This window comes from Leptidea sinapis, chromosome 33 (genome assembly GCF_905404315.1).
Source record: "Leptidea sinapis chromosome 33, ilLepSina1.1, whole genome shotgun sequence".
NCBI classification, from domain to species: Eukaryota; Metazoa; Arthropoda; class Insecta; order Lepidoptera; family Pieridae; genus Leptidea; species Leptidea sinapis.
In genome coordinates, this window is record NC_066297.1 from 8,308,643 (window position 1) to 8,597,000 (window position 288,358).

General features: G+C 35.7%; 9 protein-coding genes across 14 annotated transcripts in view; 4 read left to right on the forward strand and 5 right to left on the reverse strand.

Moving 5' to 3' along the window:
* Nucleotides 1-1,590: 1,590 nt before the first annotated feature.
* Nucleotides 1,591-17,220, forward strand: LOC126974713 (zinc finger protein 510-like). Its single transcript, XM_050822302.1, has 6 exons — nt 1,591-2,981; nt 5,408-5,690; nt 7,693-7,870; nt 9,862-10,014; nt 11,481-11,579; nt 12,636-17,220. Exons 1-6 carry the CDS (start codon nt 1,712-1,714, stop codon nt 12,870-12,872), a joined length of 2,220 nt encoding a protein of 739 aa, XP_050678259.1. The 5' UTR covers nt 1,591-1,711; the 3' UTR covers nt 12,873-17,220.
* A 2,056-nt stretch (nt 17,221-19,276) lies between these two features.
* LOC126974747 (enhancer of rudimentary homolog) lies at nt 19,277-30,011 on the reverse strand. The gene is made up of 3 exons (XM_050822360.1): nt 29,867-30,011; nt 29,611-29,796; nt 19,277-24,795 (listed from the first exon to the last, which is right to left on the reverse strand). The coding sequence occupies exons 1-3, from the start codon at nt 29,867-29,869 to the stop codon at nt 24,673-24,675; spliced, it is 312 nt and encodes a 103-aa protein (XP_050678317.1). The 5' UTR covers nt 29,870-30,011; the 3' UTR covers nt 19,277-24,672.
* A 157-nt stretch (nt 30,012-30,168) lies between these two features.
* On the forward strand, nt 30,169-51,213 carry LOC126974694 (uncharacterized). 3 transcript variants are annotated; one of them, XM_050822265.1, is made up of 10 exons: nt 30,169-30,542; nt 32,913-36,084; nt 36,346-37,900; nt 40,451-40,631; nt 41,459-41,666; nt 42,355-42,464; nt 44,252-44,356; nt 45,362-45,554; nt 47,191-47,287; nt 49,950-51,213. In XM_050822265.1, exons 1-10 carry the CDS (start codon nt 30,273-30,275, stop codon nt 51,013-51,015), a joined length of 6,957 nt encoding a protein of 2,318 aa, XP_050678222.1. In that variant the 5' UTR covers nt 30,169-30,272; the 3' UTR covers nt 51,016-51,213. The 3 variants fall into 3 exon arrangements, with proteins under 3 accessions (XP_050678222.1, XP_050678221.1, XP_050678220.1); XM_050822264.1 differs by having other exon boundaries at nt 32,913-35,562; nt 35,824-37,900; XM_050822263.1 differs by having other exon boundaries at nt 32,913-37,900.
* A 5,182-nt stretch (nt 51,214-56,395) lies between these two features.
* On the forward strand, nt 56,396-94,191 carry LOC126974714 (glycogen [starch] synthase). The gene is made up of 18 exons (XM_050822303.1): nt 56,396-56,612; nt 66,220-66,364; nt 68,629-68,706; nt 69,449-69,555; nt 70,024-70,215; nt 72,124-72,218; nt 72,880-72,982; nt 73,553-73,661; nt 77,087-77,240; nt 78,858-78,978; nt 79,981-80,147; nt 81,304-81,418; nt 82,273-82,350; nt 83,692-83,866; nt 84,310-84,439; nt 85,846-85,927; nt 87,866-87,998; nt 91,478-94,191. Exons 2-18 carry the CDS (start codon nt 66,226-66,228, stop codon nt 91,573-91,575), a joined length of 2,076 nt encoding a protein of 691 aa, XP_050678260.1. The 5' UTR covers nt 56,396-56,612; nt 66,220-66,225; the 3' UTR covers nt 91,576-94,191.
* Nucleotides 94,192-95,836: 1,645 nt separating this feature from the next.
* LOC126974623 (mucin-12-like) lies at nt 95,837-116,540 on the reverse strand. The gene is made up of 16 exons (XM_050822129.1): nt 116,523-116,540; nt 110,364-110,513; nt 109,007-109,099; nt 107,989-108,198; nt 106,870-107,043; nt 105,725-105,763; nt 105,007-105,093; nt 104,317-104,424; nt 103,428-103,607; nt 102,150-102,254; nt 100,650-101,357; nt 100,401-100,469; nt 99,530-100,300; nt 99,374-99,451; nt 99,231-99,290; nt 95,837-99,132 (listed from the first exon to the last, which is right to left on the reverse strand). Exons 1-16 carry the CDS (start codon nt 116,538-116,540, stop codon nt 96,286-96,288), a joined length of 5,697 nt encoding a protein of 1,898 aa, XP_050678086.1. The 3' UTR covers nt 95,837-96,285.
* Nucleotides 116,541-122,528: 5,988 nt separating this feature from the next.
* Nucleotides 122,529-130,029, reverse strand: LOC126974699 (putative leucine-rich repeat-containing protein DDB_G0290503). 3 transcript variants are annotated; one of them, XM_050822276.1, is made up of 6 exons: nt 129,753-130,029; nt 129,080-129,226; nt 127,690-127,974; nt 126,922-127,155; nt 126,243-126,312; nt 122,529-125,598 (listed from the first exon to the last, which is right to left on the reverse strand). In XM_050822276.1, the coding sequence occupies exons 1-6, from the start codon at nt 129,880-129,882 to the stop codon at nt 122,598-122,600; spliced, it is 3,867 nt and encodes a 1,288-aa protein (XP_050678233.1). In that variant the 5' UTR covers nt 129,883-130,029; the 3' UTR covers nt 122,529-122,597. The 3 variants fall into 3 exon arrangements, with proteins under 3 accessions (XP_050678233.1, XP_050678234.1, XP_050678232.1); XM_050822277.1 differs by having other exon boundaries at nt 127,777-128,052; XM_050822275.1 differs by having other exon boundaries at nt 127,690-128,052.
* A 3,415-nt stretch (nt 130,030-133,444) lies between these two features.
* Nucleotides 133,445-142,536, reverse strand: LOC126974624 (uncharacterized). Its single transcript, XM_050822130.1, has 8 exons — nt 142,251-142,536; nt 139,621-141,204; nt 138,959-139,057; nt 138,634-138,750; nt 137,488-137,523; nt 137,205-137,285; nt 136,218-136,332; nt 133,445-135,570 (listed from the first exon to the last, which is right to left on the reverse strand). Exons 1-8 carry the CDS (start codon nt 142,534-142,536, stop codon nt 135,534-135,536), a joined length of 2,355 nt encoding a protein of 784 aa, XP_050678087.1. The 3' UTR covers nt 133,445-135,533.
* Nucleotides 142,537-148,313: 5,777 nt separating this feature from the next.
* On the reverse strand, nt 148,314-175,155 carry LOC126974715 (carcinine transporter-like). Of its 2 annotated transcripts, none has more exons than XM_050822305.1 (13): nt 175,054-175,155; nt 167,605-167,758; nt 166,623-166,836; nt 165,593-165,779; nt 163,498-163,627; nt 160,387-160,515; nt 158,015-158,207; nt 156,715-156,820; nt 154,148-154,395; nt 153,513-153,592; nt 152,087-152,262; nt 150,312-150,484; nt 148,314-148,386 (listed from the first exon to the last, which is right to left on the reverse strand). In XM_050822305.1, the coding sequence occupies exons 2-13, from the start codon at nt 167,675-167,677 to the stop codon at nt 148,350-148,352; spliced, it is 1,746 nt and encodes a 581-aa protein (XP_050678262.1). In that variant the 5' UTR covers nt 167,678-167,758; nt 175,054-175,155; the 3' UTR covers nt 148,314-148,349. The 2 variants fall into 2 exon arrangements, with proteins under 2 accessions (XP_050678262.1, XP_050678261.1); XM_050822304.1 differs by lacking the exon at nt 175,054-175,155 and adding an exon at nt 174,083-174,099.
* Nucleotides 175,156-185,369: 10,214 nt separating this feature from the next.
* Nucleotides 185,370-288,358, forward strand: part of LOC126974693 (neurofibromin) — a 119,655-nt gene continuing 16,666 nt past the window's right edge. Inside the window, exons 1-58 of the mRNA XM_050822262.1 lie at nt 185,370-185,511; nt 190,333-190,476; nt 192,012-192,198; nt 193,142-193,263; nt 194,206-194,305; nt 195,487-195,587; nt 197,325-197,474; nt 198,725-198,824; nt 200,554-200,696; nt 202,156-202,346; nt 203,807-203,915; nt 205,373-205,510; nt 206,365-206,558; nt 207,502-207,685; nt 210,395-210,581; nt 211,510-211,609; nt 214,277-214,403; nt 214,789-214,888; nt 216,045-216,108; nt 219,235-219,406; nt 220,802-220,941; nt 221,527-221,635; nt 223,504-223,610; nt 224,004-224,120; nt 225,172-225,326; nt 235,565-235,722; nt 236,189-236,332; nt 237,041-237,207; nt 238,516-238,651; nt 240,283-240,373; nt 241,529-241,703; nt 242,926-243,109; nt 243,521-243,573; nt 245,154-245,354; nt 245,885-246,007; nt 247,808-247,946; nt 250,859-251,023; nt 253,145-253,246; nt 256,587-256,724; nt 257,852-258,035; nt 260,110-260,216; nt 260,913-260,989; nt 262,144-262,337; nt 263,607-263,710; nt 264,738-264,788; nt 267,184-267,270; nt 268,737-268,908; nt 269,191-269,329; nt 274,243-274,425; nt 275,435-275,514; nt 276,297-276,430; nt 279,784-279,924; nt 280,352-280,431; nt 280,739-280,914; nt 282,346-282,458; nt 283,219-283,321; nt 285,431-285,501; nt 288,310-288,358. The exon at nt 288,310-288,358 is cut by the window's right edge and continues 29 nt beyond it. Coding sequence (XP_050678219.1) covers nt 185,452-185,511; nt 190,333-190,476; nt 192,012-192,198; nt 193,142-193,263; nt 194,206-194,305; nt 195,487-195,587; nt 197,325-197,474; nt 198,725-198,824; nt 200,554-200,696; nt 202,156-202,346; nt 203,807-203,915; nt 205,373-205,510; nt 206,365-206,558; nt 207,502-207,685; nt 210,395-210,581; nt 211,510-211,609; nt 214,277-214,403; nt 214,789-214,888; nt 216,045-216,108; nt 219,235-219,406; nt 220,802-220,941; nt 221,527-221,635; nt 223,504-223,610; nt 224,004-224,120; nt 225,172-225,326; nt 235,565-235,722; nt 236,189-236,332; nt 237,041-237,207; nt 238,516-238,651; nt 240,283-240,373; nt 241,529-241,703; nt 242,926-243,109; nt 243,521-243,573; nt 245,154-245,354; nt 245,885-246,007; nt 247,808-247,946; nt 250,859-251,023; nt 253,145-253,246; nt 256,587-256,724; nt 257,852-258,035; nt 260,110-260,216; nt 260,913-260,989; nt 262,144-262,337; nt 263,607-263,710; nt 264,738-264,788; nt 267,184-267,270; nt 268,737-268,908; nt 269,191-269,329; nt 274,243-274,425; nt 275,435-275,514; nt 276,297-276,430; nt 279,784-279,924; nt 280,352-280,431; nt 280,739-280,914; nt 282,346-282,458; nt 283,219-283,321; nt 285,431-285,501; nt 288,310-288,358 — 7,522 coding nt within the window. The 5' untranslated portion in view covers nt 185,370-185,451. The remainder of the gene's footprint in view (nt 185,512-190,332; nt 190,477-192,011; nt 192,199-193,141; nt 193,264-194,205; nt 194,306-195,486; nt 195,588-197,324; nt 197,475-198,724; nt 198,825-200,553; nt 200,697-202,155; nt 202,347-203,806; nt 203,916-205,372; nt 205,511-206,364; nt 206,559-207,501; nt 207,686-210,394; nt 210,582-211,509; nt 211,610-214,276; nt 214,404-214,788; nt 214,889-216,044; nt 216,109-219,234; nt 219,407-220,801; nt 220,942-221,526; nt 221,636-223,503; nt 223,611-224,003; nt 224,121-225,171; nt 225,327-235,564; nt 235,723-236,188; nt 236,333-237,040; nt 237,208-238,515; nt 238,652-240,282; nt 240,374-241,528; nt 241,704-242,925; nt 243,110-243,520; nt 243,574-245,153; nt 245,355-245,884; nt 246,008-247,807; nt 247,947-250,858; nt 251,024-253,144; nt 253,247-256,586; nt 256,725-257,851; nt 258,036-260,109; nt 260,217-260,912; nt 260,990-262,143; nt 262,338-263,606; nt 263,711-264,737; nt 264,789-267,183; nt 267,271-268,736; nt 268,909-269,190; nt 269,330-274,242; nt 274,426-275,434; nt 275,515-276,296; nt 276,431-279,783; nt 279,925-280,351; nt 280,432-280,738; nt 280,915-282,345; nt 282,459-283,218; nt 283,322-285,430; nt 285,502-288,309) is intronic.

The following is a 288,358-nucleotide window of genomic DNA, read 5'->3' on the forward strand; positions in this document are numbered from 1 at the left end:
TAATCAAATATTACTAGCTGACCCGGCAAACGTTGTTTTGCCATAAAAAGTACTTGTAGTGTTCGACCATTTTTACTCAGACTTATTTTTTAAATCAGACTATCACGAAAAAGTCTTTTCATCTTTCGGGTTAATATTAACTCATAAAAATGTGCCTTCCTATTGGGAGAACCGCGGCCTCTGACGCGCTATCTATAGGCACGCTCCCGCCTCCCTGCCGGCCGAAAACCCCGCAAGCGGTACGTCCCGCAATTTTTAAATTATAATTATATATTATAGAATATCTTCGAAAATATTCATTTAAATCAAATGCTGTAAAGGGCCATATAGATCTATATTAAATCAAGAATGTATTTAAGGTATTTAATTAGATAAGGATTAATGCTGTATAAGTTAAAATCGCTTCGAAAATTAACCATTATTTGTCGTAAAAAGTAAATGACAAAAAAATGTGATTGTGGGATATCCATAAGACAGACATATACCAATGCGGAGTTTTCTGTAGACCTTTACAATGTGTATGTCGGCGTTACGCCAGGGTTTCCTTGACCAGGGTCCACCATGAAGAAATACAACACTAATAATTTCTCAGTTTATTGAAGCACAACTGCTAGTATAGATATGAACCGTCTTTACATAAAACAACCGCTTTTATAGCTTCCGTACAATAGATGAAACAGAGTAGATACAACTTCTTTTAAAACACAAATACAATTAGGTATTGTAAAATAATTCCTAAATACAGCTCAATAAATGTATTAGTGAATTTATATAACTTCAAATGATTTATATAATAGTTTGTTCATTTAATTTGAACAAACATTACGAAGTAAGAAGATGGCGCTGCAAGCAAGTTTCGAAATACAATTAAGAAAGACTTAATGCATAAAATAATAAAGTTTGATACAGAATAATGATATTAATTCTAATACAAATTAATTTGAACATTTTCACATTCAATTAAGTATTTTAACAATAAATAAAACATCTTCAAACAATTCAAACAGTCAAACAGTGTCTATTTAATTAGTTAGACCTTAATAAATAACAGTTTTATGTTTACAAATAGCTATTTGTATTTAAATCTTATATATTTCAGATATATCAATAATAATATATTCATTTTAACGATAAACTAAAAGATAAATATCAATAGTTGCAAACAATTGACGGTAGCTGGCGATTTGCGCCCATATGGACAATACTAAGTATATTATTTTGATAAATCTCGTAGGGCTGCTCTTAGCCTGCGTTTGCAATGTAAGCGGAAAAATATTTACGACATCACATTAGAAACCTCAAAAATTACAGTGTTTCTCCAATATTTAATGGATGTATTATACATATAAAAATTCCTCTTCAATCACTCTATCTATTAAAAAAAACACATCAAAATCCGTTGCGTAGTTTTAAAGAATTAAGCATACATAGGTATATAGGGACAGAGAAAGCGACTTTGTTGTATACTATGTAGTGATGTCATATTTTTTCAAGTACCCGCAAAATCAATTCAGCCATCCCATAATCTGTTAGCTGTGGACTATAAAAAAAACAAAAATATTTATAAAAAATGGCAGACGTCTCGTACAGTGTTCGTAGGAGAAACGTCAAAATGCGTATTTTAATTTTATCATTCTTGTTTACACTGTAAATATCTATCATTAAACCATAACATCAACAAAACAATAGTTAAATTATAGTGCCATTTAAAATGTTGCATAACACCGGACAATATGTATCCAATGAAGTGTCAGTCGGCGGTCAAACTAATTCCACTTCTGCACCAACTCAAAGCGAAAGTAATGCATATAATCATTTTGGAGGGCAAGAGCAACAGCCCCAACACTCAAGTTTCCGAGATTTTTATGACTTGAATATGGCTGGAGTGAATCAGTGTTCTATTGTACCGAAAATTGATTATTCGCCTAATTTTATGTCTTCAACATTACTGCAGAATTGTTCGACTAGAGCCTCCAGCCAACCTTATAATCTCAATAAAAAAGACGGGCTATACGGCCATGATAATGGTATGAAAACTCTGTTGAATATTCCAAATGTTTCGTTAAAAAAATCATTGTTGAATAATCAGTATTATAGCACAAGTAAGCTGGACACACCTTCGTCAACAGCAGAAATTAACAATCCGAACAGATTCGATCAACAAGCGGAGAGTTATGTAGATCATTTATTAACAAAAAGTTTTGATTCTGCAAAGTATTCTGTAAATAATCTAGCTATTAGTGATACTTACAATTTACCTGGCATAAGTAGTGAACCCACAATATCTAAGAAAAATGAGATTACAGTTAAACCAGAAAATGTATTAAATGGATACAACATAGAATCTCAAATTAGTAAACATTCGAATCACTCAAATGTTACTGAATGTGTGCAATCACAAGACCCAAATACAGTGTATTATAACGAACCAAAAACCAATGAGAGTAGTTTTAATTTAGGAATAAAAACATATAAAGATCCAGACTCTAGAAAGCGGAGCTTAGAAAAAACAGTACAAATGATAGAAACAATAATATTAAATTCATCCACACGAGCTAAAAATGTCAAAGATACCAAAGACAGTATATCAAGTAGTAAAAAACAAAAGATTGACAACTTGAATGAGGATAGCGGCTCAGAAAGTAGCGAGGAGGATGATGTTAATGTAATAGAACAATACAGTGTGAAGCAGGAAACTCTAACAGATAGTCAACCCAACAATACTATAGTGGAGAGTCAGCCCGATAAGAAAATACAATTGAATAATGGAGAAAGCATAAACTTATCTGAAGTGAGAATTAAGCAAGAGGTAAAAATAGAACCCATGGAAATTGAGGTGGATATTGCTCCTCATGCTACGGAGCCTATTGTAAATCCATTTCAGAATGATGCATTTGGTGTTCGGAGTGAAGATGTTCTTAATAAGGATATTTATGATGCAGATTATGCTCTACGGATTGCTCAGGAGTTGATTAAAACTGGTAAGTTATTGTGAACTTTAAAATCAATAATAGTGATAATATGTGAAATTAACTAGCAGATATACTCAGCTCTGCGGCATATGCCATTAGAAAGATTAGATAGATTAGTGTACTTCAGTTATTTTCACAGCATCATGACATACGGTATTTTACTGTGGGGGCTGCTGACATACATATAGTGTTTGCTCTTCAAAAGAGAGCTGTTCTTTGTTTGAGAGACTGTCTATAACCAAGCTGATGGCTTGACAAAAATTTAAAGAAATAAATATTATGACTGTTCATTGTCAGTACATTTATGAAAATTTAATATATGTTCACAAAAATCATCACCTTTTGCTCTTAATAGTGATTTTCATTATTATAACACTGGAAATAAGGGATTGCTTGTAACTAATTCTAGTAGGCTCCATAAGACACATAATAGCTTTCAGGTAAATGTATTTTACTTTTATAATTAAGTCCCAGCCACTGTTCAGGCATTATCTATAAATAAATTTAAATAAATGGCTCTGTCATAAATCCTATTACTCCACAGCTGAATATCTAAGTGATCAGACTGCCTAGGACTAGATTATGATTATTTTATAGTGATAGAAATCACTGTACAATATTGTATATTTTTATTGAAAAGAGTGCAAAAAAAAGAATGCTGGGAGAGGTTCTTGCGCTGCTTCTTCTCTCTCAGAGCGCCATTAGTTTCCAAAGCGGTGGTAGTATCTAGTATATTAGAAATTACATCAAAAAGAATTCTAAAGGAATCAATTTTGAGAAAATGAATGCCTTTTAAACAACTTGGGTGAATCAACATGATATCTGGCTCGAATGATGTTTGTGCAACATACAGATTGCAAGAAAGTTTTTGTTTCTATTTCTCTTTCTTGTACTAAAACAAATAATATTTGTATTATTTAAACATCTTTTCATATTATTATTAAATAACATAGATGTATCACTTTTACCTAGTAACATATAATTGTCATTTGATTCCATGTAGAAAATGAAGCAAAAGTAAATAATTCATTATTTTAATGTGATATCCCTTCTTCTTAACTTCTGGGATTAATAATACAAATTAAAAAGGGAGATGCAAAGTTGGATTAGTTTAATGTCTCTTTAATAGACAAATTATCTGAAGTCGTATTATTTCACAGTGTCTTTATCGGTATATCTTTCAATCCATGATAGATATATATACTCAACCAATTATGGAATTGGGGTAGTAAGAGCACACACATTATACCCAGGACATACTTGCACATAGATTTTAATATGTCTCACTCTGTTTTGTTGATAACTGTAGGTATAGACAATGTGGTTAGAATGTTTCCTGCACTATTCAACAATCTTAAAACAGTTGCATGAGGTTGCATAACATATTCTCAAATGGGTCTGTAATTAGAATGGAGGGATTGTCCGCATAAGCTAACATGTAAAGTCTTCAGCTTTGTGATTAGATTAATTAGCGTGAGGTTTTGTAAAAGAGGCAATGGTACTCCTATTCGTCACCACACCTTATGGTTCCTCTGGTGTTACAAGAGAGAATTTTTGGGTTTTTCAAGAATCCTGAGGGGCACTGTATTGTAATGGGCAGGGTGTATCATTTACCATCATCTGAATGTCCCGCATGTCTCATCTTTTATCATCATAAAAATGCAACTTACCTTAAACAACTTTCTACCTGACAATCAACCTTATGCTCAATTTGTGCTAGACCTTTTTTTTTTATGGAAAAGGAGGACAAACGAGCGTACGGGTCACCTGATGTTAAGTGATCACCGCCACCCACAATCTCTTGCAACAGCAGAGGAATCACAGGAGCGTTGCCGGCCTTTAAGGAAGGTGTACGCGCTTTTTTTGAAGGTACCCATGTCGTAAATTAATTGTTTAGACATAATAAATCTTTATCAATGAAAGTTTTTACAATTTAAGTCAAATTTAACTAAATTTGAAGAGCCCTTTCACCTGATTCCTGACTCCGAATTCCACCATAACAAGCCACAAATTAGGATATCATCCCCACCATCTGGATGTATGGTGGTCCTCCACAGTGCGGTTTTCAAGGAGCTTTCTTCCACCTATTACAAAGCTATAAAATGAGCTTCCTTGTGCAGTGTTTACTGGACGATATGACATGGGTACCTTTAAAAAAATCGTGTACACCTTCCTTAAAGGCCGGCAACGCTCCTGTGATTCCTCTGGTGTTGCAAGCGAATGTGGGCGATGATGATCACTTAACACTAGGTGACCCGTACGCTCAATGGTCCTACTTTTCCATAAAAAAAAGGTTAACATTTAGTGTTATGACATCATCTAAAAATTGTCAAAATACAACACATTCTTTGCTGAACCGGTACTTTAACATGTTTGTTATTGCTAAAATTAATTAATAAAGTTAATTAAAAATTAATCTGATCCTAAATTTTCAGGAGCACTTACAGATTCATACTTTGAATGCCCATACTGCAATTTATACTTCAACAATCCAAAGAGGTTTCTTATACACATAAAGTGGCATTCATTCGGCTTGACAAATGCAAAGAGATTCGAGTTGCAGAAGGAAAAGGAAATGAAGAAGATTATAAAGAGGGAAGCCAAGGAGTTGGAGAGGATAAAAGAGATAGAAGAAAATAAAAATGGTGTGACACACAGGTGTACAGTTTGTGAGAAGATTTTCACGTCAAAAGTCAGTTTGAGGAACCATAGGCAAAGGTAACGATATATATTCATATGACTTCCTATGTCAATAGCCAGACAGAAATGTATCTTGCTGATTTCTACCTAGGTGATCGTTAAACTGAAAACCGGTCAAGCTATTGTAGCATTGGTTGGCATGACTAATTGACATGTAATTTTGTATTAGTCCGTCAACTTTACTTGGAGCCTGGCTCGAATGACAGATCTAGGAAGTGCGGTCAGCAACAAAAACTGAATAAAACTGGTTAAGCCCTAGTAGGTCAGTAAAAATAGAATTTAACCCCGCATTAAATTTTCGATCCAATTTTTTTTGTTAGTCTATGGCTTGTAAGGCTTATCACTTACTGAGCATAAAATTTGTAGCCATCTGGAGGGCAAAGCCAAATTGGCTTCGAAGAAGCCGGCCCACATTCTAGCGCTCGACAAAGCTCAGGTCCGGCCTCACATGGAATATTGCTGTCATCTCTGGTCTGGCGCACCCCAGTATCAGCTCGATCCATTTGACCGCGTGCAACGCAGAGCAGCTCGAATTGTCGGGGGTGCTCTGTGAACGGCTGGATCACTTGGCGTTGCGTAGAGATGTCGCTTCATTGCGTGTCTTCTATCGCATTTATCACGGGGAGTGTTCAGAAGAGTTGTTTAACCTGATTCCTGCCCCCGAGTTCCACCTTCGCACGACACGCCACAAGTTAGGATATCATCCCCACCATCTGGATGTGTGGCGGACCTCCACAGTGCGGTTTTCAAGGAGCTTTCTTCCACGTACTACAAAGCTGTTGAATGAGCTTCCTTGTGCGGTGTTTCCGGGACAATACGACATGGGTACCTTTAAAAAAAGCGCGTACACCTTCCTTAAAGGCCAGTAACGCTCTTGTGATTCCTCTGGTGTTGCAAGAGAATGTGGGCGGCGGTGATCACTTTGAACACCAGGTGACGCACGTTTATCCTCCTATTCCATAAAAAAAATCACAAAATGCTGCCAGATCCAGGTGGAGCTCTTGAAAAAACGTTTTTAACCGATATCACGGAAACTATGGTCCTTAGGGCAAATTTTCTTGGACCATTGTCGTAGAAAATAAAGTTTCGCATCATTTATTTACCGTTTACGGTTTATGACCCATTTAATGAATCGGATTTTCTTTCTCGGCCAATAACTCTTAAAATATTGGTTTAACCAAAAAAATGCGCCTCCATATCCATTTTATAGATCAATTTATTCTCTACAACTTTTTTTCAAAACTTTTTTTTTAGTTTTGGACTACAGGACGTAAAGTCGAAAATTTTCAAAATTTCAAGTTTTTACGAATTCATCAACTAATTTTAAAAAATATGCCGATTGTGCGCAAAAAATTCATAGTTCATTTCCTTTCCTGAAATACGAGTAGTAACGATCTTTATAATATTTTACTAGTGGACCCGACGGTCGTTGTTCTGTACATAAGAAATAAAATAGGTACTGTTTATTATGAATTTGTCAATAATATTTCATAACATCAAGAACTATTTCGTAAAATATGCTTCCTGTTGTTATAATGTAATGGTTTCATAGCAGAACTGTCAAACCGTGCGTCAATAAATTCTCTCATAGAAAATATGTCCATACAAAACTATCCAAGTCCCAGATCGAAATAAAAACTATCCTATCTCTCAAGTTGAACTAAACTTGGTTAATTAATTTACGATTTCACTGGAAACAAATATCAGGACACCGGATTTAAAGTCAAAGTTTTTATTTGCATAAACATGTTAGATTGATGTTACATAAATATTATAAACACATTTCTAAATCATTAGTTACAATAATATCAATTTAACAAAATATTAGTAGCAGTATTATAAGCCTAATGAATATAAGCAGTTTTTACTAAGGTATATTTTCAATTTAGATGAGAAATACCTATTTGAGGATATATTAAGATTATATTATATTTTGTACAACATCGCTTCTCGACTCAGGTCCCAAGTTAGCTTGACGGCTTGTTAACTATATTTGAATAAAAATATTTTCATTTTTCAGGGAGCATTCATCGCAATCGCGGGACTGTAAGATATGTGGCAAAGGTATTGTCGGATGGAGGGCTATGAGGTCCCATTTGGCAACACACACAAACAATGATGGCAGATACATGTGCACAGAATGTCCGAAAAAGTTCAAACATCCCCATTCATTGACAAAGCATAGAGATACACATAGGGTATGTATGACAAAAAAAGTGTGTACTTATACATACACATATACTTATATGTACACGCAAAACCTAAAAAAAAAATTCTCGTGCGATGCTCGTACTTATGTAAGGCGAAATACAATATTGTAATGAATGTAATATAATGTTAAAAAGTTTATTTCTTTAAATTTTTATTTTAATGATTTTTACGACCTAGGTTATAAATTGTGCGAATAGTCCTCTTCTGTAGCTCAGAGGTGGTATTGATATCTGCAGTACTGCTCCATAATCTTTCATAGGACATAATACTATGAAAATAACTAAAGCAGTTATTTATCTCGTCTTTGTAACCGCAAAATATGCTTCATTCATTTAACTCTGGCTTAATGCATCGACTATAATGAACATATTATACCATAAATTCTATACGTTGTGACAATGGAAGTTCTCATTCTTAGATGTAAATTAAGGGAAGATTGAAGAGATGCGCGCCTACATAAAAACCTCAAACCCATCCACATACTTCAAGGCTTCAAACACAGTTGTCTTTTTTTCAAATGAAAAGTAGACGTAACATTAATGTATTTTTAATACAGTTAGTTATAAAGTGACGTATTGCAGGGACGTATAGCGTTCGGGATGTGGGCTATTACATACTCGTGCTTATTCTTCACCTTCTCCGAACTCGTGCGTTCTCTTTCCCAACTGTCAAAATAATGTCTATTAAAAAAAAAGCCAACCACGAAGTTTTTACAAAAAAAAATTCATAGAAGTTTTTACGATTCATGCAAATATTTCTAAAAAGAAGCTACTAATTTGTTTCAATATCAGATTTAATGATTTGATTCAATGGTTAGGTTTCATTTCATTTCATCTCATTAAATTTCATTTTCATTTCATATCAATAATAAAAATCTACTGAAGACTTGGCTGTATGTATAGTTCCCTTTGCTTACCCAGAATTGGTAAGGAAAACAAAAAAAAATCTCTACTTATATTCTTTTACGGTTGGCGCCATTTTCCATGATTAGTTAGTTGTGTTTTTATTATTCTATTAAATTGCTTCATTTTTTCACAACTGTATTAAAAATAGTTGTTCAGTACACGTGCGGAAGCGTCATTGCAACTTGTTCCGACTGTCAGCCGGAACTCTTTGCATTGACAGGCTTTCCGCACTCGTAATGAAATATACTATTAACATATACTATGATTCAACTGGCAATACAGGACTATTCAACAAAATATCGAGAGTAATAATCGTGTTTTCTAAAAGAGTCATGCAGATATTATACCAATAGTATGTCTTACTTATTTCTTTTCCAACCATGCTAGAAGAAAGAAATTATGCATCAAACGCTATAAATTTTTATTTTTATACGAGTGTTATATTGCGATGTGATTCAAGTGACACAGACAGGAGGGAAGCGCATCTATATGTAGTATAAAGTGATGGCCGTCTTTGCGAATTTAATTTTGTATCTAAACAGGTGAAACAACTAATTTCATGCTTATATTATAAATATGTGCATCTACTAGTACTGAATCTTGTATAATATTGCAATAGCGTCCAGAAATTAATAGGTGCCAGTTCACTGCGAAGTCAAAGACAAAGAATCAGCAGACTTAATGAATGGGGATGGTGCAAAGAAAGAAATACTTAAACCTGAAACATTTTGTCTTTTCTTTATCTTTTAGCTCAAACTTTATGTCATTTTGTAATTGTTAAAACATCCGGCTCGAAGGACCAATACTTAACCGACAGCTCAGTTTGAACGAATCAAGACAGTCAAAATGACATAGGGGGATTATTGATCACCGAAACGTCTCCTTTACATACACATATTCCAAACAATACTGATTTTAAAAGCAACAATCCACAAAAAAATTTAATCCTTTTATGGGACCATAGACCACAGATAACGCATCGTAGATTTGCATATACATTGGTGTTATCGGCATCTATTGGTAAACTGTATTTTTCAGATAAACAAAGTTAAATTTAATGTTACCATTTTCAGGAGAAGACTCATCCTTGCCCTCAATGCTCGAAGCTATTTGGTTCCGAGCTGCTGATGAACATACATATGAAGTGCCACGAGAGAACCCAACGTGGTATCACACACCATTGCACATACTGTGGGAAGGGTTTCTTTGAATCTTTCAGTCTACAGGTATGTTCTATTTCAGTTCCTTGATTTAAAGTACTCGTGTAGTCCTTAAACGTAGCACCTCAGTGGCAGTGCCTAGCTAAAATTGACTAAAACAAGCATTATATTCTATTGTTCCTACTATAGAGTTAGTGGAAGGTTTTTTTGTTTTATATTTGCAATGGTAGTGATAGGTGCAAAAGATTGAAACAAGTTTTATTTTCTTATATTATACCTTAAACAAATAAACATGCTTTTAGACTATAAAGGACATGCACAAATATAATAACTTAAATTATTGAATATAAGTTAATAACTTAATGATATTTACGACTTAATCTTATTATTTTCAATATATATTTAGACAAAAATTTTACAAAAGGAGTGAAAACTAGGGAGTCTAAAGGAAGTTGGGCGGGAACTTCAGAAGGTATAAAATTGTATAAAGAAGATGGCATTAAAAGGCAATTGAATAATAAATGTTCAACATTTCACTCATCTAGACTTTCACAAAGGGTTATTGTCTCTACTTCTTAGTTTTGCTAAAAAAAATGGAGTACAAGCATTCATGCGACGACGACGAGACCTTAAACTGAGAATATGTCTTGTCGCATTCGATAACGAAAAAAATGCGGAAAGTACCAAGTGATTTAGCATTTTTTTAAAAGAAAAACTTGACAATACTTACACAAATTGTTTGGGACCCAGTGCTCTGTGAACTGCTGCATCGCTTCATTATGTGTCTTCTACCGCATTTATTAAGGGTAGTGTTCCAAAGAGCTGTTTCACCTGATTCTTGCCACCGAATTCCTACTTCGCACGACACGCGACATATTATGATATCATCCCCACCATCTCGATGTGTGGCGTTCATCCGCAGTGCGGTTTTCAAGGAACTTTGGAAGGTAATGCTGTGGAATGAGCTTCCCTGTGCGGTGTTTCCGGGACGATATGACATGGGTACCTTAAAAAAAAGCACGTACACCTTACTTAAACGCTCCTGTGATCCATCTGGTGTTGCAAGAGAATGTGGGCGACGGTGATCACTTAACACCAGGTGACCCGTACGCCTGTTTGTCCTTCTTTCCATAAAAAAAAGATATTAAACTAAAACATAGTTTTTACTGGAAGAGGCATACTTTCATACAGCCAAATACTTATATAACATTCTTGTCTTTATACAAATGATTTAAGTTTTCTTTAGTGTTAATTCCGCCAATATTTTCACGAGTCTCGTGCCAGATTTTGGCGAGACAACACGTCCTGAGGATGCCTCGTGTAGAGGCGAAACACGTGTCGAATTGTTTTAAAAACGAATATTGGCGGAATTAACACTAAAGAAAACATAAATCATTTGTATAATTATGGATTTCCGCAAAGTAACGCCTACTTCAATAAATATTCTTGGCTTTACTAAAAATAACTGTTACCACCTTGTATGTTAGAGAATGTAACATAATTGTAAGTTAACATATATAATTTTATTTCAGGCTCATGAAAGGACACACAGAAACGAGAGACCATTTGAATGTGAAATTTGCAACACCAGATTTGGAACCAACTCCAGTCTGAAGCGACATCTCAAAGTTGTAAGTATTGCTTAATATTAAAAAAATTGGGGATTCTGTCACAGCAGAAAATTCATTTTATTTATATTCAAATATTTTATTAAAACCTAGCTGACCCAGCAAACGTTGTATTGCCATATAAAGTAATAAGAAAAAAATCAATAATTAAAATTTTTGGGGTATAAAAAATAGATGACCGATTCTCAGACCTACCAAATATTAAGTCGTACATAAAATCTACCAACTATAGATAGCTAACAATAAGTTTTTTTATTACCACCGGAGAAAGCTAGAAAGATATAAAGATTTTAATTAGTTATTCATTATAAACTATTCTTTCAATTGGATTTCTGAACGACATGAGACACATCAAAAGAAAAACAAAATCGTTCTTTTTATTTAATTCCGAGCATTTTCATATTTATTCACCTTTTAAACCTTCTCTGGACTTCCACAAATAATTCAAGACCAAAATTAGCCAAATCGATCCAGAAGTTCTCGAGTTTTAGCGAGACTAACGAACAGCAATTCATTTTTATATATGATAGGTTTAATACCTCCTGTTAAACATCAAAAACTACCACCCATTCGAAAATTTAAGCTGTAGACCTTAGAAGAAATAATACTAAGCGGTTCTTCAAGGGTCGATATAAACGAAAACACAGGGTTAATTAGGTCTATGGGCTATATTTCACCGGGACACCGCGGCGACCCAACCAGTCGCCGCTACCAACAAAATATACACACAACTCTACGGAGAGTTACTCAGCCTGTGTCACCCCCAATATTATTCTCATGAAAAATAGGATTAGAGTAAGATAAATGTTTAACAAAACCATTTAATATCTTATGCCTCAAAGGACTGGAGTCAAATGTTAAATCTCATAAGCCCTGTAACATCACTATTCCATTTTATTAATAGTTTTATGACAGCTCTCGGCTATGAAGTTTCGTATTGTTTAAGTTAAAATTTCATACAATTAATATTGTGCTTCATCAAAGTCTTATTGTACAATCCCTTATGAATATACTAAAATTATTATTGTAAAATGATTTTTTTCTTAATTTTTTTTTCAGTCACACAACACATCAAAACCCTTTGAATGCTCAGTGTGTCACCGCTGTTTCATCTCAGAGGCGATCCGAGATCGCCACGAAGAAAGAGCTCACAGCAGCCCGGATGATTTCAAGTTCCGCTGCACCGAGTGTCCGGGAAAGTATCTCCGCATGAAGGATCTAAGGAAACACATTTACAAAGTGCATCCCAAAGGCAGACGGAAGAGGATCACCTCGGGTGGAGAGTCAGATGACTGATTAGTGATGGACTGAGTGACTTTGAAGTGTTGTGTCAGTTTAAGTGCATCACAAAGGCAGAAGGATAGGAAACATATTCAGAGGTGAGAGACGAACGTAATAGTTTTAATCCTGGTATACTACCGGTTAACGAGCGAGTTGAATGCCGTCGGGGAGGAAAAGAGCGCTAGCATTTCTCCCCGCTTTCCACACGTCTCGCCTCGCGTAGTGTAGTGCTGTGCGGTAGTCATCGCTTGACGTGTTATCGCATATAAGTAAAGTTGCCATCCCGCGTTTTTTTTTTTAAATTTAATGTTAACTAATCCCAGTCTATCAGTTTTTATTTTATATTACTGTTTAAACTTAAAGCATTATTTAAATTTATCGACACACTTGCATTGCATTCCCTGAATTCTGTATTCAACTTGTGCAATATCTGTATAGGTGCATGGTATGTGTGGAATGGCACAGTGTGCTGGAAAAACGAAATTGAAAGGAAACACCTTTAATAAATAAGAGGAATTATTTAACTTTTCAAAGAAGATGTAAGTGTATTTACTTAGCAGTAAATTTGCCAGTCTTCAATAAATTTGAACAGAGTTTTTCACCGAAAGCGACCTGGCAATTAATATTATTAAACATTATCTGTCTCGTGTGTAGTCAAGATAATTGACCTGTATTTGCCGTGGTCCAGATAAACATATCAGGGTTCCACTTGTGTTATATACCCTTCGGCTTTGATATGTACGTTTCTTATTGTTGTTACTCTAGACGGATATGCAAGAAGCTGGGGATGTTTGTCTGTAGCAAATGGATGTGTGTCATGTCTGCCTCTCCTTTTGATAGATAGGCATAATTAAATTATCTATCTATATATGTATGAACATTAAGATTCAGAGGAACATATTCGTCATTTTAATTTCATTTGTGATTGTGGTTGACTAGTTGATATGCAAATTTTTGAGATGCATTGTTTTCCTATATTGCCACTGCTTAAACATTGCTAATTAAAACGATACAGCGCAACTGTCTTGTGTAGATGTAATCCACGCTTTCCAACCAAGGACGATGAATGTCATATCATTATTTGGATTACATCTGCAGTCTGCATGGATGGCATCAAGCAAGGTCACCCCTGATGAGACGTTGGATTTCATCTGCCTGAATCATGCTCTAGTGTTATTTCCGCTAAGCTTCACAAAATCACTTTGACATGAGTTGAATTCTCTGGAGCTGTTGACTCGCCAAATGTTGGAACTGCTGAGTGATCTGTTATTGGTTGAGTAATTTTAAAAATATTTTGTCCTTCATTGTCCAATTCCTGTATTGATGTTACCTTGCCTCATAGAATTCAATGCTTCTTGTTTTTCTTTTTAAAGAAAATAAGGACATTCAGCTGATGGTAATTGATACTCCCTGCCCATTACAATGCAGTGCCCCACAGGATTCTAGAAAAACACTGAGCACAAAAATTTGCTCGTCACCTTGAGACATAGGATGTTAAGTCTCATTTGCCCACTAATTGTTGTGTTGTGTATATGGATTAAACATTTGAAACTTGAAAATAATCTCTGTAAATGGACCTATTTTTAAAAGGCTTTACTTGTATTATTGTATTATTTTAGAGTTAAGAACATACTAAATAGTTATTGTAAATATGTCATAGAGTTATAGCAAAAATATGTTTCATTTGAAAGCAAAGAAATTCGAACAAAGAGATGGTGAGAGTTTGCGAAAAATGTAAGAGAAATAAAAAATAATATATTATAATAATAACAAGGTTTAATCAGTATTTGAAGAACGCGACAGAAATGTATTCCATTGTTTTATTTGCTCATAATTTCTTATCATATATATTTCATTATCATCCAAAATACACTAGTTGTAATGAATGTTATAAGTATCACACTGAATTTTCACTTTATCTACAATGAATAATCAATTGTGATTCTATATATACCCCTAAGTATTATTCTCAAAGGTTCTCGAAGATATCCTCTTTGTAGTCATAGACAACAAACAATAAAGACTGAACAAGTTGTTTAGATATGTCAAGGTCAAGATTCCTTTAACAAATGATATTTTGTCTCTTTTATGCTCATAACTTTTATTCTTATTTAAAACCCATACGCATATGATTTATTATGGTACAATTGCGCTCGTCACGTTGAGACATAATATGTTAAGTCTCATTGCCCTTCAGACCGAAACACAATAATGCTTACACATTACTGCTTCACGGTGGAAATAGACGCCGTTGTGGTACCTTTAATGTAGCCGGCATCCGACAAATCAAAATTGTTGTTGCATTATCGCCCTGTCTGGTCGTCTATACACGAGTATTATTATAAAACCAAAGTCTATGCTCGTGACAGACAGTCGGACTGCGGAGTCTTATTAGTAGGGTACATTGGCTACGTAACGCATCGCGTACGGAACCCTAAAAGTGTACTGAACACTCGGAAATACGATTTCTCTTATTTAAATTTTGTAAATATTTAAAGTATGTAGGCACGGAACGTTTTGCACGGCCGTCCCGCATAAACACAAATTTTAAATCTTAAAAGATTAAGGATTGGTCTCCGCTACGCTCCAATTATATACCGCACTACCTAAGAACAATAGCTTCTTTATTACGGCAACTATTAGATGCTTGTGTGTGTGGCATCTTGACACTCAATGGCATCTTTCAAATTTTGTAACATACGCTTCGTGTTATTTTATATTGAAATTAATAAAATATAAAATACAGATGATATGTGGTCCCAGTGTCTTTCTTGTTTCTTGTAGTATTATTTTTACAAAGTTTTACTACGCAACCCGGCATTTTAGTTTCAATTATTAGCAACGTTTCACATTGTTGGAGACTGGCGTTATTTTAGCGGTATCTAGTTGGGGCGCAGCGCTGACCAATCAAATCTAAGTTGTATATACAGTTTTTAAGATCTTACCTCAACGCACATTAAAGAACATTTTACATAATCATGAAGTTATTATAATATGTCAGTTTGAGTGCGTTTTGTGCGCTTTATAATTTTTGAATCTCCAAGTATTCTTGAACCTAATGTGAAATTTTAATAAAAGCATTAATATCTCTATGTTTTAGCTATATGCTTGAGTTGCCCTCGAAATTTATAAACAAATATTAGGTTAACGTTATCATTATTGTTTATAGACTGAATTTTAGTTTACTTGTTAATTGTATAACTTTGAGTAATCGACCAAATGGAGACTCGTTTCACCCATATTATACCTACAATTTTAACGAGATATAACGAACGTTAGTTATCTTGAGATCTCTAGGCACCGTGCTAAATTAATTTTAACAATATTTTGAGACCCTAAATAGCTTAAAGATAATATAATCGTTAAGTGTGACCAGGCTATTATTCCGTAACTATTACAAATATCAAAAATCTTTAAACTGATAACGAAACTACATTACCTAATTAGTAAAATAACATCAAAAGCTTTTAATAGTTATTTATGCAACTGTTGTGTAATAAGGGGTATTAAAACACGAATGTAGGTTTAATTGATAATAGTATCACATGAGTGTTTTAATATCTAATTGTCTATCAACACTTGCATACAAGACTATCTACACCCATAATATGGATCCTTTGTAAAAGATTCTGAAACAGTTAACTTACTGCTAACAATAAAAACGCCAGTCCTAGTAACCATAATATCATCCAAAGGAGTGTTATTATGAAAACAGATGATGTAATGTTTGTACTGAATTTCATTACAACACTCGTTTGGATAAAGTAATGGTTATTAGGGCATAGGGTGTTTCAATGTTGGCAACAATAAGTTAGCATAGTTTAAGAATCTTTAACAGAGAATTTAAAGAATGGGTGTGGATAAAAACTAATTTACGGGCTGTATCCAAAATCCTGATATTAAACACTCGCATACATTTAGTATTAGATTAAGTAGAACCTTCGTAATTAATTATAATTTTTATTTATTAATTAACCATAATTAATAATTAACTATTGCTTTTCATAAACATTGGCACTTTCTCGGTCGTCTCCTTTTGGTTGAATACTTTAAGCATAGGCAATGTTAATTTAATATTGTTTGAATGTTATCTATACAAGAGTATATTATGTATGTTTTAAATTATGGAAGAAATTTTTAAATAAATAAATTTCTCGTATTAATAATGTAAATATTTTATTAATAAGTTTAGGTGTTATATTTTAGGTACAGGTATATTCCATATTAAAACCGTTTAGTATATTTATGTAATGCTGGAGGTGGATTTTAGATTAGACGTATTTTGAAATGGATGTATTATTTATGTAGTGTATATATTTGGTGTCGTAGAATATTTAAATAAACTTAATTATTGAACTCTAAATGTGTTTACTTGCAAACTGTTTACAATCCCGGGACGTTTTAATTGTTAATGTCGCGAGCCTAGGGCTCTTGCTTAGGAAATTCAAATTCAAATATTTTTATTCAAAATAGGATTTATAATCACTTATTGAACGTCAAAATCTACCACCTTTTCATTAAACAATCGTAAAGTACAAATTAGACCTCAGACCTGAGAAGAATGGGCGCAAGAAACTCAGTGGGCTTTTTTTTTATATAAAATATGGATTACAATGTAATATCGTACAATAAACATTAATAATTAAAGAGCCTGAGGGTGTCCGCTTTAATCCCAGTCCGTGGTGTCATTAAGAAAATCGTTTATGCTATAATAACCTTTCCCACACAAACGTTTTTAACAATTCTTTTAAATTTCGTAACACATTTGTTTTGTACATTTTCTGGGATCATATTGTAGAAGCATATACATCGCCCATCAAAAGTCTTACTAACTCGACCCAACCGAGTAGTAGGCATAACAAGTTTATGTTTGTTCCACGTGTTAACATTATGAATGTCATGTCGAAAGCACTACATCGGCGCCCTGTTGGATGCCCCTAATATTTTCCTGTGTTATTATGTTCCATTTATCCGAGAGGCAGTTCAAGTGCCAAATTAAAAAAAAATACTGGATAATTTTTGATTTATTTACATACATACTTGTAAATACCTAATAAACATCATAACTACTATAAGTTAATATAATTACTATCATTTAGTGTAAATTTAACTCCAACTAGCCATAATTAAGAACATTATATATCTTTAGTTTCAATTAGTATTGCATAAACATTTTTTTCTATGTACCTAACATTGAATACCTCAAGGTTTTACATAGTAAGATGTATCTGACTAGAATTTTATTAGACTTATACGTTATTTCTTTATGTACCTACTTTGTAAGTTGTTTGCTTTTCCTAATAGAAAAAAATGGTCATCATCATCTCAGCCGAAAGAGCGGTTATTGCTAGGCAAAGGCCTCCCCCAAAGATAATTCGTCATGCGCTGCCCTCATCCAACTCGGCGATCTTCACCATATCATCGCTCCATTATGTGGGGGTCTACCAACACTGCGCATTCCAGTACGTGCTCAGCATTCGAGGACTTGACTGTCCCAACGACCATCCGTCTCTAATTGATTTTGAATATCACACTACCCTGAGAAATAATAGTGCCAATTTGAATGTACGTAATTGAACCTAATCACAATTCTTCACAAGATTTCGATTTATTAATCTTATAAATGTAATGAATAAATATTCCTTGCGCTCCAAATGCGCTCATGGATACGCTCTCTCACCAACGACCTACACAACACCCGATGGATGAATGTCTCAAGCTGTAGACAGTCGAAGGAGGCGATACCTGCACTGTCGCCCAAACTGACACGTAGACTTATCAGCCTCAACAGACATGACATCCGTATAATGGTGGGCACCCTAACAGGTCACACATCACTAAACAAACACCTTTTCACAATCGGCGTAACGGACAGTCCTAAGTGCAGAGGCTGTCTGGCCGAAGACGAAACGGTCGCTCACGTAATCCTGGAATGTGCGGGGGTGGCCAACCAACGGGCAAAAACCTTAACCAATACGAGGTCGCTCCAGGAAGTCTGCGAACACCCCACGAATGTTCTGAACTTCTGGAAGGAGCTGGGCTGGTTGGAGTAACTGGCCATTACTGCACACAAAATGGACCCATGCAAGTGATTTAATTGCGGAAACAGAAGCCCCTATACCATACCATACCAACATATTCTTTTGGTTTACATAAAATCCACAGTAATTGCATTATATAGAATTGTTTTGTGAGCATTATTTTTGTAATTTTGTAGTTACCAAGCGTATGCTATAATAACGTTCGTTATGCTCACTAAATGGCATAGCTTGCAGCGGCGTCGTGTGCCAGATCGCTCCTTCACTCAAATATTTGCGAAAGGTAACGATGGCTGGTCCATGTGTCAATTACTCGTGGTGCCAGGTCGACCTGTTATAGTTAGCATTAACGTAAAATGTAAATAAAATAAAACAGTGTCACTTATATAATAATATATTCTTAAACTGATATTGCTTATGTCTAAAACAAACCTATTTCTTACAAGACAATTGTGTGTTGAAAACACAAGAAAAAAAAACAATCTTATAAGATTTAAATGTAATAAGATTCAATAATTTGTACTTTACGATTGTTTAATGAAATTTTCGTCTTCCCAGTTTTAAAAATATGCGCTTTTTTCTTTAAGCTGCAAAACAAAACATACTTATCGTCGTAAAGTGTATTGAGAAATTAAAGAATAAATCAGATTTTTCTATCAAATATAATATTTAATTGTTGTTTTGTCAAAATGAATTCCTTTTTGATCATCTCCTCTTTCCTTTAAACTACAATTCGTGCATATACATAACGCATGTTTTTTCAACTATTTATTTGGCTCTCGCCAATTTATTTACTTTATTGAAGTAGGCGTTACTTTGCGGAAATCCATAATTATACAAATGATTTAAGTTTTCTTTAGTGTTAATTCCGCCAATATTTGTTTTTAAAACAATGTGTTTTGCCTCTACACGAGGCATCCTCAGGACGTGTCGAATTGTTTTTAAAACAAATATTGGCGGAATTAACACTAAGATACATCCACTGTACCCAATATCTCTTGAAGTTCTTACGATTTACTAATTTTTTCACTAACGTTCAAAGAAAAATAAAGTAATTAAATTTTAGCGTTTTATTCCATCACCTTGCATAGAGTGTATTAAAAATATTTGATTGCACGGACTAGTAAAAAAATAAGGACTCCGTGTCACCTTACAAAACAGTGTAGCACCAAAACAATCCGATTAACGTTTACACGTATTTACATAAATAGCCCCACGCACACACTTACACTACTACAGGCCGATAGGCGGCTATTATGAGAATTGTCATCGTCTGTGACAGATCAGTTTGCTTTTCAATAAAATATTTTAAAAATGCCGTCGTGCGTTGTGAAAAAGTGTTAAAACGATACGTTATAAGTATTTGTGGCCATATATGATTATTTAAGGGAGAAAAAATTGTGTAACTAGTATCCCCCGTAACCGCACACACACTAGCATAACGGTGCTTCACTTGCTAATATCACGGCGCGGAGTCCTTCTTTTTTTACTCGTCGGTGTTTGATAGTAGTATGATGAAGCTGTAAATTATTGCTAATAAAGATTTTTCTATTTCTAAATATTGATTTAAAACAGTTACAATGAGTTTCTTGCTCACACTACACTTGTTGTACACTAATTTTCATCAAAGCCAACTTGTCGGAGGTAGTGGTCTTGGTAAATTGTATAACTATGGCAAACACTGTCAAAATGATATGACACATTTTTTTACCCACATGAGATAATATCTTTTAGGTTTAAAATACCACAAACTGTACAGCTGTGTTTGTGGTTCGCTTCGAGTACCCGTTCGTTGCTCTACGCAAGTACATTAGTTTCACTACTGTACAGGATTTTTATACTGTGGTTATGTATGGTATGTACGGTGTGCAAAGATGAATAAAGCCCTCAAATAATTTTGGCTGACGTTGGATAAAACAAAGGCACATTTGCAGTAAATTTAAATGTGACAATATAATTTTCTTTACTCATAATAGTAATTACAAACACATTAATCTTGGAGAGTGCTGTAATAAAGCTGACAGCACATTATACCGTCAAAATAGGCTCAAAAACATCATTTTTTATTACAGTATAAATCAAAGTTATCTAAGCGACGCTTAACAGTATTCATCTCTTCAACCTTATAACATAGTAGACTCCTAATATTAATTACGCAATGTAAACAATACAGTCAACCGCCTGAGGTGGGGCGCAGGCAAATACTGAACGCTCATTGGTCAGGTAACGATTACAACATATCGTAAAAAATCGCTATTGGCTTCAGTGTATTTATATTGTTTCTATTTTTTCTAATGCGATATACGAATTAGACATGTAACATTTCACAATTAGTATGAGGAATTCCATATGAAATGCATTTTCATGAGTCGCATCCGCTACCCCTCATCATTCGGTATGTGAAATGTGTCAGTCAATGAAATCGCATCGTACGTAGGTTTATATTTCAATAACATCAACTCAAGTAGAAGCTAGCGAGTAGCAACGAATAGTGCTAGAGCATGCGGTACAAACAAACCATACTATGTATATACGGCTACGAATAACGTAGCGCCACCCGTGCGGCGTGATAGTACTAAAGCATATAGTACAAAGAACAAACCATATTATCGTGATTTTTTGCTGTTAAGTGTACGGCTATGCAGAGTTTAGCAGCACCCGTGCGGCTTCGTAGTACTAAAGCATGAATTATTGTGATTTATTGCCTTTAAGTGTACGGCTACGAAGAGCGTAGCACCAACAGTGTGGCGTGATAGTACTATCCCTTGCATAACATTAGAGATCAATTAAGCTTAGTACCGTAAAGTATTATTTTCTTGGAATAATTTATTGCCGATATCATGTTTGTTTCTTTACATGAAATTGTATTTTTTTTTGTAATTCCATCCAGTGAAAATGAATTAAAAGTTTTAGTCATTTCCATGCCTAATATGAATGCGTTCGCTCTTCAAGTCTCTGACGGTTATAAGATCGATGATTTACCATAGCATTGCAAAAAATTGATAACTATATTTTTATCTAGATATAATAATAGTGATGTAGGTATATTAAAGAAAATACACATCGTTGTTGCACTTTTAGATTTGGATCAAAAAGGTTGAGGCCAATCAAAGTTTATAATATTCCATATTCATTAACCGGCCGGTAAAGGGATATGAAAAGAAATATAACTTTCATAACACAAGGTTATTATACATCTTTTAGCAAAGTAGTAGTATACACCCAGCCCATTACAATGCAATATAACTTGGGACACATAATACATTATTAACACTATTTATAGACAGCCCCAGCTTCATATGTTAAACTTGAGGTAAAAAACTTCAACATTGAATGTCTGAGTTGTTTTAATCTATGACATCTTTTAAGTAGGTGCCTATTCAATAAAATGATAGACTGTATGATAACAAAAAATACATATGTCCAAGAATTTTATTGTATTTATTTAGATAAGGATTAATACTGAATAAGTGAGTCAGTGAAATAAGTGCCGCATATACCACACTTTTGTAGTTTAAGTTTGAATAAAGGGTCACTGTGAGGCAATCGTAAATAGGGTTGCCAGGTGGAATCCAAAAGGAGGACACGTACTCCTTTCCCATGATTTGTCCTCTCGTCCTTCCACATCACCTCCCCATCTGTCCTCCTTAATCAAATTATCGCCTGGCAACCCTAAACGTAACAGATATCTATCTGCCATGACGGAGTCTTCTTTGGGACTTTAATTACAATTCTTTTTTTCTACTTAGACAAAAACTGAATTAAGTTTTGTAATGTTATCAACCTTACATAAAAATTATCTAATGGTGCAATCGCATCAAAATACGTTGTTGGGTGGATTAGGGGGAATTAGTGGATAACAGACACACAATGAAAAGAGACTTAATACTATATAAGATTTTTTTTATGACAATAAGGGACGAGACGAGCATGACGTAAAGCTGATGGTAATTGATACACCCTACCCATTACAATGCTGTGCCGCTCAGGATTATTGAAAATACCAAAAATTCTGATCGGCACCACAATTGCGCTCGTCACCTTGAGACGTAGGATGTTAAATCTCATTTGCCCTGTAATTTCACTATTAAAGATACATAGTTGGTACTGTTATTGACTTGGACCTTTGGCAATATTTGAATGACTGCTTTTAAATAATGTCAATATTATTATTATTTTTTAATAACTAAAACTCAGAATTACTGAAAACAATTAAAATTCTACTTATGCCAACTCAAGTTGTAATATCTATTATTGGGTATTTCGCTAAACTACTACAAATTCTTACCCGGTTACATTATCTCTAGACCTGACGTCGATGACGTCACATCGTCGCTTTTGTACGGTGTGCAAAACAAGCATATCTAGGATATTATTACTATAGTGCGCGCGGAAGCGCTAGTCACCATTCTATGGGGGGGGGGGGGGTGAGACGGGGGAGGGCACATTGACAAGACGCACACGATATATATGGTCGACGGCAGAATGAGTTAGATTGACGTTTGTCTACCTCCCCCGCCCTGCCGCTCACATACCTCAGGCGGTGACTAGCGCACACTATAATAAATAAACTACAATTTTTTTTCTGTATTATTCGTTGATTCTAAGTGTTGTGATGCTAATTATTATAATAAAGAATTAAAAAAAAAATCTGACATAGCTATTATAGCGACGGAGAACAACAGAAACCACAGAACTATTAACAACAATAGTCAAAACGTAACAATAAAAACTTCAAAAAGAAAGCACGAAAATATCATGACATGTACCTAACGGTTATGAAACTGCAAACTGTACTGACGCAGCAGGGTGATTGCGAGGGCGGAGGGGGAAGTGAGAGGAAGCTTCACGTTCCAGAGATACTATGGCAGTGTATAGTGAGGCTGTCCCATAGGGGGTGGTGAACCAACGAAATGTTAATTAATATTATACTAATATTTAAAACCAATAGGTCTATCATCATATCGTTGGTGCATTCTATATGGGACACCTGTATTATAAAACTATTTAGTATATTTTAGTATTCATCGTTATTTTAAAATAATCAAAAAAACTTTTTATTTTATTTTTTAGTTTATTTGTTAACCATTACTGAATACATTTATGAGAAAAAGAATTTCAACATATAATCCAAATAATGTACCAAATATATGACAACTGTAATTTTGTGCGCTTTTAAAATTCACAATACTATTCATAAATCCATCGACAAACTTGATCACGCAACCTCCACCCACCGTTACATAGACCCGAGCTACTCTATCTCCATCAGATTACATTAATACACAAATTCATGAATTTTAATGTCCACAATAATAGACCGGATTTATGAAAATTTAAAAATGTCATAGTTCTGTTAATTTACGATCTTTTTACTAGCCCCTATAGCATAAAAATTTGAGGTGTAACAACTGTGGTATTACTTATGTAAAAACACAATTGTAATTTGAAAGTATTGCAATTTGCATTTGATGAGCCTATTGCCGAGTGGATATAAAAATTCAATCAAGCTATTAATGGAGGGTGCAAAGCCACCTGAAGAAGCAAGAATAGATTTTCTGCACAAGCACTGCTTAGTGACAAGGTAATTGTAAGACTTCACTCCGACATGGCAATTAATTTTATTTTTATTATGGCCTGAAACTGTTAGAATTAAAAAAAAATGTTAAATAAACTCCATCTCTGGTACAACATAGCAATAAGATTGGCCTCAACCTTTAGCACAAGTTACAATCTTATATTTAATTAGAAAGATACAAAACTGAACATAAACTGAATCAATCCGTCTGTCCTGCCGCTTGACGTAGTAAGATATAGATCTTCTCCTTTATCCAGTCCTTGTTGTAGGGAGCATAGGTGTTGGTGGACTTCTGGCATACAAGGCAACTTAAATCTGCTAGCTGAAACGACAAAAAAGTATTTTAATATATTATAGTATTAATAGAGGTAGATATATCACTAGCGCGCCGAAAATCGCCTCAATGGAGTCAATTGGTTCCTTTGGTTGTAATCGCTCTCTCGATACGAAAACCGTACCCACGCGTTTGTTTTTGACAGAATTGCTTACAATTTGATATAGGTACACCATTAAAATGCCGTCAACCAATAAACTTCAAACCGTTTTGGATCTAGTCTATCCTATCCCTAATAAATCATGCTACAGCAACAACTATAAACTTCAAACCTTTTAGGATCTAGTCTATCCTTTCCCTAATAATTGATGCTACAGGGACAACTATAAACTTCAACCCTTTTTGGATCTAGTCTATCCTATCCCTAATAAATCATGCTACAGCAACAACTATAAACTTCAACCCTTTTTGGATCTAGTCTATCCTATCCCTAATAAATCATGCTACAGCAACAACTATAAACTTCAAACCTTTTAGGATCTAGTCTATCCTATCCCTAATAATTCATGCTACAGCAACAACTATAAACTTCAACCCTTTTTGGATCTAGTCTATCCTATCCCTAATAATTCATGCTACAGCAACAACTATAAACTTCAACCCTTTTTGGATCTAGTCTATCCTATCCCTAATAATTCATGCTACAGCAACAACTATAAACTTCAACCCTTTTTGGATCTAGTCTATCCTATCCCTTATAAATCATGCTACAGCAACAACTATAAACTTCAACCCTTTTTGGATCTAGTCTATCCTATCCCTTATAATTCATGCTACAGCAACAAATATAAACTTCAACCCTTTTTGGATCTAGTCTATCCTATCCCTTATAAATCATGCTACAGCAACAACTATAAACTTCAACCCTTTTTGGATCTAGTCTATCCTATCCCTTATAATTCATGCTACAGCAACAACTATAAACTTCAACCCTTTTTGGATCTAGTCTATCCTATCCCTTATAAATCATGCTACAGCAACAACTATAAACTTCAACCCTTTTTGGATCTAGTCTATCCTATCCCTTATAAATCATGCTACAGCAACAACTATAAACGTCAACCCTTTTTGGATCTAGTCTATCCTATCTCCTAGCCCATATCCTTATATGAAACTCATAATGCCATTGAATAAGCAGACTTTCATAACTTTTATATGACATTCCTGTTCTGACAGATCCTGACTCCTTTTCCTGACACTGCAAATAGCTAAGGATGTGGAAGACTACACTAGTGTATGTGTAGTCTGCACTGTCTTGTTAATTTGGTCAAAATTAATCTGGTCTTAGTAATTTTGCTGTCATAGGAAAAACAGATGCATCTAACATTTTGCCCATAATTTAGTTACATATACTCGGAATCAGATAAAAAAAGGCGTGTGTGGATTGATATTTATAATTTTTCTTCTATTACAACTAGAAGTCCGTTAAACTCACTTTGAAATAGGGCACATCTACGGCACTAAAATAAAAAAACAGCTTCTGGTCGAAAAAAAAAACCTTTAATAAAACCGATTTCGAAAACTGAAAAGAATAAAATAACTTAATAAAGATTTAATTTAATACAACTCTAATGCAAATTCTTGTACCTTTAATATTAATTAATTACATATGTGCAACCTATTGACAGGGTTTAAGTCAATGCCTTCCCGCTTGGGTTATTTGGTTCTAGACGAAACTATTCTGTTCAAAGTCACGCGTGGCGAGTGTAGGTACCTGCCCTTACATTTGGCTTGGCATTTGCATTATAGGTGTATAAAATTAAATCTTTGTTAAGTTATTTTATACTTTTCAGTTTTCAAAGTGGGTTATTTTTAATATCTTACATTTTAGTGTCATTAATCAGGTAAACTTTAAGATTTAGTTGCATTTTATTGTCATATATTAAATAGTAATTTTTTAAGTAGCTATATGTAGGCCTAGGAAAGGTTCCGCATGCCTCAAACAATATAAATCCCCTATTTAATGTTCTTGTGAGACAATAAAATATGATATTTTTTTATGTATGTACACCACTATGCTGAGATTTATGATACGAATTTCGTGATTCTTCTTTAGTTTGATTCGAAATGTTTGCCATTCGGTTCCATAAAAATTTTACTTAGTTTTCTTTTTATGAATATTTTGTTTGTGTGGATGATGTTATTATAGTTTGTGTACTGCTTTTTAAGGAGTTTTCATTTAGTGATTATATTATTATTAACCCGTTTATCGATAAGTGTGTTTTAGGCTTCCTGTCATTCATAGCTAACATGTAGGTTTACGAAAGGTTCCACATGCCTCAAACAATATAAATCCACTATTTCATGTTCACTTTCATTACACTTAAATATTGTGAAGAACGTTTGTTAGCTATGAATATACACAAATCTCAGCGTAGTGGTGTACATACTTAAAAAAAAATCAATCAAATGAGAACCTCCTCCTTTTCGAAGTCATTTAAACCACATTTACTTTTTTTTTCATTAATCCAGAAAAGTTTTTTCATTCTAGGACCAATTTAATATTCTGTTAGAGATTAAGACATCTTACTAAGAACGAAAGACACTTCTGCGTAGGTATATCTTTTAATTTTAGTTTAAAGAAATATAGTCAGGCGCATTTGACAGATCCGTTTTTTTACCTATTAAAAGTGTTTGTGTGGAGGGGAGCAGGGGTTGTGAATCTATTCCGCAGAGAAGGGATTATGTACACCATGGCATACCTTGCATATAAAGCTATTGTATTTAATATTTGTTTAAATTTATTTTTAATAATAAAAACCTCTTTTTTATATTTACTTGCTTATTTATTTCTCTGAGTTAATTATATGTACACTTAATTAACATTCTGTAAAAATCTATGTAAGGTTGGAGATAAACAAATACTCATTTTTGTAAAATAAAAATAACTTAAATTTAAAAACCATTGCTGAAAACAGGTTTATATGCTGCTATAATATGACATGAAGCCGTATCAGGTCGTTAAACGAGTGACATAGGAAGCTATTTCAAAGCATTTTTACATGCCTACAGAAAGCCTATAGAGATTTAAAACTAACATTTCGAGCATTTTCATCAAGCAGTTGCGAGCACTCATATCATATAACAAACATCAATGTGAAAGTGATGAATTTTAATGATTTTTATGAGGACTGTTCTTCTTCTTATAAAATGCAAAACCCTTCTCCTCAAGCTTATGGTGATAATAATTGTAAAGTAACATTTCACAGAGGCTATATCAGTTGTTATAAGACACTGACTTCACTAGTGAAAATTATAGTCTCTTGAATTTTTAAGGTTTATAAATATGAAAAGTGGAATACCTCCACCAAAAGTGAATACAAGACGCAGAGGTATCACACATCAATGTAGATATAGAAATATAGGTAATAGAAAACCATTTTGGTATAGTATACATACTGACAGTGAAAGTGTTGAACTAATCCAGAGTCATGAAGAATACTACTGATCATGAAGTAAATGTGATTATTATTGTTTTTACATTTAAGTGTTACTCTCTAGCTTTATAATAGATATATGATATTTTTTTTTATATTAAAACTTTTCTTGTTTTTGGGCTCTCACCAAAGCGCAAAGCAAAAAATTTACATTTTGTCCTACAACTATGGAGAGAAGATGAAGAACATATACATCAAATAAGGTACAACACTCTATTTACGGTTGACAACCTTAATCCATAGAGTAAGGAGCATTGTTAATTGTTATTGCATAAAACATAATAGAACCTGAAATTTAAATATTACTACAACAATAAGCCACAATAATGTGTAATAATGTGTGATAACACAAATTAATAAGGGCTGTGATAACACAAATTTGACTGGGTCAAGTGTGATACAATAGTATGCCAGCTGAAAATCCATAAAAACATAAAAATTTGCTGAAATCTCTGAATCAATAAACAATAACATATTAAAGTAGGGTACCAGTTTGAAATACAAATCCAGAAGGACACACTTGAATGTAACCCATTAGCGCTGCTAACACTACTCAACAACAATTTGCCAAAACAGCTGAAAAGGGCACATATCCTGGACCTAGACAAAATATGATCCTTAGCTTACCCCAGCACTGAAGTCAAGGACTGAATTAAGAAAGAGTAGTACTCGCTGGACTGCACACTTGCTAGGATGCAGATCTACCAACACAACTTCTTAAAGTAGATTACTGATTGTGAATGAGGGTAAAATAAAAAATAAATATTTAAGTTAAAAAAATTTAAACATGTCTATAGGATGCCCATTGGTCTGTATGTGAAGTTTTAATGTATTGTAAACACAAATATACAAACGTGTATGACTGCTTAATGGCATAAAAGGCGCCACAGTGGTTCCCTAGCCTACACCTACCACCACTTTATCAGTGGGAGGCTTCTTTGTACATCATGCCAGATAGATTATTTGTACCAAAACAGCATCTATTTCTGCTGTGAAGCAGTAGTGTGTAAGCATTATTGTGTATCAGTCTGAAGGGCGCCATAGCTAGTAAAATTTCTGGGCAATTGAGATATAAAATCTTATGTCTCAAGGTGACAAGAGCAGTTGTAGTGCTGTTCAGAATTATTGGGTTTTTCAAGAATCCCGAGCAGCAGTCATATCAATTACCATCAGCTAAACGTCCTGCTCGTCTCGTAACTTATTGTCAAAAACGCCCTACACCTAAAATCCTACCGCCAGTAAAAATAATGCCATTTCTTTGCCACCCATTATGAAATTAGTACTACTATATCATATTGATCATTATAATTCAATAATCTAACAAACCAACACTCAAGTAACATACAAATATGTGTCAAAAATTTACCTGATCAATGAAGTCAAATAGTTGCGATATGTCATACGTAATAGTTGGCGTGTTTGGATTTCGCCGCTTCAGGTGTTCTTCATAAATTTTACAAACACCTTCCATGCAGTCGTTTACGCTTTCATAATCTGAATATGTTCTGGTTTCAGGCCTAGGTCCTGGCTGAACCAACAGTATTGTGTGTGACTGTAATACAACATAACCTTAATATGGCGCCATCAAAATATAAACCAGCAATAGATAAAAATACACGAACCATTTTATCTTAAATAATAGAGGATAACGGCTTTTGGTATACAAGATGTAAATAATAATTGATATGATTTAGCTTTAAGAAGTTAGAAGATAAATTACAAAACACTCGATAATCTCTTCAAAACTACCAATTATTATGAACAATCAACAAAGAATATATAATCTCAATTTGTTGGATTTTTATCTTTTTCTCAATTGTCAAATGTCAGACAAAGAGTAGTGAGTGTTATAATACATCTTCTTTGATGTAATACCTAAACCCTATCTTATTTATTTGGTAATAGTATTCTGTGGCCGCCGTGTTATTGTAAATATGGTATTTACTACTAAATAGTAAATACTAAATACTAATCGTTAATCCTTGTTGTTGCTTGTAACTTGTGAGGCTGAGGTTGTGTTACAAAATTATGAATGAATATACTGATCAAAACTTAAAAGATTTCGAAGCGGCCTTGAAAAATAAAGATCTTAGTGGCCTGAACTTATATTCCGGCTCGAACCACAGTAATAATTTCTGTAATTTGAATGTTGAAGAAGTGGTTACCGGTGTTGCGAAGCAAATAATGGCTTTACAGAGTTCTGATTGTTTACTAAATAAAAAACCAGTACAAAGGCTTAATCCAAGTATAAAATACCCAAAGAATGCTGAATATTCAGGCTTATCACTTTCAAATAAGGTAGGTAAATAAATAGGAAAAACTAATTCAGGACACTGTCATTTTTGTCTTGGTTCTACACTAAAATTTACATGTTTTTACAATAAATGCCCACAACATTTGTTTTTACAAATACTTAAATATGTCTTTGAAAACAGGATGATTGAAGTTTGAACACTTTGTTTGTTGAAGTGCCAGTTTAAATTTAAAATTAATTACATCAAGTGAAAATGCTTAGTTCCCATGAAAATTATTACATGTAATTATTGGAAATGTGAATTTCTTTTACATTATTTCAACTTAACCTGAGCATTCTTTAATAAAGCTAATCTGAATTATAATAATAATTAATTTATAATGTTTTAACAATTTTTATTTTATTTGCTTGAATTTTAATTTATTATGTTAAAAGAGATAAATAACAATTGGACATAATTCCAGAAGAACATTCCAAACCACAATCATGTCGAAATTGAGTTCACAAAACTGGTCATGTGATTCATATTAACGGACTGACAAAAAATGGCAGCCCTACTGTCACTCTTTAAATGACATCATGACTTAGTAGCCCAACCCACATGTATGGAATACACTAATATTTATTAAACTTAAACATGAATTCCCTAAAATGTGATGTTTCTGGTTTGGAACGTTTTTCAGGAACTATGTCCAATTGTAAGTTATTTATGACACATTGAAGTAAAACCTTATGTTAATTACTTTTAAACTATTATAACAATGTGGTTATTACACCACTAGTAACAATATTATAATATTTCTATTTACAATTACAATTTTCTTATAATTGACCAATCTGAAAGTTAAATTATAATTATACCTTTACAAATGAAATACTTATCTGTATATCTTAATATATTATAGAAATTACGTGACACGTTGTTTGTCCGCAATGGACTCCTAAACCAATGAACAGATTTAAATGGGAATTACTTCTCGGAGTGCAGTTTAGTCCAACTTGAGAGATAGGATTGTTTTTATTCAATTTGGGACCCATAATTATTTTTATTTTCAATATTTATTTTGTATGAGAAAATTTATTGACACACGGTTTGACAGTTCTGCTGTGAAACAATAATTTCATTATAACAACAGGGAGCATATTTTAAGAAATAATTCTTGATGTTATGAACTATTATTCACAATTCATTCAAAAAACAGTATTTTATTTATTATGTACAGAACAGTGTCTGTCGAGTCAGCTATTATAATATATAAATCCAGTGTCCTGATGTTTATTGGTATTAAATTTCTTCATGGTATGCATTTTAGTCCAACTTGAGAGATAGGAGAGTTTCTATTTCCATTTGGGCCCCAAATAATTTTTACTTCCAATAATATTTGCTTTATATTAAAATATTTTCTAAGAGAGAATTTATTGACACACAGTTTGACAGTTGCTGTGAAACAATTTTATTGTAACAACGGGGAGAATATTTTACAAAATAATTCTTGAAAATTGATGAAATTCATTAAAAACAGTATTTTATTTATTATGTACAGAACAATGTCTGTCGGGTCGGCTAGTATGATATATTAGTTCATTAATGTCTGTGTTCATGTTTTTTTTATTTCACTTCAAAAACTTGTCAACAAAAAGATGTGTATAATATAGATATAAATTCTGACTCACCTCCACATATAGGTATTATATATTTATATCACCTGATATCAATTATATAAGATTATTATTATGATTAACTAATATAAAATAAAAAAAAATGTTAATTAGTAATTTCTTTGATAAACAGATTATAATATATAAATAGGAAAAACTATTATAGGATTTAAACTATGTAGTAAATGTAAAAAAAAATCTTAAAGGGCAGCAACACCTTACCAACCTCTCTGTTGTGGAATAAACTGTTGTTGTGTGATAGTGGAGCATGGCATAAAAGGCACAAAAGGTGTTTATGTTCTGAATATTGATTCCTTTACAATTATTTTTGATGTCAGTTCAAAACACTTTTACCACTTTGGAAACAAATTGCATTCTGAGTAGGAAGAAATGGTGCAAGACACTCTTCCAGCATTCGTTCATTCCATTCATGGCAGGCCATAAACAGTTCATAACCTGAGGAACCTGTTAATTCAGTTTTTTTTTCACATTTCATAAAAATATAAAGTATGTTGTGAACATCCTACCAGACTGGGCTGTACATATAATATCTATAAAAACAACACAATGTAATTCCAAGTAATTTATTTTCTTATTTATTGATTTCTCCTGTTTTCTTTTTGAGTTCAATTAGTGCACAGCCACCTCTTTGGGAAGAAATGGTGCTATGAGAGATAAAATATTGTAACAAGATAGTTCTTGTTGATCTTTTCAATTTCAGTTGATAAAATGTTCAAGTTTGTATGTTTTTTCAGATTTGTAAACAAGATAAATTTGATACACAAAATGTATCAGATACCCAGCTTATTAATTTAGTCCAGAATGCTGAAGCTCTAGATGATATAACTGGACTCACACAAGTGTTTAATACCACATTTTGCAACAATACTTCAGATAGCCATTTTGAAAAGGTTAAAGATTCAAGTGAAAATTCCAATAGTATAAAAAGGCAGAGCCAACTTCCTATTGATAATAAATTTATATTTGACAAACATGATTCTATTCATGAGAAATCCTTGGAACAAGAAGCTATAGATGATTTGAATTGCGATGGATTTGGTCTATTAGAGGAGGCAGGGAGGAGTCCTATCCTAAATATAATAAAACCGATATCTATAAAAAGAAGACCAACACCCATTGCATATGATTTAAATTTATTTGAGAAATTTGAGACTTTAGCATTTCCAATAGTGGAAGAACATTTAGACTTAAAAGTTGCTAAAAAGATAATTAATTCACAACTGCTTGATAAAAAATTGTATATTGAAACTCATTCTGAACCAGTTCTTATTGAAAGAGATAAGTCCCCTGTATTTGATGTCAAAAAAAAGAAGCGATGTCGTAATAAAAACAATTGCAATAATCAGTTTGATAGTATTATTAGCATTATAGATGATGAAATATTATTTAGCAGTGATGAAGAATTAGATAAGAAGAATGATGATGATAAACTACCACTTACATGTCTTTTGGAAACATCATATTTTACTGAAAAAGTCTTAGATGAAACAATATATGTTGGCTTCCAGACTGCAAACAATAAAACTATTAGGGTTAAAACAGATTCGTATTTTAAAGCTCATGATATGTTAAAGGATAGTGATATAAGTTTCATTAACACAGAGGAAAAACTGACAGATGAAAGTATTGAAACAGAAGATATTAATTTAAGTGAAAAAAAAATAAAACAAAAAAAATGTTGTAGTTTTATATCTTCTAACAACTTAGTTGAATCATCAAAAAACAGTACAATAGTTAAAGAAAATACAGTTTGCGGTTCTCAACATACCATAGAAATTAAATATGAGCAAGAACTAGATCTACCTCTTTCCACAAAACCAACATGTGCTGATACTATCGAAAGTATAACAAAGATATACCCCAACAGAAATTCAATTGATTCTGTTGAAAATAAAGTACAAAAGTTGAATCCAAACCAGGTGAAGATTGTTAATAATGACTGTTTTACTATAGATGATATTATACATCATGAAAAAGTTGTACCTCAAAGTCAGACATTAATATGTTCCAGTAGTTTAGAAATGGCCAGAAATGAAAATTCTGTTAGTTTATTAAGTAAGAAAGACGACCTCGGAAAACTAACAAATACATTTAAAATAAAAAATAACTATTCAGAATTTCACCCAAGTGGTACAAATGTTAATGCTTTAGATTGTAATTTTGTAGTAACAAATAAAAGAAAACATGACATGTCCCCAAAGACAAAAAATTTAAAAAAGAAAATTAAACCTCAAAATGACATCTGCGAACCAGTTAACTCTTGTTATTCAAAGACACACCCAAAAATGGAAAAAAAATGTAATGAAATATATTTTGATGATTTTGAATCATCTGATATAATAAAATATGAAAATTATAAAGCAGAGTCTATTAAAAATATCCATTGCGTAACTTTTAAATTATTCGAGAATTCAATGGATGAAGAGCCATACCATAAGGCAAATATCCCAACAGATAGTAAGAAAGCGACATCAATATCAGAATCCACAGACATTTATGATTGTGATGATCTCTTCTCAAACGAAATGACATTAGTTAAATCTGAATTTCACCATATGCCTTTTAATGGATTTAAAACTGCTAGCAATAAAACTATTCAGATATCCAAGGAAGCCTTGAAAAAATCTACTAGACTTTTAGATGACATATATATAGACATTCATTCTATTCACAATGAAAAGCAAACTTACGAATTAGAAAATTCAAATCCTTCAAATAAACATTTATGTAGAGGCGAGATAAAAGATAAAAAAGAAATAAAAACATCAAACGTTACATTTGCAAATCCTTCAAAATTATTTAGTGATTCTGATGAAGAATCCGAACTTTCTTTCCCACTGACACCACCAAAGTCAAATGTATTTAAAGGTGTCCAAACAACAAGTAGAAAAGATATCAAAATATCTAAGGAGGCACTCACCGAAACTGCTAAGACGTTCGACAATATTTATAAAGAATCTATTGAAATTTTTGAAAATAAAGAATCAAACGTAATCTGTCCAGCTCCGAAATTTCGATTTCAAACAGCTAATAACAAACCAGTTGACATTTCTGAAGATGCAATAATTGCAAGCCAGACTTTATTGAATTCTGGAAAACCAAAAAATTCGAATGAATTTAAGGGTTTTCAAACAGCAAGTAGAAAAGACATTAAAATTTCTAAGAAAGCTCTTGCGAAATCGGTTAGTATTTTCAAGAATATTGAGGAAGAATTAAATGATAATGGATTTTTAGAAAATGTTGATTCAAGCCTACACTATCCAGCTCCGAAATTTCAATTTCAAACAGCTAATAACAAACCAGTTGAAATTTCTGAAGATGCAATAATTGCAAGCCAGACTTTATTGAATTCTGGAAAACCAAGAAATTCGAAGGAATTGAAAGGTTTTCAAACAGCAAGTAGAAAAGATATTAAAATTTCTAAGAAAGCTCTTGCGAAATCGGTTAGTATTTTCAAGAATATTGAGGAAGAATTAAATGATAATGGATTTTTAGAAAATGTTGATTCAAGCCTACACTATCCAGCTCGGAAATTTCAATTTCAAACAGCTAATAACAAACCAGTTGAAATTTCTGAAGATGCAATAATTGCAAGCCAGACTTTATTGAATTCTGGAAAACCAAGAAATTCGAATGAATTTAAAGGTTTTCAAACAGCAAGTAGAAAAGATATTAAAATTTCTAAAAAAGCTCTTGCGAAATCGGTTAGTATTTTCAAGAATATCGAGGAAGAATTCAATGGTAATGGAATTTTAGAAAATGTTGATCCAAGCCTACACTATCCAGCTCCGAAATTTCAATTTCAAACAGCTAATAACAAACCAGTTGAAATTTCTGAAGATGCAATAATTGCAAGCCAGACTTTATTGAATTCTGGAAAACCAAGAAATTCGAATGAATTTAAAGGTTTTCAAACAGCAAGTAGAAAAGATATTAAAATTTCTAAAAAAGCTCTTGCGAAATCGGTTAGTATTTTCAAGAATATCGAGGAAGAATTCAATGGTAATGGAATTTTAGAAAATGTTGATCCAAGCCTACACTGTCCAGCTCCGAAATTTCAATTTCAAACAGCTAATAACAAACCAGTTGAGATTTCTGAAGATGCAATAATTGCAAGCCAGACTTTATTAAATTCTGGAAAACCAAGAAATTCGAATGAATTTAAAGGTTTTCAAACAGCAAGTAGAAAAGATATTAAAATTTCTAAGAAAGCTCTTGCGAAATCGGTTAGTATTTTCAAGAATATTGAGGAAGAATTCAATGATAATGGAGTTTTAGAAAATGTTGATTCAAGTCTACACTTTCCAGCTCCGAAATTTCAATTTCAAACAGCTAATAACAAACTAGTTGAAATTTCTGAAGATGCAATAATTGCAAGCCAGAATTTATTAAATTCTGGAAAACCACGAAATTTGAATGAATTTAAAGGTTTTCATGGAATTTTAGAAAATGTTGATCCAAGCCTACACTATCCAGCTCCGAAATTTCAATTTCAAACAGCTAATAACAAACCAGTTGAAATTTCTGAAGATGCAATAATAGCAAGCCAGACTTTATTGAATTTTGAAAAACCAAGAATTTCGAATGAATTTAAAGGCTTTCAAACTGCAAATAAAAAAGAAATCAAAATATCCAAAGATGCCTTAGCCAGAACAGCTAAACTTTTTGATAATATTGATGAAAATAATTCTATTAAAGAAAACCAGGAATTTTTAAACTTAGACAAACAAAAAATGCAGTTTCACACAGCTAGTAACAAACCTGTTGAAATTTCTGATGAATTACTCGGAGTAAGTCAATGTTTGTTGAATAATATTAAAAGTAAATTACATTTAAAAGAACAGAATGTTCAAAGAATGTTTCAAACGGCTAATAATAAAGAAGTGAAAATGTCAAAAGAGGCTTTAACAAAGACGAATAATATCTTTGATAGACTTAATTTTAAAACTGATACAAATAAAAACAAAGCAATTAGTATTGTACTTTCTCAAGGTGAGAATTGTAATGAGTCAGATGATATAAAAAATATATTGGATACTCAAGTTATGCTGAATTTTGGAGAAACATTAAACACCGAAGATTTTATCAATGACAGAACACCTCATTCTAAAAGATCGGGCAGTCCAATTCTATCGTGTTCTAAATCGAAAAAAAGGAAATTTGATAATACATACAACAACGAAAAAGACAAAAATAAAATTAAAAGCATTGTTATTAAATCATCTGATGAGAAGTTTAATTTTGATGCATGTTATAAAAAGAACAAGATATATAATTTGAGTACATTAAAGGACTTAGAAAAAGAGTTTGCGAGAAAAGGAAATAATACAGATTTGAGTAAATTAAATTTTAATACACTACTGCAGTTTGTTTTTACTGGCAACAGAAATGAGCTGTCCAAAAAAGAAGTATCTATAGACCATATAAAAGATATATTTCTCAAGTCAGTCAATAAGAAAATTGTACCAAAAGGCTGGCTGGAAAACCACATACAACTTATAATGTGGAAGCTTTTTTCTTATGAAGTCAGATTTCCAAATTGTTTGGACAAAGTTTGCAGCGTAAGGAATGTTTTAGATCAGTTGAAGTATAGATATGACCGGGAGTTGTATAATGTTCAGAGGCCATCACTAAGGAAGATATTAGAAAAAGATGATGTGTCTTCGAAAACTTTAGTGTTATGCATTGCTGAAATTTATGTGGATAATAAGATTATTAAAGGGTAAGTTTTGTTAAAGTATTTTTTCCATTTGAATGATATAAAGAAATTAGTTGCATAAGCACAATTTTTTATAAACTATAAACAATACAGATATTCCATTTATCTTACAAATATCAAACAATTAAGAGCTTTTGAATGGAATATGTGCAGAATATTATTCTCAATATAAATACTAGCTGACCCTCCAAACATTGTTTTGTCATATAAAATATTTTTAGTGTTTGGCCGTTCTTTCTCCGACTTACTTTAACTACCACGAAAGTCTTTTCATTTGTCGGGTTACTAAAATATAGTCACTCACAAACAAGTGGCTTTGTATTAGTTTACCGAATTTTCAAAATCGGTTCAGTAGATCCAGAGATTGATATTTTTTCGTCAATATGTCAATGATTTTATACTATTTTGCTATTCGAGGTGGTGAAAAATCTAAAAAATTAAAAGTCATGATAATCGGTCCAGCCGTTATCCAGTTATAAGTGTTCGAACAGCTATGTTGTGTGTTGTATGTGAACAAAGTATTTTGTCAATTATGTATGTACATAACATGTTGTTGTATGATGATCTCACTAAAACTTTCGCGTTTATAATATGAGTAGGATTGTATTTTTATATAAATAAATATTTATTTACTTTTCTAAATTAATTATTATGTTAATGAAATTAAAAATATAGTTAAAAAAATAATTGTTGTCGTTGTTGTTTGTGTGGTAAATGTTTCTATACTATGGATGGCTCTTACCACACTTTGGGACTGAAGCGACCACCCAGGCTATTTAATTAGTAAATTTTATTTAAAAAAAAGACTTTTTGTAGCCACGTAGCTGTGGTATCCTTTGCACCTCTACACGAGGCACCCTGACGCCGAAATCTGGGACGAAAGTGTTCACGGGAGTTTTTTCGCTGCCGATTAATGTGGTCGGGCGTTTAGCGAGAAGCACATGAGTAAATCAAACGGTACAGAGACAAAGCTTCACGCGAAATAGTTGCACTACTGCCGTTTGTCCACTGGCCGCTTGTTGCGTACGCGGCTAGAACTGGAGACGACCGGTTGACGATCGCACAGACAGTTGACTATCTCAGTGTTAGCGCAACACACGTATTGTTTCATTAATTGCATTCTTGAATATATTAACATAAAAAATTATATTATTAATATGGTTGTTTACTGTACTGTGTTTTGTTGTTTGTATTTTAACTATCCCAAGGACTACAACATAGGCAAATAAATATTTGATAATATTTATATTTGTATGATCCTTTTGCTTACGGGAAGACAGTTCATCAGCGTATGTTTTCACCATTTTGTAATTATTGCAGGGTTTTACTTAACATTTGTTTCTGGATTGGTTGATATACAGTATTTATGGATTGCATACCTATTAAATAAATAAAAAATGAGTAATACTAGTCCACAGAACTATCGCAAAATTAATAAAACCTTAAATTCAAAATGTGAAATTTTCAAACAAAATAAATATTTAAATAAATGTACTAAGAGGAAACAGTACTGGACAGACAGCGTACATTGACCTCTGAATCGTCGGCTTCACCTTTGATTTGTTTGATTATTTGCGACGAAATAAAAATTCACTATCACATTCTTACGAACACTTTTTATTTCGGTTATAACTAAACTCAACTTTAAATTTAATATTGTGCATCTTGTTTTATCTTTAAAATAAACTCACCCGTATACGCAAACGTCAAGAAAAAATAAATGTCAAATTCACCGTAAAAAGCAATAACAATTAACAAACTTAAAAACACAATTTACACATGTACATAAAGTAGTAGTAAGTGTCCATTTCAGATTAATTCCTTCGAAAGGCAAACACATAATCTATTCGCCCAGAAGACTCGCGATACACTGGTCACTGATGACTGAAATGCTGAACATTCAAATAGCGAGAAAAATAAGTCTTTAATAGGGAATAACTCACAATTATAGTTTATCGATACTTATTTACACTAATTTAGCAACCATTACCAAATACCTACCAAAGGCTAGGATACAACTATTTTTGTGTTATTCGAATGTTTTAATAATTTTAATATATTATAAATTGAATGAACTTTTAAAAAAGTATTTTTTTTGGCCATTAAATTTACAAAACTACTGTTTGACTTTCTTCCTTGACATGGATGTCTTTAAAATCATCCTGTACACCTTTCTAAAAGCCCGGCAAGGCTCTGCTTTGTACGTAATTGTTTATTTCTCCTTTTGTTTATAATTATTTTGTGCTGTGCGCTATGTATGTAAAGTTTAATAGCTTTTTGTATCGGGTATTATTCCTTTTAAAGTAAGCTATTAATCAATACATTGTGCCTTACCCTATGCCCGTTCGCGTTCTTTCGCTTTAGGACCATCCGACATGTTTGAAGTCACCGCGAGAAGCGATAAAGAAACAAGGCAAGGCAAAACGTGAATTAAATTTTAAAAATTCAGCTAAATAATGCATTAACTGTCAAAATGTGTCCCAATTAGGCCGCATCAGAGTCACGCGCGACTATTATATCCGTACCGTTAGTTAAGTTTACTTTATTTTCCAGTGAAATAAAAGAAAACGATAATATAGAACTTTTGGTAACCGATGGTTGGTATTGCATTAAGGCGTGTATAGACAAATTGATTGCAAAGTATGTGGCTGAGGGCAAGATTAGAGTTGGGACCAAAATTGTTACTAATGGGGCAGAGTTGCTGAACTGTGAACAGGGGATGTCACCATGGGAGGTATGATTTTTTATTAGTATATCAAATGAATAATGTTTGTCATTACCATAATGCTAACACCAGGATCAAAAATATACTTATAATGCCTACTACTCAGCTAAGTCGAGTTAGTAAGTCTTTTGTGAGGCGTTGTATATGCTTGTACAACAAGCTCCCAGATAATGTTCAAAACAAATGTATTACGAAATTCAAAGGAATTGTTAAAGTTGTTAGAAGCGACATCTTAAGTCAATTTCCTAATATGCAAATATTGGTATTGAGCAGGTTATCAACTGTAAAGTAGATTCTGTAGATGGAGCCACAAACTGAGAGTTGAACAAAGACATCAAGATTTATGAACTTTACGTCACTCGAATGGCTCAGTGGGGGAGCGCTCGCGGGTTCGAGTCCCGCATCGTTCATAATCATTTAAAATAAAACAGTTAATAAGGGCACGAACAAATAACTCAGGGTCCACATATAATAAACGGCGGAAAGCTATAAAGCGAAATATATAGAGTATCTGTAACGGGACATAGGCTTAGAATATAGTAGCGTATACACGACCTGACAGCCCGATCATATTTGACCATATTTATTTGTCCATAGTATATAGACTCTATACCATAGACTAACAGCAAACTAGAGTGCATCGTAGCGACGTATGACATTAGCATTTAGCTCATTAGTATTTTGAATATAAAAACACTAGCTAAGGCACACACTGACAAATCAACTGTCAAGTCGTATATACAATAGTATATTATCGACCATCCTGTTAATAAATGCATTATTTTCGCTCACCGCTCCAGATCCGTGCCAGCCTAATATAAGTTATTTGTTTCAAGGACATATCATCAGTCCGTCTCAAGATATTCGGCAATTCGACGCGTCCTGCCCATTGGGACGCACGTCTCGGATACAACGGCGTCGCGGCCATTTTGTCCCAACTGTCATCTGTCAAACCGGACGGAGGGAAAGTGTCGAAATTGCGCGCTTACGTCACGCGTGTTTATCCTACGCTTTATGTGGAAAAGTTTGAGGATGGCAGCACTGGTAATTTTATAATTTTTATTAGCTTATATTGCACATAACTACCATAACTACGAATAATTAAACAACAAACAAAATAGTGTAAAGTACCCATAATACACATTATAAGTATAAATACAATATAAATAATAACAACAAGTTCACACACAACACACACACGCGCACTCACGCCCCTCCCCTTTTTCACGTTCGGGTAGGCAGAGACAACAGAATGCGACCTGCTTCTCTACACACAAACACAAAAATAAAAATAAAAAAAAAAGCTTAAGCTAAAAGACTACTTGTGCTTCTTTGAATCCAATCCACATGACACGGTTAACTCAATTCAAAATTTGGAACGCCGTTCCTCGCATATAGACCCTGTTTTTATGATTTCATTAGAAATAATAGTTTTCAGACTTATTTGTAGTCTAAGACGGTATTACTTGCCAAATTTCATAGTTAACAACGGAAAATACCCTATAAATTTTCATTCACCTGAGAATAAACGGCCGTATCGTGTTTTACGTTAACTTATAAGTTTGATTCTAAGAGACTATAATTGAGTAATATCGTTTTAATTTCAACGCACGCGTTGCCGCGGTAGAAGGCCTTGATATGCGGACAGTCGTACAACAAAGTGATGCTATTAGGTTTCCGTTCTTTCCTTTTGATGTATGGAACTCTAATATTTTCGAATAAATGTTTGCAGTAACGAGGTCAGAACGATTGGAGAATATTTATCAAATGAAGCATGAAACCGAAAGGCAAATTGCTCTGGAAAAGATTTATGAGGAGGTCGAAAAGGAATATATGGATCAGGTAACTAATAGAATAATAAAATAAATGTAAATTGTAATGATGAATGAACCATAGAAATCTTAATCTCTTTTGGTCTCTCTCTCTCTATGAGATTCTTCAAAATTAATGTTTTTCCTGTAAACGTGTTGAATTATTGAGACAAAAAAAAACTCATCTTGTTCTAATACTAATTCTATTGAAGTTAATCTAAGACTAGTATTTGTAAATATTACCGTAGGTAATTAAAAATTACAATCATATAATTAAATAATGAATATTAAACAAAAATTAAGAAAAGATTTATTTTAATTCAGTCCATGGAGACTCGTGCACGGCCTCAAGAGAACTACTGGAACCAACATATTCAAGTGATTTTTAATAAAATCAACATCTGTTCTGAATTAGCTACTCCAAGCCGTTGTCGCTTGCGCATAGAAACTCAATAGCTCCTCTGGTGACAAACGTGAGGGTCGCAATAATTTTTCACGTAATTTTACACCATTTTCTGCTAGAAAAATAATAACGTGATATTTGCCAATACCCTCCTTCCCCCTAAGTGTGATTTGGAAAGATTTAGCTTAATCCTCTCCTCCCCTACAACACCTTACATAATTAATGGACATACGTACACAGGTTCTGCCTCCGCAACTACGGTTATTCTATACGGATTTTATAACCCGCTTCAGCATTTACCTCCACAACTGCAGTTGTTCTGTGTGAATTTTATAACCCACTCCAGCATCTGCCTTTGCAATTGCGGTTTTTCTGTACGGATTTTATAACCCACTTCAGCATTTACCTCCACAACTGCAGTTGTTCTGTGCGGATTTTGTAATCCATTTCAGCATCTACTACCACAACTGCGCTTGTTCTGTAGGGATTTTATAAACCACTTCAGCATCTGCCTCCACAACTGCGGTTGTTCTGTGCGGATTTTATAACCCACTTCAGCATTTGCCTTTGCAATTGTGGTTTTTCTGTACGGATTTTGTAACCCACTTTAGCATTTGCCTCCACAACTGTGGTTGTTCTGTACGGATTTTGTAACCCACTTCAGCATCTACCACCACAACTGCAATTGTTCTGTATGCATTTTGTAAATCACTTCACCACGTACCACCACAACTATGGTTATTCTGTATGGATTTTGTCACCCTACTTCAGCATCTGCCTCCACAACTGCGGTTGTCCTGTACGGATTTTGTAACCCACTTCAGCGTCTACCTCCACAACTGCGGTTATTCTGTACGGATTTTTATAACCCACTTCAGCATCTGCCTCCGCAACTGCGATATTTCTGAACTTTTTCACCTTATTGTAATCCGTTTCAGCTCCCCCGTAACTGCATTATTTCTTGCACGCTTTCCGTCATCCGTTTCTACTTCTACTGTGGCGCTGGATATTTTCCTTGATCGGTTAGCAGTAGGCTGTTAAAAGTAAATTACATTTTAATTAAACCGTACTTTTTATTATGGGTTTTACACATGAGCTTCCGCATTTTTTTTAACACTACACCAAATCGGCTTTTGGGGGGCCCAAAGTACTAAAGACATACCTTAATAAAGCTACTGCAAACCCAAACGTTGGCAGCTATTTCAGTCAACGGATCACCACAGCTATCAAACACGGAAATTCTGCCAGTATTCTTGGTACACTTCCACGTAATGATAGTTTTAATTTAATGTTATCATAGTATTGTAAATATAGTTAATAAAATATTTTGTTTAATAATTACAATAAACCAGCTTTTACACAGACATAAAAGTCTGTATCTGTATAAGTTTATTGTACATTATAATTTGTTGTAGGATTCTGAAAATATGGATAGTTGGGATGGAGACAGTTGTAAGTTGGAGAGTGGGTCCCAAATTGCATGGATGATGAGGACTAATAAAGATCCGGCTGAATTTAGGGTAAGTTTGCTGTTATTCATTGTATGTGGACAAGGTTTAAGACACCATATGTTAAGTCTCAGTATCATCGAAACCAACGTACACAATTTCATACAAAAGACTCCCAATCGCCTATTAAAAGGTCGTCAAAAATATCCGAGTGGTGTTGTGTGTACGTATTAACTTTTAACTTTAACAGTTGTACAGATAACTTTAAAACATTCATTCAAATTAACACCTTATTTCGTGGCAGTAATGTGCAAAGTCTATTGTATACGCTCATAAGAAGTTCAGTGATTGTGGTGCAAAATTTCGTTGGTAAGGTATTTTATTTTAAAAATTGAAATGTAACTATTTAGCGAAATGAAATGAAATATAAACGTTAAGTTAGGTACATAATTTTGTTAATTTAATGAGGCACTTACCTGAAATATGACACTCCATCTTTTTTGAGTATTGATATGTTGTTATTTGGACAGTTTTTCACTGAACACTATGTCATTGCGTGGCGTTGTGTTCAAAGCGCGGTCAATACACTAATGAATGAAAACACTGCGTGCGTTGCTTCAGACAATTTTCGAGCGTGAATGTGAGTCTAGTTGTTTATTGTACGTTAATGACTTATGTTATTATAACACCACTGACTGGGAATGGAGCGGACACCATCAGGTTATTTAATTACTTATAATTTTTTTTGTACGCAACTACATAATATATTTGTTGCATAGTTTCTTGCGCGCGTTCCCCTCAGGTCTGAGACAGTCAGTCTATTTTGAATGGGTGGTAGTTTTTGACGTTCAATAACTGATTTTGAATCCTATTTTTAATAAAAAATATTTGAATTTGTTATAAGGACCTTGTTTACCAGATGTAAAAATTGCTTATATTATTACTCGCGTCTTTATCCTCTAAAAGTTTTCACTTGATATATGTAATACCAGGATTATTTAAATAAAATGATATATTTAATATATTATTTTGAAAATTGTTTTTTAAAATGATACTAAAACATCTTACATATTTTAGGCTAATCTAACAGAATCTCAAATACGCCTACTTCAAGATTACACCTCGAAGAATAGAGAGAGACAGATAGATATGATACAGGAGAAGGTGCGGGAAAGAGTCCGCAATAGTGGGCTGTGTGCTGCCAGGAATGTGGTGCCCTTGATGAAAATAAGGGTGGCTGGTATTGAAAATGAGAAGAAAGTGACTAAAGGTATAATAATCATCGGATTCACCCGGTTATGTCAAAATTAATAATGGAGTTAATTTCGTCTCTATGCGGGTATTTTGCGCCGTATGAAATATTTTAACCCTTTGTATGTCGCTTACATTTTCGCCTCTACAAGAGGCATCCTCAGGACGTGTTGTCTATCACGATAATCTAGCACGAGACTCGTGTGTCTCGTGAAACATGTGTCGAATTGTATTAAAAACAAATATTGGCGGAATTAACACTAAAGAAAACTTAAATCATTTGTATAATTATGGATTTCCGCAAAGTAACGCCTACTTCAATAGACTTTTGCGTGCGAAAGTGTCTCTATGCGAATTATTTTACGTGTAGCAAAATAATGTAAGTGTGATTTCAGTGCATTTATCTAAAATCTATTTGAAACAATCCCTACTATAATAATATTATAAATGTATATGTAAGTTTGTATGTTACGCTTTCACGCTTTAACCACTGAACCGATTTTGATGAAATTTAATACAGAGATAGACTAGAGCTCGGACAAGGACTCTTGATTGCGAAATAATTAATGAAGGGGTTGAAATAAGGGATGGAAATTTGTATGGCCTTTCGTCATTTTCGTTTTATAAATGTTGAAGAAAGGGAGAACAAGAAAATTGCCTTACTCACAAAGTACACATGTCAGAAGTGAAACCGGCATTGTGCATGAACCTCTAAATTGCACATGAAGTACCCACTCCATGGTAGCGTTAAGGCGAAGAGTAAGCAGAAAACACGCAAACAAGGTGTTTTTAGACAAGTTTTTTGGTGAAAATATAGCATTTGGAGCTATAAACACTACTTTATTCTGTTACATATACCCTTGTAGGTTGCTAATGCTTGCTGTTAGTTAAACTTAACACTCCAGAGCTATTATGAATTACCAGTTTTGTTTGCAGTTAAACAAGTTTTTTCTCGGCATGATGCATTTGTTTAGTATACTGCTCTCATAAAAGTTGTTCTTATAGCTTTTACTTTTTTGTGTTAGTACATTTATTAAGATTAGTAATCAAAAATGAGGATTGTAAGCAATTAAACTGTTTGCGCCTGTTAAAATGTTAAATTTTCGACGCAAGAATTTTGAAAATATTGGCTTTGTTACATAGGAGCCGAGAACTCATATCGCTCAAGGTCGCCGGCATTTAATGTCGCCTTAAAAATTTAACGCAACTTTGTTGGAGGTCGTATTAGAAGTTTCACTTAAAAATTTGAAATTAAATTATTTGGTTAAAATGGCAAACTTGAAGCATTGTTTAAATTTATCGACACACTCATTATTATCGTCATCAATTATAATAAGGTCACATCACTATCGCATTCCTGAACTCTATGTTAACACGTGTGCGTTCCGTATGTCATCACTGGCAACACACTCTGGTCAAAAACCTTCGTCTTCAGACACTCTGGTATTTTGGACGAGAAGATTTAAAGGAGCTTCCCGAATGCTGCCCATCTGGAGCTGCCCCCAGTTGGATTTTAGTATATCGATTGAATAATAAAATCTGCGTTAGCTGTGTATTCGTTTCTCGGTCATAGAGTGTAATGTAAATTTTCTCACTACTGCCCTTTGATTTATCTCTTTTATTTGTGCATCCATAAAAAGTTTAATTTTTTCTAGGCATGCTTTCAATATGGTGTCCAAGCGATTTAATAGAAGAGGTTATACGCGAGGGGTCGTGGATTGATGTGTACAACGTAGTACCGACAGCGATTAGGTAAGACATTTAAAACATACGTTTTAGGCTTTGGCACGGGTAATATAATTGTAACAGAATATATATACTTTACACTCACGTATTTTTCCCGTCGGGGTGGCAGAGACAACAGAAAGCCACTTGCTTCTACCCTTACAAACCTCACGCGCTTCTTCTACATTCATGACTCTTTTTCATACATGCTCGCCGGTTCCGGATGCTTCGGGCCCTTTTTGAAACCGTCCCTAATTTGGTCGACGAATGTCCTACGAGGTCTCCCACGACCAACTTGCCCTTCACACACTTGCCGTATATATTTGATTCGTCATTCTTTCTTCACTCATTCGCTCCACGTGTCCAAACCATTTCAGCATTCCTTTCTCAATATTTGTAACAACATAATCTTTAAGACCACAGCGCGCTCGTATTACTGCATTCAGAATTCTATCAATCAGTCTCACCCCACACATAAGTACTACGCAGTGATCTCATCTCAACTCCGTTACTTCTACTTTCATGCACTCCACTATGAACCGATCGACGCGCCTCTTTTGGCACAGTCTAGCCGATCATAAAGGCGTATAGCCCTCCATTCACATAAAAAATTTTCATTCGACATTTAAACACCGCTGGGAGATAACTCCAGCGCTCTAACCCAAAAGGTGTACCACAAGCCAAATAGGGAGGGAATTACTGACACAAAACTATGAAGACAGACTGGCCAAAAACGAATACTAACAGAGATATGAATTCGCGAGTGGCGCTTGACCGGAATGATACGAACACATACAACAGGAACTAACTTATAAGACTTAGATAATTTATACGTCTAGAATCAAGATAGATCCTCTTGCTGCTAGACAACCGAGGAAAACAGGCCAGGTTTATTAAGCTACAATAGAAACAGGAAAGAGAACAATAATTAATGTTATATTTCTTAAGGCGCATTTGGGAAAATGTGGCAATGAATAGTTTACAGTGCGTGAGTAACTGTCATTACACCGTGAATGTAAAATAGATCAATAGTATAGTGTGAAGTGTGATGGCAATACATAACAACAAGATTATGATAACCACGACGCTAACGTCGTGTACCACAGAGGTTTGTATTAAAAATAGTTTTAACTTGATACGGTCACATAAGATGAAGAATTTCGTTTTAGCGACACGTACAGGCAAGGATTTCGTCATATCATTTAAACAGGATGTAATCGTTCAGTGTGAACAGTAGATTATTCCGTAACTATAACAGATATCAAAAAACTTTAAACTGGTATCTAAAGTATGCTACCTAAGCAGTAAAATAATATCAATAATTTTTTTTAAATCAAAAGAGACGAATCCATAATTTTGGTGATTTCAATTGATTGAAATTTCAAAATTCAATTTCAATTATGCATTGTCAGTACATTTATGAAAATTTAATATATGTTCACAAAAATCGTCACCTTTTTGCTCTTAATAGTGATTTTCATTATTATAACACTAGAAATAAGGGATTGCTTGTAACTAATTCTAGTAGGCTTCATAAGATACATAGTAGCTTTAAGGGTAAATAATAAGTATAAAAGGTACTTCTATAATAAAGTCCCAGCAACTGTTTAGGCATTATCTATAAATAAAATTAAATGTTTTATAAAAAAATGGCTCTGTCGTAAATCCTACTACTCCACTGCTGAATATCTAAATGATCGGACAGCCTGGGACTAGATTGTGATTATTTATAGCGATAGAAATGACTGTACAATATTGTATATTTTTATTGAAAAGAGCGCAAAAAAAGAATGCTGGGAGAGTTTCTTGCGCCGCTTCTTCTCTCTCAGAGCGCCATTTGTTTCCGAATCGGTAGTAGTATCTAGTAGTATAAGAAATGACATCAAAAAGAATTCTAAAGGAATCAATTTTGAGAAAATAAATGCCTTTTATGCCTTTTAATAGTGACTCACGAGATTTCACCCATCCAAAAAGGGTGTAATTAAATATATCTATATTTATTTTTTAATTATTTATTTAGCGCGTGCGCCAGTCATGAGCATGTCGGTGACGCGAACATATAAGATTATTTCCCTAAAAAAAAGGGTCCAACGTCCAAAACTTAAGTCCTAGATCTTACAATTAAAAGTAAATATGTCAGCAGTGTAAAAAGTCCCTGCTATCTAATCTGATGACGAATATTGAGCATTGTATCACTGATTACACAGAACTTGGTTGATTGTATTGTATAAGTTTCTATCGAGTTCGAACCAGCTGTCAACAGCAGATGCTAATCAGGTATTTTCCGGATGATATATTCGTGAATTTCGACGTGGAAAATTTACGCGGCCATTAAGTTAGTGTATTAGCCGATGCCGACTAGATTATGGGTACCACAACGGCGCCTATTTATGCCGTGAAGCAGTAATGTGTAAACATTACTGTGTTTCAGTCTGAAGGGCGCCGTACCTAGTGAAATTACTGGGCAAATGAGACTTAACATCTTACGTCTCAGGGTGACGAGCGCAATTGTAGTGCCGCTCACAATTTTTGGGTTTTCTAAGAATCCTGAGCGGCACTGCATTGTAATGGGCAGGTCGTATCAATTACCATCGTACTGCTGGTCTTGTCCCTTATGTTCTTCATAAAAAATAATTGTTGCAATGGCTTTGAAACCATAACAAATATTTACGAAAGTTTTTTGTTTCAGGTATTCAGAAATCCAGTTGTCAGCAAATCGTCAGACAATATTCAAAAAATCAACTTCTAAAAACACAATCAGTAATAAAATTACTGGCCAACTAAGCAGGCAGTGCTACCTAATAAAAGATTTGAAAAATCCCAATTTAATAACCGACTACAATGAAGTTGACACTGTGGGTTTAGTATTCCTAATTGAACCCACAAATATTGCATTTCCAACCTCGAAAGCCCTGTATCAAAATATATTTTTGGCTGACGAAAACAAAAATATTATCTGCATAAATTTTTGGGGAGGCCTAAAAAAGTTTGGCTACGAGAATATTCTGGACACAGGCCAGATAATAGCTTGTGTGAATCTACAAAAGCGATCTGGAAATATTATTAAAAATATACCGCAGTATAGGGCCACGGAGTTTTCATATTTTACTAAAACACCGAAATATGAATGCTCTAGAAAACTTCTAAACGACTTGGTGAAGATCTTCTCTGGTTTGGATAAAAGAAAATTTTGTGACGACTGCTGTAGAATAAAAGAAAATAATTCAAAGTTAAATAACAGTAGCAATATATCTCCGTATCGAATGAATAACAGTGATTATAATATATCAAAAAATAGGGCCTACATAGAATCTCCGTTAGTACAAAAAGATTCGAATTTAAACCTTACGGGCCTAGATTTTGATTCGACATTTAAATTGAGAGATTCACAGGAGTTATCACCAAATGAACTACTGCGTAAAAAGAGGGTAGACGAGAAAATTGCGAAGTTAAAAATTTTGGGCGACCCGCCTCCTCTCAGTTCAATAAATCTTATAAACAAATCCATAAAAGCTGGAAATGCATTTAGAAGTCCGTTGACATCCAAAAATGAGGGGGCAAATGTTGCCAGTGATAAAAATTCCGATGAAAAAGAGAACATTAAAAGCCCAGTTTTATTTGTTAATAGGACGTACATAGTTAGGCCAAGTGTGAATCCAGTGAGATTAAATTTCTCCACAGAAGAGGCTAATCGAAGTGACGTTGATCCATTTGCAGAAGAATTTGACGCTAGTCCTCCATTAAGCTTTGATTGATGAGAGTTTTATGATACATGCTATTCATATAATTTATTCATCGTCTGACAAACGGGCTTCCTTATATAATTTGGTTGCAATAATTTGTTTAAACTTAAATTGCCTATTAATTGGGAAGTAAGTTCCAGATTTCCAATTGTTATTGTAAATACAAGATGTTACCATTTATTTTAATAAAGATTTTTGATTGGTTTCTAACTTTTTATTTTCTTAATGGCAATCATATGACGCATTCTATGTTGTATAAGTTTTTTCAAAATTGATTGATCGAAGAAAATGGCGCTCTTAGAGATAAGAGCGACGCAAAAAAACTTTCCCAGTATTCTTTTGCGATTTTTTAAATAATAATATTACCATTAGCAGTAATTTGCTCAAAGTCAGATTTGTCAGAGAATCATAAACTAGTCCCATACTGCCTCAGCGCTTAGATAATCTCAAGTTGAGTAATTAGACTTTCTGCAGTGTTATTCCTCAATAAAAAACATATGTTCTGAGCCTTTACGATAAAACTGTACATATATTTCCCATCAAACTATTGTGGGTATTACGCAGCTTGCTAGAAACAGCACCCAGGAATTACTTGCTTTTTTTGTGTCTTTGGATATAACCATTTTGAGCGAAAAGGCGATTTTTGATTGATTTTTACGAATATGTATGTTTACCTAGTCAGGTCATATATTCTATTACAATAAAAATACATTTTCTTATGACGTATAAAACATATATGTTGTAGTAAAAAAGAATCGTAATTACTGTCGTTGGCGTTAAGGTCCTTAACTTAGAGGTTACGAAAGTATGAATTTTCGCACTGTTACCACGGGAAATTTAGTTACTGTTTGTTCTAGAGATTCATGAAGCGTCTCGATGTCGGCGAGTCGTTTAGAACAAGCCAAGGCTTCTAAACTGACTATAATTTGTAACAGTCCAAGGGGTTCAGTTTTGGGCAAGACGAGGGCAAGTCCAGAACGTTGACTTCCAGCCAAGCTTCGGTAGGTAGTGCCTTGTAACCAGGTACAGAGTCTTTCTGGAAAGACTTTTAGAACGCGAGCTGCGAAAAGGTCTAAAAGGTCTAACAACACGATCTAGGAGGCAGTCTCTTTTACACTTTTACTGATGCGCGATGGCGACCTCGTTGCACCTTTCCGATCACTTGTGAAGTTTCTTTGGAGCTATGAGCTTTCACTTTGAAAATATTTTTTTAAATGACAATAAGGGACCAGACGAGTAGGACGCTCAGCTGATGGTAATTGATACGCCTGCCCATTGCAATACAGTGCCGCTCAGGATTCTTGAAATCCCCAATAATTCTGAGCAGCACTACAATTGCGCAATTGTCTCATTTGCCCAGTAATTTCACTACCTACGGCGCCCTTCAGAGCAAAACACAATAATGCTTACACATTACTGCTTCACGGCAGAAATAGACGCCGTTGTGGTACCCATAGTCTAGCTGGCACCCTGTACCTATACATGTGCCTGTAAATAGAAGTACTATTTAACTGCAGGGATTGATTTACGGTATGTCGTGTAAATCGACGATAAGCACCAAGCGTCTTCTTTCCTTATACGCGATAGAGAAATAATAGCTACTATAAAAACGAGACTCGTCATTTCTCAATTTTTTGGTTCCATATAAAATTTCTGTGAAATCTGCCTATTATCAGACTTTTTAGTTCTAGCAGCAGGCAGCTGCTCTAATCTATTATGGTCTTCGACAGACGATGTGTTGCTCTGCATATTAATCGTACGATATACGAACATAATATGACTGATACCTAGTTTTTGAAATATCTTGAAAGTAATCGACGGCTCCATTTCCACTTTGTGCAAGGCAATCAATGGCGGTGGATTATCCAAATTTCTAACATAATAAACGCGGTCCAAAGATGAATAAAAAAATTTAAGTTCGTTGTAACGCCCTAATGGCCAAACTAGTTTACCTAATATTATTATACAGACTAATTACATGTAGGTATTCATAGTCATGTACCAACCAATGCATTTAATACAATATTATATCTTTGTTGCATTTTTCTGCGTTTAGAAGGAATAGATGACCCATTTTATGGAAACCGAAAAATTATATAGTTGCAAACGTGCGAAATGAGTCAAAAATCATTTTTATCAGATCTCTCGCTCACACTTAATGACATATCAAATTCAAATTCAAATATTTTTATTCAAAATAGGATTTAAAATCACTTATTAAACGTCAAAAACTACCACCCATCGAAACTCTCGCTCGCACTGCTAGTGTTGTGTGTAACAAAGAAGGGATTTGTCGATAGTCATTAGCAGGTAATTAAGGAAAGGTTAACGAAATAATGCAAAATATTTTTAGGGTGTATTTTTAATATCTGCTTTGAAAACATACAATATATTAAATGTTATACAACTTAAATTAATATCAGAAGAATCAAAGATCAGCTTAAATTATTAATCTACGTCTATGTCATCGTCTGAACAGCTATCTCTGTCATCTTCATGTGAATTTATTAACAGAGGCTGTATTCTCTAATCTGATATTAAAATGGCCTTGGCCAAATCGCGATCCTGTTACTCTTCTGCATGCCTCACACATTTTACCCAGTCGTCTTTGGATACATTCCCGATAGCTTCATTGGAAAGGATATCGAAGTCTGCTATTTTGAAACTATTGTTTTTTGATATAATATAGTGTAATTGAAATGATTTGTAAATCGATGTAAATAAAAATCTTGATATAAAAGAGTGGCAATGAGTTTCTTGCTACTTCTTCTCATTAGCTCAACCCTTTACGAAGTAGCGGTGGATTCAACAAGAAAAATATTTTTTTTTTCTACATTCATAAGTGTCATTTCATGTGAATAAGCTGATTTTGATTTGATTTGATGTTTTTATTATTATTAAAATTTATTAAGACTTGTATTTTCTCTTTTAGTCGTATTTACTCTTTTTGCATCTCAATAGCAATAACTTCGTAGTGGTATTAAATAAAATGATGTATTATACCATTTTGTAAACTGTATGAACTGCGCATTGTTTATAAACAGCTGGCCACTTACGTTTTCATACTTTTTTTACACTTTCAAACTATGCCAAAATTATTTTATTTCATGTCAAAAACTCAAGTTCTTATTTTGTTTTTTAAAAAAAGTATCATAGATACTTATATTATTTAATGTATTTCTAATAGTTTAGTCTATCAGCAATAAGATTTGTGTCAAAAACGCCACAAATTTCATTAATTTGTGGGCGTTGTCCACATGAATGTGAAGTAAAGTAAAAAAACGTATGTTTTTCTAAAAAAAACATATTTTGTGTATCACTTGGAATTATTTTTTTTAGATATTTTTTTCGGAGCTGTCCCGTGCGCGGTTCAAGGATTATCCATTCTTTCTGGGACACCTGTATATGTGAAAAATCAATTTAACCGTAAGAAGTCAACTTGTTTCAACTCCCCTCATACAGGGGTAAGATACTTCTTCCGCTGTAAGCTCATATATTTGGCGACTCATTTGAAATCTCCTCTGTAAGAAAACTCCTCTTAATTTTTATTAAATCCACAATCAAGAAGCAAATAAACAGAAATAAATTGTACCATACATAAAAAATAATAAATCTTTAGTTAATGAACTTTAGAAACACATTATGATAACATAATATATAATAAATATTTAGTTAATCAGCTACCAACTATCAACAAACCAAAATACAAAACCCCTATCAAAATATAGGCATCGAAAATTACCGTTAAAACTTACTTTTCTCGATTTTTGTCACATGGCTTGCAGCTCCACAATCGCGCGAGTTACTCCACTGACGCGAATTTACAATTTAGCCCGCAGAGGTAAGTGACTGAAAAGCGACGTTTCCAGAAATTGGTACTGTTTCAAATCACCTTTGTTACAAAACCTCTCGGTCACTCTATACTTTTGATGGAAGTTTGAAGTGTCAGATTATCTAAGTTATCATCCCGCGGGGATTAGGTATATCTTCCCGACCTGCAGATGCTCCAGCCTTTTCTATTTCCGATACCACTTCATTTTGTCACTCCATAGATATCACTTCACAATTATCATTCAACTTAATGATTTCTTTCATTCTGTAGCAGTGATAAAATTAATTTTTGGATGTGGGTCTCATAATTACAACACGAAATTGTATCTCATGAGTATGACTATAATATTTTTCAAAGATATATTATCTTCTTACTTGTACTTCGGTATAAGGGAATCCTATAGAATTTTAGGCTTTGTTTTGAGGAATTCTGGGGATTTCACATCTGAACCAGTCATAAAGCTTTTATTTGGTGCTTTAGTGCGCAGCAAGCTAGAAACAGCTATGTGTGTGTGGAATCCGCATGAAAGTACTTATGTACTCCTTCTCGAAAAGGTGCAAAAAGCTTTTCTTAGATACCTTTACAAACGTACGCATGGATACTACCCCTATATGTATCCCACAAAATTTCTTCTCGGTACATTAGGCTACAACTCCCTCGAGGTTAGGCGAAAACGACAGCAGCTCACAGTTATGTGCAGAGTTCTCAGAGGTGATATAGATGCGCCGAGTTTGCATGTTGAGCTATGTCGTATCTTTGTACCGGACAATTACTGTTCGAGGCGCAAGCATAGATTGTTCTCAAGTCCGACACATCGTATTGTGGCTCGCACCAACTCACCTATACCGAGGTCTCTCTCTGCTCTCAACGCTCTTCTCGAAGCCAACCCTGCTTGTGATTTATTTGCGGATGGATGGCAGACGATTTTAACAGTGCTTGCGTTTTTGTGAGAGGAATGGATGTACGGTATTTGGATGTTTATTAATTATTAGTTATTTACAGTAAACTTTGTATTTATTAACTATTATTTGTGTAATATGTCTAGTTTGTAATTAATTCTTATTGTAATTGGCTTACGCCGTTTTATTAAAGTATAAATAAATAAAATAAATAAATAAGTATTAAATTTCTCTTCATCATCATTTCATATTTCTAAATAATACAGTGCGGTCAACATCTTAAATAAAATATAATATGTATCTTCGACACATAAACCAACTTTAAAAAATTTAAATGACAAGATGGTAAAACCTAGTTAGCTCACAATCATACACCATAACTTTTGTAGCGTTCAAAATTAGTGAATACGATTACATTGCTTTCTTATTATATATTTAATACACCTATTACGAGGAAAATATCATAAAACAACTTTGTAAACTAAGATAGTATAAAATAATATACTATCTAACCGTACTACTTCGCCATTCTTAGCTGTTATATTAGCTGTAATTTTTATAGGCTGTAGTCAGCTGTAGGGTTTTTATGGCTGGCCACATCTTTCTAGTTGTCATTTTGAAGGTGACCTACAAATTCGGCTTTTTGACATTTTGTTGTAACCTTGGCCCTTGCAACTTGCGAGTTGCGCGAGCCGCGCTTATTTATTGCATTTGAATTTTATACCCGTGTACACTTGCGATTTGGATAAAAATGTTTTATAATTAGTTTTTCGAATACAAATTAGTGCTATCGTATCAAAGTGCCACGTGAACTGTGATTCTTCTTACATATAGTGACTACACCGGTTCATTTACATAAATCTTTCTACTTTTATATTGTGAGTAAACTTTCCGAGATATAATATTAATTACTCAATGCGAGCTCTATAAATAGCTTTATCTTAATTCATAACGCTACATGAATGTGATTACTATTAATGAATGAAAATCATGTGGCTTATAGAGTTATTATTAGATTATATTATTATTATAAATTATTAATACTACCTACATTAATCTAAGTTGGTCTAACTGTCTAATAAACTTGTTAAAGTTTCAGGGCTGTATATTCGTAGTACAATTTAATTTATAATTATATATATTTTTTCTGAATTTAAACACTGATTTATTTCAACATGAAATAAAAATATTCCAGAAATATTTTTTCAATAATGTGATCTACCCGTATCTGTTTGCAGTATTTTGAAAGTTCTTCTAATTTATTTTTAATTTCTTTTACTACCTGCCGATATTTTGCAGTACACTAGTAGTTGCAAATCTTTTTTTTGGTAGAATTTTGTAATAATTCTTTAATTTTAATTAATAAGAGCCTGTAGGCTCTTATTAATTTAATTTTTAATGCACATATGAGCCATATGCCAGTGCTCCAGGACATTACATTTTTCAGATACACCAAAACCGAGGGTGCCATACAGCACACTATTCCCTCACCAAGTTTTGTACCTTATTTTGTTTATAAGATGGAAAGCTTCCATTACATTCACTCAAATCATTGTAATTATAAGCAATCTATTAATACATATACCCCCTTATTTCATAATAGTCTGTTAACTTAAAGCATTGCTAATTCTCACTCTGTCTTCTTCTATTGACCTAAGTCAGAATGAGAAAAAACACTCCTTAGCCGCTGTTTAAAGTTAGCGGACCATTATGAATAAGGGGGAAAATAAATTACACATTGACAGAATGCTGCACACTTCCAAGATCACACTGATCTGAGGCATACCACAAGCGATCAGATTTTCCTGGAACAGAAAGATTAATCAATTTGTGATCAGTTCAATCTCTTGCTAGGTAAAGATATAGCTTAGCTGTATGTGTTGTACCAAAATTATCACTGGGAGTATTCCTGAGAACTGTATGACCTGATCCCTGAAGCTCAATTGCACCTTCTCAACACACCCCACTAACTTGGGTTCATCCTCACCATCTGGATGCTTGGTGTTCCTCAACATTGCACTTTTCTACAAACATTCCGTGGTACTGTTTACCTGTGCTTCTTTGCTCAGGATGCAAATTGAAATTTTAGAATGTAATAGTGTTTAATTTTTATTGTCTAAAAGAGAGTTCTACTTTACATTAGGTATTTAATTCCAACCATAAAATAGGTGACACAAATAGTGAAATATATAGGTTGGATATTAGAGATTTAATTGCATTTGAAATTATCAGCTTTAAATAATATAAATTCACATAGATACTTATACATCCATTTTATCATAGGTACATTTACATATGTATATAGCAATTAAAATAAGAATTAAATATTGCTTTTCATTTATTACTAACAAAAAAAATGAAAATGCATTTAAAAAATTGAGTTCAGTAGATGTATCATGATGGTTCTGGATTTTATCACTTGCACTTGGGTCAATATAAGCTAATTCGCGGAATCAAGGTTTTTATATTTGACAATATTTTAAATTGATTTTAGGAATAAAGTTGTAGTATAATATTCAATAATTAATGTATGTTTCATTAACTTTAGCCTATTTATATTATAAATATTATTAGGATTTTTGCAAACTGCCAACGTATAGGATAATGACATGAGGACAGGATATACGAATTTGAAATCAAAGTACTTATTGCAAAATAAGTCCTTAACACTAATAAAATGCATCTTTTATATTATGTTTGACGCAAATTGTTTCCAAAAATTTATCGGCTGTATAGATTAGCGAAACAATAAGAATGCAACAGGCATAAACAATTAGTTTTCTGTTGCTTTAATCTCCTTGTCATATGGCAACAGCATGAGACCACCGTTTAGTACTCTGCAAAACTCACTACTTTATGATGCTTAGTCATTGCCTTTTTCCTTGTTGAAGTTCTGGAGTCCACATTTTTAGGACTTTACTTAATAGTTCATATAATTAGATACATAATGAGAGTTTTTTTACGAACATAATATTATTTTATTATATTTCTTTATTAATTGCCAAATGTATGTAGTTTCAATAACTTTTTCGTAAATCTCATATGTAGGTGGGAATACAGTGATGGGGACAACCACGGGACTGTCTTTATAGAGCTTCCTATCACATCTAGAAAAAAACTTGAACTAGTTATGGGTCTAAGAGTCGATTAGGCCTGTAAAGATTCGGAGTCAAAGTTTCACTAGGTATGATTTAAAAAAATATTACCTTTTGAAAAAGTCGGTTGGGACAGCCCATAACGAGCTTACGGAGAATCTCCAGTAAACATTTTTATATTGCTTTTTCATGGATTCTAATAAATATCTCTTTTAGTTTCTCCACATATTCAGCTTTTTCTAGTTAGTATTATTATCTTGCACTTAGTATACTCTGATACTTTGTCAGCTTTTTACGCAAACTTTTCTGTGAGCACTTAGTTTCTAGAACAACATGTCCTTTTTCCTGTATTATGTTTTCTTCTCATAGGATTTTGTATTTTTTTAGAGCATCCCTAGTATCAACTTACCAATACTTGTTTCTCAATTGGATTCTTTAAATTTTTATAAATTTACAATGCAGTGCCGTTCAGGATTCTTGAAAAACCCAAAAATTGTGAGTGCAAATGCGCAAACCCAAAAATTGTGAGGGCATGTTAAGTCTCCTTGAGACATAAGATGTTAAGTCTCATTTGCCCAGTAATTACATTAGCTACGGCGCCCTGACCGAAACAAAATAATGCTTACACTTTACTGCTTTACGGCTGAAATAGGCGCCGTTGTGGTACCCATAATCTAGCCGGCATCCTGTGCAGAGGAGCCTCCTACTGGTGAAAGATTTTACGTGCGTATGTTCTTTGACACAGCTGCCAGAATATAGCAAGGCAGCGATGACGAATGATTCATGCCATAACGTAAGAATAAACTAACATATACGTAGGTCACACTAAAAGTTTTGCGTAACTTAAAAAACAACATCTTATAACCAAAATATTATGTTTACTGCTTTTCTAAATACTCCCTTTACATTTTAAAAATTTTTCATGCGATCGAACCACTTTTTTAAAACATTAGGACCACAGATCTGCAGACTAAGTTTTGTTGGCCGTTAGTGAAGAAGCGTTGTCATGATGCAGAAGAACGCGGCTTTTTGGTCGACTTTCGCGAACATTTTGTAACATCCTTTGTAAACAAATGGTAGAATGCCACTTGGTATTAACACTGTTTTGATCTTCAAGTTGAATTGTGCAAATGGGACCCGTAGCTGAGAAGAAAAAAGCGATCATTTTATTACCAACGTTTCTCGCCAGCTCTCATTTTCAAACACCCATTTACAAGATTTCTGTTTCTTTAAGGGTTCAAAACAATAAATCCACGTTTCGTCTCCTGTGACAATGTCATAAACAGCATTAGAATGTTCGTGATCGTAGTTTGTTAGCATCTGTGAGCACCATTCCACGCGAGCCCGCTTCTGCTCTGCTGTCAGTTCATGAGGGATCCAACGACAACAAAGTTTCCGAACTTTCAATTCTTCGTGTAAAATTTTCTGAATTTGGTTCATACCAATCCCCAATAATCCTTGAATTGTCTCATAGGTAATCCGCGGGTTTTCTTCAATTAGCCGCTTAACAGCAACCACATTATTTTCGTTGACGGCAGTTGAAGGCGCCCTCATCAAAATCAATCAAAAATCATCGCTCTAAAATCTTTTCGACTAAATTCGATTTTCGTTGCGTACGTAGACTACTTTGATGTGTGATAAAAAACAATTTGAAAAATGATTTTCCGCCAATTGTAACTTTTATTATTACTAAGAAGGTTGCAACGTTTCAAAAAATATAACATTCGAAATTCAAATAGTTCCGACTAGCTAGAAGTGCAAAACTTTTAGTGTGCCCCATGTATACAGCCTGTTAGCCCTATCGGGCTATCAGGTTGACACATTGCTTGACACAAAATTAGTCTAACCAATTTTGATTGATTAAAAATTCTAAGGAGCGAATTCCAAGCAATACAGTTTACGATTTGTCAATCAAATCAGTTACAGTAATAGATTTGCTTTCCTTTTCTATCTTGCTGTATCTCCGTTAGAGGTGTTCTCCTCTCTCACACGCTTTGTTTGTCGATACGCTAGTATATTGTGAGTAGGTAGGTAGTAAGTATGTTTAATATCTTATTGAGTTCTTCAATTTGGATAAAATTGAAATTGTTGAGTATAAAAAGAAAATGAGTAAATCGCTAACTCTAGCAACGTGTACCCAACACTGACGCTATGAAAATACTTCATGGTGAAAACAAAAATCAAAGCGTGAGACAAAATAAAGTTAATAAATACTACTTATTGGTTTCTAAAAACTCAACTGTAAACAGAGTTCTTATAAGTTTCTCAAAGGATGATTCTTCACACTTCACAATTGCTAGGGTTCTTAAGGTAAGTACTAGCTGCATTGGAGATACCAACAATTTAGGACCTAAACCTGAAAACATAGCCGCAATAAAAAAAGTTCACAAGCACAAGCTTGTAGTTAATATAATACCTACTATACGCTTACACTATGACCCCAACCTATTCCGATTCTTTTTAGAAAAGCAATTACAGTATTTACGCCATCTCGTCTATGCGATCTCTAAAATTTTATTACGGCACATATATAATGGCATTATTTCCATATTACAACGATAATGTACGATAATTTTTGAAACATATTTACATTACTATCACATATAATTATCAAAACAATGCATAATTAAGTAATTTAATGAATCTATTTTCTACACACCAAGATATCTTTCCATTCTTTAATAATTGTCACTGTAATTACTCAAACATATAAGCAAACATACAATTTGTACATGTCTCGTTACTTTTTTGATATAAAACTAATGACGTACCCGGTGACATTCTCTGGACCTGACGTCGATGACGTCACAGCGTCGCTTTGTTACGGTGTGCAAAACAAGCATCACTAGGATATTATTATTAATAAATAAACAACGATTTATTTTTTTAGTATTGTAGATCGACGTAAAGGTGTTGTGTTGTGATGCTGATTATTATTCTAAAGCATCTGGATTAAGTATAAAAAGTATTTATTTTTCTGGCAGTACTATAATAGAGACATGGAACAACAGAAATTACAGAACTATCAACAACAAAAGTCAAAACATCACGACATGTACCTAACGGTAATGAAAGTGTAAACCGTATTGACAGAACATGATGAGCGTGAGGGGGTGAAAGGGGGTGACCGTGTAGTATGGTAGCTGACCAGAAGTGACAACACAATGGGCTCGTCATAAAAAGGGTCACCATCCGTTCGGATTAATACGGACATGTCCGGACTTTAAGACTCTATTCCGGCATGTCCGGGTCTCATTAGGAAGAATATACTTATAAAACTACCGATTACCTTAAGTATATCAAATAAGTCTTTACTATAATCGATATCTCAACGAGGTGAACTAAAAAGTCTAGAGTTTTGTCGAAACGTTAGAGTTTTACAAGTAAATAATGGTGACCCTAGTCACAAGTGTATTTCAAAAGAATTATTGAGATATCCACAACAATAGCTTATCATTTATCTGCCGTACTAGAAGCAGTATAAGTCAAGGTTGTGTAGTGTTAGATAACAAGAAGTTATTATCTTGCTAAATACCTAATTATTACTAGGGAGGGTCATGGAGTTATATCAGCAATGCACTCGTGATTATATAACCAATGTGTGTCATCTAAATATATATGTACAGAGTGTCCACTGGGAAAGTTCAATTTTCAACAATAAAAAAAAACAATCAGTTTGGATGGAATAAAATATTAATTGGCACGAATAAAACTAATATAATGATAATGCCGTCTAATTGCTTGCCATCCATTCGTACAGTCTCCTGTAAGCGAGTCTGTAAGTTGATGAAAACTCTCCTACAGAGCTGCGGAGAAATTTTTTCGATTTCTGTTTTGATATTTCTTATAAGATCATTGATTGTCCGCGGCTGGTTTGAAAAAACTTTTGATAAAAGGTATATAGGTACGTGTGATATCCGAGGACCTGGGTGGCCAGACCAGGTTTCCAAACCGGGATATACCGATGTAACGTGGGAAATTGAGTAAGTATTCTTTCAGCGCATGTTTTTCGTAAAACCTAGTCGTTTTTCTTCAAAGTTTGAACCACTTGGATCATGTTAGGGTGCAAGTACAATTTCTGTTTTATAATATATTATTTATTTTATTTATTTATTTATCATATTACATATACCGATATAAAACTAGGTCAAATTAGCATCTAAAAAAACCACAAAGGTTAACAACTAATGCTAATAACACTTAATAATACGTCACAACTCAACAACAACTTATGCTATAAATTAAATGAACACATTGAAAATATTGTATATATATTATTATTATATATATATTGTGCACCGTTTACTTTTTTATTGCCTAAGCCGCTACATGCTTCCGAACAGATCGACGTGGATTTGCGATAACTGCATCACTAACTCGTTGCACGTTTTCTTGCGTTAAAACTGATGGAATAGGTCACATGATTCTGTTTCCCTTGTTTATTCATTTCTTAATCAAATTTATGCTTGGTGTAGCTTTTACGCGACACATATTTTAGTGAGATCAAAACTTGCGCCTGGCTTCGGCGTACGATTTGCCACTCGTCTAATAAGCTTCAATTACAAAAGCGTGACGTGGTCCACTCCAACAGTCCATCGTGACTAAGCAACCCGCACATCCGAGGTGTCGTCCAAGCCCCCTCCCCGATTCCTCGCCTCTGCCACCGCCCTTCCAAACATTTTCTTAAATATGAGCTTTCCCAGTGGACACCCAATAGAAATCAAATGTTTGTTTGTTCAAAATCGATAATCTCTCAAAATTCTCCTCAGTTTGTTTTGAATTTTTTAAAGAAAAGAAAATATTTATTTTGAAAAGTATAAATAGTAGGTACACACTGAAGATATAAATATCTTTTGTATTTGTGCTGTTGTGTTAGTTTAATTTTCCTACATTTAGAAATCATCAGACATACTCTCCAAACCCCAACTGACTATCCTTTTTACAGAAAAATTTTTCGGACATAGTGTCTTCACAAAGTCGGTTTGTAAAGGTTTTTTTTTTCAGAGTTCTACCGAAAAAAGCATAAAAGGCGATCCCGTAAGATGGCAGAAATGTATACATGACGATTGACGAGGGTTAATACTTCGGTTAAATATAAACTAAATTTTACCGTTCAGTACATAACGACAAGTTACAAAGTTCGACGTTCTTATTTATAATTTTTTTAAATTACATTTTTTACTCAAAAGTAATTTCTATAACTCTGGTAAATCATTTGGTAAAACTCACAGAACAGATAAAAGACAACTGTTCTGTGGTAAAACTTGCATTCCATTGCTACTTTTGTATGTTTTGTACTGTCTAAAAGGTTCGCGGTGTAAATACTATCTCACAGATTACATTAATCTATTCAAAAATTATTCATTCGTTTCAATGACGTTCTATAAATTGATTCGTTTAGTAAAAAAATGTCATGAATTATATACCATATTTTACCAATTACCACAATTTTGAAAAAGTTGAGCTTTAACAAGAGGAATTCGCAACAAACTCCTTGCCATTGTTTGTGTTTATGGATCGGCGTGGGTTGGCTATTTTTTAAATAATTTGGGTTAATTTTTGAGGGCCTTAATGTTTTTTCATAATATAAAATAGCGTGTAAAACAATGGCAATTTTTTTTTTAAAGAAAATATGATTTTTCCCTATTAACCGAATTGGCTCGTTGAGCAAAGCTCGGCTTTTCGATATTTTTCTTGCAAAAGTCATTTAGGTACTGATGTAATTAATTATATAACGGTATGTTGATATTATTTTTACGACCAACGATTCGTGATCACACTTGGCCATACGCCAAGGTATTGACGTAATATATCTTCATCTTTCAGAGCATCTGTCACGAGGTTTGTACTCGAACAAACTAGATCAATAAAATAGGTGCTCACTACTTCCAGGTTGATATGACTTCCTTTGTGATTTATATTTTTTTATATGAGGGGCAAGCGCCGAAGTGCATAGTGCCAGAGTACCCCCTGGGAAGTGAAAACCGTTGCTTATAGGCATCTACAATTCCAGTCAAAAGATGTGTTACTGTCCTTTCATGTAGCAGTATGTTGAGGGTTTGAAAGTTATTTACTCGTATCGATTAGGGAATACTGCATATGGCAGGTGGTTGAATAATTGCTGTGCGAAGCAAGAAGCCTTTTTGTTGAACGCGCTAGTGTTTTATTCCAGAAAGGTACGGGTAAAAATTTTCATTTTGGCGTGATGTTTGGTGGTAAAATCATTTTACAATACCCATGTTCATTTTATAAGAGGATAACACTTGTGGATAATTTGTAAACACTTGCTTGCGTTCACTTTCATGTTATTAATTATTCAACAAATATAATAAGTATCACGCTGCAAAAAGATCTCCCACAGTCTATTGAACGGAACATCATTTATGAAATTCAGACAGCGGGCTGGTCCTAAAAAGCATCCTTGTGGAACGCTAGAAGTTATTGAATGAAGTTATTATAGTAGAAGTTAAATTTAGTTTTACTCTTTGCGTCCTAGCTCTCTTATAAGAACCAACTTAAATAATTGCCATGCAATCCATATTGCTTTAATTTTATTAATACTATCTAAATGATTCATAGTGTCGAATGCACTACTAAAGTCAGTGTAATTAGCATCAATTTCACTATCATTATGTACCATTTTCTCTATGTAAAAGGAAACTTTAACTCTGATTAAAAACATAAAGAAAATAATATGTACTAGCATAGAAAAAGAGTAATAAAAAGTAGAAGTAAGAGTAATGGTTCTGGAATAAAATTAACAGGTGCGTCGAATTAAGTAATTGACAACCTGAGCCTGCTTAGCTACTCTAGTTGTTTGCAGAACTACTAGGTTTGCCGGTAGCGTCATGACCTCACGCGTAGTAGTCGGAAGGGTTGACATATAAGGTTACTTAAATATCTGTTGTAATAAGTCTATTATTCAAATGTATTATTGTACCTAAATACTTTACATTAAACTAATAAAACTAACCTTGGTCGAATTTTCCCACCAAAATACGCTGTTGTACAATGCTAGACGTCGATATGATGAGAAAATACCTAAAATTACAAAAACATTAGCCAAAATTTCAAAAATTTTCCAATGAAATTCATTTGACAAGTATCGGAAACGTAAGCTACTTGCCCGTTTGCCCTCTTTTATATAAAAAAAACTCCCGTAATATTGACTCTCTGAACGAAATCATTTTAATTTGTAATAATTAATAACCCTTCAATTAAAAACTAGTTGCCTTGGGGCGTGAGCTGCGAAAACTATTTTTGTTTTTAAGGTAAATTTAAACTGCATAAATTGAAGACAAACTACTAGTATTAAATACTATTTTACTTCCATCTCAAACACTAATCTCATCAGCAAACAAGGTTATAACTCTTCTCATCTCACTTTCAGGCCAACATGTCGCGAGACAGAACGTCCCGTCGCTTCTATCGCTCTGAGTCTACCCACGATCTCCTCTCTTACATGGACAAGGGCCATGCCGCCACAGAGGAGAACAGATGGACATTCGAGACCGCATGGGAGGCTGCTAATAAAGGTATTTAAACTATCTATATTTTTATGATAACAAACAAGCGAACGGTCTCCTGATGCTAAGTGATAACCGCACACATTCTACACTATACGACAATGTTCCCAATACAATGTTAGAATAGTGTATGTAATTTAAGATCGTATTGTATTTGTGCAGAGCTAGAACTAGATGCACACCTTTACGCTCTGAATGTTTAGGTACTCAAGTACATACCTGCATATAGTAAGTTGGAGTTAAATTTTTGAAGCCGAAGCAGATTGTAAATGTGTAGCTTCTTGTTTTAGGAATTGTTTTGTTCAATGCTACATAAGCAAGGTTGACCGAAAACAGTGGAAGAGACCAAGCTTCTTGCGAAGATAGACAAAGAGATAACTCAGCGTATTTAACATACCTATCTCGGGAACAAAATTAAACATAATTTTATACCGATGCACTCGTTCGAGCAGATATCTGCTATCGCCGTTTCGGTAATTTTGAGGGTCTATGATGCGTGTGAACTTTAAGTACTATGTGAGTCTAAAAGTTCAATTGGATCAAAAAAATTAACACAAAATAAGAAACAAGCTTTACAAAACATAGTAGCATTATTTTTATAATATACTAACAAATGAGGCAGCATCGCGATTCTAAAAAAGGAAATTTCCGAGTTCTGCTTCGCGGAAATCCATAACAACCTAAATGTTAATTCGGAAGAAAACTCATAACATTCCATTCTCTCCATTCCATTCTCAATAATAGATTTCCGCAAAATAACGCCTAATTCAAGAAATTTTCGGAAAGTTCATAATTAGCACACATTAGAATCTATACTCCTAAGTCCTAACACAGATTTTATGTAGTTCCTTGTTATTTCTCGTGATGGTTCTTGATCTAATGTGTGTACAGGCGTTTGTAAGAGCCTTTTCTGAAATATTAATTAAACGGTAACGCAGAAATGGATATCATCTTATAGGCTGCGTTTAATCGCCTGTTGAAGACGCGAACGTGCTTGCTGATTAAATCCCCTCCGCTGACATCGTAGTTTTGAGTGCCGTCAAGGGGCCTAATGTCAAATGGCTTGGGAATTTGCATTGTCGCCTGGTCTGTCCCACTTGGTTGCGTTGCCGATTCGGGTCACAGCACATGGATAGCCACATGCTATCGTTATTCTTTTGCTGCGACTACACATCCCGGTAGTTAAGTTGTCCCTTTCTTTCCCCTACGTTAATCTTTGTACATGTGCCGATGCAACGGCCGATGCGATACTTCAGGACTATTTTCATGCTAAGCTATGTTGTCCGATCGGTGCAGATCACAGCCCCGGTTCAAGTTATTAAAGCTGTTATTAACTGCAAGCAACGGGCGTATCGAACTTGGGCTGCGGCATTCATACAAAGAATCCAAACAGAAAAGTTCTGAAGTGGAACATAATTGTGCCTATAGATACCATTGGCGGTAAATCACAATATCAAGCTCAAAACTTACGTCACCCTTCCGAAATACGTACTCCAGCATTAAGTTCTGGACGTTGTTGCAAGCTGTTCTCTCTTCGCCTCAAACTCGATTCTTAAAACGACATCACATCGCGGGTTGGGCGGCGTTGTCAGAACTCTATGCCTGAAGGACAGTTCAGACAGAAAACTGTTCCTCGATCTGTTTTCTATGGACGGTAAAACGTCGAACGGTCCGGATTGTATTTCTCCCATCGTGTCCGAACTGTGGCCCTGATTTGGTTCAAGTGTTAACGTGTTAATTCCGGCACTCCTAGTCAAATGGAGGATCGTCGTCGGAGATGCGTCCAGGGTAATGGAAGTATTTTTGATCATTATAAAAGGGGATATCTTGGATCCGCCCAACTACAGGCTTACAGCTATTACCTCGCTGCTATCCAAAATCACGGAGCGGATTATTAATACTCAGCTCAAATTCATATTCAAATAATAACTTAATTAATTAAAAAAAATTAAATGCATCGTCAGTCATAATCTATTACAAAAACTTATTTTAAGCTGACTGAAGTTGACCAGCCTTGATCCCAAGGCTGTTTTGCATCCAAATCATCAGAGAGAGATATTTTGTACCCTGTCAATTAAATCTTCTTGTATCGTCTTGTAAATTAAAATTAAAAAGGGTTTACCCTTATTCACGGATAATTTTCTTGAATATATTTAAATATGTCGACATTTCATAACATCATGGACCCCAAACAGCTTTGTAACACTGGAAAAATTTGAATGTGATTATGATTTTCAATTGGAGCTCACTACAAAGATTTTATTTGGTTTCAGTTGGTGGCATATACACTGTGATCAGATCTAAAGCGTTTGTTTCTACCGAGGAAATGGGAGAGAACTACTGTCTCATTGGTAATATATATTAATTAAAGCGAACTGTTATTACAATTTTTGCACGGATTTGACGCGTATGTATGGCTGTCACGGAAACTGACATGTAGAGTTAAGCTCAAAATATAATAGGCCAACGTTAAGGCTGTGTTGTCATCAAGTCCCTCTCATTTCAACTTCAGGTTTTTGTTAACTGAAACCTTTGAATTTTTTTGAAACGCTGTCATGAAGTGCCGATGACCACCATATCAAACATCGCAAATGGAGCTGGATAGCTACACACTCCGAAGCTATTTCGTCGAGATATACAGAGGCAAGCCCCTGACTGAAACCCTTAAGGAAAGCCCAGACGCGACTGTCCATAGGTAACCTGGCAGCGAAAAAGCGAAAGACATCGAAAATACCTGGAGTGAAATCAAGATAGATGCTCTGGACCGATGTCGGTGGAGAGGCTTCGTGGATGCCTTCTGCCCCAGCTAGGGAAGAAGAAAATTGTTTCCACCATCAAATCAAGCTAATCTTACTCTCTTGCATAATACGCGCTAAATGACAAGCAGATGCAGCATGTATGGGTAAATTTAGTTTGACTATATTTCAAACGGCTTCACTTACGTTCAATCGGTATGGATACCGTCTAGTTTTTTAAAGAATGGGAGATTCTACCCATTCTAGTACTCTCGCAGCTCGCAGCTTGCCAGGATGGTATGTGCGGGGAGTGCTGGCGTTGATAATTTAGTTTGGTAATCCACGGTTTCGGTTACAGGACCATACAAGGAGACCTGCGCAAGACAAGAAGTAGAGGAAGCAGACTTTCCACCTAATTCTCCCCTCACTGTGGCCGTCAATGCAATGAGAAGCCAGGGCTACAAGGTAACTAACAGCTAAACTAGGGGTCCCGGCTTTTTTTGGAATCATCTATTATTATAAAAGCATCTAATATATAAGCTCTTTGGCAGTAATATTGACAGTTTTCCCACACGGCAAACGGTATGAATGTATGATATATGGTCGAGGGAGGCGATGAGGATTTTTTATAATCGCTAATAAAAGCTCTTGTTTTTACGAATTAATTTACATTTACTTTTTTTTACTTACTCGTGTAATGCGTTTAGTATTTGACGAGTATTTGGTTGAATCACTTAACATACTATATTGTAATTGAAATTATTTGTAAAAATATGAAACTGTAAATCTTGATTTTAAAGAGTGGCAATGAGTTTCTTGCCCCATTAATCGTTTTAAAAAGTGATGGTAAATGTAAAACGAAAAGGAAACTTGACATTCATAAGTGTCGTTTCCTTGAACTGCATGATTAAAGTGTTTTGATTTGTTTTCTAGTTGCACACCGGCACGTGGTTAGTGGATGGCAATCCACAGATTATCCTCTTCGACATCGGGTCTGGAGCCTGGCAACTCGATGCGTACAAACAGGACCTATGGGACACCTGTTCCATTGGGATACCCCACCTCGATATCGAGGCGAACGACGCGGTTATACTTGGCTTCATGGTCGCGCAGTTTATAACTGAGGTCAGTGAACTCTCAATATTTTACAAGTACCCACAAAATTTTGTAAGCACTAGTTTTGTAGTACGCTATACCTTTTGGGTACAAAACAAATAATAGAACAGTAGCGTAACTCAGCGGTCTCCCTGAAATTTATACCTACGTCTGGGCGGAGCGCTAGGGTTGGTACATACAAAAAAAAAATTATGACGCGGACGGCGCGGCGCAGCTAATTTAACTCGGACAGCGACCAGTCTCGGCGACGTACGACGTGACACTCAATAGTTTTGTCTTCCCAAGATTGCTTAGCGGCCGTGTAAATAGTCTTTATGTGTGCGTGCTTCGATTCGGGCGCTCTAGTATGAAGTTAAATTACTGTTCTATTACTATTTTGTGTGTTGGGCTAGTTTGTTTATGGTTTTATAGAAACAACAATATTGTTGTATTCTTTTTGGGTTGAATTTTGTAGTTAATTTCTTTAAATCAATAACAGACATATAAGTAGTTCAAGGAAAATTTAAAATCTCTGCTATTGCAGCTCAGCTACATACTTTCAGCTGTCCGTCCGTCCCTCTGTCTGTCAGCGGGCTGTATTTCATAAGACGCTTTTAATTAAGCCGGGTGCAGCAGTAACTGTAACTCGCGTTAATTACGAAGTTCTACTTTGTACTAGTTACGTGGTGTATTTTAAGCTCACCCAAGCGCCTACACCGAACGGACTGATTTAGTGGACTGTAACTGTAGTTTGCTAACACAATAAGTTAGGTAGAGTTAAGGGCTCCTTCACTTCACCTACCTTCCTTCACTGACATAGCCCAGATCGTTGCGAAACTGAAGTAGAAGTGGGCAGGGCATAGCTCGAAGGACAGATGGCCGTTGGGCAGTAAAGTCCTCGAATGGCGACCACATACCGGGAGATGTAGCGTTGGTAGGCTCCAAGATGAACCGACTAACTGGTCAAGGTCTGGTAATAGGTTGGATGAGGGCAGCGCAGGACTCATCGTCAAGAAGATCTTTGGGGGAGGCCTTTGTCCAGCAGTGGACGTCTTCCGGCTGAAATGATGAAGGGCTTCCGCATAGGTCGTGGTATTTCAATTTTACAGTAAAATACCAGACTAATGCACTAGTCATAATAACAAAGCATACAAGATTTTATGACGATACGTCACTTGAACGGTTAGCTCAGTTGAAAGAGCACTCGCATGGAACGCGGGAGGTCGTGGGTTCAAGTCCCGCATCGTTCATAAAATTTAGTTTTCAAATTTTATTTGTGTATTAATCTTAGAAGTGAGGGTTAGCACCACTTTAAAATCATAACAAATTGTATAGTATAGTAGATTATAGTATAGAGAATAATGATGCATGGTTATTGACTGGTTTTGCGCAGACCATCTAAAATGTTTAATATCATTTTAAACAGGCTAAGTTTTATAACGATGTAAAAGATGGGCTGGGAGTTTCTTATCAGTTCTTCTCCCCATGTCAAAGCCTCTTTACGAACTGATATAGCTTCATGACATACACCAAGTGTTGTTGAATTATGTTTTGTTAATGTCACTCCCTATGGTAAAAAAAATAATGACGTCTTTTCATTGAGAAGTCCACATCTCTTTTACACGTCCACGCGCGCACTTTGATTCGCTTATTATGCACACTATGTTTCTGGTTACAGTAAAGGTTACTGTTACAAAATGAATACTTTGTAATCGTCGGCACGCTGTGAGTCAAATGAGTACCGTTCATTGTAGGCTGGCGATTGGCGAACCACTCACACATATGTTTTTGGTTACAGTAACGGTGACTTACAAAATTAGTGCCTTGTAATGATCGGTTCGCGAGTTCGTTGTTTACGAAACACTTCTTGTGCAACCCTACTCGCACTGAACTTTTTAATATTGTTTTGTTCTCCTTTAACCTGTCAGTTGCTTTCAGTTTCGCAAAGCTGCAGAGGGTTACAGCGATACACCGCCTCGAGTTGTTGCACATTTCCACGAGTGGCAGGCGGGAATAGGACTCATCATGTTAAGGTGATATTTTTAAATCATTTACCTAGATATTCCAAAGAGTAGAAAAGTTATTGAAGTAAAACCTTCTTTAGCATCATTGTGATTTGAAAGTCGATGAAACGAAAAAGAGACAGACGCATAAATTGATAAGATTTAACGTGGGAGAACATGAGATAGGAAGCGTTATACAGTGTTGGTACCAGGCGATCATAGTTGAAGAAGAGATTGTGTTATTGACGCGAGTATACCTTAATATATTCTGACGTCATGCGCACAACGTATTACCACATGGAAATCAGGAAAACATAAATATGGTAGCGGTGATAGTAATGTCTTTCATAGCGGTTGAATTCATGTGTCATTCTAGCAACATGTACCAGGACTTCATAATATGCAGTTAAAAGGTTCATGCACAATGCAGGTTTCACTTCTGACATATGTACATGTAGAATTTTGTGTATCTACATTATTTGTATCATTATTTTATCCTATAAAAGAAATAATGAGAGGTTAGAGTGAGAGAGGAGGAACCTGCCTACCGCTGCCGTATGCTTGAGAGAAAGGGAAGCCAGACAGACTGGCGCCGTAACGCGTTACGTTACGAAGCAGTTTACCCTCTCATAAGAAATAAATGGCATATAAAATATTCATTTTGAAATATTAAATCAAATAATTGTTTCAGAGTGCGTCATGTTGATGTGGCCACAGTATTTACCACACACGCCACACTTCTGGGGAGATATTTATGCGCTGGCAACACTGACTTCTATAACAACCTGGATAAGGTGAGAATTTGTTTTATTTTATTTCAATTTTGTTTTTTTTTTTAATAAAAATAAAGGGAGACTAGCAGGACGTTCAGCTGATGGCATTTGAAACGCCCTGCCCATTACAATGTAGTGCCGATCTGTTTTCGCACTCATCTACTGCTTCATTTAAGAATAAGTTAAAACAACAATTATTGTCCTTACCTTAATTTACCAGTGGGCGGCGTCTTTGCACAGGATGCCGGCTAGATCGTGGGTACCACAACGACGCCTATTTCTGCCGTGAAGCAGTAATGTGTAAGTATTATCGTGTTTCCGTCTGAAGGGCGCCGTAGCTAGTGAAATTACTGGGCAAACGAGACAACGTCTTATGTCTCAAGGTGACGAGCGCAATTGTAGTGCCGCTTAGAATTTTTGAGTTTATCAAGAATCCTGAGCGGCATTGTAAAAGGGCGTATGAATTACTATCAGCTGTCTGGTCCCTTATTGTTAAAAAAAAGTGGGACGGGTTTGGAGGTGTTTTTGGTGTGACGCAAATTTATTTAGAGAAAACTGTTTCTTATCCCTTTTAAATATGTCTAATTCTAGTTCTCAGTGGACGAGGAGGCTGGAAAGAGACAGATATACCATAGATACTGTATGGAGAGAGCAGCGGCCCATATGACCCATATATTTACCACCGTGTCGGATATTACAGGTAACATAAACAAACAATCAAGTCTTGTCTTCGCACTATAAATAATACACTCACAATCACGCTCAAAAGTTGTCTGAAGCAAAACTCTGCCTATGCATCTGTTAGGCAGAGTTTTCGTTAAGTTGTATTTCGACCGCGCTTTAAATACAACGCCACGCAATGATATACCATAACCATGCTTAAAAAGGCTTATTTCAATTAAGTGCTCCTTTAAATTAACAAAATTGTGTAACTAGCTTGACGTTTTTGATCAGTTTGCTAAATAATTAATTCAATTGCTAAAACAAAATGTTCTTGCCTCGTGTTCGCGTCAGAACTTTCAATGAGCGTATATTTATTTATTTATTTACTTTATTGGAGACAAAAACAGAAACAAAAGATTAAATACATATACAAATTATAACTAACTAAAATAATTACAATTATTCCCTTGGAACGTCTCACTGAGAACATAGATGTTAAAGATAAAAGCGACATCTGCTTAGGTGCAAGCGTGCACGTACAATTTACAATACAAGTTAATCGTAGCAAAGGTAAGTAAAACTTGGTAAAAGTAAGCTATATAATTGTAAAACTAGAATGTAGAAAACAGAAATAATAAGATTTAAGTTTGATTGGAACTAAATATTTTTTTAAGATTAGTTTTATAGGTAAAAAGGGAGCACGAAAACATATCAATGTTATTCAACGTGAGATTATGTAGTGTACATATTCTGTGAAGTGGCGCACGTTTACCAATATTAGTCCTAGTTTTAGAGAGGTGAAATAAGTTTTGTGATCTAGTGGCTATAGATGGTACACGGAAATTAATCTCAGATAACAATTGGGATGACTTTATCTCGCCATTACAAATTTTATACAGCGTCACTGCGTCAATTAACCGTCTACGGTTACTCAAGGATAGGGTATTATGTTTAACTAACAGTTCATTGTACGAGCAGCGGGGTATACGCATACGGTAATTAAGGGTTCTTAAAAATTTTTTTTGAATAATTTCTAATTTTTGAATGTAGATTGCATAAAACGGATTCCAGATTGGTGACACATATTCTAGATGAGATCTAACTAGACTATTAAAGAGGCAGGTAAATGTGTCTTTCCGCTTAAAGTGTTTAGTATTTCTTGTTATGAAACCTAGCATTCGGTAAGCTTTATTAAGTACATTTTCTACATGCACATCAAGAGTAAGTTTTGTATCTAGATACACACCAAGGTCTCTAACGGTTTTTTCTGAGTTAAGAATGTAGCCACCTAGTTGAAAACTCGTAGTTAATATATTTAAATTTCTTGTGAATGTCATATGAATACATTTGCTAAAGGCCAAAAACAGTTTATTAATTTTACAATATTCTTCAAATCTCATTAAATCAGACTGTATTAATTTTAAATCATTTTGATCACGAACACAGGAGTATATCTTTAAGTCATCCGCATATAAAAGGAAATTGCAATGTTTGAAACAAGATGAGATATCATTTATGAAGAGTAGAAATAGTAATGGTCCTAGGATAGATCCTTGAGGGACGCCCGAAGAGGCTATGACAGGGGCAGAGACATGCCCATTAATAACAACAGACTGAACACGATTTTGTAAATACGAACTGAACCAACGCAATAGATTGCCTTTGATTCCGTTGTAGGAAAGTTTTTTCAAGAGTATCAGATGGTCCACCTTGTCGAACGCCTTCTTGAAGTCTGTGTAGATAGTTTCAATCTGTCTTTTTTGATCCAAGGCATTAAAAGTATAGTTTGTAAAAGTGAGTAAATTCGACAAAGTAGATCTTCCTTTTACAAAACCATGCTGTTCGTCAATGATGAAATGCTTACAGGTTGAATAAACATGATTGTGCACCAGTTTTTCAAAGACCCTTGGAATTACTGAGAGAATGGATATGGGTCGATAGTTCTCAAAATTACTCTTAGAACCCGATTTAAATATAGGTGTTATGTAAGCATGCTTCCATTGCATCGGGAATACACCAGCTTCCAGACATTTGTTAAAGATGATTTCCAATGGGACTGAAATAGTTAAAAATGTTTGCTTTAAGAATAGTGGACTTATTTGATCTAGACCGGGGCCTTAAAGGAATAAACATAAACTTGTTATGCCTACTACTCGGTTGGGTCGAGTTAGTAAGTCTTTTGTTGGGCGATGTACATGCTTCTACAATATGATCCCAGAAAATGTACAAAACAAATGTGTTACGAAATTTAAAAGAATTGTTAAAAACGTTTGTGTGGGAAAGGTTATTATAGCATAAGCGATTTTCTTAATTACACCACGGACTGGGATTAAAGCGAACACCCTCAGGCTCTTTAATTATTAATGTTTATTGTACGATATTACATTGTAATCCATATTTTAAATAAAAAAAAAGTTTCTTGCGCCCATTCTTCTCAGGTCTGAGGCAGTCTCTTTTGAATGGGTGGTAGATTTTGACGTTCAATAAGTGATTATAAATCCTATTTTGAATAAAAATATTTGAATTTGAAAAAGTCTTTACTCTGTGGCCTAAAAAGCATTGTTTACCGTACATACTACAATTTCAAACGGCACAGTTGCTTTGGTGCCACAGAAAACTTAATCTAGGTTAGATATGGTAGGTCAATTGAAATATTAGGTAACACATAGCTTATGCTATATTACATACATATTATTTTTATGTTTGAATCATTAGACAAAACATTCTAATGTCAACTTAAGAAAAAACTTATTATTATGTTATGTTTTTAAAGTGATAAAATATTCATCATAAAATTCAAATTTTATTTGTGTATTAATCTTAGAAGTGAGGGTTATTACTTTAAAAACATAACATATTGTTTAGATTTACAAGAGCGACATCTCAAGTCAATTTCCTAATATGCAAAACATTGGGGTTGAGCAGGTTATCAACTGTAAAGTAGATCCTTTAGATGAAGCCACAACCTAAGAGTTGAACAAAGCACCGGCACGGAACGCCGGAGGTCGTGGGTTCGAATCCCTCATCGTTCATAAAATTTTGTTTTTCAAATTTTTGGCACCGCAAAAAACTTTTGAGTTTTATTCAAAATTACCTAGTTGTACGAGTGGAACATTACGTTGCATCGCATATCACGTTGCGTCCTGTCAGTGGCAGTTCACGTTCGAGCACAAATCGGTTCGCGTGTAATTAACATAACCATTTACCATTTTAACCATTTAGAGGCTTAGACTTAGTTCAATAAACTAATTTTTCTTGAGTCTAGTTTAATTTATGAAGCAAATATAAATTAATCGTAGTCTAGTCGTAGAAAAAATATTGTATGCGACACGTTGTATAACTATGTCAAAAAACGCTCGTGGCGTCATTCATTGCAACCCACGCCACTCATGTTTATTGACCCTCATTATACAACTATTGCATAGAATAATATTTCAATATTGTCTTCTATTTTATTGTTAGGTTTCGAAGCGGAACATCTATTGAAAAGAAAGCCAGACTTCATCACCCCCAACGGGCTCAACGTGAAGAAGTTTTCAGCACTTCACGAGTTTCAAAATCTTCACGCTTTGGCTAAAGAGAAGATAAATGAATTTGCACGGGGACATTTTTACGGGTAAGTGTCAATACACTTATGTATCAATATACAAAAGAGTATACAATGCTCCAAAAACATCCTAAAGGTGAAGAATGACTTGTACTATTTGCACAAATAAAATTGGATTTTATGAACGATGCGGGACTCGAACCGACGACCTCTCGCGTTCCGTACGAGTGCTCCTCCAATTGAGCTAGCAGTTAGAGTGACGTATCGTACATAAATCTTGGTATGTCTTGTTCAATTCTCAGGTCTTCATCTACAGGATCTACTTTACAGTTGATAACCAGCTCAACTCCAATATTTGCATATTAGGAAATTTACTTGAGAGTTGAACATAGCATACAAAATTTGATGACGATACGTCACTCGCCAATTTAGCGACACAGATTGACTTGTACCTTATGTTTGTAATATATCATTCGAGCTCTTGGCTCAAGTGTGCTCCATTTCTTCTCATTGTCTTTTATTTTTTTACTAAGTTATTGTTATTTGAGAAAGAAGAAAACGATACGACGTGACGTGCACTGTTTGACTAATATACCACTCAAAGTGATTTGCTAAAAACCGACGTTCGAGTGAAGCACGCGGTGCTCGCAGCTCTCTTCACTACAAACTAACGTTACAAGTTAGTCTTTGTCTTCTGTTACAAAAACTCGATACATTACAGAAAAATATTACAAGTCAATCTAAACCTTAAGAGGGTGATTAGTGATGTTTTTTGCTTTTTCATAAGGCCCATACTTAGCAACCACATCTGCGTTCCGTAAGTCTATAAGTAAGTATATCACCGGCAACACCCTGCCCTGGCGGGCAGATGATGGCTCATCTGATTAATAAAATTCGTCTTGAGACACTGTGGTATATGGGACGAATATTCGGCAAGGCCAACGAAGACCATTCGCCCTCGTGTGCTAGCGTCGAAATTCACTTGGCAGCTAAGATAATTTATACGTCTAGATAGACCCTCTCACTTTTTGACAACCGATGAAAATAGGCCAGGTTTATTACTCTAATGTTTTTTTTTTTATGAAAATAAAGAACGAGACGAGCAGGACGTTCAGCTGATGGTAATTGATACGCCCTGCCCATTACAATGCAATTCCGCTCTTCTTCTTCTTCGGCGTTACACTCTTGTCAGAGTGGTCGTGGTCGTCACGTCGAGATTAGTGGCCTGTTTCACAATGCGACGCCACTCGTCGCGAACTGCCGCTCTTCTCGTGCATTCATGCAGAGTACCGTCGACAGCTTGCCTCACTTGGTCCGTCCACCTCATCGGGGACCTGCCTCTTGGTCTAGTGCCCTCGACTCCAATTCCGCTCAGGATTCTTGATAAACCCAAAATTCTGAGCGGCACTACAACTGCGCTCGTCACCTTGAGACATAAGATGCTAAGTCTCGTTTGCACAGTAATTTCAATAACTACGCCGCCCTTTAGTGCGAAACACAATAATGTTACACATAACTGCTTCACGGCAGTAAAAAGCGCCGTTGTGGTTCCTGTCATCCTGTGCAAAGGAGCCTTCCACAGTGTGTATAGCTCGCTACGTCTTCAACTCGCACTTTGTCTAGATGTATAAATGAGCTTAGTCTTGGCAGGCATAATTTGTGAGTCAACGAACTTTCTTATTGCAGGCACTTCAATTTCGATCTGGACAAAACATTGTATTTCTTCATTGCTGGCCGGTATGAATTTGGTAACAAAGGCGCCGACATATTCATCGAAGCCTTAGCAAGATTGAATCATTACTTAAAGGTAAGTAAGTTAGTCCTAATAGTATATTTAATGTTTTGTTGATTACAAATATTGATAGAAAAAAAAATAGATATTTGAGAGAAATAAGATAACGTTTAGAGCTTGCTCAGACAGAGAGCGGTCAGAGATCCGCGTTCTTTTAACCGTTGGCAAGTGGCGTTCAAAAGCAACATGTCGCTAGAAAGCTCTTACGAGAAGAATTATTGATTTTGAACATGGCGAATTTTGTTGTCTTTCATTTATTACTTAGAGATGAACAATGATCCTATATTTATTTGGGCGGGGGACGTGTCTACAAAAATACAAAAATTTACCTTGAATTCTCACAACCAAATCCATGTATAAATAAATAATATAACAAGATTTATAGGATATTATAGTAACTAGTAGGTACTAGTTGGTCAATCTTAGCAATTACTTAGGTAGGTAACTGGCAAGTGGCAACGGTTCTGGTTCTCAAGCGTAATTGTCCATTTTTTTAATGAAAATAAGGGGCAAGACAAGCAGGTTGTTCAGCTGATGATAATTGATACGCCCTGTCCATTACAATGTCGCTCAGGATTATTGAAAATCCCCAAATTTCACCTTCATCACCTTGAGACATAAGATGTTAAATGAAACATGATTTGCCCAGTAATTTCACTAGCTACGACGCCCTTCAGACCGAAACACAGTAATGCTTACACATTACTGCTTCACGGCAGAAATAGGCGCCGTTGTGGTACCCATAGTCTAGCCGGCGTCCTATTTAGCCTAGCACTGGTAAAATTGAATTGTCCGGAACTGAACGAGTGTACGACCTGGGTCATGTTGCCGGCAGAGCAGTATTAATCCGGATCTCAAAAATTGAACGAACGACACATGTCTAATTGGCAACCGACTGAATGGGATTGAAAGTACCTGGAGGATCCAATGCGCCAGTAGACGATACACGCCTTGTTTTACTAATAAGACGGTGTGTTGATTATACGAACTGGGCATGAATAAATGATTTGTTTTCAGGCTTCAGGGTCAGACATGACAGTGTGCGCATTCCTGATATTCCCGGCGAAGACGAACAACTTCAACGTGGAGAGTCTACGCGGGCACGCCGTGACGAAGGCGCTGAGAGACACGATACAGGATATCCAGCAGAAGATTGGCAAGAGAATGTATGACATTTGTCTCGGGTGAGTATCTAATTAATTACATTAACCAGGGTTTATAAGGTAGTTCTAAACTTCTCGATATCTTCAAGAAAAGGGTTATTATGGAATAACCATTTTCTTTAGGTGAAGTTCGTGCGAAGGTGGAATTTAGCTACAGGAATTACAGCTCTTTGGAACACTCCCCGTGATAAATGCGGTAAGAGACACACAATGAAGCGACGTCTCTACTCAACGCCAAGTGATCTGGCCATTCACAGGGTACCTGACACTTCGAGCAGCTCTTTGGGACGAAAGAGTCGATCAACTTTAGTCTCTTCTCTTGAGGACGAAAATAGTCTAATCTCTTTGGGGCGTAATATAGGCTATAGTCTATACCTGTATGTCTCAGCTCTTTATGTGTGAATTTATAAGATTCAATTCAACCGTGGTTCCGCCTTTCGCTTGCAGAAAAAGTGTGTGAAAAGTGTTTCACACAGTTTTTATCGCACTTTACAATAGGTATATAGAACAATACTGGCAAGTAATAATATATATATATATATATATATATATATATATATATATATATATATATATATATATATATAGAGGGTTATCAAAAATAGTTATAGCAGCTTGATGTTTTCGACTTGTAGAATGGATATTTGCAATTTTTTTATGACAGAAAGGGACGAGACGAGTAGGACGTTCAGCTGATGGTAAATGATACGATCTGCCCGTAATGGGCATGCAGTGCCGCTCAGGATTCTTGAAAAATCCCAAAATTATTAGTGGCACTACGATTGCACTCGTCACCTTGAGACATAAGATGTTAAGTCTCATTTTCGAAGCACAATAATGCTTACACATTACTGCGTCACGGTAGTAAAAGGCGCCGTTGTGGTATCCATAATCTAGCCTCCTGTGCAATGAAGCCTCCCTCTGATAAATGCCCTGAGTAGCCTCTTACGACACCCTTTTCTATATATGCCCTGGGAAAGCACAGGACAAATTTTCTAAAATTATGATAGGTAATATTCCTTTGTAGTATGAAGTAATAAAATGTACCACTCGGAAGAGTGTTGGATACTTCGACTTAGATGTAGTACAAACTGCACCGTCGAAGGATTTACCAGAATTTTCCAATTGGTGTATATGTACTATATCAATGTGTGTACTAAAATTTATTACTTTGCAGAGGCCATCTTCCCGACGCGTCAGACCTGCTTCACAAAGACGACACGGTGCGTCTTAAGCGGTGTATCTACGCGCTACAGAGGGATGGACTGCCGCCTGTTACTACGCACAACGTGGTAGTTACTTTTTTTATTAGATTAAATAAGAGAGAGAACGAACTTTAAATTTTTAAAAACAGTATGTACTCTTATAGTCTAAGAACCCACTGGTCGATTCTGCAGGTATCGGTTTTTTTTTGATAAAACTAATCGATTTGGTTTTATTTCTTAAAACAGACATGTTATTATATACTTGTATACATTGAATGGACAAATTCTTAATTTAATTAACTTTTATAACTAAAAGTTAATTAACATTAAAAAAAGCACACAGTTGCAATTTATGTCAGCATAATAATATACTAAAATCAATTACAGGTAATTGCTCCAAATTTTTTATAGGCAACCTATCGTTAATACCTGCAATGCACATTCCCTAAACTTACATTTAAAATTTGTTTTATGAAAAAATCAGAGAGCTGCAGAATCGGGCAGTGGCGTCTTGTACTTTTAGAGCCGAGTAAAAACTTCACCAAGTCATGGTTAATAATACGAAATACAACCAAACTCAACCAACGAGTATCCATATGTACATATCGTCTCGAGCCGACAGTTCCTTAAAGAGCGTTTTAAAAAGAGTCAGTGGGACAATAGTTAGTTCTCACAATAACTCTTACTACGGTTCCCACCCGCCACATAATATGTTGTAGCTTTTCGAATTCATAATGTGTACCTTACCTCTGGTGGTTTAAGTACATTGGTACTGGTTTCATTTGTAACAGAACAGCTAAATGTGTGTCCAAAATCTAAGTATCTGTCAACAGAAAATGCTACATTTCAATTGCTAAATTTGACCCAAAAACATGATATAATACAATTTTGTAAAATTAACATTTATTTTTTTATTTAATTTTCAATCTTTTGATTTCCAGGTTGACGACTTTAGTGATCCGGTGTTGAACTCCGTGCGGAGATGTCAACTTTTCAATACCGTGAACGATAAAGTTAAAGTGAGTAAAGTTTTAATGTACATCAATAATTATATATTAAACAAAAATCTTATTACAATTTGAAGGATTATTTAAATGATAAGAAAGCCTGAGTATGAATTGCTCTAAAGGTGACAGAGTTCTGGTGACAGGCTTCGTCATGCTCGCTTCAATGTCACTGCTAGTGGCGGTGACGTGGGGCGGGTCGTTGCCTTCCCTAAAATATGGAGGAGGGAGGCGATACCTTGTCCATGCGTCATGCTCTTGAACGGGCGCTACTTGTGGTGGCTGGATGATCATGTTGCCGGGAAATCTGTTCATCACGTCCTGCTCGTCTCGTCCCTTATTGTCATAAAAAAATCAGACTACCAGGAAAATAATAGTCTTAATTTTTCGTGTTAATAAACTCTTTTGCAAAAAACGCGCACCTAGATAAATATCCTGTTTCACTGGCCATTTCAGATTATTTCATAATTCAAATTCAAATTCAAAAACACTTTATTCATGTAGGTCACAGAAATGACACTTATGAATGTCAAAAAAAAAAATATAAAAATATTGTTTCTTATTGAATTTACCGCTACTTCGTAAAGTGTTGAGCTAATGAGAAGAAGTAGCAAGAGACTCATTGCCACTCTTTTAAGTCAAGGTTTACATTTTACAATTAAGATTTAATTTTACAATTCGAAGTAGCCTTCTGTGAAATTCCTCATAACATTTCAATGGAATTTACGAAAAATGATCCCAGAGTCTAAACATTGCGTATACTTTCATTAAATAAAAAAGCACGCTAAAAACTTAATTTATTTTAACATAAAATTGTTTTATATCTAGTGTGCAGCTTATTCGTCCGGGCTAGCGATGTTTTTCTTAATTGTTTCTTGGCGCTCCCAGTGTGGTGTGGTGTTGTTGAATACACTCCAAGGTTTTGTGACTTTCTCCACATTTGACGCACCTATATGGTCTAATGAAATTATTCTCGAGTGACCGTAACGGTGGCAACGTCGCTTTGGCATTAAACAATACCTTTAGACTTACGAGGATCCTTTACCTTTTATATGGGTGATATTTTTTACTGCAGGGTTGTCAACACTTGAGTTTTGAATATTGCAAAAATTTTATTTTTAAATTTTTTTGGAGAATGATGTGACTCCTTTAATAAGTTGTACATCTAATAATGTGTTATACATTTAAGTTTTTTTTATGTTACAATTTTTGGAAGTCCTAATAATATATTTCCTAATAAATAAACAAATTGCTTAGACGGAACCCTAGAGGGCTAGAGGTCGCAGGTTCGAGTCCCGCATCGTTCATAAATTTTCGTTACAAATTTAATTTGTTCTCTATTATGACAATTTTCAGGTGATATTCCATCCCGAGTTCCTAACATCTACAAACCCGCTGTTCGGCCTCGACTACGAGGAGTTCGTGCGAGGGTGTCACCTGGGCGTGTTCCCGTCCTACTACGAGCCGTGGGGATACACTCCGGCCGAGTGTACCGTCATGGGCATACCGAGTATAACGACCAACTTGTCTGGTAAGGACAGAGTATAAAATTTTACAATATCAACATCAAAATTAAATTATAAAAGTATGTTATTTATAGAGTTTTTACCATCAGAAATACGAATTCAATATTAATTTGTTAAAAAACATGACAATTATTTATATTTTCAAAATTTATTGAAGCAGGCGTTACTTTGCGGAAATGCATAATTAACTTTTAAACTTTTCACTAAATCCATTCAATTTCACTTATATACAGGGCATTAATGTTGCACAATACGTCAGCTGTATAGCTACAGATACACTGCTATAAGCATTTCGGTAACGCGAACTAATGAGATTTCACCCATCCAAAAAGTGTCTTAGATAATTACGTGTGCATGAGCATGTCGGTGACGCGAACCCATAAGATTTTACCCTACTAAAAAGTCCCAAACACGGCTAAAAAGTTTTCACTTCAAAAACTTCTTGCAGGTTTCGGTTGCTTCATGCAAGAACACATCGCAGATCCGATGTCGTACGGGATCTACGTAGTGGACAGGCGCTACATATCACTGGAAGGATCAGTGCAACAGTTAGCACAGTATATGTTCGATTTCACCAAGTAAGTAGGGATAGCTCTCACACTACAAAGTTAGTTCGTAGTTAACTATTTCACTATAACCATTATCTCTTACACTATATCAATTTTTAGTTAGCTCTTGCAAAATTTTGTGCATCGACTTTAATATAATGCATAGACGGCCTTATATCTGTTCAGCTTAATATAGAACGAATATTTTCAGATACCACATAAAGAAAATAGGTCATATATAAATCATAAATGTTGTCCAAATTCATGGAGAGCATAAAGAACCGCCAGGTCTTGTAATACATAGCAGGTCACTAGTTGATCAACGACCGACAGTACGGCTTTTGCCATGGTCGACCGGCAGGCGATCTTATGGTATACCTGACACATGGGCGGCGGTTATCGAAAGCAAGGGGGAAGGTCTGGCAGTGAGGACCTCCCAGCTTCCTTACTGGGCGCAGCATACAGGTTGTTGGCAAACGGTTATTGTTCGAACGTGACGCCCATGAACGCTGGAGTGCCCCAAGGCTGTGTGATAGCTCCTACACTGTTTCTTCTGCATATCAATGATATGTTGGACGCCTCCAAAATGAAACGGGAATTTTTGCGGCGGTGATTACTTAACATCAGGTGACCCGTACGCTTCTTTGTTCTCCTTTTTCATAGAAAGATTCCGCAACTGTCACTTGAAGTTATTTACGATATGTTGCGAATATAACCAGAACTTTTAATTTTGTGATATATCAACGATAAGCCCTGCACTTTGTAATGGGGATGAAACCTTGTCATATTTACGTCTGCGTAACGTCAGCAAGCAGTCCAAAGGCTGCTTTAGGCTTTTGAATTTGAAACTAGACTTCAATATGACGTCACTGGCGTGACGGTGACGGCGGCGTGTTTTCATCTATTTGCGCGCTTGGCCGAGTAGTAAGAGATTGTGATATTATATTTCTTTATACATCTCTATAGCTGCGGCAGTAAAAAAATTGCTTCCCATAAAAATGAATCCCCTATTGAATATTTTTTTAATTTAATGAGTGGCACGGGATGTAAGTCCGTAGTCCGCATCCCCAATTGGCAATTTATATTTTCTTTACAACCAATCTAGCTAAGTTTTGACAGTTCTTTTAAATTTCCTAGATAAAACTATTTCGTTTATATCAATCAACACCAGAAACCGTATTAACAAAGTGAAATTGTTTGAAAGTCTTGGTTGAGATGGCGTTTGTAGAGTCGAATCGATTAAAAATAGCAAAGATAATTATTCAATTATTGATATATTTGATGGAACAGCCCGTTACAAGTTGCCCAGCTAACGTCAGGGTGTAAAATTTGTGAGCGGGCTTTGTAAAAATACACTCTGATATTTTTCCCTAACGCGCCTTATGAAGTATAAATTCAAAAATCCTGCTTTATTAAACTTGTTTTGAAAATTTCAGGCTCACGCGTAGACAGCGCATCATACAAAGAAACAGAACAGAGAGGTTGTCTGATCTTTTGGATTGGAGGAATCTGGGAATTGTGAGTGAATGACTTAACATAATCATTATATTCAGTATGTAAATATTTATTTTTTTGTATGGATCTCCAACAGTTGTACATTTAATTTACATCTAACACATGCCATTCCACCTTCGCACGACACGCCACAAATTAGGATATCAACTCCACCACCTGGATGTGTGGCGGTCCTCCACAGTGCGGATTTTAAGGAGCTTTCTTCCACGTACTACTAAGCTGTGGAATGAGCTTCCTTGTGCGGTGTTTCCGGGACGATACGACATTACCTGGGTACCTTTAAAAAAAGCGCGTACACCTTCCTTAAAGGCCGGCAACGCTCTTGTGATTCTTCTGGTGCTGCAAGAGAATGTAGGCGGCGGTGATCACTTAACACCAGGTGACCCGTACACTCGTTTGTCCTCCTATTCCATAAAAAAAATGCCTTGCATATATTTTTATCTAGCTACCCGTAACATAAACTGCATAATGATACCTCGAGTATTATAAACACAGGTGGGTATAACGTTTTAAGTAGCCGGCGCCGGGTTTGGCGCTAAAACAGTTCAGAGGCTTTTGCGGGCGCGCGGGACGTAGGCGTATCAGAAGTTAAATTTGTATGTACTTAAATTCAAATTCAAATATTTTTATTCAAAATAGGATTTAAAATCACTTATTGAACGTCAAAAACTACCACCCATTTAAAAGAGACTGCCTCAGACCTGAGAAGTATGGGCGCAAGAAACTCAGCGGGCTTTTTTTTAATATAAAATATGGATTACAATGTGATATCGTACAATAAACATTTATAATTAAAGAGCCTCAGGGTGTTCGCTTTATTCCCAGTCCGTGGTTTCATTAAGAAAATCGTTTATGCTATAATAACCTTTCCCACACAAACAAGTACAAATTAAGTACTACCAATTATAGGAAAACACATCATTGCATAACAATAACAGTGACTATAATTTGTCTATAAAGTGACTAAAACTACTTAAGAGTATCATAAAGTTAAGTTTAAAAAATAAAACATATAATATTTCTGAACAACAAAAAAGGTGGCTTTTATAAAAAGTGAAAATCTGTCACAACTAATGTCCAGTGTTCGAGTGTTATCGGTTTTAAAGGAAGGATGGGTTGCGAAAAGGTCTCCGAGTTACATTTATATTGTAACATCTTCTTAATTAATCAACATTAGTAAACTAACTGATAACTAATTATCTTATTGTAAATAATAAACCGTATAAAGTAACCGAATGCTTATTCTCTGACAGAGGTATGTTCCCGATCTCGGGTCAATATTATAAGGTAATTCCATTGACGTATATAAACAACTAGACTCATAATCACGCTCAATAATTGTCTGAAGCAAAACACTGCCTACGCGTTGTTTCGACCGCGCTTTGAATACAACGCCACGCAATGACAAAGTGTTCAGTTAAAGACTGTCTAAATAACATTATCCAAATTTAAATAGGATGGTGTGTCGTAATTCAGGTAAGTGCCGCTTTAAATCAACAAAATTGTGTAACTAATTTGACGTTATTAATAATGTTTGCTAAATAATTACATGGCATAGAACGTGGGCTGTGGAGGCCGCAACAAAAGTTGGGGGCGTTTCTTAAGGAGACTCGAACCTCGGACCGGCTGTGTGCTTGTGGGAAGAAGAGCGCTTACGATCTAATATGATCTGATAGTCCGAATGACTTTTGTGCTTTTATTTTTATGGAAGAGGTGAACAAACAGCTTACGGGTTACCTGATGCCAAGTGATCTACGCCGCCCACATTACGTGTAGCGTTGCCGGCCTTTTAAAAGTTGTACGCGCTTTTTTTTGAAGGTATCTCGGATCATCCTGGAAGCACAAGGAATCTCATGTTCTAATAATTCTATGTTATGCGATTTTGAGTTTGAGTATCACTCGCACGTGACTTTCTGTGATATAAATTATTTTCACTTGCAGTACTATCGCCAAGCCCGCGCTGAAGCTATCAAGATAGTGTATCCGGACTATGTCGATCATATGCACGTGGAACTCGGCAAGCAGTTCAATTACCCGCGACCCATTAGCGAACCACCCAGCCCAACACATTCCAGTAAGTACACATAAAGATATCCCTCAATATTGAAAACCTATATTGAGAAGCAATACCGGCTCCGTAACAACGTACACGAAAGTAAAGTATGCGCTTTTTATATGCAATTGTAAAAGAAACTTCTTAAGCATCGTTGTGATTTGAAAGTCAATGAAACGAAAAAGCGACAGAAAAACGTGACACGCATAAATTTATAAGAACGTGGGAGAAAATATAATAAGATAGGCAGCATTATATAGTGTTTTGGTACCAGGCGATCATAGTTTAAGAAGAGATTGTCTTATATATGACGCGAGTATACCTTAATATATTAGGACGTCATGCGCACGACGTATTACTACATACACACATACTTCTCGAAATATTACATATGTCTCGTTATCTTGATGCCAAAATTATTAAGGTTTCACTTATGAATCACACTACCACGTGTGAATGGCATAAATGTTTTTTTTTATTACTTATGGATAGAATATCTTCAATTCATAAATTGTTGGTTGTCAATCTTTCATTTTGGATTTGGTGTGCAGAGATTATCACTTTCTATACGCGTGTTTTTACCTCATATGATAGTTTTAACGTAGAAAATTTAACAATACCTTTTGTAACAAATGAAATTGAATCGAGCAGTGCTGAAAACAAACGACACGTGTTGGCTCACCGCTTCGTACCACAAACAACTAGAACAACACAAAGACACGCGCGACGAAGAGATCCAAACTAGTCTGGAGAAAGAGAAGAAGTCGAGGATCCAGAAGTCTCTGGAGATCCTCGAGTTGACGGACTTAGAGATAAGAGACATCGAAGTTAAGTTCGAGACGACTATCCTAGACCAGGAGGCGCAGAGAGATTTCCTGGAACCGTTGAGCGCTGTTGTCGTTGAACAGATCGATCAGTTAATTGTCAAACTGTCGGACGTCGATAGGGAGTAGGTTTGACAGGTGACAGTTGACAGCTTGGTTGGTTTCCGTATTTGTAGTTGTACTGGCTGGTTGTATTATCTCTGTACCTGACGTCGATGACGTCACATCGACGCTTTGTTACGGTGTGAAAAACAAGAATCACTAGGATATTATTATTAATAAATAAACAACATTCTATTTTTCAGTATTATAGTTTGATGAAAAGGTATTGTGTTGTGAGGCTGATTATTGTGAAAATTAAATGAAAAAATCTGGGTTAAGTAAAATAAGTATTTATTTCTCTAGCAGTTCTATAGTGACACAGAATAACAGAAGCTACAGAACTGTTAACAACTAAACTCAAAACGTAACGTAACGTACTGACGTAACGGGACGAGCGCGAGGGGGTGAATGGAGAACGGGAGGGGCTTCACTTTCCAGCGAGGTCCAGAGATAATGTGACCGTGTAGTCCACTTGATGATTTTCGTGTGTTTTGTAGGGCTTAATTGTTTTGTGTATAAAATAATAGAAACTGGGTGATAATTGATTAGGAATTTACTGTTGAGACTAGTTAGTTTTTTTTTAATTTGTGTAGAATTGTTTTAGTAGTCATTTGCACCATTATCGACAAATTTTCCGGCACAGTCAAATTCTATATGCTCTATGTTACAGCTTCACAAACATTTAGGCTAATAACATTAAAGTATATTTTTCTATATTGGCAGTGATAAGTTACGAACAACTGATGATTTACTGAAAGCTAGAAAATATTCAATATCTTTTTGTATGACGCTCGTTCGGGTAAAATCTTTCCGAGTAGACCAAGGAAGACCAATCATTCAGAGAAAAAATTATCAAAGTAATTTTACAAAATCTTAATTATATACAGGGTGGCCCATGTAGATCGGTCAACATGGACAAGCTTAGAACTATAAGATTAAGATATACAAAGATGTGTGCTTAGGATGTCATTTCGATTACCTTACTGAATTGAGGGTTATGAAAAAATAATGCATTTTAATCATTTTAGATATAGAAGTTTCATAGGAATATTTAGCATCGACTTCACCATTGAGGTAGACCGCGATTAGAGAACACTTCGAACTAAGCTTACGCCTGTAAACGAGTTTACAGAATCAATTCGGATTTCACCAACACCGTTGGTGTTTAATCGAGATCAAGAGTGGGATTTGAACTCGGTTACGTAAAACCGAGTTTTATTATTAACTCCTTTTGAAGTGTTATTGATGAAATCGGGGCGTACTGAAATAATTTACTTTTTTTTAAAATCTATGAATGCAGTTTTCTTGTCACTAAACTGATGACACGGTTCCTAAGAATAGATCTTTGTGTCTTATAGTTTTAAACTTCTCCATACTGACCAATGTATATGACCCATTATACAGGTATAATTCAGATATAGTAAAAAGAAACATTTTGTATTGATAACTTCGCCTTGATCAGGTATTGACTGTTATCGCGCCCTAAGCACATACCGTTCTGGAACGAAGTTCCTTATTGGACGTTGCGGAGGGGTACCCTAACCGGGAAAAACCGTTCGGAACGAAATAAAAAATAATCGTTAATGAATTATACACATACAACAACAAAAATAAAAGACGTGGTTATCATACATATAACCAAACAAAAAACACGTGTTGCTTACATGTGAATTGTTTTTATTATTCATATAAATAGCTGTTTCTTTGTATATCATTTTCTTTATACTTCGAATAGAACTTAAAACTTCGTTCCTATCCGGTATTCCACGACACCACACGGTTTTTTTTTAAAGTTTTAGTGTACAGTACATGCTTATTGTACTATATTTAAACTCCAGTAGTAAATCGCTAAAAATCGTTGCGCAATAATCAATTCTGTTTTATTTAGAGAAATTCTTTCGGCTCTGTAATATTTTGAATAAGTGTTTAAATAGTAATCAATAAGAATGTTTATGATGACGGGATTTTAATGTTCACTTCTCAATAACTCTCACTTTGTATAGAACGTCATTACTTTCACGGTTTGTCCACATTCAGTAATTTGCACTGTTTCTATCAATTAATGATACAAAAAGTACAGATAACACACGAGTTGAATGCAGAGTTAAGGAATGCGATAGTGATGTGCCTAATTATAATTTATGACCATAATGATGAGTGTGTCGATAAATTTAAACAATGCTTCAAGTTTACACAATGTTAAAATGACGAAAAAAATATTTTATTAATTTTCTCATCATTTTAATCGAGGAATTTAATCTCAAATTTTTGTTCTCCTTTCTTCAACTTACTTATCTTAAAAAAAATCACTATTATTGTTTGGAGGTGAATATAAACTCGTTTCTTTTTTATGGCTTCGGATCAGTCATTATTAAAATCAAAAAAATATTACGGAACTTTAATATTAACGCGATAACACGATAACTGTCAAAGACGGCACATCACTACACTGTAGGCGCGCGAAGCGAGACGTGCGGACAAGAGCGGGGTAGATGCTTCGCTCCTTACCTCAGACCCCGACAGCATTCAACTCGCGCACTAACTTTTACTCATATTTAATTAAATATTTTTCAGGAGCAACAACACCAGCTGCTTCCGTGCATGGCTCCGAGGATGAAGACGAGGTTGATGAAGAGAAGGAGTTAGCTGAGTTGAGAATCGTCGATAACTAGTTTGGAAAATGTCGTGGAGTAGAAAGAATTTCGTACATTGAACTTAGCCCAATTTCACCAATGATACTTCAAACTGAGTTCAATAAAACTCAGTTTAACGTAAACGAATACAAATGCCAGTCTTGATATTGATTAAACACAAAGCGATTTCACAAATACCTTTTGAGCCTGTTCACGTAAGCTGAATTTACATGTCAAAACTGTCATCGATAAGTATGAACAAAAATCAAAATTGTTATAATGTCAAAGTTTCTAACGATAACGACAGTGACAGCTCTCGAACGATCAGCATAAACGCGTTTAGGCTATAACTGTGTTTAGGTTGTGTTGGTGGAATCAGATTTGAATTTGCATACTCGCTTTCTGGCGTAAGCTTAGTTCAAAGTATTCTTATCGCGTTCTACTTCAGTAGTAAAATCGGGGCTTAGTTTACTATAAATATAAGCTGATGTGGTCCTGTATGAATGAGATGGAAAGATGTTTGAAAGATACATGAGCGACAGAGATCGACAAACAGACGATCGATGATGGGTCATTGACCGAAATTCTTTCTACGCTCCGAACGTATATAGTAGAATAATAATGGTTAATCAAGGAACATATTATATCATTTTTTTTTGCACAAATATCTGCTCATAAATATTTATTTTTAAGTTATAAATTTACGATTTTACGATTTCTAGGTACAAACTGATTATAATTAGTGAAAACGTTATTTAAAACCAGTTCCAAGCCTTACTTTTAACTGTCGAAAGTTACGAGCTCATAATAATTAGAAGTGATGACTGATTTGCAGTTACTTTTTACACTTGTTAAGTCCGAAATAATCTGAATTATTCTATGAATTATTAACTGACACAAAGTATAAAGCTCTCTTGTCCTATTTACACTTTTTGAAATAATAATTTATCTTTTATACAATATACCATTGTTAAAAAAATCATGTCTTGCCACGAAGAAATACCTCTATATATTGTTATTGATTTCTGTTTTAGAAATGCTACCTGTTTTTTACTTTACTTGTTTGTCTAATAAATAATTCGTCAGTTGAAAATGGTTATAAGACACTAAAGTGCGGACGCGAAGTAAAAAGAATTACGGTCATTGAACTTAGCGCCAACTGTGCAGTATACGAATAAGATTTCTATTAATAGACCATTTATCCTATAACCATAAAACTGCCCTACTAAATATAAGTACTTAGGATTTTCAATATATATAATAAACATGATAAAATAGAGAAATTATTCATTAAAATGCTTAGCATGCAACAGGCACAATTGAGAGGTCATTGACCGAAGTTTTGCGACCGCTCTATAAAATATTGAGATTATATATTTTATGGATGTTTTTAATGAAATGAATTTATTTTTAGAGCTTTTATATTTATGCATGTAGATGAAGTTTTATATTTTACTCGTTTTAAGAATTATGTATGTTTTATGAATAATTAAAGTATTCTATTCTTATTAGTTGTGTTGTTTGCGCAACTAAATTATTAATTATCATCGTGGTTATCAGCAACTGTAGTTATAAAACAGGATGGAACATTTACAGATATATACCAAAAGAAATAATATATACCAATAAAGGCATTTATTTTCTCAAAATTGATTCCTTTAGAATTCTTTTTGATGTCATTTCTTATACTACTAGATACTACTACCGCTTCGGAAACAAATGGCGCTCTGAGAGAGAAGAAGAACCGCAAGAAACTCTCCCAGCATCCTTTTTTTGCGCTCTTTTCAATAAAAATATACAATATTGTACAGTCGCTATAAAATAATCACAATCTAGTCCCAGGCTGTCCGATCATTTAGATATTCAGCGGTAAAAATATTATAAGATAGTCAGCAATTAAAAACCTTCGGAAATGAATGCCTTAGAACGGGCGTATTAAACTCAGCGAGGTTCTTTTTACAATAAAATTTAGATACAATAAATTATTTAATTTAAATTGCCTGAGAGCGATCGCTTAATTCCGAATCTGTGGTATCATCGAGAAAGTAATTTATGTTATAGTAACCTTTACCGCATCAACGTCTTTGAACAATTTCGTAATATATTTGGTTTGAACATACTTAATCATTTGTTTGCTTAGTTGTTCACACCCGTTAAACGTTACAGTTAATATGGCAACTAACATTTCTCATAAGAGCGAGCGAGCGCGCAACATCGGCAATACCGTTCCCACGTTATATAACTGCAATTGTGATGAGTTTCGGTGATAAACATATAGCCATAATAGATAATAATAAAGCACAATATGTTATGTATTTTACAAGTAATTTATACTGATATGTTTTAGGCTATTTCATCGAAATACAGTTGAATTAAATATTTCCTCATAGAATGAAATTTAAACGAAAGCTTTGAAAACAGTCTGTTTGAAAACGTATGCTTAAGACCAGTATTGTTCAAATAGTGAATGTTAAAAAAATCTTAAAGTATTGTTTCGAAAGACATGTTCTAAGACTTGTTTACATAAATTTTTGGTCTTTTCTTGGTAGTATAATAAATGGGTTTGTGAATTTTTTTATTGATTATAATTAAGTTATTAATATATATTTAAGTGCCATAATTGGATTCCTGTTAGAAATAAATGTGTTCAAGTTATGTTGTGTTTTATTGATCGCACAATACTGTAATCTAATATATAATGTTCTCGTGTCGCGGTGTTTGTTACCAAACTCCAGTGAAACGGCTGAACCGATTTGTATGGAGTTTTGTGTGCATATCGGGTAGGTCAAAGAATCGGCCAACATCTATAGAACGTTTATCATGACATTTGTCAGGACAGTTAATCTTAATATATATAAATTACGTGACACGTTTGTCCGCGATGGACTCTTAAACTAATGGACGGATTTTAATTGGGATTACTTCATGGAATGCAGTTTGGTCCAACTTGAGAGATAGTATTGTTTTTATTTCGATTTGGAACCCATAATTATTTTATTTTCAATATTTGTTTTGTATGGACATATTTTCTATGAGAGAAATAGTGACGCACGGTTAGTTCTGCTGTCAAACAATTTCATTATAACAACAGGGAGCATTTTTTACGAAATAATTCTTGATTTTTTGACATATTATTGGCAAATTCCTAAAAAACAGTATTTTGTAACTAACATGCAAAATACCTACATTTTACTTCTTTCCTCATGATTTTAGGTTGATTGCAAGTGCCTACGTAAATAAATTAATTAAATGAGCATAAACCAGCGACCCTATAGGAAACCTTACAGTCCCAACAAGTACCGTTATAATACTAGTGGTAGAGTGCTCGCACGCCACACGAGAGGTTCACGCGGGTTCGAGCCCCACATAGTTCATAAATTTTGTTTTCAAATTTAATTTATTTCGTAGCACTTTCTTAAGAATTATTAGTATAACATCCCTACTCTGTGGTATAGCGCTTACCTGCTAGACAGATTACAAAATTGCATTCATGAAAAAAGACCGGACTTGCAAATACAATAGTTATTCAACAAGGCATTTGTGAGTCCATACCTGCAGTGCTCCTAATTGCTATGGCCAAATCATGAACTGGGTTGTTATTTGCTTCCAAATCGAATCAAATCAGATGTATTCAATTGGATTCAATCCTTGCGAAATCGGTTGTGCCCCAGGGCAGTAGATTTTTTAAATACTTAAACCGAAAGTGCCGTACGGCACACTATTCCCTCACCAAGTTCTGACTCTAATTTTGTTTATAAGATGGTTTATTTTGCATTTTCTTACAGCTTGTTTCAATAGCTTTCAGATACATTTACTCGAATCATTCTATTTATAAGCATTTTTTTAATACACTGCGCAAGCTCCAAAATCAAGCCAATCTGAGGCATGCCCCGCGCGATCCGAGTTTCCCGGAACGGAAAGGGTAAAGTTAAACATTTGACCATTTACCACTACTTCGGAAAAGGATGACCATTAACGAGAAGTAATGGCAACTTTGCTAATGCAACTGATTTAGCGCCTTCGGATTCCCGTCTGTTTTCCGAACAAAAAATGTGCAAATATTTGAGAACAATGACGAAGTTATGGCTATTTTGAAGGCCTATTTTAACACCCGGATAATAGGCATCTTGTTGAAAAACAGCAGATTTTGTGGCTGCAGGCTGATCGATTCGTTGGACTTTAAGGGATTTATTATAGATGGGTTGTTGTATATTAGTAATATGAACTATCAATTTCCAGATGCCAAAGTATTATTAAGTTTCAAAATTTTCATTGTAGCCACATAAGTAAAAATATTCACTTTTAAAATATACAGAAATATTTATTTACAAAATATATAATGCACATTGACGTACAATAATCAACTAGCCCCACAATTACGCTCAATAATTGTCTGAAACAAACTCTGCTTACGCGTCGATCAGGCAGAGATTTTGTTTAATTGTGCGCTTTGAATATAACGCCACGCAAAGACTTCTCTGTCGCACATTTCGCACCCATAATAAATGAGCTTCTTATGAACGTATACGATAGACTTTGAACATTAATGCCGCGAATTAAGGTGTTAATTTGAATGAATGTTTTAATGTTATCTGTCAAAGTTTCAAAGACATTTTTGACGACCTTTTAATATGCGATTGGGAGTTTAGTTGTTTATAGTACGTCAATGATTATGCAGCATAATGTACATGACAGCACCATGGAAATAAAAACTAATTAATCAATCTACTAAGATCAAGAAATGTTTGACTATCTCTTTGTATCTGGTTTAGGTGTAGTAGACTTTTCCTCTGGTTTCGCTGTGGTTGCTTTATCACCTGGTGCAACTGTGGTTGAATCTTCTGGCTTAGTTGTTGTAGATTGGTCATTTGGCATAGATGTGGTTGACTTGTCATCTGACCTAGCTGTGGTAGACTTTACCTCTGGCTTAATTGTAGTAGACTCATCCTCTAGTTTAGCTTTTGTTGACTTGTCCTCTGGCGTCGATGTGGTCGATTTGGCTTCTGGCTTAGCTGTAGTAGACTTGTTTTCCGGTTTTTCTGTGGTATTTTTGTCTTCTGGCTTAGCTGTTGTAGTCTTGTCTTCTGACGTAGATGTTGGTGATTTGTCATTTGGCCTAGCTGTGGTAGACGTTTTCTTTGGCTTAATTGTAGTAGACACGTCCTCTAATTTAGATGTTGTTGACTTGTTCTCTGGCGTCGATGTGGTCGATTTTTCTTCTGGCTTAGCTGTGGTAGTCTTGTCTTCCGGCTTAGCTGTAGTAGACTTTTTTTCCGGTTTTTCTGTGGTACTTTTGTCTTCTGGCTTAGCTGTTGTAGTCTTGTCTTCTGGCTTATCTGTAGTAGACTTGTTTTCCAGTTTTTCTGTGGTACTTTTGTCTTCTGGCTTAGATTTTGTAGTCTTGTCTTCTGGCTTAGATGTGGATGATTTGTCATCTGGCCTAGGTGTGGTAGACGTTTTCTCTGGCTTCATTGTAGTAGACTCGTCCTCTAGTTTAGCTGTTGTTGACTTGTTCTCTGGCGTCGATGTGGTCGATTTGTCTTCTGGCTTAGCTGTGGTACTCTTGTCTTCTGGCTTAGCTGTAGTAGACTTGTTTTCCGGTTTTTTTGTGGTACTTTTGTCTTCTGGCTTAGCTGTTGTAGTCTTGTCTTCTGGCTTAGCTGTAGTAGACTTGTTTTCCGGTTTTTCTGTGGTACTTTTGTCTTCTGGCTTAGATTTTGTAGTCTTATCTTCTGGCTTAGATGTGGTTGATTTGTGATCTGGCCTAGGTGTGGTAGACGTTTTCTCTGGCTTCATTGTAGTAGACTCGTCCTCTAGTTTAGCTGTTGTTGACTTGTTATCTGGCGTCGATGTGGTCGATTTGTCTTCTGGCTTAGCTGTGGTACTCTTGTCTTCTGGCTTAGCTGTAGTAGACTTGTTTTCCGGTTTTCTTGTGGTACTTTTGTCTTCTGGCTTAGCTGTTGTAGTCTTGTCTTCTGGCTTAGCTGTAGTAGACTTGTTTTCCGGTTTTTCTGTGGTACTTTTGTCTTCTGGCTTAGATTTTGTAGTCTTGTCTTCTGGCTTAGATGTGGTTGATTTGTCATCTGGCCTAGGTGTGGTAGACGTTTTCTCTGGCTTCATTGTAGTAGACTCGTCCTCTAGTTTAGCTGTTGTTGACTTGTTCTCTGGCGTCGATGTGGTCGATTTGTTATCTGGGTTAGCTGTAGTAGACTTCTTTTCCGGTTTTTCTATGGTACTTTTGTCCTCTGGTATAGCTGTTGTAGTCTTGTCTTCTGGCTTAGATGTGGTTGATTTGTCATCTGGCCTAGCTGTGTTAGATGTTTTCTCTGGCTTCATTGTAGTAGACTCGTCCTCTAGTTTAGCTGTTGTTGACTTGTTCTCTGGCGTCGATGTGGTCGATTTGTCGTCTGGCTTAGCTGTAGTAGACTTCTTTTCCGGTTTTTCTGTGGTACTTTTGTCCTCTGGCATAGCAGTTGTAATCTTGTCTTCTGGCTTAGATGTGGTTGATTTGTTATCTGGCCTAGCTTTGTTAGATGTTTTCTCTGGCTTATTTGTAGTAGACTCGTCCTCTAGTTTAGCTGTTGTTGACTTGTCTTCTGGCCTAGCTGTGGTAGTGGTTTTCTCTGGCTTAATTTTATTAGACTCGTCCTCTAGATTAGCTGTTGTTGACTTGTTCTCTGGCGTCGATGTGGTCGATTCATCTTCTGGGTTTGCTGTAGTAGACTTCTTTTCCGGTTTTTCTGTGGTACTTTTGCCCTCTGGCATAGCTGTAGTAGACCTACTCTCTGGGTTAGCTGTCGTTGACTTGTCGTCTGGCTTCGATGTGATCGATTTGTCTTGTGGCTTAGCTGTAGTAGACTTGTTTTCCGGTTTTTTTGTGGTACTTTTGTCTTCTGGCTTAGCTGTTGTAGTCTTGTCTTCTGGCTTAGCTGTAGTAGACTTGTTTTCCGGTTTTTCTGTGGTACTTTTGTCTTCTGGCTTAGATTTTGTAGCCTTGTCTTCTGGCTTAGATGTGGTTGATTTGTCATCTGGCCTAGGTGTGGTAGACGTTTTCTCTGGCTTCATTGTAGTAGACTCGTCCTCTAGTTTAGCTGTTGTTGACTTGTTCTCTGGCGTCGATGTGGTCGATTTGTCATCTGGCTTAGCTGTAGTAGACTTCTTTTCCGGTTTTTCTGTGGTACTTTTGTCCTCTGGCATAGCTGTAGTATACCTACTCTCTGGGTTAGCTGTCGTTGATTTGTCGTCTGTATTTGTTATGCTAGACTTATTATATGGCTTATCAGTGATAGACATGTCTTGCGGCTCATCTGTTGTAGTGCTAGTTGAAGCTTCTGTTGTTGTTTTACCTTCTGGTCTAGGTGTGGTGGTATGATATGCACTAGATAGGTTAGATGTACTGTCTGATGTAGTTGATGGTATTGAACGTTTGTCTATAATTTTTGAAATTTCCTTCTCATTTGTAATTTTATCCGCAGACACATCTGATGTTGGAGTGTTTTGGTCGGCAGCTGTACTTTCATTCAAGTTGTTTTGTAAAGCTTCAGTTATATTACGTATTTGTATTGCTACTTCTTCTTTTACAAGTTCATCTACGTGCTGGAAATACAAAAAAAATAGTTTTTTTTAAATAAAATAAAACATGATTTTAAATATTTTTTATCAAACTGTTCTTTCATTTAAAAAGTAAGTAATACCTCTTTTAATACTTCTAAATAAGCCGTGGTCCAGTTTGAAAGCCAGTTCCAAAACACCTTCTGAAAATGTATGAATTCTTCGTTAATAATGTATATTTTGATATATTCAAGTATTTGTTTCGGAATAGTGCTACAAGTGTTACCTTTTTTAATAACTTATTCAATTCCAATTTAATTTTTTCATCGTCATTGCTTTTCTTATTGTGTTTTTTATCTTTTTCCTGTAAAAATACAAATTGTTTTTCAAATAATGAAAAAATATATCCAAATTAACTTAGAATATCCATAATAGTACCTACCAGTGATTTTGCTTTTGTTGATTTGTTTGATGCATTCAATTCAGATTCATCGTTATTTACAATTGAAATTTTGGGATTATCGTGTGAATCTATATTATTTTGCACTTCGGTAGTTGTTTGAACATCACTACTTTTTTCTGGTGTGCTAACTGTACTATTATTAGATATATCAGATTTATTGGTCGTCTTTTTTATTTGTGGTTTAGTTGAACTGACGATAAATAGCGTTGTAGTTTCTATTTCTGGTTTTAGTGATGTACTTAAAATTATTTCTGGTACAGTTTTAGGCGTAGTAGATGATTTCAGGTTAGTAGAGCTTTTCTTAATATTTTCAGTCGTCGTTGTGGCTGTATTGGTTACAGGTTCAGGTTCAGTAGAAACATTTTTCGTACTTGTTTCATCATTTGGTATCGTTTTGCTCTTTGAATTTATTGTTGCATTCGTAATACTTTCTGTTATTGCAGTTGGACCTATGTTAGGTTCTGTGACGGTAGTGATATGGCCAATTGTAGACTCAGTGTTGATAACATTGACTATCTTATTTGGTATGCTTGTACCGGTCATTTTATTTGTTGATGCTTCACTAACACTTGCTGTAGTTGTGATTGGTTGGTTACTCGGTTCTTGAATAGTAACACGAATCGTAGATTCAGTAGTGGCTTCTGCGTGATTGTAAGGTTTTGTTGTATCGACTTTTGCAATCGGTGTTGTTTGACCGCTAATAAGTGATAACTCTGTAGTTTCAAAAGTATTTGGGGAAGTAGGTTTTCTCTGTGAATATTAAAAAATATTACAAATAATCATAGCTCAAAATATGCTTTTTAATTAAAAGCAGTTAAATTCAGAAATTTATTTTATTTAATTTTCTTACCTTATGATCCACAAAATTTTTTTCTTGACTGCCAACATTGTAAGAAAATTCATCCTTTGGGTCTAAATCCTGTAAAATACGAGGTGCTGCTGTATACCAATTATTTATAACACGTCTACAAGTTACTTTTACTATTAATAAAAATTTTGAACAGCTTGAGGACGTCACGGGTCTGGAGGAGCTAAAGATATTTATTTTTAATATAGACTATATTAATTTTCTTTAATTAAAAGTAAAACATTTACTTACATCCCAGACATGGCCGTGGTCTCCATTAAGGTGCATTCCGTAAGCGTCAGGTAAATCAGTTTGCTCTAAATTTAATTGTCCAGTACGTAATTGTGATTTCGCAGTTGTTTCACTTGCTTCTTCATTTTGCGAAGTTTTCGGTGTTGTTGACAGTACTTTATAACGCCGTTTTGACTTTGACCGTTTGTTTAATATTTTGTTTTTCAATAATTTTGTCGATTTAAATTTCGCCTCACTGTGTGACAATGAGGAAATAAGTGATGATAATTCTTTTGGCTGAATTGGCTTAAAGTTTGGAAGTTTTTTGATGATATTATCAAACGATTTTTCCATTTTTGCTTTTAAATCTTCGTTTGAATTATTACTTTCTTCTGATATTTCAGGTAAAGGGTCCACATTAGATGGTTGTTTATTCTTTATTACCAAATCAGGGGATTCACTTGATAATCCAGAGTGGTTTAAGTTTTCATTCGGTACTTCATGAGAAGGCAAAGTATTTGAATCTATATGTGGTTTTGGATTCGTTGGAATTGGAAATAAACTTTCCTTGTTGTCATTGTCAAGTTTATTGTTTGATTTTAATTTAATTAATGCCTTTGTGAATGGGAGTTCTTCTTCATTAGGTCTTGGTTCTGGTAGTATTGGAGCTGGTGGAACTTCCTCTTCATCGGGTCTTGGCTCTAGAATTTTTGGTGCTGGAGGTATTTCCTAAAATTGTAACATTAATTAATACATTTTGTGTAAGACCGTTTGACGGACACAGGGATCGATTCATGGTAGGTGATTACTTTTCTGCATTTTTTTAGAGATTTTTGTAAACGGAGGCCAATTGCGACACGATCACGTGATATTGAACTTGATACAAAAATCTGATGGGGATCTTATAGGCTATCACATTTTTCACAGGAATATACCAACATAACTGATGCTACTGCTGCATCTACGAGAGATCCTCAAGCGACATTTGGACTAGCCAATCTATTCAATATTGATAATACGACATTGCGTGGTATCAAAGAAATGTTGAAGGTTGTGACGGGTCTGCGTTTGCTCCACATATCACTGCCTGTTCAATCTTTAAATACCTTTAACCCACCGCTCCGAGAGTATGTAAGCTACCAGGGGTCCCTTACCTCACCACCTTGTACAGAAGCTGTTCTGTGGGTGGTAAGAGCTCGTGCCTTGACGATCACGAGGAAAGCCCTGAATTCAATACAAGGACTACGCGATGAAAAATTCCGTAGATCCTTTTTCCGAGAGACTCAACCACTCAACGACAGAAATATATTTTATTTATTTTCATTTTAGGGTTGCAAGATGATTCATATTATTTTAAAATAAGGTGATCTAAATCAAAGCAAATAGAAAATACGGCCATTAAAACCTAATATTTTACTTACTTTATTACTACTACTATACTTATCATAAAATTTGCCTAGTAATTAGGACGTACATAACAATTCCATTCTCACGATTTTTCGTTAATTAAGGAATACTTACTATTTCTTTACTGTCGTGAGAAGACGCTTCACCATGTTGTGACTCAGATTTTGAGGTGACTTTTATTGCAGCGTTGGTTACATATTGGCTTGGTGTTGCAATGTTCTGAAATTATATAATAGATTTCATTATAACGTTTTAAAAAAGTTTTTATCTGATTTGTTCGTTACATTATTACTTAATTATAATATAATTTTTACTCGACTAATTGGAGTTAGTAAGTCTTTTGTGGGACGATGTATATGCTTTTACAATAAGATCCCAGAACATCTTCAAAACAAAAGTAATACGTTATTCAAAAGAATTGTTAAAAAAACGTTTGTGTGGTAAAGGTTACTATAACATAAATGCCTTACTTAATGATACCACAGATTTGGAGTGGAGCGACCGCCCTCAGGCTATTAAATAATAAGTTTAATTGTACAAAATTACTTTGTAAACATATTTTTTTGATGTAAAACGAAAGCTCGCTGAGTTTGTTGCGCCAAGTCTTCTCAGGTCAGGTCGCATTAGTTTTGGAATGGGTGATAGTTTTTGAGCTTCAATAAGTGATGTCACATCTTATTTTGAATAAAAATATTTGAATTTGAATTCAAACATAACAATCCATCTATATTTACAATAGTATGATTACATTAAACTAAAAGTATCATTACGGGGAAGTTTGTAAGAATATTGGTAGCATTTCCGCGGCTGAGCCGTTGACGGAAATAGGTGCCAGCGCTTGGGTTTCCAGTAGCCATACTGAGGCGCGTAGATAGTAGTTTGTACATCCTCCGCCTCTTTGGGCTCCACGGGCCAAGTGTCTTGACGCTAAACGGCACAAAGGTGTATGACTCACGGAGACCGACATATTTATGACATTTGCTGTCTTTGGTAGTCGAAACAGCAGCACCAGCACCAACTGAAGTAACTAGGACATGAGTAGGAGCTTGAGTACCGGCGTAAATCGCGTCCCACACCACCGCCCATCTTCGTGCCCAAGCCACCACAATGATACCATAAGAACGGCTGCCACCGCGGTAGGTAATACCATTTGTCTCTAAAACAGCTGGTATTTTAAGAGCAGCAAATGCACTGCGGATGACATCATTAATGCTGGCGTAGCGACTAATACGGCCTGCTGATTTTAGGCAGAATAGCTCGTGACCCCAAAGAGCATCGACTTGCACACCACATCGGCATTGATATGAAATTATTGTAGTAGTCTGCACCCGTAGTAGCCTATGCCATGTTTGGGGCAACTTAATGTGTGTGAACGTGCGTAAGGAAACTCACATTCCAAACAATTCCCTGATCTCCTTTTAAATCCATTCCATATGTTTTAGGTTTGCTTGAATATGTATTTGGTAAGTTACTAAACATATCGTCAAATCGCTCAATCAGTTCATTATTCTCTTCGCGTGTGTTGCCTGGCTGAATATTATGATGTCTTGGCTTATTATTTTGGTTTATATCCTGAAACATGACAGTGCAGAGATGTTTTATTTTATGTAACTCTGATCCTAAACTAGAATGTAAACCAGCCAGTGCGATACCCAACAATAGCATACTTATACATAAAGTACCTACTTACAAAAATATAAATATCATAATTGAAGAGCAGAACATGAAAAGTTATAAAGTGTACGAAACGAAGGAATGTGAAATACGGCTCGAAGGACCAAACAGTTATGTGAAGACCACTGACGGCTGAATAATACACATAAGCCACAATTTAGTGGACTTCTTAGAGGACTGTGTGTAGTGCACCGCTGACGACACTTATCTGGTCCTTGTTTGTAGTCCAAATGGTTCAAGCGGTTTTCCTCGTTCCACCATTCGTTTCACGATGCGATTGCTTGCGAGTGGTGTGGGTTCACTTGAAAACTCTGCGTAATGGACGCGTAGGCAGAGTTTTGCTTCAGTAAACTTGAGCATAATTGTGAGTGTTTATTGTACGTCAATGGTAACAGGACATAATGTTTAGATTTTATAATCCCGGCGTAATGCTTTCGAACCTTTCAGTACACAGCAGTACCTACGTGTTCTTTACAAAATAATGGCCAGCAAAGTTAGATCTTATGTCTTAGTGAATAAAGTTAAAGTTCAGTTGAAACGAAATACATGCTAGAACGATTGATGGCCGAGAGTTTTCGAAAAAGTATTGAATCCCAATAATACTTACGTGGGACAGTGTTTCTCCGTTATATTCATTCGATGATTTTGTATCGTAGGAAGTAGTATCTGCTATGCTGTTTTCATTAAGATCATTCGCATTTTGATTCTTAAAATACTGAAAACGCACGATGGAATAAAAAATATTTTAAATACTATTAAACGGCCAATACTCTATAATATATTTAACATACAAGTTAATAACTGCGGCATCGCCTGTGTTAATTGATAATTTGACCAGTGGGAGGCTCCGGCAACGGCGTATTTTTCTGCCGTGAAGCAGTAATGTGTAAGCATTATTGTGTTTCGGTCTGAAGGGCGCCGTAGCTAGTGAAATTACTGGGCAAATGAGACATAACATCTTATGTCTCAAAGTGACGAGTGCAATTGTAGTGCCGCTCAGAATTTTTGGGTTTTTTACCAATCCTAAGCGGCACTGCATTGTAATGGGCAGGGCGTATCATAATTGATACGCCCGGTAATCCAACAGCTGAACGTCTTGCTCGTCTCATCTCTTATTTATATAAATAAAAACCAGGATGTTGGTACGTGACTAAATTCACGATAGTATTTATCCCCGTTAGTGCTAAGTATAATATATTATACTATATAATGTCTTATGGACTATAAGCTATGAAAAGATAAGGTCTCCGTGATACCTTGTAAATAGTGATAAAGTTTTCTAATAATGAGAACATACCGGTGATTTTTCATAAACACTCCTTAAATATCCGGGTAGGGTGTCAACATCGAAGTCTGGCAGTGTAGGCGCTGGAGGTATGTCCGGCTGAAAACACGAGTCGGATAATTAATTCTCGATTAATCGAGAGTTCTTTGAATTACAACTGTGGACATGTCTATAGCGTTGTCCTGATAGAAGATGATAACTCGACCATCGCACGAATGAGCGAAGCAATTATCGTACGATCGTCAAATATATTGATTTAGAATAGGTGTCGTTATAGGCGATCACGCAATGCATTCGCGCGACTAAAACGTTTCAAAATCTGCTCATGCGAACGCGCGGTCAAACCTATTAATGATGAATATAAGTCAGAACTGAGGTTCGCGCGATAATCGCGTATAATATTAAGCTATGAAGGCCAAATCCTAAGATCATTAATTATACGTCTAGATAGACTATGACAGCTGTGAAAACGTCGAAATAATAGAATTTAGAACTAACCTCTATTTTGAGTAATTCACTAACACAAAGTGTCATACAAATCGCGAGTGTAAGACGTAGCTTGAACACTAAACTTATATTCCTGGCCTTTTTTTATCGGTTGTTTAACAGCAAGAGACTCTATCTAGGCGTATAAATTATCCAAGGCCAAATCATATATATATTAATCTTCGAAAATATCGCCTATAAAATATTATTTGAAAACATAATATTTAATTTAAATTTGACTCACCGTGCTATTGGTATCTCTTTTTCGTCTTGTTAATGATTTCTGTAAGAAAGATAAGAGGAATTAAAGTTACTATTAAAAGTGTTTAATTGTGTTCCTATTTTATATATCATTTACACTTAATTATGGTGAGTATTTTTTAAGCATTCATGTCGTACTGCCATGGCAACACTGCGCCTGTATTTTTTTTTAATTAATAACAGGTTGCATTCAGACGGTTCGATTTAATAACCAACCAAACCAACACTTATAGTCAAAGTCAAAGTCAAATAAACTTTATTCAATGAGGCTTAAACTAAGCGCTTTTGAATCGTCACTGCAAATATTTATGTTAAATTACTGAATTACAAGAACATGCAAGAAACTGAACTGCCACTCTTTTCAATCAAATAGAGTATTTTACGATGGCTGTAATGTACATGATAAATTACTTTGTAAGGTGCTGCATCCAATATATTAGTCGTGCTTAAATAATAAAAATTATTTCATAAAAGGTAATAAAGAAAGAATATGAGAATATGATATGAATATATGAAAGATTTAAAAAGTGAATAAATATGAAAATGCTCGGAATTAAAGAAATGTAACAATTTTGTTTTCCTTTGAAGATGGGTAATCTTCATCGTCGTTGAGAAATCAAATTGAAAGAATAGTTTAAAATTAAAATGAATAACAAATCAAAATTTTTATATCTTTCTAACTTTTTCTTAACTACAGTTGTTAACTATCTATCAGATTATTTATAGAGCTAACTCACGTGCAAACTACAATGATGACCAGAGAGAAATAGATCAAGAAAATAGTCATACCAGAAAGCTTTAAATTGATTAACAGACTGAATGATACTTCATTTAATAAAAAAAGGATTCCTTTTGTTTGTTTTAAGTTTATGTTATACAAAAGTTTAGCTCTTTTATTTATCGATTGAGGCAGTACGAAGTCTGCCGGGTCAGCTAATTTAGAATAAAAATATTTGAAGTTGTACTAGCATTGAATGACGTTCATCAACTTAGTTGAAGGTATAAAAGTGAAAGTTTCTAAACCTTTTTAGAAATAATTAAATGTCGCATACAACATGATGAAGGTAAAGTACAAAAAAAAAGAAACTTTAACATTTTCACCAGATGATCTATCGTAAGTTCAAATACCTTATCAGCAGAATTGTCAGTACTTTTCTTCTTCATTTCTTCATCTGGTTTTGTTTCTCCACCTTTGTCTGAGTTCTCTGATGTACCATTTCGAGTCAAAATATTATTATTATTAGAATATAGCACTTCATTTGATTTTGCAGTTTCTATTTCTACGGTAGCTGGATGTGTTTCCTGAAAATAAAAAAAATATTTTGTATCTTCATAATTTTAACATAATAAGTGATATTTTCTAGAAATGCTTAGATTAATAAATAGAAATATACAGCATTAGTTTCGTGTTTTTTTGAAGATCCCTCAAATGGTTGAATTATAAATTTAAAACTAAGATGCAAAAGTAATGATTGAGCTCATAATAAGAAGTCATGACCACGTAAAAGAAAGATGCTATGCAAAATAATATCGATACACTGAAGAAATCAAATTAAGTTAGTTAACATAGAAATTTATAAGATTTTGTTAGCGATTAGCTTAAAAAAAGATTTGCTATATATAATTTTATATTTATTTAGACCAGCGTTTGTTTTCAAACCAGCAAACATGCTTAGTTGGGACCATTTGTAACGTGTAGTATAAATGTTCCAGTATTTTTTTGTTTGTGTCTTTCATAAGTTTATCTTAAGTCTTTGCATTTATATATACCTACTATATGCTAAAATTAAAAACAATTTTCTTTCTTTCTTTCAAAAGATTTATATTTTGAATCGTATTAATAGCCTCTGAAAGTACGGCATGTTTATCAACTGTATTGTAAAATAATTATCGACTGGTAGAGACAGAAACAGCATGATCAAAGAAATAATTAGGTCTTTGTTCAAGATTACAATGCTATATTCAAACAATAAACATGCGATCAATTATTACCTCTTCAAAATATAAGCGTAGTAGGAGAATAAAGTATATATTTATTTGTAGAATTTAATATATCTTAATTGTATACCTTTACATAGATTACAATTAAAATGATGAAGCAATATTATTTCAAGGAGTTGCAATGAGTTTCGTGGTTATTCTTTTAATATTTCGGTAAACGTCTTAGGAAAGAGTTTTGACATATATAAGTTTCATTTTGCGACCTAAACGAATAAAACAATTTTGATTTGAATCTATGATACCAACCTCGTTAGGTTTATTGGAGTCAGTTTCTTTCTTCGCTTCTTGTTCGTTAACATTTTCCTTTTTACCCGAACTGTCAATACTGTGATTCTCTTCAATCTGATTGTCTGAGTTGTCATTGTTTGTAATAGGTCTATTCGTAATAGATTTCTCATTTGTATCTTGCTTATTGTCTTTAGGAGTTCTATCTTCTACAGAAACTGGGTGAGTTTCCTGAGAAGTACAAGATTTTATGATGTGTTAATGTAAAAATATATTTCTTAGACAATGTTTACTTGACACTAAACTATATAATAACTTTTTTGTATGTATTGCTACATTAAAGTTATTGCAAGAAATTTTAGTAGTTGTAAAATAACAATAGAATTGAATTTATTTCTCCTTTTCAAATTGAATCACTGAATTTTTGTTGGCAATACAGTTGTTATACATCATTATTTTTAGGGAAGTCAGCCTTGCGAAACTCTCTAAGATAAAAATGGTTCACTAGATTGTATGAAACGTGCAGTAATTGATAGATTGACAGATGAGGACGATAATCTTGTAAATAACGAAGATAGCAGAAATCCACTACGTTTTAGGCAACTGTTCGCTTTCAAACTTAGCCGGATTATACTTCGTGGCAATCGCGATACTGCAATTACTACTATTTCAAACTTATGTCAAATCACTGCACGTTTCATACTTAACTAAATTTTAATTTTTACTTAGGCAGTCCCGCCTCTTATTACGCAGTATTTATATCCTCTTTGAGGCAAATAGTCGCTTTTTAAGATGTAAACAATGTAACCATTATAATGTAAATTTTCAGACTCAAACCTGTTAGACGTGACATTGACAACTGACACACTAACCACAATAGGTATAGACCCCAATAATATATCGAAAGGTCTTGATAAATCGTTGAGTTTGGGTTTCTAGGTTCAAGCATTTCCCATAGAATTACGTTTATCACTAGAACGTGCCATCAATGGCAAGAGATGGGCTATGGTCACTAGTAACTACATAAAAGTATGCTTACCTCTGGTCCCCAATCCAAGAACTGATAGCCTTGTCCATTTGTAAAGGGACGAACGGATTCATCAAAATCTGGTGCTTCATCCGGAGTTGTACCCTGAAATATTGAACTGTTGATGAGCTGTTTTTATCATACGCCTTGCCGATCAGGATTCTGAGGAACGCAAAATTCTGATCGGGATTGCGATTATGCTTGACAACACATACACCAGGAGTCCCAATAGCTCAATAATTTGACGAGCTAAGTGATAAGTACGTCGAGCGTCTAAAAGCCCTAGACTCTGTGTTTCCAGATTGTGCTGCGGTGATCATCTTACATCAGGTGACAATATGCTGATTTGTTCTCTCTTGCATAAAAATGTGATCGCTAATGCCCATAGCAGAGGAATCATAACAGCGTATTACTTTTACACGTTTTTTTTTATCAATTTATACGATAGTAGACTCTAGCGTCTATTGAAGCTAACATGGCTGCATACTTATTTCGTCTCGTTGCGTCAAAAGTAGAGTGTATACCAGTGGGAGGCTTTTGCATAGGATGCCGGCTAGATTATGGGTACCACAACGGCGCCTTTCTCTGCCGTGAAGTTTCGGTCTGAAGGGCGCCGTAGCTAGTGAAATTACTTGGCAAATGAGACTTACTTTACTTCTTGTTTTAAGGAAACGTGTGCAATTGTAGTGCCACTCTGAAGTTTTGGGTGTTTCAAGAATCCTGAGCGGCACTGCATTGTAATGGGCAGGATCCCCATGACGATCGGTCCTGCGCTACCCTTATCCAACGTATTCCGGTGATTTTGACCAGACCTTCGGTCCATCTTGTGGAGGGCCTACCAACACTGCGACTTCCGTTACGTGGTCGCCATTCGAAGACTTTTTTCCAGCGGCCAACTGTCCGTCGAATTATGTGCCCTGCCCAATACTACTTCAGTTTCGAAATCACTATTGTCGGTGACTTTGGTTCTCCTACAGATCTCCTAATTTCTGATTTGATTCCACAAATCCTCTCCGAGCATAACCCTCTCCATTTCCCTCTGAGCGACCATGAGCTTTCTCATCAGGCCAACACTTAGCGACCACGTCTGCGTAATGTAAGTCATCAAGAATAAAAAATGCTTAAGAACCTTACAATCTAAACAAAACGTACGACTAAGCTGTGGAATGAGCTTCCTTGTGCGGTGTTTCCAGGACGATATGACATGGGTACCTTCAAAAAAAGCGCGTACACTTTTCTAAAGAGCCGGCAACCCTCTCGTGATTCTTGTGATGTTGCAAGAGTCATAATCAGGTGATCCGTACGCTCGTTTCTCCTGTCCTCCATTAAAAAAAACAATGTTGTTGAAAATATGTGAACAAAATTAAACCTTGGGACGTTCCTTCTCTTTGTACGGCCTTTCAATAACTCTGTAATATACAATCTCTCTTATTACTGGCTCTTTTGGCTTCGGGTTGATGAACTCCAACTCATCACCAGGAAGTTCTTTGACTTCATAAATTTCTTCTGTGTTATTTATCTGAAATAAATAAAGTTTACTTAGATCTCTATGTGGTTACAAATGTTATTGTAGTTAAGTATGAAACTGTATATAACTCCAAACTCTCTTTGCCATTATTAACTGGTACGTAGATTTTTAAAATAATAAATCAATATTTTTAAATTAATTTAATTATCCTAGTTTGTTAATTTATCTTAGTAAAATATTAAAAGTAAATAATTGGTAAGTGTTGCCAAATAACAAAACGGTTGTGTGGTAAAGGTTACTTTAACATAAATTACTTTCATAATGATACCACAGATTGGGAATGGAGCGACGATAGTTACCACACAAACGTTTTTTAACAATTCTTTTGAATTTCGTAATATATTTTTTTCGAACATTTTCTGGGATCTTTTTGTAAAAGCATGTACAACGCCCCACAAAAGACTTACTAACTCGACTGAGCCGAGTAGTAGGCATTATAAGATTATGTTTGTATCTGGTGTTAACATTATGGTTGTGACAGTTTGTAGCAAATTGACTTATATGCCTATGAACATACATTTTGTCATCAAGAATATATTGAGAAGCAACAGTTAAGATTTCTTTATTTTTTTTCTGTCAATGACCTTGTCATCGGTCATTTACAAGTATCTATACAAAGTTTCAAGCCAATCCAATAATTCTAAGTTGGTAAAAACCCTTTACATAGATATTTCAATCAAGTCATATCATAATCAAGCTAATATAAAAAGAAAATATAAGATTTACTTACTCTTAGCTTAGCCAGAGAGTGTTGTGTTGTCCAATGCACTTCTAACATTAAAAGCGCTAAAATGATCTGAAAACAGAAAATAACCTGTCAAGAGCGAGTGGTGTTCTAACTCGAAGGGTTCCTTACCATAGAATACTTATGGCTTATGAGAGTTTCGGAAAAGGTTGAGCTTTAATGAGAGGAAGTGGCATGAAACTAATTGCCGCTCTTTTAAATCAATCTCTATATCACAGCTTCATTATAACGCAAATTATTTTATTTACAATCTATGTAAATTAATTTAAAATAAAACCAAGAGATATTGAGTTATAGTGCATCGATCGACATCCAGTGAACATAAATAATCTGAACATCTAAAATCTAAACATAAAAAAATGTTTTGATTTACAAGAGCGACATCTCAAGTCAAATTCCTGATATCCAAATATTGGGGTTGAGCAAGTTATCAACTGTAAAGTAGATCCTGTAGATGAAGCCACAACATGAGAGCTGAACAAAGCATACAAGATTTTATAAACGATACGTCACTCGAACGGTTGGCTCAGTTGGAAAGAGCGCTCGCACGGAACGTGAGAGGTGCGAGTTCGAGTCCTGCATCGTTCATTAAACTTTTTTTTCAGTTTTATTTGTGTAAAAGTAATAGGAATATTATATCAACATTATAAAAGTGTATAATATCTTTACATACTATGAAAAGAAGTCCGCTTCAGCTGTCTGTTCGTTTAGGTCTTTTAAGCTATTATTTTGTTAATTTTAATTTCCAATTAAAATATTAATTTATGAATTGTTAGTCACAGTTTAATGTACCAATAGCAACAGTCAAAAATGTAGGTAACTCATATATAATGCAAGTATTTTGACTTTACAAACACACACCTCAATTGTATTTATTTAATCTACCAGTGACAATTACATTAATACAAGTATTAATACCGTATTCATTCTAAAGTTAGTTAATGTAGTTTACAAATATTTATATAGTGCTAGCTGACCCAGCAAACGTTGTATTGCCGATATTAAAATCGCGATACAAAAGTCACTCATCTACGAAAATTTGAAGTTGTATGTATACAACTTCAAATTTTCACTCATAGAGAGGCGTTGGCGGTGAGTTTGGACATAGCGAAGGCCTTCGATCGGGTGTGGCATAAAGCGCTTATAGCGAAACTGTCAACCTATGGGCTTCCCGAGAAGTTGTGCAAATGGGTCACGAGCTTCTTGGCCGATCGGAGCATCAAGGTTGTTATCAACGATGCATGCTCCGACTTAAAAACCATAAACGCTGGTATCCCGCAAGGCTGCATGCTATCCCCTACACTGTTTCTTCTACATATCAATGATATGCTGCAAATCAGCAGTATTCATTGCTATGCAGATGAAAGCACAGGGTAAGCTTCATACACCGGCCGTGCCAACATATCCCGGGATAGCGTCGACGAGAACGGAAGAAACACAAATAGATATTATGTATTTGCAAAGTCTCGAGACTATGCTTTTTGTTTCGGAAAAATGTGGCTGTGACAAACGGATGGACAGACAGACAGACACGACGTATCTATGAGACCTTTTGCCATTTGGCTACGGAACCCTAAAAACATATTAACTTATTACCGAAAAATTTGTATAATGGAATAATTCTAGGTCGCAGGTGGTTCGATAAATCAAAATTAGTTAATTATATCTTGGTATTTTTACAATATTACTAATATAAACTTTATATTGATAGACATAGTTAATAAGATAACTTTCGAAGGAAATGAATAAAATGATTTTGATTTTAAATACATACAAAAACTTACTTTTAAGCAACACATGATTCAACCCACTCACAAAACCAACAAAACAAAGCTAAATTAACAATCATCCACTCATATTTATTAGGTCTTAATCGTTTTATTATCAACTCATCTCACACGGTAAGCGATCTTTTATCAACCGTTATTTTAATGACTATCATATTACTTTCCCTGATAGATAAAAGGGGGATGCCCATCAGCCATTACCAACTTCGGCTACGAGTGCACGAACAGAAAAGTATATGAATACAATATGAACTACAAATGAGATAATAGGAAATTGGCTTAAAAAAAATATACTTTTCATAATATCACTGCTTGTTATCGAATTGCAAATACATTTGAGCGGAATAAGCCGCAACAATTACGCGGTTAGTTCCATATTTACAATTCAAAAAGTCGACAGAAATTGTCATAATTTGACAATTAATTTTAAATATTATAATATACATATATTATTACATATTATCTATGAATAGTTCAGATAAGCAAATCGTTTTATTTTCCTCATATTCGAAATGAAAAGTAGAGTGTTTAACACGGGTAAAAAAATCAATTCCTACTCGGACTATAGCCGGACTATAACCTCGGGAATTGATTCTTTCGACCCTCGGTTAACAATCTACTATTTCTTATCTTACGCTTTATTTTGGGGGTCAAACATTATAACTACATCGCTATATACATAATTTTTTTTGATATTTTAAATATATATTTATTAAAGAAGAAAAAATGTGAAGTTTTTTTTAGGTAAAAGTAAATTACTGGGCGTTTGATAGCCTAAAATAGGCAACCTTTAAATCAAAAATTGGCAATTTTATTGACTTATTAAAGAAAAATAGCACTGCTCGTGGCGGTGTCGTAGCGCGGGTCTTTACCTTCAATAAGATGTGTGCGAGGGAAGAGATTGCTAGTCCATGCATCATCCTCGTAAATGGCACCACAAGTGCCTTTTGAGTTTTTTTTTTATGATTGATCACTTATTTTTCTTTTTCTTAACTAACACAAGTAAGTCAATAGTCAATACGTTTGAGTTCTTTTGGTTTCACTTTACATACATTGTATTTGTATATAATATAAATTGCTGAATCTGTTAAGATAGATTTAAAATAGTGGCAATGAGATTCTTGCCACTTCTTCTTATTACAGCTCAACTTTGCCGAAATTGTTCATAAGTGTCATTTTGACGTAAGTGAATAAATGCTTTTTCTTTCTCTCTTTCAAAAGATGCCATATCATCGTACAAGACTACGAAGACTGAAATACTTTGTTGAAAGTAACTTAATAAATAGACTCATAATCACATCAAACATTGTCTGAAGCAAAACTCTGCCTAGTGCCTACGCATCTGTAAAGCAGAGTTTTCGTTCAGTTGTGTTTCGACTGCGCTTTGAATACAACGCCACGCAATGACAAAGTTTTCGGTGAAAAACTGTCCAAAGAACAGCATATCATAACTAAAGGATGGAGTATCTTATTTCCGGTAAGTGCTCCATTAAATTAACAAAATTATGTAACTAATTTGACGTTTCTAACCATTTTGTTAAATAATTATATTTCAATTGCTAAGACAAAATGTTCTTGCCTCGTGTTCGCGTCCGAACTTGTAATGAGCGTTTAAAATAGACTTTGAACATTACTGCGATGGATTAAGGTGTTAATTTGAATGAATGTTTTAACACAACATACAGTCGTACAGTGACAGTGGTTAGTGGCAACGTAAACACGGCGTCCTCACAGAAAAATTAATAATAAATAGGTATCCCTAAAATAACACAGTTAAAACTACTTATCGGGTTGCATTAGTGGAATTTCTATGCAAGGAATTTATTATTGTTCACGTTGAGTGAAGTTTAAAGTGAAAATTAGCATCAAATTCGTGTTCTGTTGTTGTCGACTAAGACAAACTTTTCTAAAAAAATAATCTAAAAGTGTGTGAAAGTTGATACTGGAAGTGCATTTTGTTTAAGGATCCACAGTTGTAATCTATCTTTTCATTACCAAAACGAGAATTTGTGTTCGAACAGTACCGTGTAAAAATTGTGTACGTGACTTGCAATAAATCATTCTTGCTTTAAATACCTATCTAACTTTGTTATCAAAACTGAAAGATTTATACATAACATTCGCCGGTCTCACTAAAGTTGCTGTGGCTCAATCGATCTCCACTAGGTTTGGGGTTGTGTGAGAGGCGAGATCGATCCTGCGTAGAACGGCCGCATTTTTTTTCTCTATTTTTTATTTTTTTATTTATTTGTTTGAATATTATAAAGTACACAAATAAGTTTGGATTGTGGCAAATGTTCTAAAAATATTTCCGATAAAGAAGTTATTAAATGTATATCTTGTCTCACGTTGCTGCATTTCTTCTGCGCTGATTTATCAGAGTCTGATTTTAAAAGAATGCTTCCTATAAATAAAAAAAGTGGAAGTGCTCGATATGTAAGATTAAATAGATTGCTGCACCTGCCTTATCCATGTCGCCTAAATAAGGCTTAGCATCCTCATTAAACGTTGATACAGAGATCCTGACCAAATACATCGATTCAAAACTCGCAGACCTGAGGCAGCAGTGGCGAGACGACCTAAACGCGGCCATTTCGGAGGTGACGCGAAAGCTTAGTGACGATATACTCGCCCTTGAATCGCGTATGAGTCTATTTGAAGACAGACTTTCGCAAGCGGAAGATCGGATGGCCAGTGTTGAATCCTCGCCCACCAATTTGTTAGAGGAGAATGCCACACTACGCACTCAGCTGGAAACGTTGACCTCAAAATTTGACGATCTGGATCAAGCCTCAAGGAGTTGTAACGTTGAAATACAAAATATACCGGAAAAGAAAGGTGAAAATCTCGTTCAACTTTCGGTGGCGATTGGCAAATTGTTATGTGTCGATCTGAAAGATAGCGACATAAGGAGCATTCACCGCATTGCTCCCCGATTGGCAACGGACCGGCCAAAAAACATCATATTACAGCTGACAGCTCGACGACAGCGAGATGAGCTGATTGCTGCAGCGCGGGCGCGGCGATCGCTGTCGTCTGAACAACGTGGTGGCATGAAAAGTAAACTCGACGAATTAAGACATAATATTGCATTAAGCAGCTATGATATTATTGTATTGGTGGAGACCTGGTTGTTAGAGTCTTATTTTGATGGAGAGGTCTGCACGGGCAATTATTCAACATTTAGGCGTGATAGTAATCTTTCAATATCCGGTAAAAAGGGGGGCGGTGGGATCTTAGTACTAGTTAAGAACTCTATTAAGGCCATAAGGTTACGTGAATTTGAAGCACTAGATTTAGAGGAAATATATATTCATTTGCCTTCCTTGTCAGATCTCTTGATAAACGCATGCTATTTTCCTCCTTCTACTCCCTCCACAGCATATAGCTCGTATTTTCATAAACTTCATGATATTTATTCCATTGCGCGTTTTAATAACTATTTAATTACCGGTGATTTTAACTTACCTCAGCTTTACTGGACATCCGGTCCTGACGCCCTGTTAGAATCTGCTATTACAGAACAGTCAAAAATTCTTCTGTACACTATGTCATACATGAACTTAGAACAATCTAATTATATATTTAATGAAAACGAAAGGATTTTGGACCTAGTCCTGACCACTCTTCAAAATTCTACCGAATCCTCTGTTGATCCCTTGCTGAACGTTGTTCCCCATCACCCGGCCTTGGAAATATTTTGCCATATACAGAAATTAAATCCAATGCCCCATATTCGTACTCGCAAAAGAAATTTCTTTAAGGCAGACTATCAAACTATAAATACTGTAGTCAAACAGGTTGAATGGAAGTCACTCTTAACACCACTGCCATGCGATGAGGCTGTAGGTGTGTTTTACACGGAAATAAACAATATCGTTGATACATACGTGCCCTTGATGAAGCCTAAATCACATAAATACCCCATTTGGTTCAGTAGAGGGTTAATACGCACTGTCAGACGAAAAAAAAAGCTGTGGGGTCGTTGGAAAACCTATAAAAATCCTCGTGATTATCAAGAGTTTTCTCTGTTAAGAGCGCGAGTGAAAATGCTTCTTAAGATATGTCATAATCGGTATATTGAATGTGTTGAATATTCCCTAAAAAGCAACATTAAACATTTTTGGAAATATACTTCCTCGCTAAAGCAATCTAACTCAGGGTATCCACATATCATGAAGTACGGAAATACTTTGTCTAGTGACCCAAACGCCATTGTTGAAATGTTTTCGCAGTACTTTCAATCAGTTTTCGAGCCTTCAGCAAACGAGGTTCTCTCTGATTCCAGTGCTGTTGGTGAGAGTATCGTCAATGACTCGCATGTTCTAATTAGTCACGTATGCATCTCCCAGGCGGAAATAAGCAGAGAACTGCGTACACTCGACCGCAATAAAGGCCCTGGACCAGATAATATCAGTTCAATATTTCTTAAACACACACAAGACTCAATTTGTGTGCCACTAGAAATTATTTTTAACAAGTGCCTGTCAACAGGCTGTTTCCCCAGCCTCTGGAAATCGGCCTACATTACACCCATTTTTAAATCTGGAGCAAGAAATGACATAGAAAACTATCGTCCCATTTCTATCCTCTCTACAATTCCCAAAGTACTAGAAAGGCTATTGCACCGTCATGTCCTCTCCAGCTTAAAAAATGTTATTATTGATCAACAACACGGTTTTGTTGCCGGCAGATCAACTCTCACCAATCCTATAAACTTCATTTTCACCGGCTTACATTGTAAAACACAAATAGACACTATAAACACAGATTTCCAGATGGCTTTCGACAAGGTTGACCATGTATTACTCTTACAGAAGCTTTCTTTCAATGGCATTAAAGGTAACCTCTTGAGGTGGTTTGCGGCCTATCTGCAGGACCGCATTCAGTCGGTAATTGTTAATGGATATCGTTCCTCTCCAGTTCGCATGACATCCGGTGTACCGCAGGGCTCTATTCTTGGACCCTTGCTCTTCACTATTTTTATCAATGACATATCTCAGTGCTTTTCACATTGTCATTATTTACTTTACGCTGATGATTTAAAGCTGTACAAAACAGTTACTTGTCCATCTGACGCTGTCCGTATTCAGGAGGATCTTAACAGACTTGATGCATACTGCACACGTAATAAACTATACTTGGCATACAAAAAGTGTAAACATATCGTGTTCACCAGAAATAAAAATATTATCACGACTCATTTTAAGCTCGGCAATCAACAGCTGACGTCAGTTTCTACCATCAAAGATCTGGGTATTCATTTAGACCGCACACTTACCCTCGGCAGCCATATAGACCATATTCTAAATAGCTCTCTTCGCATGCTAGGCTTTATTACACGTGTGTCCAAGCAATTTAAGGACAAGTGTACTAACACATATCTTTATAAGTCCCTCGTGCGACCCCAACTAGAATATGCAAGCCCAATATGGAATCCTTTTTACTCGATCCACGAAAAAAGAGTCGAGACTGTTCAAAAAAAGTTCTTACGCACATTAAATTATCGTGTAAAAGAAAATCGAGTCCACTATAATGATTTGTTGCTTGAATACAACTTTCTTCAGCTATGTCAGCGCCGCACTATAACAGACTGTGTAACTTTAAAGAAAATATGTACTGGTGAGCTGACATCTTCTGAGCTCCTCAGTCTCGTAGGCTTTCACGTCCCAGCCAGGTCTCTCCGCACATGCATTACTTTTGAGCTATCGTCCCCAAGAACAAACATTGGGTTTCGCGCGCCATTACACAGAATGTGTAAATCTTACAACAATAGTTTTCTCGACATCGACATATTTTCGTGCTCCCCTGCTGTGTTCAGACACAGTTTAGAATTAAAATTAAAATGGTTCTTGTCGTTGCCCCAAGTTTAGTTTTAATTAATTTCATTTGTCTACATGTTTTAAATTAGTTACTTCTGTGAATGTTTGCGTTTTGTGACTGTATACCTTTGATTTTTCTTTAAGTTATTATTGTATTTGTGAAACATGTGTTAGGACGCATCTACATTTATATTTTGTATCTCTTTCCTATATTGTTCAGTTCTTGTGATGTGTTTGTTATGTTTCCTTGTAATAATAAATAAATAAATGTGAGAATATTTTATTAAACAGAGAGGTGGTACCACCAGTGGAATCTGCTATATTTCTTGGCATTACTCTTGATTCCAAATTGCAGTGGGGCCCCCATATTGAAGGATTGGCGAATAGGCTTAGTTTTGCAGCATATGCGGTTAAGAAAATTAGACAGTTAATTGACATAGATACGGCGCGACTTTCATTATTTTCATAGCATCATGTCCTATGGTATATTGTTATGGGGCAGTGCAGATATTAATACTATATTTGTGCTGCAGACGAGGGCTATTCGCGTTATTTATAACCTAGATCCTAAGATATCTAATATTTGCTTCTCAATATATTCTATATAATGAAAAGTTTACTATAACATAAACGATTTTCTTAATGATACACCACAGACTGGGAATGAAGCGAACACACCTCAGGCTCTTAAAATGTAAATGCTTATTGTAACGTACAATCATCACATTGTAATCCATATTTTTATTTAAAAAAAAGTCTGCTGAGTTTCTTTCCCTGTTCTTCTCAGGTCTGAGGCAGTCTATTTTGAATGGGTGGTCGTTTTTGACGTTCAATAAGGGATTTTGAATCTTATTTTGAAAAAAAATATTTGAATTTGAATTTCAATGTTATCTGTATAAGGTAATGTATACGTACCTATATACAACGCCGTTTGGACACTTCAACTTTTTTTAAATGTAAAATGCCCAATTTTTATTTTACAATTTCTACATATTGAAATTTATTTATTTCTCGTCCAGTGGTGATCGCGATAGTGAAGTTTGAAATAAATTTACCACACTAAAAACCACAAACCAGCTAAAAAAACAAATTCTACTTAATTGTTAAGTGCCGCGCGGTTGCATTTTCATATTGATATATGAATCCTCTTAAATACTTATAATTGGAGTGCTATGGCCTTTTGTAGTCTTCTTCATCAGTTGGTCTAAGAAATGTTTCGATCTACATACTATTCATGGATCCCATCAAAGAGGATGTAAGTACTACGTAATAAAAGGCCTAAGTAATAATTGAAATTTAGATTACTAAAGCTTGAAATAGTAGTAATTACAGTATAACGATTGGCGACGAAGTATAAACCGCCTAAGTTTGAAAGCGAACAGTTGCTTAAAACGTAGTGGATTTCGATCGTTCTCTCTATGTATTACAATTTACAAGATTATAGCCATCTTCTGTCAATCCATAAATGACTGCACCTTTCATAAAATCGAGTGAATCGCTTTTTTCTCAGAGAGTTTCGCTAGGCTGGATCCCATCATTGGATCCAAAATTTCCATATGAGCAATCTACAGACTAACAAAATATACTTATTAATCTATATAGCAATGCCTTCCCAACAAAAGAAATTTCAAATCGGTGCAAAAGATTTAATTACCCCTTCCTTTTTTAAATCGGTTAAAAATAACAGATTTAAATACCACTTGATTGCTCCATTATGAAACGTATTGCGTCACAATTAACATTACGCAAACACTGATCCGTATTCCGTACATTTCCATCCAAATACGAAGTCATTAAACAAATAAAGGAAAATAACAGAAGGATGCTCTTAGTGACGTCACCATACCAATATGAAAATTTGATTCACGTTTATTTATTTAAGTATTTATTCTTAATGATACATCAACACTGGATACAGGCTAAATTATGGGTACCACAACGGCGCCTATTTCTGCCGTGAAGCAGTAACGTAACTGCCGTAGCTAGTGAAATTACTGGGCAAATGAGACTTGACATCTTATGTCTCAAGGCGACGAGCGCAGTTGTAGTACCGCGGGGAATTCTTGGGATCTTCAATAATCTTGAGCGGCACTGCATTGTAATTCTGCCGTCCTGCTCATCTCGTCTCTTATTTTCATAAAAAATTACATACACAGGAACAGACATAAACGTATAATGCCTACTACTCGGCTAAGTCGAGTTGGTAAGTATTTTGTGGGGGCGATGTATAATAAATATGTTTTTACAACAAGATCCCAGAAAATGTTCAAAGCAGATGTATTAGGAAATTGAAAAGAATTGTTAAAAAACGTTTGTGTGGGAAAGATTACTATAACATAAATGACTTTCTTAATGATACCACAGATTGCGAATATAGCCACCGCCCTGAGGATATTTAAATAGGTTTTAACCGACTTCCAAAAGGAGGAGGTTATCAATTCGATCGGTATTTTTTTTATGTATGTACACCGATTACAGTGAGATTTAAGGTCCGATTTACGTAATTCTTCTTTTGTTTGACGCAAACTAGATGGCATTGGGTTCCAAACAAATTTACATAGTATGGCCCAGTAGTTTTCATTTTATGAACATATTTATGTGAAAATTTTCGTCTACCTGGATGACATAATTGTTTTCTGTGTACGGCTTTTTTTTTTTGAGTTTTCATTCAAGTTGAATGTATATTATTATTAACTAACAGTAAAACATAAAAAATATAAAATAAACTGCGTTTATATAATATGTGATATGTAATGTAAATATAAAATACTGTATAGTATTTTATTAATAATAAAGGTAAAGGTTTGCATAAGAGGTATATTAAATTAAATTTTTAGTTATTTGATACTTTTCAGTTTTTGAAGTCGGTTTTTTTAAACGTAGTTTATTTTTTATCGTACGATATTACATTGTAGGCATATTTTTATGAAAAAAAAGGCTGCTGAGTTTCTTGCGCCCGTTCTTCTAAGGTCTAAGGCATACATTTTGGAATGGGTGTTAGTTTTTGACTGTCAATAAGTTTAATACATCCTATTTTGAATCAAAATATTTGAATAGTCACCCAAAAGTGTACCCAACATTCATAGTTACTACTGTGACAAATAACTACTACATACTTTTTATTACAAACTAATTGGCTGTTATTAATTGGGATGTTTCCTTTAGTTACGTATATATTCCTGTAGAGTGTAGGCTATTGGAAAATATATATTAAATTTCACTATTTTTCTATACATTCTATTATTCTTGTCGTGAAAACAACCAGTTCAGTCTGTTCGTTATCGTGGTATAACAACAAAAAACATGTATTTATTATACGAGGCATTTTAACATATTCTAGTAATTCAGGACACTATATTAAACCGTTTATTAATTTGTACAAGAACACTAAACCTGAATTTTTTCGTCGATTATAAAGATATACCTCTAAAATATATCGAGTATATATTGTCTTCAATTAGCTTACAGGTAAAAAACAGGCAGAAAAGTTGCAGCCATTGAATAATTGATTGGCTTACTTGGCGCCTAGGACTTATTGAATTTTTTTCTAAGCATTTCTTATGTCTTAATCAGTTCAAATTTCTACAAATCGTAGGCACGTAACGTTTTACTTTCATTTATTTTTTTCATCTTCTCACCAAGCAAAATGGTTGTTATAAATAAAATAACAATTTACACAAAATTTCTATTTAAGTAGTCACAAACAAAGTCCCTTATTTATCTACTTATCTATATTTAATTTATAATCATGAGTAGCATTTACTTTTATTGTAGCAGATATCTCAGGCTTTTCTAAATCATCAATAAAAAATTTACTTTTATTAAATTTCGAAACTAAATTGTTTTCAATCATATTTTCTGATGGATTTTGACTTATTGGTGCATTGTTTACATTGGCTATTGCATTGTAAGCCTTATTTTGGTAGCCGTAGACAAACGGTATATCATGAGTACTGTTTTGAAATTCTGACTTCTGAAATAACTTTCGATTTGGTGCGAAATTTTTCCAGTCATCTTGTAATATCTCTCTATATCTCTCAGTTTCTGCCTCTTTTGCTTTAACCACCAAGCTAGTTGATAATTTTTCAAGAAATTTCTGAAGTAGGCCAGTATTTAAATTGATTTTTTGTAAAATTTCTTTTGTTACGTTGTTGTTTTGTATTATAGTTTCAACGAGTACGTTTTTCTCAGTTGTTTCTTGAGCTGTTCTTCTATTAAATTTTATAATTTGTAACATTTCAGTTGTATGTTCTATTTTGTCGGTAGGATTTTTAATATGTTTTGTTGTGGTTGTTGCAAAACGTTTCTCAATATCTCTCAAAAGGTTGTCTATACTGCTTTCATTATATTCTATAGTATCGTGATTAAGTAATTTCAAATTCTGATACATATTATTGTCATTATCACTAATGGTTTCTAAAACATTTTTTTCTTTTTGTAAGATATTTAGTTGATTATCGATTCGTTTCTTGTGTAAATGTAGCAAAATCTTCATTTTGTCTTCTCTTTCTTGTAAATTAGTAGCCAGAGCTTCATTTATTGGTAGCTTAGCTAAGTTTGAATTTGAATTGCTCGATGTTTTATTTATATTTTCTATTTTAGAAATTTGTGATACATTGAGAACTGTTATATAATGCACTCCATTTCTATTGTAGCTCTTGTTAACACTGGTGTGTATTTCTTTAAACCCCGTATTCATGTCACTTATATTTTTCGGTGATAATTTAACTGACAATTTGAACTTCGATTTGGGCACTAGAGCACCTATAATGTCTGCGATTCCGGTATTATCATTAAACTTAAATTGAACATTTTCAGATGGAACTGAATGTTTCGGTTGAATTCGTTGATTAAATTTCTCTTGCATTCTGTTTGGCTGCTGTGTTTCTGATTCCTCGTTAGTATATTCATTCGATGGTGACATTTCTCCAAATATGATATGTGGATATTTTTCCATAAGATGAGGTTCGTAATATTTGTTTTTTTCATATGTATTACTTAAAAAAGGCGTATCGGGATAGCCAAAAGGTAAATCTTCTTCCACTGGATTCACTTGGCTATTGTGTGTATTATCTAAAAGTAAAGATTCTAGAGGTCCAGGTTCGTCTTGATTAGAATTAGTATTTTTCGAGAAGTGTTTTCCTCCATCAATTAAAAATTTGTTATCACTACTCAATTTCTCATCTTGTTCCTGCCTCTCTCTTGCGATGATTTTTATTTTATTGACATTTCTTTTATGTCGTTTATTATTTATATATAAAAGCTTCTTAGGGATAGTTTTGGTATTCATATATTTACTCATTTTCATTTTTGAATTCATATTTGATATTTTTTTGATTTTCAGCGATCGTTTTTTGCGTCTAGATATACTCATAGATTTTGAATTTTTAAGAGGCCTTATTTCATTGAAAATATTATTGTTAAAGGCAATGGATAAATCGTTAATCCTTACAGGCTTAGATATTATATTGATAATACTTGGGTTAGAACAATTTTCGTAAAGCTTATTTTTGGATAATAATTTTTCAACTTGTGTATTCTGTGTATAAAATGGATAAAGCAGTTTTTCAAGAAAGTTTCGATATAGGTTTGATTTATTATCTACGGAACGCCTAAAAATTCCATGAAAGTTATTAAGACTTTTCTGTTCCCTATTAGTGAATAGCTCATTCTCACTACTTGAATCTGTTTGAATTACAGTATCATTGTTGTAATTACTATCGTATCTTTTATGAAATTCTCGAATTAAACTTTCTAAGCCATTGAACAGTTGCAAGCTGTCTTTATCCGGAGGTTCACCTTCATATTGATTAATTCCAATAGAAAAACCGGTTCCATCGATATCTTTTAAGAAAATTGAGGAATTTTCTGCACTCTGCACATTAATTTCATCTCTGTATTTTACATTCATTGGATTTTGGAAACGCTCTGGAATTCCATTTTCACCCACGTTATCGAAGTCAGTCAGGACTTTACTCAATTCGGCAGAATTAACTGATTTCGCGATGGATAAAAAGGCTGGCATCAAATCTTTACGCCTCCAACTATTGCCATTCTTATCTAAAATATGTTGTATGTATGAAGTTTTACTAATCGGATTAACTTGTCTGTGCTGTATATTACCTAGAGTAAATTTTAAATGGTCTATTATATTAGCGCGCTTACTTTCAATGGGATCTTGATGTCTTTTTGCGATATTTAAGTACTTTTCTATCTTTTTATTTCCATGCAATAAATCACTACGTATAGCTTTTTGGATTTTATCTATTAGATTGCGTACTATCTTTTTTTTCTTTTCACCTTTCGTACCTTTGCCATCAAAATGTGTTTCTATTTCTATAAATAATTCATCATCGTCTTGTTTAGATTTTTTATGTGGTGGCTTAATTTTTATCTCGTTATGGTTCTTGTGAAAACCATTTGCTTCTCGTTTTAGACGTTTTCCCTTAGAGGCGTCCAGATTATGATCATGTATATACGGTTTCTGCTTAATTAATGCTTCCATCATACTTTTTACCAATGTATCAGAACTCCATTGTTCTTTAGTAGTATTAATCACATTGGTTTGTGTTACAGCTTCTGATTGATGTTCATCTTTTATTGTTACTTCTTCAATGCGATTAATTTGATCGTTTGCTGATTGTATATCATCAATTCGGTCAAACTTAACAGATTTACCATTATATATCAATTTTATAAGTCCTCTGATGTCTCTTGAGTTCCTAAAAATGATTTACTATAAATTGATTTATATTTATATAAAAATGATGCATGATAAAAATGGGACGAGCGCCATAGGAGCCATAATCTTTCAATATTTGACGAGTCCAAATGACTGTGTGGGAGAGTCAAGCTGACTATAAGATTATTTCCAGACTTTCACAGAAAACATAAGCAAACTGCCTTCTATCGTGATCATTCTGGCACACCTCCTAAGCCACTCCTTAAAGATGACATTGACCCAGGAAATGATGATACCCTAGAGCACTGACGCAGTTAGAGTTAGAGAAACCACTAGCACTCCTTACACCGACCCATAATACCTTGGGGAAGCGCAGCTTCTAGCCGAGGATAAAAGAGAAAACAACATAACGGCATCCGCCTACAAGCTTAGCGTAGCCTTTGGAACATCTGGGAACTTTACATTACCTTGGCAACCATATTAAGGACGGTGCAACCAGCCATATTATTCTATAAGGAGACGCTAGGAACACGCATGTGCGTAAGCGTCATTACTCTGGTATATGATTTCTGTGGAACAGTTGCGCTGGCGATCACCTACCATCAAATGGTTGGGTGTCGCGTGTTTGTTTGTACACCTATTTGATAAAATAGACAAAGTAAAAAATATTATACAAATGCTTACGAATCATTTTCCTTAGCAATGTTCTTGCTGTCATTTATTTCTATGATTGTTTTTATGTATAATGTTGGTTCTGAAACAGAAAATAATATTTATATTTTGTATAATTATTATAAGCAGTTGCTTGCTGAGCAACGCCACACAGGTCCAGATAGCAAAGATGGCTCTACCCGACTGACCCAACAAGCCAAATGTAGTAGCACCGAGACAAAATTGACCCGTGAATATAAAATGGTTAAATTTGGCACAGCTTGGTGGATATCCAAAGTGGTCGATAGCCGGCGTGACGTGCCAAAGTTCCATCCAAAAAAAACAAGCGTGACGCAAGACCCAACGCCACGACACCGCGTCAAGCCAAATGGCTTGGTTTTAGGTTTTAAATATAGACAAACTGCGGCGAAATACAATAATTTCTCTTCAGTGTCGGAACGCATCGTCGAAACAACACATACGAGGAATCACTGTTTTGTGTTATTTAATAAATGGCATGGGGTTCACCCCCCATGCCTTGTATTAATAACTTTTGTTACTACAATAATAGTGCTACTTATTATTGCAATGCTGCCATCTTTTTCCAATTATAATTGATGTATATTGAGATATAGAAAGTATGAGAGTAATGGTTTACTAAGATTGTTGTGGTTCCTGCAAATTTTTATAGAAATAATTGTTGCCAACATACCTTGTTGCTTTTTCGTTCCATTTTTAGTGTTGTCGTGTCCGTTACCAACTGTATACATATTGGTTTTCTTATCTACATTACTATAATTTTTGAGACCTTTCTGAATATCATGTTCTAATGTTTGACAATTGAGGAGTTCATTCAAAAAATTCCCCTCTACGTTGCATGGATTTTCTGTTACTTCACCGGTGTCACGAAGATTTTCTTTTGATGTATGTTCGGTTTGCGATTTTGCTGTAAGTGAATAGAAATGAACACTTTAATACACTATAAGAATATAGGTAATGGATCAAAAAAATTCAAGATTATTCGGGTATGTCCGATAAAACTTATAGAGGGCTCTGTGTGAAATACAAATGACCTATAAATGACTAGATAGTTTAGTTAGTAACGTATGACAGTATCATTATATTATGTTGTATTTTAAGAAAAGGTCAGACGAAAGGACGTTAGGAGAAGTAACTAACACTCATACTAAAGACTTTCAGATTTTTTTGTAGTACATTTCGAGACTCTAGGTATAAGTGGCACATAAAATGGAATTCAACATTCTCAAAACTTTACAAATGCTCAGAAAATACCAATACGCAACACGGCAATCAAGATGCCTTCATTCACTGATGAATGATCAAATTATTTAATTTTTTTTTGGGAGAAAATACTGAAAAGATTGACAATTTATTACATCCCTAATGCAACTTTGCCGTTTCAATTGTAGAGATATGGAACATAAATTGTTTCCATTAGTGAAATATCTTGTTACTTTACCATCGTAATTTTTTCCGCCATAAAAAACCTTCATTAACAAATGTGTTTTTTTATAAACATCTCTCAAATCCATGTGCCCGATAATACCTTGTAATAATATATTATGCATAGCTAGGTGCAGCATATAATTTTTATCTTTATCTTCTTGTTTATCTTTAGCTTCTATATCCTTTTCTTTGTCCTTCTCTTTTTCCTTGGCTCTCTCTTTTTCTTCATAAACACTCGCGTTATCGGTACTAACGGGTTTTACATCTGCTTTAGACATTTCTTCCTCGTCCAATTGTTCTAGAAGAGATGCAAGTTTGTTGGTCAATATTTCCTTTATTTTCGGGTTTTTTACATGAGACATGAAATTTGTTGATTCTGAAACAAAAATTTATTTACTAGATTCTGCCTTACTTTTATACTACCACACTAGCTGGATTGATGCAATATCTCCAGGGCTTCCTAAACCAATGACTACACAGTATCCTCGAATAATAGGCTCGAAAAAGTTTTAACCAACCTAATTTTTTATGGACAACGAGGACAAATGAGCGTACGGGTCCCGGTGTTAAGTGTTCATCGCTGCCCACATTTTCTTGCAACACCAGAGGAATCACAAGAGCGTTGCTGGCCTTTAAGGAGGGGAAAGCGCTTTTTTTGAAGTTACCCATGTCGTATCGTCTCGGAAACACCGCACAAGGACCCCATTCATTGGGGTTGGGTGTGAGTTTCATCCTAATGTTTCTTTTTTGACTTCTTATCATTTTCAAAGGCTTCAGCTCTGGTCTATACCTGGTGATTGCTGAGACTTTTTTCGTGTAGGAAATTTGAAGAATTTGCCTAAGGTCAGTCTGATATACTTAACAATATATTTTAATGGAAGAGGAGGACTAGTGTTGGAGGGTTTCTTTTATGACAATAAGGGACATCATAAGCAGGACGCTCAGCTGATGGTAATTGATACGCCCTTCCCATTCTTCAAAACAAAAAAAATCTGAGCGGCACCACAATTCGGCGCTCGCCACCTTGAATGAGACATAACACCTTATGTCTCATTTGCCTAGTAATTTCACTAGCTACGGCGCCCTTCAGACCGAAACACAATAATGCTCACACATTTCACGGCAGAGATAGGCGCCGTTGTAATACTCATATTCAAGCCGGCATCCAGTGCAAAGGATCCTCCCACTGGTACGGGTCACCTGATGGTATATGACCAACGCAGCCCATACTCTCTAATAACACCAGTGGAATCATAAGAGCATGTCGACTAAAGCGAAGACAACACATTGGTACGTGGCTAGCGAGGATCGATCCGGGGATTCCGGGTTGAGAGTCAATGGTTCTACCTATTGTGTCACCGACGCACATTAATTTTTATCATGTGAAAGTTTTACTCTAATACCCATAATTGATCTCTTATTCCTGTGTGTTTCATCATCTTCACCATCATCGTATTGCATTTCATTTTTACGAACATTCACATCACTGAGTTTTTCTCGCCAACGCATATTGGCTGTATCATGTATGACCGTATCATCTTTCGATGTTTCTGTAAAAAAACAAAAATTAGTTGAGTTACTCATTTTTAAGTAAGATTTTGTTCTTATTTACATCATGGATATAATATATCTAAAATAAATGTTATAAGTGCTAAGTCTTGCGGATCTTCGGTCAACTATATACCAATACGTCACATACATTGCTACTTACGCTTACAACTCTCCGGATATTGGGAGATATGTGCAGCAGTGGTGTGTGAAGTGGCGGCAATAATATGCAAAAATGAATATTAATGAAAAAAAAAAATATTGCATTAAAATATCGTATTATATTAAAAAATAAAAATAAAAATATGGCTATTAAAATCCCGCAATATTTGCTGTAAGTATATGAAAAATTAAAAATTATAATGTTAACTACATCTTAGGCGTGCTTGCCTAGAGGCTAGAAGCACACTCGATTTTTAATTCGCTTCTGATATCAATACTCATAAAGAGCAATGACACATCAAAAAGTATTTTAATGAGAAACGGCGTTGTTTCCAGATTAATTTATACAGCCAGTTATTAACTTACCAGTTCTTGATAACAGTCCATCAATATTAATAAACACATTAGTTAGTATAACGGTAAATATTAACGCGATTCCGAGAAGCGTAACGCAAAAAACTCTATAGAATATAATGTCATAGTCGCAACGAGACATCTAAACACTAAACCGTTGCCAATAATATGATTAAAAAAATATTGTTAATTAATAATGTCTTTAACTATACGCTGCACATTTTGGCTGTATGATTCTTAACTTTTGCAAAAAAAAATATAATTTCAATATTTTGCTATGCGATTTATTGGCTTCAAGTCTTTGTGTGGTGTTAAAATATGTGATTTGATCCAATTGTATAGTTCGAAAAACATTGTTTGGTAAACATTGATAAAAGATTGGGTTTTCAAAATAGTTTTCAATGTCGTTTTGTTGATTATTTGACAAAGTACGCCTTAATTAGTGAATTGAAAGGATGAAAGGTTTTCTTTTTGGGTTATGTGGAAAGCGGGAATTTTAAATTATTAACTTGTAGTTATATATATTTTGTAGTTATAGTGTGATTTAAAAAATATTTATTTGCAGGTAAATAAATACCTAATAATAATTAAGCAGAAAATTTGAAAAAGTGTCCAGCTTATGTAGGATTTTAGTAGCTCCTGGAGAGGATTTGGTCTTTCCGTTTAGTAGCAGTTGATGGGCGACCTGGTTTGCAGTTATATTTGTGTATTCTCCGGGTAAATTTTGATTGCCAGTTACTTTCTTGAGAGTTGACCAGGCTTTTTTGCTATTGTGGGTCATGTCTACTGACTCAACCAGGTCTTGCCATTTCTTCCTTCGGCATTCACCGATATATTGCAGTAGGTATTCTCCCATGGAGATTGTGGATTGGGAGAAGGGGTCTCTTTCAAATGCGGTTTGGTATTCCTGTAGGAGACATGCAGCGTCCCCAGACAGCCCGGGCACATAAGATGTAGCACACCCTCTCGGGATGGTCTTGCGGGACACTTCTTTTACCATGTCTATGAAGATATAATTCTGTGGGGTGGCTTCTATTGTGCGGATTCTGTTGTCTATTGTGGTTGAGAGCTTCTCCCAACGGAACTGTAATGGGTTGGATCACGGCACTTACTTCACAGGAGATAGATCTATGCTGGGTGCGAGGAATTGGTTTTGCAACTCGTTTTTGGCACTGAGAACTAATTTTTGCACTAACAAAGATTAAGTCTGGATTGTATCCCCTTTTCCATCTTCCACCATTGAAAGACGTGGACAATTTCGGATCGTGAACCAGTACAAGATTGTTGGCCTCGCTCCATTCTTCAATAGCCTCTCTATTACTATCTGTTGCACTGTAGCCCTATGAGACGCTATGGCTGTTAAAGTCTCCAATAATTATGCTGGTACTCGTGTTGCCGAAGTTGATTGGGGCTTTGAAAAGGAATGAGTGGCTGGGCGGCTTGTAGACGGACGTTACCGTAGTGTCGGATAGTTCTACGGTCAGGATCTCCACGTCGTTTTTATCTGTCAGACAGGCAGACTTTGCATGCGCACCGGGTCGGGTGTAGATTGCGCTGCGGTACTTGTGGTATGGTCGCTCGATGACGCGCGTCATGTTGGGTATTTCTGGCCGTGGATAATCTGGGCCTCGATGCGTCTCTTGTACGCATACTACATCATATTTATTTACATGCCACAGCTCAGCAAGTAAAGGTGCTTTGTCTGAGGGGAAGCCCTCGATGTGAATGAGAGCACTGTCATGGCGGGCTTTAATAAGGGTCGTTTACAGCGAGCTTGGTTTTTAGAGGTAGCCATCGTGGTAAAAAGATTAGTCAGCCTACTGGTTTCGTTTGTGTAGTGCTGCTTCCAGGGACGCCGGGTGCTTGTGATCGGTATAAAACTAAGCACCACGCGGGGAGGCTCTTTTCATGCCCCCAATTGATCACCACCACCATTTTATATTATTTCTATTGTATAGAACTAAGTATATGATTGCTCAAATAATACCTTTACTTATTTCCAGTGTATGTGGATTGTTGCATCTTTACACTCTTTACTCTTTTGAGTTTTATTTTTCAAATTAATCACTTTTTTTATAACTCACACAAGTAAGTAAAATGTTTGAGTTATTTTGGTGCATCACTTTACATACATACACTGTAAAATATAAAATGCTGAAACTGTTAACTTTGATTTAAAAGAGAGGCAATTGGTTTCTTGTCACTTCTTTTTATCAAAGATCAGCTTTTCCGAAGTGGTAATCAAGTGGTGGTATTATTTTAGATAATAAATGTCATTTTGACCTAAGTAAATAATGATTTTTCTTTCGTTTCGTTTTTTCTTCAGGGAATCATCGTTATACCATCAGGTATCTTGCTTTCGTCATCCATTCGTCGTATTGTCGTGAACCATTTAGCTTTATTGGATAGCTGGCTCCTTGACGATAGCAATGACGATTTTCTTATAAGAGGGTCCAACAGGAAAGAGTATCACGGGATGGGGGATCGTGAGGTAACCGCTCATGGACATCCGCAACAACAGGTGTCAAGAGATCCGTTGCCGGCCTTTAAGGAGTATGCACTTTTCTTGAAAGTCCCTAACTCGTATCGGTTCGGGAAAACAGCAGCCGTCAATTGATTCCACAAAGTAGCTGTGCGAGGTAAAAAAATCTTACAAAACTTGCGGTTGTGGAATGCCTGGCGTCAACGTGACGCGGATGGTATTTTGCACGTAATGTCCGGTGGTCGAATTTGGCTGCTGGAATCAACCCGGTAGTTGGTGATTGACGGTATAGACGACCAAGACTGTTGAAGAATGTTGCCTTCAAACTACGCGTGGATTTATGTAACATCTGCCCCCACACTGTACCTATCATTTAAATTCATATAACTCCTAGTTGGGCAGAAAGCATCCACAATGCAAATCCATCGCGATCGGTCCTGAGCATCACTCTTGATTTCACTCCAGAATTTTCCGATATCTTTCGTTTCGTCAATGACAGTCTGCCGCCAGGTTTGCTCTGGACGGCCACATTTGCGTTTTCCTTGAGGGTTCCAGTCTAGGGCTTGCCTCGGTATTTGTTTGGGATTCCTCCGGAGTGTGTGGTCTATCCAGCTCCATTTGCGGCGTTTTATCTGTTGGTCGATTGGGACTTCATGACAGCGTTGCCAGAGATGATCGTTGGGAATTCTGCCGGGCCAGTGACTACCGAGTATATTACGAAGGCATCGGTTATCCTGAAGTTGATGATAGATGAATTTGGTGACCTTCCACGTCTCACACCCATACAGCAATTCGGTCTTCACGTTGGACCGGAATATCTTGAGTTTAACCCTCCATGTCAGTTTTCGTGATTGTGATACGGATCGAAACAGTGCAAAGGTTGCTTACCTAGCCATCTACCTAGATATACATTTATTTTATACAACAGATTAATTAAGATATTAATAAAAATTAATCGCCGTAATATATGTCTGATAATGCTTATAGTGGCGTCGTGGTGTGGGTCGTTCCCTTTTCTATAATATGATCGAGAGAGATGACAGATGACTGATCCATGCGCCACCCTCGCGAACGGGCGCTACTCGTTAAGTTATCTCAAAATCTGTAATCTGGAAATCATTGAGTATTGCTGCACCAATTTGTATATTTTCTCTTGCAACAGCAGAGAAATCACAGGAGCGTTGCCAACCTCTAAAAAGAGTTCAAAAATTAAAACAAAATATTAAACTATATATCTTTATTGATGCTAATAAAATAATACAATTATTGTTCCTCTTACGGACTAATATCAACGTATCCTGCCAAAACCTTTGTTGAATAATACAAATTATGTTATTAATCTATGTAGAAAACTTTGTACCCCTTTTTTTTACAATCTTCGCGAATGGATGAAAATGAAACTTAACATAATTAAAGTTCGTTTGGAGAGTAACCCCCTTATTCATAATTAGTCCGCTTACTTAAAACAGCCGCTAAGGAGTGTTATGTCTCATTCTGACTTAGGTCAATAGAAGAAGACAGAGTGAGAATTAGCAATGCTTTAAGTTAGCCGACTGTTATGAATAAGGGGGTAAGTGTATAAAGCTATTTTTCTTATATTAAATGCCTTATGAATACATTAAAGTAATGACACACCCTACTACTCATATGACACACAATATACACATACATACATTATCTATTTTTTTAATTATTACATCACAAAATCCACAGAACTTAAGTTAGGTTATAATAATATTATTGTAAAACTTACTTCTAATAACAGACGGATTTATATATTATTATTATTTATATATAATTTTATCTATTTATTTACATTAGAGATCACTTATATAGAAAATTACAACATATAATAAATAGAGCAATGTTGGTTAACACAATTTTGCTGTTAAAAAAGAGTAAGGCGTTAAGGTTTTCTTATATAATATTATTATTTCAATTTTATAACATGTTTTCAGAATACTCGTAAGATATTCTGGAGTACTGTTTTATTTTTACAATCTTTTATTCAACTTGCAATGTATACGTTCGGGTGAAATCTTCAACCGATTCAGCTGAAATTTTTAGTTTGAGTGACTATGCGTGGTTATCTGTTTGACGTTATTCCATAATCCCTAATATACTTACAACATGGCGGAAATTATTTATTATTATTTATTCTTAATGCATTCCTACTATATGGGTATCAAATGAAAGGGCTAGCTGAGAATAACTCGAAAAATAACTGATCTTTCAGTCATCTAATTTTTCACTTTATTTTATACAAGGGTATACCACGCGACCTAAAGGAAAAACGGATATAGTATACATAGAGACAGCGGAAAGAGGCTTTCGATTTGTGAAAGGAAAATATTGATTAAAGTGGTTTGTAAAGAATCATAGATTACTTCGCCGTATACAGCGTTCAGGTATAGTCTAAGGCTTAGGAAAAGTTGGTAAAAAATCTATAAGTAGAACATCTTCGCAATAAATGTGCCGCCTGCACAGGACGTGGGAAGAAGCTGTGGGGGGTAAAGGAGGAGAGGATACTTGATGCGATAACTACGCGGGTGATGGAAAACATTCAGCAGTTTTGAGTTATTATATCAGAATAATTAATGCAGGAGTTTTGAAAAACCCAACAATTCTGAGTGGCACTACAATTGCGCTCGTCACTTTGAAGCATACGATGTTAAGTCTCATTTGCCCAGTAATTTCACTAGGTACGGCGCCCTTCAGACCGAAACACAGTAATGCTAATACATTACTGCTTCAGGGCAGAAAAAGGCGCCTTTATGATACCAATAATCTAGCCGGCATCCTGTGCAAAGAAGCTTCCTACTGGTAAATGCCCTTGGGCCTGGGATTTCCCTATTCTATTTGTGCCCTGGACAAGCACAAATATATAACTATTAATATTTTTCAAATTGTTTAGTTAAATATCACAATGTTCTCATTGCTTTCTGTTATGTAGGTTAAGATTTAAAAGGCTAATGAATTATTATTAAAAAGGTTTCAACACAAGTTTACGTCTGTCTTTTAGATTTGATGTTAGCAAAGCTAATAACAAAAAGATCGATCGAAGTTTTTGTTGCCTGCATGAATCAACGCTACTAGGGAATATGTTCTTCTCACTTGGGACCACAAGCCCAATGTACTTGCATTGGTTTAGGATTTGAGAAATGAAGGTTAGGAAAGTGGACGGAGTGTTGAAATATTTTAAAGAGGTTTTACTGTTTTGCAAATACTAGCCCGAGCGAAGACGGGGCTAGCTACAAGTAAATAATCAACTTTTCTTGATTTCTCCAGTTTGTTTCTGTTCACCGACGCTACTACATCTTTGACATTTTTCTAATATTCTCGTTGATTCTGAAACAATAATATATATCTTAATGTTTAACTTGTATGAATATAAGAACTATTATTGTACTTATATGTACTAGCTTTTGCCCGCAACTTCGTCTGCGTTAAATGCGTATCGGGCTCCCTCTGAAACTCTTAATTCCCTGTCTTCTATGCTAGAACTTTGGAAATCATTCCATAATATACTGCGCAGTGGACATCTTGGATTTAAAAATGATCCCAAGATCGTTATCTACTAACCTAATTAGAAACGATAAATCCATATCGTTTAAAACAATGTTGCACGGCAGCCATTTTTTGTAATTAGAATAATGATCCCAAATGTGTTCAGTATTAACCTAGAACCTGATTGGAAAGAATCTCATTTAAATCAGTGTTGTGCGGCAGCCATTTTGGATTTAGAAAATAATGCAAATATAAACCGATTTGTTTTTATGATTTTAAAAGAATCATCAGCAAAGTGGGTCATGAAACAATTTTTTCGGTGGTACATTAAAAATCCGCATTTGATAAAATCTCACATGAGATTAAGGAAGTGTCAAATAATTGCCAGAATCGCCGCACGTAATTTCTTGATGCCCCTCACTCCTATCGGATGAATTAATAAATCAATTGTAAACTAAATGTCTAAGATCTCAACATGTTATACTGACCTTCGAACATTTGCCCTTCTTTTTGCGTCAAAATCAAAAGCCATAGGATCCACTTCGATCTTAGAATTGCTGTCCAGGCCTGGCATGAGCTCGGAGTAATCACCACCGTCGTCACCTGGATAACATTTAAATACAGCACATTAACTTGGACCTCTTTGCTTTTATATTTTATTGAATATAATGAAATATCAATATTGTAGTGGAGCAAACTAACAAGTAAATAATTGAAATTTTCTTATTTTGGGGATCTAGGAAGAAGGCAAACCATTTTAATTTATTATAAAGTTTACTTACTACATTACTTATTAGATTATTCAAATTCAAATATTTTTATTCAAAATAGGATTTGACATCACTTATTGAAAGTCAAAAACTACCACCAATTCCAAAATGAATGCCTCAGACCTGAGAAGAACGGGCGCAACAAACTCAGCGGGGTTTTTTTTTCATCGAAAATATATATTTACCGCTCTCAGCCTATTAAATAATTAGTTTAATTGTACAATATTACTTTGTAAATATATATTTTCGATGAAAAAAAAAACCGCTGAGTTTGATGACTGAGTTTGCTGAGTTTGATGACATCACTTATTGAAAGTCAAAAACTACCACCCATTCCAAAATGAATGCCTCAGACCTGAGAAGAACGGGCGCAACAAACTCAGCGGGTTTTTTTTTTCATCGAAAATATATGTTTACCGCTCTCAGCCTATTAAATAATAAGTTTAATTGTACAATATCACATTGTAAACATATATTTTCGATGAAAAAAAAAAACCAAAAGTCAATTATTATGATTTTAATATTAATGTTGAAACATTATGTCCGTATCTTGTTTTAATATTAATATTACAAATAAGACCGAGGTTTGTAACGTTATAAAGGCGTTCCAAATTTGAATTTAAAAATAACATTAGAAATTATACTTTCCAGTAGATAATTGAAGGAGATCACATAAAACTAATAAATTAGTTACTTATTGTTTACCTAATTTGATTTTCCTCCCTAAATCGCTGGAATGCAAACTTCCATCGTAGTAAACAACACCTTCATTGTCCGTTGTGAGTTCTGAAACAAAGGGATCGAATTATTTGAGATGGAAAAATAAATGAGTCTGTACTGAACAAAATACTTAGAATATAGTAGCGTTCATAAAACCAGACAGCCAGATAATGCATGATCAATTTTATTTGTGCGTGCATTAGTTTCATAACTCAGATTACAGTTTAACAGAATGTCATGTTTTTATAAAATATCTGAAGATAATTACCGTATTGCTTTAGGTTCAATTCCAATTCGTCGTTATCTGAAAATATACATATAGATATAATAACAAAAATCGGGCATAAAATATATTCAGAGCTAGCGGGCTTAATTAGATTTTTTCTTTATTAGATACTAGCTCACTCGACAGACGTTGTTCTGTACATAATAAATAAAATACTGTTTTTTATGAATTTTAATTTATGACCAAACTTATGATTTATCAATCTAAATAAAAAATAATCTGATAGATAGTTAACAATTGTAGTAAATCTATCAACTATAGTTAGCTAAAATTAAGTTTATTTTTTACCTCCTGAGAAAGTTAGGATATAAAAATTATAATTAGTTTCTCATTTTAAACTATTCTTTCAATTTTATTTCTGAACGAAAATCAAAGGATAAAAAAAATTGTTGTGTTTTTTTTATTCCGAGCATTTTCATATTTATTCACCTTTTAAACCATCTCTGAACTACGATAAATAATTCAAGAGCGAAATTAGAAAACTCGAGAACGGCTGGACTGATTTGGCTAATTTTGGTCTTGAATTATTTGTGGAAGTCCAGCTCCAAATAGGAAAATGCTGGTAAATTAAATAATAACAAATTTGTTTTTTCTTTGATGTGTCCTTACATAATTTCTATGAGAGAATTTATTGACGCACGGTTTGACAATTCTGCTGTGAAACAATTTCATTACGACAGCAGGGTGCATATTTTACGAAATTATTTTTGATGTTATGATATATTATTGACAAATTCATATAAAAACATTATTTTATTTATTATATACAGAACAACGTCTGTTGGGTCAGCTAGTAATATATATAGATAATCAGCCTTACAATTTGAACTTGGTTTAAAGTTATACTGAAAATAATCCAAGGATATGCAAAATGTTGGCTATATTGCTGACAACACTGTCAATACAATGATAATTGTGAAGTTTGCCGATTGTCAAGCAGCCTTGCAAATAAAGGCGGGAAACGTTATGTGTCCTGCTCGTCTCTTCCCTTATGGTCATAAAAATATTCCCGTGCGGCGAACGGCCCGAAAGTCGTATAAAAGTTTCTCTTCAAAATAGGACTTGCGAACTAATACTAGGCGGCGGGAAGAGCCCTGAGCCTGAAACATTACTTGTTAGAAAACTTACCAGGAAAAAACTTTAAGATATCATTTGACTTTTCGGCAGTCACGTCATGTTTTTCGTTAGCAACATTAATTGTTGAAGGTTTCAATGTAGATGATGTTACTAGGATGGTTTTGAATTCTGAAATTAATTTTAAACGTTATATTTCAAATATTTTCTTTTCTAAACTGGATTCGAAAATCACTTTTTGTGAGTCAAGATATTACAGCTATTCCTAAGAGAAATACCTTAGACCTAAGCAGAAACTCAGATCTTTCAGTCAAGGCTACCCAGTGTCCTTCGCTGTGTACGTCTAAGGCATTTCTCGTAAGTTTAACATTAAAGATACCTTCAAAACTACTCTTCATTGTAAAATTTTTCTTATCATCCGTGGTATTAATTTTATTTTTTGGTGTTTTCGGCATGACCAGAGAAGTGAATTGAGTATCTGGAAGAAAAAACAATTTGGATAATTTAGTTTATAAATCAAAATAAAATTTTACTAAACATAAAGCGAGAGCAACTTTTAAGGAACTTTCTACTACTACTCACCTCAAAATCCCTGTTTTTTAATACTTCTGTTATAGAAACATTTTGTAACTTGCATGACGGACATTTAGGAATTCGCTGTCCTCATACTATAAAATACAGCTAATGCGCTATCAAACGTTAAAGTGGCATAAATCTCTCTGTCAAAATTTCAGCTGTTTGTAGCTATGACTCTGTATGTGTTTATTAAGTACAGCCCTCAAATAGACATATTATGGAAATACGCAATCAGAGACAGCAGACTTGTAGTAATAAGGTTCCTGTCGATAACCCTTTGGGTGTAAGCCTACGCTTAAATGTTCCTATGCTTTCCACCTTCCTTCCTGATTCCTCTGGTGTTGCAAGAGAGCGGTGGTAATTACTAACGATAACATAACCCACAACGCATCCCCCGCAATTTTCAGTACCATTTAGTCTATAATAAATAATTAAGATAACAATATTAATAAAATGATTACGAACCCATAATATGAAGTCTTCGCAAAGCTTTTTCAACGCACCAATTCATTACTTGCAAATTCATATTTTGCCCAATTTCAGTGCAAAAACTCGTCGCCATAGCTATAAAAGGATTCTGCTTGTTGACTTCTGTTTCTTTTGGTTCAGTCACTATAGTCTTTTCTTTCTTCTTCATATTTTTTTTCGAGCGTTTAATCCATCGTCTTTCCCTTTGAAGGGATTTAACGCTACCAACAGGCAAAAGTAATGTCGATTTCAGCTTGGTTGGTTCATTTCGCTTTTCCTTTTTCTTAGTCACGTCTCGTTTATCAGCCATTGCTGTCAATATTTTATTCCTCATCACATCATCTATATAAGTATTGTTGAAATAGTATTTATAAATCAAATCGTCAATACTTTGGTTATCTTTGTCATTCATTATATGTTTGTCAAAGTTTATTTCAGGTTTTACTTTAGATTTTGCTAGTAAATTAATTTTAATAGCTTCAGTTGTTTCAGCCAGTTTGGAAGAAATAATTTTTGTCATTTCGTTTTGCTTACTAATGTTTTTAGTCCTGGCTATACTTAATTTTAACGTTGGCTTAGCACTTGAAGTAATAACACCTTGTTTGGCTCTGTGTAAAATTCTCGCAAAAATATTTTGTCTTTGTGAAATTTCACTTTGAGTTTTAGCTATTAAATTTTGTTTTAAATTTATCTTTTCATTTTGTTCTAGCATAAGTCTTTGAACACCAAAAAACTGTCGCTGTTGAGCCAAAAATTTCCGTTGTTGATTCTCAAAGTCTAATAAGTTTTTCGAAAGTTCTCTTTCTTTGCTTTCAAAATATCTCTCTCTCGATTTCAGATTCTCCTCGATTTTCTTCAAATCTAAATTAACCTTTAAAATATCCTCGTACTTAGAATCAAACTGGCTGAATTTGCTGCTCAAAACATCAACACTTTTTGTAAAGTCATCATTTAAGGTATAAAGTTGCTTGTGTATAGTTTTTATATCAGAATGCTGTTTCATGATTTTTTTAAACGTCTTGGTTAACATGGACAATATTTTAATAAGACCTCGTTCATTTATACGTTTATTTTTACGTGGTATTTCTGGTTTTGGTACTACTTTGTAAGAATGCGTGTCAGGTTCTAGTACATTTTGATTCCATTCCATATCTTTTTTATCAAAAACACTGCGATCGATTTTAGCTACATCATTTGTTTCATTAAAAAGATCATTGATTTCCAATTCATTGTTCAATTTCATTTCAATTGCATTTTTCTGAAGCATGCTTCTTTTATTGCTAGTTATATTGTGTGTATTATTGAAATCATTTTTTGCATTGATTACAGATGTGTTACGTATTAATGTTTGAGTTCTGTTCAGTTTCTTATTATTATCTTGCTCTGAATGAATCATGTTATTTAATTGAGACTTAACAAATCGATGTTTCAGATCATCAATAACTTCATACCGAGGTTCATCTAAAACTTTCTCCGGCTTTACTTTTTCTATTACATCATTACTGTACGGATCTATATCTTGTTCACATTTTCCGTTTGTGCATATTTTTAGACTTCTCCTACGACGCGATTTATTTTTATCTGTGAAGCATATTATTATTAGGAAGAAATCGTGAGAGGTTTACCTACAAAATTTGCATGAGACGCTTATAGTATCAACAAATCATGATATCGGCAGAGAAGCCTCTCACTGCTGATACTACTGGTTGGCTCACAGCTAAATAGATAATTGAAAAGAGGCACTTTTTTCTGCCGTCAAATATTATTGTGTAAGCAGTCTTTTGATTTGAACGGTAAATTACGGCGTAATCACGAAATCGGTCAGAAATTTGAGTTTTGGAAACTTTATTACTACTTACTAAGCGGCAACGTAATTATACGTGTGTGTGTGTGTGCGGAGCCTATCATTTATCATGAAACGTCTTGCTTGTCATTTCCTATTTATTTATTAATATTATTTTAAAAAATAACACAAAACAACCGACTTAAAAGAACTATTACAAAACAATGTACAATACATGAATAAGATAACTGCGTATTCTTCTACAACTTAAAATTCAACTTATTTTTATTATCCGAGTTATCCTAAGTAAAATAATATGAAGTCAAATCAAGAAGAAGAAAAGTCAATCAAATTATTACGACAATATTTTGAATTTACAATTATTGTTATTTTTGGAATCGGTGTCCTCCCGCCGCGGCCCAATTTATCGCCTCTCGCCCCGTCACGTGCGACACAAGCACATCTCACCTGTAACTATGTATATATTTACAAACCTACCTTGGCTGATACCGACTCCATTGAAAATGTAATATTTGATATTTAAAGAGGTTCCTTACAAACTAATTTGTTATACATCATCTTATGTCTCTAGGTGACGAGCGCAATTGTAGTGCCGCTCAGAATTTTTGGGTTTTTCAAGAATCCTGAGCGGCACTGTATTCTAATGGGCTGAGCGTATCAATTACCATCAGCTGAACGTCCTGCTCGTCTCGTCCCTTATTTTCATAAAAAAATATGTAAAATCACTGTTGGCCATTGTTTTGTATTATATTTTTTAGCTAATACGTAATGGAGTGTGCATAAAATCTTATGAAATATTATAAATAAAAAATAATTAACTTACGATTCGCAGACCGCTTATTTCTATCGATATAGGAAAAGACTGGCGTATCTTGAACATTGTCATTCTGATTGTCAATGTTACCGAATGGCGTGAAATCTGCGTCTAATGAGTTCGTCCTAAATATAAATCCATCTGAAGATGCCTTTTCATGTTTATTCCTAATCCAGAGACCTTTGTTTACTATGTTGTTTCTCTCCAGTTTAGGTTTTGCATAGCTGTATCCAGCTTCCAGATAAGAAGGATATATTATTCCAATTAAACTGAGTACGATAAATACGTTACACATAACTATTGAAATGAATAACTGTTTTAACGAATGAATACTTAATGCCAAGAATCTTGTTGTAGTTCTGATAATGATTCGATTTACTCGTTTATTTGTAAACAACATATTTTAGTGTTGTATCATTGCAGTTGTATCGATAAAGTAATTAATACTAGGTAAATTAAAAGAATACAAAAAAAATTGGGAAGAATATACTTAGCACTATTATTATTTTAAACTTATTAAAAAATTGGTTTGTGTAAAATGCATTTTTTTATATAATTTTTCATTTAGAAGTCGTGTCCTAAATCAAAGCGCACTAAAAATAAAATTGTTCTGTTGTGTTTCGGGTTGCAGGGTACGGTGGTAGGTGTGGGTGTAATTAAAATCATATTAGAAGTTCTATCGTATCTAAGTATTAGATGACGGACACAGTTTGTTGTGATCAGGTATCATGGTAAACCTGGTCAGTAATGCAAAATAATTCTTCAAGACGGCCCATATTCTAGTTTGTGCGTTCTGGTGATATACTGAGTTTTGCTCTGATCTATGGTTAGGAGGACCCATGGAGGACTAAATAAAAAAGTATTATAAATGCAAGTTTTTTGTGCGATGACAAACATTTATTGAATACATAGATCACATTGTGAAACTGTACGTTTGCAATGATCCGAATATTTACGGACGTGTACAGCAATGGTTTGCATAAAGAAGGCAATACAAATAAATAATCTCTTAAATAACGACCACCATATATTTAAAAAAAAACATCAATTTACTCATTGATAGCTTTTTATAGTTGCAGCTTATGGAAGTGTTTTTACAAATAATTTTCTTGCATAAGATAAGATTTTCTTCAAAATATTGATGTTGTCATAATTCTTAATAATAAATAATATTATAAACTGCAATAAAACTATTTGACGCTTATTTCAATTTCGATCATATGCATTAATTAAAAATCAAAAAGAAAAAGACGTGTGGCACTCGGGGACTGCCACGGTAAAGCTATTACATAGCATTTTTTATCAACTTATGCAATTATAATTATTTATTTATGCAGTATTTCTATTTGATAAAATTAATTTAAAAAAAAGCAAAGGGGAAGTGAGTAAAATTTAACTTGCGAGATTTGATTACAGACGTCTGTCTGTGGGACAGGTAAAATTAAATAAAAATGATTGTCATAATAATAAAAATTAAAAAACGTGATAAAAGGGCTGAGAGCCCGAGTAAAGAGGTTGCAAATCGAATCATATACAAAATATATGAATCGTTGTCAGAGTAATATCAAAACTTCGCCTAAAGAATTCTGGAAATTTATTAAAAATAAACGCACTGATTCTGGTATTCCTCACAACATGTACTACGGAAGTAGTTTACTTACGAATGGACATGATATCTGCAATGCATTTAATGAATACTTTCAAAGTATATTCCAATCTAGTGACCTAAATGATGAGACCCTGAACGAGGAATCAAATATTTCCGAAAATCTTCACACAATTGAGATCGATGAAAGAATACTTAGGAGGTTGTTTAGTAAATTGGATATCCGAAAGGGCGCCGGTACTGACGGTTTACCAGCTATTTTTATAAAGAAATGTGAATCGGGCCTATTACCTCCGCTACTAACACTCTTTAAGCGCTCCATTAATGAAGGGACCTTCCCTAGATGTTGGAAGGAAGCCCGAATAGTACCAATACATAAAAAGGAATCAAAAACAAATATTAGTAACTATAGAGGTATCTCCATTTTGAATATATTTGGTAAAATGTTAGAAAAAATTGTATATGATCATATTTATAGAAATTGCCTACAATGCATCCCTATCAACCAACACGGTTTTATTAAATCTCGTAGTGTCCTTACTAACTTGCTTGAGTTCACTCATACCGTTAAGTGCGACATGAATGATAGATCACAAATAGATGTAATATACACAGATTTTGAAAAGGCTTTTGATAGAGTCAACCACAGTATACTATTAAAGAAGCTTTACGCAGTTGGAATCAGAGGGAACCTTCTTAGATGGACAGAATCGTATATAAGAAATCGCTGTCAGGCCGTCGTCCTCGGTGGTTTTAGATCAGACTTTGTTGAGGTGACTTCTGGTGTACCTCAGGGATCGCATCTGGGTCCTTTGTTCACTTTTTACTGATGTCATATCAATATATATTTATATGACATCAGTAATTGTTTTGCTAGTTCAAACTTCTTGCTGTATGCTGACGACAAAAAGATTTATAAAAAGATTTCACAAATAGACGATTGCTTTATGTTACAAGATGACTTAAATAGACTGTCACAATATTATAAAATAAATAAAATAACAGTTAATATTGCTAAATGTCAAATTATTACATTTTCACGAAAGCATAATAACATAAAATTTGATTATACTTTAAATAACGAAATTATTCCAAAAATTACTCAAATAAGGGATTTAGGTGTGATCCATGATAGCAAACTAACCCATAATAACCACATCGAAATAATAACACAGAAGGCTTATAAAAATCTAGGGATTATTCTTCGCACTTGCGAACCTTTCAATGACATCTTGTGCCTAAAAGTGCTATATTATGCTTACGTGCGAAGCATCCTTGAATTCGCAAGTCCTATCTGGAGGCCTACATATCAATGTTATATTGACCGCCTTGAAAAAATACAAAAGATATTTATAAAAAAATTGAATTTTAAATCTCAATTCATTCCTATAGACTACAAAGAAGCCTGTAATTATCATAAAATCGATACCTTGGAAGATAGAAGAGATGTAATTGATATGTTACTCCTTTATGATATATTACATAATAAATTTGACTGTCCAGATATCTTAAATAAAATATCATTCCAGGTACCAACATTACGTACTAGGCATACTAATTTATTTAACATTCCCTTTGCCTCTACTAAGTATCTTAAATATTCACCTCTATTTCGAATTCCTGACATATATAATAAGAAATTTTCTTCCGTCGACATTTTCAACTTATCACGTCTGAGGTTCAAAAAACTGATATTAAACTGTTTAAATTGCAGGAGTTAATCATCAGTATATTCAGGATAAATTATTAGTCTCACATCGTAATTTAAACATTATATTCGAACACTCACATTCACTCACACCACTCACATTCACTCACACCAATCACATTCACTCACACTACTCACATTCACTCACACTACTCACACCACACAACCTACTCACCGTTTCAGTTACTCAATATGGATACGATTTCTTCTTTTCTTTCTATTTAATTTTTTCTTGTAAGTTTTTCTAGTATTTTTCGTTTTTGTCTTAAACTACTTTGTCACATACTTATTGTACTGTTAATAGTATTCCTTTTAATTGGCGTATCTATTCTGTATAATTTTTAATATACTCTTTTCACTTTGTTAGCTGTAAGGAATCATAAATAAATAAAATAAATAAATAAATAAAATAAATCATGATGATAATGATGATAAAAAATTAAAGAAATTAAAAAAAATCAAGACGTACCCCAGGCTCGAACCTAAGACCTTCTGCACAAAAAGACATAGAAATATCTATATACATCTAGTAAGTAAATGTTAGGTTATTTTCGTTACGGAATTTCTGGATTCGGTCTCAACGCTCAAGGCCCGCGATAGAAGCTATGCAATAGCTTAAAAAAAAAAACAAATCACATCAAATAAAATTACTTTAAACATTTCAGGTCAAAGAGATGACACTTAGGAATGTCAAATGTTATACTTTTTACGGTATAAGTAAATAAACGTGAAATCGATATCATAATTGTTGATTCACATCACTAAATGTTTACAAACGTTACTCACGCCGCGTTTTATTTTACTATGTTATGAAAAAAATATTAACTGTTTTCTAGCTAAATGAAAAACGGCTTAATGTAGAAAGTTGCAAATACTTTTATTGTTTTTCGAAGTAATCTCCGTTCCTCTCTACACATCGTCGTATTCGATGGAACCACTGAGAAAAGCAGTGGGCCTTTCTTCCTTAGGGGTGTCTTCTATGGCATTTTCGTACGCTTTCACCGCAGGGCTCATAAAGCGAATATCTCGAATTCTATCTTTAGTTCTTGGGAATAAATAAAAGTCGCAGGGCGCCAGGTCAAGACTGTATGGCGGATGACTCATTATCTCGACACCTGCCATAGTCAAATATTGGACAGTCCGTTTTGCGGAGTACGCTGAAGCATTGTCGTAATGAAGGAGAATCCTGCTTCGAGGGCGCAGTTGTTGAATTTTTTCCAAGACAACAGGCAAACAGCGATTGACATACCAGTCTGCAGTACCTGTCCTTCCATCTTCTAGCATAACTGTCGCGAAATGACCAAAGAATGAGACAATCATCTTTTCTCCTTGACTTCTTCCTTTCTTTCTTAGTTCGCCGATTCTCGAAAGGGAACACCCACTGAGCTGATTGTCTTTTGGTTTTGGGTTCGTAGCAATATATCCAGCTTTCATCACCTGTGACGATGTCAAATACAGCATTTGAGTCACCGCAGTTGAACTTATCCAACATTTGGCGACACCAGTCCATCCGAAGGTGTTTCTGGTCGTCGGTTAAAGTATGGGGAATCCATCTGGTACAAAGCTTCCTGACGCCAAAATGTTCGTGTGATATTTTTTGAACTCGACTCATACCAATACCTAGGCTTGTCCGTATCTGCTGATAGGTCACTCTCTTATCTTCCCCTATCATGCGTCGCACAGCACTGATGTTATCTTCAGTAGTCGCTGTTAAAGGACGTCCCTCACGCGGATCATCATTGAGATTGCTACATCCACGCTTAAACTCGTTAAACCAATTGTAAATAGTGGCACGAGATGGGGCTTCATTAAGAAATGCTAATCGCAGCCTATCATAGCTTTGTTGTTGAGTAAGCCTACAACGAAAGTCATAATAAATCAATTACTGAAAATTTTTTCGCGTTAGGTTCATTTTCACGTGTACAATAGTTTTAGATTTGCCGCCAATTCACAAAAACAAATGACGAATGAATGCAATATACTACATTAGGTTACCAAAGAGTTCTAAAATTGAAATTCAGAAAAAGTTTTCATTAGCAATGTTTCTAACTGGCCAGTAAACATTTTCAGTGTTTCCCACGTAAAAGTGGCTAGAGTGTTTAAATAGTTGTAGTCATCGGTCTTTGATAAGTGTGTAAAGTTTCAATTTAATCCAATATTTTAAACTGGGTGTAAATCATGTTTAGGGTTTCCGTTACAGAGATACTTTCGTCATACGTATATGTATGAAGCTAAGAAAACTTCAAACTTAGTTTTAAAAATAAAACTTCAATTGATCAAATTCACACCAAAACAAAGTGGTTGACGTATGGCGAGGGTAAGATGTAGCTGTAATAACCACTTAAGTAATAACCTAACCTGGCCTATAATGCGTTGCCTAACAGGCTAAGAGGATCTATCTAGACCACTTTCTCTCAAAGTGGATGATAACGCCCCCTTGAAGGCGTTAGAGACCTAGAGGGGGGCGGAGAAGGGCCTGTACATTTTTATATGACGGCCTCTTTGAAAAATCACAGATACGAATTTAAAACTTATGACTGCACAGAATCTCTAATTAGTTTATATTTCTGTCCTGTATGATGGTATTAAACTAGGAATACTTGTACTAGGAGTGAATAAAAAATTGGGGGCCGTAAAAAAAAAATTGATAATCTCTGATCAGTAAGATAAGCATTAAGTGGCATCAATTGAGGCCAAAACGTGAATTACTCATTTCACTGTCTTTATGTGTAATAATATAATAATAAAAACTACTTGAATTTTATAAATTATCATTTATTTATTATCTTCTTCATCATGGCTTTCTCGATTCCACTGCATCACAAACTTTTCTGCAACATAATATACTGGATTTAAAACATAGCAATAATTTCATAGAAAATTAGGATATTTTATGTAAGCCATCAACAAACTGATTCAATTTATAGAAGGTCCTATGTCTATAATTTTACTGCTGAGGTAAATTCTTAAGTAGTTTACTCATCCGGCTCGAAGGACTAAGAAAACGCATTTGTAAATATACTGACCAGAAACTTTTTTGGACCAAAACACTACATTATTTTTTTGTTGAACTAGAATTAGTCTTATTTTCGTTATTGATTTATATTAGTTTTGGTATGATTAGGCGTGTACATTATATTCATATCTAGATAAATTTTTCATGTTTTGTTCATAATATATGCTTGTTATGTATTTTGTAAATACTTCTCTGCATCAATACCCAGTGTTTCTCCCAAATAAGATATATTTTACTTTACTAAATAGTAATTATACAATATAAAAATAGTCTACTAGACTGATATTATTACTACTACTATGGCGCTCAAACCCAGTATATTGAGTCCTGGTCAAGTCGGTAGTAGTAGTAGTCAAGGGGGCACACTAAAAGTTTTGCACTTCTAGCTAATCAAAACTACATGCATTTCGAATCTTATCTTTTTTGAAAAGGTTGCAACCTTCTTAGTAAAAAAAAAACAATTGGCGGGAAATCATTTGTCAATTGTTTTTTATCACACATCAAAGTTCCCCGAACGAATCAAAAATAGAATTAAGTCGAAAAGATTTTAGAGCGATGATTTTTTATGATTTTAAAAGTTCTCTCTCTCCGCAAGACTGTGCCATTCGACTTCAAAATGCTTTTGGGAGAGAAGCACCTTGCGTGAGCACCGCGAGGCGATGGTTTGCTCAATTTGGTCGGGTTTCGTTACATGACGAATTTCGTGAAGCGCGGCCTTCAACTGCCGTCAACGAAAATAATGTGGCTACTGTTAAGCGGCTAATTAAAGAAGACCCGCGGATTACCTATGAGACAATTCGAGGACTATTGGGTATTGGTATTTAAAAAAAAATTACACGAAGAATTGCAAGTTCGGAAACTTTGTTGTGGTTGGGTCCCTCATGAACTGACAGCCCGCGTTCGCCTACATCATGACAGCGCTTCTTCACACACGACCAACAAAACTAAGTCGTTTATAGCTTCCAAAAAAGTACAAAATCACCCATCCTGCACATGGCCCCGACCTAGCGACCTGTGATTTCTGTATTTTTCCCACAATCAAAAATTTGATGAGAGGTTTCACTTTTACCAATTCCGATAGCGTTCCATCAACACGTAGAAAACATGCCTTCAGATCTGTGGTCCTCCTGTTTTAAAAAATGTTCGATCGCATGAAAATATTTTTAAAATGTAAAGGAGAGTATTTTGAAAAGCAATAAACATTATGTATTGGTTATAACATGTTGTTTTTTTAAGTTACGCAAAACTTTTAGTGTGACCTACGTACTGTGCCATAATCGCTTTCATATCACAGTAAAGAATTGGAGGATGATGTTTGGTGCATTAGAGGCACAGAGGTGCTCGTTCGTATTTTAAAATTATACTGGAAAGTATTTCGTGTGAGGTGACACACTGTTGACAGTTTTAATAGTGAGCCAAGTGGAGCTCAAGAAGATGTAGTCACAGTTATTGAAAATGTCAAAGGAAATGTTGAACTGTTTCGTACAAAGAATGGATGAAAGTTTCATAACTGTATAAATTTATAGGGCAACAGTGGACTAATAGAGTTATAGTTCTTTCAAAGTCATTTTTGAAAAGGAATTTTTCTGAACGATGAACAAATCAAGGGGGTCAAGAATTTGGTAAGTATATCAGGACTGAGAGTGATTATGGTTAAGAGAGGTATCAAGTAAGTATGTAAGTTTGAATCTCACTTGAATAGCTCTTAAGGTGCACTACCACCAAAAAAATGTTACTGACCTCTTAAAACACGGAACATCCCAAAATTTCTGATGCTTCCCATACTCTTCACCATCCAGTATAGTCTGAGGCATATCCTTGCCCATCGATTCTGGCAGGAACAGGCAAAGACATCCACCAAATATCCCGATGGTGCCCAGAATTAGTAGAGGTATTTCTGCAGCTATTGTTGCCTGTAAAATGGTGAGGAAAACTATTAGATGAAATTAAACAATAACGTTAGCTGATATAAAAATATAGTAAATTAGAAAAAAAAAACAAAAAGGTTTAATATGATACTCATGTCTGCGAACTCATCATAAAAGCCTCTTGCTATTTAAATGTTAACGTTTAAGCTAACTAAGAACTGAGTAACTATACATGGTATGGTGACAAATAAAACTGGCTCTCCGACTTTTATATACCTGGATCCAAGTCATGCTTGTTTACAAAAATGCATTACCATCAGAACTCAATTCACGTGCAAAATTTAAGCTAAATCCGATAAGGTTAACGGAATCAAAAAGCAATTAAACCCGAAAAAACCTGATGGGAAGTTGGGAAGTGGTGAGGCAACCGTCAATGGACATCCACAAACCAGTTTTTGAGATGCGTTGCTAGCCTTTAAGGTGGAAGTATGCTCTATGCTTGAAGGTCCTCGAGTCATATCGGTTCGTGAAAACCGCAGCCGGTAATTAATTCTACAAAGTGGAAAGGCAAGAAGTCCTCGCAAAACGCGTGGATTGCTAGAAGTCAACATGATGCGGGTAGAAATATTAATTTAGACGTGATGTCAGTTGCTGGAATTTGTCTGCTGGTCATATCAATGCGAATAACTCATCTGAGCACTTCCGTGATTATTGCGGTAGACGATGCAGAGAGAACCCACATCTCTACGCAACGCCAAAGCTTTGCTTTCAGCGGACTTAGAAGTCTATCAAACGCTTGCCGTCTTACATAAGACACTGTGACACTGACAAGTGATATCTCTACGAATGACTGAATGATTTCTAAGTGCTTGTTCAGTAATAGGGTCTGGGTGATTTGAAGTCCTGTTGGTATGAGAACTCAGATAAACTTGTTTTCCAGAAATGCTGAGCTAGGTTTTCCGCTCCTTAGAATCTTCATGTTATGTAGTAAATTTTATTGAAATCGTTAGATTAAAATCTGAGTTAGTAGATTCTATTAGAAGAATCTTTGGAAATAAAGTCATTTCCCCTCTAGAACCTGTAACTATTCCACCGTGACATGGGTGGACATCTTGACTAGTGGATATCGAAGCCGGCTCTTCCAATTAGGTATTGGCCATACAAGTACACTGCATAAATGTGGATGGTATCCCCATTATGTACTTTTTCTTCCGGCATCCCATGCTAAGTAAGAAGGGCTTATTACTCACTGGTGATACTGAATTCTTATATTTTTTTTTAATTTTGCCTTATACCCTGATGGCTATCGATTTGGTTTTCGGCAATAGTGTGGCTACCAGTGGGAGGCTAGACTTTGGATACCACAACAGGACCTATTTCTGCCGTGAAGCAGTAATGTGTAAACATTACTGAGTTTCGGTCTGAAGGGCGCCGTAGCTAGTGAAAATACTGAGCAAATGAGACATAACATCTTATCTCTCTAGGTGACGAGCGTAATTGTAGTGCCACACAGAATTTTTGGATTTGTCAAGAATCCTGAGCGGCACTGCATTATAATGGGCAGGACGTATCAATTACCATCACCTCAACGTCCTGCTCGTCTCGTCCCTTATTTTCATAATAAAAAAAAATGGAGTAACGACTTACCAAGTAAACAATATACGGCACTAGTATAGTGGCTACGTATCCCGTGATATGGATGAGTGCCAGCCCTTGAGCTCGAACCACAGTTGGCAGCAGTTCCGCAGCGTACTGCATCCCGATGTTGAATGAAATGTTGACCGCGAAGCGACCGATGATTGCTAGGGTTGCCGACGGTAAACCTGCCAATTTTTTAAATAATTTGGACAGTTAAAATTGGAACGATATTGTTTAAAATGAAATTTTTATATGGGCCGTTAATAACAATGTTTATCCCTTTATAATGCGCGTACTTCTGGCAACCGAGTACCATCCAACCATTACCATTAACCGTTTGAAAATCCTGCTAAGAGTAAGTTAGAGTCTGCCATACCAGGAGTACATAATATATTGCTTTCGTTTTTCTTTTTAAATACTTTGAGGCACTCACTATAGTACTCCTTTTGTAATGTCATTATTACTTTTTCGTGACAAGTTAGAATTTTGCAAAATTTAAATAGTTTATGGTAATTATTGGAGAATGTTTTCCCTTTATATAGTGCGTACTTCTGACAACGGCAGCCATACTACATACATACATAATTAAGACCCAGTGACGCACTCGTATCTTCAAACTAGTTTGAACTGGAACTGAAGACTGGCTGTAGTTCCACAGATGTGGGCATCCTTATCCCTCACTTCCCCCAACCACGATGCTATATTGTTGAAGTTATACTGGGAAAAACTGGCCAGCTTTGGCGCACTTGGGAAAAATTATTAGAGAGATTTTTTACGAAAAGCGCGCCTCCGTCAAGCTGACGTCAACTAGGCCATTTGTATCGTGTTTCAGATGCCAATACCAAGCCTCTTGTAACTCATGTGTCTACTGAACCACAACCAATGGACGATAATAAATTGAAATGTGTAATTATATGAAGTTGTAAAATAAGAAAAAATAACATTTCTTTCTAATTAATATTATTTATTTAATCAAAACAAATCTTATAACTATCTTTACAATACTACGACTACATAAAATTAAAACTATCATTACGTGGAAGCGTACCAAGAATACTGGCAGCATTATCGCGTTGGATAGCAAGGCTGATCCGTTGACTGAAATAGCTGCCAGCGCTTGGGTTTTCAGTAGCCTTATTGAGGCGCGAAGATAGTATTTTGAACATTCTCCGCGCCTCTGGGCCCCACGGGCCAAGTGTCTCGACTCTTTCTAATTGTATAAAACTGATGATATTTCATTACACGTTATTTAAGAAAATTATGCGGTTTAATAATATTTTCATTTAATGTATTTAATACCTTCTTAATATTGTATTGTTCTTCCTACAAACCTGGACTTTTGTTTGTCACGCCAAGATACTTCATCTTCAACCGTGCGTACATAAGTAGTAAGTACACACATACACTTTTTTATCATATTTATTGCTCTACTTACCAAACGGAACTGTAGTTGCTAGAAAACTGAAGACGCCACTCATCACCATGGAACCAAAAGCGAGCCACCGTCTGCCAACTCTGAAATTAATGTATTTTTTTTAAGAAAATTTATTGAATTAGGCGTTACTTTGCGGAAATCCATAATTATACAAATGATTTGGGTTTTCAAAACCTAAATCATTTGTGTATTTTTTTATGCGAGAGGAGGACAAACGAATTATCACCTTATGTTAAGTGATCACCGCCGCCCACATTCTCTTGCAACACCAGAGGAATCATAGGAGCGTTGCCGGACAGCCAGTTAGTGAGAAATTAATTAATTATTTTAAAGAAATACTTCCAATCTCGGTATTGCGGGATCGGTATTTTCAAATCCTGCGTAATGCGGTATTACGAATGCGGGATCCCGCGGGATTTGCGGTATTACAGAGAAGCATAACATACCATGTGAAAAAAGTTTCACTCAAAAATCTCAAACTATGAAGGTTTGTATGTCAATTCGAAGTATCTATTACAATAAAATGGCAATTTTATACTTTAACCCCTATTACCCATTATTATTATCCCATATTATTAATAATTAATATATTTTTTTATTTCCTTTATTATACTGATAAGATTGATGCTACTTACATATCCAAAGTCAAAATAAGCAAAACATCTGCTGGGAACTCCGTTGCTGTTGCGATTGTGAAGGTTACAAACATATCCAGTCCCAATGACCCTACATTCCTGACGTGGCCATCAAAAACCATGGCTATTGACATCCATATCAAAAGTAGTAGTATTGTGTGACGACGAAGTCGAGGAGTTCGGAACAGGTCCAGGAACGAATAGGCCTTCAGCTCTTCTTCAGCTTTTGCGATTTCTGTTGCAGTTTCCTAAAATGTATGAATGAATGAATACATGATGCAAAAATCAATAATTATAACTAAACTAACTAACTAACACTGTTATATATGTTAATTGGAAAAAAATACGTGGGTAAATGATTAGAACTGGCCAGTAAGAAACATTGCTAATGAAAAAATTTTTTGAATTTCATATTTAGAACTCTTTGGTAACTGCATTCATCATATTGCAGTCATTTGTCATTTGTTTTTTGTGAATTGGCGGCAAATCTAAAACTCTTGTTACACGTGAAAATGAACTTAACGTGAGAAAATTTTCGGTCAATGATTTATTATGACTTTCGTTGTGGGCTTACTCAACAACAAAGCTATGGTAGGCTGCGATTAGCATTTCTTAATGAAGCAACATCTCGTGCCACTCTTTACAATTGGTTTAACGAGTTTAAGCGTGAACGTAGCAAACTCAATGATGATCCGCGTGAGAGACGTCCTTTAACGGCGACTACTGAAGATAACATTAGTGCTATACGACGCATGATAGAGGAAGATAAGAGAGTGACCTATCAGCAGATACGTACAAGCCTAGGCATTGGTATGAGTCAAGTTCAAATAATATTACACCAACATTTAGGCGTCAGGAAACTTTGTGCCAGATTGATTCCCATACTTTAACCGACGACTAGAAACACATCTCGGATGGACTGGTGTCGCCAACAGTTAGATAAGTTCAACGGCGGTGACTCAAATGCTGTATTTGACATCGTCATAGGTGATGATAGTTGAATATATTGCTACGAACCCGAAACCAAAAGACAATCAGCTCAGTGGGTGTTTCCTTTCGAGGATCGGCCAACTAAGGTAAAAAATGGAAAAAATCAAGGAAAAAAGATGATTGCCTCATTCTTTGGTCGGAAAGATCATTTCGCGACAGTTATGCTAGAAGATGGAAGGACATATACTGCAGACTGGTATGTCAATCGCTGTTTGCCTGCTGTCTTGAAAAAAATTCGACAGCATCGCCCTAGAAGCAGGAGCCTCCTTCACCACGACATTGCTTCAGCGCACTCCGCAAAACGGACTTTTGAATATTTTAATTTGGCAGGTGTCGAGATAATGAGTCATCCGCCATACAGTCCTGACCTGGCGCCCTGCGACTTTTATTTATTCCCAAGAACTAAAGATAAAATTCGAGGTATTCGCTTTATGAGCCCTGCGGTGAAAACGTAAAAACATGCCATAGAAGAGACCCCCTAAGGAAGAACGGGCCCACTGCTTTTCTCAGTGGTTCCATCGAATGCGACGATATGTAGAGAGGAACGGAGATTACTTCGAAAAACAATAAAAGTATTGGCAACCTTCTACATTAAGCCGTTTTTCATTTTCTAAACATTTTCAGTGTTACCTAGGTATATCTGTTTGATTTCGCTAAGAGAGGTACAGAGACAAATATAAGATACTTATTTTTTATTTGACATTATGATGGATGCTTAGACCGTGGAACAACTGAAAGGCTTGTATTACACAATATCATATAAATGAGATACTGTACAAATAGTATTGTTTAAATTTCGCAATCAAATTTTTAAAGAATTAATGCCTTTGAATAAAAAAACAAATCCAAATGGGAAGTTGAGAAGCACTCGAATTAACTATTTGAATGTATACTGATCCTAATAAAGAATCTTATAAGCAACCAGACACAGAAAACTATAAAGTTAATTGAAATGTACAAATAACAAAATCCAAAAATGTTTATTTTCGTTACCAATAGATGTGTACAACAATAGTTATGATTGTATCATTGACGTTCAATAAACAATCACAACCACGCTCAAAAATTGTTTGAATCAAAACTCTACCTACGCGTCTGTTAAGCAGAGTTTTCGTTCAGTTGTGTTTCGACCGCGCTTTGAATACAACGCCACGCAACGATAAAGTGTTCAGTGAAAAACTGTCCAAATAACAGCTTATTCAAACTTAACAAGTATGGAGTGTCAGCTAAGTGAAGAAGTTTTTACTCATCTTGCTAAATAATTCATTCAGTTGCTACAACTAAATGTTTTATAATGAGTCTGCGCTTCTAATGAGCGTACATAATAGACTTTGTGCATAACTTTGAATGAATGTTTTAATGTTATCTGTATAAGTTACTGTAAACTCGGACATTCTTTGACGACCTTTTAATAGGCAATTGGGAGTCTACTTGTGTATTTATTATATTGTAGTTAATGGATTGAAGGCTCCTTTTAAACATTAAGATAGTTGTGTTCAATTATGTAGATACTTTATTTATAAAACATTATTAAGTAATATTAAAAAAGGGTCAGAGATCTACAATATAGAACATACCCTAAACTCTTTAAGTATTTCGTCAGGGATTTTCCTTCTGTTTACTCTTTCGCATTTCTGTATGATCTTCAATGCTTCTTCAATACGCCCTTGAGATATGAGCCACCTGAAATTAAAGATTTTATTTATCTATTAAGCTACAACCAAAAATTTAGACAATTCTTTCTAAGGAGGTGATATTCGAAACTATCTATCCAAATGAAGGTTGCGATCACTTATGGTTCTGAATATATTAGCACTGTCATTTGTGAATATAAATATTGTAGAAAATGAGAGGAGGAGAGGGTGAAGATATCTATAGAAGGCGATGTCTCCGCCAAAAAGGATGTAAATACTACGTAATAAGAGGCAGGACTCCCTAAGTAAAAATTGAAATTTAGTTCAGTATGAAAGGTGCAGTGATTTGACATAAGTTTGAAATAGTAATTTCAATATGGCGACGAAGTATAACCCGGCTAAGATTGAAAGCGAAGAGTTGCTTAATACGTAGTGGGTTTCGGCAATCTCCTTTTTTTGCAAGATTATAGCCGTCATTCGTCAATCTATCAATCACTGTGCGTTTCATACAATCGCTTTTTCTTACAGAGTTTCGCTAGGCTGCGTCTGCCGCCACAACCGTTGACAAGGGCGTTACTCAGTCCCTTAACTCAATACTAGTCGTCATTTATTCTTAGAAACTTAGCAAATTGATTTATTTTATTTTTTTATCATTTTTCTATTTACTTTTACATTTAATGATTTAGACGTCAGCTTGTTTGTAAACTTTTCATCTATCAACATCTAGGTTCGATTTAAGGTGTTGTAAGAACATAGGGGAATTCGTTTTATCTGATGGTAAGTGATCACTGCAGGTCATATCTTCATGTAAAACCAGAGGAATCACAGGGGCGTTGTCAGCGTATACTTTTTGTTCATTGATCTCGTTAATGAATGTTGTGGCTAGGTTTGCTTTGGACAGATTTTGCTTTTTCTTTGAGTGTTAAGCACATTTTGAGAAATAGAGAGAAAATAAACAGTTGTTTTGAAGGTACACCATCTCGGTAAGTAAGAATTTGTTGTTATAAAATATATGACAACCATGGTGAACATAAAAATTACAAAAAAAAACTCCGTAATTGCTTGTGAAAAATAAAACTAATAAGTACTATGGTAATAAGCAAAAAAAAACAAAAGTAGAAATAAAAACATAAATATAATTTAACCTATTAATTATAAATTGTACCTATTTATTAAAAAAAAATATATATATCAAGCTCTGAATAAGTATGCTAATGTAATTTTAGAAATATGGACAACTTACCGGGCACTTTCTGGAACCACGCATGGAGTTAAAATTGACAGGACCAGTGGTACACTGGTAATCAATGTGTATATTTTCCAATCTGCCACAGCCAGGGCTATCCAGGGTAACATACAGGCTGCGAAGGTGAAGTAGACCGCTATGGACATGTTGGCGACGAATGTGCGCCATTTTGGACCCACGTACTCCACAACTGTGGTGGCAAAGTAAAATAAGTTTTATTTCCCAAACACTAAAACTTGTATGTGCTTGTATTATTTTTGACTGACTTCAGAAAAGGAGGAGGTTCCCAATTCAAACTTTATTTTCTAGTTACAATTATTGTTATTTTTGGAGCAGGTGTCAGCCTAAGTAGGTTAGTAAGTACAAACATTATAGTATAAGTCAGATGTGCTTGTATCGCACGCGTGACGTGACGAGGCGAGGGGCGAGAGCGGGGCTACGGTGGGAGGACAACGATTCGAAAACTAACAATAATTATTGAAACTAGAAGTAGATTAATTAATTGGATTTATATTTAGATCGTATATAATACGCAATTATTTTTGCATTTAAGGTGTATCTGTTGTTTTGGAATAGCTTTTTAAAGTTAACTCTTTTTTTAATTTATTAATGGAGCTAACTACCCAATTTATCCGAGTTGTTAGTAATGCCTGTCATCTGAGCCTGGGTTCAAACCCCGATAGGTGCAAAAATGTATAAGGTGGTATAGATGTTAGTCCAACTGATCCAACCGTCCGAGTGACAATTGTAACTACAATTAAATTAATAATTAGATTGTATTAAAATATGCAGCAATGAACGTAAGCGCATGGCAATCGCAGGAAACTCTCATCAACTACCCTTGGAGTACATCCTTTACAATAAAAAAAGAATTATCGAAATCGGTTTGTATGATATTGAGTTATTCTTCATTTATCGGGCACATACATAATGCACATGTAAGACTCTTATGGTTTTCTCATGGACGACATTCTCATAACTGGAACAAAATTGAAGCACTAGATCAAATAAAAAAAGAATCCTCAAAATCAGTTCACCCAGTCCCAAGTTCTCATGTAGCAAACATAAAAAATACAGTAGAATTGAGAATCCCCTCCTTTTTGAAGTCGGTTGATAAATTATAAAAAATGTTTCTTCTACGCCTAAACGAATACCTGACGTTAAAATACAGTCATAGTTACACGCGTTTTAGTTCTAAAAGTATTTCATTTAAATGACTAAGTAGGTATACAGATTGCGATGATTGGGCGACGCGTCGACTGATACTCTCTTTAAAGGATGTGGTAAATACCTTTAACGAAGACGATAAACAATCGCTTTAATTGATCTGCAAATGGGGATGTAATGGATCTACACAAACAGAATACAAAATGAAATTTGAGAGTGAAATTGATTCCGATGCGAACATTTTTCAGAGCTCCATGGTACCACATGGTACAACTTATGCGAGAATCAGGTTTTTTCAAAGCTTTCTTCATATCGCTTACAAGATTCCAATAAAAAAGTGAAGAAAAACGAAATCTGAGAAAGACATAGTAGAAAAAACAAAAAAAAAAATATTCAAGACAGGTTCAGAACGGAGATGTGCCTTCTTGTAGACGTACCAAAGGCACATTTTGGAAATACCAATGATGGTAACACCAGTAGGACATTTTTCGCTAACCACGAGTTATTCACCTCTATAACTGGAATAGATGTTAATCTAATATACAGATTCAAAATAATTTTGGAGGCAATATCCAGTGGTCACAAAATTAATACAGACGCATTTCAAAAATATGCACGCGAAACAGAGGAGTTGTACGTCAAATTGTACGGTTGGCACCCCATGACCCCAACTGTACACAAAATTCTACGACATGGTGCTCAGGTGATTTCCTCACCATTACTACCTATAGGACAGCTGTCAGAGGAAGCGGCAGAATCCCGAAACAAACATATAAGGTACTACAGACTCCACCATGCTAGGAAATTTTCACGGGAAGCATGCAATCTAGATGTGCTCAATCGCCTCTTGCTCACATCGGATCCGCTTATGACAGGCATGAGGAAGAAGCCAATGAAGAAATCCACACGTTTTTCCAAGGAAACATTAGAGTTATTACTCCCAGGAGAAGCCAGCTACACTATAGAACTCGAAAACGATGATGAAAATGATGTACAAGAAATTCTCTGAATAAATGTTTTTTTTCCTACTTATTATAGCAGTTTCAATGTTTTTAATTCTCTTTTTAATGAATTCACAACAAAATACACATATATAACGGTAAACAAGCATTATCAAATAAAAATATGTGATGGCCAGCTTTTTGCATCAAATACCCCACCGTGCGACGATCGCAAAACTTTTTATACACGTTTAAACTTACCAACAATATACATGACCATAAAGCAGTTGTCATATGCAAGACCTACAAGGAACCTGCATATGCAGAATGACCAGAAACTGTTCGCGAAAGCTGTTCCCACTCCAGCCAGGAATCCCACCATATTCGTCCCTGCAAACGAAAAAAAATATATTTTCTGTCTCTGATGCCCGATAATCGTTATGCAGACGCTTTTGAAAATACACGCTTTGTGATGGTAACAAAGTCTGATGAACCAGGAAAAAACGCTGAAGGAAACTCATGGCAAAACGCACGGCAGTACCGCTCAGGATTCTTGAATAAACCAAAACCTGAGCGGCACTACAATTGCGCTGGTCACCTAAGGTCTCAAATGCCCAGTAATTTCAGTAGCTACGGAGCCCATCAGACCGATAAGCAATAAATACTTACCACATACTGCTTCAAGGAAGAAAAACGCACCGTTGTGGTACCCATAATCTAGCCGGCATCCGGTGCAAATGAGCCATATAAGAAACATAGAAGACAGTTTTGCAACTTTTATCATTGCGGAACTTTAACATGGCAATTATTACGACGGGTACTCACGATATATATTTTATTAATTCGGCTTCCCAATTTATATTATATGAGACCCTTGTAGGTACATAAAATTTTACATAGATATGTTTGGAGAATAGACACATAGACACACAAAGAGGTAGAAATAGACTTGCTTTTTCAACTTTCAGACTTCATAAAATTGATCACTCATTCACGTGGTCATCATGTAACTCAACTACTGTTATATTTATTTAAGCTTCATATTAAGGAAATTTTAATGAAAAAAGCGTATTATAAAGTTCAGGAATGTAAGGTTTAGGATAATAATGTATGGATACTGTGAAAACTGTAAGGGGAGGTTTGTCCTCCTCTTACAGTTGCTGAGTTTTTGCTGGTTCTTCTCAGAACAAGGCCTTCTGGTAGACTTTTGAACCGATGGCATCAAAATTAACTTTCATAAGTGTACAAATTGTATGCAAACGAATAAAGAAATTTTATTTCGTTTCAGTCCAAAGTTTGAACCAGTAAAGGCCCCTTTGCACAGGTTGCCAGCTAGATCTGAGCGCAAGTTCTGGTCGTTGTCGAAAGCTGCTCTTGGTAACTTCAGCCAGCCGTCCATGCCACCGTTGCACATGAGGAATGACACCCTGGCCCATACGGCAAAAGAGAAAGCCGATCTCTTGTGCACTCTTTTCACCTCCAACTCGACTCTTGATGACAACGGAAAAACACCGCCGACCATCCCGCGGTGTCAGAGCTCTATGCCTGAAGTACAGTTCAGACAGAAAACTGTTAGGCGAGCTCTGTTTTCGTTGGACGTCAGGAAGTCGAGCGGGCCGGATGGCATTTCTCCAATCGTGCTTAGAACGTGTGCCCCTGAGTTGACGCCGGTGCTAACGCGTTTATTCCGGCACTCTTATTCTAAAGGCGTAGTCCCTGACTCATGGAAGTCAGCCCTTGTCCATCCGATCCAAAAAAAAGGAGACAGTTCGGATTCGGCAAACTACAGGCCTATTGCTATTACCTCCCTGCTCTCCAAAATCATGGAGAGCTTAATTAGCCGTCAGCTCTTGGTATATCTAGAGGGTCACCAGTTGATCAACGACCGACAATACGGGTTTCGCCATGGTCGGTCGGCAGGTGATCTTCTGGTATACCTAACACATAGATGGGCAGCGGCTATTGAAAGCAAGGGGGAAGGCCTGGCAGTTAGCCTGGATATAGCGAAGGCCTTTGATCGTGTATGGCACAAGGCGCTCCTCTCCAAACTTCCATCATTTGGGCTTCCCGAGAGCTTGTGCAAGTGGACCTCCAGCTTCCTCACTGGGCGCAGCATACAGGTCGTTGTCGACGGATATTGCTCGAACCCGAAGCCCGTGAATTCTGGAGTGCCCCAAGGCTGTGTGCTGTCTCCCACGCTGTTTCTTCTGCATATCAATGATATGTTGGACACCTCCAACATTCATTGCTATGCAGACGACAGCACTGGTGATGCCGTATACACTGGCCATGCAGGTCTCTCTCGGGAAATAGTCGACCAGTGCCGGGAGAAACTTGTGTCTTCTATCGAGTCCTCTCTTGAGAAGGTCGCGGAATGGGGAAAATTGAACCTTGTCCAATTTAACCCCCAGAAGACTCAAGTTTGCGCGTTTACCACTAAAAAAACCCCATTTGTCGTATCACCGCTCTTCGACAACACTTCCCTCAAAGCCTCGCCTAGTATCGGAATACTGGGTCTCGAAATCTCGAGCGACTGCCAATTTTGTGGTCATCTGGAGGGCAAAACCAAATTGGCTTCAAAGAAACTGGGCGTCATTAATAGAGCACGGCAATACTTCAAGCCGGCCCACATACTAGCGCTCTACAAAGCGCAGGTCCGGCCACACATGGAGTATTGCTGTCATCTCTGGTCTGGCGCACCCCAGTATCAGCTCGATCCGTTTGACCGCGTGCAACGCAGAGCAGCTCGAATTATCGGGGACACCGTGCTCTGTGAACGGCTGGATCACTTGGCGTTGCGTCGCTTCAATCTCTGTCCTCTACCGCATTTATCACGGGGAGTGAACTTCCACGTACAACCAAGCTGTGGAATTAGCTTCCTAGCGGTGTTTTCGGGACGATACGACATGGGTTCCTTCAAAGAAAGCGCGTTAATCTTCCTCAAAGGCCGGCAACGAACCTGTGATTCCTCTTGTAATTCAAGAGAATATGGGCCTCTGTAACCACATACCACCAGGTGACCTAATGCATATTTTTTGTCCTACTCTTCCGTAAAAAAAAAAAAAGATTAAGGGAACCACAACGGCACTTTTATCTGCCGTGAAACAGTAATGAGTAAGGATTATTGTGTTTCGGTCTGAAGGGCACCATAGTGAAACTGGGCAAATGAGACTTAACATCATATGTCTCAAGGTGACGAGCGAAATTTGTAGTGCCGCTTAGAATTGTTGGATTTTTCAAGAATCCCGAGCGGCACTGCATCATATCATGGGCAGGGCGTATCAATAACCACTAGCTGAACAACCAACTCATCTCTACCCTTATTATCATAACAAGACGTCCTTAGAAAGTTAAACATTACAAAGAATTTACCAACAATGGCTGGGATTCTTCCGAATTTGTCAGCAATCCATCCGAATATCAGACCACCAACAATAGCTCCGCAGAAGAACACAGCCTGCGCTGTGGCCGGGTATTCATCTCTGTCACACACCCAATCCAACTAAAAAGTATAAATCAACTGTACAAATTTTATTTGTATCAATCATTTAATTTGTATACTTTGCCGTAGTTACACAATTTCTTTAAACCTCCATAGCTCCACCGTTGCTGAGCAATATGAACCTTTTTACTATGAATTTTTTTAATATTGATACTGCAATATGTCTCCTAGTTTGGGACATTCACGTATATAGTATGTTGGATATCAATTGATTCTATTGAGATGCACGGTATGTGACCTCTGTCATATTCTCTTCATTTAAATTAAGATTACTATAATATGTGGATCAAATCTTATAGGATTTTTCGCTTCAGCCGACGTGCTCGATGTTCGTTGTTCATTAGTGTCGTTGGGCAAGGGAGTTTGGGTGTTGTGATATATGCGTTCGATGTGGGATTTGTTATAATGTACATTTTCCTTTAATTATAGGTATTCTTAGGTTGTAATGCAGTAGTTCGTTAGGTACGAACCAAGTGGCGATTTTATGTATTATGTACATTCTGGGGCACAGGCCGATACATTTTGTTTTACTCCTTTGATTTGTGAATTTGTGTAAATTTAATTGAATTAATTACTACAACCCGAGAGTTGAACAAACATATCAAGATTTACGTATTAGGTGTCAGGACGGTTGGCTTAGTTGGTAAAAGCGCTGGGAAGTAACCCGAAAGGCACGGGTTCGAATCCCGCATCGTTCTTAAATTATAGTACAAATTAAATTTGTATAATTAATCCCAAAAGTGAGGGAATCTCTTAAAAAAATAACAAACCAATTATTATTAACGGGCTGCTACGCTTTGCTCTTGTGATTCATAGCACGAAGACGATCCATACCAACGTGGTTCTTTCCACCTGCAACTTCTTGTTCTTCTTCAGTCCTTTCATTGGCAATATTTCGAATCCTAGTTACATTACGTCTTTGTCGGTAATAATTTGATCGTCTTGGTCGTGACATTGTTAATGATAATATCGGCACAATAAGCTAATAGAAACTCGAAACAATCACACCAACCGGTCCACTTGAATAACATGACGTGCACTGTCAGTTGTATTTTATAACTCAAGTAGCGTGAAACTAACAAAAAACTTTATTGAATTCTTTCTATTCTCGAGATATCATCAAAATGTCAATCCATACAAAATGTATCAGAAAATATTTTTTTTTATAATAATATTTTTTCGTAATTTTTTTGATATTTTATGACTTATTATATCCTATGTCCGTCTCCTGGCTCTAAGCTACCTCCTCACCAATCAGCCATATCAGTAAAGCCGTTCTTGAGTTATAAATAGTGTAACTAACACAACTTTCTTTTATATATATAGATATATAAAAAAATGAATTGCTGTTCGTTAGTCTCGCTAAAACTCGAAAACGGCCGGACCGATTTGGCTAATTTTGGTCTTGCATTATTCGTGGAAGTCCAGGGAAGGTTTAAAAGCTGAATAAATATGAAAATTCTCGGAAAAAAATAAATATTAACTAAAATTTTGTTCTTTCTTTGATGTGTCCCTATCGTTCAGAAATCAATTTGAAAGAATAATTTTAAATAAATAACTGATTAGTATCTATATATCTTTCTATCTCTCAGGAGGTAAAAAGTAAACTTAATTTTAGCTAACTATAGTTGGAAGAATTACTACAGTTGTTAAATATCTATCAGATTATTATTACAAAATTTCCGAACTTTATCATAATATTTGACATTTGACAACCAATATGTCGATCCATCTTCTATACCGATTGATACCTTTGACAAAGAGTGCATCCTTCTATCTTTGTGGGTGACGATTACCGCTACGTGCGCGAGAACTTTCTTTACTTGGTTTATTCTTTGTGATAATGAAATTTCAAGTTATGTACCTTTTTTGTTGATCGTTGATTTTTTCTTATTACTTTATATGGCAATACAACGTTTGCTGGGTCTGCTAGTATTAAAATAAAAAAAAACTAATAGAACTCACTTGAGTTGCAATAGTCTCATAAGGTATATCAGTAAAGTTGAATTCCCATTTTCCAGTACATTTCTTCGTCGGCCATGTTGGATTTGGTTCAAGGTTGCCAGTTGACAAAATCTCCTCCCAATTTACATCGTAAACCAAACATCTTTCGTACTTTAGATCCTGAGTTTGAGGTATTGATAGATGACGTCTGCAATAAAAAAATACAGTGAGAACGAAACAATTATTGTTGTTTGTTTTATTTAATAATAAGTATTATTGTATATTGACACACTTTTACACAAATTATCTTTCCCCAAACTAGGCATAGCTTGTACTATGGGTACAAGACAACAATCTATTTAATATTATATATTTAAACACATAAATACATATTAACATACATGAATTGGATTCAAACATACGTATTCATGATACAAATATTTGCACCTCATAGGATTCTTTTTGATGTAATTTTTAATATACTAGATACTACTACCGCTTCTGAAACAAATTTCGCTCTGAGAGAGAAGAAGCGGCTCAAGAAACTCTCCCAGCATTCTTTTTTTGCGCTCTTTTTAATGAAATATACAATAATGTACTGTCATTCCTGTTGCTATAAAATAATAATAATCTGCATGCAAAATCTGTTTACAAATAGACATTTTTTTATCAAAGGTTTATTTGGACAAATAACGTGTCCCGCGTTTATTTGCAAGGCTGCCTGATATTCGGAAAACTTCAGAATTATCATTGTATTGACAGTATTGTCGGTGATAAACGGCCATTTTCAATAACCCTATCCGTAGTTGAACTTACTAGAGGTAGACAAATTTATCCTTTACGCTTACTTACATTTAAATAACCTATCGACAGATGGCATTGGACTATAACTAATAATATAACTATATTGGACATAACTATGGATAGATAAGATACGTTATGGAAAACGGGCGTAAAGTCAACATTTTGCATATTCTTGGTTTTTTCTCAGGTATAACATTATACCAAATTTTATTTGTAAAGATGTAATAATTAAAATAAATTAACTCACCGCAGTTCCACACTAAGATTCCTCAGCTCAGGAACATTACACCAGTGTTCAGCTGGCACCAACGTCATGAATATCTGTGAGAAGTAGACGAAGGCGAAGAAGAAGGAGTAGGGTATCATCAGGAGGAACAGCATCCGTTGAAACCAACCGAATCCACCGATGTACGGGAACAGATCATCTAAGTCCTTCAGCTGTTTGGGTTTGATGCCATTTTCTGAAAAACAATTTTGGATAGGGAACATATTTTGTTAGAGCACGATTGCTTCCACGAAAAACAGTATTTTTTTTATGAAAATAAAGAACGAGACGAGCAGGACGTTCAGCTGATGGAAACTGATACGACCTACCCATTACAATGCAGTGCCGCTCAGGATTCTTGAAAAACCCAAAAATTCTGAGCGGCACCACAATTGCGCTCGACACCTTGACACATAAGTCTCATTTGCCCAGTAATTTAACTAGCTTCGGCGCCCGAAAACCAAAACACAGTAATGCTTACACATTACTGTTTCAAGGCAGAAATAGGCGCCGTTGTGGTACCCATAATCTAGCCGGCATCCTATGCAAAGGAGCCTTCCACTGGTGTGACCCTATCCTGCTACTGACGTTGCATTTGAATGTTCCAGTATGAAGCATACTTTGTTTTAGTGTGCGTGAATTACTCAAAATAGAGGTTAATTCTAAACATATTTTTTTGACGTTTTCACAGCTGTAAAAGTCTATCTAGTCGTTTAAATGTTCTAAGGCGCCGAATATTCGGCAAATTTTCAGTATTGTTAACAATCTTCAATACGGTCCACAAACGCAAAACAATATCAAACACTCACAATTGGCTAAGATTTATTCATCATCTCCCGGTAACTTTGCGATACTGTGCGTGAATTTTCAAAATAGAGGTTAACAGTCAACCGCTTTTTTTTTACGTTTTCACAGCTGTCACAGTCTATCTAGACGTATAAATGATACAGCAAGCATAACTCACCGATTCGCATTTCAATGTCTTCACCGTCGCGAGTTAAGTCCACGACGTGAACCGTCTTCTCATGTGATTCCATTTTCGAAGTCTGTTTTTTCCTTAAAAGACACTTTTCCCGACGTCTTTCTGGTGTCGCGAAGCTGAACTGCGAAGCTCTTGTCTGTAAAAGTTTTTTTTTTATGTTAGAACAGAAAAAAAGTGTGGTTTGGTTGTAATAGCGGGTCCCACCCGATCATTGGCTAGCAACAACATCGCATGTGTACGAGCAGGACAATGTAGTGCCGCTCAGGATTCTTGCGAAAATCCCAAAAATTCTGAGCGGCGCCCTTCACACCGAAACACATTCATGCTTACACATAAGTGGTTCACGGCAAAAATAGGAAATTGTAATTTTTGGAGTCGGTGTCATCCATGATAGGTTTGTTACTACATACATAGTTACAGGTGAGATGTGCTTGAGTCGTGAGGAGGCGAGAGGCGAGAGCGGGTCGCGGCGGAAGGACACCAATTCCAAAAATAACAATAATCGTAACTAGAATTAGAATAATTTATTAGATTGTATAAAAATACGCAATTATTTTTATACTGTTTAGTGCACATTATATCTATTATTTTGGAATAGTGTTTTTGAAGTCGGTTGTTTTTTTTGTTAATTTTTTTTTTAATATTTTGGAATGGTTAGGAAATAATGTCTTTATTATCATTTATCAGTATAAAACTACTAGCATTTAAATGTTTCAATACACTATTCATTTATAACGCTCGAACATAATAATGACAATTTATATTACATATAAAAATCAATACTCCATAACTATTACAATAATTTACATTAAAAACTTTATCTCTTAGAGAAATCAACTTTCATCCATAATGAACTGTAAAAATATTTCACGGCTTAGATTCGATCCCTCGACCTCGAGGTGTTTCGGCTTAGCAATCACAAAGGTTCAACCACTGGTCCAATTCTTCTATGTGAAATAACGGAACTATAATTAGTTAAAAGTATAAATTTTTCATCGATAATTTCAACGACTATCTTACGAATTTTCCATCAGGCCACGAGTCCTGACGCCAGTTTAACATTTTATATCAATCCCAAGAAAAATGCTCAACGCCGCTAAAGAAGTTTTTACTCCAAAATAACAAGAGAGGAAGGTAATATATTATGTAAAAATAAGGAAATTTGAAACTCGCCGTTATGATTTCAATTAGTTTTTGTAAAAGTCTGAATACAACTCAAGTAATACCACTTTGTCAAAAAGCATAAAATAGACTGAATTCTACATTTTAGTAGTCTATCGCGAGATTGCATACTGACATCTTTTTACATTAAAATGTCCCTGAACTAATCGCCTCGCGAGCTCTCGGCAAGATCAAAGCTACTATATATTGCAGTTGATAAACTCGTTTGTGCACATTAATTGTAGCAATGAATAGACACATAATAATGGTGCTGTGTTTGTTAGGGATCCGCGGCTCATAGAGAAAAATTATAAGACTAACATAACATTAATAACAGGCCGAACTTTTCTTTTTTTTATATAAGAGGAGGGAAACGGGCAAGAGGCAAGTCGTGACTGGTGACACAACCGCCCATAGAACAACAAAAGGTGTCAGGAGATGCGTTGCCGGCCTTTAAGGTGGGAGTATGCTCTTTCCTTAAAGGCTTAAAGGCCCATAACTCGTATGGGTCCAGGAAAACAGCAGCCGGTAGTTGATTCCACAAAGTGGCTGTTCGAGGCAAGAAATTTCTTGAAAAACGCATGGTTGTGGAATGCCAGTCGTCAACGTGATGCGGGTGGTCTTTGCATTTTGATGTAATGCTCGGTGGTGGAATTCAGCCGCTGGAATCAACCCGAACAGCTCCTCTGAGCACTAAAAAGAACAGAGAAAAATAAAAAGAAAATATCTATCTCTTAGATTAAGGATTGGTCTTCGCTGCGCTCCAACGAGATACCGTAGGCGTAGTCGCAAAGTGCGGCAACTTATTTTTCGCCCAAGTGGTGCGTACTCGAGCCAGTCTAGAACAATGTGTGACGTTGACGTGCCACATATTCTGCTTAACTTTGCTAATAATTGAAACTAAAATGCCGGTTTGCGTAGTAATACTTTGTAAAAATAATACTACAAGAAATAAGAAAGATACTGGGATCACGTATCATCAGTAAGTATTTTGTATTTTATTAATTTCAATGTAAAATAACAACAAGCGTATGAAACAAAATTTGAAAGATGCCATTGAGTAGACGAATGTTGCGACCGCTATATTAGTGTACTTCAGTTATTTTCACAGCATCATGATACGTACGGTATTTTACTATGGGGTAATGCTGCTGACATTGATATAGTGTTTGCTCTGCAAAAGAGAGCTGTTCGTTCTATATATTAGCTTGGTTATAGACAGTCTTTCAAAGAAAAATTTAAAGAAATAAATATTATGACTGTTCATTGTCAGTACATTTATGAAAATTGAATATACGTTCACAAAAATCGTCACCTTTTTGCTCTTAATAGTGATTTTCATTATTATAACACTAGAAATAAGGGATTGCTTGTAACTAATTCTAGTAGGCTTCATAAGATACATAGAAGCTTTAAGGGTAAATGTATACACTTCTATAATAAAGTCCCAGCCGCTGAATATCTAAATGATCGGAGAGCCTGGGACTATTGGATTATTTTATAGCGATAGAAATGACTGTACTGTACAAATGAATATTGTATATTTTTATTGAAAATAGCGCAAAAAAAGAATGCTGGGAGAGTTTCTTGCGCCGCTTCTTCTCTCTCAGAGCGCCATTTTGTTTCCGAAGCGGTAGTAGTATCTAGTAGTTATTAGAAATGACATCAAAAAGAATTCTAAAGGAATCAATTTTTAGAAAATAAATGCCTTTTATGCCTTATATGAGTGTCAAGATGCCACGCATACTTTTTTTTAGACTGTATTTTAATTTTATTTCTTTTGACTATGTAATTAAGTCTAGTATCGAGGATGTCACTGACTGAAATACAGTTCACACTAGTTTAGCTGTCTTTGCAACTTATATATATATGAGATTTCCACGTATATAGACACTCATCACGATATCTGTGGAACCATAAGGCGTGGAGACTTGAAATTTGGTAGAAATATTCCTTTCGCCGAGTAGAGATCAGCTAAGAACGGATTTAAAGAAATTCCATCCGCAAGAGTTTTTTTTATATAACAGAACAACGTCTGTCGGGTCCGCTAGTATAATATTATAATTTAGAAACATATTGTAAACTTGTTCTTTATTTAGTTTAATATTTGAGACATAAAGTAATAATTATTTTTTATTGTTTCCATAACTTTATCATTAGTAGATTGGACACACAACCTTACCATCTATTCTACTAATAAAAGTATGGCCGTTCTTTCCTTCTGTTAGACTGCGAAAACTACTGAACCGGTCGGAATAATACTTATACCATAAGATGCAGCGTGTTTCGAAAAAGGTTTTAGAATGATAATGATATTATGTCGGTGACTACTTATCCGGATTTTTTTTTGACTTAGGAAAAATATTTAAAAGTCCAAGTTAATTACTTTAGTGTGCATGACAAGCAAACATCTTACACTCGCGATACGCCTGTCACGTCGTTTTAGTGTGCGTGCTTTACCGAAAATAGAGGGTAACTGTTCACCGCTATTTTTTTTGACGTGTTCACAGCTGTCATAGTCTATCTACATTCTAGACATGTAAATTATAAAAGAGTGTCGCAAAAGTAATTGAATTCGACATCCAAAAACACATTCGTTCGTAGTGGGCTTAGATAATTTTTCGTCTAGATAGAGTCTCTTGCTGTTAGAGAACCGTTTAAAACAGGCCAGGAATATTAGTTTTATGTGCGTGACAAGCTACGTCTTACACTCGCAATTTGTATGACACTTTGTGTTTTCACAGCTGTCATATTCTAAATATGTATATAATAGACGTATAAAATATGATCTTAGGTGGCGAAAGAGGATTAAACCGGAGGCGGGTGGCAACAGTTAACAGTTTGTTTTTAACCGACTTCAAAAAAGGAGGAGGTACTCAATTCGTCGGTCTTCTTTTATGTTTGTTACCTTATAACTTTCGACTGGGTGAACCGACTTTGAAGATCCTTTTTTTATTTGAAAGCTGGTGCTTCCCGTGTGGTCCCATTGTATTTGGTCCAGATCTGAGAATGGCATCCATGAGAAAACCATAAAAGTCTTAAATTTGTTATATGTATGTGCCAAAAATAACAAAAATCGTAACTAGAATTAGATTAATTAATCAAATTGTATACAAATGTTTAACCTGATTCCTGCCGCCGAATTTCACCTTCGCACGACACGCCACAAGTTAGGATATCATCCCCACCATCTGGATGTGTGGCGGTCCTCCACAGTGCGGTTTTCAAGAAGCTTTCTCCCTCGTACTACAAAGCTGTGGAATGAGCTTCCTTGTGCGGTGTTTCCGGGACGATACGACATGGGTACCTTCAAAAAAAGCGCGTATACCTTCCTTAAAGGCCGGCAACGCTCTTGTGATTCCTCTGGTGTTGCAAGAGAATGTGGGCGGCGGTGATCAATTAACACCAGGTGACCCGTACGCTCGTTTGTCCTCCTATTCCATAAAAAAAAACGCAATTATTTTTATACTTTTTAGTGCATATTATATCTATTGTTTTGGAATAGTGTATTTGAAGTCGGTTGGTTTTTGTTAAATCACTTAAGTCTCATCATAAAACCATATAAATATATTTACTCTTAACATGCCCTTATCTCGTGCGCTGAACAATTCCATTGTGACACAATGATTAACTGTTAACACATACATAAACGGAAGAGTGGCATATTGAATCAATGTTGTTTATGAATCAATCATTCAAATCAGTCAACCATACTTTATGGGCTATTTTATAAATATCTCTTTCAATTATATTTTTTATGAGAAATACTGACAAGTCGAGCAACACGTGCTCCTGCAGCCGTATTCTGGTACGACTTAATCAAAAAGTTTAATTTCGTATTCTTGGAACTCTAACTTAACTCTATTTAGACTTTGAGGCGCCTATTTCTGCCGTGAATCAATAATGTATAAAATTTATTGTGTTTCGGTCTGGAGGGCGCCGTAGCTTATCAAATTACTGGGCAAATGAGAATAAGCATCTTTTGTCTCAAGGTGACGAGCGCAATTGTCGTGCCGCTCAGAATTTTTGAGGTTCTTCAGGAATCCTGAGCGGCAATTTCGAGCGAGCTTGTCGTTTAACGGCCATTTTTAATAACGTATCTCTAGTTGCGGATTGATTGCCGAAATGGCCACCTTTAGCTTTTAAACAGGCCTTTAATCTGTTTCGCCACGAATCTATGGATTTACGCACTGTTTCCAAGGGAAATTTCCCCACTGCTTGCTCCAAAGATTTTTTAAGAGACTCAATGTCACCGTGTCGTTTAGAGCAGACCATGTCCTCTAAAATTGACCATAATTTGAAGTCTAAAGGGTTGAGGTCTGGGCTAGATGAGGGCCAGTCTGCAACTCTGATAAAGTCCGGAACGTTGGTTTCAAGCCAGGCATGGGTAGTTCGTGCCTTGCGACCAGGAGTCCTGCTGGAAAGTCCACGGTATATTTTTAAAAAGTGTATTGCTAAGAGGTTTTATAAGATGATCCAAGACTGTATCTTGATATACTTTGGCTGAAGTTTTCACTCCTTTGTCACAATAATGTAGTTTTGTGACTGCCTTGATAAGACACGACCCACCAAACCATCACTGACGCAGGATGATGACCACGTTGTACCTTTCCGAAAACTTGAGCAGCTTCTTTAGAACTGCGAGCGTACAATATAGCATTTTGCTTATTGTAGTGTTCTTCAATCGTGAAAATTTTTTCATCGGTAAAGAGGCTATTTCTGTGCCTTTCACCTGCGTATTGCGACAGAAGGCGTTTTGATCGATCCACTCTCTTTAATTGTAAAGATTGATTTAGGGCATGTCCTGTATATAGTCCTAGCGGGAATCTTCATTTCTCGCGATAAGATTTTTTGCTTCCTAATGCGGTTTCGAAGAATTCCGGCTTTAACAGCATTAACAGCCTTTGTAGTTCTAGCAACACGCAGCCGCCCCGATCTTTTCTGGTCTTCGACAGACGAAGTGTTGCTGTATCTGTTGATAGTACGATATACGAATATACGGCTGATACCGAGCTTTTGAAATGTCTGTATTATGATCCACGGCTCCATACCTACTTTGTGCATAATTTGATAATGAACACAAAAAATTTATAATGAAACGTTTTTATGTAACAGTAGGTTTTTATGGCCAGACAAGTTAGTAATATTATTAGTTATAGTCAAAAGCTATTTGTCGATAGGTTATTGAAATGTAAGTAAGAGTAAAAGTAAGCTAAACTAAGGATACATAAGATATTGAAAACTTCTACGGAAATGAGAGGACATACAAATCTAGAGCAAAACTTAGATAGGATCGAACCTTAACATCAACGATTTTGAAATGACGTGCAAAAATCCAACGGCACTTCACGGCCGAAAAATGCGCTGGACCCACTCATCCTGTTCAAAGAAGTCTTGTAAGTAGGCGCATTTGTAAAACATTGTTCGTAGAAGATTGGGGTCAAAAAGTTTCACATATGAATGTCAAGGTTATAGATACATGTTACCATTTACCACTTCTTCAAAAAAAGTTCAGCTTTCATGAAAATAACTGGCAAGAAACTCATTGGTACCTACTGTTTAAAATCTTGATAGAGTTTCAGTAATTTTCAAAATATTTATAAAGAAGAAGCCCGCTGAGTTTCTTCCGCCTACATAAAACTACAACTAAAAAATTAAAACTTCTCACATCACTTAGAAAGAATTTAAGTGTTGACACGTGAAAAAATTAAATCTCTTTTTTTTTGTTTCAAAACGTACTGTGTTGTATGGCTGCAGTCCCTGGTTTTATACATCCAGCTTTAGAGTTCCAGTACAGCCAGGTTGTATTGCGGATATGTTTTAACCTCAGAAAACAGATACAATTAAGGATTGCCATACAAAATAAAACAATATAAAGAAAATAACATAAGATTTCGTGCCTTGACCACATAACAACATAAGTAGTAAGTGTTTATCTAAATAACATTTGCTAATTCTGCTAATATTTATAATTGGGTCGACTGAATGCAGTAGTGTTTTTATGGGACTCACAACAGAGAGTATTCAATAGCACTATGAATAATTAATCTGTAAAAGAATTTCCTGAACTTTTTTATGAGTATTAAGGAACGCTGTATGTGTAGTATGAAAACCTTATAGCAGACCATAGCATGACATAGAATTTCATAGTTATTTATATTAACAAAATATTTACAGTTTTCGTAATGATTCATAGAAGAGTTTTGTATAACATGATTTAAAGTTGAAAGAAACAACAAAATTATTTATAAAAAATTTAATCAGACTCACCGTTTTTTCTCTGAGTTGCCACCAAAGACGCTATGGAGGTTATATAATTGAAACAAAAACCGCGTGTTTGCGGAGCCAAGAATGAGATGTAAATGAATTTGCTATTTGATAAATTAGTAATCGTTGGGCGTTCGTGCGTGTTGTTTAAATAGCTAGTGCTAATGTTGCCATATCTATATTTAGAACTAACGTCTGCCCGCGACTTTATCTGCAAACGTGGATCTTGGTTATGGCCTTGCCTTTAATAGGAATGAATAGCTGAGTGCTTTTTTAGACTTAAGGATTCTAAAACAACATTATTTGTCGCTTCATTGTGTGTCTTCTACCGACTTTATCACGGGGGGTGTTCCGAAGTGCTGTTTCAACTGATTCCTGCCGCCGAATCCCCCCTTCAGACGACACGTTACAAATTAGGATATTATCCCCACCATCTGGATGTGTGACGTTCCCCCACAGTGCGGTTTTTAAGGGACGTTTTTCCACGTACAACAAAAGTGTGGTACCATCGCGTACCTTCCTTAAAGGCCGGCAACGCTTCTATGATCCCCCTGGTGTTTGCAAGAGAATGTGGGCGGCGGTGATCACTTAACGTCAGGTGACCTGTATGCTCGTTTATCCTCCTCTTTCATAAAAAAACATACCGTCGCGCTAACGTGGACGAGACAACCGTTAGTGCGATAAGGACAATAATAGGGTCTCAAATCCTGCATTTTCCCCCCCACAAATTGACCAATCGTGTTGAAATTTTAGAAACTAAAGGGGAAGGAAATACTCTGTGTCGGATTCTTTAAATTTTTCAGCTGATTGTTGGCGGATTTTATACTCTCTGTTATATGCCCATATGATAAAGCCGTTTTAAGCACTTTTTGAAGTAGATACTCTAGCACTTACATAAACAAAAATAATAAAAACGCAAAACAGAGAGACACAGATAATGATATCATATAATTTTTTTATCTACCGTTAAAAACAAAGGACAAAATAGACGAGAAGTTTATATGAAACAATGCCCCTAATGTATCCTCTTAAGAGGCCGCCCTGAAAAACGACTGATTTCGGTTTTTTTTTATGGAAAAGGAGGACGAAGGTCGTACGGGTCACCTAAGTGATCACAAGGTGTTAAGGGATATTTATGTGCACCAGATAGTAAAGTTTTTATTTGGATTGTATTAACTATTGAAAGTTAAAATGTTTTGACCACTAAGTGGGTTATTTTTACTTATAGGTAATCTGGTCCAACTCGCAGCCTTTCAGTGTTGCTTTTCAAAGGTTTTGTTGTTTTTTGTGTCTAAGCAGTTAAATTCCATGACTTAGTATCACTAAAATAAACATTTAGGACGATTGTGCGTTACCATCGATGACATAGCAATGTGCCTATTGACTAAGTTTAAAAATATAGGTAAACAACAAACGACTATCTTGCTCCTCAACATGAACTAAATAATGACACCGTAAACCTTAATTTTGACTATCCAACCATTTGTGATAACATTTTTGATATTGATGATGCAGTACTAGTCAATGAATGAGCTGCTTTTGTCTAACAGCGAAAATTCTTCGCCACCACCGAATAAGAGTGAGCTATTGAGATCACTTAAAGTTACAATTTTGTCACACAATGATATTTTACGGATACTGCCTATGCTTAACAAGTAACTGCAGACAAGCACATTGATAGAGTTAACTAGACGGAGGGGGATGCTAAAAAAGATGACGACACTTTGATGGATATAGAAAATACTTACAAAAATACCACTGGAGAGTACTAATGGAGAAATCAAGATAGATGAGAACTATAAGAAAGATGAGAACTATAAGAAAGATGAGAACTATAAGAAAGATGAGACCGATCTGCAAAGAGAGAAACCGATCTGCATTGAAGAAGACAGGAGAGAAAACATTTCAACGCCTTCTGAAAACCGAATTCGCAGCAATAACGTTTGTATTATAGTCCAAATATATCAAATCAAATTAAATCCAAATGATATGCCTTAAATAGGAAAAAAGGTTAAACAGATGATATGAATAATATACCATATTTATGAAATGTCTCGATTACGTCAAATAGAAAATAAATATCGTAAAATAAATTAGCTTTGCCTACATTTGGCGAATTAAGGCTTTCTATGGTTTTTTTTCTTTTTTTTTATCATATTACATATACCGATATAAAACTAGGTCAACTTAGCATCTAAAAAAAACCACAAAGGTTAACAACTAATGCTAATAACACTTAATAATACCTCACAACTCACAACTTATGCTATAAATTAAATGAACAACAGTGAAAATATTTTAAAAGACATAAAAACTAATAAATATAACTTATAAATATGACTTAGCAGGTTCAAATTCTCTTAGCTGCTATAATTTTTGTAATAGATAATCTTAATAGTTGAACAGCTTTTTCAGTGTTAGCCCCATAGTAAAATCTCTAAGCTAGTATTGGTAGTTTCAACCAATAAGCAGTTAGGTACTGATTATAATACAATATCGTAATATTATTAATTATAAGATTTAAGTTTTTTTAGTTAGAATCTACCTCAAGAATTTTATAAGTTAACTAGCAGACCCGACAGACGTTGTCCTGTACAAAAATCGGTCCAGTCATGTAGGAGGAGTTCAATAACATACACATGGGCAGGAGAATGATATATGGACTGAATTTGGAATCTAAACCATTGTCAAATTCACTGGAACACACAAAAAAAATCATCAAAATCGGTCCAGCCGTTTAGGAGGTAGTTCAATTGTGAATCTAAACCATCGTCGAATCCACTTGAACACACACAAAAAAAATCATTCAAATCTGTCCAGCCGTTTAGGAGGCACTGTCAACACAAGTACAGAAGAATTATATATATAAATATACTGATAATTTATGTATAACTAACAGACAAGAGTTACCTTTTAATTACAATTATATGACAAGTGTTAATTTTTAGATAGAGAAATTTTATCGTTATTAGCTATTACAGTAGTTTCGAATGAGAGTAATGAATATTTGTCAATTATTTTTTGAACTTTTTTGATTATTTTTCTCTTGTTTATCGAAACAACTAAATGTTACATTTATAATAATTTACATTTTTTTAAGTTTCGTAGACTGCAATACTTTATAAAGTTGATGATACTCATTCTAATGATTTTCCAGCCGGTATCGCCTCAATCGCTATGTCGCTGCATTTTAAATCTGTGATATCTTCGTAAATATTTATTTAAATTACACGCTGCAATTTAAATTCATATTTTATGTTATATATTATAAAGATATGATGGCCATAATGATCTATATTAAATGAACAATGTATTTAAGGTACTTTATTGGATAAAGATAAATGCTGAATTGCTCAAATCGCATCGTAAATAAGTCATTATTTCTCATACAAAGTAAAGCATAAAAAATATTAATGTGGGTTATTCTTATGAGATAAACAAATACCATCTCGGACTTTTTGTAGACCTTATTAAGTTTATTTATTTATTTATTGACACACCAACAGCATTACATACAAAACATTAAAAATAATTATGGTCTTATAGGTTTATAATCTGGTATGAATGCCAGTTACTGGTGCATACACCACTCTTATTGCAAGACATTAATTTAAATACAAAATACAGTTCGACCTACAAATTTAACAAGGATTTTAAGCAGATTACTAACAATAATAGATACAATATAACGAAGAAATAGTTTGTATGAATATCAACTAACATATTATTATTATTTACAAACAGAAATGTGCGGTTAGTTTTTTTTTTCAGACTTGTCACTGTGTCATGAAAAATATCAAAATCTTTTATGGACGCGGAAAATCGATTGTACTCAGAACACATCCTTGATAATGGAGGGCATTTGTCCTACTTACTTTAAGTTGTACAATACTGTGGTACACTATTTTGATCTATCTCGTAGGCTCAGCCAGCATTTGCTATGTAAGCGCAAAAAATGGGTTTATTGACGACATCATATTAGAAACCTCTAAAATTATCAGTGTCTCTCTACTATATTATAATGCATTTGACGACCTGTATAGCCGAGTGGTTAGCGACCCTACCTACTCTAAGCTAGAGGTCCCGGGTTCGAATCCCGGTAGGTGCAAGCATTTATATGATGAATATGGATGTTTGTATCCGAGTCATGGATGTTTATATGTATTTATGTATGTTTATGTGTATGTTTATATGAATTTATGTATGTTTAAGTAAGTATATTGTATTAAATATATCATTGTCTTGTAACCCATAACACAGGCTATAAATGCTTAACTTGGGGCAAGATAATTTGTAATTTGTGTAAAAAGTGTGTCAATATGTCTAACGCGTATTATTAAATATCAAAGTATACATAGCGACCACAGAATAGGTAAAAAACATCTCTTTAAACTGTTCTGTCATAGGAACAGACAGCGGGTTAGCGATAGCAGTAGACGTTGGTGCTTCTCGGAAGGATACTGCTGCCTATTCTCCCTTCTTTGTATCCCTTAGTCACCTCTTACTACACCCACAGGAGGAGATGCAGTGGTGCTATTCTGGTGTGACACCACATGCAAAGTATTTAATTACCATTTCGTATGATCAGCTGTCTGCTTTTTGACTTCGACGTATTATTTATATTCAAACACGGGTGTACTCAATTTTGATTAATTTCTGGAAAAGCAATTTTCTTAAATAAATAAAAAGTAGTTTAATATCAAAAAAACACACCCACTTCAAAAATATATGAAGGTAAATCAAATTTTAAAAGGATATACTTCTCTACAACATTTTGAATTTGGTGGTTATCAACTCTCAACTTAAATACTAATAAATAATTATTCAACTTTATTATGTTTTTCATTTCCATTTTTCTTTAAATCGGTATTTTTGTAATAGGTTAATTATTACTGCTATACAAGATTGCGTGAAAAATAAAATCGCAATTGTTTGTTTATCTTATCCTCTGTCATTACGAGAAGACTAAAGCAACTGTCAACTCCAAATGTTACGAGGGACTGCTGAAAACCAGTCTTGTCTTGGTGTCTTCTGCACTCACTAACAATGTACTGAGTCAGCTCCTTTTTGCAGGGAATCATGCGCCGCACAGTTTTTGGAGTGAAACTTCTTTAGAATCGTTGTGATTTCAAACCGGATGCAACGGAAAAAACGACAGGTAAGAGACACAAATACAAAAATGTGTAGGATGACGCCGGCAAAGAATGAGACAGAAATATGCATACTATTGAAGTGAAAACTTCTTTATCATCGTTGTGATTTGAAAGTCGATGAAACGAAAATGCGGTTAAAAGAGCAGTCACATCAATTCATAATATTAACATGGGAGATAATGAGATAGGAAGCATAATATAATGTTTTGGTACCAGGCGATCATAGTTTAAGAAGAGATTGTCTTAAGTATGGCGCGAGTATACCTTAATATAATACTCTGACTCCAAGCGCACGACGTATTACTACATAGACACCAAGGAGAACATATTATAATATATATTAGTGGTGGTAAGAATGTCTTTCATAGCGGTTGAAATCATGTGTCATCCTAGAAACACGTACCAGGAATTCATATGCAGTTTAGAGGTTCACGCACCATGCAGGTTTCACTTCTGACATGTGTACTTAGTACGCACGCAATGTTTTTTTAAATAATTTTTGTTACTTATTCCATTAAATTTAGTATTTAATTTGTAATTAATACTGTAAATTGAAGGTGTGTGTGTTTTTATTGCTAATACAGTGATTCTATTCTATTCATTAGTTTCCTATTTTTAATGCTTAAAAGTAGGCTATCAGTCAGTCTACAGAAATAACGAACGTGAGTTGAATATCATAACAGTAAAGTTAACTTTACTTCTTAACAAATAATTGCGCAAGACGAACGACATGATGATGACGTAAATGGACTTATTGTATTTGTTGGTGATTATGTTGTAGATAACATTTTTACCGTCATAATAGCAACATTTATATTTGTTTCAATGTAAGCGATCAGAGGAAGATAGGAGTCATAAATAGAGCACGGTAGTGGGAGGCTCTCTTGCATAGGATGTTTGCCGTGAACCAGGAATGTGTAAGCATTATTGTGTTTCGGTCTAAAGGGCGCCGTAGCTAGTGAATTTACTGGGCAAATGTGACTTAACATCTTATGTCTCAAGGTGACGAGCGCATTTGTAGTGCCGCTAAGAATTTTTGGGTTTTTCAAGCATCCTGAGCACTGTATTGTAATGGGCAGCATGTAAAAATTATCATCAGCTGAACGTTCTGCTCGTCTCGTCCCTTATTGTCATAAAAGAAACGGCAATACTTCAAGCTAGTCAACATTCTAACGCTCTGCAAAGCGCAAGTCCGGCCACATATGAAGTATAATTGCTGTCATCTCTGGTCTGGCGCCCAAGTTTCAGATTCAACCATTTCACCGTGTGCAACGCAGAGCTGCGCGAATTGCCGGAGATCCAGGGGCGTGCATTGGTTTTCTAGCAAAGTAGGCACTGTAGATCTAACTAGTCGTAGCTGCGCTTTATTCCACGACATAAGTTGTATGAAACGCTGCTTGCTTCGTATATGCAATCTGTAGACTGCCTACCGTAGGTAGGTAGGTAGATTAACTTTAACACTAGTGCTATATTTATTTAGGTACATAGCGATGTAGGCACTGCTTAATTGCCTATATGATATGCACGCCCCTGCGGGGATCTAGCTAGATCTGTGAGTGGCTAGACCACATGGCGTTGCGTAGAGACGTCCCTTCATTGTGTGTCTTCTACCGCATTTATCACGTGGAGTTTTCCGAAGAGCTGTTTTTTGCGCCTCTCTCTGGTCTTACGCCTCTCTCTCCCCAAGAGAAGGTCGTCTTCGATGTAGGCTTAGAGGGCACCTGCCCAAAGCCAACTGCAGGTGGTGTTTAGTGGGTAGGCACCTAGGATTCACGTGAGTCCCACATAACCAACGCAGACTTAGGCTGTGTTGGTATGCATGAGCATTCACCACCTCCCTCCCGTCGTTATCCCGGAGGGTAGCCCTTTCCCTTGTTTGGGCGCAAAAAAAAAAAGATGAGCTGTTTCATCTGATTCCTGCGGCCGAATTTCACCGTCGCATGACATGCCGAATATAATACATTACGATATCATCCGCATCATCTGTCTACAGTAGCGTTTTCAGGAACTTTCTTCTCCTACATCTAAGTTACAAATAACGACTAATCCCTTTGTGCAGCAAAAAGATGATATTAATAACGGCTGCACTATATAATTGCCTATAATAATATCTCATAGGACATCATGATACCTAGAGTAAACTAGGCGAGCCATATCTATGAGTTACTCTACTTATGTATGTAGGTAGATGCTTAACTAGTCTACTTATCCTTGATGGCTCCATTGTAATTTGGAATCAAGAATAATGCTAAGAAATACATAATACAAGTAGTTTTACGTCTCGACAGTTTAATTTACCAAAGAAATTGAAACTCATGAGAACAATTATTTTAAGAAAAAAAAACTTTTAACTTTTGGCCGTCAATATGTCGATAACGTTATGTATATAGATTGACCTTAGGTTTTAAACTAACCTTAACTTTAACTGGGTGCATAAATTGTAATAAAGATATTATTATTATATAGATCATTTAAACGTCTAGATAGGCTGTGACAGATAGACAAACTTCAATATAATCGTTAAAGAAAACGTTTATGTGGTAAATGTACGATAACATATATTTTTTAATAATAATACAGATTGGGTATAAAGCGACCGTCCTCAAGCAATTTAAATATAAAATTTTATTGTTACGAAATTTTATTAAAAAAAAGAAGCCCGACGCCCGTTCTTCTCAAGTCCGAGGCATAAATACTAGTGGGAGGCTTCTTTGTAAAGGATGCCGACTAGATTATGGGTACCACAACGGCGCCTATTTCTGCCGTAAAGTGAAATTACTGGGCAAATGAGACTTAACATCTTATGTCTCAAGGTAACGAGCGCAGTTGTAGAGCCGCTCGGAATTTTTGGGTTTTTTAAGAATACAAAGCGGCACTGCATTGTAATGGGCAGGACGTATCAATTACCACCATTAGAACGTTCTGCTCGTCTCGTCCCTTATTGTCATAAAAAAATCAACAACTTAAAATTATACATATTAATAAATCAATCTGACATCATTCAGTTGTAGACGTTGTTAGAATTTAGAAGAAATTTGGTGATGTCCAAGTTAAATGCTTGTGCTAGGATTTGTTTTATTCTGAATCAGGTTTTTTTAGGGGCCCAAGAAAACATATGCACATATGTACATCGATATTTTTAATTAATAATAAAAATATTATTGGTTTTATAATGTCAAACTGGAAGTTTTATGAAAATCGTAATCTGATTAAACTGGCAAGTGATTACTTTTTTTATGGAAAAGGAGGACAAACGAGCGAACGCGTCACCTGGTGTTAAGTGATCACCGCCACCCACATTATCTTGCAACACCAGAGTAATCACAGGAGCGTTGTCGGCCTTCAAGGAAGGAGTACGCCCTTTTTCTGAAGGTTCCATGTATCGTCCTGGAAACACCGCACAAGGTAGCTCATTCCACAGCTTTGTAGTACATTGGAGTAAGCTCCCTGGAGAAAACCGCACTGTGGAGAACAGCCACACATCCAGATGGTGGGAATGATATCCTATTTATTACAACTTTTAAAAATAGTCTCCATTCGCGTCATTAAATCACTGCATCCGATGGAACCACTGAGAAAAACCACTTTGCCTACTTCAACTTAGGTGTCTCCGAAGGCCTTTTAATGCGCAGCCACAACTGCTTTGACATCCATACAACGTTACCTCGAGTTTTTCTTTTATTTTTACGGACTAAATAAAAATCACATGTCGCGAGGTTGTTGCTATGCGGCAGGTGACCCAGTTATTCCACGTGTGCCGTCGCTCAATAGTCGATCATTCGCTGGGGTTGCGCGACGTGGCTTTGTCGTGGAGACTGACTGACTGCTTAGCAACTTACGGCCCTTTCCAATATTCAGTCTGTCTCTTACTTGATATTAAAATATCGTTGACTTTTCTGTCCCAATATACTTATCGACGGTAACTCACCATACCTTATCCGTACACGCTGTCTGTCAATGGGACGACGTATAGCTTACCAGCGATAGAAGTTTGTATGAAAATTGCAATTCACGCGTCGCAATATAGGCCGATATGAATGACTTATCGGGTATATTGGGACAGCTAAAGATTATTGACAGCTAATTACTGACAGTAGAAGGTAGTAGTTTATCTCTATCCCAATATACTATATATTGGGAGCGGCAATTAGCGACTTTACTTAGCAACTCCGCGGAAGGAAACACCCGTCTTTTGGTTTCAGGATCATAACAGTAAATCCAGCTTTTGTCACTCGTCAGTGTGTCGAACACAGTATTAGAGAGAACCTCCGTTAAATCTTTCAACCTTATCACAGCAAAGATCAACAAAGAGTTTTTGGGTCTCGGTCGAATTATAAGGTACCGGGAACAAATCTTCCTACTAAAAACCGCTAATGTTGAGATGAGGCTTCATCTTTAAAGGCCAATAACTATATTGTTGAAATAAATAACATCGAAAGTCATAAAAAAACATTGCATGAAATATTTCTCGCGTTAAGGTCTTGATGACGTTACACATAAGTAAGTATCTAAAAAAAACATTAATTTAAAATGTACCAAAAGAATTATTACACGATCGCCATCACGATCGGAAAACTTTATTAATAAACAAGAAACATAATTACTTAGATAAAATAGCTAGAGCAATACGGAACCACAACCAAACCCTTACAAAATATATCGAAAAAAGTGGTGGAGTAAACTTTGCTGTATAAAAAAGTAGACACAGGAGATATTGGTTAGTACATACCAATAAGCCATATGCCATGAATATGCCACACCCATTTCAAAAGAAAGTCACTCTAAACAACCTTGCTTGGTTTATAAACAAAATAAGGCAAGTTTAAAAAATATATATAGTATGGTTAAATTTATTTCATACGGTACAGAAAGTATTTTCGATAGGATTAAAACGCATGTAATTGTAACTGTGCTTTTACATTAGATTTAACGTAAAAGTTACATTTTTATTATTATACCCCTGAAAAAGTGCTCTGGAGAGGTCTCGAAACGTCGGTTTAAATAAAAATATTTTATTATAATCTTCGTCCTTGCTTAAAGATTTAATTTGACAACTCCTACACTGTATTGATTTTGGGTGTAGTCGACTAGTCGTAGAACGTAACGCAAACGTCACTTTAGACCTGAATTGCGATTCGCGCAGTGGAGTACTCGAGTATGTCAAAACTCGAAATTAGGTGGTAGTGAAACAGCAAGTAGTGAGATTTTATTTATTTTAAAATATTTTTTACAAGTTTAATTTAATAAAATGGGCACACAAAAACCTGGAGAGTGGGCCAATACTTTGATATCAAGGTTCGAGGAACAAGTAAGTTTAAATTTGTGTATGAAATATATTTATTAGTATAGCGTAATCCACCCGGAATATATTTTAATGTTATTAATAGTTTACTCAGTAAATAACACAGTATTATGTTGAATAATATTTATTATTAATTAATCTTAAGTATACGACTCTCAGTGTACAGTCTAGATTTAAATATATATGAAAATATTTTTTTTAAATAATGTTTAATAATATTATGCTTTCGCGTTTTATTATTTTCATTAGATATTTAATGTGTGTAATACTTTATGTCGTTGGGTATATTATAATTAATGCTGTATAGAAGAATAATCATCTAACAAAATTATGTAAAATAAAGATTATACTGTAACAGTGTATCAAATAATACATGATTATTTCATAATCATTAGGTATGTCTTTCGATTATTTATATGAATGAACAATGACATAAATTATAAAAATAATATCTGATACAAGCTATCTATAGACTATTTACTACCTATCTTATGTTGTATTTTACTCTGTGTATTTCAGAGTTTATAATCATTTTATTTAAACAAGAATAAATAAAATAAGGTGTCCCAATTACTAAGAAATAAGAATTGAAGCTGCAGCACTACAACCTAAAGTGTACATATCAATAAAATATTACACATTTGATAATATTAATATTGTGTATATAATATAGAACACATTAAAAAAGGTTTTGATAAAAAATATTTTAAAATGGAACGCACATGGAGTCAATCCCAGCTGTACATTTTGTTGCAAAAAGGAAGAAACACCATGCCCCATCTGAGTGAACAAAACAAAAATATGACATGTAATAATAGAATTAAATAATGAAATTAATACAGTGGTAAATTGGCTAGAGGATAATAATCTTCAAGTTATTATTAAAAAAACCTCATTTATGCAATTTAGTTTAAGTAGCCGCTCTAATAACTATAGCCTTAAGATAAATTATACAAATACCCAAATAGAAGAAGCTCTGCATGTTAAATTTTAAGGAGTACTTCAAGATAAAAATCTAAAATGGAAAGAGCATGTAGACATGGTATGCCAAAAAATTTATAGATATATTTATGTGTTATATAGATTGCGTAAAACGGCTTTACCAAGTACAGTCCTGGCAGCTTATCATGGTTATGTCGCATCAGTACTTTGATATGGACTAATCTTGTAGGGAAACTCTGCGATGCTAATAGGGCTTTCATAGCCCAAAAGAGATGCTTAAGAGCTATGACAGGAGCTTTTTAATTAGATTCGTGTGAACCACTGTTTAAAGAATTACATATTCTTCCATTTCCCTGTATGTATATATACAAAATATGTATCTTTGTCAAACAAAATGACCATTTATTTACAAAAGCAAGAGATATTTATCCGAGAAATACAAGAAACGGTGACAGACTGGTGATTGCACACAAATTTCATAATGCATCCTACGGAAAATGTAGCTATGTCATGTGTATAAAAATATTTAATAAACTCCCTCCAAGCTTACGCGTATTACCCGTCCAACGATTTAAAAAGGATCTTTTTACATGGCTTTTAGATAAATGTTTTTATTCCATAAATGAAATGTTGACACATTAGGTTAAATTAAATTGACTTTAAAATATATATTAATTCTAGTCTTTAAATAATGATGTTTAAAAATAATAATTATAATTTAAATTAACCTAAGTGCTTAAAATATAGAGTTTGTTAATCAATTATAATAATAACTAGAATTTTGTTAATAATAATTTTGCATGCCAGAAATGGCCGATAACATTGATACATTAAAACTATTTACACCCATTGTTAAATGTTTTCTAGCAAAATAAAGAATTTATTTATTTATTTATTAAAAAACACTTAGGTCAAAAATGATATTAATGAATGTCATTTAATAAATCATATAATAATAATGACAATAATAAATAAATCTAGATGGACTATGACGGCTGTAAAAAAAAATTGAGGTTGATGTAAATGTATAATTTTTCTAAGTTTTTAACCATTTAGCACAATTTAGATAAAGTTAATCTCTACAGAAAAGAAGTGGCACACTTCACTACAGTTTTAACATTTTACATTACCTACATTTAAATACAATGTATGCAAAGTGATGCAATAAAAATACTCTAACATTTTAACTTATCTGTTAAAAAAGAAACTAATTAAATCAATCCACACTGATATAAGTTATTAATGCAATCCACTCCACTGAAACAGAAGATGACATCTCCGAGGATATGAGCTTCCAAAAGAGTCTATAAGAGCCTCCCGCTCCAAAAACATTGTCAGCTTTATAGATTCAAGATTTGACGATTGGACCAAGAGATTCTACAGTGTATCTCTACACTATAGAATCTACAGCATCTCTAACTGGGCAAAAGATACAATATACACAAAAGGATTGCAGTGAAAAATGTTTTGTTTTATTTTCAAATATGTACACAAGCAAATATTATAAATATACTTGTGGACCAGACAGACATTATCCTGTACACACATCTTAAATTTGAAAAATTGATCCAGCCGTTAGGAGGAGTTCACTAACATACACATGAATACTATACTAATAATACAACAGATGAACAAAAGAAATATATATATTAAGATTACTTTAAAATATCACGGCTCATTAAACAATTTAATTTTTTTTTATGGTGAGCATAAATGAGAGCATGGGTCAGATGATGTTAAGTAATTACCACCACACTGTCCTGCAGCACCTGAGAAATCACAGGAGTACTGTCGGCCTTTTAATGCAGATGCACGAGCTTTTGGTGATAAATTATTATAATTTATGGTAATACATTGCAATCCGCGTATGTGTTTGATCTCATTTCAGTCATAGCATGTCATGATATGGCAATGCTATCAATGTTTTTCAATAAAAATGGTTTCAAAACTCCTCCTATGGAGAGTAGGAGGAGTATTTGCAAAGAGAAACCTTGCAATGGCAGAAATTGTAACAATAAACATGTGCATTCATCTAATTTTTGTATAATAATAATATAGGTTTTGCTGAATGACATCATGGCATATATATAAATATAGTTACACATTGGAAGTTAGGTTATTTTAAAGTATAAATAGTATTAAAACCTTTGAGTTGCTGTAAGGGTAAAATGTTCAGATAAATGTAAGTACATGTATCATGCTAAGAATAAGTATGCATGGAATCTTCTTTTGTTATATCTATTGGTAAAAATACAGTGGGACTAGAGGATTTGGTGTTATTCTGAAGTTTGATTTAGGTAGTCCCCAACGAAAACACATCACTCATAACCCACTTTCTAAAATAGCCGTGATTTATATTTCATTGAATATAACATTATTTTAGGGGCCTGAGATATTATTGAATAATTCTAGTTCTCTTACCCAGTGAATTGCTGTGTCCTTTGATCCTTTGCAAGGGTTTCCTACTCTGTTCGTTTTTGTTATATATTTGAGATTGTTGTGACATTCCAGTACAAGGCATGACTTTAAGACTTATACTTTATAGACAGTATTATAAATGCTATCCAAATTAGATGTATTTTTACCCATATTGATGGGTATAAATTAACATATTCTAAAAACACACCAAAGAATCACCCCGTCATCATTACGTAAGAGTCACTAGTTGTATTTAATACTAGCTGACCCGGCAAACGTTGTTTTGCCATATAAAGTATAATTCACGCGATAGTTTTATAAGTAATAAAATATTGCCTATATTATAGCCTGTACATCATTTTGTTCTATTGTCAATAGCTTTTGCAGCGCACGCAAAAATAGGTTTTCGATTTTACACCTTGTGTTACAAAATAGCAATTTTATTACGGATCCCTAATTTTGAAAAAAAAAACATAGCCTATAGCCTTCCTCGATAAATGGACTACCCAACACTGAAAGAATCATTAAAATCGGACCAGTAGTACCAGAGATTAGCGCGTTCAAACAAACAAACAAACAAACACTGCAGCTTTATAATATTAGTTTAATATAAAGGAGCATATGGACCGAAAACAGCGCTCTCGCATGTAAATAAATAAAGTTTCTTTTACAACAGTATTAAAATATGTCCTATTTTAATACTGTTATAAAAGAAACTTACGTCAAAATGCAAAATACCACCTGCATCATGTTCACGTCTGCCATTCCACAACCGCGCGTTTTGCTAGAACATTCTTGCCTCGCACATCCACTTTGTTGAAAAAATAATTACCGGCTGCTGTTTTTCCGGACCGATACAATTTTGGGACCTTCAAGAGCATACCCTAACATGCATAACCCTTAAAAGCCGGCAGCGCAACTCTTGACACCTGATGTTGCGAATGTCCACGAGTGGTTGCCTCATCATTCCCCATCCCGTGAGCCTCTTGCTCTTATATGTATAAAAAATAGTGTTATATCGTGTATAATTCGTGTGCAAATCTTACTGGCATTTCAACTTTTTCTAAATCTAAGTAAGATTAAATAAATAAAATAAAAATAAAAAGCCTTTTATTACCGGAAAATTTACATTTCTTAAAATCTATGTAACTATTTGTTAGTTATGTATAATTTATTATATATTTGTTATTTGTCTCTCTTTTATATATTTTTATGTGTATTCTATGTATTATATTATAGTGTTTATAGTAACTTAATTTTTATTTAATCTACCGGGACTCCAGAATGGGTGAAGGCTTGCTCCAGTGATACCCATTTGACTCTGTCTTCAGGTACTTTTCTCCAGTTTGGACCAGCGATTGCTTTAATATCATCTTCCCATCTTGTGATAAGAGTATGACTTATTAATTGTGTGCGTGCGTGCGTGTGTGTTTTATTTACATTTACTGTGTACCTGTATATTTCCAGTTGCCGTACAAAACGGGAGCCCAGAGTCTTCACTCCCGCATCAACGAAGAACAGTGTAAGGCATGTCTTGTTCAGATCAGCAGGCATCGTTTCTCGCTCGTCATATCAGGCCTCACCAAGATACTACAGAGAGTCAACGAAATGGTATATTGATTTTGTTTTGAAGTGCTCTTAGTCTACAAATTTACCGCTTATAAAATCAAAAGTGTCTGGCTAATGAGGAAACATTATCTACTTTTTACCCAAATATTATATATAGAAATCAGCTTTTGTACTATAACGTAAGTAAAATTATAACTTCATGAACATTAAGGATGTCTAGCAAGGGGTTGCCACGATATTGTCTGGCAATGAATAACGTCATTTTTAATAATATTCTGAAGGTAATACCGAAAAATCGCACTTTATTATATGATGTATTTATAAATGCCACTGCCAAAGCCACTGTAATCCAAACTCCATATGGGTCCATCCTTCTTACCTGTGTAGGTAACATGCGCTGACAAACTTTCAGCTTTTATAAAATAACGTAGGTCTGGGGTCAATATCAACTTTTGTTAAAAATAACACATTGCTGAAATGGAACAACGGAGACACCTGGTACAAGTATTATTTGCCTATAAGGTGACTCCGGCCACTAGCTGCTGTAAATCTATGTTTTTAAGAGAAATAAATTATTATTATGTAGACGACCTGTCAGCTCGATAATGAGTGACCGATTTTAGCGACCCCAACTTTGTGATCCGAAAACACCCCTGAGCTCGTTCAAAATGAATATCTAAAAACAGTGCCTTCTTGTACAATAAAATGGGAAAAATAGCAAAATCTATTTAATTTATTCCCGATGGTATAAAATTAGTAGTTTCGCTTCACTGTGATTCTTTTTACGGAAGAGTAGGACAAAAAATATGCATTAGGTCACCTGGTGATATGTGGTTACAGAGGCCCATATTATCTTGAATTACAAGAGGAATCACAGGTTCGTTGCCGGCCTTTGAAGGTTAACGCGCTTTCTTTGAAGGAACCCATGCCGTATCGTCCCGAAAACACCGCACAAGGAAGCTCATTCCACAGCTTGGTTGTACGTGTAAGTTCACTCCCCGTGATAAATGCGGTAGAAGACAGAGATTGAAGCGACGCAACGCCAAGTGATCCAGCCGTTCACAGAGCACTGGGTCCCTGACAATTCGAGCTGCTCTGCGTTGCACGCGGTCAAATGGACCGAGATGATACTGGGATGCGCCAGACCAGAGTTGATAGTATTACTCCATATGTGGCCGGACCTGCGCTTTGTAAAGCGCTAGAATGTGGGCTGTTTCAATTTATGATGCTCAGCTTCTTCGAAGCCAATTTGGCTTTGCCATCTAGATGACTGAGGCCATTTCTAATGGCTCGAGATTTCGAAATCCAGTTTTCTGAACTAGGCGAGTCTGGGGAGTGTTGTCGAAGATTGGTACATTTGTTTATCGATAAGTTTGATACGACAAATGATTTTATTAGCGCTTAACGTGCAAACTTGAGTCTTCTCGGGGTTATATACACAAGGTTCATTTTACCCCATTCCGCGACGTTCTCAAGAGGACTTGATAGAAGACACAAGTTTCATCCGGCATTGGTTGACGATTTCCCGAGAGAGACCTGCATGGCCCGTGTATATGACTGACTCTTCATGCTTTCAGTATCAGCCTACGCTAACATCTTGTATACCTCGGCCACTCACAGAGATCGAGAAAGGTTACCACGACACTCTTGTGATAGTTTTGGACACTTTGGAGATATGCCTCAGCTCACAACCCAAAGATACCGCAAAGTATGACGAAGCAATGAATGTGAAGATACTATTAAAGGAAGTTTGCCAGTTTATTGGTAAGTTTGACTTTAATTTTTATATCTGTTGTCAGTGTACGTAGGTTTAGGTTTAGTTTACTTCATGATATAAAACCACAGACGGACAATAAACAACCAGACATGACGCTCAAAAATTGTCCTAAACAAAACTCTGTCATTCGGCACAAATTTCACCCCGAAAAATCGCAGGAAATATTGTTCGCCTAGGGTGAAAGTTAAGATTTTTCTTCGCTGTGATTGCCATGACTTGACTGGCTTGGGCACGGTAAGGCACATTTGTGGGTCCTCCTCCTCCGGGTCTGCTCCTTCTCATGTCCAAGTTTCGTCAGGTGGTGCTGTGGCTGCTACGCCGACTGTCGAAGACAGCAAACGTGGTAAATATGTCGGTCTCAGTGAATATTTAAACATCTTTTTGCCGTTTGGTGTTGAGACACTTGGCCAGTGGCGTGGAGAATGTAAAAAGTACGAATCTACGCGCCTCAATAGGGCTACTGGAAACCAAAGCGCTGGCAGCTATATCAGTCAACGAATTAGCCTATCTATCCAACCTGGAAATGCTGCCAGTATTTTTGGTACACTTCCCCATAAAGATAGTTTTAATTTAAAGTATTTAAAGTAAAAACATGTATTATAGGGGTATTTGCGTCTCAGATTTTGTTCAGGATCAAATGCGGTCTCCGACTGTGTGATAGTGGTCTGATCTTTTCGATCTGAGTTTTCATTTGTGCGCCAATCACGGAGAAACTACTGGATATATTTCATTTAAGTCTTCTAAGTTGTATTTCTTAGAATTTAGACACTTGGCTCTTCTCTAAAAAAAAAATATTGCGATGACTTCATTTATTATAAAGTTTTAAGAAACAATGCTTTTTATAAGCACCACGTGCTCAGTCATGTGTATACGACGATGAAGTCGAGGGTGTCAGCTAGTAATAAATAACAAGACAATATTTGGTTCCAGATATAAGAAATGAAGGCAACATACAGAACGCTTTACTCCGTCAATTGGCAAGCAAAGTTCTCTTTGCTCTAAGCCTAAACTTCTTCAATGCTGTTTTTAACAGGATTAGCGCAAGACTACAGGTAACCATATTTACATACACAGCAGAGATTAAATTACCAAATTAGGTATGAATGCTTAGGAGATTATAAAGGGGACTGCATTTTTAGGCTGTTACAGGAAACCACTTACTAATTTATACGATACGATAAGTTACTCGAACGGTTAGCTCAGTTGGGAGAGCACTGCCACGGAACGCCAAGGTCGTGGGTTCGAGCCCCCTTATAAAATTTTGTTTTTCAAATTTTATTTGTGTATTAATCCTAGAAGTGAGGGTTATCACTTTAAAAACATAACAAATTGTTTAGATTTACAAGAGCGACATCTCAATTCAATCAATTTCGTGATATGCAGATATTGGGGTTGAGCAGGTTATCAACTGTAAACTGTAGACCCTGCAGATGAAGCGAAGACCTGAGAGTTGAACAAAGTATACAAGATTTTATGACGATACATCACTCGAAAGATTAGCTCAGTTGGGAGAGCACTAGCACGGAACGCCAGAGGTCGTAGGATCGAGCCCTGCATCGTTCATAAAATTTTGTCTTTCAAATTTTATTTGTGCACTTACTAAATATTAAAAAATATTTTTTTAAATGTATGTGTTTCAGTTAGTAAGTATAGTAAGACTTTAATTAATTTCAATGTCACAGTAGTAGACTTTATTACTCGTGATAGACTAATAATTAATATTTAATTATTATTGAAAAATATTAGATTAAATAACAAACATACATTAACATAACCTAACATTGGATTAGTATCCATATCTTGACTAACACGCCTAAATACGAGTACCAATTTGCAGTAGAACAAATCGGTACGACGGCAGACGGCGTGGGCTGGAAATTTCACCTCTCTCATCTTTTTAGTGGATGAGTTGAGTCACTTTGTATTTATTACACATGTGACAATATTATGAATGCTGTTACTTTTCCAAAAAGTAACACAATATTTCTTTTCAGGAACTTGCATCTAGCTCAGATGAAAACCCCGATTATACAGATATAGAACTTATACAATATATAAATATTGATGTTTTAAGGCTTATCAGACTATTTACAGGTAATTAATATATATACTAAGCCGCTATGTTTCGCATTACTTAGTGCCGGAGCCCATTCCTTCCGTCCTTCCTCCAGAATATGTCAGCGGTCCTTAAAGACATTTCACCCCAGGAGGGCACCGGCCACAAATGACGATATCATCCCCACCGTCTGGATGTGAAGTGTTCCTCCACAGTGCGGTTTTCAAGGATCCATCTTCCACTTACCTACAATCAAGTTTTGGAATGAGTTTCCTTGTGCGGAGTTTCCAGGGCGATACGACATGGGTACCTTAAGAAAAGCGCGTAGGTATATCTTTCTAAAAGACTCCTCTTCCATAAAAAATTAACATGTTATTAAAAGGTACAAAAACCCACTAGATTTTAATGACCAAAATAAGAGTCGGGTAATGTAGAAGATCTTATTTTTAAGGTCATATCGTCCTGGAAACACCGCACAAGGTACTGTCTTGGAATAAAGAGAAAAAAAAACAAAAAAGCAAGCATTCTACCTTAAAGGCAGGCAACACATCTCTTGACCGCTGGTATTGCGGATGTTCATAAACGATTCCCTCATCATTTACCATCACGTGTGCCTCATGCCCGTTTGCCCCCCTCTTATATCAAATAAAAACAACGTAAGCACACTTTTCTCCTTAGTCGTGTGTCATCTGTCATTAACCGAATCAAATCTGAACTCAATAAATATTTTACATTGCTGCTTATAAATATATAATGTATAAATACAGTAGTCGAACCTTGCTATGGTGTGATTTTTGGCATGATTTTCACCAGTGGGACCAGCTCCTTTGCACAGGATGCCGGCTAGATTATGGGTACCACAACGGCGCCTATTTCTGCCGTGAACCAGTAATGCTTACATTATTGTTTTTCGGTCTGAAGGGCGCCGTAGCTAGTGAAATTACTGGGTAAATGAGACTTAACATCTTATGTCTCAAGTTGACGAGCGCAATTGTAGTGCCGCTCAGAATTTTTGGGTTTTTCAAGAATCCTGAGCGGCACTGCATTCAATGGGCAGGTCGTATCAATTACTATCAGCTGAACGTCCTGCTCGTCTTGTCCCTTATTTTCATAAAAAAGTATAATGTTTCATATGTCGGCTTTGTTTTTATACGACGTGATTCGTCTATATGTATAGAATGTCGTTGGTAATATAGCAATAAATGTTGTTGTCTTTCAGAATGTATACAAAAGTTTAAGTTATTACGGAAATATACACCAATAGTTTTAGTGTTGGCGCTTGAAAAGGCTGTCTGGAACTGGATGGACACTTATCCTCAGGTACTATAACCAATCAATATATTTTTGGAGTTATACTTATTTTGGCGCGTAATGGAAAAAAATATTTATAAGATGCGCGCGCATACCGTCACGCAAATTCAACACCCTGACGTTAGCTGGTCAACTAGACCATTTGTATTATACTTCAGCTACCAAGCCTCTTGTAAGTCATATGTCTACTGAAGTGAAACCTTCAAAAACTTTGGCTTCAAGATAATTAGACGAATGTAAAATTTCGGGAAGAGGATAATTGTAGGTTTTAGTATTGATCATAGCGATATTATTTATTTATTTATGATACACTGTTTGATAATTATTTTATTTATATATATTACACAGATTTTCAGACTCAGAGCTTACATTTTCGATAAATGATACGTGAGGCTCATGTTAACTAAAGTACTAAATAAATACTTTGGTCTTAAAATAGTCCACATATATTTGGAATACTGCGTCGATTACTGTTTTACTCAACATTTTCAAATTTAATTTGGCGTCCAAAAATACAATCAACGTAATCGCTGTATCCGATTAAAAATTACATTAAACCTCTTAATTGCATATGAGGTCCTGGTACATGTTGCTAGATTGACACATACATTTCAACCGCTATGAAAGACATTACTATCACCGCTACCATATGTATGTTTTTTGTCTGGTGACTTATGCAGTAAAACGACGAGAGCATAACTTCAGAATATATAAAGCTATACTAGCGTCATACATAGACGACCTGTATAGCCGAGTGGTTAGCGATCCTACCTACTAAGCTGGAGGTCCCGGGTTCGAATCCCGAAAGGTGCAAGCAATGTTATGTAACGTGCAAGTAACGTAACGGTAGTGCAATTTATATGATGAATATGGATGTTTGTTTCCGAGTCATGGATATTTAAATGTATTAATGTGTGTTTATATGTATTTATGTATGTTTAAGTAAATATATTATAATAAATATATATCGTTGTCTTGCAACCCATAACATAGGCTATATCTTATATCTTTAAACGAGCAATTCTTGTATATATATATTCTGAATCTCGGAAACGGCTCCAACGATTTTAATAAAATTTAGTATACAGGTAGTTTCGGGGGCGAGAATTCGACCTAGCTAGGTTTCAATATTAAAAAATGTAATTTATCCGTGTTTTATATATATATATATATTATATACACAAGACTATAATAGCTCAGATGGGACATTGGGTGATCTGGAAAGCATAAGACCCTGGTTCGAATCCAGATGTCCTATAGTATTTTTTTTTTTCAAGTTTTGTACATTCTTAAAAATCCGAGCAAGGCTCGGTCGTCCAGATATTATGCTTAATTTAGGGCAAGATAATTTGTGTAAAAAGTGTGTTAATATTATTATTATTATACATAAGACAATCTCTTCGTCAACTATGATCGCCTGGTACCATAACACTATATAATGATTCCTATTTGATTCTCTCGCCGGCTGAATCCTATATATTTTACCTGTTGGTGTCTCTATCGTCTCTTTCGTTTCATCGATTTACAAATCAAAACGATTCTAAAGAAGTTTCACTTCAAAAATATCATTTCTCACCAAATGTATAAAAAATATATAATGATATTTTATTACACGTTATTTAAGTAAATTATACGGTGTAATAATATTGTCAGTTGCATCTAACTGGACCTTGTTGTAGATTTTGACATTCAATAAATGATTTTAGAGTCTATTTTGATTTAAAAATATATGAATTCTCATTTCAGGAATTCATAGAAATACAATCACGGCCTAACGATGAACTCAGCAAATGCTGCGACACATTGTTTGATATTCTGCAGGACAGCTTCTCAGAAAACAAGAAAAGTCGCGTCGCCATGTGGCCGCTACAAATCATGCTACTTATATTAAACCCCGTAAGTGCAGGACTAATTTAAGTCAAAATCTGTTTTTTCCCATATAATAAGTAAATAGATAGCACTGGTGATGCCGTAGACACGGGTCATGCAGGTTTCTCTCGGGAAATCGTCGACCAGTGCCGGTAACTTGTGTCTTCTATCGAGTCCTGTCTTGAGAAGGTTGCGGAGTGGGGTAAGTTGAACCTTTTCCAATTTAACCCCCAGAAGACTCGGGTTTGCGCGTTTACCACTAAAAAACATCCCATTTGTCGTATCACCGCTCATCGACAACACCTCCCATAATGTCTCGCCTAGTATCGGAATATCTGCAAAGCCAAATTGGCTTCGAAGAAGCTGGATGTCATTAATAGAGCACGGCAATTCTTCAAGCCGGCCCACATTCTAGCGCTCTACAAAGCGCAGGTCTGGCCACATATGGAGTACTGCTATCATCTCTGGTCTGGCGCAACCTAGTTTCAGCTCGATCCATTTGAACGCGTGTTGTAATTGCGCGAATTGTATGCCTTCTACCGCATTTATCACGGGGAGGGATCCGAAGAGCTGTTTCACCTGATTCCTGCCGCCGAATTTCACCTTCGCACGACACGCTACAAATTAAGATATCATACCCACCCAGATGATGTGTGGCGGTCCTCCACAGTGCGGTTTTCAAGGAGCTTTCTTCCACGTACTGTGGAATGACCTTCCTTGTGCGGTGTTTCCGGGACGATACGACATGGGTACCTTCAAAAAAAGCGCGTACACCTTCCTTAAAGGCCGGCAACGCAAACAACTATGGTACGGTGTGGCAAGAGAATGTGGGCGGCGGTGATCATTTAAAACCAGGTGACCCGTACGCTCGTTTGTCCTCCTTTTCCATAAAAAAAGCAAGCATATGTGTTACTCGATGTGATAACCCTCGCCCATAATCTCTTAAAAGACTAGAGTGATTCCTCTCACGAGCGTAGGTAACTCTTTCTTGAAGGCGCTCATGTCGTATCGACCGCGACGTGTAAACACCAGAGCACAAGAGTATTTTTAAACTTACATGTTATAAAAAAAATTTACTTATACTTTACTATTTTTGGTTGGGACAAAAAATTATGAACAATTTTTAACGTCAAAAGTGATTGACAATAACAAAAACAGCCGACTGCATTATCTATCTCGAGATACGCGGCCTTAGGTATGTTTTCGTACGTAAAGCGCAGGCAGACGCCTGGCTCAACTTACACTAAAATTAAATGTAATTTGTTTTCATTTTATAGAAAGTTCTGGAAGAAATCGTGAATGCAGACAGCGGTGCGCCGTGTAGTCCTAGACATTCGAAGAAAAAACATTTCATTGACGCTGTCAAGAGAGGATTGGGTAAGATTTGATTATACTAGGCTAAAAGACCGACATAGCAGAGCTTGTGTAGGGTCAGCAAAGATGTTATAATTAAGATTACCAACAATCCAAACTATTTCTATGAAGTCTACGTCAACTATTCTTTTCGGGATATATGGGCGTGGCGTCCATGATGCGATCAAAAGTAACCACTCGCTTAGCGCCAAAAGCTGTACGAAATAATGATAGAACTTTATTGTACGACTAAGTTCTATGATAATTGTGTTGTGTGAATGCCCAGATGCAGCAACTATCTATCTATAGATTTAGTAGCATTATAACATACTTTTTTAAATTTATATTTTTGTATTAGGTCACCAAAGTCAATTATACTCACCGGTGATAGGTAATGTTACAGTGAGTTTTGATTTGAACTACTGTTTAATTGTTACGCCATGAAGCGGAACAATAATGCATTTTTATCGCTTATCGTCTCGCGTTGCACCTTCTGTGTCTGAATGTCGACTGAACGCGCATCAAACGTCATTTTGTTAGTAGAGGTCACTTGACCGCTGTGCGATTCAAGGGGAACGCTTAGCGGCCGTATCATTGTTGGTTTATTCTCTTTAAATATCCTTGAGTGTTAGCTAAAACTAATTAAAAACTCCTTCCTCCTGTTTGTTTGTATGTAAAGGAATTTTTGACGTAATTTTCGACATCTTCAAAACTTTGCCACGAAATAATGATGGTTAGAATACTAAAAAATACGTGTGTACAGAGTACACGGGAAATAAATGAAACTTCTTTATGGCATCATTTTTCTACTATTTACAACTTCACAGATGTGGGTTGATAAGGTTTAAAAAAAATTAAAATAATCCGTTTTTATTGTAAAAGACATGCATACTTTGTTAAAAAAATACAACATGGTGCGTAACCGAAAATCGTGACATTGCTGTAAAATTTCTCTCATTCGTCGATAAAGAAGATTCACTTCAAAAAGAAAAAATAAACAATAGTAAAGAAAAACTAAGAACACTCTTTAACTTTTAACTAGCAATTGTGTTTCGTATTAATCACAACATTTCTGACACACATTATTGTTAGAAAACAATGTTTTTATTGTTAAAATGGTGGGGTCCTTCTTAAGATATTTTCGTAATGACGGTACTTCAACAATATGTGTGTGTGTTTCAAAATCAACTTTTACAACAATAAATATCAAATGCCTTACCCTTCTTTACGATACATATACATTATTTTATTAACCACACCATTCCTAATTTATACTTTTTAAAAACTAGCTAATACTCGCGACTTCGTCCGTGTACACACATGACTGAACATGTAGTGCTTAAAAAAATATTGATTCTTAAAACTTTATACTAAATGAACATTTCGCAATAACTTTTAGAGTGTGTGTTATAAATTAAACTAAGAAGACTTAATTATATAATAATAGAATAAAATCTATCCGGTGATGCGCAAAAGAAAAAAAAAATCTAAAATTTATCTATAAAATATTATTGTTATTTTAACTATTAAAATTTAACTATGTACGCATTATTAATACTATTAGAACACGTTGAAAAATATAACGGCGACTTCTATTTTCAGCAACGGACGCACACAAAAACAAAGCGAGTGTATGACGTAAGCTGTCATGCACACTGAAGTATTAAACCTGGCCTGTTTTTATCGGTTGTCTAACAGCAAGAGATTATATCTAGACGTATCTATCTAAGCTTCATATATTATAATTTGGCAGGTCCACAGAACAACTCCAAGCAGTTGACCGAGGCTGCAGTGGTAACTTGCGTGAAGCTGTGCAAAGCCTCTACATATATCAACATATCAGACTCGGGCAACGTAACATTTGTTCTGGTCAAGTCTGTGATAAATGATTTAAAGGTAAGCAATTTTTTGAAGTAAACTTCTTTTGGCGCGTGAGGGAAAAATTATAAGACTAAATATTTACAATGCGTGCGCATATATATGGCACGAGACTGATGATGACATTGACTCGTGCCAGATTTTGGCGATACAGCACGTCCTGAGGATGCCTCGTGTAGATGCGAAACACGTGTCGAATTGTTTTAAAAACAAATATTGGCGGAATTAACACTAAAGAAAACATAAATCATTTGTATAATTATGGATTTCCGCAAAGTAACGCCTACTTCAATAAATTTTCTTATATATATATGCGGCTCCCGTGCTGCAAGTCTTGAAATTATTTAATCGCCTCGTATAAGCCCTGGTTGTGAACTTCCTAACAAACTTGACGTGCTGGTGCGGTTACTGCTCCAACTTTGTGAGTCCTCGCATAATAGTGTCTAGCAATACAATACTAATATTTTTAATTTGTATCAAAAGAAAAACGTATTATACAAAAAAGCCATGTACATGCTACTACATACTCATAATACCTACTACACAACATTATACATCACAACCTTTAGATACAAACATTAAGAAGAAGCCTATATACTTATGTTTGGTAAGTGCATCTAGACAAGTAGGTACGAAGTTTTTATTGCTAGGACTTCTTAAAGAACCTAGGCACATACAGACAGTAGGCTTTATGTGAAGCAGACATAAAAGCTGGTGCCTTCCCAGAAAATTGATATTTTGCTGGAGTGGTAGGTATGTAGTCTACATTATGACAACAATCTATTAGTACATGGCTGAGTTCTAACTCCTAACTAAGTTTCCCTGTGTTTAGGATATAAGGCAATAGCAATGTAATTGGTATTATAACCGTTTTAATCAAAATAAAATAAATAAATAAGTATGCGATAAACTCTTAGAATAAACTGTATCTATAGTAGATAGATCAGCTGTCAACATATAGTTTAAGACGTAATCTCATTTTTATTCCTTCAATTGCTCAGCTCATAGATTGACAAATCTTGCCAAATTTTCAATTATGGATTTTTTAAACGTTAAAAGATATGTTTACTTTCATTTTGTTATCACCTGGGCATAGGAATGTATAGAAGCGTTTCTATCTCCTTTATAGATAATGCCTGAACAGTGGATGGGACTTTATTACATCCACAACCACAAATACACACACATTGTTAGAAGTTATACTTTTATTTAATTTAATTTTAATTTCACATTTTTATTTGACATTATTTTTATTTTATTTTATCAGATTTTGATAATTTGATTTGACTATGAGGGTTATTTATGTCTGATGCCGAGAAGTCACTTGAATGTATTGTATGCAAATAATTAATTATATAATTTAGAAACATATTTTAGCTTGTAATACTATTGTTTATTCCCCTTAAACCTATTATGTATCTTATGAAGCCTACTAGAATTAGTTGTAAGATTTTCTTGAAAACGCGAATTCTTACAGGGTCTCCTCTTCAACCCCTCGAAGGTGTTCAGTCGCAACTACGCCACTGGGTACTCAGACCTGGAGCTGGTGACTGACTGCTTCGTCTCCCTCTTCAGGATCATGCCTCACACCAACGATGCTCTCAAAGTCTGCCTGAATCTCAACAGCAACACCTTCTACCACACTGTCATTGTTAATTCATTACTGAGGTATTACAGTAACGATAGCTGGTCTTGCAGTCATACCTATAACGAGAGAGTTTTGGAAACATGGGTATTCTAAACAGTTTGTTATTTATGGTTTGTGGTTTAAGACATTTATTGTTCCATAAAGGAGTTTCCACTTAAATGGAACTTACAGGCTATTTTATAAAAAGTAGGTTACAAAATTGCATCTTAAAGCAGACAGTAAATATAAAATAATTAAAATAGGTTAAGTAGGTATAGCTTATTAACATTTCTAAACTTAACATACTAGTGGGTAGTTTTAAAACACCATCGCATCAAAATCATAACGACCCGGGACAGTCGTGATATCCTCACTTCTGGGACTAAATATATAAATAATTACTAAAAACCAAATTTTATGAACGATGTGAAACTCGAACCCGCGACCTCTCGGGCTCGGCTGTATAATTAATCCCAAAAGTGAGGGATATCACTTAAAATTAAATAAAAACTGTTAAGATTTGAAAGAGCGACATCTCAAGTCAAATTCCTAATCATTGGTGTTGAGCAGGTTATTTATTTATTTATGTTATTGGAGAATCTACAGCTGAATACTTTACAACAGATACATGATAAAATAACAGAAGGTCACTTACAGATTCTCACGAGTAGCTAGGTAAAATATAAAACAAAAACAATGTAAGAGTTATGTACACTAGACACTAGAATCAAATGCTTAACACTATTGAATTACTTATCTAATTAAATATTATCAGCTCGACCACCAAATGCTATCAACTGTAAAGTAGATCCTGTAGATGGCGCCACAACCTTAGCCTTGAACAAGGCGTTTAAGAACCATGCGTCACTCGGACGGATGAATTTTGATACAAATTAAATTTAAACATGAGTATTTTTTAAAACAAACCAACGTATGGGTAATCGGATGAAAAGTGATCACTGCTAACCTATCTCTCTTTTAACACCAGAGGAATCAGTCGATCGTTACCGACTTAGATCATTTATACGTCTAGAACGACTGTGACAGCTGTGAAAACGTCGGAACAATTGAGGTGGACAGTTAACCTCTATTTTGAGCAATGCACGCATACTAACACAAAGTGACATACAAATCGCGAGTGTAAGACGTAGCTTGTAACACACACTAAAGTAATAAACGTGGCCTGTTTTCATCGGTTGTCTAACAACAAGAGGCTCTATCTAGACGTATAAATTATCTAGGGTTGCCGGCCTCTTACGTGAATGTACACATTTTAAGGTTGTTACCTACCACGTTGTATCGACCTGAAAAGTGTGCAAGGAAGCTAATTTCACAGTATGTTTGTACTGAGAAAACATTGACACATCAAAATTTGTCACGCATTATCGCTGTCAATATTATGTCAGTTTTATTCTAAGTCTAAGCAGTGGACCATTCATAGCGCTTTAAGCATCAGCTTTAATCTTTACGCCATTGTCTTAGGGTCTACATTTGATTGCAGGATAATAAACCAACCTCGCTTACCTTGGTGGCCACAGATTGAGTTACTGTACCCAAGAGCTGCTGAGCTTCGGGCTATGATTACTGATACTCTAAATAAAGCGACACAGGTATGTAAATTGCTTTTTCTTAAACATGCATGGAAATATTGTCATTATTTTCGAATAAAGAACACGCAAAGTTCGTATTTTCGGACAAAGAAAATCAAATCCATTGAAGGAGCGTTTTGAATTTGGAACATTACAACTCTCCTGCAATGTTGTATGAAACCGCGTGCTGTGGTTATTAAATACTCTTTGATCGGATCTCTTTTGTCATTCTTTGCATACCTTAGTCTCTTTGCGTTTGCCTGTCGGCACAGATGATATAAAAAATTGGCGGCAAAGCTGAAAATTCGCCTTGATTTGTTATTAACATACCTACTTAATAAATATAAATTTAATAATAATTAAAATGAGTTTCAATGGTTAAGAGAGTGAAATGGAGATTGATTGTACTCCACCAGATTTAAGATCAGAAGCCAAATTGGCAATGTAAAGCCTGCTTCCAGCGAAATCAAACATTTTCTCCGAAACAGTATTTTTGGCGTATTTTAATGAGATTTCTAAAACTAAAAGGCCGTCAAAAAGTCAAAAACATTATGGGCAATTTATTCCATGCTTAGATGTACAGTTCATGTTAAAAACGGCATAAACTTGAAAAATTATGGGAATTAACTACTTTTAATTTATATTATATATAAAAAGTGTGTTCTATGTTCCTGCATTCTTTTGTGAAAAGCACTATATATATATACCTCGGCAGGAAATGCCAATTGCCTGTATCGTATTTAGTGAAGTAATCGCCTACGGATCGGCCTTCAAACTCATACTCGACCTGCAATTGCCTACTTCCCGGCCTTTGCAATTATGTACTATTTACATAAAGCCACAAAAGATTACTTAAATTTTTAAGTAAGAAAAGAAATCATATATTAACAAAATAGACATAAAAATAATATTATATACACGGACGAGTACAAAAAATATGGACTCCGTGACACCTAACATAACAGTGACGTATCAAAACAAGCCTGTTAACGTGTAAATACACAGCCCAACGCACACACTTACACTAATATAAGCCGATCAGCCGCCATTATGGCATCAGCCATCGTGTGTGACGGATCAGTTTACGTCTCAATAAATTATTTTAAAATGCTGCCGTGTATTGAGAAATTGTGTAAAATTAAAAAATCGGAGTTAAAAGTAATGTGGCTATATAATACTATGACTAATAACGGGAGATCATTTGTGTTAGCTGGTATCCCCCGTAAATGCACACACACTATCATAAAGGTGCTTCACTTGTTAATATCACGGCGCGGAGTCCTTATTTTTTTACTCGTCTGTGATTATATACTAGCAAATAATATATTACAACAGCACTTGGATGTGTGTTTGTGACAGAGAGTAGAGGTAGTGTGTGAGTACTGTGTTTTTATGCTATATTTGGATAATGCATTGGGGTCAAACCTCTGGTTTTAGTGTTGTTTGACTATTGTTTGATGCTAAAGCACTTATTCCAGGGCTATATTTCTCACACGACTTTAAGACTGCTCTCGCTGAAGACAAAAGAAAGCAAGATCGAAGAAATACCCGTGTATAGGACGTTGCTGCTGTACTTGGTTCGATTGATACATGCTGATCCTATGCTGATGTTGAGTGTAAGTGGTATTTTGTTTAACTACCCTCATTTTTATATCCGACGAAGAACGACGACGAAATTGTAAAATAGAATAATATAAGACGTCGCTTCATTGTGTGGCTTCTACCGCATTTATCACGGGGAGTGTTCCGAAGAGCTGTTTAACCTGATTCCTGCCGCCGAATTACACTTTCGCACGACACGCCACAAGTTAGGATATCATCCCCACCATCTGCATGTGTGGCGATCCTCCACAGTGCGGTTTTCAAGGAGCTTTCTTCCACGTACTACAAAGCTGTGGAATGAGCTTCCTTGTGCGGTGTTTCCGGGACGATACGACTTGGGTACCTTCAAAAAAAGCGCGTACACCTTCCTTAAAGGCCGGCAACGCTCCTGTGATTCCTCTGGTGTTGCAAGAGATTGTGGGCGGCGGTGATCACTTAACAACAGGTTACGCTCGTTTGTCCTCCTATTCCATAAAAAAAAATCCATAGGGAGTGAAAATAACATAACATATTGCAACAACACTTGCTCCAAATGTTTTGAGTTTTTCTGAGTGCTAATTCCGCCAATATTCGTCTTTAAACAATTTGACACGTGTTTTGTCACTACACGAGGCATCCTCAGGAGATATTGGCTCGCCAAACTCTGGCACGAGACTGAATTGAATGAGCCGGAAACCGATCTTTTATATCCTCGTCTCATGAGTTGGCGCGCTGTGATTGGTCGACTGTTGTTACGTATTACCCCCGAAAGAGATACGTAACAATGGTGAAGAAGCCAAATTTGTTTGTTAATTCAACAATGTATTATTTTATGTTTTATTATTTCTAATTATTGTGTTATTTATTGCAAAATTATATTGTATTTCAGAACCCGGGTCGTTCTGGGGTGGAGATTCAGTCTGCGACTACGGAGCTGATTAACGGTCTTGTATCGCTGGTGCATAACACAGACATGGGAGAGATATCCCAGGAAGCAATGGACGCTTTATTGGCGCTGCACAAACCGGACATGGTCCAAATGTGGAACCCTGAGGCACCCCTCAACACATTCTGGGATATTAGGTATATTCCTACCAGTGGCGTAGCGTGCTTTGGCAGAGCCCCGTGTAAAATTTGTTTGGGGTCCCTTATGAAATTTATATACCTTAATATATATAAATGACGTGACACGTTGTTTGTCCGCGATGGACTCCTAAACTAATGAACGGATTTTAATGGGGATTACTTCATGGAGTGCAGTTTGGTTCCAACTTGAGAGATAGGATAGTTTTTATTTCGATTCGGGACCCATGATTATTTCTATTTTCAATATTTACACACAAAAGTGTGGACATATTTTCTATGAGAGAATTTAGTGACGCACGGGTTGACAGTTCCGCTGTAAAACAATTTCATTATAACAACAGGGAGTATTTTTTACGAAATAATTCTTGATGTTTTGAAATAAATTTGGCAAATTCCTATAAAACAGTATTTTTTTTATCATCTACAGAACAGCGTCTGTCGGGGCAGCTAGGTTATCATAAAGATTTCTCACAAAAAAAAATGTTTGCTTGTCTCACAAAAAATCTTAAAAGAAAATATTTATTCATCGTATTTATCTATCTGCCACTTTTTACAATTTTTTAAGAACTGTATAAATATAAATTATCCTATATTGGATGCATCAATCTTTAGAGTTTGATGCGTGTACCTTTTCTATGTTACTGTATCTCTGTTACTTAAGATAAAAATCTTAACGATCGTTGTCTTTCTGTCCCAATAAACATATCGACGGTAACTCATCTTATCCGTGCACGCTGTCTGTCAGGGATATAAAATTTGTATGCAAATTGCAATTCACGCGTCCCAATATAAGGCTATAAGAATGAAGGAAGTAATTTATCTCTATCTGTAAATAGTATATTGGGAACGGCCGTTAGAGATATTCTTCTCTCTCGAACGCTTTGTTCGTCTATGCGCAAGTTATTGTGTCTATGTTCACACCTAACAATTTTTTTTTCAGTTCCCAAGTGGTGTACAGCATCAGTCAAAAGCTTATCCAGCGACAGATCGGCAACTATCGCGAGGTGTTACGTTGGCTAAGAGACGTCCTCATATGTAGAAATGAGTTCCTAACCAAGCATAAGGAGTATGCCAATGTTGGTTCGCAGATACCTATATGCAAACAAGCGCATATTAAACTAGAGGTAAGTTTTTTTTTTTTGATACTAAAGGTATCACTATAATATATATTATTTAGCGACAGATTTACAAGGTGCCTATTTCTGCCGTGAAGCGAGCGTTTCTGACGAGCGCAATTGTAGTCTCGCTCAGAATTTCTGGGTTTTTCAAGAATCCTGAGCAGCACTGCATTGTAATGGGCAGGGCGTATGAATTACCATCAGCTGAATATCTTGCTCGTCTCGTTGTTAAATCGTAGTCTTGTCGAACATGTTACTATCGGCAACTCGACGACTACAGTGCGCTATTTTGCGTGGTGGAATGGGTGGCTAATTCTGCCATCTTACACATATTAGAAATTATAGAATTATTAAGAAGAAATATTTTTTTAGTCTGCTCTTTTGAAAACTTTAAATGTTTTTATGACAAGATTTGTCCATGCTTATGCTATTTGTATTTATCACGGACACTTTATCATATTTACTATGTACAAGTAACTATACTTCAAACTTAATACAATAACACTGTTGGACTAATATTACTTATATTTTATATATATTATTCTTTTTTATAGCTTTTCTTATTGTTTCTTATATATATATGATAATCCAAATAAAACTAATAACAATTAAGTTTAGTTAGGTAAATAATTCATAAGATTAAAATTTTAGATTAAATTAATAAACTTTAATATTTTATTTTTTAACAATTAGGCCGAGGACTTTTGGACAGCCCTAGCACAGGCTTAGGTCTAATTGGGCTGCCAGTTGCAATCACCAGCCTTAAGTTTTAGTCTAATGCTTTGGTCTATAAATTATGGTGTAAATGGTTTTCACTTTTTTAAGTCTCTAAATAAATAAATAAATAGATTTACATATTATAAAACAAAGTCCTCCGCCGCGCCTTTCTGTCTTTCTGTTCGCGATTAACTCAAAAACTACGGCACCGATTTTCATGCTGATTTCACCAATGGATAGCGTGGTTCTCGAGGAAGGATTTAGTATATAACTTGTTAAGTTTATCTATACATTTTTGAACGGAGTTCCTTATCGCGCGCTGTGAAAGGGGGCTAGACGGAAAAAATTCTTACGAAAAGTTGTCACGACACTCTTTGCTATAGTAAGCTGTGCGGCGTGCTCATGTTTCTCTGGATAATAATAAAAATATGTATATTAAATATATTAAAATAATTATATATTAATAATAATTAATATATAATTAATAAAATTATTTATATATATATATATATATATATATATATATATATATATATATATATATATATTATATATATATATATATTATATATATATTATTTATTTTTAAATACTTTTAATATTTATATTATTATTTAACTTTTAATATATTAAATTTTATAACAATTCCTTCACTAATTATTCGAAAGGAACTTCGTTCCATCCGGGTGTCCCTTGACACCTCTCAACTTTTTTTGTATAATTAACGATATTTGTTGGAGGTGTCGGAAAAAATTTGCCGTCAAGAAAAGAGATCCCTGTCTTTCAACGAAATCGCTTTCTTAACACTTTGTGACTTTACAATACATCACATATATGTAATTCGTGGTAGATAATTCATTGACGTACCATAAAAGGCATAAAGGCGTTGTGACGTCACTATATCATAAACAATTTGTTGTTAGCAACACATCAGACTATGAAATATCATTTTTATCGATAGAAATATCATTAACGGGTGCACTGCACATTGGCATCTCTTTGTTTGTTATTAAGATGTCTGGATCATGGAGGTTCATTGGAGGTACTATTTATATTTTAAATAAAAAAAATGTACTCTACCTTAGGATAAAGTGTGATTATTTTGAGGAAATAATTATACCAGTTGGCTATCGAATCTTTTCGATAATTTTAGTATATATTTTACCAAACCGAAGAATAGAATATTATGACTAACATAGATATGTTACACCCTCCTCATGCATGAAATAAAAGGTTGTACCAGTTTCAATCTTACTAATATTATAAATGTGAAAGTTTGTATGTCTGGATGTGTGTTTGAACTTCTTTAACGTAAAATCTACTGAATAGATTTTGATGAAACTTTACAATAATATAGCTTACACACCAGAATAACAAATAGGCTATATTTTATAAAACTATAGTGTGAATTATACAAAATATAAAAGAAGTGTGATTGTTACTAATGAATACAACTAGCGCCATCTCTTATCGACTAGCAAGGAAAAGATCCATACAATTTATATGGTAAAACAACGTTTGCCGGGTCAGCTAGTATACAAATAAAATTTGAAAAAAATATATTTTATGAACGATAGATCTCTCGCGTTGCCATCATTCGCATCGTTCATAAAATTTTGTTTTCAAATTTTATTTGTGTTATAATCCTAGAAGTGAGGTTTATCACTTTAAAAACATAACAAATTGTTTAGATTTACAAGTGCGATATCTCAAGTCAATTTCCTTTTCCAATATGCAAATATTGGGGTTGAGCTGGCTATCAATTGTAAGTAGATCCTGTAGATGAAGCCACAACCTGAGAGTTGAACAAAGCATAAAATATTTTATGACGATACGTCACTCGGACGGTCAGCTCAATTGGGAGAGCACTCTTATTACTGAACGTGGGTTCGAGTCCCGCATAAAATTATGTTTTCAAAATTTATTTGTATATTAAGCCTAGAAGTGAGGGTTATCACTTTAAAAACATAACAAATTGTTTATTTTCAATATTTTCAGGTGGTATTCCTAATGTGCCTCTGGTCTATCGACCCGGAAGCCATAGTCGTTGCTATGTCGTGCTTCGCGCTCCTGTGTCGCGAAGCAGACATCAGGTGCGGTGCAGACGATCTCTCCACTCATTGCCTGCTGCCCAACTACCAGGTCTTCCACGAGATATCGATGGCTTCCACACAAGTCACTATTGGTAATAATCAGATTTACACTCTGCTCACTACTATGCGCGCTTAGTATTACTAATAAAAAACACTCGGTATTTATAGAAATTAATAAATAAATAAATATCTTTTCTCCTTTTATATGTAATAATTAAACTTATGTAACTTAAAGTCTATAATCAACTTTAAATTGTTATTAAATTTTATTTTAAATTATATTGGTAATTAGTTAATAGTTAGTAATAATAAGTATGTAATAATTAATAATAGTCACAGCAGCAACTGTGAATGTTGTGTACATCTATTATTGGTACTCGCATCAGTAATGTAATTTCCTAGATAGTGTTATATGTAATTGTCATATGTGTGTACTGTTGATGTACTTTTTAATAAATAAATAAATAAACACTTATTCAAGTAAAAACAGTTTTTAGTCGCGTTTTTCACTGTTTGGCATTTTCCATGTTCTCATCGTATGACCTGTCCATTTCCTATTTAATTCATCTACTCTTTGGTGGTATTATAGGGTGGCCATTTGTCTTGACCTAATGTGTCCTAGTAACACCGCGTCCAGAAGTGAACTATTGTGTTCGCCACATACTTATACAAACACCACCTGGGAGCCAAGGATGGTGTTACGCTTATGCATTCATCATGATCAGCCGGAAGACGTCCACTGGTGGACAAAGGCCTCCCCCAAAGATTTCCACGACGATCGGTCCTGCGCTGCTCTCAACGCATTCCGGCGATCTTGACCAGATCGCCAGTCCATCTGTGGTCGCTATTCGAGACTGTCCCAACAGCGATCTGTTCGTCGAACTATATTTCCTGCCCATTGCCACTTCAGTTTCGTAATCATTTGGGCTTTGTCGCTTATGCATTAGTGGGCCGCAATCAAAGTGTTAGTGGTATTTATATGTTATTTTGTGAACTTACAATTGATGTTTTTATCCATAGGCACAGTTGCGTTACAAAAGCGGATAATGGCTCTTCTAAGGAAGATCGAACATTGCGTGAATGGAATACAACCCGTGTGGGAGGAGACATTCCGGTGCTGGTAAGTTGTGAAATAGCAGTAGAACTAACTTTATGAAAAAGAAAGAAAGAAACAAAAAATAAAAAAGCCTTATTACATCGTTCTTATGGCCATAAACCGAACTATAACACACACGTGCATAATAATTCCTATAATAGTCCCTTATTTACGAGCAGGACTTTCAGTTGGTGGTAACTGATACGCCTTGCCAATTACAATGCAGTGCCACTCGGGATTCTTGAAAAACCCAAAAATTCTGAGCGGCACTACAAATACGTTCGTCACCTTGAGACAAAATGTTAAGTCTCATTTGCCCAGTAATTTCTGTAGCTACAGCGCACTTCAGACCGACACACAATGATGTTTACACATTACTGCTTAGCGGCAGAAATAGGCGCCGTTGTGGTACCCATAATCTAGCAGGCATCCTGTGCAAAGGAGCCTCCCACTGGTGTATGATTTACCTTTGTCGCCGACATTGACAACAAGAAGTAAATGAAGGCATCAAAGAAGTGGCAACTACCAATGTAACACATACTGTGAAATTGCCATCAAAAACAATCCAATATCAGTGAGCAAGTTACTCAATATACACAGCCTCGTGTATATTGAGTAACTGGCTCACTAGACACTCGGCTGATTCACGATTACTGCATCCCACAGCCTCGTGTATATTGAGTAACTGGCTCACTAGACACTCGGTTGATTCACGATTACTGCATCCCGCAGCCTCGTGTATATTGAGTAACTGGCTCACTAGACACTCGGCTGATTCACGATTACTGCATCCCACAGCCTCGTGTATATTGAGTAACTGGCTCACTAGACACTCGGCTGATTCACGATTACTGCATCCCACAGCCTCGTGTATATTGAGTAACTGGCTCACTAGACACTCGGCTGATTCACGATTACTGCATCCCACAGCCTCGTGTATATTGAGTAACTGGCACACTAGACACTCGGCTGATTCACGATTACGGCATCCCACAGCCTCGTGTATATTGAGTAACTGGCTCACTAGACACTCGGCTGATTCACGATTTCTGCATCCCACAGCCTCGTGTATATTGAGTAACTGGCTCACTAGACACTCGGCTGATTCACGATTACTGCATCCCACAGCCTCGTGTATATTGAGTAACTGGCTCACTAGACACTCGGCTGATTCACGATTACTGCATCCCACAGCCTCGTGTATATTGAGTAACTGGCTCACTAGACACTCGGCTGATTCACGATTACTGCATCCCACAGCCTCGTGTATATTGATTAACTGGCTCACTAGACACTCGGCTGATTCACGATTACTGCATCCCACAGCCTCGTGTATATTGAGTAACTGGCTCACTAGACACTCGGCTGATTCACGATTACTGCATCCCACAGCCTCGTGCATATTGAGTAACTGGCTCACTAGACACTCGGCTGATTCACGATTACTGCATCCCGCAGCCTCGTGTATATTGAGTAACTGGCTCACTAGACACTCGGCTGATTCACGATTACTGCATCCCGCAGCCTCGTGTATATTGAGTAACTTGCTCACTAGACACTCGGCTGATTCACGATTACTGCAACCCACAGCCTCGTGTATATTGAGTAACTTGCTCACTAGACACTCAGCTGATTCACGATTACTGCATCCCACAGCCTCGTGTATTATGAAGTACTTAGCTCATTTGTATCATAATATACTATAATTTTGCAGTTTAGTCTTAATATATATAAATCTCGTGTCACAATGTTTGTCCTCAATGGACTCCTAAACTAATGAACGGATTTCAATGGGGATTACTTCATGGAGTGCAGTTTAGTCCAACTTAAGAGATAGGATAGTTTAAATTTCGATTTGGGACCCATAATTATTTTTATTTCCAATATTTGTTTTGTTTGGACATATTTTCTGTGAGAGTATTTTTGCCGCGCGGTTTGACAGTTCTGCTGTGAAACAATTTCATTATAACAACAAGGAGCATATTATTATGTTACAATGAAAAATTATTGGCAAATTCATCAAAAACGGTATTTTATTTATTACAGTACAGTATGTAGAGAACAACGTCTGTCTGGTCAGCTAGTAAACTATAATATTTTCGGTTAGTTTATTATGTATTATATTATATTAAATTGCAAAATTGGCTTTCACCCCAGCAGATCATAGGTAAAAAGCGCTGGTGTTGTACAGTACACCTAGTTGGTATTGCGCATATTTTTAGCCCAAGTAAATTCTATGCAATCAAGTATTGTCATTTATTTATAGGCCATTGCCGCAGTGCAGCCACGCTAGCTCATGTAGCCTTTTATTTAGGTGTTTTAGCCGTTTTGAGGTTAGAAATTTTTTTTCGTTATTTTCTTGAAAACTGTGCATTACCTGTAATAAGAGTAGTAGCACTATAATCGTGGACCAAAGAAAGCTCTATCAACTACCATTGATAAAAAATTGATTAGGTTAAGTTATGTTAGAACAGTTACCACAGAACTGAATTGTAGGCGTTTCTCATTCTTTCCTCCCCATTTATAAATTATGTGGAGGAGGGGAGGGGGGAACCTTCGCGAAAAGGTTTGGTTTTTTGAGGTAAACAACCTTGTATTGTCAGTGGTAGCTTTATAATTATAAATGATCTAAGGTCGAAGAGCAAGTTGCAATTATTATTAAAAAAAATATTAATAAATAATGATTCGTAGGGATTCTCTCTGCAAACTACTGCAGAAGTATCCGAAGGGTTTCGGAATGTTGGAGGACGCAAGTGAACCTCTTCACCGCGCCAAGAGAAGAGTGTCGCATCATTCCAGCGCCGAGCATGACTTTGAGGTAAGTAAAAAAGGCAAAGTTCTTCCTGCTACTTATCTGGTTCATATCTTACCTACCTATCAACAAATAAATTAGTTATACAGATTAAACTTATAATTAAAATATATTTTAGAACGATGCGGAATTCGAACCCACGCCTCTCGGCTTCTGCCCGTGCGCTCTTACCAACTGAGCCAACCGTTCGAGTTAAGCATCTATCGTAAATCTTGGTATGTCTTGTTCAACTCTCAGGTTGTGTCTCCATCTACAGGATCTACTTTGCACTACAATAATAGCATATTAGGAAATTGACTTGAGATGTCGCTCTTTCAAATGTAAACAATTTGTTATTTTAAAGTTATATCCCTCACTTCTGGGATTAATTTAAATAAATTATAATCCACAGTTACAAATTCAAGAGTGGGCCAATATTACATCGTTCCTGTGCGCTCTGGGCGGCGTCTGTCTGCAAAGAAAACCTACCACTGTATGGGCCCTTGGACATGGTGAGTGTTAACCATAAAAATCTTAATAAGAAGCTACTAGAATTGATAGAGCCGCTTTAAACATGGCGTCTTATAGACATACAGCTAGTAATGGCAATGAAAATGTCTACTTGATCTCAAAGAAGGTCAATAAGCGTGTTTGCTCGGATGCTTCCAACAATTGCCCTATTGCCATCACCTTCACTTTTAGTAATGGAGTTGATAATCAACCGCCAGCTATTAGGAATTCTAGAGGAAACTCAGCTTATCAGCGATTGCCTGTACGATTTTCGTACAGGTCGCTCAGCAGCAAAGATTTTCTTGTATATCTTACTCATATAGGAGGGCGCATGTGATTGCGTGAAAAGGCGTGGCGTTAGAGGTGAGTTTGGGCATAGCGAAAGCCTTCGATCGAGTGGGCCACAAAAGGCTTATAACGAAACCATCTTATGGACTTTCCGAGAAACTGCGTAAATGGTTCATAAATTTTTTAGCCGATTGGAGCATCAAGGTTATTTTTGATGATGCATGCTCCGAATTAAAAGCCATAAACGCTGGTGTCCCACAAGGCTGCGTATTATCCCCTAAACTGTTTCTTCTGCATATTAATATGCTGCAAATCAGCAGTACCTTTCCATTGCTACGCATACGCTCAGGGTATACTTTTCACAGCGGTGCCAACATGCCTTGTCCGAAATCGAGATTATGCTATGCACTGTATTCCACCGCACTGCTTAAAAGTCTCCCATTGTCGTATCCCCTCGATTCGAGATAATGCCTCTAACTGCCTGTATCGGCATACTCGGCGTCGAAATATCGAGCGACGGTCAGTTCCGTGTTCACTTGGAAGAGAAGGCCGAATTCGCCTCTCAAAAGCTTGGAGTACGCTGTACTCGTAAGGCGAGATAGTACTTCACTCCTGTAACTATATGAGGCGCAAATTCGTCCTCGCATTGAATATTTAATAGGGTACGTCTTAATTACATTTGTATGGTAACAGCTATTCAAACAGATACACTACATATACATGTCATGAAAAGACATGCTAAAATAAGGCTTGTTACTGTATTTTAACGCAAATTATTATCTGAATTTATTCCGGTATTTCACTCACATTCTCTCCTATTACCATGCATTTTTTTAAGATATTAAGTAAAATATATATTTATGTTTTTAGACTCGAGGAAGTACCACGTCTTGGCAAACAGCACCCAGGAAGTGCAGTACTGTCCAGTGACACAGTAAGTAATATGCTAAAATGTTTTTGCTATCAATTTGCCCGTCAACCATACGTTCATTTTAACGGAATTTAAAAAAAAACGGCGATTGCTTCAGACTACAGAACAGAAGTGAGAACTTCATTGCGAAGTTAATAATACGAAAGACACCTACACCACAGTATCAGCTCAAGCAGTATGAAAAAAAAAAATTCAAATTCAAAATTTCTATATTTGATATTAAAATATATATACAAAATTACTTCAATCTACTTATTAAAGCAATTTACAATTGAGCCTTATATATGTAGGTATCAGAAAACTTATTTCTACAACCCTATCTACGTATTGAGGGATAAAACTTTATTATGCTTAAAAACTAATATATGAGGTGTGTGTGTGTGTGTGTGGGGGGGGGGGGGGGAATCCAAGAAACTGGGAAAACCTGGCTATTTGCTATGAGCAGTATGAAAACTACGTACAAACGTTAGATATAACGCACGCACACATAAGCAGGTGTAATGCACAGTACTGCGACGTCCGCTTATTGGCTTTGTTGAGACCTGCGTCGGTGTGCGTGCGTCGCTCGTTTCGAACGTTCGTACGTAGTTTCCATTCAGCTTTAGCTGATGTATATACTGTGGTGTAGGTGTATAAAGGTTGCACCTACCGGAATTCGAACCCTGGATATCAAGCTCAGTAGTCAGGGTCACTAACCATTGGGCTGTATGGATCGCAAAATGAATTTACAATATATATAACTATAACTTTATTACTCTGATAATTTTTTGACCTGGCTGATCAACAAGGGTTAGCACAACAGTTTTATAAAATGTCGGTGGCCCAATAGGTAGAGCTGGTGACTCTCGCCTAGATGCCCCCGGTTCGGTCCTCGCCCGCACGTACGTATGTTTTCGGTTTTCGAATCCATTAGAACCTCAGCCGAGCTATTTCGGTCAGAAGAGCGTCGTAGCTAGTGAAATTACTGGGCAAATGAGGCAACATCTTATGTGACGAGCTGTAGTAACGTAACTGTAGTTCCGCTCAGAATTAATGGGGTTTTCAAGATTCCGGAGCGGCACTGCATTGTAATGGGCATGCCGTATCAATTACCACCAGCTGAACGTCCTGCTCGTATCGTCCCTTATTGTCATAAATAAAAACACAAAAGATATTAATATAATAAGATACAACTAATAGTTATTTATGCAACTGTTGTGTAATAATAATAATTATCAACAGTTGCATACAAGACTTTATCTACACCCATAATATGAATCCTCTTTATAAGACTCTGAAATACATACATCAAAAAAGTCTAAGCAACATGTACTAATTTAAATTTTAGGTTGGGTTTTTACATTATTACGCTGTATTTTATTTTTAAAATAATATTTTAGTGTCCTATGATGTAAAAATAACAGCTGTTGTCTTTATAAGTAACATTACAGAAATTAACAATATTAGAATATACTGCAGAAACTAAGGTACATAAGCAACTAAACATTTTTTTAGCATAATGAAATTTCTAAAGAAAATGAATTTATTGTGAAAGAATAGGATAATTTAATACATAGTATGGCCTCCTCTGCTATTCAGAACTTGTCGGCAACGATTATTCATTGAATTAATGAGACTGTTTATGTCATCTTGCATTATTCGCTCCCAATGGAATTGTAGCAAATCCTTCAGCTGTTGGGTTATTGTCACTCCGTCCAAGTCCTTCAAAACATGTCTCTGGAGCATGTCTCATGCGTGCTCGATGGGGTTGAGGTCTGGCGATTGTGCAGGCCAGGGCAATACCCGGACGTTCTCCGTTGCCAAGTATTGACTGGTTTGCCGAGGTGTATGTGAACGCGCAATGTCATGCATTAACGTAAAATCGGACCAAAAGTTTGTGCAAATGGATGGACATAAGGTCTGATAATATCGTCAACGTAATTTTCAGCGTTCATGTTTCCATTTACAAAAACGAGCTCAGTTCGCCTGTTCTTCATAATACCCGCCCATACCATAACTGTTTAGCCGCTGTATGGATGAACTTCCTGATTGCACCCGAGCCTTTCAGTATTTCCGGGCCGACAGTAGACTCGCACCCTTCTTGTATCAGGCCTAAACCCGAATCGCGACTCATCAGAAAACATAATTTTATCCCATTGTTCCCAGAACATGGACCCAGGTCCATGTTCTGCGTTCTGCGTACACCATTCATTTCGACCAGCGCGATTCCCGTGACGTATCGGTGGGCACCTAATTGGGCGTCGAGCTCGTAGGCCGTACTCATGCAGTCGATTTCGCACAGTTTGGGGACTTACATCAACACCACTTGAATTTTGTAGCCTCAAACTTATCTCTCGAGCGGTTAACATCGGCTGGCGTCTTGCAGTCAGTTGTATGTACCGGTCTTGCCGAGCGGTTTTACTCCTTTTATGGCCTGAATGCTGTTCAGCGGGTTCCCTTGTATTATTGTAGCGCTGCCAAAGACGACAAATAACACTTCTATGAATGCCAAAATGCCGAGATACCTGAGATTGATTACTTCCCGCTTGTAACATCCCTACAGCTCTTTGCATTTCATTTGCCGTCAAATGACGTTTCTCCATGACGTAAAGATTATCTAACAATTCAATTTTGTCGCTAACTTTATTTAAATGGTTGGTAAAATTATAAAACCAAGACTAAACGTAGCAATAAAAACGCACTTTAATTCAAACAAATTTCCTTTATTTTAATTTTATGAAGAAAAACAAAACTTATTCGAGATTTTTTTTTACAACCAGCCAGTATGTCATCAATAACAAAAACGTTTACATACCTATGCACTTTGAGTGAAGAAAGACTTAGAAATTAATCAATATAAATGGTAAATTTGTAATATCATGCATGTTACTTAGACTTTTTTGATGTGTGTTGTTAGCTTACTGGTAACATTAAAAAAGCCAGTCCTAGCCAATCCTAGAAAACGGATGATGTAATGTTGTACTGAATTTCATTACAACACTCGTTTGGATGATGACGTAATGGTTATTAGGACATTGGGTGTCCTTTAACGTTGGCATTAAACTAACTGTTTTAGAATATTTAATACAGGATTTAAAGCATGGGTGTAGATAAAGATAATTTCAGTTTGATTTTAATTGTATACAACAGATTCATTGGCCAGCTGTTAAGACTGTTGCTATGCAACAACGAGCGGTTCGCATCTCACATTCAGTGCCACGTCAAAGAACTGGTGGGAAAGGAGATGTCGCCGGCCCTCTATCCTATACTCTTCGACCAGATCAAGGCTATTGTCGACAAGTTCTTCGATCAGCAGCAACAGGTAATTAAAGACCAAAAACGCGTCGAAAAAATTGTGTTAAGAGTTAACCTCTTTTTTGAGCAATGCACGCTCACTAACACAAAGTGACATACAAATCGCGAGTGTAAGACGTAGCATGTAACGCACACTAAAGTAATGAACCTGGCATGTTTTCATCGGTTGTATAAATTTTCTAAGGATTAAAGTATAATTAATGCCATTTCTCATAGCATCAAATTCAAATATTTTTATTCATTTGAAAAAATATTGAAAGTCAAAAACTAGCACCTATTCCAAAAAGAATGCCTCAAACTTGAGAAGAAAGAGTGCAACAAAATCAGCGGGCTTTTTTTTCATCAAAAAATATGTTTACAAAGTAATATAGTACAATTAAACTTATTATTTAGTAGCCTGAGGGCGGTCGCTCCATTCCCAATCTGTGGCATCATTAAGAAAGTCATTTATGTTATAGTAAGCTTTACCACATAAACGTTTCTTAACAATCCTTCAACAGGGGTCCTCTGCACAGAACTTAAAGAAAACAGACAGTAAACCTTTGAGTTGAGCTCTATTAAGTCGCTTAGGTAGTAAGTAGTTTGTACAAAATCCGCGCCTCTGGGCCCCACGGGCCAACGCTAAGATCTAGAGAGCGTACTAAGACTTTACTTCTGTAAAAGTTAGCAGAGTGTAAGCCTATAATTATCTTTGATTAAGTTTTTATAGTAATTTCACATCTGTAATTATGCTGAGCTTTAAGCTAAGAAAGCCCAAAAAGTAAAAATAAAAGTCAAGTTAGCCATTTATCAAACTCAGCTAAGTTCTACTTAGCACACCTACTATTATACTTACAACCTGAGAGTTGAACAAAGCATACAAGATTTTATGACCATACGTCACTCGAACAGTTGGCTCAGTTGGGAGAGTACTCGCACAGAACGCGAGAGGTCGTGGGTTCGAGTCCCGCATCGTTTGTAATTTTTTTTCAAATGTTTTGTATATTAATCCTAGAAGTGAGGGTTATCGCTTTAAAAACATAACAAATTGTTTTGATTAGCAAGAGCGACATCTCAAGTCAATTTCCTAATATGCAAATATTGGGGTTGAGCAGGTTATCAACTGTAAAGTACATCCTGTAGATGAAGCCACAACCTGAGAGTTTAACAAAGCATACCAGATTTTATGACGATACTTCATTCGAACGTTTAGCTCAGTTGGAAGAGCACTCGCACGGAACGTGAGTGGTCGTGGGTTCGAGTCCCGCATTGTTCATAAAATTTTGAAAACAAAATTTTATTTGTGTATTAATCCTAGAAGTGAGGGTTATCACTTTAAAAACATAACAAATTGTTTAAGTTCTGCTTAAGTAAAGCCTGACCAAAGTAGCTCAACACCAAACTTACCGTTCGAATTTTGCAGGTGATGCTAACAGATATGAACACCCAATTCGTGGAGCACACCATATTTATCATGAAGAGTATCCTGGACAACAAGGGAGGTGGGCAGCCGGAACACCTCAGCAGCACCTCAATTGAGGGTCTGATGCTGGCTATTGTCAGGTAATTTCAAATAATCTTGAATTATCCATTCATATGTATATACCAGTAGGAGGAATGAATCTATATATGTGTCTGTTCCCTTATTCCTATCGTTTTTTCGTTTCACCGACTTTCAAATCACGACGATGCTTTTTAGGTTTTCACTTCAAAAATTACTTGATTCTCAAACTGAAAAACATTGAGGAATAATACTCGTAATAAAAAGGCAGCGAAGGAGACGCGAAACCTTTGCGCACGTAACGACAAACTCAAACCGGTTTTCTGCACTATCATATGCGACGCTATTAGCGGATTACTTTTTTTAATGCGCAATGTAATTAAGGGACGTCTCGTCAGCTTGAGACATAAAAAGAAACAGAATAATGCTTACACATTATTGCTTCACGGCAGAAAAAGGCGCCGTTGTGGTACTCATAATCCAGCCCCCAACCCACACAAAGGAGCCTCTCACTGATAGTTGAGTTTCTTCTTTTTCCGAACATACGGCAGATAGTAATTTTAATTAAATTTATATAGTGACGATTCAAAAGCGTTTAGTTGAAGGCAATTTGAATAAAGTTTATTTAACTTTTACTTTATTTCCAGATATGTCCGTCACTTGGATATGACTGTACTGTCCGTTCACATAAAAACCAAACTTTGCCAGGTCGTCGAGGCGATGATGAGGCGGCGGGATGATTTGTCTTTCAGACAGGTGAGTACTCTGTAAGCTGGATAATGGGTGATGATGAAGATGGGAAATACCAATACAAACTTCTGTAACAATCTAATATATAAAATTCTCGTGTCATGGTGTTAAACTTTGATCTCCTCCGAAACGGCTTGACCGATTCTCATGAAATTTGTGAGTGCATATTGAGTAGGTCTGAGAATCGGTAAACATCTATTTTTCATCCCCCTAAATGTTAATGGTGGTCCACACGAAAAATTTTTGACAATTTTTTTTTAATTTTGTTTGATTATGAGTCAGCATTAAAAATACATACAACTTCAAATTTTCACCCATCTACGATCAACAGTTACTTTTGTATCGCGATTTTAATATCGGCTATACAACGTTTGCTGGGTCAGCTGGTATAGATTATATAGTGGATGGTTCTTGTCTGGTTCGGCGAAGGCCAATTAAAATTATATAATATTATATTAAATAGGCTAAGTTGTTATATATAAAGAAAATACTTTTTTTACGGAACCAACTCTGGCATTTGGTCAAATCACTAGATTTGTTTCGAGAAATGATAAAACCCTGTTGTTATTTTAACATCCTCAGGGATATGATCGAATCACTGTTTTTATCATATCCCTGCGACATATGTACTCTAAAAGACGGTCTCTGAATTTTTTATCAGTTCTTCTCTCCGTGTCAGAGCCCCTTTACGAACTCATGTAGCTTCATGAGGTCTACCAAGTGTTGTTGCAATATGTTATGTTATTTTCACTCCCTATTGTAAATAGATTTATTTCTATACTTTTTTATTCTATTCTGCATGTGCCGTGTTCTTCAGGGACAATACTACCACCGCATCTATTTCCGCTGTGGCAGTTGAACTAAATGTATGAGCATTATCGATCAGTATTTTTATGTAAGGGAATCTTTCAAAGATATTTTCTCACATTTAAGACGGCTTAACTTTAAAATTGCGCTCGTCACATTGAGACATAAATTCAAATACTTTATTCAAAATAGGATATGAAATCATTTATTGAAAGTCAAAACTACCTCCCGTTCGAAAGTATAGTAGACTTTTACCACACAAACGTTTTTTTTTTGGTCGTTTGGAAAGCGTTCGTGGTCAAGCTATGAGGTGTACCTCGGGCTTCCAATATACATTATAGAAAATTTATATTTCAATCAACAATACTTGCTTTTTATACAAAAAATATAAGAAGCGGAATTTACTCTTTAAGGTCGATTATCTTAATATATATAAATTACGTGTCACATTGTATGTCCGCGATGGACTCCTAAGCTAATAAACGGATTTTAATGGTGATTACTTCATGGAGTGCAGTTTAGTCCAACTTGAGAGGTAGGATAGTTTTTATTTCGATTTGGGACCCATATTTTTTTATTTCCAATATTTGTTTTGTATGGACATATTTTCTATAAGAGCATTTATTGACGCACGGTTTGACAGTTATGCTGTGAAACAATTTTATTATTGTTAGCAATATATTCCTTCTATACATAATATAGAACGTCATTGACAGGGAGCATATTTTACAAAATATCTTGGTGTTATGAAATATTATTGACAAATTCATAAAAAAAAAACACTATTTTTTTATTACGCACAGAACAACGTCTGTCGGGTCAGCTAGTTTTTATATATATTTATTCTAGTCATTAATGGTGTAGGAATTTAATTAAATTTACGATTGAATTTGGACCTGACATTCTACATGAATATTAATGCTGTTTTCTCATTTTCGCGCTAATTTGCATTGGTTGCTTGTTCGCGTAAAGACTATAGACATGTTGGTCATACTAAAAAAAATATTTATAGGCGTCGTACATTTATTTATACATTTAGGTAAATCTTAAATTTATTACCGTTATAGGAGATGAAGTTCCGGAATAAGATGGTGGAATACGTGACAGACTGGGTCCTGGGTACCAGCCATCAGATCGCCCCGCCGCTGAGAGCTGACGCCTCCACTATAACGAGGTAATTACCGAGCTAAGGAATCATTTCAATGATCCATCTACACATAAAAGAAAATCGTAATTGTATTAAAAAAAATATACTTTATATATTAATATATATATTAATATTTTTTAAATATAATTTTTCTTTTTTATTCTTATTTTTGTAGCAATGTAATATTTCATGTGTGTGTCAAAGAAAATATATTATTATTATTATTATTACTATCGAGATAGCGATTCTGCGAAATCAGAACCATTTAATAAGAAGAACTAAGAATCCGAAACTACCAGCCGTTAATTGCTATCAAGTTTCAAATCTTTAAATTAACGACTGGTAGTATCGGATTGTATCGAGCCGATATAGGCATTTGAAAGACTTAGACATTGTGAGTAGACCTGTTATGTGTCCCAGAGAGTTGGACCAGGCTTGCATGGAGGCGGTTGGTGCCTTGCTGAAAGGACTCCCGCTGCAGCCCGAAGAATCAGATAGAGGGGATCTCATGGAAGCGAAGAGTCAACTGTTCCTCAAGTCAGTATACTTCAATAATTTATACCTCTAGATACAGTCTCTTGCTGTTAGACAACCGATAACAACAGGCCTGGTTTAATACTTTAGTGTAATCTATACACTTTTATAATAAAGTCGCAGCCACTGTTCAGGCATTATCTATAAACAAATTTAAATGTTTTATTAAAAATGGCTCTGCCGTAAATCCTACTACTCCACAGCTGAATATCTAAGTGATCAGACAGCCTGTGACTAGATTATGATTATTTTATAGCAATAGCAATGACAGTGGAATATTGTATATTTAATTAAAAACAGCTCAAAAAAAGAATGCTGGAAGAGTTTCTTGCGCCACTTCGTCTCTCTAAGACTGCAATTTGTTTCCGAAGCGGTAGTGGTATCTAGTATATTAGAAATGACATCAAAAAGAATCCTGAAGGATCAATTTTGAGAAAATAAATGCCTTTTATGGCTTTAGTGTGCGACACAAGCTTCGTCTTGTGCGGGCATTGTTTAAATATGAGGTTAACTCTAAACTCGATTTTTTTTCGACGTATTCACAGCTGTCATAGTGTATCTAGACGTATAAATGATCTAAGACAAATTATTATTTAGTATGTAAGAAAACTATCAGTTACTCTTCAGAAGTGAAAGCTTCTTAATTTTACTTTTTTTTTTGGATTTCGAGAAGTTGTTTTAATAGAAATTCTTTTAAACAATTTGTTATTTTTAAAGTGATATCCATCACTTGTGGGATTAATTATACAAGTTAAATTCATAACCTAAATTTACGAATTATGCGGGACTTGAACCCGAGACCTCTCGGGTTCCCTCCGAGCGCTCTTACCAACTAATCCAACCGCTCGAGTACGCATGGGTCGTAAATTTTAGTATATCTTGTTCAACTCTAATAATTTCATATTAGGAAATTGGAAATTTACTTGATGTGTCGCTCTTTAATATCTAAACAATCTTTTTTGTTTTTAAAGTGATGAAGTGAGGGTCAATTCTGGAATTAACTATTCTAATTAAATTTGTTACCAAAATTTATGACATGTGTAATTTTTGTCAGATATTTTACGCTGTTCATGAATCTGCTGAATGATTGCAACGAGGTGGAGCTATCGGAAGGTCCAGGTCGCTTGGAGACGCTCAGAAAGGCGACCATACAGGCCATGTCGAACCTACTCAGCGCTAATATAGACTCTGGACTTATGCACAGTATTGGTACGTTAGCAGGCAGTCGTAGGGACTGCCGATAGAAGTAATAACTTTAAACTTAAATAACAACAGTTACAATAGTTTGTATTTGTTTACGAAAATTTAGTGATCACCGAAAATTGCATCACTTGACTCCAAGTGTTGCGGATGACCATGGGCCGTTGAAGTGAATCTTCTTAGCGCGCATGATGGTAATATTTTTATGCTTAAACGCACAGACGAGTAAAAAAGAAGGAATCCGCGCCGTGATATTAGCAAGTGAAGCACCGTTATGCTAGTGTGTGTGCGGTTACGGGGGATACTAGTTACACAATTTTTTTCTCCCTTAAATAATCATATATGGCCACTGTACGGTGGTTTGGTTCCGTACAGAGTAAAACACAAGTTAGGCTCAAATGGTATATTGAAACCTTAACTTATGCTATATGGTAAAATGGTAAAATGTTGGTATGGTAATGAGCACGCGAATCGATCGGCGGCTTGTCGCGAACTGGTTACAATATTACTTAGGAAATAACGCGAGGCGACGTAAACGCTGATACGCGAAACGTGATGTACAGTCGACATGCTGTTGACCGTACATGCTGCCACCGCGAGAGAAGAAAGAGTGGTGGTGAAGATGGTACAAAAAAGAAATGGTTATGGTTAGCGAGTGACGTGAGACAAGGTGATAAACAAATTTGCATTATCTAATGGTAACCTTAATGTCTCTAGCCACAGTAATCACTAAAATTATGCCTATGCACTACAGGAGAAGTGGATTGGTCTTTCACTTCATCACTACACTTATCACTATTTTTACTAGCACTAGATTGCCCGTGGTTAACTACACTTACACACTGGTCACTAACACTATACACAAACGCTGCGTTCGTCAGACCCCGCGGCTCAGGGCGCGGCGGGTGCGACGCGGCTGGCCCTGCGCCAGCGGCTGCCGGCGCGGGCGGCGCGCTGGAGTCCTGGCGTCGGCTGCGGCGCGGGCACCACCGCCGCACGGCGTACGCGGCGGCCCCGGCCACCAGCACACCCGCCACCACGTATATCGCGACGTAGTGGTGAACGTCGTGATAAGATATACCACCCTTTAGACCACTCTCTGAATTCATTTGTTTTATTTTTGCGCCTATATCATCTAGCTCCTGATCGTAACCACCCATCACTGATGCTGGCTCCGAAATCAGCGACACGAACGTCTTATTCTGGTTAAAGATGTGGTTGATGGGGTGAATGTCTATAGCTGGTATATCCGTCTGTATGGTTAATGTATTGTTCTGAAGCCTCCGAGCATAAATGGTAATGTCTTGTCCTTTCAGAACACAATCTGGACCCAACCTAATAATGCCGCTATTATTAAGATGATTGGAAAACATTTGCTCTCCACAGATGATACGTACTGGATACGAGTCGCAGCAAAAGAAAAAGTATGTATTGACCTCGCTTAGCTGAGACCACCAATCTAGACATTTGGCAGTTTTGGTTCTGCACTGCTTCGTCTCCTGGTCTTTGGAGCACATGACGTCATCATGACTCATATGAGAAATTGGTTTTTCCAAAGGACAAAGTTGTGTCTCAGTATCTAAATGAAGACAATTATTTAATTCTAAGTGTGATATGGTCATAAATGAGTCTCTTCGTAAGTTGATCGCAATGTAATCCGAAACTGGAACTAGGGTGACCATGGTTTTGCCGTTCCGTCTTGGTACAGGATAAATTTTATATACTTGGTAATGGTCTCTACTCACTAATGGTATTCTAATTTCAAAAATAAAATAGTCATTTAGCATTTTCGCTCTGACCTTGAGTAAATGGTACATTTTGGTTAATTCTGTATGCGTGTTCTCTATTGGTAAACTTAAATCGTTGGACAATCTTCCGGAAATAATATTTAATTCTTCTAGAAGCTGGTCGGGTTTCAAAAGATGTATGTTGAACTTCCCAAAGTACACCTCCGAAACAGTATCTAAAAGAACATCCTGCACATTCTTCAAATTCGACTCCAAGCTGTTAGCTGCCATAGCGCATAATAAAAATTCATTATTGTTTTCCACGTCTTTCAATTGACTCTTGACATCATTGGTAGCGTTCTTTAACTGGTTAAGGTAATGAGTAAATATTTTATATTGTTTGTCAATTGAGCCTTGCATCCTCTTCAATACATTATATTCTGCTTCTATTACGGAAGTCTGGTTTTTCCATAGAGCAGCAAGATGGTTTTGGTTTTCCCTAATTAAATCGATGTCCTGAATATACTGCTTAGCGAATTGGTCATCGAGTACACCGAACAGCGCGTGTGCAACATTACCCACAGCGTTGATAAGGCCGCGCCTGCGCCGCGCGTGCCCGCGTGGGAACTGCTGCGTCGACAGAATGTTATTGTAATGCGATAACTCTGTATAACTGTGCTGTAATTGTATTAAAATAGATTCACAATGGTTTCTGACTGACGATTCCTTGCAAATATATTCCATATGATCAATATATTTGGATAACAATTTACTGCCTTGCCAATATGGTTTTAAATCGTAGTATACAACTAGTTTCCATTCGTCCTGAACTAGTCGCATGGTTGATATTTTATCTAAATATAAACTTTGACTGTCGTTGAAGTTTATAGCGTTGTATGCACACGTGGCTGGTGAAAATAAAAAGGTAAACAACATAAGTGCCATGGTAAATAAATTAACAATTCCTCTTCTAGCTCGTCGCTTTGGTTTTGGTAAATCGTCGTTCGACTGGTGTTTCGGCTGGTTATGGTCAGTGGTTTCATGAATTTGGTTACTGTCTTCGTCGTTGGAGTGGTTAATAGGTAAAAGAGATAGTTTGACTACTGGTCGCTTCATAATGCCATTTTTGGTTTTAACAGAGACTACTCGAACTAGCCCATCTTGCCCCGGATGTAGCTGCACGATTCGACCGAGAGCCCATTTACCCGGTGGCAGGTTAGCATCGTGTATAATTACAATGCCGCCAACATTTAAATTTGGTTGTGAACGTCGCCACTTGGACCTAGCGTTCAACTGTGTGAGGTACTCCGCTCTCCATCTCTTCCACACATCTTGGTAAATCTTCTGCACTAACTGCCATCTGGTTCGTAAGTCGTGTTCTGACTCAACAATGGTCAATGTTGGTCCACTGGACAGAAAATGAGAAGGGGTCAAACAATCTAAGTCTTCGACGTCTTCACTCAGCGGGCACAGAGGTCTGGAGTTAAGGCATCCTTCTAGCTGAGCTAGAAGAGTAGAGAACTCCTCGTAGGTGAGTTTTTGTTCTCCTATTACTCGCTTCAGGTGGTATTTCAAGCTCTTCACTGCAGCCTCCCAGAGACCGCCTGCGCTTGGCCAAGATGGTGCGTTGAAGTGCCATTCTATCGACATTTCAGCTATTTCTGCATAAAACTGGGCATTCAATATGGTTTTCAAGTTAACAATCTCCTCTTGCAAAACTCTATTTGCTTTTATAAAGTTCGTCCCGTTGTCACTGTAAATGTGACCGGGCGATCCTCTCCTGGCCGCAAGTCTTCTGAGGGCTGCCAAAAATGCTGAGGCGGTGAGATCAGAGACCAACTCCAAATGTACAGCCTTGGTCGCCATACACACGAAGACGGCGACATATCCTTTGGTACATCTCACTGATCTACCCTTCGCAGACTTGACGTCAACAAAACCAGTAAAATCAACCCCCAAATGGTAAAAGGGGCGGGTCCTGTTGATTCTTGCAGGTGGTAAGTCTCCCATCAACTGGTCGTGTTTCAGGGGGTCGTGCCTTCTACATAGCACACATCTCCGTAGCCTCTTCTTTACAGCATTGTTTCCTCCCAGGATCCAATATTCTTGACGCAGCCAAGCAAGGGTTAACCGGGGACCCCCATGAAAGGTCATCTTATGCGCGTGGTCAATAATCATGTCAGTAAGCAAATGGTTATGTGGTAAAATACACGGATGTTTCATACTATCTTCTATTTTGGCGTTGGTCAATCGCCCCCCAACCCTCAAGAGCCCCTGGTTATCAATAAATGGTTTCAATTTTAATAATTTACTCTTAGGGTTAGGTTGGTTATGGTTTTTAATATATTGTATATCTTCTAAAAATTCTACTTGTTGTATATGCCTTATAATTAAGTTTTTAGCTTTTCTTATTTCTAATATAGTTAAGTAGTTTGTTTTATTAGTATTAAATGACTTAGGTGTAAAACGTAACACCCACGCAAGCACTCTTGAAGCTCGCGTAAAATCGCTGTATCTGCTAATTATACTATCTATAACCTTGTTTTGATATTTAATTGTGTTTACATTTATATTTAATAATGGTTTTTTAAGCTCTTCGCAGGTTGTATATAATTTATTGGTTAATTTGGACTCTTCAAACGATCTTAGCCAGTGGGGACCTATCCACCACATGGAATGGTTAATCAGCTGTTCTGTGGTAATGCCTCTACTTGCGCAGTCAGCTGGGTTGTCCTTTGTTGACACATAATGCCAGCTACTCGATGGTATAATGTCAATGACCTGCTTCACCCTATTCGCGACGAATGGTTTCCATTTACATGGGTCGCCGTTGAGCCAGCCTAACACAGCTGTCGAATCAGACCAACCGTAGATTTTGATGTTGTAATCTGATAGGCATTTACAGGTGATCTTCATGACCTTGGTAAGTAGAACCGCTGCACATAACTCTAATCTAGGTAACGATACATTTTTCTTTACAGGTACGAGACGAGACTTCGAAGCTACTAATACTACAGAAGACTGGTTGCTGGTAATATTGTTGACTCTGCAGTATACAACACAAGCGTAGGCATTTTGTGATGAATCACAAAACCCATGTAATTCAATGGTGTCGTTCTTAGAAGACTGCAACCACCTTGGTATGGTAATATGGCTAATTTTCGTGATGTCAGCCTCTATGGTTTTCCATTTTGTGTTGATGTCAGCTGGTAATTCGTCGTCCCACAGAAGATTTAAGAGCCATACTTCCTGGAAGAGTAGTTTCAACTTGGTGGTAACTGGTGAAAGCCATCCAAGCGGATCAAATATCTTCGATATATTCGAGAGTAAACTTCTTTTGGTGAGTTTACTGACTGGTTCGGAATTCAATTGAAAAGTGAAATAATCTTCGTCGGGATGCCACTTAAGTCCTAATGCCTTGGTTGATTCCTGGTATTTAAAAACATATGCTTGGTCTTCGCATGGTAACTGGTTATCTGGTAGTACATCTGGTTGATTTGACGACCACTTCCTTAGATTGAATCCACCTAACTTAAGGAGATTTATGAGGTCGGAAATCAGCCTCCTTGCAGACTGGAGGTCATGATGTCCATGGAGGAGGTCATCCATGTAGAGCCTGGTAGCCAGAACTTCTGCTGCTTCTGGGTAACGGTGACCTTCATCCTTAGCCAGACGTTTCAATGTCATCATGGCTAGGAATGGTGCGGCCTTGGTGCCGTATGTGACAGTGGTAAGTTGGTATTCTTCTAATGGTTGCTTTTCAGAGTCCCTCCACACGATCTTCTGGAGCGGCTGGTCATCATCATGGACATCTATAAATCTGAACATCTTCTCTATATCGGCTGTGAAGGCTATTTGGTACTGCCTCCACTTTAATATGAGAGTAAACAAATCCTCTTGTAAATTTGGTCCAGAGTACATAAGGTCATTCAACGAAAGTCCAGTCGAAGTTTTCGCTGAGGCATTAAAAACAACTCGCGTGGCAGTCGTCGTGGAATCCGTTCTGATTACACAATGGTGAGGTAAATAGCACTGAAGTATCGGATTACTATTACATTTCTTCATATGGTTTAAATTAATATATTCATGGATAAATTGTTTGTAGTTCTGTTCGATAATTTTATTTTTACAAAATCTGCGTTCTAATTGCCGAAATTGGGCTACGGCTTTGGTTTTAGACTCACCCAATTTTTCGGTAATCTCTGGTTTTAATGGTAACCGTACAACATAACGTCCGTCTGGTTTGCGCGTAGTATGCTGTTGATAATGATGAAGGCAATGGTTATCTTCATCCGTAATATTTACAGAGTTGTCTGAGATATCTTCAATCTCCCAGAACCGCTGTATATCCTGCAAGTCGACCATGACGACGTTGCAATATGTTTGGTTTGGTTTTATGGTACCACTAAGAATCCAACCGAGCTTGGTATTTTGCGCGATTGGTAGTGATGTGCCATTACGAATTAAACCTGGTAAAATAATTAATTCGTAAACTTCAACGCTTAAAATTAAATCTATTGGTCTACTTTTATAAAACTCTGGATCTGCGAGTGGTAACTTTTGTAAATACGGCCAAGCTGGTTTTTCTAATGTTTCGTGTGGTAAATTCCCGACGACATGCTTCATCACATAGGCTTCCGTTTTAAATGTGAAATTATTATGAAGAGATGACACTGAAAGCTGTGCGACTCCCTTACTATTGTTGGCTTTTGCGCCTACTCCGACCACCACACAGTGGCGCTTAATCCTGGGTAGGCCTAAAAGTTGAGCGGCATTCTCTGTAATGAGAGATGACTCCGCGCACGGGTCTATGAGGGCTCGCATGGTATGGTGACAGCCATCCATAGACATAATATTAACTTTAGCTGTTGCTAATAATTTGGGCATGGTTTCTTGTGGGGCATTGGTAACGCATATATTGGATCTTCTAGGAGAATTTTCGATCTCGGTATTTCTAGAAGTAGATGGTGCAAAAGTGACAAGAGCATTATGCAGAAGAGTATTATGCTGCTGGTTACAAAAACGGCAAGTTTTTTCCGAAGAACATTCCTTGTCATAATGGTTAATTAAACAGTTTTTACATAATTTGTTGGATTCAATGACCTTAAGTCGATTCAGCGGTGCGGATTCTAGAAATTGTTTGCATTTAAACAATTCATGGCAACACGTTTTACAGAGTATGCATTTCCGTTGTGGCGCAATATGTACTGGTTTCGTATTGACGTGGTTTATTACAGCTGGTCTTGGTTTAAAATTTCTGTTCATAAAATTATGTAAATGGTTATTGGTATGCTTTTCAGCCCATGGTTTTTGGTATTGGTTTTGGTGTACCTGGGATGAATTTGATTTGTTGAAGTCCTGCTTACGACGAGAGCTTTCTAACGAAGTAAATTTAATTTCTAAAAATTTCAAAAAATCTAACAAAGTAGGCAATTCTTTTGGATTCTTAAGCGACACAATGTAATCATTATGGGTTTCAGTATCTAACTTTTGGCACAAAATATAGACGATCAATGGGTCCCAGTTGGAAATGTCGATGCCCATTGCTTTTATAGAGTTAAGACACTCGTTGGTGGTGTCATGTAACCTTTTGATGACCGCTGCAGATTGATGTTGAATCGTAGGCATGGTTAGTAACAATTGTATGTGAGAATTAAATATTAACCTAGTATTATGGTAACGTTGGTTTAATATGTCCCAGCATACTTCGTAGTTTTCAGAATTGATGCGTAAATGGTGAACTAATTTTTCAGCCTCGCCACGGAGCTTACTTTTCAAGAATTGCATTTTCTGCGCATTTGGTAAAGATTTATTATGGTGAATTGTTTCGGAGAATAAATCTTTAAAACATATCCAATCTTGGTAGTTTCCGCTGAAGGTGGGAATGTCCATTTGTGGGGTTGAACGTTCCCTGTAAGATGACGACCACATCTGTCTGTTCACTGCCTTCTTCATGGTGTTGTATTTCTTCTCCATCTCAGCGAATGCTGTCTCATACTCTTCGTTGTCGAGCAGCCCTTCGCTGTCGATGTCCCAGTGAAGAGAATCGATGACCGACCATCTTGATTGGATAGTTCGTAAAATATCTTCGAACTCCCAGCGGTCGGAGCAGCTTTCAAGGTCGACAGCCTCTATGGTACGGGATAGCGCCTTGAAGTTGCTCTTCTGCTTTCGCAGCATTTCTTCGACCCTACTGGAGTTGCCCTGGTTCGATAGCTTTGGTGCAGGGAAGCTAAAAGAGGGACCCTCCTGAGCGGGAGAGAAAATATCGCGCCTATCTGAGCCCTGCGATAATGGTGTAGCAGGTCTCAGTAATGGTTTGCTGGGATCGCTGGTTACGTAATTAGAAATCATATTCCTAACTTCCTGGTAAAAATCTTTCGTCCGCTGGTAATGGTTTTCCGCGAAGTAGCGATGGTTAGGGTCTTCAAACTCAGCACAAAGCCTAGTATGGTTGGTCTGGAATTCACTCCAGTACGAGTCTAAAGCGTTGAGACGTTTTTCAATATAGGCGGGTGTCTTTCGTTCTGGCCCGTCCTTCTTGAAATTAACACACTGCGTGTTAATCGCGGACATAATCTGGTTTTGGGTGGTTAATAGAGCCTCCATGGTTACGGGTCAAAAGAGAGTGGTAAAGAGTGGTGAGTGATAAAAAGGAAAGATCTTACTTGAAGACTGGTACGTGGTGACCTGGTGTGTCCTCAGCAGTCTCCCCGTTGGTAGTCGCTGGTAGTATCGCCGATCTGGTGAACTGGTTACACTCCACACACAAGCACTTTGGTCAACACTAATTTGGTTCACTACACACGCGACGAATTTTGGTTAAAATGGTTAACTAATGGTACTGGTTAATAGAACGATGGATCACAATGTTTTTGTGTCCTCGAAATGGTTAAAAAAATTCTGGTCACTGGTTAACAAAAGGCCGAAGGACCACAATGTCCTTGGAATGGTTAAAAAAAAAAAATTTGTCACTGGTTAACAAAAGGCCGAAGGACCACAATGTCCTTGGAATGGTTAAAAAAAAAAAATTTGTCACTGGTTAACAAAAGGCCGAAGGACCACAATGTCCTTGGAATGGTTAAAAAAAAAAAAATTTGTCACTGGTTAACAAAAGGCCGAAGGACCACAATGTCCTTGGAATGGTTAAAAAAAAAAAATTTGTCACTGGTTAACAAAAGGCCGAAGGACCACAATGTCCTTGGAATGGTTAAAAAAAAAAAATTTGTCACTGGTTAACAAAAGGCCGAAGGACCACAATGTACGGTGGTTTGGTTCCGTACAGAGTAAAACACAAGTTAGGCTCAAATGGTATATTGAAACCTTAACTTATGCTATATGGTAAAATGGTAAAATGTTGGTATGGTAATGAGCACGCGAATCGATCGGCGGCTTGTCGCGAACTGGTTACAATATTACTTAGGAAATAACGCGAGGCGACGTAAACGCTGATACGCGAAACGTGATGTACAGTCGACATGCTGTTGACCGTACAGCCACCAATACTTAAATAGTATCGTTTTTACACTTTTTCACAACGCAAGACGGCATTTTTAAAATATTTTATTGAGACGCAAACTGATCTGTCACAGACGATGACAATTCTCATAATGGCCGCCTATCGGCCTGTAGTAGTGTAAGTGTGTGAGTAGGGCTAAGTATTTACACGTTAATCGGCTTGTTTTGGTGCTACACTGTTATGTAAGGTGATACGGAGTCCTTATTTTTTTACTAGTCCGTGCTTAAACGCAATAATAATAATTTTAGTGACACGAAACTTTGGGACTTTTTGTCCATGAAGAGGGAGAGATCGATTAAGAGAGAGAGTGAGAAAGGGCGAACGTAGCATGAATCACATAGCCATGGACGGAGAGAAAAAAGGAAATCGAGAAAAAGTACACGTTATTCGTTTTATATAATAAGCTTATTGCCGTTGTATTCAAAGCGCGGTGAAAACATAACTGAACAAAAACTCTGCCTAATAGTCGCGTAAGCAGAGTTTTTCTTCAGACAATTTTTGGTGGAATTGTGAGTCTAGTACTTTGTATGTCAATGCATGGTACATGTGGACCGCCTGTCTTAGAACCCTCAGGTTCCAATAGACATTTCTATTCTTCAACCTTTAATTTTAGTTTACACCAAATAATTAGTATTTTCCTACGCAAGTTGTTTTTTATTGTGACAATAAGGGACGAGACAAGCAGGACGTTCAGCTGATGGTAATTGATACGCCCTGCCCTGTGATATAATGCAGTGCCGTTCGGGATTCTTGAAAAAGCCAAAACGTCAGAGGGGCACTACAATTCATTCGCTCGTTATAACATGTTAAGTCTCATTTGCCCAGTATATGCACTAGCTATGGCGCCCTTAAGACCGAAACACAATAATGCTTACACATTAATGGTTCACGGCAGAAATAGGCGCTGTTGTGGTACCCATAATCTAGCCGGCATCCTGTGGAAAGAAGTGCCTCCCAGTGATAAAAAGTTGTGTTTTAATATTTTCATTTCAATATTTCAGATCTAGGGTATCACCGGGATCTACAAACCAGGGCAGCTTTCATGGAGGTACTGACGAAGATACTGCAGCAGGGCACAGAGTTCGATACCCTGGCCGAGACAGTGCTCGCTGATAGATTCGAGCAGCTCGTTCAGCTGGTCACCATGATATCTGACAAGGTTTGTAAGAACCATAGACTAAGAATATACTAGCATAGGGATAGACGACGGCCCGATAATACTGTAATCAATTTTGATGTGTCAATGTGTGTGTTAGCTAGTGATTCAATATTCAAAATAATGCCAAGTGTGGCTGACTGTTTACGACTTGTCAATCAAAATCGGTTACAGAAACAATAGATTCACGTACCTTTTCTATTTTGCTGAATCTCCGTTAGAAATGTTCTTCTCTAGTATATAGTAATTTTTATATATATAATCAACTTTTTCATACTCAGAGTGAAGTGCCAATAGATGGATATGTTATGAATAAGTTGTATATAATCTTTTTATTCATACCCAGAGAGAGGTGCCATAATAGATTTGTTATGAATAATCTATATATAATCAATTTCTTCATATCCAGGGTGTAGTGCCGATACATAGATATGTTATGAATAATTTATGTAATTTTTTTCATATCCAGGGTGAACTGCCGATAGCGATGGCGCTCGCTAGCGTAGTGAGCACGTCACAGATGGACGAGTTGGCCAGAGTGTTTGTCACGTTATTCGACGCCAAGCATCTTCTGGCACCGCTCCTGTGGAACATATTCTATAGAGAAGTTGAGGTGGGTTCGGTTCTGCTAAACTACTTTGTAAGAAGCTCAACTGTGTTGTCGAAACGATATGAGTATACTCTCATCTTACTTCAAAGACATATACATCTTCGAAGCTGCCGATCTCGATGTTAGTAAGTTAGCAAGTGCTCCTTGGTCAAAACTTGTCTTACATATGAACCAGGCGTTATTACACTCGGCATAGCTAAAAAAAATTAAATAACAATAAATGTGGCGCCCGACAGAAATAATAATTTAAACTTATCTAATTTAATTTTACTTAAACTTTATGTATATTAAAACAATAATGTAAAGAAAGGTTATTTATTAATAAAATATTTTATTGGAATTTAGAAATTTTAATTTTAATACATTATAATTTTGTGTATCAACATTTTTAGTATCATTATTTAATCCTATAAAAGTAACAATTGGTTAGAGTGAGATAGGAGGAGCCTGCCTACCGCTGCCGTATGCGTGAGAGAAAGGGAAGCCAGACAGACTGGCGCCGTAACGCGTTACGTTACAAAGCAGTTTACTCTCCCATGAAAATTTATCACTAAAAAAATATTAAAGACAAGGGGAATTTTGTTGATAGAAAGTCTAAACTCCTCGGACTGTAGGAGCAACATTGACAGTTTTCTCAGAGATTGACACAAGAAATCGCACAAATTTTGTGTTCTGTCCTATATTTTACACCATCACAAGTATATTTCGCAGGTGTCGGACTGCATGCAGACTCTGTTTCGCGGTAACTCATTGGGCAGCAAAATTATGGCGTACTGCTTCAAGATATACGGGCATGTCTACCTGCATAATCTTCTAGAGCCCATCATCAACACGCTTCTGGAACAACCCGAGCTGAGCTTTGAAGTCGATTCCGCGAGGTATATGTGAAGTCAACGTCATAAGATCAAAAGGGGTTGTTTTATAACAAATTCTGTTGCCACTGACTAAAAATTCACAAAAGCTTACATCTAAATAATTATGTTACAAAAATAAAGTTAGTATTTTGTTAAACTTCAAATAATAAATAAGGAATTATTACACAGTGATATTCAAGCAGTAATCGGACAGAGCAGCCTTAATTAGTCAACGGTTGAATTGGAAGTTTGTCGACGCCATTTTTTTTCGCCCAGACAATGGGAAAGGCTTACCCTCCGGGATAACGACGGGGGGAGGTGGTGAATGCTCATGCATACAAACGCAGTCTATGTCTGCGTTGGTTATGTGAGAGTCAAGTAAAACCTAAGTGCCTACCCACTAAACACCACCTGAGGATGGCTTTGGCCAAATTTCCTCTAAGCCTTCAACGAAGGCGACTTTCTCTTAGGGAGAGAGATGCGCAAGCGCATACGCTGGGATAATGTGTGTGGGTCGAAGCCAGTGAGATAGCGCCTTTTATAGCTATCTTCACCCTCTTCTCCTCTTACTTTCAAAATTAGAGTATAGACCATAGACTTACAATATACTAGCGAATAGAGAAATAAAGTTTGCGAGATATAAGAACATTTATAATAGAGATGGAGAGACAGCAACATATACACAATCTAGGCAGATCCGTCTCCTTGTGTAGAATTGTTGTAACCTACAACAATTTGGTTAAAAGAGCTGGCATGTATATTTTTTTTGGATATTTTTCAAAATTATCTTTAGCTTTAAGTTGTAAACAAATAATATCTATTATTACCATTATGCATGTTTAGTTAGCCTATAAGTTGGCTATTTGCTATATTTTTTTAAGTGATAACCCTCACTTCTGGGATTAATTACACAAATTAAATTTGAAAACAAAATTTATGAAATAATCGTTCGAGTGACGTGTCATTGATAAATCTTGTATGCTTTGTTCAACTCTCAAGTTGTGGCTTCACCTACAGGAACTAATTTACAGTTGATAATCTGCTCAACCAAAATATTTGCATATTAGGAAATTGACTTGAGATGTCGCTCTTTCAAATCTAAACAATTTGCTATATTTTTTTTAAATGTACAACTTGTGTTATTTATCCCAGAAGTGAGGCTACTGACGTATAGTTGTAGAAGGTACGCCAGCGATAAGGATTCTATCATTCAGCAAGATAAGAACATAATATTGCCGGCTAAGAATTCGTGATATTTTAAGCCGTGCACAAAATATTTATTTGTATATAGATTAGAAAGTCTGCAAATCAATAAATCGTAATACTTTGCAGATTGGACCCCAGTGAAGATATAGAAATGAACCGAGCTAATCTGATAGAGCTGACCAAGGAGGTGTTCGAACGTATCGTGAACTCCGCAGACACGTTCCCGCCGCAATTGAGAAGCATGTGCCACTGTCTGTATCAGGTATGTGGGCACTAAGACTAAGTTTAACTTGTTTGTCATAGAATTTAAAACTTGATTAACTCCCAAACTTTTATGTACAAGCGATGTAACTTTGTATCTACATACACGTTATTTTTACATGCATTATTGTAAAAAAAAATAAAGTTTAATGAAATAAAAAAATATACATAATAAAAATACAATAAAAATTGAATTCCTGATTTATGGGATATCGTATTTTATTAAAATTTTATTGTTGACTTAAATTACTTCGAAAGTCATTGAATGAAAAATTTTATTTATTGCTGGCGTTAAAACAGAAAATTTTTCAATTTGCCGCCAAACCGTCATACCCTATGTACAAATGAATAAAATACATACTCGATAATATATGCAAGTGCTGGTCACTTGTAAATACCTGTAAATTCCAGAAACTTACAGTGTCATCCTGTAGTACTGTTCTGTAAGAGTTAAAATTACGTTTTCATGTATTTTTTTGTTAAATCATTTAATAAAACAAATATCATGATATCACTTCACACTATACTAGAGGGAGATTTATCGACTAACTTCACGGTGTCGGAATATGATGTCGCTGATAGGGCGTAAAAGTAATGACTCATGTTTTTTTTAACTATAACTAAACAATATCTTAATCATAACTCCAAGAATAATCCAACCATACGACGGGGAATTGTTTCCCTATCTTTTGCCATCCACAACAACTCTTTCATATAACTTTCTATCTCATCATCATTATTCAACGTTTGCTTGCACAATTTTTTTGTATATTCTCATTCTGATTATGCATATAATATAGATAATATATATAGATAATGCCTGAGGTATTTAAATAAAACACTTTTGAAGGATTAAAACGCGTGAAATTGTAACTGTTTTTACATTATTTATTTAAAAATTACATTTTTATTCTTATTTTAGTTAAACCGAAGTTTAGCGCCAATTATTACCTCGGAGGTGGTATTTGCTGTAGACAGATGGTTTTTTACCATAAAGGAAATAAAAGGCGCTAAACTTCATAATGACAACTATGACAAATTCTAACTTGACTAATTTCATCTGTAGTTTGATCGTTTATCATTGTCCTGAAAACGAGATCTGTAAAGGTCTTGAAACGTCGGGTTAACCAAAATGATAATAAAAATGTAACTTTAACACAGAAATGTAATATAAACACAAAGTTACAATGACACGTGTTTTAATCCTTTAAAATTGTTTTATTTAAAATTATGTAACTCTCGCGTTAATTGATAAAATACTGCCTGAGGTATTCTCCACATACAAAGAACAATGGCAAACGAAGGTTCTTACTCTTTCACGCGCCGCGCCAAACACTTATCTTTCTCTTTCGAACAATTGTTCTTTTTGACGAATTTGGTATGATATGTGGACTCGTCATAAGGCCTACGAGTGGTATGTTCTATTACAACACTTCAATACACTTTAACTCTGTATGATCAAATCTACTCCACATTCCTCGGTAATCTATTTTCCACCTAATTTAATAAATTTACCGCAACTCAATCATAGGTTTTGTGTCGGTCATCGACGAAGGAGCTTTCTTTATTGGTAGGAGATCAGAAGGTAGATTAAGACATGTAAGAAAATTAATATTAATGTATTCGTTACAGGTTCTGAACAAACGGTTCGCCCAGTTTCCGCACACGAGTGTTGGCGCTGTCGGTACTGTTCTATTTCTCAGATTTATCAACCCTGCCATAGGTAAGAACATTTTATTTTATATTTTTGTGAGAGTGTGCACTTTAGATACGAAACCATACCTACGGGCGCACGGAATCTTCAAGGCGGTAATTCAGTCCGTTGTCAATCAAACACCGCATATTTCGTCTTGCTTTTGTAAATATTTATGAAGCGAAAACTTCTTTAGCGGCGTTGAGCACTTTTCTTGGGATGGGTATAAATGTTAAAATCGCGTCAGGACACGTGACCTGATCGAAAATTCGTAAGACGAAGGGACTTGAGTATTTTGTGACAATTATAAATATATATACTATATATAATATAATAACAAAAATATAATTTGTAAGTTGAATTATGTTATATAAATTGTCATTTTTGTGTAAGATAAGCGCAATAAATGAATATTGTGCTTAACCACATAAATGATGGTGCTTTAATACTGTTAATAAAGCAATTCGTGCGAAATTATTCCCTAACCATTCCAAAATATTCAAAAATGCAGATCGGAGTGTGCTCAATTAAGGTGGAGTAAGACAATGTAAGTGAAAAAACCTTTTGCTTTGTCACATTATTATAACCTTACAGCCACAAGTACATAACCTAAGTAGCGTGAAAATTTCACCTACCTCGTATGGGTAGATCGTAGTGTGCGTAAACAAATTTATCAATGTGTTATTAGTCTATCACGACTTCGAACTGAGTTCTATTTATAATCAGTCTTATTAGTGCTCAGCTAAGGCAGCTATTTCTGAAATGTGTTACCTAATGTAAGTTTCTGTACTAGGTATTTATTGCTTTGTGTTCTTGTTCATATCTTCTAAGATTTGACTAGGTGTTATTCAGATATGATTTTTTACTGCTGAAGTATTCACAGCAACTTTGGAGCAAACTTAATGTTTGGTAAGGGGTATACTTAAAAAAAAACAGATTGTTTGTATATAAATAGTGGTTAGCCAACTATTTTATCGCCAAAACTTAAACGGAAATGACAATGACTCTTCGCAATATGGCCCAGTTGTTTCAAAGAAAGAAAAAATAATGAACTATTAAGTGATTTGTACACAACGGCAAGATCATTCTAATCAAAACCTGCAGTTTCAAAATATGGCTTAAAACTATAGAAAACTGAACCTTATTCCTGTCTCTTCTTTAAGAATAGTATTTACTTCTCCGCAGTATCACCGCAAGAGATGGGGATCGTGAACCGGCCGATACCGGCGCAGATCAAGCGAGGGTTGATGCTCATGTCCAAGATCCTACAGAACATCGCCAACCACGTGGAGTTCTCCAAAGAGCAGCACATGTTGCCCTTTAACGACTTTTTGAGGGCGCACTTTGAAACTGGACGCAAGTAGGTCTTTTTGGTGTAGAACGACAAACAAGCGCTCGGGCAACTGATAAACGATTAGTGTCTTTTTGCTCTGTTCATACATATCATGAAAAAATACGATTTGAATTCATTCAAAACTCACAGGAGCATTGCTTGCCTTTTAGAAAAGTGTACGCACTTTTTTGAAGGTACCCATGTCATATCGACCTGGAAATCGTTCAAACAAGCAATCTAAGTTGTTCGTTGAAGAAAGTGCACTGTAGACAAACGCCACTGATTCAGGTGGTGGGGATTAAAGCATGCGAAGGTGGAATTCGGCGGCAGGAATCAGGTCAAACAGCTCTTCGGAACACTCCCCGTGATAAATGTGGTAGAACACACACAATGTAGCGATATCTCTACGCAACACCAAGTGATCTAGCCGTTAACACTGCAACTCCGATAATTCGAGCAGGTCTGCAATCCACGCGGTTAAATGGTTCGATTCGATACTGGGGTGCACCAGGCCAGAGATGACAGCAATACTCTTGTTTAAAGTAATATAATACAGTATGAATAGATGGAGTATGACATGGTATGGTAATGATAAAGGGGCTCCTGTTTCCACAATTAGACCAATTAGTTGGGTCCATTTTGCGTGCAGTGTTTGCCAGTCATTCCAACCAGCCCCGCTCCTTTCAGAAGTTCAGGACACTCCTGTCGTGGTCGCAGACTTCTCGAAGCGACCTTGTATTCACGAAGGTTGGCATTCCAGGATTAATATACAAATAAAATTTGAAAATAAAATTTTACGAACGATGCGGGACTCGAACCCACGATCTCTCGCGATCCGCGCGAATGCTCTGCCACTAAGCTAACCGTTCGAGTGTCGCATCGCTATAAAATCTTGTATGCTTTGTTCAACTTTCAGGTTGTGGCTTCATCTACAGGATCTACTTTACAGTTGATTACCTGCTCAACACCAATAGATTGTATAACGATACGTCACTCGAACCGCACGGAATGCCAGAGGTCGTGGGTTCGAGTCCCGCATCGTTCAAAAATTTTGTTTTTAAATTTTATTTGTTTACATGAGTGACTGTTTCTTCCTCGGCCAGACAACCTCTGCACTGTCTGTACGCCAATTGTGAAAAGGTGCTTGTTAAGATATATGTTAGGGAGCCCACCATGATTCGGATATCATGTCTGTTTAGGCTAATAAGTTTGTATTTGTAAGTATATACATGTTTTATTATTGTTTTAGATTTTTCATACAGATTGCGTCAGACTGTGAGAGCGTGGAGCAAGCGTCCCACAGCCTGTCGTTCATAAGCGACGCCAATGTGGTAGCGTTGCACAGACTGCTATGGAATCATCAGGAGCGAATTGGAGACTATCTGTCAAGCAGTCGGGATCACAAGGCGGTGGGGAGGCGACCTTTCGATAAGGTATTGGCCTATATTGCCTTCGCCACCACCTTTTTTTGCTCTTAATAGTGATTTTCATTCGTAGGCTTCATAAGATATATAATACCTTTAAGGGTAAATGTATACACTTTTATAATAAAGTCTCAGCCACTGTTCAGGCATTATCTGTAAATAAATTTAAATGTTTCATTAAAAAATGGCTCTATCGTAAATCCTAGTACTCCACAGCTGAATATCTAAGTGATCGGACAACCTGAAATGATTTTCCAAATCGAAGATGGCCGTTGACGTTTGACATTGTAAACGACGTCCGTATTGTTATAATGAAAATTTTGCACACCATGAAACATGGTCCTAAAAGTATTGTAATTAGTGTGCTTTTCGAACGACACTGTATCAACCCAAATGTTTTTGTATTACATTTATTTACAGATGGCGACTCTACTTGCGTATTTAGGACCTCCAGAACACAAACCAGTGGAGTCGTAAGTTTTTACAATTATACTGCATACAGATGTAAAAAAATCCTGTACTATATGTTGTTGGTATTAAGTAGTGAGTACATAAAAATATATATAGATATAGATTTTAATGGAGGACAGGAAATAATTACTTTAAAAAAAATAAGAAATTATACAGTATATATTTAAAATCCATATATAATTAAAAGGCTTAACATTGAAACGAAAATTACCCATGTACCATACCAGGGTGTATAAAAGTCCTTTCAATCTGTAATCGAATTTTATCATCTCTATGCATAAAGACATAGTTATCCGTAAACAAGGACTAAAAGGTCGTAGCGAGGTAAACTAAGTCTAATCCATAGTTTCTCAACCTTATTTTGCTCACCGCCCACTTTGAGAATATGTTTTTTTCTAGAGTATTTTCGTGTATTTTTTAGCCTTTTTAGACTACATTTTTTTAATCTACCCACGCCCCATCTGCGCCATCTCAATGCCCCCTAATTTTCTCCGGGTCTTCTACTGCCCCCCCGAAAGTCTCAAACGCCCACAAGGGGGCGTTATTGCCCACGTTGAGAACCTGTGGTCTAATCGATGCTTATAGCTAGCAGCACTAGATAGCAGTGATACAATTAAAACTAATGGCGATTTGATCAATCGGCTCAATTTTTAAATATAAATAGCGCGTGCTAATTTAGAATAATTTGTATATCATGTTTGTTTTTAATTATAATAATCGAATCATATCGAAATTCAAAATTCAAAATTCTGTCTATAACCTAGAAATTTTCGAAAGCTTTCTATGAGTTCAAAAATTTTTGAAATCTGTCCTGAAATAGCCGAGAAACAATTTAACACAGAAATCAATTTCGCTCAATCACTTTTAACCTAGGAATTACAAGTTTCTAGGGCGTCGAGTGTATTGACTATAGTACTGTGGTAGTGATTAACGGTCTTATATCTCAAGGTGACGAGAATTTCGTATTTTCAAACAGTATTACTTCTCATCCGTTGGACGTCTTGCGTTCCCGTCGTGCTTAAGAGTGACTTACTTTATTTCTGTGAGTGACTGAACATAAAAAAATTCACGATCGTACAAATGCTCTATAGCAGGGGTGCTCAAATAGTGGATCGGGATCGACAGGTCGATCGCGAGTGCTTTTTGAGTCGATCTCGAGAAAAAAATCCGGTATAATAAACTAAAATCGGTAATTACGTACCATCTTATGAAAAGTATGCTCAGGACATGCAGTGTCACGCTTCAACATCCAAAGTCACTATTTAGCTAAGCTTAGAACTTTAGAACGTGTTTGTTTTGTAAGAACCAATAAACTCGCAATTTTGAATAATAATTATGAGTTTTTTCATTGACATTTAAGAGCAGACCTACACTTACCATGACTTAAAAAATGGATATTGTGCGCAAAACTAATATCTATGTCATCGTGACACTCTACCTAGACGACAATCCTTCATCACACATACTTGAAGCCTCTCAGAGTCGATCGATCGTAGTCTAACAATTTTGAGGTAGATCGCCAGCAGTTCAAGCTTGAGCACCCCTGCTCTATAGTATATCTTGTTTTTGTTTTTCATCGCAGTTCGTCGAGTCTGCTATTCTCGACGTACGCGCGCTGGTCATCCATCGACATGTCCTCGACGAACTTCGAGGAGTTCATCGTGAAGCACAACATGCACCAGAAGGAGGAGTTTAAGAGCATCAAGAGTCTGAACATCTTCTACCAAGCCGGCACCAGCAAACTTGGCAATCCTGTCTTCTATTTCATATCTAGGAGGTACAAGTGAGTATTATAAACGATTTTGTTAATGTACTACTTCACGTAGTAGTTTGGCTAGTCTATATAGGCTAGTTCATGTTGTAATTTTGCGATTGGGAGGCTTTTTTGCACAGGATATTTCATAAAAAGTAATAAAGAATAAACTGAGCAAATATAAATTATCGTATATTGGATGCATCAACTTTTAGAGCTTGAATTAGTTTTTTTTTTTATGAAAAGAAGGGACGAGACGAGCAGAACGTTCAGCTGATGGTAATACGCCCTGCCCATTACAATGCAGAGAGAGTGCACTACTATAATTGCGCTCGTCACCTTGAGACGTAAGTTGTTAAGTCTCATCTGCCCAGTAATTTCACTAGCTACGGCGCCGTTGTAATACCCATAATCTAGCCGGCATCCTATGCAAGGGAGCCTCCCACTGATAAATGTCCTTAGTCCCCTCTTACGACACCCTAGGCCCTGGGACTTCCTTATTATTTTTATGCCCCTGCTAAGTACAGAGCGAATATGATGTTGATATAATAATATTTCAGGATCGGCGAGGTGAACGCTGATCTCCTGATCTACCACGTGATTCTCACTCTGAAGCCCTTCTGCCAGCAGCCCTTCGAACTCATCATCGACTTCACGCACACCAACTCCGACAACAGATTCAGGTTATAATCTTTTTTTATGAAACTAAGGGACTAGACGAGCATTTTGCATCCAAAACAAAAAAAAAATAGCAAGGCCTATCCGTTGACCTAAATAGCTGCCAGCGGTTGGGTTTCCAGTAGCCCTATTGAGGCGCGTATATAATACTTTGTACATTCTCCGCGCCTCTGGGCCCCACGGGCCAAGCAAAACGCCTAGCTATCCAACGCGGAAATGCTGCCTCTATTCTTAGTACACTTCCCTGTAGCCGAAGTTTTAAATTAATGTAATCATAGTATTATAAATATAGTTAAAAGATTTGTTAAAATCACTATTAACTATGAAGTCAGAATCATTGTGAACAAAATTTAAAGAAATTGACATCTTGACTGTTGCTTCTCAATAATATATTCTTGATAATGTAATGTATGTACATAGGTACATAAGTGAAATTGCTAGAAACTGTCATAACCATGATGTTAACACCAGGAACAGACCTAGACTTATAATGCCTACTAGTAAGTCTTTTGTGGGACGTTGTATATGATTTTACCACAAGATCCCAGAAAAGGTTCAAAACAAAAGTATAGCGATATTCAAAGTGGTAAAGGTTACTATCACATAAATGACTTTCTCAGTGATACCACAGATTGGGAATGGAGCCACCACCCTAAGGCTATTAAATAATAAGTTTAATTTTACGATATTACTTTACATAATTTTTTAAACATAATTTTTTATGAAAAAAAAAGTTTTGCTGAGCTGAAAAGAAAGTTGAGTTTGTTGGGCCCGTTATTCTCAGGTCCGAGGCATTCTTTTTATAATGGATGGTAGTTTTTGTCTTTCAATAAGTGATTTCACATCCTATTTATAATAAAAATATTTAAATTTGAATTTGTTTTGTTTGAATAAGAGTATACTATAAAAACAATAGGTACTTAATATGCTGTTATATAAAAAAAATAACGTCAGAAAAATTAGAGAGTACATGAATTTTGCGACCGCTAGATTAGTGTACTTCAGTTATTTTCACAGCATCATGACGTACGGTATTTTACTATGGGGTTATGCTGCTGACATTGATATAGTGTTGATATGATATTGATATAGACCGCACGCACGCGTATATTTTTACGCACTGCGTACGAGGACCGTCGGTCGAGCGCATGCGCTAGGAAACATATGAACGCGTTACCATACGGATATGACCATTCGGATGCCTATATCATCGTCGTGAAAAGTGATTTCGTACTGATTGTGTACTAAATCGACACCGAACGCTTAATCACTGAAGTTCGAGTTCGCGAACCTCTACACGATAACCAATACAGGAGCTTGAATAAGTTTCAAGTTGCCTTGTAATTTCGCCTGCAATTCATCGAAACATCTGATCGACATTCTTTCAAATATTCAAAAGTTTTAAATTCGACTTGTAATGCTCTTTTGGCGACGATTGGGTGAACATAATATCTACGTCTTCTATTCCTAAAACGTCGACGAAGATAATAGCAGCAATAAAACTATACATAAACGCGTCCATTTCGTTTACGACTGTACCAGCACTGAATGATAAATACTGACGGTTGGTTAATACGCATCGTCAGGACGGAACGTACGCACAGACGGTCGGTTGAGCACTGAAACCGGCTTAAATACGACCACGCGGCTCGTGAAGACTATAATAATTCGAGTGCGTGCATGTGCGGAGGGGCTACGCGCTTTTTTTGAAGTTGCCCATGTCATATTGTCACGGGAGCACTGCACAAGAAACGAACTGCGTTCCAATTTTGTTATCAGTATTTTACCCGAATAAACAATTTCAGAACGGACTTCCTCCAGAAATGGTTCACAGTACTGCCGGAGGTCGCGTATACAAACATACACGCCAGCTACATATACAACTGCAACGGCTGGGTTCGAGAGTACACCAAGTTTCACGAGACCATATTAGCTCCATTGAGGGTAGGTGTATAATGTTATGCTCCGAAGACACCAAAATGAAGTGCGGATTGCTGTTTTTTATTATGAAAATAAGCGACGAGACGAGCAGGACGTTCAGCTGTTGGTAATTGATACGCCCTGCCTGCATTACAATGCAGGATTATTGAAAAAACCAAAAATTCTGAGCGGCACTACAACTGCGCTCGTCACCTTGAGACAAAAGTTGTCAAGTCTTATTTGCCCAGTTATTTCACTTGCTGCGGCGCACTTCAGACCGAAACACAGTAATGCTTACACATTACTGCTTCACGGCAGAAATAGGCGCCGTTGTGGTACCCATAATCGAGCCGGCATCCGGTGCAAAGGGCCTTCCACTGGTGTTTTTCTTTGTGCTGCAGAGGAGGGCTATTCGCGCTATTTATAACCTACATCCTAAAGAATCATTGAGAGCAAAATTTAAATGAATAAACCTTACATAATTTTATACGTCTCGTTTGAGCCACTTGCTAGACATCCGATGAAAACAGGCCAGGTTTATAACTTTAGTGTGCGTGACAAGCTACGTCTTACACACGCGATTTGTATGTCATATTGTGCTAGTGTGCGTGCATTGCTCAAAATTGAGGTTAGCTGTCAATCACAATTTTTTTGACGTTTTCACAGTTGTCATAGTCTTTCTACCTGACGTAAATATGATCTGAGGTTACTAAGTTGCCAAAGTGATGCGGATTGCTATTTTTCTTTGAGCTGAAGAGGGTTATTCGCGCTATTAATAACGTAGATTCTGAATTATTGCAAGCAACATTTAAAGAAATAAACATTATAACTGTTGCCTCTCAATATATTCTGGATAATTTTATGTCAGTACCTACTAGCTGACTCGACAGACGTTGTTCTGCACATAATAAATAAAATATTGTATTTATGAATTGTCAAAAATACTTCATAACATCAAGAATTGTTTCGTAAATATACTCGCTGTTGATATAATGAAATTGTTTCACAGCAGAACTGTCAAAGCGTGCGTCAATAAATTCTCTCATAGAAATTATGTCCATACAAAACAAATATTGGAATTAAAAATAATTATGGGTCCCAAATCGAAATAAAAAGTATCCTATCATATCTCTCAAGTTGGACTTAACTGCACTGCATGGAGTAATCCCCATTAAAATCCGTTCATTAGTTTAGGAGTCCATCGCGGACAAACAACGTGTCACGTAATTTATATATATTAAGATGTCCATAGGCACATACGTCAATTTTCCAGATACTTTCATAATCATTATGTCAATTGTCATTAACTGAATTACTTGTACACAAATAAAATTTGAAAACAAAATTTTATGAACGATCCGGGACTCGAACCCGCGACCTTTTGCGTTCAGTGTGAGCGCTTTTTCGAACTGAGCCTGAGTGATGTATCTTTAATAAAATCTTGTATGCTTTGTTCAACTCTCAGGTTGTGGCTTCATCTACAGGATCTACTTAAATTTCCTAATATGCAAATATTGGGGTTGAGCAGGTTATCAACTGTAAAGTAGATCATGTAGATGAAGCCACAACCTGAGAGTTGAACAAAGCATACAAGATTTATGACGATACGTCACTCGAACGGTTGGCTCATTTGGAAGAGCACTCGCACGGAACGCGAGAGGTCGTGGGTTTGAGTCCCGCATCGTTCATTAAATTTGTTTTCAATAACGCGTTTTTTTTGACCTCCAAATTTGTAATAATAACAATAATTAAACACAATTAGTTACAAGTGTTTCCTATTGTTTGCCTAATTTAACTATTTTATTAAGGTTTTTAATACACAAATTTAATAAAATAAATTAATTTTGTTATAACACATGTGCAAAGGTACTCGTAGCTAAAAATGAACAGTATAAATGAATAATATAAACACAGGACAGGAATATGTATCTGGGAAATCCCCGCGTTATATGGCAGAATGCCCGTGTTATACCGGTTACCACTTAATAGGGATGATTACTGCATTTGGTTACTGTGAACATAGAATGGTCGTCTAATAAATAAAGACTTGAATATACATATAAATACTTGTGTATATACACATGCTAATTTTTTTTTATTTATTTATATAACCACACTACATCCATCATTACAGGTTTAACCTAATGCGACAGAGTAATCTATACTATAATATTATAAAGCTGCAGTTTGTTTGTTTGTTTGAACGCGCTAATCTCTGGTACTACTGGTCCGATTTGAATGATTCTTTCAGTGTTGGGTAGTCCATTTATCGAGGAAGGCTATAGGCTATGTTCAAAATTAGGGATCCGTAATAAAATTGCTATTTTTTAACACAAGGTGTAAAATCGAAAACATATTTTTGCGTGCGCTGCAAAAACTATTGACAATAGAACAAAATGATGTACAGGCTATAATATAGGCAATATTTTATTACTTATAAAACTATCGCGTGAATTATACTTTATATGGCAAAACAACGTTTGCCGGGTCAGCTAGTGAACAAATAAAGTTATAACAATACTAATTGATTACAAACTATACAATACTCAGCTCTAGTGAGTTTACTCATCGAACAAGAGAACAGGTCTAACGCTGCAGAAGGTTGGTGCGTGCACGAGGCACCAATAGCAGCGGTGGTCGCTGCCTGTCCTACTCGTCAGGGACACACAGCAGTACTGACTCCAGGAGCTTAGGACTGTGTATCTTACCTCTAATTACTCTTAGTAAATACATAGCTAAAGCCACTTCTCTATTAACCTCAATTTTGTAATAACCCACCATGCCTAACAGAAACAAATTAGGATACAATAATGGGTAGCCCGGACATACCCCAAACTGCTTGAGATACATGAATCTAAGGAACTGGCAGTATTGAGTAGAAAATAATTTGCTACAATATACACTATGGTTGCCATAATCTAACTTCTTCCTACCAGGGCAACCGCAAGTTGATATTCATAGACAACCACGCTCGCCTTTGTGACTACATAGACAGCGACCAACAGAAACTACCAGGGGCGACGCTGGCTCTGGAGGAAGATCTTAAAGTGTTCAACAACGCTCTCAAACTGTCGCATAAGGACACTAAAGTTGCTATCAAAGTTAGTACAATATAGTTAGAATTGTAAGAAGGAGTTCTTATCCGTATATAACAACTCAATCGTAAGTTTTGCCGTAAAGATTTACCCCCTTATTCATAATGGTCCGCTAACTTAAAATAGCTGCTACAGAGTGTTATTTCTCATTCTGATTTAGGTCAATAGAAGAAGACAGAGTGAGAATTTGCAATGCTTTAAGTTAGCGGACTATTATGAAGAAGGGGGTTAAAATATAATATTTAAAATGAATTAACACTTCAATTTCAATTTGCGTTACTACGCGAATGAGACGACAATCGAATAAGACAGGTTAGAGAATGAAGTAAAGTAAGAACGGTCGGCCTTCGGCCTAATATTTTATATTAAATACATGGTATATATTATAAAGAGATAATAGAGGAATATATGTATTAAATTTATTAATTATTTATAACAATATATTTTTTTAATTTTCTGTAATTTAATTAAACTCAACAATGTGATGTAATTTCAGGTAAGATTGTTTGTAAATCTATGGGTGAAATGCCTGAAAATAAATGATTTATTATTATTATTATTAAAATTGAAAAGATTGCTTAAATTCAGCAACGATCCCGCGTGTGAGGTAGGACTCACGCGAGTTGACCTAAGTGACGTATTGTGAACTTTCCAGAAAAAAAAAAACGCGTGCGTCACGGGACGTCCGACAGAGGTGATAATTTAAACTAATCTACGTTGAACTATTTGATATTGAAATTGTTTAACTTGAGTTAAGCTTAGGAAATTACTTAAATTTAATGTATATTAATATGATAATGTAAGGAAAGGTTATTTATTAATATAATCTTTAAATGATTTGTCCTCCTTTTCCATAAAAACATTTGTACATTATATTATTTTGCTCCTATATTAACTTCCTACTATCGTTAACCGCTTCGAAACGTAACCCGTTACGACGCCAGTCTGTCTGCCTTCCCCTTCTCACACGCATACGGCAGCAGTAGGCAAGCTCCTCCTCTCTTTTTATTTTTATGGAATAGGAGGACAAACGAGCGTACGGATCACCTGGTGTTAAGTGATCACCGCCGCCCACATTCTCTTGCATCACCAGAGGAATCACAAGAGCGTTACTGGCCTTTAAGGAAGATGTACGCGATTTTTTTGATGTCGTATCGTCCCGGAAATACCGCACAAGGAAGCTCATTCCACAGCTTCGTAGCACGAGGAAGAAAGCTCCTTGAAAACCTTGGAGGACCGCCACACATCCAGATGGTGGGGATGATATCCTAACTTGTGGCGTGTCGTGCGAAGGTGGAACTCTCACTCTCACTCTAGCCAATTGTTACTTTTATAAGAATAATAATGACATGAATTTTGTACATACACAAAATTCTAATGTACATAATCAAGAACTGTAACTAATAATAAAATATATTTTATAATCAATAAAAGATTTTAGTAATAAATAACCTTTCCTTACATTATCATATTAATATACATTAAATTTAAGTAATAACCTAAGCTTTCGTCAAGGTTCTGGATCTCTCTTTCCTTCATAACATACTTCATGGTAGGATCGACAGCACAGAGCTAACTGAACTACGAGTGCCGTCAGTTCGCACCAGACACACGTCTCTATTCCAAGTCCCGCTGAGTCAAACTAATTATTATGAAAATTCGGTAATCTGTCGCACTTTATGCATCTATAATATGTAATTCAACAGTACTGAACTTTTTAATAACAGTAAAGGCTGCTTTAAAAGGAGTGTTAATAAAAATGTAAAGGAAGGTTAAATTTTGAGTAATTCACAAACAGACACACACACACACACACAAATATCGTGTTTTATTATAAATATTGTAAATCCGTTATTAGGTGTAAGTCCTACAAAATAGTATTATTATAACCTAATTTAAGTTCTGTGGATTTTGTGATGTTTTAAATAAATAAATAAAAATACAATTTCAATATTAAATGATTCAAATTTACTTAGTTGTTTAAGTTATCACTTCTGTCGGGCCTCCCGACTTATAAAAAAAACGTGTGCTTCTCGTTTTTTTTTATAACTTACATATCTTGAGGGAAATACTATGCATTTGCATTTTATATGTGTCCCACAGATTTGTTTTTAATTTTATTTTCAGGTTGGTCCCACGGCTCTGCAAATCACTTCAGTAGAAAAAACCAAAGTACTGGGGTTCCCTGTACTACTTAATGATGTGTACTACGCTTCTGAGATAGATGAGGTATAATATAACATGCCTTATTTGTGTATAAAATTTATAGCTATTTATGCAACTGTTGTGTAATAAGGGGTATTAAAACACGAATGTGGATTTATCTCACGAGGCGAAGCCGAGTGTGATAATAGTATCACATGAGTGTTTTAATACCTAATTATCAACAGTTGCATACAAGACTTTCACACTCAGAATATGAATCCTGTAAAAGATTCTGGAACTGTTAGCTTACTGCTAACATTAACACAGCCAGTCCTAGTAGTAACCATCCATTACTGATTATATACAGATAAACTAAATATTAATGAAAGAATTATTTATTTTAGTAGTGATTTACATTTTTATAGCGCAATAATTAAAATTCACTCAAATATAATGTTAATTTGCGTTTAAATTGAATCGCTCATTTTTTGTAAACAAAACATTAAAAATATTGAAGATAAATGGCGGACATTCGAATAACCTACTTTTTTTTACGGCGCGCGACGTTCTGGTAGTGTGGAACGCGCGTAAACGAAAATGTTCTTTTTTTGAAATTCATACAGATACCACGCATCGAGCAATTAGAATGTGGCTGTCTGTTAAAACTCTTTGAGCATGAAGGGATTGAAAAAAATAGGAGTGTTGTTATGAAATTCAGTACAACATTACAACACTCCTTTGGATGATGTAATGGTTATTAGAACATTGGGTGTTTTAATGTTGTTGTTTAATAACTGTTTCAGAGTCTTTAATAGATGATTTAAAGCATGGGTGTAGATAAAAGAACATAATTACTAGGATGACTTATGATTTCAACCGCTATGACTGACATTACTATCAAATTCAAATTCAAATATTTTTATTCAAAATAGGATGTGAAATCGCTTATTGAAAGTAAAAAAAAACTACCACCCATTCCAAAGTGAATGCCTCAGGCCTGAGAAGAATGGGCGCAACAAACTCAGCGGGCTTTTTTTTTTCATCAAAAATATGTTTTACAATTAAAGTAACATTTACAAAGAAAATATATTGAGAAGCAACAGTCAAGATGTTAATTTCTTTGAATTTTGCTCTCAATGTTTCTCTAGGACCTAGGTTATAAATAGCGCGAATAGCCCTCTTCTGCAGCACAAATATTGTATTAATATCAGTAGCGTTGCCCCATAGCAATATACCATAGGACATAATACTATGGAAATAACTAAAGTATACTAGTCGCGCCGTATCTATGTCAGTTAATTGTCTAATTTTTTTAACCGCTTATGCTGCAGAACTAAGTCTGTTCGCCAATCCTTCAATATGGGGGCCCCATTGTAATTTGAAATCTAGAGTTATGCCAAGAAATATAGCAGATTCCACCGGTTCTATCACCTCTCCGTTTAACAAAACATTTGCATTTACATTTTTGACATTTGGTACGGTAAATTTAATGAATTTAATTTTCTTGCTATTTAACAATAGGTTATTAGCGCTAAACCTGTACACGATGTCAGATAAAATATTGTTCACTTCGTCATACATAGCTTGGTTTCTTTTCACTTTGAAAATCAGTGATGTGTCGTCCGCAAACAATACTACCTTATGTTTTTTCTCTATAAGATTAGGAAGATCATTTATATAGATAAGGAAGAGGAACGGTCCAAGAATAGACCCTTGTGGTACCCCCATACTGAGAGGAGTCCCAGGAGATCTCCTGCCATTCACGTCGACCCTCTGAATTCTATTGTTTAGATATGAAGTCAGAAGGCCATAGTGGTATAGCTTCCTGACCAGCGTTGAATGTTGAACACAATCAAAAGCCTTAGATAAATCACAGAAGATGCCAAGTGCATTCTGCGATTCCTCCCAGGCATCAAAAATATTCTTGATCAGCTCAACACCTGCATCCGTTGTTGAACGTCCCCTAGGAAAGCCAAATTGTTTCAAATGAAGTAACTTATGAGAGTTAAAGTAAGTAAGCATTTGGCTTAAAAGTATTTTTTCAAAAATTTTACTAAGGGTCGGCAAAACCGACACAGGACGATAGTTGTTCGGGTCAGAAGAGCATCCCGACTTAAATATTGGTGTAATTTTACTATGTTTCAGAAGGTCAGGAAACACGCCACGATTAATACAATTATTAAATACTATTGCAAGATATGGTGCTATGACATCAATTATTGAACTTATTATTTTAACAGAAATGCCCCATATATCAGCAGTTTTTTTCATGTCTAGAGATTTAAAAGTTTTAATTATTTCTCCAGGGCTAACAAAACTAAAATTGAAACTTTGTTGACATCCTATAACATTTTCCAAAAGAAGTGACTCAGCAACACTGGTGGAGGAGACAAGAGTGTTTGTGATAGAAACTGGAATCTCAGAAAAAAAAATCTCAAAAGCAGTAGCAACTTCCTGCTGAGATTGAATTATTGTATTGTTTATTGATAGATTATATTCAATGTTGCGGTCTTTCAATCTTCCAGATTCCCAGTTAATAACATTCCAAGTCATCTATTCTCTATTTTATTTAGTGCATTTTTAATTATTTGTCTGATATGCATAGACTTTGCAATAGAACAAACACTTTTCAATAATTTAGAGTATTGTTTAACATACTTGAGAAAAGATGCATCATGATTATACAATGATCTCTCACTATACAGTTCATATAGCCTTTGTCTGCTCCTATGAATGCCAGCTGTTGCCCAATCATTAAATGACAGGAGACCACCTGATTTGATTGTCTTAGAAGTAAATATAGAAGCAAACTCTGTTTTAATTATTTTAAATAACATATCATACATTTCATTTGGATTAATATTATATTTGAATAAATCCAAATTTGAGAGTTTAACTGACACATTGCCTATATATTTCTCCATTCGCCTATTATTCACAGGAACAAACGTAAACTTTTTAATTTTAGTACATTATTATCATCGCTACCATATTTATGTTCTCAATAATGTTATATTATTATGTTCAATAAATTAATTTAATTTACTAATTTATTATAATTAAATTGGAATTATAAATTATACAAATTAAATTTGTAACCAAAATTTATTATCGATGCGGGATCCGAATCCGCGCCTCTCGGGTTCCTTCCGGCACTCTTACCAACTGATTCAACCGTCCGAGTCACGGAGCGATCGATAACCTTGGTATGTCTTGTTCAACTCTCAGGTTGTGGCTTCATATACAGGATATATTGTACAATTGATAACCTGCTCAACCCCAATTATTGCATATTAGGAAATTAACTTTAGATGTCGCTCTTTCAAATCTAGACAGTTTGTTATTTTTAAGTTATATCCCTCAGTTCTGTGATTAATAATTATACAAATTAAATTTGTAACCAAAAATTTATTATCGTGTTCAGGTATGTTTGGTGGATGACAACCAGTTCTCACTATCGATAGTAAACGAGGCGACTCCGCTCAGCTTCATACATAACGACTGCGACAACATCGTACAGTCGATCATACACATACGGAACAGATGGGAGCTCAGTCAGCCGGTGAGTCATACATGTCTTTCTTATTATGCACGGACAGACTTCGTTCTTAGTATTTTCTTTGTTTAACGCGAGTGTTACACATTTAAACTAAGCACTTTTAAAGGATTAAAACGCGTGTAATTGTAACGGTTTTACATTAGATGTTTGCGTAAAAGTTACATTTTCATTTTAGTTAACCCGACGTTTCAAGACCTTTCCAGATCTCGTTTTCAGGGGGACTAACGTCGGGTTAACTAAAATAAAAAATGTAACTTTTACGGAAACATCTAATGTGAAACCGTTACAATTACACGCGTTTTAATCCTTTAAAAGTGTTTTATTAAGACTTCGTTCTATCAAAATCTAATGGTAAAAATTAAATAAATATAACATAGGCATTTCCGAGTGATCCAGTTGTTTATGTTTCAACATACATTTTAAATCTATATATATCTTCGAAAATATTCATTTATTATACATTCTGTAAAAGGCCATATTGAGATAATGCACAATGTATTTAAGGTACTAAATTTGATAAAAACTAATGCTGTATTGTTTAAAATCGCTTCGTAAATAAGTTATTATTTCTTGTAAAAAGTAAAGGATAAAAAATGATTATTGTTGGTTATCCGTAAGAGTAAACATACACCATCGCGGACTTTATTGAAGACCTTTTTAAGGTATACAATAATATAGCACATTAATTTGATCTGTTTCGTAGAGTTCAGCCAGTGTTTGCAATGTAAGCGCAAGAAAAGGGTGACATAGCATAGAAACCTCTAAAATTATCAGTCTTCTCTACTATATTATGCATGTATTATACATATAAAGTGTGTGGTGTAACCTGTTGTGGCATGATCTTTCCCAAAGTCTTCCCTCTCAGCGCGTCATTTGTTTTTGAAGCATTGATTGTGCTTTAACTATCGAAAATAGGTAAGTGCCCTTTGGCACTAGATTATGGCACACTACGCTCTGACCAATTACTAACGAACGTACTAATTATAAGAAATCTATCAATTGACATCATGAATAAAACAATTCTTTACAATATAAATTCCATTTACGTATTGCATAGAACGCAATTCGTAGCTGTCTTTGCGCATGAATCTCGCCTCTGAACCTATCCATAAAAAGATTTTGATTTTCAGCAAGACTCAGTAACAGTCCACCAGAAGATAAGACCGAAGGATGTTCCGGGCACACTTCTCAACATGGCCTTGTTGAACCTCGGCTCATGCGACCCCAACCTACGGACTGCTGCTTACAACCAGCTGTGTGCCCTCACAGCCACCTTCCATCTGAAGATCGAGGGACAACTCCTGGAGACATCTGGTACTTCCTTTTTAATATTTTTTTATTAACTTGGATTTGAATCCCTTGTTTAACTTCTAAATATGGTTAAATAAAAAAGTGTGTGTATTAAAAGTTATTATTCTTTGGCGTAATATAACAAAATACCTTGAAAAAAAATATTCCTCGGGCTATCTTACGTTTGTAGCAAAAACAATATTGTATTAAATACAACCAATGAATAGTATTACTATACCGCATAATTTAGTTAAAATCGTGTAATTAGATATCATTAAATTATTTTTAATACTATTGGAGATAAATAGCTTTTTATTTTAAAACATGTATATAGATTGAGATTATATTATGATTTTTTTTTATTCTCGTCGTCCTTCACTGGACATAATATGAGTTACAAGAGGTTTGGTAGCTGAAGTATGATACAAATGGTGTAGATGACCAGCAAACGTCTGGGTGTCGAATTAGCATGACGGTGTGAGTAAATTATCAGAGTAAATTATTACAATACGCACAGTGAGTGTTACTCTGATAATTTTTCCCTGACGCGCCAAAAGAAGTAAAAGATCAATATGACCAAACTGAAACAATAGAGCCGACAAATCTTATATTAAAAAACAAGCAATTCTAGTGAAAAAATATTTTATTTTGAAGTATCTCTGGAACAGCTCCTATGATTCGTATCAAATTTCTTATTAAATAATAATAATTTTTGAAGTGACAACTTCTTTAGAGGAGCTTAGCACTTTTCTTGGGACGCGTATAAAATTTTAAACTCGCGTCAGAACACGTGACCTGATCGAAAATTCGTAAGACAATCGTTGAAATTATGGATGGAAGTTCATTTTTCTCAGAGATAATTTTTTTATGTAATATTAATTGTCATTTTTGTACCACCAAATAAATGCTTGTACTTTTATACTGATAAGTAAAGCAATTCGTGGGAAATTATTCCCTAACTATTTCAAAATATTCAAAAATGCACAACGTCAAGTTCAAGATTTCACTTCTGCCGGCACTCCTGCACTGCAACCCGTATTTTTTTTATTGACACACTTTTAAACATAATATTATCCTGCCCCAAACTAGGCATAGTCTGTTATGGATGCAAGACAACGATATATTTGGAGCGAGCACAATGATGGTATTAACTTTATTAATTTAGTATTAACGACCGATATAGCTGAATAGTGACAGTCACTAAACTCTCACTACTAAACTAGAGGTCCCGGGTTCGAATCTCGGTAGGTGCAATTATTTATATGATGAATATGGATGTTTGTTTCCGAGTCATGGATGTTTAGGTATATATTAACCGTTCGCGCCCGCTTCGGTGGGCGAATTTTAAAAGGAAATAAATTAAATTTTATTCATCTTATTACAAATATAATAAAAAATTAGTAACCACAAACCATTTAGGATAAATTTCGCATAGAATGGTGGTAGTTTCATGTCGATACGATCAGTGGTTTAGGCGTGATTGTGCCTCAAACAAAGACCATTTTCATTATATATATATATATAGACTTGTATGTTTAAGTACCTAAGTATTAAATATATCGTCGTCTTGTACCCATAGTACAGACTATGGCTAGTTTGGGGCAAGATAATTTGTGTAAGAGTGTGTCAATATTATTATTATACTCTTTATTATAATATAATCTTATTTTCTACATTTATCTATACTAATATTATAAAGCTGCAGTGTTTGTTTGTTTGTTTGAACGCGCTAATCTCTGGTTCTACTGGTCCGATTTGAATGATTATTTCAGTGTTGGGTAGTCCATTTATCGAGGAAGGCTATAGGCTATGTTTTTTTTTTCAAAATTAGGGATCCGTAATAAAATTGCTATTTTGTAACACAAGGTGTAAAATCGAAAACCTATTTTTGCGTGCGCTGCAAAAACTATTGACAAAAGAACAAAATGTTTGCTATAATATAGGCAATATTTTATTACTTATAAAACTATCGCGTGAATTATACTTTATATGGCTAAACAACGTTTGCCGGGTCAGCTAGTATATATATATTTAACATATTTATAAAAAACAATATTACAAAATTAAATATAAAAAAAATCTGTGTCTTTTTGTCCAGGTCTGTGCATTCCATCGAACAACACGATCTTCATCAAGTCAGTGAGTGAGAAGCTGGCTCACAACGAGCCTCATCTAACCCTGGAGTTTCTCGAGGAATGCATACAGGTAAGTTCATATATATTCACATTCAAATATTTTTATTCAAAATAGGATTCAGAATCACTTATTCAACGTCAAAAACTACCATCCATTCAAAATAGACTGCCTCAGACCTGAGAAGAACGGGCGCAAGAAACTCAGCGGGCTTTTTTTTATGTAAAAATATGGATTACTATGTAATATCAAACAATAAACATTTATAATTAAAGAGCCTGAGAGAGTTCGCCTCATTCCCAGTCTGTGATATCATTAAGAAATCGTTTATGCTATAGTAACCTGTCCCACACAAACGTTTTTTTAACAATTCTTTTAAATTTCGTAACACATTTGTTTTGTACATTTTCTGGGACTCTAAGGATTTATTATAAAAAATAATATTAGAAGGATTTAAATAACAACACTAAATCAATTAATCACTGGTCACAATTTTCTCTTTTATCTCTTCGAAGTTATTAGCTTGGTATAGCCAGTGGGATGCTCATTTGCACAAGATGTTTAGTCTTATTTGTCCAGAAATTTCAATAGCTACGGCGCCCTTGAGAACGAAACATAATACTGCTTAGACATTACTGCTTCACGGCAGGAAAAGGCGCCGTTGTGGTACCCATAATCTAGCCAGTATCTTGTGCAAAGCAGCCTCATAGTCGAAAAAAGTCCTAATCTTCTATGAAAAAAAATGTTGGGTCTGATTTAATTTTTCAGGGTTTTCGTGGTTCTACTATTGAACTGAAGCATCTGTGTCTGGAGTATATGACGCCGTGGCTTGCTAACTTGGTGAAGTAAGTTGTTAAATTTCATCATCAATATAATGTCTATATCTAGCACGTCAGAGCTAGCCTTATTAAATACACATGCATTGTTTTTTTTATGGAATAGGAGGACAAACGAGCGTACGGGTCACCTGATGTTAAGTGATCACCGCTGCTCACACTCTCTTGCAACACCATAGGAATCACAAGAGCCCTTCCTTTTAAAGAAGGTGTACGCAAAAAAAGCGCGTACACCTTCCTTAAAAGGAAGGTGTACGCGCTTTTTTTGAAGGTACCCATGTCGTATCGTCCCGGAAACACCACACAAGGAAGTTCATTCTACAGCTTCGTAGTACGTGGAAGAAAGCTCCTTGAAAACCGAACTGTGGAGGACCGCCACACATCCAGATGGTGGGGATGATATCCTAACTTGTGGCGTGTCGTGCGAAGGTGGAATTGTTTTGTATTAAGCTGGTCTGGTCCGGCAATCCTATTATTTTATACACGTGTTTCATATCACGCGCGCGGAACGCGGATTGGTTGTAGGGACATTGTCTTGCGTGTGGCGTTCGGAGTAAACTCATGTGGACGAGCTCCTCATGTGGATGAAAATCCGCTTGACAGAAAAAGTGCCCTAAAAGAGTTATTGTTATTTAACACGGACTGGAGGACAGGACTAAATATTAAAACAGTTAATGTTGAATAATTAAACATTAAATAAATATTATTTTCTACTTCCATTTTCTCAATATAAAACAAACTCTCAAACCATAACACAAAAGTATTCATATAGGTCGTTTGGTAATGATCTGACTTGCGCGATGACGATGGCTGAACTTGCGCATGCGCCGTAGACACTTTTTGTAGAAAAAGTGTTTTATGCCAGTGCACATAATTATCCATTGTAAAACTCGTCGCTTCGCTTACATATTACTTGTCAGTGACATAAATATCTAATTGTAAACATGTGTTATTGTTAAATAAAGGTTTTTGATATATGAAGATGTCTAGGAGATTGGCGCCATCTACAGGATCTACTTTACAGTTGATAACCTCCTCAATCCGAATAATTTTGGAAATTAACTTTAGATGTTGCTCTTTCAAATCTATACAGTTTGTTATTTTTAAAAAACTTCACTTCACTTTAAGAATAATAAATTGTTTAAAAATTTACATTTTCACAGATTCTGCAAGCCAACCGAAGAATCTCGAAGGCAGAAGCAAGTGGCTCAAATACTAGAGAAACTGATAGAATTGACCATAGAGGAAACAGAGATGTATCCATCCGTTCAGGCCAAGATCTGGGGCTCCATTGGCCAGGTGCCTGAGCTCATTGATATGGTGCTGGATAGCTTCATACAACGTAGTGTGGACTCAGGTAAAGCCAAACTAAAATTTTGATTCAAAAATAAGTGTGTGTATGTGTTACTATAGATTACTCTCGAGACGTTTTTACGTTTGTGTGTGTGTGTGTACGTGTACGGTCAGCACAAATTAAATAAACCAATGCTTTTCATTTTTTTATAATTTTTATAGCCAGGTACTTCATATGGAACTACATTATAAAATTAATGGATAAAATAGTGAATATTAATAATAATAATAATTATAATAAATCATTTTATTTCAGGCCCATAAAATAAATACCTTATAATCTAACATATTGATTCTAAACATAATTTTAATTGTAAATTTCTTTAACTCCAGACATTTCGCACTTAATTTCATCCTGACATTCATCGTTTCATCCGTGTCTTCAAATTTTTACTAACTTTACAATAATAATAATAATAAACAGTAAATATTATAAACCATAAGAATAAACCACAATTAAAATCAATTCATTCATTTATTAACTAAAATCAAATAGACCTCATAACATTAAGGACTGGTCTCCGCTGCGCTCCAACTAGATACTGAACTAATTATTGTTCTTAACAATAATTAGTGCAGTTTTTTATTACGGCAACTATTAGATGCTTGTGTGCGTAGCATCTTGACACTCAATGACGTCTTTCAAATTTTGTTGAGTTTATTAGTTGCTGCACTTTGAGCGCAGCGGAGATCAATCCTTTATCTAAGCTCATAACATGTAGCAATGTTTATAATTAATATAATTATTATTTATTTGGCATTCTCCATTGACTTGATTGTCAATAATTTTCTTCTACACAATGTAACGAACCTCTTTTTTGCTGACTGTACAAGGAAATTGAAATTTCAAGTTTAGAATTACTGTAAGTATACAAATACTGCTACATTAAAAACACAAACAATTTGGTAGTTATTTTACTCTAAAAATCATTTTTATAACTGTAATGTCATACGTTTGATCACCAGTGGAACAACTATTCTTCAGTAGCACTACACCCGGGGACGTCCGCTCGCAATCGATAGCCGATTGAAAGCAATTCTGGCCTCCCGCTGTACTGTGCATTCCTTATATATCACTGAACGACGCACAGTTAATGTCACTGTCGATGTCATGACATTAACTGTGAGTTGTTAACACATACTCAATTCAGACTAGATGTCAATACACTACAATGACGCTGTGTGATAAATCCACTGAGTCCACCACGAAGCCGAGTGCTGAATTAATCTAAGCCGTTGAGATTAATATTAATTAAATTTGTATTATTTTAAGGTCTAGGCTCTCCGATGATAGAAATAATGGCAGATACCGCGGTCGCTCTCGCCTCAGCGAACGTTCAACTCGTGTCCAAAAAAGTTATTGGACGCATGTGCAGAGTAAGTAACATTTAATCCCTTATAAAATATTACTAGATGACCCAGCAAATGTTGTATTGCCATATAAAGTAATAAAAAAATTCAATAATTAAAATTTTTGGGGTATAAGAAATAGATGACGACCGCTTCTCATATCTACTTATATCGTATATAAAATGTATCGTACTACAATAATTATAATATTCGATTGCCATCTTGCGGATCTGTCGTTGGAACAGAATAATATATAAATCGCGATACAAAAAAAGGTGTTGATCGTAGTCCGGTGAAAATTTGAAGTTGCATATTGGCCCACTCTCCCGATAATTCTTTTAAAATCATAAAGATAGTTTGGTTTATATTCGCATGAAAATGATTGTATATAAACAATTGGTACACCGTCAATGTTGAACAATATGATGAACAGTTACTGAGGAAATGTTCAAGCGAATTTCGATCTTCTTGTTTATTATGACTGTAGGAAAATGACATCAAAGTGGGCCACGATTCAATTTTGTCGATTGTACATAGGTACTGGAACCTTCGACTCGCAGACGATCTCGTAATCATGGCAGAGACAATGGAAGACTTGAGCCATATGCTCGATGTCCTCAATACAGCTTCCCAAGGAGTAGGTCTCTAAATGAACATGGACAAGACGAAGATCATCTCAAATGTCCATGTCGCACCTACTCCTATAACAATTGGGAACTGTACTCTCGAAATTGTTGACAAGTACGTCTACATCGGACAAATAATCCAGTTAGGCAGGTCTAATTTCGTGAAAGAGGTCAGTCGTCGAATCCAACTCGGATGGGCAGCGTTCTGGAAGCTCCGTAAAATTATTCTGTCCCAAATACCACAGTATTTGAAGACGAGGGTTTTCAACCAGTGTATGTTGCCAGTGATGACGTACGGTACACAGACGTGATCGCTAACTATGGGCCTAACTGTAGGGGGAGGCCTTTGTCCAGCAGTGAACGTCTTCCGGCTGATGATGACATAAGAAACTTAGATATAAAAAATAATATTTTGTTTTGTTTGACAGGCTCTGTATAAACTGCCCAATAATATACTGGGGCCTATAACACCAGCTACTGTGAGTTTTTTTTATTTATTATTTGCTTTTTAGTTTATTTACTTTTATATTTCGACCTTATATATTATATATGAGTTTGAAATAGTTTAGCAATTTTTTTTTTTGTTAATTTCTTTGTTTTTTATGAGATTTTATCAGTGAGAGGTTTTTTATTTATTATTTATTTTTTAATTTATTTAGCTTACTTTTTTTTGTTTTTTAACAGTATTAGGTTTATTTGCATAAAATACAAAGGCGCCTTTTTCTGAAGTGAATCAGTAATGTGTAAGCATTATTGTGTTTCGGTCGCCGTAGCTAGTGAAATTACTTGCATTGCAATGCATGCAAATAAGACTTAACATGTTATGTCTGAAGGTGACGAGCGAAATATCGATGTCGCTTAGAATCTTGGGTTTTTCAAGAATACCAGTTAGGTCGTGTTATCAGGAGAATCTTTTATTGCTTCAACCTTAATTAGTTATTGTCATTACTATGGGTTTCATTCTCAAGTAATGAATTTAAGCTCTAAAGGTTGATGCATCAAATATAGGATTATTATTACTGTTTATTCTTTATTACTTTTTATGAAATATTTTATGATATTTAAAACGCTAATAACTTTGTTTTTTATTCATATATGCAGCACCTTACATACTATTTTTTTTTTTTGTATATTACAGCCATTGTAAAATAATCTATTTGATTGAAAAGAGTGGCCGTTGAGTTTCTTGTATGTTATTCTCACGTGCTGTAGCTTTTTCCGAACAATTAAAAGAAATATTTTTAAATCCGCTGATTAGTGTTAATTCCGCTTCCGAGATTCAGTCTCGTGCCAGAATTTGGCGAGTCAACATATCCTGAGGACGCCTCGTGTAGAGGCGAAACACGTGTCGAATTGATTGTAGACGAATCTTAGCGGAATTTACACTCATGAAGGCTCACAACAATTGAATAATTAAAAGAAATATTTATAGTGACGATTCAAAAGCGCTTAGTTTAAGCCTAATTGAATAAAGTTTATTTAACTTTGACTTTAATAGAAAATAGCTAAGAAAGCGTGGTTCAAAAATAACAATAATCTTAACTAGAATTAGATTTATTACATTGTATAAAAATACGCAATTATTTTTATACTTCTTAGTGCATATTATTTCTTTTATTGTGTCGGTTAAATCGGTTGTTTTTTTTTGTTACATAGAATTAATAATGATACTAATCAATATGTTATGTTTTTAAAGTTATAACCCTCACTTCTATGATTAATATACAAATAAAATTATTTTTGTATTTAATAATGGAAGCACTTGTGGCTGTTATCGCGACGGCCGGCTTATTGAAGGTAGCTACTGAAAATCATTGTTGGGTGATACCCAACTAATATGCTGAGTAGCAAACCTTTTTGGGACAAAACACTGCAAGTACCACCTTATTATGTTGATATAGAATAAGCCTTACTTTAGTTTTTTAATGTATGTTAGTTTTACTTAGATTAGGTATGTTATAGTAATTTTTAAGATAAGTTTTTTCATGTTATTTGTTATTATATTTTGTAAATGTTCACGTGTATTTGTAGTGTTTGTTCCAAATAAAGAAATACTTACTTACTTACTTACTAAAATTTGAAAAAAAAATTTTTTTGAACGATTCGGACTCGAACCTACGACCTCCGGCGTTACACGTTAGTCAGTTAGTACAAGAGCGACATCTCAAGTCAATTTCCTAATATGCAAATATTGAGGTTGAGTAGGTTATCAACTGTAAAGTAAATCCTGTAGATGAAGCCACAACCTGAGAGTTGAACAAAGACTACAAGTTTTTATAACGAGGCGTTACTCGAACGGTTAGCTCATTTCGTTAGAGTACCGGCACGGAACGCCAGAGGTCGTGGGTTCGAGTCCCGCATCGTTCATAAATATTTGTTTTTCAAATTTTATTTGTGTATTAATCCTAGAAGTCAGGGTTATCACTTTAAAAACATAACATATTGTTTAGATTTACAAGAGCGACATCTCAAGTCGATTTCCTAATATGCAAATATTGGGGTTGAGCAGGTTATCAACTGTAAAGTAGATACTGTAGATGAAGCCACAACCTGAGAGTTGAACAAAGCAAACAAGATTTTATAACGAGGCGTTACTCGAACGGTTAGCTCATTTCGTTAGAGCACCGGCACGGAACGCCGGAGGTCGTGGGTTCGAGACCCGCATCGTTCATAAAATCTTGTTTTACAAATTTTATTTCTGTAATGATACTTATAATGTACATACATAAAATTCTAATGTGCATATTCAAGACTTGTGCCTTTCCTGCATTATCATAATAATATACACAAAATTTAAGTAATAAGCAAAGCCTTTCTCAAGTTAAACAATTTCAATATTAAAAAGTTCAACTTCTTTTTTTTTTATATTTCCAGGTCGTTGACAAGACCTGTCATTCGCCGACAGCCATGTTGGAGCAACACATGATGTGGGATGACATTGCCATACTGGCCAGATACTTGGTAAGTCCTATGTTATTTATACGTCTAGATAGACTATGACAGCTGTCTTTGATGAAAAAAAAAACCCGCTGAGCTTGTTGCGCCCATTGTTCTCAGGCCTGAGGCATTCATTTTGGAATGGGTGGTAGTTTTTTGACTTTCAATAAGTGATGTCACATCTCATTTTGAATAAAAATATTTGAATTTGTGAAAACGTCGACACAAATTGAGCTTAGAGTTAACCTCTATTTTTACCAATGCATGCACACTAACACAAAGTAATATACAAATCGCGAGTGAAGGACGTCGCTTGTCACGCACACTAAAGTATTAAACCTGGCCTGTTAACTATTTAACGACGCCTCTTCCGCCGCCAAGGACTAACCTGTGCTTTATTTGAAATTATCTCAATAATCCTGTAAGGCTAGACGTAAGTGTTGAAAACAAATAAAGAAATAAAACAAAAATTGAGAATAAAATAGAAAATATCTTATTCGTTGGTTTTGTTATTCAATATTTTTGGGAGTTAAGAATAATAGAGAGTAGGGAAGTTAAAATGAGTTGAGTAGGTTGAATGAATGATAGAATGAAAACTATTAATTGCACTGATAGCATAATTAGGCGACTTTATCACCATGCAACCATCTCTTCCATGTAACCTAAAGGTGTAGGAGATTCATTTATAACTTGACATAAAGCGTTATACAGGATATATATATACTTAAATAAACACACATATATTATATTATATAACTATATATAAACAACTTACTCTCCACAGCTGAATATCTTAGTGATCGGACAGCCTGGGACTAGATTATGATTTTTATAGCATTAGCAATGACAGTACAATATTGTTTATTTTATTAAAAAGAGCGCAAAATAAAGAATCCTGGGAGAGTTTCTTGCGCCGGTTCTTCTCACTCAGAGATTTTCCTACGCCATTTGGTTCCGATACGGTAGTAGTATCTAGTATATTAAAAATGACATCAAAAAGAATTGTAAAGGAATCAATTTTGAGAAAATATATACCTTTTATGCCTTTACATTTATATTGTAAGGAATACTCACAGAAGAGGTGGATTTAACAACTACGAAAGGTTGCAGTTCTACCCCCTTATTCATAATAGTCTGCTAACTTTAAGCATTACTAATTCTCACTCTGTCTTCTTCTTTTGACCTAAGTCAGAATGAGAAAAAACACTCCTAAGCGGCTGTTTCAAGTTAGGGGACCATTATGAATAAGGGAGCTAGTCTTTACCAGAACTTCGTTCCACGTACAACCAATCAATAGAGCGAACTTTCGATCGTCATGGCGATCTTTGGGGGAGGCCTTTGTACAGCAGTGGACGTCTTCCGGCTGAAAAGACGATTATGAAGTCTATTCAGAATCACGGTCCAATTGCAACCCCTCACTTTTAGAATGCAGTTGTTTTACACCCAGTTTATGTAGACTTATTATAACACACGTGCGTGGAAACTTCCAGCTGATGCTCTCGTTCAACAACTGCCTGGATGTGGCCCGTCACTTGCCGTATCTGTTCCACACCGTGACCTTCCTCGTCTGCTCGGGGACGCTCTCCATGAGAGCTGCCACTCACGGTCTGGTCATCAACATCATCCATTCGCTCTGCACTTGCAATTCGCCGACCTTCTCTGGTATGTATTTTCTACTGATGTTATAAACGCGAATGTTTGTTAGTGGTGACATATATCTATCCTTCTCACGTCGTATCGTCTCGGAAACACTAAATCCATTCAATTTCACTTATAAGACCAATGTTGCACAATAAGTCAGCTGTGTAGCTGCAGATATACTGCTATACGCAATTCGGTCACGTGAACGCATAAGATTTTCCCCTACCAAAAAGGGCGGGTCTGACTCGCACTTGTCCGGTTTTTTCTTTATTTATTAGCATTAAATGCTGTGATTGGTTTCAGAGGAAACACAGCGGGTTCTGATGCTGTCTCTAGACGAGTTCGCCCTGCCGAAGTTCTACCAAATGTTCGGCATCTCCAAAGTCAAATCTGCAGCCGTCACTGCCTTCCGGAGCCCCTACCATCGACATACCGGTGACTGGTAAGATTTTCTTAAGGGTACCTAAGGCACTTAAGGGTAAGGGTAGTAGGAACTAACTCATGGGTAAATGTATTATTATCATCATCATCATCAGCCGGAAGACATCCACTGCTGGAAAAAGGCCTCCCCCAAGTATCGCCATGACGATCGGTCCTGCGCTGCCCTCATCCAATCTATTCCGGCGATATTGACCAGGTCATCAGTACATCTCATGGAGGCTTACCAACACTGCGGTACGTACATACGTTTGCTATTCGAGGACTTTTCAGCCCCAACGGCCATCTGTCCGCTCCGTCCGCCGAGGACGTCACGGCGGTCCACCATTTTGTTTTAGTTGTAAATCAAATAATTTAGCTAACACGGCAGTCAAGAAGGCTTAGATTCGTCGTCAATCAATTCAACACGTGTTCGCTGCTGCACGAGTATGATGCCAGAATTTGATGAGTCAATCTCCCGAGGAGACGAATTCAGGAAAAAATCGCCTTATCATTTTCTAAATGCTTTTTATTATCTTCACCCGTATGTATGTTTGTTTCTAACACATTCATTTGGACGCGATTTTGACCCACTTTAAACGGCCAGATTTCGTTCAAACTTCGTAGATTTATCGTGGACCAATGACGATAGATTAATTTGATTAAATTATTCCAGTTTTCAATTTGCAAAATGAGATTTTTGTTAATATAAATAATTTTTATCTATCGTCGATACTCACACTTTTATGAGTAAACTAGCTTGTGCCCGCGACTTCGACCGCGTAGATAAAGAGTTTTAGGAATAATAACTTTGGAATTGAAGATTATCTCATGTCCTATTCCAGTTCCGGCTACCGTTTTTGCCCGTTCCCAACATATTATATTAATCTTATTTCGAGGAAGGCAAACTTACCGAGCCTGGTTACGGACATACAGATAGACAGACGGACGGACAGCGAAGTCTGAGTAATAGTGTCCCGTATTTACCCTTTGGGTACGGCACCCTAAAAAAATTGAGGGGGGCACTCCATACCTACACGAAACAAAATGTCAAAAAAATCTATTTAACCCCCTTTTTTTATAGGTCAAAAAAAGAGTTGTGTGATAGTGCTTTCGTCCCAAACTATAATTTTGCAATCGCGCAACACTTGTGCTGCGTTGCTTTGTTTTGAGATATTGCACAATGGAGTTCCAGTATGATTAAGATGTAATAAGTCTGTAAGCAAGAAAGTAATTCAAGAGGCAGCCTGAAAGCTGTGTGAGCAGTTTTGCCTCCCTCCAGTAGTATGGCAACGATTAAAGATGACGCGACAGCCAAAGCAATACCCCGGTTATTTCTTACTTTTGCTAATATTAAATTTATAAGAAAAGTTTTTCCAGTGCCACCAGGAGCATCTAAGAAAAAAATGTCCCCAATCTCTCTTTCAATGCTGGCTTGAATTTGTTGATAAACATTTGCCTGTCCGTCTGTCAATAATTCCTCGTGATGCGATACTACCCCTCCCAGGGCGCAAGGGTCAGAATTTGTCTCTCGTAGATATTCGCAATTATTCAGGTTTACTGCGGATCTTTTTGGTTTAGGTAAACCGAATTGATCCAAATGTTTTCCGGCTTGTGCTAAAACTACATCTTCGATCAATATCAAGCATCTGTTAAACACCTCATTCATGAATAACTCCGCACCATTTTGCAATTCTCTTTCAAGTTGCCGTTTGATGTCGTCCGAAACACTGTCCCTATATTTTTCCCAAAGGCTTAAGGGATCAGTAAGTTGACGAAAACCTATCATTATTGTGAATAGTTCGCGCAGCTTGAAAGGAGAATCGCACAATGCAGCTTTTTCTAAGGTTGTGTCCCAATGTTTATCGTCCTCTAGCAGTCCAAGGGTGTTACTCGCTAATTGAAATGTTGGATGGAGGATACCGTTGACAGTTTTTAAATATTCGAAGGATGTCGGCCCTCTAACCTCATATAGTAATAAATTCAAATATTTTTATTCAAAATAGTATTTAAAATCACTTATTGAACGTCATAAACTACCACCTATTCAAAAGAGACTGCCTCAGACCTGAGAAGAAGGGGCGCAAGAAACTCAGCGGGCTTTTTTTTTAATATAAAATATGGATTACAGTGTGATATCGTACAATAAATATTTATAAATAAAGAGCCTGAGGGTATTCGCTTTAATCTCAGTCCGTGGCGTCATTAAGAAAATTGTTTATGCTAAAACCTTTCCCACACAAACGTTTTTTAACAATTCTTTTAAATTTCGTAACACATTTGTTTTGTACATTTTCTGGGATCATATTGTAGAAGCATATACATCGCCCAACAAAAGACTTACTAACTCGACCCAACCGAGTAGTAGGCATAACAAGTTTATGTTTGGTCCTCGTGTTAACATTATGAATGTCACAGTTTCTATAGAATTCCTCAATGTGCTTATGAACATACAGAACATTATCAAAAATGTATTGAGAAGCAACAGTCAAAATGTTTATTTCTTTAAGTTTTTCTCTTAATGATTCTCTAGGACCTAGGTTATAAATCGTGCGAATAGCCCTCTTCTGTAGCACAAAGATGGTATTAATATCGGCCGCCCTGCCCCATAACAATATACCATAGGACATAATACTATGAAAATAACTAAAGTATACTAATCTCGCCGTCAGTTTACCGTCTAATTTTCTTAACCTCATATGCTGCAGAACTAAGCCTATTCGCCAATCCTTCAATATGGGGGCCCCACTGCAATTTGGAATCAAGAGTAATGCCAAGAAATACAGAAGATTCCACTGGTTTTACCACCTCTCCATTTAATAAAATATTCGCATCTACATTTTTGACATTTGGCGCGGTGAATTTAATTAATACGGTTTTATGACTATTTAACAATAAGTTATTGGCGCTAAACCAGTATACGAAGTCAGATAGAGCATTGTTTACTTCGTCATATAAAACTTGGCTTCGTTTCACTTTGAATATAAGTGAATGTCGTCCGCAAACAATACCACCTTGTGTTTTTTTTCCACAAGGTTAGGTAGATCATTTATATAAATTAGGAAGAGGAAGAGTCCAAGAATAGACCCTTGTGGTACCCCCATACCGAATAAGCGTAGGTGGTAGCACTCGGTGTTATTTGGATGTATCGTATAGACCCTACCGAGAAAAACGGCTAAAAAAGCACGTTTGTTTTATGGAAGCCACCTTCAATATTTATTTTATTCTGTTTTTAGTATTTATTGTTATAGCGGCAAAAGGATCTGTGAAAACAACTTTCTAACTATCACGGTTCATGAGCCTGGTGACGGACAGTCAGATAGGCAGACGGACGGACAGCGGAGTCTTAGTAATACTGTCCCGTTTTTGCGGAACCCTAACAAAAATTGAGGTCGGCACTCCATACCTACATGGTTTTTGGTTACATACCAAATGTCAAAAAATCTATTGAACTCCCTATTTTTAAAGCTCAAAAAAAGAGTTTCCCCATACACACTTTGCACCCCTATTTAGCTTCTGCCTGCAACCCCGTCCACGTGGGTCTCTTTTAAATATTGTAGCGCCATACTACCTCCACACCCCCCATTTAATCCCCTTAGAGGATGATTTCCGGGATAAAAACTAACCTATTTCCTTCCCCGGGTCTCAAACTATCTCTATACCAAATATCATCTAAACCTGTTAATACAAACTTTGCACCCCTTTTTAACCCCTTTAGGGGTGAATTTTTTCAAAACGCTGAAAGTCATTTTCTTGTATTGTAATAAGGAGTCCATACACAAAGTTATACATATCACCGCTCTTCGAGAACACTTCCCTTAAAGCCTCGCCTAGTATCGGAATACTGGGTCTCGAAATCTCGAGCAATTGCCAATTCCGTGGCCATCTGGAGGGCAAAGCCAAACTGGCTTCAAAGAAACTGGGCGTCATTAATAGAGCACGGAAATACTTCAAGCCGGCATACATTCTAGCGCTCTACAAAGCGCAGGTCCGGCCTCACATGGAGTATTGCTGTCATCTCTGGTCTGGCGCACCCCAGTATCAGCTCGATCCATTTGACCGCGTGCAACGCAGAGCAGCTCGAATTGTCGGGAACCCAGTACTCTGTGAACGGCTGGATCATTTGGCGTTGCGTAGAGACGTCGCTTCATTGTGTGTTTTCTACCGCATCTATCACGGGGAGTGTTCCGAAGAGCTGTTCAACCTGATTCCTGCCGCCGAATTACACCTTCGCACGACACGCCACAAGTTAGGATTTCAGCCCCACCATCTGGATGTGTGGCGGTCCTCCACAGTGCGGTTTTCAAGGAGCTTTCTTCCTCGTACCACGAAGCTGTGGAATGAGCTTCCGTGTGCGGTGTTTCCGGGACGATACGACATGGGTACCTTCAAGAAAAGCGCGTACACCTTCCTTAAAGGCCGGCAACGCTCTTGTGATTCCTCTGGTGTTGCAGGAGAGTGTGGGCGGCGGTGATCACTTAACACCAGGTGACCCGTACGCTCGTTTGTCCTCCTATTCCATAAAAAAAAAAAAAAAAAAGTTTCAAATCACTTACTTAAAATTTTACACCATCCCCATACAAACTTTAAACCCCCCTTTAAGGATGGAATTTTCAAAAATCCCTTCTTAGTGGATACTTGCGTTATGTTAACTACCTGTTGTGAAAAAATCAGCTTTCTAGGTTCAACGGTTTGGGCTGGGCGTTGATTTAAGTGAGTGAGTCAGTCAGTCAGGACTTTTACGTTTATATATATATATATAGACTAAACTAAGAAGTAGGAAATATTTTCTATTTTTTTCCGTTCGGCTTTCCATAAAAAGCGTGTTTTTCAGTTTTTTTTAATACTATTTATTTATGGTTATATCATTAAAATCTGCACAATCTTACTGACTATTCCTCTGACATACTTGATGCTGTACTCCCTGTATATGGTCAGGTACTCGGAACATTCTTACGGCTGCAGTCAATCGTCCTGCTTCATGGGCACATCTTTGCCGGCATCAGCCTCCGACAGAGAGAGACTTCCGCTGCAGTCGCTGGAAACAATAACCGACGCACTGCTGGAGATCATGGAAGCCTGCATGAGGGATATTCCTGACTGTGACTGGCTCAACACCTGGTAAGGCCACTTTAATTGATAGACAACTGCGGCTAAATAAACTTGGGTACAAAGTTATATCTAAGAATATACAGGTTGTCCCACGGCTATGCCACATGGAGGTGAAGTACCTTAAATATTGTAGATGTAACATTTTACTGAAAGAAGACTTTTTTATAATTTAAAAACAATTTAAACTGCGTTCATAGATTTTTCAATAATTACCTGTAATTATTAATAAGAACCCGTTACACGAGAAAAATAATACCCTTCAGCTTTATTACTCGTATATACGAAAGGCTTCATCATCATAAGGCTTATACTTTGCTGTGTAACATAACATCAGAATAATGAAAAGCTGACACTGCCCTAAGGATATACAACTGACATTATTATGTTCGATTTCCGGTTCAATCAGGCTATCTAAACATGTATGAATGTAGTTTAAACAGGACCTGATGTCGATGACGTCACATTGTCGCTTTGTTACGGTGTGCAAACAAGCGAGTTATTTTATCTGCATAATTTATTGTTGTAAAGGTGTTGTGTTGTGATGCTAATTACTATTATTCTTATAATGATGAAAAATCAATGAAAGAATCTGGATTAAGTAAAAAAATGTATTAATTTTTCTGGTAGTTCTATTATAGCGAAACAGAATAACAGAAACTACAGAACTATTAACAATAAAAGTCAAAACTTAACAATGAAAACTTCAAAAAACAAAGCAGTGATAGCAAGAAAATATCACGACTTGTACCAAACGGTAATGAAACTGCAAACCGTACTGACACAAAAGGACGAGCTTGAGGGGGTGAAAGGGGAACGGGAGTGAGCTTCACGTTCCAGCGAGGTTCAGAGATAATATGGCCGTGTAATACATACAAACACCAAATTCTGCACATTTCCAACGGCCCCGGCCCGTTGTTTTTATTACAATAAGTGACAGAAAGAGCAGATTGTTCCACCAGTCTCCAAACAGCATTATTTACGGTGAGAGTAACATTTTGACGTTACATTTTTCTTTCAGGATATCGTTAGCAAAGAGTTTCGCGTTCTGCTACAACCCCGCGCTGCAGCCAAGGGCATTGATCGTGTTTGGATGCATCAGTAAGATTATTTAATATTTTATAAATTTCACGTAAAATGAAAACGATTACTTTAAAAATTTAATAATCGAGTTTGAGTTACAGCACTCGGTTTACAAATTTTATGAGGTGTAATATATTCAAGTGTTGCATAAAGTGGCTCGTAAGATGGCAATTATAAAATTTTTCAAGGTTCTTGCGGTGGCAGAAAAAGAACATGTGATCCAAGATGTCGCACAATAAATCTATTCCAGAACAGGCGCTTTGTAAATGCAATCGCTTGCTACAGTTTTCGATACTACTTGAGGACCTCCAAGCTTAGAACATTCATCTTCTTCATATTATTTTGGCAAATCTGGCATTCTACAACCGTGCATTTTGCAAGAAATTTCCTGCCTCGTACAGCCAATTTCGGTAACAATTACTGACCTGCTTTCCCGACTAAGGGACCTTCAACCAAAGAGTATACATCCACCTTAAAAGCCGGTAACGTATATCTTGGCCCCTGGGGTTGCGGATGTCCATGAGCGGTTGCCTCACCACTCCCCATCACGCGAGCCTCTTACCCGATTGCGCCCCTCTTATATAACTATAAAAAGAAATCATCTCTCTACTCTCTTTCCATCGTTTTTTTTTCATATGAGTTACTTGTCCGTTTGCTTACTCTTATAAAATCCTCACTCATGTCTCTAGCGACAGAGTCTAAATATTTGGAGTTTATAATTAGAGTAAACATCACGATGGATATCCCGAAACTTGCAAAAATTGTTTAATGGGTTATGAAGTTTAATATATTCTTGGCAGGTAAAAACGTAACTGATGACGATATGAAACAACTGCTCCGGATTCTGGTGAAGGCTCTGGAGTCGTTCAACGATATGGCACTACTGGAAGCCATCATTATGTGTCTCACGAGGCTGCAGCCGTTACTGTATTCTGTGAGTATATTTTATGCAACCATGGAACTGTTTGGATGGAGTTTGTAGTGTCTTGACAACTAGTCTGAATTAAATACGGGCTAACAATAATTGTCACTGTCATGACATCGACGGTTACATTAGCCATGTGATATTAAGTGCTATATAAAGAATGCACAGCTTATCGGGAACGCCAGTTCCAAACAATCATTGGCCGGGAGCGGACGTCTACTGGTGCAGTGTTACTTACTGCCGACAGTTGTTTCACCTGTGCGCAAATGCGAGACCATACAGAATTTTCGTTACCTTAGATCTCTGCCATTTTAAGGATCGAAGTTCTTTTAAGTGCAAAGTTAAGATATTTTTTTTTAATACTTTTACACAAATTATCTTGCCCCAAACTAGGCATAGCCTGTACTATGGGTATAAGACAACGAAATATTTAATACAATACTCTCAACTTAAACATACATAAATACTTATAGATATCCATGACTCGGAAATCATATCAATATTTGAACCTACCGGGATTCGAACCCGAGACCTCTAGCTTAGTAGGCCGGGTCACTAACCACTGAGCTATATGGGTCATCTATATAATAAAACGATTATAAGGATTTGATATCTTTTATCTGGGAAATCCACAATTTATTAGGGCATGTGTTTGAAGCCCATCATTGCTTATTTAAGACTGTGCAGATCTAGCATTGGAGATAAACATAATTATTATTGCCTTATGTATTAATTAAAAATTATTGTATTTCAGTGGATATTCTTTAATATTTTTCCTTAAGCCTTCCAGTTTTTGAATTCAATTGTTAAAAATAATATGTAGAAATTTTAAGACTGAATCTTTGTAAGAATGAAATTACGTTTTAATATTAATAATAGCGTTTTATTTAGACGTACAGTATTATAACATATGAATATAATCAATACTTTCTATTTTGTAGATCTCTTTGCAGTCGTCAAAGGCATCTTCTCCAGTCCCTTCCATTTCAGACATTGATTTGCAACTCAATTCCAAATCTCGTCTACCACTTGTCTATCATTATACCATCTTTTTTATGGTTTATCTCTTTTTCTTTTATCTTCTCTGAAGATAAAAGAAAATGTTATAATAGTTTTGTTCCCATTATCTTGTCTTCTTATCATGAGCCCAGCCCGTCTTTATTTACATTTCTCATTTTCGAGGTTATGTCCAGAAATTTTGTTTTTTCCTTTGATTACACATTTTTTAGTCTTTTTGACTTTTTTTTGCTTTCAACATACCTACTTTTTTCAACGCGTACTAATACCCCAGTATCTTCTTCAGCCATTTTTTATTCTTCTCTACTTTTTTGCGAAATTACTTCACCAGTGGAAGGCTCTTTTGCACCGGATGCCGGCTAGATTATCGGTACCACAGCGGCGCCTATTTATACGGTGAAGCTGTAATGTGTAAGCATTACTATGTTTCAGTCTGACGGGCGCCGTAGCTAGTGAAATTTCTAGAAAAATGAGACTGGACCTCTTATGTCTCAAGGTGACGAGAGCAGTTGTCGGGCCGCTCAGAATTTTTGGGTTTTTTAATAATCCTGAGCGGCACTGCAATGTTAATGGCAGGGCATATCAATTACCATCAGCTGAACGTCCTGCTCGTCTCGTGCCTTTTTTTTATTAAAAAAAACTTCTAAAGAGAAGAAAAAATAGAGGAACTTAACACCGAGAATAGAAAATAGTCAATTGTTTAAATAGTTACAAGTACACAATGTAAATTACAGAAAATCATCACAATTTCATCTGTATGCTCTATAATAAACCCAATTGACATTATCTGGGCAATAGCAAACAGGGCATTGATGGCTATTTGCAAACGCACTTATATAGTTAGTACTACAAATATTAGTTATATTTGCTAATGGTTAAATTAACGGTATTCCATTATATGCTAATGCTATCTTCATTTGCTGCTAATAATCAATATCAGCTACACAGAAGCAACACATTTGTTTACATTACTTGGATTAAAGTTTTTGTTTTTAATATTTTCATATTATATTGTTATGATGACACTTTTTTATTATAAAAATAAGGTCAGAGCAGGATGTTCAGCTGAAGGTTATTAATACGCTTTGCCTCTTAAAATGCATTGCCACTAAGGATTCTTGAAAAACCCAAAAATTAGCACTACGATTGCGCTCGTCACCTTGAGACATAAGATGTTAATTTTGCATTTGCCCAGTAATTTCACTAGCTTCGGCGCCCTTCAGACCAAAACACAGTATTTCTAACACATTACTGCTTCACAGCAGAAATAGGCGCTGTTTTGTCCTGGCCATAATCTAGCCGTCATCCGGTGCAAAAGTGCCTTCCACTGGTGAAGTAATTTAACACAGTAATATTTACACAAATAAGTAGAAATACAATAATGGGTACGGTAAATCACTTATGTCTACTATACTGGCTTGTCTCGTTACTTCTTCTCATAAAAAATGATCATTAAGAGATTAGACGTATGATTGCTTAGAGTTTAGGCAAAAGATGGAAGTTGAAGTAAAAGCAAATAAAATATTTGCTTTTGCCAGAGGTGCAGCTTGCTACATTGCGTGGCTGATCAAAATACAAATATAAAACTACTGAACTGAAACAAAAAAAAAACTGCTCCTTTATGCCACATGATCATTTTCAGAAAATAATCGTCCTATATGGGTTTTGACGCACAAAAAAAAATTGTTTCAAGAACAATAATATCTGATTCTAAAGTTTTTATACACTTAACAAGGAAGAAGTGAAATTTGATTACATCTTTGTATATATAAATCCAGTTTCCTGATGTTTTTCTCCAATGAACTCCTGAATGAAACTAAAGAACGGATTTTATTGGGGATTACTTCATTGAGTGCAGTTTAGTCCAACTTGAGAGATTGGATAGTTTTTATTTCGATTTGGGACCCATAATTACTTTTATTTCAAATATTTGTTTTGTATGGACATGTTTTCTATGAGAGAATTTATTGGCGCATGGTTTGGCAGTTATGCCTCGAAAAATTTTCATTATAACAACAGGGAGCATGTTATTTTACGAAATAATTCTTTAGGAATTTTATTGATTATGTACAGAACAAAGAAAGTCGGGTCAGCTCATAATATCATTATAAAAATTAATGTATATGACAATCTATGCAATTAGTTTTGTTTCAATACTTTTGTAACATCAGGGGGCTTCGATCTATTCTAAATGCCGTCTACTTGCCTTAAAAGCCGGCCGTTCTCTTTTTAAACGATACCTAGATGTACTCTCTGAAAGTGTTAATATTTCCATTACCATTATTGTACGGATATTAGAAAAATTCATCGAAATCGTACATTTATGTACATTGTGTCTGTTTCAGGAATCACCAATTCACAAGGCTCTGTTCTGGGTGTCTGTGTCGGTGCTCCAGTTGGACGAACCCACACTGTACGCGGCTGGGCTTGCCTTGTTGGAGCAGAATCTCCATACCCTTGACTCGCAGGGACAGTTTGAGAATAAGGTAATATCCTAACGCATATTGTAGATGCGATTAAGACAGTATCGTTACGAGGCGGTTTGTCCTCCCATAAAAAGTTATCACTTCAACAAAAAGTCATTCTTTTTATCAAAAAAAAAGGATGTGACGAGCAGGTCGTACAGCTGATGGTAATTGATACGCTCTGACCATTACAATGCAGTGCCACTAAGGATACACGAAAAACCCAAAAATTTTGAGCGACACTACATTTGCGCTCGTCACCTTGAGACATCCTCCTTCCTAGAAGCCTGGAATTCCCACTGGTAGAAAGTTGTGGGGGTTGTGTTCTATTATATTTTCATTTTCTGGGAGCTGGTAAACTTCCTCTTATATGTCTCCTATTAATTTATGTCACTGAGGATAATGAAACAAAGCTAAAAGCTATTATAAAAGGTTTTGTCTTTACCAGAGTCTTCAACAAGTGATGATGGAGACTCGAGAGCCTCTGGAGTGGCATTTCAAACAGTTGGACCATGCGGTGGGGCTGAGGTGAGTCCGATTGATGACGTCATAATGACGCACCTATAATCTATCTAAATACATTAAATCGATTCATGTATGTTTGAATTAAGACTTCTTTACGCACACTTGACTTGGTGTAAAAACGTGGTACGTTACAAACGAACGCTAGCGTTACGCGAACGGTGATTTATGGTGTTCATGCGTCATGCTTGTAAACGGCGGCTGGTGAAAGTAAAAATAAAAACTTACAAAAACCACGGCTGTTATTTAGTTTTGATTATAATTGTGATTTTTCTAATAGGCTATGTATAGGAAGTAGCTTGTCTATTTACAGTTTCCGGTCGAACTTCCACTTCGCTCTGGTGGGTCACCTGGTGAAAGGGTACCGTCACCCGCTTGCTGCGACCGTCTCTCGCTCCAGTCGAGTGCTGAGCGCTCTATTGGCCCTAGCGGCTAAGCCTAACCGTGACAAGTTTCGACTGACTAACAGCACAGTTGCATACCTCACAGGTATGGTTTAAATTTCGTTTCTTTTTTCAGATTTTTTTATCAAATAAAAAGAGATAATTTTTATTACGAAGGCATTTTTTTATATATATTAAACGGGCAAGAGTCAGTCACGTGATGTGACATTCTCAACACCAGGGGTCAAGAGATGCGTCGCCGGCCTTTAAGATATGCTCTTTTCTTGAAGGTCCCTAAGTCGAATCGATTCGGGAAAACAGCAATCGATAATTGATTAAATGATGTCACACTTCTGGAAATACACGAATAGCGGGTAGAGTTAGAAACTAGAAAGAACTCAGTACGATAACTTATTGAATTTTATTGAGTGTTATTTCTAGTTGTGTTTCGCCTCTACATGATGCAACCTCAACTCAATATGTTGACTCGCCAAAGTCTGGCATGAGACTGATTTGAATTTTGAATGAACCGGAAGCCGCTGTAGTATACCCCCGTCCCATGAATTGGCGCGGTGTGATTGGTCGGCTGTTGTGACGTATCACCACCGGAAGAGATACGTAACAATGGTGAAGAGACCAAATTTGTTTGTTCATTTATAGTTTGTTTATTTACAGTGAAAACATTTTATTTTGGTGTTTTATTATTTCTGATTGTTCCAACACATTAAAGCAGAATCCTTTTTCCACATTTGGATAATTATGTATTTATAACGATCGAAGGGAGTGTTGTTGTGATAGATTTTTCATTGGGCCATAGCTAGTTTTAAGAGTCCCTAGTAACACAGGAAGGAGTAGAATGCCAATGGAACGAGTTTATCACTGACCATCAACCAGCATGCTTAAGCCTATAGCAGCATTGCTGGCCTTTTAGAAAAGTGTACGCTCTTTTTTTGAAGGTATCTATGTCTTATCATCCCGGAAACACCGCACAAGCTCATTCCCCAGCACTAAAACCGCACTGTGGAGGACCGCCACACATCCAGATGGTGGGGTTGATACCCTAATTTGTGGCGTGTCGTGCGAAGTGGAATTCAGGTGAAACCACAGCAATACGAATGTGGCCTAGACCTGCGCTTTAACTGTAGCTGCGACCAACTTGTGATTCTTAGCGGAATTTTCACTAAATATTTTTAACACTTTATAAATGTTTGCAGTCAAACCACAGTCTTTTATTTATTTATTTCAGTACACCACATCATTAAAATAAAAAAAATTAAAATGTTGATGTTACGTATTGTTGTTCTAAAGTATAGGACAATTATGGCGAACATAAAAATTGCAAAAGATACGCCCTAATTACTTTTAATAAATCTTACTAATATGGCTACAATAAAAAAATAAGAAATAAATAAATTTAACCTATTAATTGAAATAAAAGCGAAAAAAAGAAACTACTAATTTGACTATGCAGATTGAGTAGTCTTTTTATAGTTAATATAAATGCAATGTATTTTAATTCAATAACTTAACATTTTAGCGCTTGTGTGCGTGAGTGAAGAAGTAAGGTCGAGATGTGCGGTGAAACATTCATTGCCCAAGTGGTTGCCCGACAACTGCGACCACTATTGCCCGGCTGCTGACCATCTACAGGTAAGACAATAAGAGTTGCTTATAAGGTTGTGTTCCAAATATTGTATATCTATATTTTTGAAGTTATACTTCTTTTGGCGCGTTAGGGAAAATTTATCAGAGTGAATTATTACGATGCACGCGCACACCGTCACCCTTATGTTAGCTGGTCAACTAGACCATTTGTATCATAACTACTTCAGCTGCCAAGCTTGTAACTCATATGTCTACTAAACCACAACCAATGGACGATAATCAAATAAATTTCAATATATAATTTAAATTTATATGCGAGTTTTAAAATAAAAAATATAATTTATCTCCATTTGTATAAAAATATTTAAATGATATTTGAGTATACGTTATTTAACTAGATTATTCGGTATAATAATTTTTTCATTGGTTGTATTTAATAACTTCTTAATTACAATATTGTTTTTCTATAAACGTAAAATATTAAAGAGGAATATTTTTTAAAGATTAAAAACTGACTGAGAACGTGCTCTGAAAAGAAACGCCCGTGTCATAAAACGTCGGGTTAAATAAAATAATAATTAAAACTGCAAATTTTACTCAAAAACTAACGTAAAAACACAGTTACAATCACACGTATTTTAATCCTTTAAAAAGTATTTTATTTAAATGTGTAACACTCGCGGTTATCGATGAACATACTTTCTTATACTCTTAAATTCAGCCAGAACGTAGTCTGAACGGGTAACTTGTTACATTATACTGTAGATAATATAATTCTAAATGGATACTCGTTTCTATTTTCCAGTCATCTCTTCTGATCCAGGGTAGGCTGTCATCATCGTCGTCGTGCCACAGCAAGCGACAGAAGTCCTGGGAAATGCTAGATCAAGCCATATTATCACATGGAGGTAAAAATCTGTTTATCGAGTTTCAAAACTATTAGGAATGTTTCGTGGTCAATCTAGATTAATTATTTTTTTTTTATTTCTGACAATCATCATAAGATTGTTAGAAATATAAACGCAAATCTTAAATTTATTTATTGATTGTTTGCCATCCGTCATTATTACATATTGACAATTTCGTAATGTCAAACGTGCTATATATACTTCCGATATTCATCTTTTTTTTTATGGAATAGGAGGACAAACGAGCGTACGGGTCACCTGTTGTTAAGTGATCGCCGCCGCCCACATTCTCTTGCAACACCAGAGGAGTCACAAGAGCGTTGCCGGCCTTTATCTTAACGCCCATCTTCATCGTAACGCTCCGACTTTTATTTTATTGTAATCCTTAATTAGGCCTTGAATCTGGCTGACATCTATTAACTGATAAATTTTTCATTAAGGTTGAATGCGCTTTTGGCCTTAAATTTGTACTATTTGCTTTGTCCTGCATAACACCCAAATATATTGTGCAATAATAAACTCCGCTTGGAGTTTGTATCTTTTCAGATGCTGGCTCCTTATAATATGTAACATACAGCATCCAATTAACCTATGAGTGTTCTAACCTTTTTATGACAAAATCTGGGGGACACTATACGCGTTAATGTAATGTAATATAAATATTTTTTTTTTAATTCTGCAAGAGCCAATAACAGTTTGGCTTCAGATAATTTGAGTTTTGGCAAACTGCATCAAACTGTAACTTTGGTTATATTTATCCCGTTTTACGTACAGTGGTAAACTAAACTTGATACGCGACGTGGGCCCATGAGGTCTACTCGCAAAATCGACAATCGCAAATTCAGAACGATACGATAATAACCCGAATATATCGCACCTACTCTAACAAATATTCGTATTCTATATCGTTTATCGTAACAACATCGTCACCATAGACTAATATTTTGATTTTTTTACGATGTTAGAGTGAACGAATTATGCGCAAATTATGTATAATCTGTGCTATGTCGCTGATTAGTGTCAAAAGTCAAAACATAGCTTAGGCGCTTAGGACCATGCCAGACTCTGAACCACCAATTTATATCATTTACACAAAATGTAAATATTGACAAATTATGTAATGAATATAATATGACCATTTAAAATTGTATAAATAATGTAAATGTAAAAAAGTAACAATCCTTCTCGTCGACTTCCTATTTCTCAGGCGGCCATTTGTATTACTTTCTACGAATAAACGATCAACAAAATGACTTAAATTACTTGGTAGTAAATAAATGCTGTTGAATAGAAAACACATATAATTATTTTAATTTTATTTATTAAGTATGTATATTGTATGGCAAATATAGCAACGACAGCCTAGGTGTCGTTGAGATTATCGTAAAAGTGACGTTTGATTGTTTGTCGAATTCAAATATTCGTCTCTGACATTTTCAACTAAGAGTAGGGTTACGACTGATAATATCGAAAAATGTTTCGTTCGTTCAATCATCGTTTCGACATTGAATACCATGTAACTAAGAGTAGGATTCGACACTACTAATGCCACCATATATCGAATATCGATTTTAGGAGTAGGCCCCCAGGGTTACAAGCGATGGAGGTCTTGTGCGTTATATTAATCATAATTCGTTTTAGATATTAAGTTTCTTACATTACTTATTCATCTTCTTTTTTTCAGGCTTTTTAATGATTTTAATAAACTAGGTTAGCATCAACACCAGCTGAATGTCTGGCGGTTGTCAAGGAACTTTCCTCCCACGTAACTTCTAACCTAATTAATATTACGACATGGGTAGCTTTAACAATAGCGCGTACACTCTGTTAAACATTGGCAGAGGAGAACGTGGGCGGAGACAAATAAATAATCTTTACTTTTTAATCACGCATTAACATTATAAAGAAATTCTAAAGTAAAACCTAATATTTTCGTCTTGTTAAAACAATCAGTGTGTGTCGTAGCTTATGAAATGACTGGGCTATTGTGAGTTGACATTTTATGTTAGATTTCGGGTTTCCAAGAAACTGAGTGGCAGTGTGTATCGCGTACCGCCAGGTAAACGTCGTGTTGGCTTTATCACATTTATCATAAACAACCTTTTTCAGGCAAATCTCCAACAATTACTCAGTCAAGTAGTGGAGCACAGAGTCCACATCCAAGTAACATTTCACATCAGGTAACATTTTAACTGTTTTTACGTTGTTAGTTGTATTTAGATGATATTATATTGCGCTGGAGAAAATACTGTGTCTAAAATAGAATTGTTAAAGTATTTTTAAGTCTGTTTAAGCTACGCATAATAAATATATAACATAATATCGGTCCAATAGTGACAATATTCCTTGTAGTAGAGCATAAATAATTATGCTTATTATTTGGAATTCAAACACAAAAGACAACATATTGTATCGGTAGAATAGTGAGAATAAAGTATGGCAGATAAACACTTTGTTAAATCGCTAAATTTGGACAACAATCCAATATAGCATTCGATTAAATAAACATATAACTTGCACATTATATCTTAAATATAATTATCATCTCACTGTATAAGCTTACATTCTTACTCAAAAGTATGTGCTTATTGTTTGAAATGTTAATCAAATGAAATAAATCTAAAATGCTGTTAGAGGTCGTTGACCCCTTACTACAGGGTGTCTTTTTTCGCCGCCCTTATATTTCGATAGCTCACATCTCTAGCGCAATATAATCAGCTTGGTTGAAATGAAAGTGTAATATTGGTGCATTTGTGTGGGTGATCATTGAAACATGTTATCTTGTATTTTAATTATTATAACCTAGACAATTTTATTTTATCTTAGAATACAATTCCGAAACTGTTAGCATAGAAGTCACAATTCGACTGTACTTCAAGTAATTTATTTTTTATCCAGAGTAGATGATATTTTATATTAAAAGTTCATATAATAATTATGAATAGAGCTATAAGCGCACATTGCATTATTTGAAAGCGTCCTAATTGGGATGCATTTTGACAGTAATATTTTACCTTTTTTATTTTACGTGCAAGTGTGAAACACTACCTGTTTTCTATTTTCTTATTGTTAGTAAGGCAAGTAAACATTATACTTCTTACAACATTCTTTATTCATTATGTCGGTGCGATATCCGGCATACTTTTTGTTAAAATGTTTAAGTATTTGAAAAAACTCATAATGAATGGGGTAAAATAAAATTGTTTTGGATACTAAAGTAATTGTTACTCTTTATTTCTTTATGTGAAATGGAAGGTATTTTATGTCAAATAATATATTAAATTCATAATGCACTTAAATAAACATCATTCTGTGACAGACGCCAAAACCACAATTTGACCAAAATTTATATTTATTTATTTTTTAAAAGAGGGGGCAAGACGTTGGCGTTTTGGAATGTCGACGCCGCCCATGAATATCCGCAAACTCAGGGGTCAAGATGCGTAGGCTGCTCTTAAGTTGAGATATCATATATCATTGCATAGCATAGTTCGAGAAAGCTGAAGTCAGTATAATTGATTCCACCAAGTAGCTGTGCGAAGCAAGAAATTTCTCGCAAAACGCGTGTATGTAGAATGCCAAGCGTCAACATGATGGAACATGATGCGGATGGAATTAGTTATTTGGACATAATGCCCGAAGGTTGAAATCGGCTTCTAGAATCAACCCGAACGACTCCTCACAGCACAGCACTCTCCGTGATAAATGCAGTAGAAGATGCATAGAGAATCCTATATCTTTCAACTCAAGGCTAATGAATGAGGCCGATCGGGGACGATTTGATCGCCGATGATTCGAGCCGCTCGTCGTTATATGTAGTCAAATGGAAGAAGCTGGTATTAGTAAGCACCCGCCCAGAGGATGTACTAGTACTCCATTTGAGGCTGAATTTGCGCCTTATATAGTTATAGTTGCAGGCGGTAGCTTGTAGTGAAAAACTGTCTCGCCTTACTGAGTTCATCAGCTTTCAGAGGCCAGTTTAGCCTTATCTTCCAAAGTATGCCAATACAGGCTGTGGCAGTTAGAGGTGTGATCTTCGAGGGGATACGATAAATGAAGACTTTTTAGCGGTTAACACACAAACTTGAGTATTCTTAGGGTTAAATTGGACTATATTTTTCGCGCCTCATTCCGCAAAATTCGATTCCAGAAACAAGTTTGTTCCAGTTTACGTCAACGCTAACGGGAGATGTTGGCACGGCATTTTGGTGATATGCAGAAGAAACAGTGTAAACATTCTTACCTCTGGATCTGGCGTTCCTCTATAGCGCTGTTTCCAGGAACTTTCTTCCGTAAAACCAAACTATGGAATGAGCATTTTTGCACGGTGTTACCAGGACGATACGACATGTCCATTTAATTCCTCTGGTATTATTGAAGAATACGGCGATGATTACTAAACATCAGTTGACCCGTAATTTATTTGTCCCCCTCTTCTATAAAAAACATCCAATAACTTTGAACTTATATGTTTATTCACGGAAATCTCTAAATAAATACTGAAATTAAAGAAATGCGTCCACTTTAGTTGATTAATTTTATTATTTTTACATTAACTGCCAAAAAATGTTAAACACAATTAAATGTTATAAATATAATGTTTTTAAAGAAAAAAAACAATAAAAACACATTACCTTCCATTTATCATAAAAATCTTCTGTTGAATAGTTTCTAATCATCTCTGAACACATCTTTACATGCAACTTGGATTCGATGTATCGTTTGTATTGCATTTAATTATACGCCAAATATTCGTTACAACGGTTCATACGACGTCACTTAAATTCAAAATGGCCGCCATTGAACTTATAAAATAAAAATAAATCATATTTAAATATACATATTTACTTTTGTCAATGTTAACAACGATTAACTTCAAACTTTGTTTTTGACTGACGATTTTTTGGTTGCTTTTATTTACCTAAATGTTTTGTATGACCTGTAACGAATATGCTTTTGTCCTTTGCCTGTGCATGTGTAATTTGTAGGCGTCGGCGAGAATGCGCTTCAAGACGCAAAGATCGTTTTCTGTTCCCA

Coding starts and splice junctions, on each gene's coding strand:
- LOC126974713 (XM_050822302.1), top strand. CDS start 1,712: ATGTTGCATAACACCGGACAATATGTATCCAATGAAGTGTCAGTCGGC. Junction 10,015..11,480: donor TTGAATCTTTCAGTCTACAG/GTATGTTCTATT, acceptor ATTTTATTTCAG/GCTCATGAAAGGACACACAG. Junction 11,580..12,635: donor TGAAGCGACATCTCAAAGTT/GTAAGTATTGCT, acceptor TTTTTTTTTCAG/TCACACAACACATCAAAACC.
- LOC126974694 (XM_050822263.1), top strand. CDS start 30,273: ATGAATGAATATACTGATCAAAACTTAAAAGATTTCGAAGCGGCCTTG. Junction 30,543..32,912: donor GCTTATCACTTTCAAATAAG/GTAGGTAAATAA, acceptor ATGTTTTTTCAG/ATTTGTAAACAAGATAAATT. Junction 41,667..42,354: donor GTTTGAGGATGGCAGCACTG/GTAATTTTATAA, acceptor AAATGTTTGCAG/TAACGAGGTCAGAACGATTG.
- LOC126974699 (XM_050822275.1), bottom strand. CDS start 129,882: ATGTCTCGTTGCGACTATGACATTATATTCTATAGAGTTTTTTGCGTT. Junction 128,053..129,079: donor GAATAAGAGATCAATTATGG/GTATTAGAGTAA, acceptor TTTTTGTTTCAG/AATCAACAAATTTCATGTCT. Junction 127,156..127,689: donor TGGCGGAAAAAATTACGATG/GTAAAGTAACAA, acceptor ATTCACTTACAG/CAAAATCGCAAACCGAACAT.
- LOC126974715 (XM_050822305.1), bottom strand. CDS start 167,677: ATGGAATCACATGAGAAGACGGTTCACGTCGTGGACTTAACTCGCGAC. Junction 166,837..167,604: donor AGACATTGAAATGCGAATCG/GTGAGTTATGCT, acceptor ATTGTTTTTCAG/AAAATGGCATCAAACCCAAA. Junction 150,485..152,086: donor TGCCGTATATTGTTTACTTG/GTAAGTCGTTAC, acceptor ACCATTTTACAG/GCAACAATAGCTGCAGAAAT.
- LOC126974714 (XM_050822303.1), top strand. CDS start 66,226: ATGTCGCGAGACAGAACGTCCCGTCGCTTCTATCGCTCTGAGTCTACC. Junction 70,216..72,123: donor TCGCGCAGTTTATAACTGAG/GTCAGTGAACTC, acceptor AGTTGCTTTCAG/TTTCGCAAAGCTGCAGAGGG. Junction 73,662..77,086: donor CACCGTGTCGGATATTACAG/GTAACATAAACA, acceptor TTTTATTGTTAG/GTTTCGAAGCGGAACATCTA.
- LOC126974624 (XM_050822130.1), bottom strand. CDS start 142,536: ATGTGTAACGTATTTATCGTACTCAGTTTAATTGGAATAATATATCCT. Junction 139,058..139,620: donor GCGAAGACTTCATATTATGG/GTTCGTAATCAT, acceptor TTTTTCTTCCAG/ATACTCAATTCACTTCTCTG. Junction 136,333..137,204: donor AGGGAGGAAAATCAAATTAG/GTAAACAATAAG, acceptor AATGTTATCCAG/GTGACGACGGTGGTGATTAC.
- LOC126974747 (XM_050822360.1), bottom strand. Junction 24,796..29,610: donor TATTTGACTTCATTGATCAG/GTAAATTTTTGA, acceptor TTGTCGTTTCAG/CTAGCAGATTTAAGTTGCCT.
- LOC126974623 (XM_050822129.1), bottom strand. Junction 105,094..105,724: donor AAAGAGATACCAATAGCACG/GTGAGTCAAATT, acceptor TCGTGTTTTCAG/CCGGACATACCTCCAGCGCC. Junction 100,470..100,649: donor ACCACGGCCATGTCTGGGAT/GTAAGTAAATGT, acceptor CGTATTTTACAG/GATTTAGACCCAAAGGATGA.